At 40.5% G+C, this 268,477-nt stretch overlaps 7 protein-coding genes and 2 long non-coding RNA genes across 19 annotated transcripts; 4 read left to right on the top strand and 5 right to left on the bottom strand.

The window, feature by feature from the left end:
• Positions 1 to 11,832: 11,832 nt before the first annotated feature.
• pcloa (piccolo presynaptic cytomatrix protein a) lies at positions 11,833 to 71,114 on the bottom strand. Its single transcript, XM_038738299.1, is given in 27 exon segments — positions 11,833 to 15,033; positions 15,329 to 15,474; positions 17,175 to 17,309; positions 18,495 to 18,556; positions 18,749 to 18,890; positions 21,367 to 21,642; positions 22,271 to 22,517; positions 22,607 to 22,678; positions 23,151 to 23,244; positions 24,377 to 24,403; positions 25,904 to 26,034; positions 26,286 to 26,336; positions 26,917 to 26,981; positions 26,984 to 27,100; positions 27,608 to 27,672; positions 28,092 to 28,200; positions 30,649 to 30,774; positions 32,372 to 32,447; positions 32,713 to 32,795; positions 33,385 to 33,432; positions 35,281 to 37,351; positions 39,837 to 41,380; positions 41,713 to 45,799; positions 48,765 to 48,962; positions 64,959 to 65,984; positions 67,461 to 68,499; positions 70,660 to 71,114. Coding segments are annotated over 27 exon segments (12,393 nt in total). The 5' UTR covers positions 70,872 to 71,114; the 3' UTR covers positions 11,833 to 14,889.
• Positions 27,032 to 32,335, top strand: LOC119917887. Its single transcript, XR_005447358.1, has 3 exons — positions 27,032 to 27,091; positions 30,679 to 30,800; positions 31,690 to 32,335. It is a non-coding gene; the product is annotated as an uncharacterized LOC119917887 (long non-coding RNA).
• Positions 71,115 to 87,015: 15,901 nt separating the features above from the next.
• sema3aa (sema domain, immunoglobulin domain (Ig), short basic domain, secreted, (semaphorin) 3Aa) lies at positions 87,016 to 119,485 on the bottom strand. The gene is made up of 17 exons (XM_038738291.1): positions 119,380 to 119,485; positions 105,663 to 105,823; positions 104,153 to 104,215; positions 100,765 to 100,884; positions 99,869 to 99,959; positions 99,656 to 99,775; positions 97,519 to 97,661; positions 97,243 to 97,357; positions 97,084 to 97,153; positions 94,634 to 94,778; positions 94,228 to 94,447; positions 93,488 to 93,579; positions 93,330 to 93,371; positions 92,956 to 93,113; positions 91,192 to 91,259; positions 90,939 to 91,087; positions 87,016 to 89,785 (listed from the first exon to the last, which is right to left on the bottom strand). The coding sequence occupies exons 1-17, from the start codon at positions 119,483 to 119,485 to the stop codon at positions 89,060 to 89,062; spliced, it is 2,589 nt and encodes an 862-aa protein (XP_038594219.1). The 3' UTR covers positions 87,016 to 89,059.
• Positions 119,486 to 119,500: 15 nt separating this feature from the next.
• Positions 119,501 to 208,901, bottom strand: tspan11 (tetraspanin 11). Of its 8 annotated transcripts, none has more exons than XR_005447356.1 (10): positions 208,747 to 208,900; positions 208,460 to 208,551; positions 206,065 to 206,172; positions 204,134 to 204,325; positions 200,322 to 200,396; positions 198,659 to 198,763; positions 197,267 to 197,425; positions 196,091 to 196,177; positions 195,011 to 195,142; positions 190,951 to 192,586 (listed from the first exon to the last, which is right to left on the bottom strand). XR_005447356.1 is itself a non-coding variant. In XM_038738294.1 (10 exons), the coding sequence occupies exons 3-9, from the start codon at positions 206,149 to 206,151 to the stop codon at positions 195,065 to 195,067; spliced, it is 783 nt and encodes a 260-aa protein (XP_038594222.1). In that variant the 5' UTR covers positions 206,152 to 206,193; positions 208,460 to 208,551; positions 208,747 to 208,901; the 3' UTR covers positions 190,951 to 192,586; positions 195,019 to 195,064. The 8 variants fall into 8 exon arrangements, 7 of the variants coding, with proteins under 7 accessions (XP_038594225.1, XP_038594226.1, XP_038594222.1 ...); XM_038738294.1 differs by having other exon boundaries at positions 195,019 to 195,142; positions 206,065 to 206,193; positions 208,747 to 208,901; XM_038738292.1 differs by having other exon boundaries at positions 195,019 to 195,142.
• Positions 164,657 to 168,202, top strand: LOC119917885. Its single transcript, XR_005447357.1, has 3 exons — positions 164,657 to 165,029; positions 166,195 to 166,279; positions 167,729 to 168,202. It is a non-coding gene; the product is annotated as an uncharacterized LOC119917885 (long non-coding RNA).
• A 9,686-nt stretch (positions 208,902 to 218,587) lies between the features above and the next one.
• prmt8b (protein arginine methyltransferase 8b) lies at positions 218,588 to 231,569 on the top strand. 2 transcript variants are annotated; one of them, XM_038738517.1, is made up of 10 exons: positions 218,588 to 219,434; positions 220,052 to 220,276; positions 222,670 to 222,825; positions 223,540 to 223,603; positions 224,412 to 224,554; positions 224,882 to 224,969; positions 226,657 to 226,772; positions 228,430 to 228,580; positions 229,763 to 229,884; positions 230,419 to 230,692. In XM_038738517.1, the coding sequence occupies exons 1-10, from the start codon at positions 219,366 to 219,368 to the stop codon at positions 230,464 to 230,466; spliced, it is 1,182 nt and encodes a 393-aa protein (XP_038594445.1). In that variant the 5' UTR covers positions 218,588 to 219,365; the 3' UTR covers positions 230,467 to 230,692. The 2 variants fall into 2 exon arrangements, with proteins under 2 accessions (XP_038594445.1, XP_038594443.1); XM_038738515.1 differs by lacking the exon at positions 230,419 to 230,692 and adding an exon at positions 230,743 to 231,569 and having other exon boundaries at positions 218,590 to 219,434.
• cracr2ab (calcium release activated channel regulator 2Ab) lies at positions 231,380 to 244,986 on the bottom strand. 3 transcript variants are annotated; one of them, XM_038738512.1, is made up of 18 exons: positions 244,866 to 244,986; positions 243,663 to 244,048; positions 242,387 to 242,498; positions 239,019 to 239,208; positions 238,735 to 238,881; positions 237,782 to 237,872; positions 237,383 to 237,478; positions 236,948 to 237,135; positions 236,736 to 236,807; positions 236,488 to 236,536; positions 236,297 to 236,379; positions 235,345 to 236,014; positions 235,033 to 235,168; positions 234,438 to 234,519; positions 233,694 to 233,808; positions 233,116 to 233,217; positions 232,399 to 232,475; positions 231,380 to 232,103 (listed from the first exon to the last, which is right to left on the bottom strand). In XM_038738512.1, the coding sequence occupies exons 2-18, from the start codon at positions 243,813 to 243,815 to the stop codon at positions 232,016 to 232,018; spliced, it is 2,451 nt and encodes an 816-aa protein (XP_038594440.1). In that variant the 5' UTR covers positions 243,816 to 244,048; positions 244,866 to 244,986; the 3' UTR covers positions 231,380 to 232,015. The 3 variants fall into 3 exon arrangements, 2 of the variants coding, with proteins under 2 accessions (XP_038594440.1, XP_038594441.1); XM_038738513.1 differs by having other exon boundaries at positions 235,345 to 235,921; XR_005447381.1 differs by lacking the exons at positions 231,380 to 232,103; positions 232,399 to 232,475; positions 233,116 to 233,217 and having other exon boundaries at positions 233,695 to 233,808; positions 235,037 to 235,168.
• Positions 244,987 to 245,286: 300 nt separating this feature from the next.
• On the bottom strand, positions 245,287 to 248,796 carry ccdc59 (coiled-coil domain containing 59). Its single transcript, XM_038738518.1, has 4 exons — positions 248,622 to 248,796; positions 247,934 to 248,294; positions 245,940 to 246,048; positions 245,287 to 245,791 (listed from the first exon to the last, which is right to left on the bottom strand). The coding sequence occupies exons 1-4, from the start codon at positions 248,767 to 248,769 to the stop codon at positions 245,627 to 245,629; spliced, it is 783 nt and encodes a 260-aa protein (XP_038594446.1). The 5' UTR covers positions 248,770 to 248,796; the 3' UTR covers positions 245,287 to 245,626.
• A 210-nt stretch (positions 248,797 to 249,006) lies between these two features.
• mettl25 (methyltransferase like 25) lies at positions 249,007 to 264,243 on the top strand. The gene is made up of 12 exons (XM_038738514.1): positions 249,007 to 249,354; positions 250,160 to 250,321; positions 250,487 to 250,593; positions 251,574 to 252,158; positions 252,412 to 252,559; positions 257,348 to 257,442; positions 257,647 to 257,676; positions 258,217 to 258,290; positions 259,665 to 259,758; positions 260,202 to 260,276; positions 260,774 to 260,845; positions 263,911 to 264,243. The coding sequence occupies exons 1-12, from the start codon at positions 249,030 to 249,032 to the stop codon at positions 264,010 to 264,012; spliced, it is 1,869 nt and encodes a 622-aa protein (XP_038594442.1). The 5' UTR covers positions 249,007 to 249,029; the 3' UTR covers positions 264,013 to 264,243.
• The last annotated feature ends 4,234 nt before the right edge of the window (positions 264,244 to 268,477 follow it).

Below are 268,477 nucleotides of genomic sequence, written 5' to 3'. Positions count from 1 at the left end.
ACATTTTCTGTTTCTCTATAAACTCTGCAGCCTCTTATTATTTTGTATCATGAAGCACACAAGCCTAACATGAACTCCATTCTCCAAAGAATGAAGGGCTTTGTTCTCCCTCCTCTGCATCCTCCATAACATGGATACACCGCAAACCAGGTGGGATTTGAGTGCAGATAAGGACAACTTTGAAAGCGTTTTCAGGCCCTCAACCTGACTGCTGGCCATGTTAGATTCAGCACAACATCACAAGGGAAACTCACAATTTCCATCTATTAAGGGGTTCTCTGTTTTATTATGTATATCATTATAAGTCTTCATTTAATTTGCAACAGTGCAGAGCATCAGTGCAGAACTGTGATAATGAATTCTACTTGCTCCAAGGGCTCTGGCAAACTTAATATGAAGTGACATTTTCCTTTGCTGGGACAATCAGCAAGGTAAATAAGAGAAGAATATACAACTTTCTAATGAGATTTGCAAATCTGCAAATCCCTTTGTCAGATTCAGAAGTAATCCCTGACTAATTTCTTCAGAGCTCCTCACTTACTATGAAACACCAAAGTTATTATTCAACATAATGTTTGTCTACGGTTTGTGTGTAGCTGTGAATAAGGATGTGTTCACAAGTTCACTGTGTTTCCCATCCAGGGTAACAGCAGACAAACTAGGCTAAGTATTGTTCATCTGCTGTTATATTATAATCACACAAATAGTTTTACTGTGCAAATAGCTGTCCATGTCCCCCCACTCAGGTTTCACTATAACTCTTATAAAAGCTGATCCTCTGGGACCTCTTGCCAGGCAGGGCTCAGAGGTGGGGGAGAGGAGTATATTTACAGAGAAACAGTGAAGAGGCGGGGCAGGTTAGGAGAGAGTGTCTGCCAGACAGAAAGAGAGAAAAAAATGGTAAGTAAATGTATTATATATAGATAAACGGGAATAGATGAACATACTTTGGTGAGGAAGTTACCAGTTAATAAATAACGTGTTTTAAAAATTTATATTCTGAAGAGATTAATCTGGGGGGAAAAGGCAAAAGCCTTTTGTCCATGTTTTGCCATATACAGAAATCCAACACCAATCCCTCATGCTGCTTCTGTTTTTGAATTAGGCAAGCAAATGCAACACTCTCTTAAATAGGATTATATAGGATTTTCACAGGGATTAGTTTGTTTTACAAAAGCTTCTCAAAAGCAGAAAATTCAGTTTGACTAATACATTCCATTCCAATAAATTATCAGATTACTGACACCCAGAGTGGTTTTATGTAATGTTTGCCTTTAAAGCTGCTGTAATCAACATTTTTATGTCTATTTAAATGACTATGAGTAATGTTACTGGGGTCACTAGTGACAAACCCACAGAGATTTATCACCAAACTTTGCATTTCCCCTCAGTTCTACAGTGTCACAAGTCCTTTAGCTCATTGTTCTGGTTTCCTGCAACAATTTACCTCTCACAAGATTTCAGAGCGGGAATTGTCCTTCAGCGAGACTTCTGTTTCTGGTTAAAAACCAGAGGTGTTATCGCGTCTTACTTGTAGGGATCCTTTCCATGATGTTGTCAGACACCTGGCATAACAGCCTGAGCCTGTCGATAGCAAAAATAAGCGCTTTTTGTGGACGTAATTTTGACATCCGCAATTTCCCTGAAGGAGTATGTTGCACCCATAGCAGCCATCTACTGCAGAGATTCCAAAACTCTTTGTACCTACTAGTCATTTCGACACCACAATATGTGAAAATAGGTTTAAAAATTCCGAAATTACCCTTTAAAGGTTTGCAATGTAGGCTTTGATTCTGTTTCTAGGTTTGTTATAATGAACACCAATGACACCTTTGCCAGACACCATATTTAGCAACTCTGAAAAATTAATAACAAAACTAGTTAATGGGTTAAAAACAATGTTGCCTACAATTGGACACACCAAAAAAAAATGTTTTTTGGTGTGCATTTTAAATTCAACTTCTGGTTCTCAGTTACGCGGTTCACTGCTTTTTATTTGAACCTGTTGACCACTAAGGTACAGCTTGCTTCAGGTCATGTTTTCAGAAAAGAGCAACAAGAGGTAAAATCAAGAGTGCAAGTGTGTGCGTAATAGAGAGCGACAGGGGGGTTGATGTAAAGGTTGTGTTTCTGAGTGAATTAGGAATGTGTGTGTGCGGGTGCATGTGTGTTCATCTGTCTGGCAGGCAGCAGGTGTGGCCTCCTTTCACCAGCTCCCGACCCCACCCACCTGTCCAGGGAATTGCCCGGCTGCTGTCGCCTAGCAACCCTTTTGCTGTCTCCACACTGACTCCTCACTGACTCCTCACAACCGAGCCACAAGGCTGTTGTTTTCCTAACCAGTGAGTGCACATGTTACATGTGTGTATTCACAATGGGATTTGCACAGAGAGGGCAAAACAGGATAAATAAATTCTCAGTATAACAAGGAAGAAGAAAGTAAGCTATTTGCTCAGAAAGTTGCTGCAAAAGTAAAGAAGTTGGAATTTTTGATTTTAAACATACTTTATGACTTTTCATTTGCACCACATGGGAAAACCTTTAGTATTGGATGGCCCTTAATAAATTATAAAACCATCGTTTTTATTGTTAACCTCATCCATTAAGCTATTAATAATCAGTCTCAACCAGCTCAACTAAATTCAAATTTTGTAACACAAGAGCACAGATAACAAAGAAGTGCCTAATAATAAGGTTTAATTTTCTAAAAATGTAGCAGCTCATTAAAACACATTTGCGGGGCAAATGCCTTTTCATTTTATTCAAATGACATTTGAAATGCACCCATGGCCATTTTTCACATCAAATTACACTTTCAAGTCAAGTTAAGAAGAAGTCTTTTCTTCTTTTTGGCCAACTCCTACATTTCTGATTATCTTTGGTTTTTATGGTTAGTTATCCAAATGCTGACATCAGTGGAAAAACGCAGGTTGTAAGCATTGGGAGAGCAGCCGCCACATGATATGATACAATATGATCTGCAAGCATCTGTCAAATCTGGCTCCTGTCTGAAAAGTTAAAATGTCACTGTCAGATCTTCTCATATTTTTGAGTATCTTGCAAGACAAACAAATTGATGCATATACCGCTGAGCTTTCACTAAAAATTTAGGAAACTGCATTTATGCGAAAAGCTTGCATTATACTATATTTTGCCTTTTCCTCATCCCCCAGAGGCTGCCAACCACGATTCATTAAATAATTCTTCTGGGCAAGTGCGTTACCATGGCAACGAATTATTTCCAAGTTTAAAGTTTAATCGGCATCTCCCCTGCACAGTGTCTTCTTGGCAAAGACAATGGGACATGTGTTTTGTCTCCACATAAGCTGACACCAATGCATTCTTCATTGTGACATCCAACTGTTATGAGGAAAGGTAGAACATGATGGAAAATGGAAAATCCATACCTTCTTGAGATATTAGATGTGATTTAGGTGGATACAGTGTAGCTTGAGTTTAGTGTATTTTGAGGAAATTGTGTTTAGGTTTATTTTAAAAGGTGTGGTTTAATTTTGAGACATAAGCATATTCATTTTCTTGCCAAGATTTAGATGAGAAGATCAATTTCACTCTCATATTTCTCTGCTAAATATGAGGCTAGGCCTATAGCCAGCAGACAGCTACCTTAGATTAGCATAAAAAATGGCAACAGATATAATTAGTGCACTATAGAGGTGCAATAGGTGGATTTTATTTTTTACATTCAGTCAGAGCCAGACTTGCTCTTCCTTTTTTAATGCTACACTATGTAAACTGACCACTGGTTTTTGTTTGATATTTACGAGACATATGAGAAATACCAAACTGTTCTCTTTAAGTTATGTCGTTATTCATTAACTATTCATATTCGTAGGATGAATACCCTCAGCAGCTGATTAGCTTACAGTGACTAAAGGTATCTAAGACAAGTAACAATAAATTAACAAAATCCACTTACGTGTACCAGCACCTCTTAAGCACACAAATGAACACATTACAGTATATGTTAAATAGTCCCATAAAACCACTGTAAAAATATAACACACTGCTTTTATACAGATTTAGCAGGCTAGCTCTTTCCCCTTGTTTCCAGTCTTTGTGCTAAGCTAACCACCTGCTAGCGGTAGCGTTATATTTACCTACGGACATCAGAGAATTATCTAATTTTATAAGACTGAGTGAAGCTAGTATTTCTACTTCTAGTATTCTTCATGTCTGTGTCTGCAAATTCTTAGTCCCTGTTGGACATCTTTGTCTTTGACTGATCATTATCAGTAATGACACATAAAGCTTTTGTCACCACAAAAAAAGAATCTTGCACCACAGTCTCCTCCTTGCTGAAAGTCGGCATGGTTGTGCCTTGTTGACTCAGTGAAAGAGAAGTGATGCCGAATGTGTGTGATATGATGTCTCACTCGGGACAGGGGCAGCCTCAGTCCCCTCTGTGCACTGACTGATCACATTACTATTAGTGAAAGCTATTCTGTCAGGAGGAGAAGTTATGGCCCGGCAAAGGAGGGCCTCAGGGTGAAACGCGGATCCAGTGACAGGAAGCAGACTTCAGGGGGCATCCAAGGTGATTGGACTTGAAGGGTCTTAGCTGTCCTGTTAAATTTTTTTTACATATAAAATCTTGTTACTTCTTACAAAATTAATTTTTTTTATTTTGTACATATGAGTGTTGTCATGTGATACTTTAATACGAAATGTCATGGTGACAAGTCACATAATATGGCCTATGATTTAGCCACATGTACAGCAGTAAACTGTTACATAGGTAACAGGTGGCTCTGGAAGTTTTATCCTTCTATTTATGTTACCAAATACTTTCTGCCTCAAATATATCTATTCTATATCCAAACTTCATGGTCTACAGAATTATCTACAACTGCCAAGCTGTCACGCTTGCTTAATTCACATTTATGTTCCCAGACTCTGGCTTCATCTACATCAACATTAGTCACTGGTTAGTTACAGCACCTCCCTGTCTGTGCATCATCTGGATATCTGGACTTTCACAGATGTTCTCTTTGTAGGAAGAGAACAAATTCAGCTCAACAGGAAGAGGGCACTGGTCATTAAATCCAAGTCCAGTTGGTTTCAACTGTACTCAGGTCTCTATGTAATTGTATTAGGATGTCAAATTTGAACATGTTGTTCTTCCCACCAGAGAAGATCAGTATCTCATGTAAGACCAGAGTATTTGGGATATTTCTGCCAATTTAACAAGTTACACATTACCAACTGTAAAAGTCTACAGCCAAGCTAGCGGCTATGTAAGGTGCTTTGAGCTAAATGCTAATGTTAGCGTGTTAACATGCTCACAGTCCATCCATCCATCCATCCATCCAACGTCAACCGCTTATCCTGTGCAATCTTAGTTTAGCATGTTAGCATGCTAACATTTGTTAGTTAGCACTAAACTAAGAACAGCTGAGAATGATGGGAATGTCGTTAGTTTTGCAGGTATTTGGTTATAGAGCAAGGTATCAGACAAAGTGAATTTTTTAAATGGGACTTCTATGTCTATACCAAACTTCATAGCAATCCATCCACTAGTTTCACTGAAAACCACAAATGTCAACCTCATGATCGAAAAAGGAGAAAAATCAGGGCTTTACCAAAGTCATTAGGATTCATCGATCACCATGAATATCTACCAAATCTATCATGTACAATCTTTGAGATATTTCATAGGGTAAGTGAAATATTTGACCTGTTGGTGGCTCTAGAATATCTGTACAAAATCTCATGAGAATAGTTGTTGAGATATTTCAGACTGGACCAAAGTGATGGACTGACCGTCAGACAGGCCGACATTGCCATTCTTAGAGCCATGCTATAAACTAAATCTCACTAACCCTAACATTCATTTTCACTGTATCTGTTTGGTCGCATTTATTATTCATTGTAATCCCCCCTGCACCAAGAAACAAAGCCTCAAAGAACAAATATTTCCAAATGACCCCACAATTGAATGTTGCCAGCTCCTTTTTGGAAATGGGTGTGTAAACCCTGTTTGACCTAGTATAAGCTGATGCATTCGTCGACATCACCTGATGTGGCCTTGCCAAATCTCTGTCATTTTCATCAGCTTCACTGCTCAGTGAATCACAGACGCAAGGTGTTTCCAAGCCCCTGTCTGACGCAGGCCACATCTTTGAAGGCAAAAGAGGGGAACAAACACATCTTTAGAAGTCAAAGATCTGAGGAATCCATCATAAAGAGAGAGGGAGAGACCAGGGGGGAGTTATTGAGAAGAGGAATGGAAAGGGTGAATATGAAAGACAACACAGGAAACATAAAATGAGAGGGGGAGACAGAAAGGGTATGATGTAGACAACAGAGCTGAATCTTGCAGGGAGAGCCCAGCATCCTTTGATCAAATTGTGAACGTTTTTAGCAAGGAGCACATGATAAGTCAACAAAACCATTGCCTTCAACACTACATCCTTCTCTTACAAACACTAATGAGAAGAAATGATAGAGTTAGGAATGTAGGTGAAGTAAGTTCGATGATTTATTGCAAAATTTCACATACACTTTGAGAAGATGGATGAAAGCAGTGCAAGATAATAAAAATAATAAGCTTAAAGGAATTATTTGGTACCTCTATAAAATATCTGCCTTGCTTAGCACAGAGGCTGGAAACCATGGCAAATAGCTAACCTGGCTCTGGCTGCGGGTAAGAAAAATCCAGCTAACAGCACCTCTAAATCACAAACAAATTTCTTCTGTTTCCAGTCTTCATGCTAAGCTAAGCTAACTGGCAGCTGGTTGTAGCTTTAAATTTAGCACTCAGATATCAGAGTGGCATCTATCTTTCCATCAGACTCTAAGCAAGAAAGCAAATAAGCAAATTCTCCAAAATGTCGAACTGTTCTGTTTAAGACTTAATATGCAGAATATCTTTAAATTAAGTAAGTAAATAATTAAGTCTCTTCAGCATAATGCAATGCAACTCTGAATACTGGAATACATCCTGATGAGATGACAAACTTTCTGAATATAGCATGTGGCAAGACCTCAGAGCGCTATTCTATATTTAAAATATTTACTCTATTTAAAAGTACAGTTGAGACTCACTGCAGCCTAATAAGCCCTATACAGCTATCACAGCCATGCATGGTATCTGCAACAGGTGTCCATGCAAAGATTATAATTACACCAAATCATCAACCATGATGAAGAGGCCCCAACATTAGTCATCATAGGGTCTCACACAACAGATAAGCATCTGTTGATCACCATAGAAAGCAGGCAAAGCAAATCAACTAAATGAACTGAATTGCAAGACTTCATTCTGAAATGGTGAAAGTGGATCCATGTTCCTCTGAGGCTTTTTAAAGGCACAGATACCCACTGAGGATTTTCACAGCAGTGGTTTGGGCTTGGTTTTGTAGGGTTAAGCAAGCCAACCATTTGATACTTTATGGTATTTTAAAAAACAGACAGTTGGTTTTATAGTGCACCAGTGGTCTAAGTCAAGTATCATATAACTATTACATATTAATGACCTTTGTCACATGTTATCCCCCTTTCAAAATGCTGAAGAAATAATTTGATTTCATCTCTTGTGATGTCATTTTGCTTACAAACCTACGGTTTTCTGTTACTGTATATTTATACAGAAACCTTACTTAAACACTGTTCATACGATTAATGACAGCTTTCTTTTTTGAGTGCAAGTAGGTTCCAGGATGATAACAGATTACTAGTCCTTGGTTGATGAAGTACAGGCTTAATAATGTGCAGTAAAAATCCTTTGGATGGTTGATGAAAAGGTTTTGCTGAGGTGTGAGGCCTGTTTAAATAAATCTCCCCAACTCATTTTTATTTTGTGGCAGATACAGCAGGCAGAAGCAGGTGGTTTGTAGTTGCAGCTGCAGAGTCACCCAGCAGGTGCTGACACACAATACCACAGACTGTCTGTAAACACAAATACACACCACACACACAAACACAAACACGCACACGTTTCTTGCCCTTCTCTCTGTCTCTCAGTCTGTATCTGAAAATAAAAGTGCATCAACAAACATAAATGCATTTAGGCATTCAATGTTTCATGTTCTTGACATGGAGTCAAAGGTCTAAAAGAAATCATCAAAGAAAGAGACCACTGGGTGACTCTTAAAAATGGGTTTCTCACTCCCCCTGCAGGCAGAATAATATACATGTTATTACACAATTCTGGCATTCATATTTCAACCCAAACTTTAAATGCAGATGTGCAGATAATCTGTAAATACAGTAGAAGAATATATAATAGAATATGGATATTGTTTATGAATAGGCCATACATTTCACAAGTGTGAAATGAGCATCTGACCGTTAAATCTGAGCTCACATCAGTAAACAGTTATAAAAAGTAAGCTTTCAAGGACAAAATGTGAAATATTTATATTTAAACTTAGATCAATACAGCATACTAGTATTTTAAACTTGTACAAATGGTGTGGAAAAGTATGACAACAGAGAAGAAGATAAGGAATGAAAGTAGAAATTAATCAAAATAACAAAATTGTGATTGCACTAAGATGTGTAATTATGCAAGATTATCCTGGATCAAAGCTCCATTCAGTTATGCGATGCGTTGCATGAACATGTAAGCAAAATGGGTGATGACAAGACCTGTGATATAGCTCAGAACAATAAACTAATGATCTCAGTGCAGCAGAATGTTTTTCAAGCCTACAGATCATCATCAGGTGAAAATACTATCCAAAGATACTTAATTTAAACACATGACAAACTTAGAAAATAAATAATACATGTCCAGTCTTTAAAGCCATTGGCTGTAACTCAGAGTAACAATTAATTCCTTTTCATTAGCGTCATTTTATTTCATCAAGCATTACATCAGCTGCTTGTGTACCATGGCTACAGGCACATTCTTTATGACTTGACACAATTGTCAACTATGGCTTCATATCTGATAAATCCCTGATCACACTGCAAGCCAACTTGTGTGTTTATATTTCAAAGCTGTCTCTATCCAATGGAAGCTGGTTCTCAAAACAATGTTTGACTTGAGGACAGGACAGTAATCAGCTGCTCATTTCTACAAACGACTTGGCTTCTCTGCGAGCTTGTATTTTCTCAGATTGGTTCTTTTTTAGAGCTAACCTTCCATCACTGCTGAGAAAAATATGAAAAAAACAACTCCATCCAAATGTTTTAACAAAAAGAAAATGACATGTAACACAAATATTTTCAATGATCTTGTCCAATCATCTGTGGCATATTAAAATTGACCAAAGAATTAATGTTGTAAATGTTATTTTATGTTGTGAAATTATCCTTTTTTTCCATTTGCAATCCAGTATCTAGTTCATGAATATGTGTGGGTTGGGTCAAATTGTCAGATAATATCAGATTGTATTTTATATTTAAGTGAATGTTTTTTTTTTGTTTTTTTTTACCATTGTGTGTCCTTCCACTACTGGTCTCTCAAATGACTTTAAGATGTCCTTTGCTGTCCACTCATCCTACACAAATATGCACTGCCATGTTAGGAGTACCAAGGTTAAGGACTAATGACACACAGATTTAAACCACTTTAATGTGACAGATGGAAATAATGTGTTTTACTAGTAAGTCATAGCAAGCATTTGAGTAAGCAGTAGATTAACAATTAATGGGTTCATATTTAGTAATTTTGCCATTCTCATATTTTAATGGTATATCATATGTTATGGTTAAAGTTGTTATTGTTAGTTGCAGCAGGAACAGTAGAGTACTTTTCTTAGTTTTCATGTGCAAAATGTCATTTTAACAACAGCAGCGTAAGTGTGAACAAGAGTGTTGTAGTTACTAGAGGGCTCCAGCAGGGGGAAAGTAAAACTGTTGAGTTATGTTACGGTGCACCTCGCTCCTTCCCTTCAGTCATTACACACATGACCTGAGGAAAGTTTGTGTCTCTGCATCTTCTTTCATTCAACTACTCCCCTTTTCAGGTATGAGTCTTTTATAATAAGTGTTATTGTTTACCAGAGTGTTATGTGAATGTGTACATGTGTCGAGAAGAGTGTTTTTAGTACAGTTAGTCGAACATTGTGAAGTTAGGACGTTAATTACATGATGACGAGTAAGCTAACCAAATTAGCCTTTAGCAATGCTAACCGCGACATCGTGGATGAAAGAGCGGCACTTAGTAGCTATGCAGTGACATTGTACTTGTCATAGCTTTGTTCTGTATACGTTTCTAAAATATACTGAGTATTATTAGTAGTGTAAAGTGTTATGTATGTATGTATGTTATTAGCATAATTGTGTTTTGTATCTGTAGTCAAAAGTGGGAAATGCTTCTTTCGTTCGTGTCTGCAAGTGAACCCTATACGGGCAAATTTGTGTGCCTTGTTTCCTCTTGCACGGTTTAACAGCTGATAAGATTACATGCAGTAAATACCAAACGTACTTAATTTAAAGTTCCTTAAATCGATTTCTTTCCATATTAAAATATTAAATTCAACAGTTCTCTTTATGTGCTCTCTGTCCAACACACACACACACACACACACTGCTGCTGTGGCTCTGTTGCGTGTGCCTGGACAAAATACAGAAGTCAAAGTCATAAGGAGCATGGCCAGTGCTGTCATTGTCAAAATACAGAAAACGTCACTATAAACAGCTGAGTGCAGGGGATGTGTCCACTGTGCTGAAATCAGGCAGCCCTTTTCGGGCTTTTCAGTAGCCTACAATAACCTCATGAATCATGGCAACCACATTCCTCTTCGACAAAGAGGCAAGACATTATGGTGAATAAGAAAGAAAAGTGGCCTAGTCATAAACAACACCATGTCCTGAAAACAGGCCAGCTAAGGTGCACACACAGTTTAATACCCACAAGCACATTGACACAAACAGGTGCTCAGCGGCGACCTGACCCCGAAATGATAACAGCCTTTTAAACAGGGACACGGCAGCCACACCAAATCCACTGACAAAGCACTAGTAAAGTTACTCACCTATTTGAATGGCATATCCCACATATGTGACAGGAATACCAAAGAAAATTAGACTAAATTCATTCTGTTGAATCTATTTTTTTTATATTTCACAGTATACTTTATAGCCTACTGCTTGCTACAGACTTTTGTGGGTAAAACTACCCACAACATGTTGGGATTTTGTGTGGTGCAGCAAACAAACAAACAAACAAACAAAACCAAGAGTGGAAGCCGGGGAGAGAAAAGAAAACTTCTACCAGTGAGATAATCAGTCAGAGCAGGTGAACTGAATCTGAATAATTGACTCGGTTCTTCATGCTCTAGCAAGGTGAGATTACAGAGGGAAGCCTGTCCACAGAATGTGTCAAAAGGGCCACATATCACAGTAGGAAAAGCACAGGTGTAAATATTACAATCAATGATGGCTGAATTTCATTTAGCTTCAGTTTCAGGGTTGTGGTATTTTGCATGCAGGTTCACTTCCCTACTATGACAAGTCAAAATGTCAGCTGCAAATAACTAATGGAAAAACATATGTGGACATAAAGGCCCTGTACACACACCAGGTGCTGATTAGACCTCCTTTAAGTTTAATGGAGACATGCCACAGGAGCGGAGCTGTCAAACACAACACACCCATACATACAGTCTTGAGAAGAGGTGTGTAGGCCCCATAAGGATGTTACCATAGTCTTGTAATTCATTTGACACTGCTCATTAAAAAAGCACATGGCACCATCTTGTGGTTATATTCTCTCGCTTTCCATCATTCATTTCACTTAGTTTGAAAACCAGCTATGAAAAGTAAAGATGACCCCAAATAAACACATATTGTTCAAAATAAAACTGTGTCATGATCAATAATGCAATATCCATTATATATTAAAGGCAATACACAACAACATTTAATTTTTACTGATATTTAATATTTAGACATGGGGCAACAGCCATTTTTACAGCACAGTTTGCATAATTTTTCAATACCTCCTGTATACAATCACAAAACCATGACAGTAGATTATTTTTTCTGTTTACTTACAAGTGAAAAACCAGACAGGTTTTACAAGCATAATCTTTGTACAGTCAGCATACATCATCAATAGTTTTAATAGGTTTTCTTCATAATGTCCACCCTCTGTAACACTTTGTTCTATATCTTTCTCTACATCATTTTTTTTTCTTTAATAATATCTGGACACAAAAATAGTATGAACCACCAACGAAACATGCAACATCCAGTGTGAGCACATTTAAATTCTCCTGCAACGGCTTGAGTTGTTAAGATAGACTTCTGTGTAGTTAGACTCTGGTAAACCTTTAGCGTTTGGTGTAAAGGGTCTGGTGAATCTGGGTCCCTATAGACAGACATAAGGTCGTTTCTCAGTCTATCCACTGTACATTGATCAAGAGAGAAACAACTTCCTTTAAATTCTATGATCACACACCTTTTATTGTCTGCTAAAAGACCTATTGCTCCCCAAACCCCAGTATAAAAATGTATTTACAAGGTTGGAATTAGAGAGATGGCATTTGTGTGTTTGTGTGTTTGTGTTTGTGTGTGTGTGTGTGTGTGTGTACACGTGTGTAATTCCTTGTGTGTTACGAGAGATTTTAAGGTTGATATTTTTAGACAGACAACACTTAAAAGAAGTGATATGCATTACAGCCAACGACATGCATGGACGTGATACAAAGATGCTACACACACAAGCACATGGGTATAAAAATAAGAAAAACAAAAATAAAACGCACTGACCTTAAATCTATTAACATTTCAGGTATAATGTCGACTGATTACAATGTTGTCGTTTTTGGTCATGTCTCATACACATACTGGAAAAGGAAACTACTCAAAGTGGGAGTGCATAAAAAGATGGGAATCATTTAAATAGCAATGTTCTTTTTTCTAATCTTGATTCACAGCCGTGTGAAATTCGGGATCTGTGCATGTTCATTTCCGTATGTGAATGTGTATTCGTGCACAAGGGCAAAAAAACGTTGGTTCTCTGAGTTTCAGGCCCTCTAAACCTTGTAAACAAGCACTGCATTGTGTATAAAAACAAAATTTCTCAACTCTTTTATGTACAACTGATATGTACTGTAAACAAATATAATACAACATATGAAATAGTCTCACAGGCAATAAATAAAGATTCATATAGCAATACAAAATAACACGTTAAATAACAAAAATAAATAAATAAAGGAATAACCATTTCATGAAGGACATGAAAACATGGCAGTGCAAAAGAAAAATCAATACAAATGTTTCCTCTGCCACAAAGTGTCACATTTCTCACACGTCAAGATGCAGTTACCACCTTCATATGGTAGATGTTGCATAGAAATCCCCCAGATATTAAATGTAGTTTCACTGCTAAGTTTGAAAATGCTGAATGCACCAGCTGTCATGCCTCTTGAACCCCATACAAACATACCTTTCTCAAGACATAGATAGCTTTTTTAAAGACACAACATTGACTATTTGACGTGTAAGTAATAATGACAACACAGATATGACAAAAAAGCTGGGACAAAACATTAACATGCTACTGTAATAGCATTGTCGTATCTTAGAACAGTAATAGTGTTTTTTCTTGGATAGTTTCCGGCACATTTGTCTTTTGTTCGCTTCAATATCTCCTGATATTGTTATCACTTTGCTTTACCTCTCTACTTCCTCCCCTTGGAAAAGAAAATCTGCGGCTACCTCATTTTTAGCAGGATAATGACGTAGGTTTTACATTCTAAGCAGAAAAAGTGCAAAATACCACAAAAGCGTGCGCTGACTGCTCCTACGAACAAAAGCAGGATTGATATAAGACTCTTAAAGAAGGATCTCAAAGAAAAAACATGGTAAATGTCTCACATTTTAAGGGGCATCATGGATAAATAAAACCTCTATGTCACAATCATCAAGACTCGATTGTCTGTGATAAAGATATCTATATATCTATCTATATATGTTATAATAATTTCCAGCTATGACACTTCACTATATACAAAGTGAATCTAAGAGGTGATTTTGTTTTGTGCAGAACATGTGGCACTGCATACCAAATAGATCAACTCATGCACACAATATATAGTGTCCATATGATTTTCCAATTATTTAATATTGATCCTTTATCAAACAATAGACATAATATGATAGAACTCAGTTAAGTTTACACTTACGGAGCGAAAAGGTGGGGTCCAAAGTGAACAAGGAGATGGTTTTGTTACTAAATCTAAAATCATGCTTGCTGAGATTTTTCTTTTTCTTTTGAACTGGGATGCTAGGTAGTGTGTTATAAAATATACTATGCTTCCTTCCCATGATAGATTTTTATGTAGTTAAATAATTGAAGAGAAGACAAATGATAAAACTCTAATGTCATAATACAAAAATAAATAAGAGGTCTCCATAGCGGAGTCTTCAATATTTCATTTCCTAAATGCTTTGTAAATCAATAAAACTCTGCGGTCATAATAAAGCAATGAGGAAAATCATCTAAGTGTGTCCATTCCCTGTAGAATTAAAATTTCTCTTCTGAGTGAATGACTGTGTGCAAAGTTGTCGTAAATAATTGTGTGTGTGTGTGTGTGTGTGTGTGTGTGTGTGTGTGTGTGTGTGTGTGTGTGTGTGTGTATGTGTTGTGAAAAGTGTGTAATACCTGGTTGATTCCGCGCTTGACCACAGCCCTGGCAACACTACTGTACTTCATGTAAACTGGTGTGCATTCCCTGTAAACACATAACCACTTCCTCCAAACTTCCCGCATGACAGAAATCATCATCAGAGCTTTGCGTACGAATGAAAGCATCTTCCAAAAACTCTAAATATCCAAGCCCTGCCCCTCCTGTACCCAAACAACCCTTTTCTCCAACCCAGATTGGGATGTTGAAGCTAAGTGTCCTTAGATGCCAGAAACCTCTTCCTGCCATGTTAGGTTTAGTTTTTTTTAGAATGTGACTCGTTCTATGAGTGGATCTGGGCGGTGCTGGCAAGAAGTTTGTGCCAGCTCACCACTCGCTTGCGTAGGTCGACTTTGTCTAGCCAAACGTAGGCCTCGCCAATGAGGGTCTTCTTTACAAACTTGCCACCATTGGACACCAGGAACAGCTGGTGTGAAAAGAACAGAAAGCAGGATGTCATTTGGTCTGTAGTTGTATAGCACTTTATATTCTTTCCAACCATGCCGTTACTCTACATCACACTCATACACCGATGGCAGAGGGTAAGGTGCCTCTGCCATCAGAAACAGAAATGATGAAAAAAGCAAATAACCATATTCAAATAATAAGCATTTCTTTAGCTGTTGGTGTATGGAGGATTACAGCTTGTATATATTCTTAAAGTATTTAGCTATCATCCTGCTGTTTGCATGCATGTTTAGGGACTCTGGGATTAACTTTACCTGTAGAGAGTGTCCGGTGGGGTTCATGCCGAAGCGGAAGGTTTCGTTAAATGATGGCTCGCGGTCATGACGACACACTCTGGTCTTCTTCTTGATGATCCTTTTCTGGGTGGCGATGTTCACCACATAGAGCTTCACATACAGATCTGTGGACGAACGCACACAAAAATGTAAAGCTGATATCATACTGCTATGAATGTGTCATTTCTGGTGTCCTTTCAACTGCTAGTGTCTTGTATAATGTTTCAAATTTTATATAACAGTTTTTGTTTCATGATATATATCCATTTGGTACATTATCTACATATACGGTATATTTAACCTACTGTCTGTGTATTCTTTTGCTATTTGTTATGTTTATAATGTTAAATGACAGTAAAGTAAAACAAAAGAAACCCCAACCAAACAATTTCCATAAATATACAGCAGAATTATGCAAACACACAACCTAAACACAAGCACTTATCTTCTCTCTTAACCCTTATAACATATTTATTATAAAAACAATTATCCATAGAGGGAAATCTAATTTGTAATAGCACCTATAAAGAAAAAAATATATACATATATATATATATTTTCATGTTTAAGATGCTTTTGGTCATTAATATTGGAGATGGGTGGAGTTTCACTGTTTCTGCAGCCAGCCACTAGAGGGCAATAAGAGAGCTGTAGCTCCAAAGACTTTTTGGTGTTTGTTGAGAAAGCCAAGGCCAGTTAACATGTAGAGAACAAACTCTAAAGATACATCCAAACACCCAAACCAGCTTTAGTCACAGATGCACATAGACACCAATAGTAAGTGTTAATGCTACGAGTCACTGCTACACATTCTGTACTTTAGAGCAGCTACATACTGTCAATGGAAATAAACCTTTATGTGCAGGTCCCATCTGGAAGCAAATGCAACTCAAACAAGTGGCAGACTGCGTGGGTATTAGGATGTAAATATTAAAAGAGGGGGGTGGCAATTTGCATTATATTGAGGGAAAAGTCTGATTTTGTACCAGACTGTCTGTTCAGTATTCAAAAAGATGGGTTCACATGTAATCAGTCTAAAAAATGTTGTATATACATACCGCAGTAGACATTGTGACTCAGGGTGCTGCTAGTTTTCTATCCTACAAGAAGTAATGTGACATACAATTTCATCCTGGGTGTTAACCCAAAGTGGCATTCTGGGCATGGGTTGCTATTTCTAACTGTAAAATAGAGATAAATTGTACTAAGCACTACCCTTTTCCACGAATAAAGCTTTGATTTTTGTCACTTATTAATTTATAACTTTATTATACAATAGTATTGATGAAACTGTTTGTATACCGAAAAAAAAATTGACAAGCAAGATGTATTCTAGCCATTAAATGTAACAAATACATATTGTTTTTTACTTTCAAATATCTGGGAGTCTTTACTGTGACATATTCCTATCTTAATGGCGTTTTTAACCACGCAAATGGATATTACTGAATATTTAAAAAATATTCCCAATGCTGCATTCCATGGGAATGTTGGCTGGAAAACACTACCACAACACCTGTGGTTGTGCATCTAAAAAAACTGGCAAGGATACTGTGGTATGTCAGATGCCAATCCTTGTAAACAAGTGTCTGTGTGGGCCTCCAAGCTGTCAAAATGTTAACAAGGACATGTATCACATAATATTGTCTTTGAATGCTGTGAAGAGAATTAAGTGAATGTAAGTGCAAATAATAAACCAGAAGGTTTAAGGATATCATTTTTGAGTCCTACAAGTTGAGACCTTATCAAAGTGACTTATTTGTATGTATGCATGTATGTAAATGGGTGCATGTGTGCTGTCACATGTATAGTTACTTTCCATTACCAGGCAGGTGGTCTGGAGTCTTGAACTTGTAGGTGATGTTGCGACATTGAAGAATTTCGAGGACCAGCTGCTCGCCCTCCGTCTTCATTTCCTTCTTCAGAGCGATCTTTATCTCCCCCATTACCTGGGACTTACCTGGGAATACACACACACACAAATTGAATCAGCCAGGCACTGTGAAATATAGCCCACATATAGGTTTGAGTTTATTTCTCAGCTCCAAATGTTCAATGCCTGTTCTATCAATTTGCTCCCACTGTGTCTCTGTTCTCTCACTCCCTCTTTGAAACATTTGGATTGTTCGCGTGATGAGTAATATCAAACATGGCCTGAAAGCAATCACATTTATTTGTTTAACAAGGACGGGGAGAAGTTATGAAGAGCTCTGCCTGTCCTCTGGTTGCCTTAGTAACTGAATGGATATGACAGTTTTGAAAGCTGGGTCAACAAGTCCCTGGCACACAGTAAGGATAGCCTGTGTGTGTGTGTGTGTGTGTGTGTGTGTGTGTGTGTGTGTGTGTGTGTGTGTGTGTGTGTGTGTGTGTGTGTGCTCGCTCGCTCGCTCGTATTTGTATCTTTGTGAGGATCAATTTCCATTTCAAACCATCGCAGTGAGGACATTTCTGGACTGTGAGGACAGTTTGAGCTGCCCTCACCACTACACAATTCTTTGAAGGTTAAGACTTGGTTTAGGTTAGAATTAGGTTTAGGTTAAGGTTAAGGGTAAGGCATTTAGTTGTAAGAAAAGAGAGACATGTTGACACAAAAAGACAGAAATAACAGAGAGCAGATGATTAAAAAGTTGAAAAAAGCATGTGGATAAGAATAAATGTTAATTCGTGTGTGTATCTATATTCAGTCTCACACATTGTTGTAAGTGTGAAAGCGAAATAACAAACTTCAGGTCTCTGGTGTTTTTACGGTCATCTTTGCACCTGTGCATTTGTCATATCTACTTGACTCAAAACTTCTCAGGCAAGAAGGAGAAATGAGGAAAATCAGCAAGGACAGATTGATGAAAGTGGCGTGAAAGTTAATTAGTTAATAAGTCTACATATAATGTGAATGACGCATAAACTTAAGTATAACATAAACATTTCAATACCTGCAACAGAAACAGAAGAAGATAAATAGGAAAAGAAAAATGTAAAATAAATAGCCACTAAATCAGTAATGTTATTTTACTATATTAAAATCATGATCACTTACTCAGCCCTAAAATGCTAAAGATGTATTAGCGTAAGGTTTTTAAAACTACAAGGCATCAAGACAAACAATTCTGAATATACACACACATAATACATATAGTGTGTGTCTAACCTTCAGTGTCACTGTGTCCCATAGATGATTTCATCCCGTCTGTGCCATTTGGGATCTTTCCACTAAAGAGAAAGGAATCCGGGAAATTACAAAACTACACAGCAGTTTAATATATTCCACTGTATATATTCAGCTTTGACTGGGGGAAGGTGTTTGGGCATAGTGAAAGCAGTAGTTTAGCATCAAATGAACAATTATAACACATTCAAAATGTGAAACAGAGGCGTTTTAAGATACAAAATAAGCTGACTCACAATCGGGGAACCTGGAAGATGGCACTGTCCACCTCGTTTGTCTCTCCGTCTTCATCCAATAGGCTGTAGGCGCTGCCACTCAGGCCGCTGTCCAGTGAGGCTGCTGTGACTGGGGCATCACTGGATCTGTGGCTCGACCGAGCTGTGCAGAAATACGACCACACCCATTACGACAAAGAGACAGGAAGAAAAATTGCACCTCTGCCGAGTCCAAGAATGTAAAAACTAGGGCCAAGAAGCATTAGTTAATATCTGCAGCAACTAAAATCCATCATAATCAACTTAATACTCCAAATTTGTGTCGCAGTCAAAAGGGAAGCTTATTCAAAGCACACAGGACTGTATTGTAATGAACAGCACACAAACACTGAGGACTGGCAAGAAGCATATGAACAAACAGTGTATTTAGAATCTTCCTCTCAAGGACAAGACAGTCAGAACTCACATATAAAGCTTTAACATGAAACAGACAAATAAACCGAGAGAAATATCACATATATATGTTTACGCAAAAGAAGACCAAACAAGAGGCACGTAGACCCTACTGACATTGTTAGTCATCTATATGAACTATTAATAATAATCTATTATCTCAATCTCAGAATTAGTTTAGTTTAAAATTACATGAATCAAATTACATGAATATAGTTTAATATCTGGAGGAATTTAATGGATGTTTATGAGTGTTTTTACAGAAATGTTTTTGAAAACATATTTTAGATGTTTAGACTTACACGAAATACATGTTTAAATGTTTTACACTTCCACATTTTCTTCTCAAACAGCTGATCAGACGTGTGATAAGAGTATGGATGACGTGAGATGCGTGGATGTGGTGTAAAACAGGATCCATGTCGACGCATCTTTCTTTCGGGCCACTCAACGCCTTGTCTGATTACAAAAGCTCACTAATGCCAGTTCAATGAAGCAATGGGGGAGTCATGACACCACAGATGTGGCAGTGGCACAGTGTTGTTAACTCTCAGTGAATCATATGACAGTGTGAGACATTCATTTCCTGGTGTTAGTGAACTGTGTCGGTGGCCGTTAAGAAAGTGTGTCTCGCTGCATGAATCTCTGGTGATGTGGCTGAGTGCAACTTTCTCTCTGTGTTTCTGGCTCTTTTATTAGTAAGACTCCCCTCTCTCTTTCTGCAGGTGTGCGTTAGTAGTATCGCATCCTCTCTTTCTCTCACTCTCTCTTTCTCTCCTTGCTCCGTCTGTGCTTCAGTCACATGACAGAGAGGAGACTCTTGGGCAAACTCTCACCTCCGATGCTCTGCGGCCTCTCTTCTGACACGGCTTTCCTGAGGGTCAGGTGTCTGCCGTCTGCTCTGCTCCCTTTGGCCGACACAACCGATGGCAGGGCAGGCAGCCAATCGGACTGGGCTCTCTGAATGGTGAGCACGCCCACTACGCTGTGTCTCTGGTGCCTCAGTGAGAGGCGGCCTCTTTGGCCTGGATGTGTGTTTTTTTCGCAGGCGCAGGTCAGATGTCAGGAGATCAACGCCAGGAAACAAAAGGTCATAGGGTTCGCAGTTTAAGATGCAAGGAGGGAGGAGCGAGATGGAGATTCAGAGAGTGGTTCATCTTCACCATGGCAACCAGCTTGACTGTCAATCACATGCAGCCACAGTGTGCAGTGCACATTTGCCCCTCCCGCATGTCTCTAAGATGCGGTGTGTGCAGCATCTACTGAGGTGCATTGTGGGTCCGGTAGTTGTTCAAACAAAAAAGGGGGTTAGCGGACTGCATGCACAGCCATCTCAGTGGAGGAGCTTCAGAAAAGCTGGTCGTTGGTTGTTAACAAAAAGTAAATTAAAAAACCAAAAGAGGTTAATGATATTTTAGGGAGGGGAAGGAATTGCAACTTTCTTCTGTTTTACTGCGTGGATCACTAAATCCAAAATGTTTAACCGCTAGCTGAAGAGCAGAAACCTCTCTTGAAAGCATAAACTTTTACCCAGTGCACCATCAACTGAACTTGTAGCAACAAATTTATAATTGGCTGGTCTCGTCATTTGAGAGAGCAGGAGATGTCACTGTGCTCTCATACCAATTGACAGATTTTGCTGATTTGTTTCTTTTAGAATATGTCCTGCAACTCTTCGTTTTCAGATTTTACTTTTTTCCTTACTGTCGTCCTTCTACTCATCCTAAGTAAAGTTAATGTATTTAAATTACTATTCAAAACAGCAAAATCTTACTTACTACATATGTAAAAGTAATTATTTCTATTAAAAAATAAGATTTATAGCATGTCTACTTTTTTAATAGTTATAGGTTTTAAAGTAGTTAGAACTGGCCTTTAACAATCAACCATTATGCCTCTTTGGGTTCATTGAAAAAGGGTCAAACTTAAGAAGGTCGAAGACAGTATGTTACAGTACAGGTGAGATGCTGGCTCTACACACTTGTGAGTACATAAAGAAGAGAAGCGGTGAGAGGTTGACACATTGTGAATACAACAGGGGAGAGGACCGGAGGGTGTAAAGGGTGAGGGAAACCAAGAATAGAAAAGCAAACTAAAGGAACAGAAAAAAAAGAACTCAACAGAAGGTAGAACAGATGAGTGCGAGGAGGCCATGCTGCGTAGGCTTTATTTGCGTCTTGGTTTACTTGGTTGGAGGCGTTGCGGCGGCGGCTGCTGCTGCTGCTGCTGTGACTGTTGTGGGGCATCGCCCGTTGCTATGGCAGCGCCTCTGCCGCTTCCAGTGCCGCTGTCCTGATGGTGTTGCCGTGCAGCACTTTTGCTGGAGCGGGAAGCACCGTGCGAGCGAGAGTGTTGGCTGTGTCCGTGGCTGTGGCTTTGGCTTTGGCTCTGGCCCTCGGACGGGGAAGGCTTCGATGTGCCAGGGCTACTGTGAGATTTCTCGATAGTGGGCACCTGCGTGTCTAAAACAACCAGATTCACCAAATTACCAAAAAAAAACTATTTTTAACTTTAGTGAACTTACAGGCTGCTACCTTTTGTGTTCCACCTGTGGTGGATGAGTAGCTCACTGGTGAGAAACTCCATTTAGCCAGCATGGTGACTGCCTAGTTAAGTCTATGATCTTCAAGCATCCTCATTAAATTTGAATTTCTAAATTAAGGGAGTATTCAAAGCCTTCCACGGCCATGTTGCCCTCTGTGTTAGAAGAAAGGTAGAGGGAAGCTAAGGCTAGGCCTCTGAGTTGGGTGACATCATGGCAACCAAGAAAACAGACCATGAGAAAGCAAAAAGCATGAAGCTTAAGCTATGATTGGTGTGCAAAAATGGGCATAGGAAGGTGCTGGTATAAAGAAAAGACTGCAAAGAGAGAAACAAGTGGACAGTGGTAGACACCGAGATAGTGGGAAGAAACAGACGAGAGAAACAGTTACAGGAAGAGAGCACAAAGTAAGAGGAGTGTGAAGAAGAAAGAAAAACAGAGTACAGAGAAGAGGGAAGCAGAAATAGCAGAAGCAGCAGAGTACTGAAGGTTGTTAGGGGATAGTGTTGATAAAGTCAAGCAGGTGAGGGAATTTCATTGCGTCCTACCCTTGGCCGGATCTGGAAAGATCCCGTGGCTTCGGCTCTTGATGACAGATGATTTTGGGGAATCCTGATTGTCATGTGAGGAGCCAGTGGTTTTAGGGGAGGAGTGCAGTGAGGAGGGTTTAGAGGAACTGTGTCGGCCCTGGCCTGAGTGGGAGCGCCGGTGGTGATCCCCCTCGCTCTGCTCCTTTAAGGGCAACCACCGCGGGACGTTGTCCAGCTGGGCTGTGTTGGACAGGTCTATAAGGACCTGGGAGCAAACACGGCAGTTTAATGGGCATGCGCATTAAAAATGTATTGGTTATCGGTTAATATATGGATACTGTCATAGAGGTTTACCTCTCCTAAGAAATCATTAGAGGAGCACTTGTCGTAGTCCCACACGCTCACCTCCAGGGTCTTCTTCCTCAGCTGATACACACACACACACACACACACACAGTTAAAGAGTTCATGTATCGTGGCTGAGCGCACAATATAATGGCAAAAAAAATAACTCTACGAAAAATACATATTATCTGCTGTTAAAGTGGGAACAGACATTACAACAGAAAAATAGATAATTGAAGTCCACAAATTTGCTTTGATAGATATTCAGATATATCAGGATCTAAAATTATACAATTAAATCCCAGTGGTATATCCATCTGGTCTACTAAAACTAATGGCCACAATGCTAGTCAGAATGCCAGCAGAGAAAAAGCAATGTTTTGTATTGTTTTGGATAATTTTAACATGGAATTTGGCACAGTGTGCGTTCTCTTATTTGTGCCCTACATGCCCAGGGTTTGTGGTGTTCACACGCAGCTTCTGTGCTTGCCTTTAACCACATGAAAAGGTGTGTGACATTGAATGTGCGAGAAATGTGTGTATGACCACATACTTGCTCCAGGAGGATGTTTTTATAGATGACAGTCTGGTTCCACTCCGGGTTGATACTCTTGCCTGCGTGTTTGGACCTCCTCTTGTTTTCAGCACTGGGGGGAACACATCACAACAAGATGCACTCGGTTACACACATACAAAAGCCAGGCAGATTAGTGGACCACTACAATGCAGCCAGCACAATATAGTTGAATAGGGCACAATGTGACAGTAGAAGGGAGAGAATGAATGCGATGCACATTGTTTGGACGGTAACAATGTATGGGCCTACGTGCATGGACGGCAGGGTACGATGTCAGGGTGTGCTGCAAAAAACTCCATTTTGATGTCCATCAAGTCATTTAGTCTCATAAAATGTTGATGGCCTAAAACAAGGGAAAATGTAGGCCAGCTTGGAAAGAGAGGTTGACTAATTTATGATTAAATTTGTTGAAAGAACTTAACAAAAAAAGAAAAAAACTTTTTTTGAAATGTCCTTAAGAAATGAATTTGCATAAGAAACAACAGGATAATCTGATTTTGCTGACTAATTATTTCCCCTGTTGTGAAGAAAAATATACACCACAGTAGACTCACTGAAAAAGAATGAATGACTTGTTAAGATGGATGCTTTTTGCAGTGTGTAGGGTTTGATTTAAGATTGCAGGATATGAGTATCTGTAAGGGTTAGTTTGGTAAAGACAAGGACAATCTACTGTATATTGGAAAATAATGGAATGAATAAGGACTGAAGAGCAAAATAATGGGAGTGTGTATTGAATGTGGCGAGGCATCAAGGGTACAGTAGGATGTCAGGGCACGATGTAGGGCATTACTCAGGGATTTTAATCACAAAACAAGGACAAACTAAACGGGATCAGGTACAGTGTTAGGAACAAAAACAGACCATCTACCAGGAAAACACAACAGTTAGCTGGGAAAACGTTAATTGTCAGTACAGGGGAATATATGTTTATATGTGATATATGGGAAGGTGTTAATAATTAGAGATTGAGTTCCTCTACAATGCAATGCAAAGAGATAAAGCCTCAAGGTGAGTGGAACATCATGTGAATATGGGGACCACGGAAAATGCACAATTTAAGGGAGTTAGTGGAACTGACTTGTATCAATAAGCTTCCGATTAGTTAGAAAACAACCTGGACGTTTAGTTACCTTCACCAAACTGACAACTAAATTTAAACCAAAACAGAACCAAAATACCAAAGTGGGCAATTCACATACCTGGCGTTCTGGACAACCATGACCTGACTGAGGGGGTCCAGCATGCATTAAATATAGAGAACAACATACAGAAACAATAGTCAGAGGGAGGGTGGGGGGGTCAAACAGAGATCTTGTGGACTGTGAGCGTGTATGTGGGAAGGGGAGATCATTGTGTTTAGGTTGACTGTGGAATTTATTTAGTGTGTGTTTGGGAAAGGGGCCAGGGAACTGTGGCGTGCTGCAGCGGTTTAGTGTTTCATGATTAGCGTGTATGTGAGTTGAGAGGGCTTTCAGGCGATGTAACGCATCCTTTGGCAACCATAGAGGAGATCTGCTCATGGGCCCGAGTGAACAGCTGATTGCATTTAAAAAATCTTTGTTACATGAATGAATTTCAAAGATCTTGGCGCTAGGACTGTTTATTTATATACCATACTATTTATACTATTATTTATAACCACCCGGTTCACTGCAGGAGCTCCATGTGGTTGCCAGGAGATCTGTGATGCAACTGAAAAGCCTCTGCATGGATTGCAGTCGGTGCTCTCATAGCTGTGAGGGTGTCACATGTAGCATATACACGAGTATTTGCAAACATGTGCTTAACGGTGCATGTTTCCATAACCACTTTAAGTAGGGCGGCTGCAGGGATTGTGGGTGCTACTCTTCCAGTCCCTTTAGAATAATCCTAACTCTGTCTAAAACCTACAATAGGGGTTTCCATCTGCACATGCTTCAAACTGAAGAGAGTGGCGGCTACAAAGCCCACAGCCATACATCATTGCTTTTATTTGAAACAATCCCAGGAAAAAAACACTCTCTCGAGGGACCTCATACACCAGAGAAGGTGGGAGAGTCAATTACATTACAGAGCAATCACAGTGAGAAGAGAGCCCTGGACTTATGAGGGAGCATGGATCGTATTGCAAGTAAATATAAGAGCTATTGATTTTGACTGCACTCACACCTACAGTAGAACACCCATCAAGAGGGGCAACGTCAACACAAGTACACTAGCAACTGCATATCATTTACATAATGTTTATGTTACTCATGAGCGATAAGCAGCTGATGAAGCGAACAAGTTCATTTCACATAAACCACTCAAACTGCATTATAAAACGTACCATCTGATGGACCTGATGTTCAGTGTATAAGTGCTATGGAACTGATACCAAAGAAAGGTTTTGTGCTGCACACTGAAAGATGTCATGGTAAGCCAAAATCAATTGTAAATCGATTTTAAAATGAATGGAAATTAAGTTTGAGCTTAACAAAGTGGCTGCGTTTATAGCCTGGATGTCAATGGAAATATCTAAGCAGGTAGATCACTCAAATTCCTTTTCTAAAAGCGAATGAAAAAGACAGAAAACTAAATAGAAAAGAAAAGAAAAATAGTCACATCTTACACACCTATCTCCCGAACTCAACAAAATTGCTACAGATACAACATTTTTCTCATCTTTTATCACATATCCTAATATGACCTTGTTCCTGTTCTGAACTACTCAAGGTGTGCTTGCAGTTTCCACACCCTTGACTCACCCTCTCCCAGGTAGAAGATACACTTTAACAAATGGGTCAGAGTAGCCATTGTTATCCCGCTGGACCAGGTTTCTGGCCTGCAGGACGTGAACAATCAAGTTGCCAAGCTGCTTGTCGTAGTGGATTTGAAGCTGCAAATTGAAGCACATGGAATTACAATGGATTCATATGCATTTGGGGAGAAAAACAATGTAAGAAAACTGAAAACTGTGTAATAAATGCATAGTTTTAAGAACATAAAATTGCAAAAATTGCAATTACAGAATGCAAAAAACAAAAAAAACAACCTAAAACTAACTGTGATCACATCCTATAGTAATACATCTAAAAGACCAACATTGAATTTTAAACATTACAGCGCTCATCTTTTTGTTTCACAGACCTGTATCTCTCCAGAGATGGGGTGGGACGGAGTCTTCGTTACCTCTGCAGTCTGTTAAAGATAAAAGCAACATGAGATACTGCTAGCAAAAATCTGTAGGTGGATACTTTGTGTTTGCTGGTGGGGGTTCATCTGGTACAATATGTAGTGTACTGAGCTGTGCTTTATGCAGTGCTTGAGGCTAAACTACAAGTTAAACTCTCAAAATTGATTCACCTCTGCATCTGTTTTAATATTAATTTTAGAAAAACTTCAAGTGGTGAATTCTTAGTTTTTTGTTCCTTTCTGGCATTGTCACAATTATTTGCTAAAATAATAAAAAATTTCAGTTGATAATAAAATAAATCTACCTAATGTGGTAGATTTTAATAGAACTGGTATAAACAAAATAAATTCCAGAGATGTTCAAACTGTGAAAATGGGATACTATACAATGAATAGGTCTCAAGAAATTATTTTTAAGAATGATAATGCTGCTAAAACTATAATGCTAAAACTGCAGATATATGAATAACTAGAAAGTTCAGCAATTCAATGTTATGATCGGACTCTTTCGGATGAACTGTAATTTGTGACAAACACTATCAATTCTTAAAAACAATATGCTAAACCTTTTCTAAGCTGAACTCGCCTTGCTGCTGTGGCGTTTCTTGCTGACAGAGGGTGATCCTGGCTGACCGGGGCTGGAGGTGCTGAGGTGGTGGCGGGCAAGCCGGAGGAAGAGGTGGAGGTGGGAGCCTGCTGCTGGGACACTTTTTGGAGCTCAGCCGCCAGCTGCTTAGGGTCAACACCTGGTGACCTGGGAGGTCTGTCACCTAGAAGGGGCGACACCAGACAACCAAGAGCATCATTATGCAAAGGCACACACATAATCACATGCAAAGACATGAAAACATACAGTACAGAGAAAGTCAAGACTGCTGTTTTTAGCTTTTAATTATAAAGGAAAAGTTTATTAGAAATGTTTTGCTCCTCTTCAGCAATACACAGATTGAACAGTCAAAAGGAAGAGGGCAACAGAAATCAACTTCAAGTTGGAAATCAAGGCTGTATAGTGTGGTAGCTCTTCTGAGAACAATCTAATATTTCCAGTGTAATGCAGACATAAAAAAGAAATAGGCCATGAGTAATGCATGGCCGAACTTGAGACAAGTGAGAACTGTAGATGGCGATTGTAGAAGCGATATGAGAGAAGTGTCTAAAGATTGCAAGAGACATAAGTTCATTTGGAAATACTGAGAAGGTAGGGACGGTGGTGGGGGCAAAGTGAGATTCCATGAATTCCATGTTGCGGGTGGAGTTACAAAATAACTGTAGCTCACCTTTGCTGTGCTCATGGAAATCCAGGTGCTCAGACACTTCAGACTCAGCCAGCATGTTGAGATCACTGAAATACAGGGGAAAAAAATGTGTCATATGATTCTGAAAATTTAAACTCATGTAGAACGGAGGAGAAAGAGAGAATAATAATAATAAATGTAAAACTGAAGAATGGTATACAGTTGATGAAGAAAAAATGAGAGATTAGGTTCTATTCCATTCTAAAGGTTGATGTTTCATAGAATTTAATGAGTGATTTAATGGAAAAATTAAGCTTTTCAAAGTCATGACAATGACTGGAAAATAGACTAGAGCAGGGTTTTAAACAGAAATATAAAAGAGCAGGAAATATAAAACAAGCAATGATTGGATTAGGAAGATGATGGATCAAAGTTAAATTTGAGTGTCATAACAGAAGGATGAGTGTGGCATGCTAAAATTAGAATGCAGGAGAGAAAGATAGAGCATGATAAAGGTTATACTCACAGTCTGACACACACTTCTGCCTCATTACACAACTGTCCGACGAGCCCTTGTACCTCTTCATAGGTCTTCCCCGTCAGAAGAATACCATTCCACTCCAGGACTTGCATTCCTGTAGACAATTACAAATTTGCACAAAGCCACACGCAGGCACACACAACAAAACAATCAAAAACCTGGAAAACTTAAAAGGAAGTCTGTTGTATGTATACAGTGCAAACATTTCACCTGAAACCAATGCCTTGAATTGAGTAGCGCTTTCAAGCCCTACTCAATTCATCAATTCATTCATTCTAAAAATAAATTCATGTTGACCCGAATGAGGGACTGGTTCAGGGTCTAACATGCATCGTTTCATTCAATTCACTCTTTTAATCTTTTGAGAGTAAACAAGCCTTGATTCTTGTACTCAAACGACATGTGCACCAGACTACGAGCCAAAACTAGAAGGATAAATGCTGGTGACAGCCCCAACAGCAGCTGTGTGACAAAGCTGCTCGTGGAGCTCTGAGCCACAGAACTGGGTTAAAATGAACGTGAAAATGGCCTCGTGTTGTTTTAGCTATAAAGCTATAATTTGCAGGACAACAGTTAAAGCATGATGCATTGCATTATGGCCTGGAAAGAATACAAAATGAGATCAGATGCTGTTTTCTCCAATCTAGTCCAGCAATTGCAAATGTTTCAAAAAAAGGAACTGACCATTTATTTATATTTAATGCAGCAGTGAACGCCACACAGCACAGCAAACCCACTGCATCTTCCAAAACACACCCTGCACTCTGGCAGGACTTACACCGTTTGAAACAGCTCATCAGGAGGGTCTTCGGTTTGCGCCGATACTCTCTCGCTGCATGTGTGAGTGACAGAGAAGCTGCTGTTGTTTCACCCTGATATTATTCATCAAAATTGTTCGCACTCTATGGCTCGCATGTGTGTTGCCCTTTGCCACACGTTCAAAGAAGGCATGCATTTGTACACACACTGTTTCTGTCCCTGTGTAACGCTAAGCCTCTACACCTGTTGAATCACACAACATTTCTCCATATTCACACCAGGGAGGGTGAGACGCCATGTTCTCACTGGTAGAACCAAAGTACTTTGCAGCCATTCTGCTCAGTGTTGGTGACAGGGTTATGGGTGTTGGGTGAGCTGTCCTCACACGTATCTTGACGCTAGGACTGCAATATATATATTATATCTGTACATAGAGTAATAATGCAACAGGACTAGTACAGAAAGGGCTGGACCATGATGGCTGAGACAGGGTAAGGTTACAGCAATGGGTAGCAGAGCGGTATAGCAGAAAAGCAGAGCAGAGTTGGTAGGAAGCAGTTGACATAAGCAACAGTATGATTAAAAATAGTACGGTATGTAAAAGTTTTTTCTAATGAAAAAATCAGGTCCATAAAGTGTGAGAAATTATGCAACTTACTGAATCATCTGCCCTTAAACTTTTCCAAGCATTAAAGTCTTGATTAAAGTTAGAAAATGCTACTTAATTTTCAATGAAGGTTCTTTTAAAACATGCATTTATTTTGTTATGAAGTTACATAGGGTATCTAGTAACTCCACTATGTTGTTAAGAAAAACAGTTTTTCAATTCAAGAAAACATCTGTAAGGTACAATAAGCTGCCATTTCCCCACTGTTATTCCCAGTTGTATTTGTTGTACTTGTTTAGCTGGAACCCGTTTGGAAAGAAAGCAAAGAGAGAAAACCACAGAAGAGACACCAATGTAAAAGGATTTTAAAAAAGGAAATGGAAGGAGACAAGACAAACAAGAACAGAAAGTACTTAAAGAATTGCCCACGCTCAAACACACACACACACACCAGGCTCAGACAGATGGATAGCACACTACACAGGTCCAAACTGGGCAGTATTTCTCTCTCCCTATCTCATCGTTCATATATCTCCAGTGTGGCAGCTTCAAAAAGGCTCGGACCACAGTTTCACCAATTGTCCGACACCCTCAATGTGGCTCAACACAGTGATTAAAGGAGACTATGAGCAGACAGATGGACTGGGTGGGTGAGAGGGTTAAGTGTACCCAGACTCCCCCATGTGAAATCAATACCACCTCATGAAATGTGTTCTTGTTAATATACCACACAGCAATTTATCCTGAGTTGGTGTCAGTGAGGGTGTGTAAGGGTGAAATCGCAACTCATATATCTGTGGGTTAGCAAACAATATTTACTTTGTGAATTGGTGAAATAGAAAAACTGCAACCGTTGTTGTTTCAACCTACTGTATATGAAAAAGAAGTAGCGTAACTGCCTGAAAATCTATACTCTATAATTCATCTAATGGTTGTTTTTATTAATATATCCAGTATTACCAAAAACACAACTCCTTCTTTGTAAACTCTTAACTGTTGCTGGCAACCAGATAGACATGAGAGTGGTGTCAATCTTCTTATCTCACTTTAACAAATCCCATTACCCATATAAACTTGTTAATATTGTTTACACCTACAAATTAAGTTAATTGTAATATTTCTGTTTTTCCACAAAGGGAAGTTTAATTTTATGGAAGGGCTTGAAGAAGAGCGTACCTTCAAGAATCTTTCCTGTTTGTTCTGCAGCTCCACCAGGTAGGACTTTGGCAACATAGGCTCCAATGTCTCCATTACAGCCAGGGACCTCTTTCCCTCCAACCACACGTATGCCCAGACCATTTCCTGTTCAGGACCAAAAACAAAGACTGGTGAGTGGCATTATTAATTAGTCTGTGGTCTCAGTGCATTTGATCGACTTTTTAGTAAACACATGCAAACTTACCAACACAGACAAAAAAGTATGGACATAAGCATCCTGCCCTACAAATGCAGTAACTACACAGTGAGTTAAGATACAGAGAGAAGTTACAGACAGGGTCAACTAAAGCATGAGAGATTTCTGAAGTAAAAGCTTGCTGTGGAGATATCTCCCCATCCTTCGCTAAAGGCTTAAAGGCTACAACTACATTTACTTGCTGATTTTTCCCTATCCATAACTGAAACATATCTGCGCAATTGAGTCCATTATCCCTCATAACTAAATGAGGTAGTATCTAAATCCATCATAATGGGAAAAACACTCAGCTAAACTCCTGCTTAAGGTAACTAGCTTAGCAGAGCAGCAGTATTGTCATCTCAGCTTTGACTCTAGTGGAATTTTTATGATTAGGTGTGGTTAAACTACTTAAATCACTTATTAAATGTATTCAATTATATATACATTTATTAATAGTTATTAATATAGTGTAAATATTAATAATAGACAAAAATGTGTTCAAATGGACAAGGAAGGTCAAAGAACACATCTTGTTTATATATTGTTCCCCAGAGGTTTGTCCAAAGGCATTTTTTAGGTATTATTAATGGTTAAATGACTGCTATGTAGGTACTTAGACAGCCTTAACAGAAAAATTAAGGTATTACAACCTTTCTGTTACTATTTGCTGCCCATTTTGAAAACTATTTTTTTTAAATTCATTCAATTCAACATCTTGTGTAGATTCTTCTCTATGCCTTTGTAGAACAGTATAGAAAACAGCATACATGCCAACCTCTCTACTGGCAAATCACATGGATCTATTATCTGTCACTCCACAGGTCACACAGAAAAAGGCCTTCACCTACACAGAACCACAACTTCCCTCTACAGTATGAAAGACTTCAACATGGTTATGGAAGCGAGAACAAAATGACTCAGTTCAGCACAGGTCCTCACAAACAAAATGCTTCCTTTGTGGGCTGTTTGTTAATTGCGCGAGATAATCCTGAGGGTGAGGGATACGCCATTTTGAGCATGGCAATGACTGATGAGCATGGAGAAGAGCCAAATCAAAAGGGAGGCCAGGAAATGAAATGTCTGCCTGTTTTGAGCCTGGAGGAATGGTGTGATGGAACGTAATGGCAGGGGAAGTGACTTGCCAGTTTCTTGAAATCTGGCATGAATAGGAAGTAAATAAAATGCATGAAGCATACTAGTTATGCTCTGTTAACCTAATGAGACGTTATGATCCACATTAATGTGTACATTCTACTGTCTTTATTCTTTTAAAATAATTTGTATCTATTCTTATGATCATTCAAATTTAATTAAAGGAAAACAATGTCTATGCCATAAACAGTGCATATTTGATGCAGACAGTAGGCAACGGGGTCAATCAAATCACATGCATGCATCAAAGTCAATAACACATAAGCTTATAATACATGCCTCTGTGAATGCATATCATTCATACCCTTAGCATGCTGCTGTGTCATTGAATGAAATGTAGTAAACCTTTACCTGAGACGCTGCGGTCTTTGGGATCCCTCTGCAGTTTGACCCTGAGGTGAGGGAAGGGGTAGTACGGGCCTTTTCCCTGTGGCCCATACACAATGGTGAGATGTCATGTGTGGTAAATGGGAAACAGTCAGGTATGGGTTCTTTGCAACATGGATATATATGCTACATTTAAGTGTCTTGCATTAATATGAGCTTACATATAACATATAGAGATCCAGATATTTGAGTGTGGGTGCATGCATTTCATTAGTGCTTGGACTTGGCTTACAGTACATGTGAGAATTGTACGACAGCGTCTGCATCCACAGTATGTGTGTGTAAGTTTTTTTTCCCTGCTTCACCTGTCTCTTCTCTTGTCCATTTTCTGACCGTCCATCTCTAGGTTTGTCAAACCAGTCCGTCTCTTCTCGTCTAAGATGGTAGGCTTCAGGGATAAAAATAAGCACCACTTCAGAATCTGAGAACCTGAACTTTTTTTTCATCCTACTGTATAGAATGGATTTTGTCAGTTCATCTAAAGATGATTACATGAAATTAAGAAAAACTGAGATGAAAATATGAGGAATTGAAGGGTCATTATCATATGAAAAGGGGAAAGAATACCAAGCAACACAACATCCTTTACATGTATTATAAAATAAGCAGGACAGAATGCAGTTTGAGAGTGAATAAACAGTATTAGTACAGTATGTATAGTAGTATAATCTAAACCTAACCTATAGTGCAGTGATTTTATATGAATGTAAATGTTGGGTATGTACATATTTCACATTGTTCTCTAACTCCAGGAAAGTGAATGTTTTTTCTTCTAAAATATACAGTACAGTATGTTTGTCTTGACATTTTTGCAATGTAAAATCATGGAAATTTAAAGTGGCATTTAATTGCCATTTTACCAGTGTCTTAAACCTCCCCAATATTACATCATCATTTTATGGTGAAGTGCATTTGATTTGTGGTGCAGGTTAATATGTTAGCTAATGGATGACTAGAGAACTGAACTAATACTCTACCATTGGTTGCATCGTCTCTGTTCAAAGCCATCAGGGAATCACTTAGGGCTGGAATCAAGGCAAATGGGTTTATATTGCAAAATAATGGGATCCATATGAATTTATTAACAAGTAGTTATGTGGCATTCAAGACAACTCAGAAGTGGGATCTTTAAATGTTTAAACCAGAAAGATAAACAATGGTACCTCTATTAGGATGTGAATTTACTATAACAGTCACATTTAGCATCCCTTTTAATGAAAACACTATCCTCAGTTTGGAAACTGACCAAGTCATTGCTGCTTTATTGGAGTACTCTATAAAAACACATGAATTAGTGTGATAAAATGGTTTTAGTCACGACAGAGTAGGCATCGACAATATATTACTTGAATTGATGATTTCTGGCTTTTAGAAAGCAAAATATATCCAAACATTATAGAAGAGGAGATTGCAGTAAACTTTACTTTAACTTTAGATTTACCCAGATGTTAAGTTCTTGCTTAAATTTATTATCTTTCCTGTTGGAATAGGACACTGCTCAACACATTTTAAATTTCCTCTTGACACCTCTAGCTCAAAATACAGTATGCTTTCAGGAATAAAAAGTATAAAGGGGAAAAAATGTGAACCAAATATTTGCTCAGCAAATGTATTTAAATAATCTGATTATCAGTAGTATTCTTGCATTACTGATTATCAGATAATTTCCTATTTATAATCAAAAATAGAAAAAATAATGGGCCATACTAATAGAGAGTGTTCATTTTGATTAAAGTGAGGCAATAAGAGACCTTGCAATATAAAGAGAGAAATGCAATATAAAGAAACTGTATAGCAAGCTTAATAGCCATAAATGTTGTCCATGCAACATAGAGCCACTGATGTATCACAATACATACAAGCAAGTATTCATGACAAGACATGCAAGTTAAAGTTATATTTATTACACAGAGTTGCAACCAAATATCATGCCTTTCAAAAAATATAATCAAGGTCCCCTACTGTGACAACATTATCCTGCTTTAAACATTTTTTTCTAATGATGTCATATAAATTGGTAATATTTGAAGTTGCCGGTAATTGGTATAATAATTTAACGCACAAATATATTTCTACACTTAAATGATTATAAAATACACCAATATTATCCACTATCTACATTATACATCAACTATTGTAGAATCCAAAATATAATATATACTATACTATATTTATTACCATATACTATTGATTTGATATTAACAGCTTATTAAAATATACTGTCAATGAGGAGAAATTGTAAAAGAACTGGTTCAACTGACCTTCTGTACCAATTATGTAAATGTCGCAAGTGTGGGAGGCACTTTTTCAGTGTATCATTTTTCTGGGGGGAAAAGTTTTCTAAATCTGACCTACATTTTCAGGATAATTCTGGTATTGTGGCTCAAGCCTCGAGTGGAGACAGCTACAAATGACAGTATGCCTTAAATGAAATGGAGACTGAGCAATTGCTTATTGAGGAGGGGAAACGTACAAAAAATATAGCTGTTACAGAAAGTTAGACTGTACAGTGTCATGCAGGAAAATGTTACACAATATTTGGAATGCAGACAGAAATACAGGCATGCATAAAGGTAGCATTCAAGCACACCCTATAAGAAATCTAGCAAAATGTACATGCACACCTGATTTCAACTGATTGACCAAAAGAACTGACACCACAAAACAAAAAGAAGATACACTGACCAAAGTGAAGGTTAAACATGAAAACACGAGAAAAGCTACAGACACATGCAGACTTTCAATAAATACACAACAGCTGAAAAACATACATGATGGTACTAAATGCAAGCAAGATAAACTATAATCAGACACTCTCAAGGAGGAAACATTTTGAAGGAAAATAGTGACATTTTGACATGTCTGATTTTTACCTTCACTATCTGACATGGTGCCCTGAAGGTCATCCAGCAGCACATAACCCCTACCCCTGGTCGGCTCTTCCCTGATATGTTGCTGCTGCTGGGAGTCCTGCAAAGACAGGCAGGAACCAAACTGGTCCCTTGAATCAGCTGAGATGGGTGGCAGAGGTCCAGCTGATGCACGGGCCATGCCCATAGGCTGCCCAACAGGGCTCAATGGACTCTCTTCCTCCGAGTTCTGGGCCACTATGGGTATCCGGCCACGGCCACTTTGCACAATGGGAAGGCTGGTGGGTTTGGTGCGACCAGATGGGGTTTGATAGCTTGGTCCATCTCCAGATGCTTCTCCGTCTCCTTTAAGCCTCAGTGAAGAGCTGGAAGGGTCTCTTTTGATTGACAAGTCCAGACCATAGCAAGATGTGGGCCTGGATGAGGGTCTTGAACGACTACCACTAGGATAGGCAGTGTCCAAACCTAAGCTTTGGCCCAAGTTTAGTGACCCAGCCAAGTTGGCACCCAAGGTGGACCCCAGGTATTTTTGCTGCTCTGCAATATTCTTACGAAGGCCGAAGGTAATCTCATCCTGCGAAAGCCGGCTGGATCTTGGGGATACACTGGTAGACCCAAGATAGCTGGTATAGTCTGTCTCCAAACCTCTGTTATCTGTAATAGAGGAATACTTGGAGGAGATCTTAGGATCTAACAATGGAGCCTTGTGTTTTTGGTACAACATGGATGCTGGGAGTTGTTTAGCTGCCTGCTTCTCCAGAGTAAGACGACTGATGCTGTACTTATCTGTCTTTGGATATTGTCTTTGGGAGTAACTAGAGATGCCAGAGCTTGGGGTATAGTAGTGCTGGGAGAGACCTGTGAGTTGTTCTAAGTTTTCTGTCCCTCCTGTACTTCTCCTAAACTCTTGCTTGAGCTGCTGCTTCAGAAGTTTTAGTTCGTAGGGTTCCTCCATTGTATCCTCTTCATCAGGGGTCTTTCCAAATGTATGGAGTCTAGAGGTGGATCCCAGATAGTCAGTAGAACACAGATCTGCAGCACTCCTGCGCAGAAGCTTCTCTGCCTTAGCCAGCTCCCTCTCAGCCAGACTATAAGATGAAGACAGGCCTGTGGAGCCCTTAGCCAGTTCTGCAGCATCTTCCAGTAACATGTAACTCCGAGGTGTATGGTGATCTACATCTGTGTAATAGGAATCAGAGACAGTTGACATGGGGCTACGTGCTATACTGCCCACGTCCAAGGCTCTGAGGTCAAGGTGGTTGCCATATTTGTCATACTTGACTCCCATGTAAGCTGATGATGTAGGATCAGGTTGGCGGCTAATGATTTCGTATTTAGTTGCATCCAGTTCTGAGAGGAGGGCAGCTTGTCTGGCAGCTTTTTGCTGCAACAGGAGCATCTGGTGATAACTCTGCTGCTGGGCGCTAGTGAGCGAGGGGACAGAGGAGTAGATAGAATGAGATTGGTAAGACTGTGGAGTCTGGTAGAGAGACTGCTGGTATTGGCTTTGAGGGTATTGGTATTGGGAGTATTTTCCATACTCATGCTTGGTTTGAGGCGGGACAAAGTCCTCCAATTCTGACTGGGGAGCTGTCCTGGGACGTTCAAGACCATGACCTTCAATCTCCTCATCTTCACCACTTCCACGGCCACCTCTAGTCTCTCGGATGTTACTAACCTCACTGTCTGACATGTAGTCTCTGTCCTCTGCAACACTCTGTAAGTAGGCCCTTTCCCTCTTCTCTCTCTCCTTCAGTAGCACATCCTTTCTACGATTAATGCCCATCTCCAAGTACCTAAGCTTTGCATCAATCTCTTTCTCCTCCTCATCTAGCTCTGCTTGTCTTTTGCGGAGTTTGGAAGACTCACGCTCCACCATATCTAGCTCACGATCAATGTCTTGTAGGATCTTGGCACGTGCCATATTGGAGTTGCGGCACATTCTTCGGCGGGCAGAACCAGTGCTGTATGCTGTTTGGCCACTGGTTGATGACTCATCCTCTGACGGTGGATTGGGGAGAGTCCTCTTCACCTTCTTTTGAGTGCCTGTTGGGGTGCCACCTGAACCTTTCCCCTGTATGAAAAATAAACAAAAAATTGATTAGGGCTGTAGGAATTCAAACTGTTTTCTTAACCCCCCAAAATGAGTGAGATGGTTTAAAAAATTTCTCTCTCTGAACTGTATTATGCAGATAAAATTTACTTGAGATAATTGCAGAATTTTTCATGATTTCAATTACAATATGCTATTACATTTAAATAGGGGAAAAGGGCATCTCTGTTGCGTTAGTATAAAGTCAGGACTATAAATAAGGGCATGTACATTAGGGAATTTCAGTGTATGATGGGTTGTCTGTGATGATTTTCAGTCATCGAGGTCTTAGTTATCCAAAGAAGGTTAAAATCAAGGGCAACTGGAATTGTTTGAAGATACTAGAAGTCATTTTGTTCCTCAACCAAAGAGACTTCTTCAGTTCTGAAATGACTAGTAGGGAAACTCAGCTATTTAACCTCTGTGGGGTCGTTTGCCAAGATCATCGATACTGCTAGTTCGTTAGTGCTCTTGGCTGTTGTAACGACAGTTGTTATAGTCGTTAGAACCACCTATGATGGATGTAGGTTTGAAAGAGGTGTCCAGAAAGCCATTTACACCCGCTTTGAGAAGCTGTCGCTGACTAGAGGAGGGGGCCTACACTACCACTTATCCCCCACTTACAATGCTGTCCTTTCATCACTTACCAGGAAACTTAACAAGCGTGACCTCTTGGCCTCAGGTGAAGATACCAACAATGGTCGTTCAGACTTGGCCACAGGTGGTTCTAACGACTGTTGTTACAACAGCCAGGAGCACTAACGAACCAGCGGTATCGATGAGCTTGACAAACGACCAACAGAGGTTAAATAGCTGAGTTTCCCTACTAGTCATTTCAGAACTGAAGAAGTCTCTTGGATGAGGGACGAAACGTCTTCTAGTATCTTCAAACGAGTCCAGTTGCCCTTGATTTTAACCTACTTTGGATATGTACGTATGGACGGTTATTGGAAAACACAATTTATTGATCACCTTTTGCGCATCCCAGTAGGGTATGTATTCCTGCTCATAAATGTTACCCACTACTCACTAAATTGTACACTCCTAAGTGTATTTTCAAAAGAAGTAATTTATTCACATTGAGCATCTATGGATATCTGACAGCTCAATATTTTCCTGCAAGCTCAGCTTATTTCCCATCCTTTTATGTATGTATGTATACAATTCTCAAGAGTGGTTTGCCCAGGCAGAAAACTGACTTCCATACTCCATGAGTGCCAGGAGCAACATAGGATGTGTATATGCATAATCTATTCAGTTATTTCTTTTTTTCCCTTTTATGTATGTTTCCCTCTGTATGTCCACAAACCACAATTAAATTACAATTATAAAGTTAGAGTTTTATACATTCCCTGGAATGTTTTCATAACACAATACAGTATGTGTTATGAAAATGGCATAAATGCATGCTGGAGAATTTAAGCTTATATGTATCATACACCTTGATAGCAACATTCAAGTCTGCATTGGGTAACTTTGCTAATGTCTCTATAGTCAGAATGCAGGGTTTGGCACACCCCAGAGGCTAAGGTCACACCACTGTACAGGAAGTATTGTACCTATATGAAGGCTCAGAGAAATACTCTATTACTACACAAAGCAGACCTTCAATCTATTAAATAGTTATTTTTTAGATTCCCCATCAGCATTTGAGCCATCCACCTGTTTAGAGAATTAAGGTGTCGAAATGGAGGGTAGTATTTCCAGTACATAACATACATGTCATCAGTGTTGGGCAAGTTACCCAGAAATTGTAATAAGGCACTAATTACTTATTACTCCTTAAAAAAAGTTATAATTTTACTAAAATAACATAACTAGTTATGTTACTCTTTACGTTACCATATTACTTTCACTACCCTCAAGTAATAATATTACAGTAATGCGTTACTGCCCAACACTGCATGTCATACAACTATGGTGTGCAAGTTTCCCTAATGCAAACATGAAGAGAACATGCAATCTCTTGCTGTTGGAGAGGAATGCTAACCAATGAACCATCATGTTACTTGTGCTACATGAGTATGACCTGACAAAGGATGGTTTTGTTGGTGTTGCAAGACACTTGACTTATAGTTAGTTTTTCAGGCAGCAGTAATTCTTGGGCTGCATTAAATTACAGGAAAATATATACAAACTGAATTTATACAAGGTGTAAGGTGAGTTTAAAGTGGATCACAGTAAATTATATGACAAGCTGAATAAAACTATTGTTAAATATAAAGTTCATTAAATCAAAGCTAAGAAAAACTGGATTGGATCTATTACCATATTTTATCATTGAATGGGCTCAAGTTGGAAATACCCTCCTATCTCCAGAAACATCTAAATTCGTTTAGCACATTAATGACCAAAAGAACAGTTTAAACTCAAATAACATCCTCCTCTTTGCACAGTTAAAATAAACCAACTTTTGTGTATTTGTTCATTCTTATATTTCAATTAAAGTGATACTTATAGTACTCACAGTATAGCTATCACCATACTGGGTACCAGATGTGGCCCTTTCTTCTCCTGTTGGACTCATGGGCTTAGGGTCAGACATGGATCTCTGCATGGCTTTTGGTCCCCTGGGACTTGCTGGAGAGGCTTTCGATGGATCCTCGCTTCCTCTTAGCTTTTGTGGGCTTGTATCACCCAGTGAGTTCTCATAGGACACAAACTCAAGGGATTTGCTAGGAGATACACAGGGGGATATGGGGGAATAGAGCACTTTGGGAGATTTAGGAGGTGCTTGAAGCGTAGAGGAATCAACTTTGAGGTTAGGAGGCTGGCCTATTTCTAAGGGGGTAGGCCGTTTCTTTGGTGATGTCCTTTCAGAGTCAGACAGCTCCATCCTGGTGTCCATTCTAATGTTCCCCTCTGTATCTGTTTGAATAGAAATCTCAGTGTGGGCTTGAAGAGACATTTCTGAATGCCCACCCCTATCACCCCTGGCAGTGCGTGGCCGGCTTTGTCGGTTTCTGGTCTGAGCTTCCCATTCCTCTTGATCCTCATCATCAGTCTGCACACAACTGTCAACACTCTTTTTAGCAGTTTTCTTTTTTCTCCCTGCTGTGTAAGCTTTGCTGACTGCCTCATCCTCTTCATCTGTCTGGCACCCACTATCTGTGATCTTTCGGGCCAGCACTGTGCCATCAGGTCCTAAGACAATTGCCTCCTGCAAACCATGCCCTGGTATGTCCCCACCTGGGTACATCTGACGAAGCTTTTGCTCTTCCAGTTGCAGGCGCAGTTGCTCTTGGAGTCTCTGAATCTGCTCAAGCTGCTGCTGTTGCTGGGCATAGGTTTCTTTCTGCATCATAAGATGAGCCTGTCTTTCTTCTTCTTGTTGGGACAGGATATGCTGCTTCATAGCCTGCAGCTCCTCCAGTTCCTTCTGTACCAGGAGCTGTTCTTGCTCACGGAACCGCTGAATCTCCTGGCGCTCCCACTCTAATTCCTCAGCCAGGCGTTGTTGCTTGAGTTTCTCCATCTCTAGCCTCTCACGCTCTGCCTGATACTGGCCATCCCCAGGAACCATGGGTGAAGACAGAGCCTCAAGAGAAGCAGCTATTGCCTCCAAGGATGCATCAGTGTAGGTGTCAAGGGATAAAGAGGTTGTTGCTGTGGTGACAGCACGGGCAGCAGTAGTATCCCCTCTAGAGATCTCCAGATTGAGTGGGGCATCCCCTTGCTCTTCTATTGCAGTAGTGGAGATGGTGGAAAGGAAACTGTGGGACCGTGTAAGTGGCAAGTTCTGGAGGTTGGACAATGAAGGCATTGTGTCGCTGGTATGCATACCTGACAGGGTGTTGTATGTCGTACTAAAGATGGACCCAGGTTGGGTGGTAATGGCATAAGTAGATGGTATTGGTGCTGCAACAGAGGAATACACCACCCCATTTGATGACCTCAAGACACTGCTTGTACCAAAAAGTGTACCAACAGCACTTGTGACTCTGGCTTGGGAATATGGTGGAATTGTCATTCCTGCGTAAGTCCCTTTCTTGGAGTAGTCAACAGCTTCACCTGTCAAAAGTCAAAAATATTAGTTGAGTCCAAATAATGCAGACTTATTCAATGTTGAAGCAAGCCATGCCTTATCCAAATTATGAAAAATGTGGAAAAGGGGAAAACCCTCAAATGTCGAGATGTGAAATAGCATTTAAAGATGTACAGTAAGAGCATGCATGCACATGCAAAAATATTATGAATGAACAAAAAACAAAGTAATTAATTGTCCATGCAAAACAAAAAGAGAGGGTAAAAACAAATCAAAAAAATGTCACGTTAGCCATGAATGAGTGGAGGCAGTTCAAAGTGACATTTAAGCGACAGGTCTGCAATGTCACTCCACTGACCTGCATCAGAAATCTTCGTAGAGGTAAGATCTACTGCACCCTCAGTGGTGCCACTGAAATTATAGCTGTTCTTACTCTTGTAAAAGAACAGACCAGCTTCTGCTAAGTTAGTGTCTGACATTGATGGTTTAATTCCACCAAACCCTCTCATGCCATAAGGTGATCTGTCATACTGGTAATGGTCATCACGATATCCGAAACGGTCTTCAGGCAGGGGTGTGGTAGGTTGTTGAGTAGTGCAGCTTCTTGCAAATGGGAGATTGTACACTACATCACAGCACACAGCTCTTTTTCCTGCTGTCAGATCCACTGGTTTGCCATCATCATCTGTGATTACAGCTGTGGCCACTTCTGCAGAAGCAGCATCCACTGATACCACAGTGTTGAATGGTTTTGTTGTACTAAGGTCAACAGCTCCTGCCACTGTGGTTGTACCGGTAGTTAATCCATTGGCAACACAACCAATAGAAGTGGGTGCAATAGTGACAGGGGTGGTTTGGAAAGTTACTCCACCTGTGCTTGATCCAAGTGAGAGGTTAATAGGGATCTCTGTACCTACATGAGTGCAGGGCTGAGAATCAATTGGCCGATATATAATTTGAGAAACGGGTTCAAATGCTTTGTTTTTTGTGAGCTGAAGGGGCACTGATGATGCTTGAGAGGTTTCTATGTTTTCACACTGCTGGATTGTGGCAGAACAGGTCACAATGGTGATGCTATCAGTCACTATAGAAACAGTGGATGATTCAGCACTAAGGTTAACCACAGGCGATTGCACTGCACTGTTCTGACGACTGACATCAGTTGCAAAGGACTGACGTCTTGAGTCTGGGCCAGCAGACAGATCCACACCATTCATGTCTGATTCTAGGTCCACCTTCATAGTCCTAAGATCTACCACCTCAGAGGGTTGGAAGCCCTGTCCATTCTGTGCCGGCAGTTGGGTCTTAGGTTTCTCCATCGAGATTGGGACACCATTTGCCCTTGGAGCTGGCACTGGTGGTGGTGCCCTTTCATGAACAACAGAGACCATGGTCCTTTGGACTTCTGTAGTGACCACTTGAGAGATGAGGTTAGGCATAACCACAGGTGGCTGTGCTGACGCAGATATAGCCTCAATTATGTGACAAGAACTAGATACATGTTTTTCTGGGCTACAAATCTCTTGACTTTCAATGGATTCTGTGACACGTGTGTATGCCAGTGGCACCCTGGTTGTTTGAGGAAGGGTTGGTTGTGGATGCTGCTGTGGATGTACTTGAGGTTGAGGCTGTGGTTGGTAATAACATTGGGGCTGAGTTTGGCATGAAGGAGATGCTAAGCCAGGGCTAGAGGGAGCTTGAGTTAAGACACTATCTACTGGAGAGCTGGGCTGCGATGGCAGTGTGATGACCACATATGTGTCACGAAGATTGCTGGCATATCTTGGAGAAGAAGGAGACTTTGGTGAGGGTTGAAACAGCTTGCTCTCAGAAGAAGGGCTCAGATTCAGGGCTATGTCAGTAGGACCAGTGGGAAGTACAGTGGGTCTTGGTGGATGTGGGGCATGGGCGGGCGAAGAAGGCTGTGAGCCAGGCTTTGGTGCAATTGGTGGTTTGACACCATGTCCTGGTCTGTTGCTATCCCCAATCCCAGCAGGAATAGATGGTTTGGGGGGAACAGGAGGGGGAACATGAGGTTTGTACATTGGTGTAACTGCTTGTCTTGTGGATGGTCCTTGGGCTGCAGTCATAGCCACTGTCTCTGGCTTGGTTAGAGTGGCTGAAGCCTGAGGTGGAAGTGGAACTGGAGGTTTCCTGGGAAAAACAGTAGGTTTTGGTGGGGTGGGAGGAGGCAGTGGTGGTGCAACAGGTACTTCTGCTTTTTCCTGAGAATTAGCCCTACGCAGAACGCTTGGCTTGGGGGGGACAGGTGGGGCAGTTGACACTACACTAGGAATACTGGGTGTGTACTGGGGGACCGTGGGCAAGGGTGTAACACTGGCAGTCACATGGGCTGATGTTCTTGGGAGAGCACTAGATAAGTCCACAACATCAGCCTGGGATGCTGTGATTGTAGTGTGAGGTTGCTGATCTGATGTGGATGATGGAGGAGACTCAGAAAACATTGTCACAGGCTCAGTTTCAGTAGCTGTTGTAGTGTCTGATACCACAGTCATCTCCTCTTGCTTTTTAATTACACTCTCGTCATCAGAAGACAACTCTCCTGAAGAGCATTGTGTCACCTTTAAGTCTGGGATGGGGTGGAGTGCCCTTCTAGTTGCAGTGGCTTCCACTTCTGGAGTTGGACTTGTTCCAGGAGTCAGCACTCTTTTCATTAGCTCTTCATAGGCAGTTTCAGCATCTAACAATGGCTTCCCGTCTTTGCCTAACGTTACTGTACTGCTTTTGGGGAAGATATTCTCAGCAGGTTGCAATACAATTTCTGGGGTAGTGCTTTCCTTTGCTGGCTGCATATTTTGATACTCCTGCTCCAGCTGCATAAATTCTTTCCTCTTCTTTATCATATCTTCATAAACTTCATCTGGTGATCTGAGCTTTTTGGGCTGTGCAGGAACACCAATCTTCTGTGGCTCCCCAAGATCAGTTGTTGAATTGTCAATAAGAGATGCATAGGCATAGTCTTCAATGAGCATGCCTCCATAAAGGGACTCTTTTCCCAACTGAATCTCACTTTTATCAACTGTTGGAGACGTAGCCCTCAGCATTATTTCCTCATATGCCTCGTCAGCAGATTTGAGAGTTTTTTTCTGTTGGTTATCAGTATTTTTATCATCTGTTGGGGAGTGAAGAGTTACTGACATAGGCAGTTGATAAGTTTTTTGAACTGCTGCGATCTTTGCGGCATGGATTTCAAACCCTTCAGGGTCTGATTCAATACTGGGGGAGAAATCAGAACAGGATGATCGTCTGATCTCCTCCATTTCAGCCTCTTGCCTCAGTTCCTCGGTTGGTGAGGCATCTTCAATGGGGGACAGATTACTTGGTGGTGTCTTTGGACGCTCTCGCCTTCTCTGGGCTCGAATCTCTTCTTTGTCTTTCTTGGATTTTTTCCCTGAGCCCCTCTGTTTTTCTTGCTCCCTGAGCAGCTCCTCCTCTTCCCGTAATTCTTCTTCCTCAGAAGAATCTTCAATAGTTGGCAGCATTTGACCAGGTTGTCTGTGTTTGGCTTTCCTATGTTGTTTTCCCTCACCAGAACAGACATGACTGGGACTACTGTCACTGTCTTCATCCAGTGATGAGAGGGATGTTGGTGAAGTCCCAGGAGTGAAGCTCGATGCGTGTAAACTAGATGACCCCTCACCTCTAGATCGATCATCTGGAGAGTCTGTAAGGCTTTCCATTTCGGGCTCACCATCATCATTAGGTATACGCACAGGGCTGCTGGTTGTATTCAGCTCCATAGTTCGGAATTTGCGAACTGCAGAACCAGTCTGACACTCCTCTTCTTTTGGTTCTGGTCCGTCCTCTTTGTCTATATCAGGTTTATCCAATGAGCTGCGGAGTTGCTTCTCTTCTTCATCATCTGGACTTATAGCGCTTTTCTTGGTAAGTCGTCTGGCTTTTCCGGATGTACCCCTCTCTACAGCCTCTGTTTTCTTCTCTTCGATTTGTTTCTTCTCATCCTCTCTGATCTTTCGCCGGATTATATTTTCCTCATCAGACGGGGAAGCATCCTCATTCTCACTCATTTCCATGATCTGTTTTCGGATAAATTCCTCATCATCCCCTGACATTGGACTTTCTTTTCCAAAGCTTTCACTGCTATCATCCAGGGAATCTGCTCTGACATCCATGGGTACAAGGAGCTTTTTCTTTGTGGTACCTTTAGTATTCTTCTCACAAAGTTCTCTGTCATCTTCTGAGCTAGGTGAGTCAAGTGAGAGAGGAAGCACCTCTAATTTACGTCTGGTCTTTAGAGTGTCTGTTAGTTTCTCCTCATTCTTTGGTTGCGTGCTTGTCTGGGCCTCAAGAATGGGAAGGAATGTGCTTTCTAATTTTGCTAGGTCTGATGGGCTGGTGGGACTGCCCTCTTTGGCAGCTATTTCGTTCTCTCCAGGCTCTCTCAAGCTCTCTGCTGTTTTCATCTGTTGGATTAAAATAAGACACCATTAAGTTGTTTCCTTGGATACTGCAATGAAAAAAAATATTTATTTACAATTTTTGAGCTTGTTACATGTGCACCATGTATAGGTGCATTTACAGTATTGAGGGATAACAAGTTATATTAGTTATAAAAACTGTGTATTTTTTACAATACATAAAATCAAAAAGTAATCATCATGTGGCAGCAAAACTTAGACAGTTTGGTTTAATCTTCTTAGTTTCTGTGGTGAGAATGTCATTTTGTTTGTATTAAGATTAAGTACTAAGCATTTACAGCAGCATGGTAATTTGAGGTATTTTCAAATGCTGTTTAGATAATCACTTAAGTTGACAGATGGTACAGAATTGCAATTGAAATGACTTGCCAAATCATGTAACCAAAACATTCTACTGTATATTGCAGTGTTTGGATTTTAATTTTCAGTATGGTACAATCTTTAGTCGGACAAATGATGTACAAAGATAATTAATAAATAATAATAAATATAATCTTCTACTACTTATGCTAAATACTATGGTCACCTCAGCGACTGCATCTTCTTTACTGGGCTTTCCAAAAAGCTGATCTTTAGCCTCCGTTTTTTCCTCCACGTTAATATTCTCTATTGGGTCTTTGTCCTGCTCACTAACTACAGAGACTTGGATTTCAGGTTCTGCTACAGGGACTGAAGCTACTGATACAGACACATTTTCAAAAGTTGTCTCTGATACTTCATTCTTCTTTGATGTTGTGCTATTTCCTACATCAGACCGCAGAGTGCCATCTTTGTCACAGACTGTGCATGTCTCTGATTCTGAAATAGGTTCCTCGATGCTGCCAGCAACCTCTTTTTTGTCAAGTTCCTTCCCACTGATTGACACATTGTGCTCTGCAACTTTCTCGAGCTGTTTCTCATCAGTGTCTCTCAGAGCTAACATCTCTCTCTCTATTTCATGTTGATTTTCAGCAGTACTGTTTGTCTTTTGTGAACCAGCTTCTGTCTCATTCTGAATGAGCTTCTCCTCCTCACAGGCTTTATCTCTGACTTGTGTCTCACTAATGACACCTGAGGATAACACTATCTCTACACTTTGCATCGACTCCTTGACATTGACCTTTTCTTGCTCGCTAAAATCGGAAGTTGGGGGAACAGACATAACAACTTCTTTCTCAGATTTATCATCTGCTTTTAGCATTGTATCTATAGGTGTCTGCTTTTCTTCCTTCTTTGCTAAACTCTCTGCTTTGACCATAGGCTTTTCTTTCTCCTCTGACGTCTCTGGCAAAGGTACTGTCTCAACAAGGTTTTCCACAGCAGGTGATGACTCATACTTTGCTGCTCGTTCTATCTCTGTATGTATCTCTTCTTTTGGGATTTCTGGGATTTCTTCAGTGAAAGTAGGAGCTGGCTCTTTTTCTGTTTCTGATGCTTTCTTTTCTACTGCAGGACAACTGTTCTCTGTTTCAGTAGAGAAGGGTGCTGAAGTCGATTCTGCTTTGTTAACCTTCTCCTCAAGAGGTTTGTGGTCAGTTGCGCTCTCAACTGTTTCCTGCTCAGTTGCCTCTTCTTCAAACGCTTTCCCTTCATCAGCTTTTACCCCAAAAACCCTCTCTGCAGCTGCATTCTTCTGAACTTGCTCTTCTTCAAAGTGTTCGCCATAAGATGATTTATTCTCAATTACCGCCTTCTCAATAACTCTTTCTTTTTCAGTGTCCATTATTGTTTTCATCTCAATTGATTCTGTTTCCACATCAGCACTCTCAGGTATTTTCTGATTATCTATTTTCCCTTCAATAATACATTTTTGAAAAATGTTATTCTCAACAGTGTTCTCCTCTTTTGTTTTCTCCAGGGATTTGGTTTCCCCTTCAACTGGAGCAACAGGAAGTGACTTATCTCCAGGGTCAAGTGGAGTAGGCTCGTCTTTTTCTATGGTTTTGTTTTCCACTTTATTAGCTTGACTTTCCTCCTTTGAAACTGCAACAGTCTCATCAGGTTTAGGGACCTCAACATTGTCAGCAGAGACCACGGGAGCAACACTGTCTACAACCTCAACAAGAGGAGGAGCCCTTTCTCTGGTTACTGCCTTCTCTATTATTGGTTCTGGTATTACCTTTATTTCTGCAGTTACTTCACCCTTGACATCACTTTCTACACTGTCAGACTCAAGTTTCATAGTAATGCCTGTTTGCTCCTCATTCAACGCTGCATCTACTGGATCTGATGTAGTTTGACCTGCTGCAGTAGGTTGGGGTTCATCTATCTGGGGTTTCTCATTTGGCTGTTCTGTTATTTTCTCCTCTTTTACATTTGTAGCTGTAGAATCTGGCTTTGGATCAAGCTGAACAGGAAGTTCCTGTGACACTTCATCTGTGATCAAGGCAGGCTCTGGCTCAGCTGAATTTGTTGTCAGTTCTGTAAGCTTTTCTGGAGTAGGCTCCACTTTCTCATTATCTGTAAGGGGAGCTGCAGCCTCACTCTGAGTAATCTTGGGACTTGGCTCTGTTTCTACCTCAGCAGGGACTGCTGTCTTGTCTAAACCTGTATTAGTCAATACGTTTTGCGTCTCACTTTCCACAGGGAGAGAATGGTCCTCTGCTGCTTTCTCAGAGCTACTCTGTTGTTGCTCTACTGCTTGGATTTCACTGGCAGTTGCACTTTGTGATTGTTGATCAGCATCAGATGACTCTGTCTCAGGTTGAGGATGGCCCTCTGCTATTTTCTCAGAGCTGTTCTCAACTGCTGGGATTGCAGGGACACTCTCGGCTACACTCTCTGAAATTGAAGTTTCTTGTTCAGGATTAATTACAGGCTCAGAAACTGGTTCAGCTTCTAGTTGTTGTTTTTGTTCTTTTGACTGTGTTTCCAGAAGGGTGCAATCAGGAGGAGGATCACTAACGGATAGAGGGGTATCATGACAAGGTGAAATGAGTGCACCAGGTGTGGGAATGGTTGCGGGCACTACCTTGGTCTCAGGAAGTGGTGGGGTTGGGTCTGCTGATTGTACTACAGGTTTGCTATCTACAGTAGTAGGAACAGGGGTGGAGAAGGGAGCAGGAGCAGATGGTAGCTTTTTTGGGGAAGCCGTGGCTGGAGGTGGCATGTCTCCCAGCTGGCCTGACATGGCTCTTTGGGTCTGACAGTTGAGGCAAAGCCATTCTTTCTGTAAGACAAAGATAAGAACAAATGGTTAGTTATAAATATGAATTCTAAAAACTCTTTTATGCCATCTTATTTCCACCACTAAATTAGAAAATAATTTACTGGCATAGATCTGCTATGCAGTATCGTGAATTGCAAGAACCGAGGTGGTGTCCACTAACTCTAATCAGTCACCTGTTAATATGAACCTGCTGTTCATATTGTCATATTGTATATACTGTATACCAAATCCACCTACCTCAATTACATAACACCTGCACATAATACTTATTTATTCCAGCATCCTTTACACTATGCTCCATCGCACTGTGTACATGTGCACATATATGCATGTCTGTATATGTGTACCTGTATATAACATCCCCTTCCGATATGTACATAATAATAATAATTTACTCCCGCATCCTTTGCACTCTGCTCAATGCACTATTGTCTCAATAAGTCTATATTGTTTTTGTTTATGATTGTGTATATATATGTGTTCTCTATACTGTAGCATGTGTCTGATTTTATTATTGTATTATTGTATATGTAAGCACATCGTGAGCAATGTACAATTCTGAGTCATATTCTTTGTATGTGTACACATACCTGGCAAATAAAGCTGATTCTGATTACCTGACAAATGACCACAAGTTATCATAATTGGAAATGCATTCTCTTAATGATAACACAGTTATGTGAAACAAAATGTTTTCTATGTAGTTGAAACGTCACTGTGACAAGTGTAACTTCTTCTGTTTCAAGGGAAACTTTTACATTTCTGGAACTTAAGAGATAGGCCCATGTATAATGCATGGTAATGGGACAGGGGTTTACCAAGGCATGTCAGAAAGGATTGGGTGGCCTGTGCAGACATTTCATGAACTGTACTAGACCTAGCAGAGAGAGTGTGTTTGAATGGGTGTTTGAGTTTTTATGATTGTATAACTCGATGTGCATATGTACATGCATGCTTTAAACATGACAATAGTACACCTGTTTTTAACACCCTATAAATTCAATCGCTTACAAACAAGGCTAAAAATAGGTACAAAAACTATCGTGTGAGTCAGTGAACCACAATTGCTTTTCCCAAGATTTTGTGCTCCCTGAACATCTAATTTAGTTCCAATTACACATCTATTCGAACACTGAAGCCCAGCACAGGCCAATTTAAAGAATGTTTTCAGTGCTGTTTATTCTGTAAGTACAATAATTTGACCATAATTTCCTCCTTAAAATCACCTGGGATGTTGTCCCACATCTTGCAGTGGAACAAGAAACAAACACATTGCTGGCACAGCTGTTCTAATCGGTCTTCTCAGGACTGTGCTAAATCTGTCCTGCCATGGCTATTTTATTATTGTTGAATGTTTCCAGGTACTCACTTAAACATAATGGCTCTAGAGGAACATACCTAGTCTGAAGGCCCTGCTGGGAGCTATAATTCAAGAGCTGCAGCTACTATTGGGCTGTAATATGCTTTGCAGTAACTAGAAATAAAAGTGATGATAAACAATGAACATGTTGGGATTTTGAGAGGAAAAAAAGATTATAGCTATGAACAGTGGAAATGCATACACCCGCCTATCCAATGTAGGGACACAACACCAGAACGTGCATTATGGGAACCACACAAACACTCATCCGCCTCAAACACCAATTCCACACATGTGTACTGTGACTCTTAGAAGAGGTAACACTCAGCATGTTTTCCACCATCCTCCACTCTGACGTAAATACCTCATTTCACATTGCGCCAAGTGCTCTAACATTCCTCTGTGACGCTCCTCTTGTGAATGTCTTCGCCTGGCTTAACAGGAGGGTTTATGCTAAATTTGGGCTTCAGAGAAGATCACAGCCCGCATATTAAAACATGCAGCTGACAAGCCACCTCTCTCCAAACACAGTGAGACAAAAAGAAAGAGGGAGATGGACAAAGAAGATAGGGAATGTCACAGCAGCAAAGTCAGGTTAAATAAGGCATGAGCCGCTGTGTTTCACTCGGTCTAAACAGTGTGAACCATACATTTTGGAGAAATGACACACCTGCTTACACATCTCAGTGGCATGTACCCCACCATAAAAAGGCAACAAAAATGTTTTGACAGGGCAAATAATTTATGCTTATATGAAACTGCCACTCACAAAAAATGAAAGAAATAGCATCAAAACAGATGATTTTAATATCTGGAAGGAGAGAAAGAAACAGACACATGGAAGAAGGCCAATGAAAAAAAACAACATACAGAGATGTCAGTGTTCTTTCTATGGCTAAGGTTTGCTGACATTAGTGAGTTACATTCCCAACTCGACAGAAATCCAGTTAATCCTCAGACATGATGACGGACACAGTACAGATGCGAGTGAGTTTGTGTGTGACCAAGAATGCGCTATCAACATGACCCCTCCCATCCATTCCAGCTGGGAGGACTTGAGATAGGAGTTTCTCCAGCTTGACAGCTCCATCAGTTAAACCAGAGAGAGCAGGCACTGAGAGCCGGGGAGATGGCCGCCGATACGAAAAGCTCAAAATACGCACGGTAAGCCCCAGCCACTTCAGTGCCAGTCATCACCGACATTCTCAACATATCACAAACAAGGTCACTTAAAGCTTTTACTGCACCCTCAAAAACACTTGGTGAGTGTGTTTCTTATAGCCACTGTGCAGAAGTAATTTACCCCCTTTAAGTCATTTGGAATAACCTCCCTGTTAAAGTAGACATGTTAATCTAACTCACTACTGTTAAGTGGTCATTCCAATGTATTTCCTACTGACATGTCCTACAGCAATCACACTGAAAGGGCATGAAGTCAAGTCAAGTGTTCTCCTGGTTCATTTAAAGCTACACAAAGCTACTTTGGCAGCTCTGACTACAACACCATAAAACCAATACATTTCAGATGTCTGTACACAGTGAGCCTGTATTTACCCTCCTAGGTAGCACAGATCACTTTATTCCTAAGAATACAGAGGGATGGGAAAAGACAAAAAAACATCATGCATGCCAGTTGGCACAGCATAAAAAAAATTGTAGTACAGCTGAGAATGATGAGGATGTCATTAATGCCTGAAGTACCTCAAAAACCAATGTATTGGACGACCATTGGATGTTTTAACGAAATAAATTTCATGACAATCCATCCAATAAAAATCAATGACAGACTGACATTGCCATCCATAGTGCCACACTACTAGCATGATTAAAATTAATGAACACATTAATTGATACTGACAATAATCATTAGTTACAGCTCTGGGCAGAATATTCTGTATAAGAATTGTGTTCTTTTGTCGTCTCACCAGTACTATCACACCCATCCAAAATGTAATTTATTGTGTAAATCCATAGTATACATAGTATACATTAGCAGGAATGATATAATCTTCTCTTGCAGCCTTGCCTTTTGATTAACACTAACAAAATAGATGCATCTTTATATAACCATCTTTCCTACTGCAAGCCTTCAGATAAATGTCCCTGTGTGTATTTCGGTCTGTCTGCTGTGTTGAGTTCTGCAAACAGCAGCATGGATGATTCATAAAAGCAGGGGAGTCATTCGCTCTCATCACCATCTTACAAGGATCGTTTTCTAGGATCACATGTGCATGGGTACCAAAAAGTTGACACGCTGCAACAACCACAGAGATGAGATTGTGACAGTGTTGATGCCACACATATACTCAGGCGAAAAGCATGAAGTACCTCGGAAGGAAATGACAACTCTCTTCCCACATAACATTTTTCTACCAAATACAAGCTCACACATGAATGAATAAGTACAGATTGGATGTGATTGTTTTCATCTCTCTTTCACCTTCAACTTTCCATCCTCTTCAAACTTCCTCCAAGGACACAGAAAGAAGACAAACTGAAAACCGCAGACGGCAACCAGATATTGAGACAAGATGGGCTGGAGCCGTACCCATGTAGCCGTAACCATACGGTTATTGTTTCCAATTGGGAGTTGGAGTGTTGTGAAGGTCGGTGCAGCTCTTTGATTAAGACATAGGGATCCAAGATGGTTTTACCCATCTAAATTTAGATAAAGCCTGGCACTGAGAGTGGGAGAACAAGATGATCTAGAGGAGGATGGGACAGATGGATAAAGACAGATGAGAGGATGGTGAACGATACAGGTAGAGGAAATGTAAGGACATGAGAGAAAAGAATGGGTGTTAACGTTGTGTACGAGGCAAGAGAAAAACAGGACGATGAGGTGAGAGAGTAGAGAGAATCAAAAGGAAGAAGCAGGGAGAATAAGCAAACAGGCAGAAAAGCAATAGGGGAAAAGGAGCATGATGTGGTGAGGGAAAGGGCAAAGCAGCAGAAGTGAAGAGCTTAATGTTTAGTGGAGGTGACTCAACACCAGCTCCTGCCAACTAGCTTAACATTATCACCCTGTAAATCTGTTAATCAATTGCCAGGAAGTCAGGGAGAGCTGCAGTTCATGATGACTGCCAAGAATGACTTTAAAATGTTACAGTACAGATTGAGAATTTAGTTAACGTCACTTTCGCATACTGTATAGTGGCATTTCATCTTGTCCTGCTTCCACATTATTTTATGTTTGACTAGCTTTTAATGCTCAGTGTTATTTCTCAGTGAGGGTTCCTTTCATCATTCTGTCTGAAGAACGTATACAAATAGTTCAGTATTGTCAGAAATATGTTTATTTTGTGTACTTGCCCGGGGTTTTGTTCATAACTGAAAAGGTGGGGTATGCGATTCTGGAGAAATTTAATACCATGACAAACAGCATGATATAGAGCAAACAAAGACACAGCAAGTAATGTAAGTTAGCTAAGTTGTAGGTTAGAAAACTGCTGCGAAGCTAAGAGGAGTGGACGGTTTCCCAATGCCGCCATAGCAGCTCCAGACAGAGACACTCACAACTCTCCTGCTACTATAGCTAACATCACAACAACAGCATTTCGTCGCAAACTAGAAAGTAAGCTGAATGTCCGTGGGCAAGGATTTTAATACTACGTGATACACAAATCAATGCTGGAATGGCGTGTTGTGTGGCTCGGCCCAAGCAACTTTGTTTGCTTCCCATTTAAAGAGCATGGGCTGTGTACAAACAGCAGATTCTTTTTCAGCGCACACACAGAACAGGCAGCTAGCAGACCGCAAGGAGACAAAAGACACATGAAATGTGTATTGGATTAGAATATCATATCCTACCTTAAAAGTATAAGGCTACAACCATGCTGGTTAGCTTAGCTTAGCAGCAAGACTGAAAACAGGGGGAAACAGCTAGCCTGGCTGTGTCCAAAGGAAATAAAATCTTCCTACTAGCATCTGCTGTCTCTGCTGGTTGCCTGGCAACCTCACGGTAACAAAACTACAGGAAGTCACTGCTCCCAGCCAAGAAATATTCTGGTACATTACAGTCCATAAAACCATAACTTGTTGTTACACTTCGGGTTTTTTTATGTATTAAACACATAATACATAATGTGTTAATTTGTGAATATTAGAGGTGTTAGTAGGCAGATTTTGTTTTAGTGTTGTTATCTCTACAGTCAGGCTAGCTGTTCCGCCCTGTTTCCAGTCTGTGCACTAAGTTAAGCTAACCTAATCTAACTGTCACCTGGCTGTAGCTTCATATTTAAAGGAGAAATACACGAGTGGTTTCAATCTTCTAACTCTCAGCAAGAGTGGTGTTTTCAATCCATATTTCAAGATACTGTATGTGGGTATATCTAGGCAAATAAATACTGTATACTGTTTTAACCAAGATAAAATACAGATCATTTGTCAGCATGCAACTACCACAGCTTGTATGGAGCTTTTAAAGTGCTTCCGTGGCTCTTTGGATATGTTGATCTATTTTGCTCTTTGAGAAAGGAATTTAGCAGAGACAGCATGTTTAATCAATTCCTTATCACATGATATGGATCTCTTGAAAAAAACATAGTGATATAATGTTTGAATCAGTATGTATCAGTAGTGGAAAACTGCTTTAACATGCTCTAATGAGGTGGACATCTTGGCTTGGCAACACCTGAGGTTCAGATGCATCGAAGACCATGTCAAGTCAAGGAAAATACGGTATTATCTTTGTTATTTTAATGATAGGCTGTTGAAAGACTTGTGTCCTTACTGTGGTACTGCTCAAGTCACTCTTTAGTGCTAAAACTAAAGTCTGAAAGTCTCTGCCCTTTTCTCATTGATGAGTGTTGCTGAGTGGCCAATTTAATTATAATGCACTAGACTGCAAGCAGAACATCACAGCATCAGCTCCTTTGCATGCCAAAAAAGATCTTTGTCCTAATAAATGTCCCACTGTTATAGATGTTCCCATCTCAGGTTCACTGTGCTGTATGTACCCTTTTCAAGTGATCCATGCACATGTGTTGATGTAATTCTCGTTTGAATCATGAAACTAAACTTTATGTGAGTGGTGATAGCCTTAAGGTTGGAGAACTGGGCTTTGGACCAGGAGATTGTTGGCTTTAATCCCAAAATAAGCAGCAAAACCAGCGCAGGGATGTTGAATAAATTGAATGCAGCTATCATAAAGCCTCAGAATAGTAACACTTGAGGACTGTGGTTGCACTGGTCAGATCCTAGATGGGAATGTGTGTAACTGAATATGAGTGAAGCAGAGTTGCTACAGGAAATAACAGCAAGCCTGTGGTGGCAAACATTCTCTGGGTAAATGAAGGTTGAATAAAAGTGAATTATTCAATTCTGTATAAAAACAAATAAGATGTTCCTGTTCTGTCTTGACAAGAGAGTCAGGCCATGTCACTCTGTTGCGTATTGATACTCCTCTGTTAGGTGAGTGAAAAAGTGCCTGAAGAGAAAGTGTGTTTTCGTGTGTATTTTTTATACAGTCTATTGTATAAGTTTATGTTTTTAAAGTGGCTCTGACACAAAGGAACAGGTATGAGACAGCAACCTATATGTAGTCCGAGCTCAGGGATTGAGGAGAGAGAAACACTTGTTTCAGGGCATTTTCTGTCTGCATCAGTGTTTGTTTATCTACAGCCCACTCCATAATCTGACTACGTCTGTCAGCTGAAAGAGAAGGAGTTGATTTTCGTCTAAAACAATCAAGTAATTTAAGGTGATTTTCTTTCTTTCTTTTGTCAATGGCTATAAAGTACTTTTGGTTTAAATAAAAATGTTGTCTCAGGCTTCTGGTCCCTCAGTCATGTTGCATATCATATGTCACATGATGGGCACATGATGCTGCATAATAAATGTATGCATATTCAAGATTTTGCCTAATAATGTGCTGTGGGTTTTGGTTAACAAAAACATTTGGGAGCTGTTGTTTAAAGGAGATACTGTATGTTGTTCAGAGGGGAGAGAACACATCTAGAGAAAAGGGGCTGTGTTTCCATTTAATTGTAACTGGCACATAATGCTAATTACTGTGGCTTTGTTTACTATATGAAAATGTAGAATTTGATATATGTTTTGTGCATGACATTTACTCCACACTTATATGGAATATAATCCATAATTTGTGCAAATAGTACATACATGCCATCTACAACCAATGCAGTACACTACAGGCCTATGACCCAAAAAACCTACCATATACAAATTATAATGTATGAGTATAGTAGTTCTTGAATTCATTCTGTGTAAAACATACAAATTTAAAATACTCTTGTCCAAAACCATAATTTTGAATGTCATGATTATATTTGGATGCTATTAAGTAATGTTACATATAATGTATTAAAGTATAATTTTGGAAATTTTTAAACCCTACTTTCACATATTTTGGTGATGAAATGACTAGTAGGTAAAAGAAGTTCTGGAATCCGAGCAGCAGATAACTTCAGCCGGCAGCCGCGAACCAGCTGCAGTGGCTGCAATGTATTCCTTTGGGACAATTGTGTCCATCAAAATGACATCCACAAAAAAGTGCTTCTTTTTGCCACTGACAGGCTCAGACTCTTATACAAGGTGTCGAACAACATCAAGGAAAGGATCGCTCAAGTCTTGTTCAAGGACATTTCGGAAATCTCGTGAGGTGCAAGTTGTGAGAAAGATGATGATGGCTGCAGGCTGAAGCCATCTACTGCACGGATTCCAAAAATCTTTGTACCTACTAGTCATTTCGACACCAAATATGTGAAAATAGGGCCCAAGTTAAAAATACTGAAATTATCCTTTAAATGTTGAGTGCTGAACTGTTCAGTATTTCTACAGAAAATTTGCAGTTTACTTTGAAGTCCACTTTTCTCTGACTGGTGTGAAAGAACAACAACAATAAGCAACTGCATTATTTTATGTTTCTAAACATATAGAAACAATGTGTTATTGTGTTAAGTATAGAGCCCAACTGATTTATTGTTGTGCAGATGTTATCGGCTGATATGAGGTAATTGCAGTTAAATCGGCATCAGCGTTTATAACAGCCAATTTATGATTATTCAAAAAGAAACAGAGAGTCGGATTCTTATGTTATCAGTGTCTGCAACTCGTCTAATAACAACAAAATGCCATTTTGTCGTACTTTTGTTGGACATTCTGTTATGTTATCTTGGTGAGGTGTCATAACAACAAATGTTAGGAATAACCTTTGTTTATGTTATGTGTTTCTGAAAAGAAGGGAAAAAAAGAATATTGCCCGATATATCGGTATATAGGATTTAAAAATTCTCAAATATCGAAATTGGTATCGGTCTTAAAAATCCCATATCGGTTGGATTCTAGTTAAGTAAACCGTTTTTGAAATGACAAGACAACACAGCCTTACACTCTAAGGCCACATATAACCACTGCTATGCTAGGTTCAAGCTCTTCTTATACTCTGATAAAATCTTGTATGATGTTACATTTCTTATTTCATCAGATGTTTCTGCCTGAAAGTAAAATCTGCCTATAGGTGCTGCTAATGTGACTCAAGAGGTGTGAGTCACATGTGCTTTGTGACACCGCCTCCTCTTGACTCCCCTGTTGGACTTTCTGTCATAGTATTTTTCTCTTGTCTCTCCTGTGTTTTGGGTCTGTCCTCCTCCACTGCACATTCACATAGAGATAGAATGTTGTTGTAGATATTTTTCAGCTTGGCGCATGCACACCTTACTATTTAATTGTAAATGAATAGGGCAGAGTCTCACAATCTGTCAATCCAGCAGGTGCCTTCTCACTGCACCCCTTTTACCATTTTGTATATGCTTCAGTAAGGATGAAAGGCCCTACTTTAAACATTGGTTAAAAAAGAAATCTACTTTCCTCTCGGGTTTTTTAATGCACAGAAATGTTTTCTGGAGGTGAAGCCATTTCCTAATCCAGGCTCTGCTGTAGGCCTCACCTACTGAATATCAATTTTTTGGGGAGGAAGTCAGGGTCAGACACTCCATTCACAAAGTCAACTTACTTTTCAAACTCAAATCAGACTCTCCTGTAACTGCAAAGTGTGTGTTCAAGGTGGAGAGAGCAACAACAGTCGTGATGTAAATATAACAGCCTGTGCTAACTAGATGAAGCCGGTGCCAGAATGTGTGTGTATTCAAGTGTCTGTGGGACTTTGCCTGCCTGTCCTTGCCTCTCCGTAACACCAGGGCTCAGTGCTGGCACAAACGATGTCTTGGCCTCCACCCCACTTCTTGGCAGTAAAGGCTCAGTGTCTAAAATGTGGCCCTTCCTAAGCCTGCAAGCACCAGTAAATTAGAAAGGGGATAATTGGAAATCATTCTGGGGGGGGGGGGGGCTGTATAAAAAGGAAAAGAAGACTTTTGCAGTGCCTCAGGACAGGTTTCATCATAGCAATTTCTCAATCAATGATAAACCACTTGCAATAGCTAGGACCTGGTGAAAACAGCAAGCAAGACAGTAAGACAGTGTGTGCAACCACAGGCTAAACATGAAAATAATATGTACAGTATATTCTAATGCCTGAAATACTTTTCCAACAGACGGACCACAACACACACACACACACACACACACACCTTGATTTCTAAAAATACCATCCATTTCAAGCCTTCCAAGGTGGCCGTAGGGGGACTCAGTGGGTTGCCTGGTGTAGCAAAAAGACCCTTTTAAAGAAGAAAATATGAAAGCCGAATCACAAAAGAGACAGACAGAGAGAACTGCCCTGCAGTAGCTTGTTTTCTCCCGCTTTGTGGCTATTTTGTGGCTGTGATTATTTTATTTATATACACTATAGCCTCCTGGGCAAGTGATGGCTGTGAGACAACTGGACTGTAGTCCAGATACAGATTTATCTGAGTTACACACAAACAAGAGTTAGACTACTGTTAACACAAAAAAGAAAAAAAGACAGATACATGTTTCAGCTGGGTAGAATATGAAAAATGTGACAGATAGAGGACAGAGGATAACAAACTACACCAGGCTAAGATTTTGAGTGGGCCTTGACTGTATGTATGTATGACAGTCAGCTGATACCAAAGGCTGTTAGTGTATTTTACATGTACATGTGTGTATGGTATGTATGACCATGGAGCAAGCTTTTATCTGCCAGAGCAGAGTCAGGAGGGTTCAGACTGCGGGTGGGCATTGTTACTCTGTGGACTATCCACAGAATAACAATGAGGGAGGAGGACACAGGAAATACCATGTAGTGAGTGTGCGTTAGCATATCAGACTAAAACAGACATGAAGATGTGCAGGAAATGTGCCTACTAACAAAAACATGCATGCACAAACACACCTAACCTTAACTATAATCATTAAATGCCTAATCCCAACCCTTAAATGCTACATAATTGCAACATTACCCGCAAACAAGTCCCGAAGTAGATGGTTACCTTTGTGGGGGACCCACAATGTAAACACATAAATTAATTTTAGTTCCTATAGTAAGATTAATACAATAACACACACACACACAATAAAAGATAATGGAAGAGTCTGAAATTTGCATAAATACACTTGTTTACTCACAGAGTCAGATGAGAAACCTGATAGCAATTACATTTTTATGCATTCAGATACGTCAAGGACGTGCCTAGCTTAACAAGGGGAAACTGCTAGCCTAGCACCATATCACATTTGAAAAGTAAACATTCAGCGCAAACAAAGCTGCCTTCCTTACATGTTGTGTAAATATGATCAACAACTATGCTCATTTTTCATGTGTTAAAAAATGTAAGAAAACAGTGGGATTTTTTAGCTGCACATTGTAAAAAAACTGTACCGTGAACAAAATTAGGTAACAATAACTTTTCTGGTGACTACATTGCTAGCTAAAGTTCACTGTTTTAATAGTCTGTACAGAAAATGTACGTGTACATAGCGACTACAGAGTCACCATGAGGGTGCCAGACAGGGAGTTACTGCACCCACAAAGAAACAGGCCAGCACATAAACCCTCGTAAAAACTTGAGTTTTACGATCTTACTCTTTTAAAAAAAAGGTACCAATCCTTGTCACAATATTGTCAGATAACAACAATCTGAGCCTGTCAATGGCAAAAACAAGCACTTGCAACTGCAGCTCACTTGCTCAATACTGGAACAATTTCAAAAATGTTTTGTCTCTATTACACACTAAAACGTGGGAAAACGGGGTCCAGGTTGAAAAACACCAAAGTTACCCTTTAAAGAAAATAGCTTTCATTTTGACTGGAGCCTGGTTAACTTTTTGAGGGTAAACAAACCCTTTAGATGAAAGTAATGTCAGACTTCTAATCTGAATGTCGGTTTCACAGCAGTGAGGATGGCCTTTTTCTTAAAATCTTGCTCTATTCCTTTATAGCATTTCACAGAAACATATTAAAGAAGGGGGAGGGCATCTACAGCTTATTTCAGACCAGAAATTAAGGCCTACATGAAGGGCCACTATAACTTTCAATCATGCAAAGCTACCATACAGGAGTCACAGAACTACAAAATAGGGCTGGAAATGAAGTATAATAGGTCTCCTTTAAGATCACCTATTGAAATTTGTTGATAATTTGTTAGTAATTTTTGGGGGCATGCACCTATATTTTTCAAATATTTAAGAGATTCACCTAGCATAAATAATTAAGGACTTTTGATATTAAGTATTTTAGCTGTTAGGATCCTTCCTTATCCACAGCCTTACAGTGTTTAATAAAGGCCAGGGAGACCATTTGATATATTACAGCAAAGCACAATCTTCTGGTGAGTAAAATACCTTGTGAGCTGTTAATGTAGTGGTAAATATAAGGGTAAATAAACTGTACATCTCAAATCACACATCATTCTAAATTATTTATTTGTCAGAGTAAACTGGGCACAGGTGTTTTCAGGCTTAGCGACATCACTGCTTCAGGTTATTAAATTAACCGTAGATTGTTATTTAAGCTTCAAAATGGGACATATTCATCTGTGGCTCTCCATATTCCATAGGGCTCGTTAAAAAATAGTGAGATTTAGTTGGTTTTCCTTTGTGTAGGTGATACAGGATGTAGCTTGCATCCCCTCTTAGCTTGGATTATTTGATTCGTGCTTGTTCGCAAAGTGGTGCCTCTCCCATTTTACGTAAGACTTCTCAGATGAGCACACTCATTACTGATAAGGGCAACATGACATGGAGCCTGAGCTACAGTAACATCGCTGAGCAGCACTAGACACAGACACACATTTATAGACTTTCCCTACATCAAAAGGCAGCAACAGTGAGAGAAGCAAAGGGATAGCACCACTAAAGGAGAGTCTGACACAGAGAGGACACTGTATTTAAAAGGAGGATAAGCACATGCATTAATTGAGTCTCCCCTAGGCCTTATAAAGAAAGGAAGAGATTAAAAGATACAAAGAATAACAACATAAAACATTGGGAAATTATATAGAAATTCAGAGTAAACGTGAAGATGGAAGGTTGTGATGGAAAGAAAAGAGGAAGGAAAAGGAAAACCATGAAGGTGAGTCATTAGACACCTAAGTCTAGGATCAAGCCTCGATTGGAATGACAGGCTACGTGTTGCCCTTTAAATCCTTTTAGGGAACAGAGATTACACCTACACACGCACATGTGCTGACAGTATGCATGCACTCTCAACCTTCAGTATTTCAATGGAAAGACATACAGAACTTCAGATATCCCCACCATGCACACACACATAATATAGTCATGAAAAATCATTCCAACCAAGCAACACATCTACATTATGCAAGCTCACACCAGCCTGCTCAGTCTGCATCATACCCAACTTACTCAACAGTCTTGCAAATAAAACATACTGTTCAGGTCCCCCCCTTAACTGAATTATTAATTGTGTTTAGTAGTAGATGAGTCAAAAAATTATTCATCCTTCTTGTACAAAATGTCAAGCTACATCAGTCTTAAAAACAAAACTGAACTGATAATTCTAGCTTTAAGGCAAGATAGTGTTGAACAGCCTACTCTATATCCAATTAGATCATCGGTGGCTTGGATGCCCATCTCTCCAGCATTATTACATTTTCCCCCATGCTTGGCCTCAATTAAGTGGTTGTGTTGTTCGGCTCATTATCCCAGCAAGCATGTGCAATTAAGAGCTGCATAAAAGGACAAGAATCAGAAAACTGTAGTCTTAAATAGCACTGTTACTACTGTAAACAAATGGCTGGCCATCTTGTTTTACTGTAGCAATGGGGCTACATTCATTAATAATGTCAAACATCCAAATTAAGTAATAAGAAATAAATACTCTCCAATCTGCAGTGTCACACCAGTATAAGAGAACATTTTATATTTTTATATAGAAAGAACATTCAAACTTTTCAACGAGCAGGATACATTTAATTAAGGCATAGTTTTAGCAAATATGCCTTTGTATTTGCTTTCTAATGGAGAGGTAGAGGATAAGATCAGTATCACTCTCATGTCTGTATAGTAGATATGAAGCTTAGCTTAGAACAAAAACTGGAAATGGGGAAAGAGCTAGCCTGGCTCAAATATAGTCTAAAAATAACAAAATCAGCCTCTAAAGCTCACAAAATAACACATTCAATCTCAGTGGTTTAATACATACAAAAACAAAAACAGACAATTTGCTGTTTTTAGTGAGTTTTAGGAGTCCAATCTTCCTAGTCTTTATGCTGGGCTAAGCTAACCAGCTGCTGCTTGTAGCCTTATAATTAACGTACAGACATGAGAGTGGGGTCGATATTCTCTAACTCTCTCCCCCAGAAAAGTGTATTTCGTAAAATGGAAAATTATTCCTCTGAAGGTTTACAGACCGCAGTGTACTGATGTACACAAAGTGTTCATTTTTACATTAGGTTTCACCTTCACAGTAAAGGCCCATTTATACTCCTGCGTAGGGTCTACGTGTGTACCTACGCCGTAGGCTACACACGTAGACATGCATTAATACTTGTGCGTAGGTCTGTCCGTCATTCTGCAATTACACCCCCAAACGCTAGTCGGCAGTAGCGCTACAGCATCCACTCTGTTGACTTTTGCCAGCCGAGCAGGCTAACTTACGGTTTAGCGCTCCGCTAATGTAAATGGGGGTAAAGTGTGCTGCTGGTGTAGCCTTTTCAAATGTTACCGACCGAATGGATCACATTCTGATAGCGAAACGAGTCATTTCGCTCGGTCAAATTGTGACAGTCAAATATATTGATTCACTGTGTTGTTACAGCCGCCTTTTTGGCCGCTAGTAAATGTTACTTTAAAGCGCAGTGTACTTCTGGTCGGCTTGGACCAATCACAGAGCTTACGGTCCGCATCGACTTGACGTGTAGTTACATTTTGAAGGAGGTGCACGTCAGGCGTAGCCTCTACGTATCCCCATCACCTACGCCGTCGATTTGACGCAGAAGTATAAATTGCGCTTAATACTTGAAGTAAATATTTTTTAAAAGTCAACATTCTTTTGCTAACTTTTTCTTTTACAAAATAAAAGTTGATTTCCACTAAGAATTCAGCATTTCCTGTACATATATATTGTGCAGTTCAATTCTAGCTTAATTTCACTCACTGTTACAAGAGGCTCTTCAGAGAGCCAGAAATCCACAGAAGATTACTAAAGACACCAGCTAACAAAGTAGCTAACACGTGAATCCTGGATAGAGCTTCTGGTTGACAAACAAGTGATTATGCCCTGAACTGCCAATGACCAAGTCAAGACGATATGACAGTGTACTGTACAGTAAGTGACCTCTGGCTTTATTTACTTTAACATGCAGGGCTTATACTTTTCAATGAATGTGTAAGGCTCTGTAGATCATGGGTGGCATATAGACAATAACTAGGATACTTCACGTGAAATATTAAGTAGGTGTAGCATATGTGGATACGTTTTGCCTGCATGCTGAGAAACCACTCAACTGAAAGCACTTTTTGGCCTCTATTCCCATAATATACTGATCCTACACCATAGAGTACCATCTGCTCTGTGGAACGGTCTTGTGATGTTGCTTCCATACGAGACAAAACACCACGGTAACACCAGAAAACCAGTCCCCACACCTCGGGAGATAAGCAAGCTAAAAGTGTGGTTTCCACGTCATCATTAGGCAAGCTAAGACACACAAGCATCATACAGATTACACAATGAAAGAACTGTCAATAGGAAGACATTTGTGCATTATGTACATATAGCCAAAAACAAACACACATACTGTACACACACACACAGTATTATACACTATATACAAAGTGTCAATTGTTTTTCAAGTGCTCTTTGATGATGAGACGTCATTTAAACAACCTTGATTATCTTCACATTTCTGGCCGCCCTCTCTACAAAAGAAAGCTTGATAGAAATGACATTTTAAAATGCAGCGTAATGAAACCACATCCATTCATTCAGTGGTCAAGCATGTGCAGATGTCATTACAGTGTCTATTTGGAGGAACCTAATGTACTTAGTACAACTATTAACATGCTATCCTCCTTTCAGAGTACTTTGCTATAGTGGGGGGGAAATGCAGAGCTGAAAACTCTGCCGTTCCTGATGGTATCTTTACAGTGACCTATTTCAATGAAACATCTAGAGGATGTTTGAGTTCTATTTATATACGACAGAATGCATAAATTACCGGAAGGTGCAGTGTGTTGAAAGCACAGGAAGATGTGGGGCTTAAGACAATTGGAGATCTAATAAGGTTTCTTACCTCTCCTAAATGGGGAGTAGGATTAAATCCACACAGATTGCACACTTTCTTCTTGCACTCAGTGCAAAGGCTGTAGTTGGGCGTGTCTGCTGATGCAATGTTCAGCTCCACATTACAGAGAGGGCAGCTTTCCTTGGTTGCTGAGGCTGGGGCAGGTGCAGGTTCGGCTGCTGGTGCCTTCTCTTCCTGCTCCACAGAAATGGTTCTCAGGGGTTTCTTGGACTTAGCAGGTGGGGTGTCAGGAGCTGAGTCAGAATCAGGAGGGGACCCGGGAGGAGAGAAGGGAGAGTCAGGCGGTGAGCCGGGGACAGAATCCAAAGGGGAACCTGGTCCCGAGTCAGCAGGGGAGACTGGCGGCGACATAGGTGGAGAATGAGCCGCCTTCTCGTCCTCTCCAGCGACAATATTGGTGGCTGAACTCAAGAGCGACGATCCAAAGCTGAACATCTGAGAAGCAGCAGCCGGAGGTTTTGTTGATTCTGTCAGCCCTCCAAAACCACCAAAAAACTTCCCAGCCATTGACTCCTCCTGCTTTGGCGCAGCCTGCGCTTGAGGCTTTGACGATTCCATCAAACCGCCCAACCCGCCAAATAGTTTCCCTGTTACGGACTCTGCAGCCGCTGGAGGTTTGGCCGCATCTGTTAAGCCTCCCAGACTGATACCTCCTAACCCCCCAAAGAAGCTGGACTCCTGTTTGGCTTTAGCTGGAGACTGCTGGGGCGTGGACTTCTGCTGAATGGGGCGGCCTGTTTTGGGGTCAATTTTGGGAGATCCTCCCACTGAGGAGCCTGGGGAAATTGGCCCAGGAGAGGTAGGACCTGGGGATTTCTGCCTTGGTGTGGTTGGCGGCGTTAACCCCTGGTCGGTGGTACTCTGCTGCTTTATCAGCAGCTTGCCAGGCTTGCCAGGTCCCTGTCTCTGGGGTGAGGGCGGGGCTGAGCCTTGTTTGGGTTTTGTCATGCCGGGGGGATCCATACCTCCCATCGCTCGCTGCATCTGGCAGTTCAGACACAGCCACTCTTTTCCCTGTGCATGTAACAAAAGATGGATTAGATTTGACTGGAACAAATGTCCACACAGGTATGAGCACAGACATCAATGGCATGTGTAATTACAGTACATACACAGGGAAGCATAACCAATTAAACCACTAAAATAACAATTTTTGTTCAGCGTAAAATAAAGACAAATTCAGAGACGTGTCCATTAATTAGTGCTTCAAATGATGTTAAATCCTGTTTTCCCAAGCTTTAGAAAATTCAAATCTCGTAACAGTTACATAAATACTAAAAGACACTAGATATTTACATCCACACAATACTGAACAATAATGTATATTGAATGTTCTAATCCTAATTAATTAATTAATTCTAATTAAATTAGAATTAAAAAACTGTTTAGACCATCATTAACAGTTGATGATCATACAGTATATCACAACACCTATTCCCAAAAACGCCTGGCTACTCTACCGTGCTCTGTGTTTAGTGTGCAGGAGATCTCCTTGGTCTCCACTGTGTGCAGTGTTTGAAAGGGCCAATATTGACAATTTGATCACTATCTAGAAAAGAACAATGTGTTATTTTTGTGTGTGTGCAATGGTACTTGTTGGATATAATATAAACAGAAATGAGGTAAATTCAACCAACCTGAAATATATACAGTATAGTTTACTTTAAATGCAAACAGTATTAATTTTTTCTGAATTCCGAATGAAAGAAAATCCACTTCTGAACTGATAAATCTGCTAAAGAAATGACCCCAGTTTTGACCGGCAAAGTAATAAATCCAAAAAAGCTCCAGCAGAAGGAACCAGTCATTCTGCTCTACTGTAATCATGGCCCACAAGCATTTACCGTCCATGTGTGACGGAGTGTCCTCACATGGCTGGCACAGTATCTTCCTGTGGCCATGACATTAGTCACCTTGATCAGCATTCCCTGGGTCCATATGGTCTCTCTGTTCCTCAAACCACGTGCCACTTTTATGAGATGCACTCCCTTCGCCAGGCTGAGAGAACAGTAATATGCTGTCGTATCATATTGTTTTATCTATTTGAAAAATGCCAATCATCAATAATTGCCATTGTTTCCAATTCGGTTTGACCATTTATAAGAATTTAATCTCTCAAGTCGAGTTGATTAAACATTTACTTTTTGTAAGAAAAATAAACGTTTAAGTGTAAAAACTAGAGTAAATAAACTTTAGGATTACACTTTGCAGTGTAATGTGGCATGAGCAAATATCTCACACATAGAAAATTGAATAATGTGTGACATTTCCAACCCTCTGCCATCAATAACATGGACTGACTTCTGTATTATTAGATAAATACCAGTATACCCGGCAGCAGACTGCAAAGTTTGTTTGACCGTTGGATATTCATCATTTGGAAAACTGACAGCTACATATACAAAAAGCTTCAATGCAAGTCATTCCAACACCTTACTGAACTTGGAAAATAAAACAAAAAGACAAAAAATAAAGTAATGACGGTCTTACCGCTGAGTCTGGAGGGCTGAACCCACATAGGCTGCACACCTGGTTCTTACACTCAGTGCAGTTATTGTAATTAGGCGGGTCCTTAGACCCAATGTTCAGCTGGGTGGTCTTACACAGTGGACAGAGCCCACCTCCCTGCTGACCAGGAGGCCCTCCGCTCTTAGCTGGCTCTCCAGGGTGAGCCCCAGGGCCTGGTGGGCCTTGCAGTTTGGGTCCAGGCTTTCCAGGTCCTTGTTGAGGGGGTCCACCTTTTTGCTGGGGAGGGCCACCCTGTTTGGCGCCTTGACCTGGTGGTCCTTGACCGGGTTTGGGGGCCTGTTGGCCTGGGGGTCCTTGGCCTGGTGGACCCTGACCTTGCCTGGGGCCCGGCCCAGGGGGTCCTTGGCCAGGAGGACCTTGACCTGATTTGGGTCCTTGGCCTGGTGGACCCTGACCTTGCCTGGGGCCCGGCCCAGGGGGTCCTTGGCCAGGAGGACCTTGACCTGATTTGGGTCCTTGGCCTGGTGGTCCCTGACCTTGCCTGGGTCCCTGCCCAGGAGGTCCTTGCCCTGGATTTGGCCCCTGTCCTGGAGGGCCCTGACCCTGTTTCTGAGGTCCTCCCTGTTGTGGTCCCTTTGGACCTGGCCCTTGCTGAGGTCCCTTGCCTGGTGGCTTTCCTCCCTGCTTAGACTCAGGTGTTGCAGATGCATCTCCCTCCTCCTCATCCCCAAACAGTCCAAACTTGGGGATGTTGACAGAATCGCCCATAGAGGATATAGAGGAGGAGACAGAGGAGGTCATAGATGACATGGCATTGAGCGGGTTGGCCCCGCTGAGGAAGCTGGAGCCAAACATGCCGGATGACTTGGTCTCAGGGTCTTTTGGCTCCTGCCGGAATCTCGATTCAAAAAGGCTGAGGGATGAGGGGCTGCGGCCCGGGGTGGGCCTGCCGGAGGGACCCTGGTTGAAGGCGTCTACAGTGCGGCTCTTACTGAGACCTGTAGGGCCCCTGGAGGCCCCTACCTGCTGGGGACGCTGCTGTGCATCAGATTCTGACGGTCTGGAAAAGAGAAAAAGAAAACAGATTATTTTAATTTGCACTGCTGTTATTGTTATTGTTCATTTGTGTTTATTTTGGCAATGTGAGAAAGACGGTCACACCAACTCTATCTGACCCAGTGACAAAATAATAAAAAAAACCCTAACCATTGACGAGAGTTTAACACCAGATAGTTCTGAAATATACTTATATATAGCTCTCTCTGCTGAATTAAATTAAACGCAAACACTTCTGCTGTCTGGAGTAATACTGACATTCGATTGATATTAACAAGTGTCTGTCCATCATGACTATGAGATAACCAATCAACAAAACTGTCTCTCTTTCCAAAAGACTATAAACATTCTGAGTAAATACGATTGTGGATGTGATTTGGACAATTACCATCCAGTTTTTTTGTCTGTCCACTATGTTATATGTAGTCTTTTCAATCCATTTGCCATTCTTCCACCTCAAACAATATTGTTTAGGATATGTGCTAACGCTACTGTAGCTTCTTTGTGCTAATAATAAAAGTTAAGACTACAGTGCTCTCTTTGCTCTTTGTGTGACAGAGCTCAGGCCCTTTCAACACATCAGTGAATACAAGCCAGTGGCCCTGGGGTAAAGCTGAGAGGAAAGTGAATACCGCTGAATGACATAGAGTGTAGATCATTGAGATAGCGAGGAAAATGCTCGACTCCATCGTGGAAAGCTGAGACATCTTTGTTGGCTCTGGCTAAGAGGCAACATACACAGCCTACACACACTGCTAGGCACAAGCATGAAAGTCAAACGTTAGATCCTTAGAGAAATGCATCAGTGAACTAATGGGCAGATTGGATGATGTTTTGTTATTGTACGATGATAAGTGTATGCAACGTGTATAGGTTTCTCAGGCTGCTGTTTGAATGTCCCAGCTGCTTCTGCCATTATGTCTGAGATTACATTACCAGGCAATAAAGTTTAATGCTGTAATGAATACAGCATTTCATTATTTCTTTACAATGAGCACTGAGTAACAAGAGAGTACAGAGCCCAGCAAACATTAAATGTAGAGGTGTTGCAATTGTTCAATCCACTGCAGCGCGTGGCTTAGCACCACGGACAGCAGCGGTGTATTTCAGCACCATGGACAACAACCAGACTCATTCCAAGACTGAGCCTCAACAGCAGAAGATGAGATCCGACTTTTAAATGAAGAAAAATCAGAAAGCAGCAGGAGGGAAGTCTGTGAGGGAAGACATTAATGCTGCTGTTCTATTTATAGTCATATTAATATTGATGCACCCCCCTCTTCCCTCCCATATCTAGCTCAGCTATAAATGAATATGTTCCCCCAATTGGAGCGAGTAGCAGGACCACACAATGCCATTTGATCAAATATCGAGGAATCTTCCAGGATGATATAAGCAGAATTTAAAATCGGAAGCATTATGGAACTGGTCGCATAATGTTTTCATTGTCAGCTTTCTACCTCCCCCTCCACAACACATCACATTCCTCACCCAACCGATTAAAATCCAATTAAACGAAATTCAGAGGTGGACAGTGTAACTGGCCACATTAGAGAGCGGATACTGTAACGAAGGTGTTTAGCTGGGTGTTAAGGCGTCGTTCAGACGAATAAAAAAAACACTGGGCACGACAGATTTTCTTACCCAGCAGGCATTTCGAAAATTTCGCACAAATACAGGGGGTGTGTCTCTTTACGCACTGAGCTCACACAGCGAGACAAAACGCGGACGCTGAGCCAAACAATTGACCAATTCAGACTCATTTCAGACATCAAATCTCAGGAAATTACCGTAGTAATTAGAACGATGCTGGTGCATCAGTGTCAAAAAACAGCTATACACAACGCTGAAAGAGGCAGCTTACAGCTGAAAGCCAATATAAGTGCTGTATTATAGGCGTGAAAGACTATATTTTCCTGTCATGCAGATGATCAGATGTTAATGATAATCAATTACAGTGAGCTGTAAGAATGTACTCGGTTTTTTGGTGGGAAGGATTAAAATTGGGCGTGAACGGGCTCTCTGCCTCCTTATAGCATGTTATACGCTTTCCAAATGATGCTTCACACAATCACTCGTTCCTCTCCCACGTATCATTGTCTGGCTGGTGTAGGTATTTTAAGTGCCTTAACAACAACAAAAAAATGCAAGTAAAGAGCCCTGCCTTCGTGCAGCTGCTGCGCCTCCGGGCTGCCTGCCTTGCGCCCTTGACATCGCCGCGGCGAGCTGCCTTCTCTCCTCCTCGCTAAGTTCATTCAGGTTGACCGGAGTCCCCTCGGGGACCCGGACAAAGCCGCCCTTCCCGTCAGGTGCCAGCCCCTCTGGAAGCCCAGACGGAGGCCCTTCGCCTCCTTCCAGGCTCGCTTCGTTCCCCATGATCGACCCCTCCCGTCCCCTTTATTCGGATCAATGCGCGATCCGAGCACTCTCCGCGTTTCTATGTCCAAAGTGCGCAGCGAAGACGGTGCTCCTCGGTGTCTCGAAGCATCTCAGATGGTGTATTTTCAGTGGTTACTTTCCTTCTCTGTGCTGTCTTTCCATTTCCCTCGTTTCTCCTTGTTTTTCTGTGTCGCGCATCTCTGCAGCTGTAGGCTACACCACAGTTACCACAGTTTTCCGTGAGGGGGGTCTCTGTTTTACTATTGCTCACAATCACAGAAGGTGGTTTCCGGTAGATTTTACAAAATAAAACCCCAATTAACTGGCATTAGTGTATTCAGTTTTGTGCAATTAAAAAAACATACCGTAACTACATAATGCACTGTAAAGCCTGTAATTATGAATAACATCGTAATGCTGGCATAGCCTACAAATAGGCCTAAGCTATATCTCACAAAGAATATGCCATGTAGGTTGTGTACAAAATGAGTGGAAAGAGTGGTTAGGCTTCACTTAAAAAACCTGGACGCGATATTTTGATTCATTTTAACCTCCCGTGTAACGTTTGAAGGCTTTTATATTGAAACCAAACTCGTATTACTTCCGCTGTCCTTTATGTAACACTGGTACCTTGACGCAGATTCTCCAACACCCTCCCCGCTCTCCTGCTCACCGCGCATGTTCCGCCGCTGACAGGTGATCAGAAGACATCAGTGAGGAGGAAAATATGTTTTTAAAGGGGACTCACTCAACTAAATGTCTCTTTGAAATGTGGTTTGAGTTTTTAAGAGTCGAAGCTGAGCGAAATAGAGAGGACAGGTGGAGTCAATGATGCTTTTTTCCCCTTTGCTCTAGTCTTTTGAATTCAGTTCCTTTATCGTGGTTCTGGTTTAAAAAAAGAAAGATCTAAGGGATGGAGTTGTAAATGTTGTTTGTGGGTCAAGTATCTGGGGTTCCAGGAGAAAGCTTGTGGAAGTTCATATATAGCCTAGTGTATGAACACACACCCCACCTCTCAACAAGCAAAGCATCTCAGATATCCCAGGATTATAAAATTCCTTGTATTCCATGTATAATAAGTAACTCTAGGTGCATCTTTATCCACCCAGGACCAGCCATTCAGTTCACAGAGCAACAAAAAACATTGGTGCGGTGTGATTCCAGAATGAAATTTAAATTTAGCTACCATAAAATACTCCAAAACACAGATAAGACATCTGCAAAGGTTTGACTCAGAACATGAATAAAATTCTTTGTTTTTGTTTTCCAGTTGTCAGTTGTAGCATGTCTCATTATATGTCTAAACCTCTTTATATTCTCAGATATGTTAATGTGCAAGTAAAGGCTGGCAGCAGACATGTGGGAATATCAGGTTAACTGTAGCCAGATCCATCACAATGAATTCTTTATCTTCTTTCACCTTGTGATGAATTGGCTGCTGGTGTTATCACAGGGAACACTGCATGTGATGAAATGAGTGTAATATAAAAGCTCAATAATGAAAAGACAATGCAGAGGCTGCAGTATGTTGCATCTTTAAGCCATAACAACATCACACGCACTAATATAAAAACCTGAAAACAAAACAATACAGTAAAATTGTATTACATCAGCCCACATGCTAAAAAACCTACAGTATATTCAGCAGCACTGTACTGAGAATACGCACAGCCAGTCGCCAGATCCAGCGAGTAGGATATTAAAATACGTCGCCTTGGCTGTATGTCAAGCAGATGTGTTGCAATATGACAGCGAGTGCTCATTTGCTGGGTTGTCTGTGGAGCTCTGGGGCAGATGTGTTCTCTATGCACCCAGCTCAGAGCTCTCAGTACCTGGGCAAGGCTGGAGAGGAGGACTGGGTGACTAGATTTTGTTTCAAGGGAAACACAGCTAATGACCAATATGTTTAAATCCTTTTCAATTTCTTTCTACATGGAAAAGCCTCTAAATAAAAGCATTGAGGACCATGTGACACTACAGGTCATAATTATACTGAATTATAGATGTGATGACAGCTCCTGCACGTGGGATGTTGCTGCTGTGTGTTGTGAGTCTCACCGTTTGATTTTAAGGTAAAAAATCTTATTAACAAAAATAGCAGCATATAAATCAATAGGGGAACGCACAACAAGTAGAATCTTGTGGGCTTTGTAAAGTAAATAATTCTACATTTTCGTAAATGCACTTATTTGATTTCTTGCAGAGAGTGATGATTTCTTGCAAATGAGTAGATTGTCTGCATGGTAAATATGAGGCTACAACCAGGAAATGGTTACCTTAGCTTAGCATACAGACTGGAAGCAGGGAGAAACAGCTAGCCAGGCTCTGTCCAACAGCAACTAAATCTAGCACTTCTAAAGCTCACTAATTAACACATTATTTGTTTATTCCACACAAAAACCAAAGTGTAAAAATGGGTTATTTTTTCTGGACAACCAAACGGGAGTTCCGGGAAGTCGCTCCACCAAAAATAGCCTGGCACATAAACCCTCAAAAAGACACACACTGTGGCTTACAAAATGAAACGTGTGAATTTGTGAGCTTTAGTGGAGCGTATAGGCAGATTTAACAGTAAAACGCCATGTTGTGTTTTTTTTATGTGGGTTTATGTGCAGGAAGTTACTGCACCTGACCAAACCTTTGGGCAGAGCCAGGCTAGCTGTTTCATCCTGCTTCCAGTCTTTATGCTAAGCTAAGCTAGTCATCTCCTGGCTCTAGCTTCATATTTAGCTTACAGACATCTCATCTAACTCTCAGCAAGAACAAAAAATAAGCGTTTTTCCTTTAATACAGTAGAGGGAGGGAATGGTCATATGTGAATGTACTGTTGACATTGGTTGCGGCCACAGGGTTTCCATTTATGGTTTGCTTATTTCCCAGCCAACAGTCATTCTTCCTCATTTCTTCTTTCTTTATCTGCACATTTAGAATGTATGTAGAATATTTTCTTCATTCGTTTCTCATCTCCTTGGCTTTCTATTTTAGATATCTATCTTATTTTTTAATAATCATTTCCCTCTTTCCTTTCAGTCTCTGTCCCTCCCTCCCTCCTCCTCCTCCTCCTCCTCCTCCTCCTCTGTGTGTATATGTAGGAAGAGGTGAGTTTTGGTGTCTGTCTTCGGTGATAAACGATGTTAGTGTAGCAATTGCTCTGCTCCTCCTTTTCTTCCCACTGATCGCTGAAGCATGGCCTGATTGTCTCTACGCTGTGAGGCGGAAGCAGCCCTTACATGCATGCTCTCTCTCTCTCTCTCTCTCTCTCTTCTCTCTCTCTCTCTCTTTCTCTCTCTCTCTCTTTCTCTCTCTCTCTCTCTCAGTGTATTTCACCCACACACATTCACATAAACACACTGACTGAAGCAGCCAGTCATGCAGAGCAAACGCATTCACCCAGACAGACGGACAGACAGACAGTCAAACACACACAGGTGTAAACACACAACATCAAACACAGGCCTGGGGACAAACACTCTCTGAGGCTTGTGGAAACCCAGCAATTTATACAGACACACACACACCTGCATACAGTCTACACAGAGTAGACTCACAAGTTTGATGCTATCCAGGGCCTTTTAGCACATTTCTGTTATAGAGTAAAATAAATATTGAGTCTTTATCTGTTGCATTTTCTCCAGTAGCTGAAAAAGTAGGCTACTCAGCTCCTGGATAAGGATGCATTCAAAATACTATTTAATTAAATGCACTGAAGTATTATCAGAGAAATGTACTTAAATGATCAAAAATGATTATATATGAAATTAGATTGTAACCACTGCATCAGTGTACAAGTGTCATTTAATTGTTGTAGTAGATAGACGCCGAGCTAGTTTTGTTATATAATCCAGTGGTTCGAACCTTGGCATTGGACCCCTTCCCTACCCAGAGACTGGCACCCTTCCATAGGTTCACAAGATATCGTAAGCATTCACAAACAAATGTCAAGATACCTAACTCATAACAAACAATGCACAAATAAATGTAGAGTGATTTGTATCTGTAAATCAGGGTTCATATCTGTGCCTGTAATTTACAACTCATATGTTGCATTTTTTTATGGAAAAATACAGAACTAAGAATGCTTTCAAAAATACATGTTAATAGATTATACTTATCGATTAACAAAATAATATGTGAGTGGACAAAAGAAAAATCTAAATCAAATCAATATTTGGTGTCACCGTCTTTTGTCTTCACAACAGCATCTGTCCTTCTTGGTACACTTGCACAAAGTCAGGGATTTTGTAGGCATATCGTCAGGTATATGATTATTGACAATTATACCAAACAGGTACTAATGATCACTAATTTATTATGTAGGCTGAAACACAATCATTAACTGAAACATAAACAGCTGTGTAGGAGGAATACAACTGGGTAAGGAAAAGCCAAAGTCAACTAACAAGGTGAGACTGCTGAAGATAGTTACTGCATCAGCAAGGTCTCCCCCAGGCAGACATTTCAAGACAGACAGGGGTTTCTAGATGTGCTGTCCAAGCTCTTTTGAAGATGCACAAAGACACGGGCTGGTACACCCATCTACTGTCCAGAGAAGTCTGGTCAGAGGTGGCCTTCATGAAAGACTTGCAACCAAATTGCTAACCCTCTATCTGACATGGAAACAAGGCCACACGTCTCAACTATGCACAGGAACATAGGAACTGGGGTGCAGAAAAATGGCAGCAGGTGCTCTGGACTAATGAAAGATTTGGCAGCAGCAGGAGACAGTTTGTTTGCCAAAGGGCTGGAGAGCGATACGTGAATGAGTGTTTGCAGGCAACAGTGAAGCAAGTTTGGGGTTGCATTTCTGAAAATGAAGTTGGGGACTTTTCAATGCTGAGAAGTACAGGCAGGTACTTATTCATTACTATCAGGGAGGCATCTGATTGGCCCCGTCTCTATCTGTGCCATTTATTATCGAATACTTATGACACTGTTGTATTTAATTAAAAAAAGGTTGGGAACCACTGGTTTAATCTTTGAATGAATTCTATTTTTTTTTTTTAGCTTATTGTGTTCTTTATTATCATGTAAAAGCATAATGTAATATGTCACTTTACAATATTTCCCCCTGAAATGTACTGCAGTAGTGTAAAGTATTGTAAAATGTTAATATTCAAGTAAAGTACAAGTATCTCAAAACTGTACTTAGGTACATTAGTACTGAATTTATATTTTGACCAACTCCTCCCATTTGACTTTGACAGTTTGTGTATTTGTGCTGTGTAGCTTGCCAATGTAACTTGAGTCTGGTAACCAGATAACACACACTGCACTGTGTTCATTAAATTTGAATACTCAGTTGGGGTATGAGGCAAAGAGACTGACAAAAGGCATTTTCTTTGGCTGCAGAGATCGGTGGCAGTTTAACTACAACAATTAGATTTAAAGTACGAACGATATCTCAATAACACAACAAATCTACACAATAAGAGAAGTCACCACAAGATCCACTATACACCGATGATACTTTTGAGACATACATACATGTACCACAATTGTGATAAGGTTGACTTCTTCTCTGCCTCTTCTTTCCAGAAACAAGTGGTTACAGCTCCAAAAAACAAGCAAGAGTTACATACCTTCACTTCAGCGTATTAATATGCACAAGTGTGTGTCTGGTGATATCCTTGAAGACGATGTGAGGTAGCTCCTGGGCGACTGCGTAGTTGCAAGTGATGTTTAATTTCTGGTATATTAGGACTGAGCCTTTCTCATCCCTATTAGTGACCTGGCACGTGCCTAATTCCGCCCTCAACGCAAATTTCTTCTGACCAGCGAGACACTGGGGACTAAAAATACCACAGAGACTCCCTTCCTTTGCTTACTCAATCTTACTATGTGGCATCTACATGCATGCGCGCAGGCACACGGGTAGGCGTGCTTGGGTGCACCTGCTGCCAACACACACACACACACACACACACACACACACACACACACACACACACACACACACACACATACACACACACACACACAAGCACTGACACAAACAAAGACACACTTACACACAGACATAAGAGGCCGGTCTAATCCTCTTTTCTTCTGAGAGATAGGCCAATCACAGTCTGCTCTGCGCTGTAAGCTGTTTTCTTTTACACAGTGCATGAAGTCCTGCTGTAACTCTCTACTATATTTGAGGGGCAAGTTAACTCGCCCACAATCAACAAAACAAACAAGCAGTAAAAGGTTCCCAAATCAATTATTCATCTTTTGCCAAACTACATTTAACCCTCAGAATACTTTCCCTCACAACAGCCACACCACCAAAGCTGCATTGAGAAGCCATAACACCACCATCTGTTGAACGCAGTAAACACAAACAGAGAAAGCGGGACTATAAAAATGCAACATTACAGAAAACATATATGATTTAGCTGCAGTATTTGAGAAATAGGCCGTGTTTCTTTCTCACAGCGTGCAGAGGCAGTTTACTTCCAGCTTCTCTGTGAATAATGTTCCTCGCTCCCTGAAGACACACAAAGGCGCCGGATTCTGAGACTCAACACAATGTTGCTGTTATACAAGCCCCTTTGTTTCACACAAATACACAGCAGCACGAACACAAAGGCACAAGCATGCAGCATCAAGAAGAAGTATATGTGCACTGAACTGACAAAAAGCTAGAATTAATGTCTGTCTCTGAGATTTTATGACATGAAGTGCGTAACATGTCACCAACAAGCGCTGAAAGCTAAATCACACATTACCTGCTTCAGTTGTCTGGAGGCTTAACAGTGCTTCTGTTCCATGTCACCTCTGCATCTCCTTGTCATGACTGAAGTGAATTTAAATGAGTTATTGAGGGATCATAAAGTTCACCTCCAATTAAAGTCCTGAGATTTTATCTTTCAAAGGTTAGGATTACAATTTTTGGACACGGAAACAGATGGGAAATCAGAGTCGATTTTTTTCAAGGAGGTTGTTTTGTTCCTTCGGTGAAGGGCGTGGGGAGGAGACTTTGACTGGTTACAAGACAGTTAGCAGGATTTACTGGTCACTCTGTAGAAGCCAATCTCCAAAGCCACTAATCCAGTGGCTGATCGATGTAAGCAGCAGTGAAAGGTGCAGGGGTAACAGTGAGGTAACAAGGCAGAACTATTGGGAACAAAGACATATATCAATTGTAATTATATATCTTAAGTATCCACAGTGACATCCCTTATTTAAGCTCCACTTTGTGCTCAGCCCTCTTTCTCACTTCCTAGAGATTACTCAGACAGTGTGACATGTCTCTGATGTCTTTTCCTTTGGAAATTTGAATTCCTATGAGAATACCAGTCATTTTCTTTGTCTTTTCAATGCTAATTAGCAAGGTTTTCTACAGTGTATTCCACACAAGCTGCTGCCAGAAGTGAAAACACAGCACTGGAGGATTTTTCTAGAGAAAGACCTACCTAAGACTGGAGGTAAAAAAACATCAGAAAGCCTTTGTGAATGTACAAAGTATACAATATTTGTGGATTATTACCTTAAAAAGGAATTGATCGGCAACTTGGGAAATAGGGTTATTGAGGAAAGTCTGGGGTGTCCAAAGCTAACTAGAAAACACCTACCAGAACCCCTAAAGCTCACTATTTAACATGTTAAATCTCATATATTTAAATTATACAAAAACCTAAAATGTATAAAAATAACACATGAAACTATTATGCTGCATTGTTACATGGGGAAAAAAGAAAGTGAAAAGGTAACAGGAAAAGTAAACAGTAACTACAAAGCTCACAGAGATGCAATTAAAAATGCTGAGCGGCAGGAGTTGAACTTGATTTTAGCTGCATGGCAAATTAATTATGTGTTTGTAAAGATTTTGAATAATTATAATAAGTGTTAAGTTAGCTTACATTGTGTTGTTATTAGCCAATTAACTAGCTGTTTCCCCTGTCTCTAGTCTTTATGCTAAGCGAACCATCTCCTGACTCTGCCAAATTTAGTGCAGACACACGAGCAGTATTGATCTTTTCACTAGCAAGGACCACACAATCAACAGGTACGATGAATGATTTATTGATGATCGAAACAGAAGATGTACAAGGCTTGCAGTTGCTGAATAGACATTCGAAGCGTTGTGGGGAAGCTACAATAGGGAAATCCGCCGTAGCACCCAGGCACGACGGATAACCCCATGGAGAGGAAGAAGGAGATCGGGAGGCAGGACAGAGAAAGGGGTGGTGGGGAGAATGCAAGAGTGAAGAAGAGGAGTTGTGACGTGTGGGTATTTAAGGAAATGCTGGCGATGACTTGGTTGATGTATGGTCTCGCTCCTGAAACTCTGCTAATTAACTCCACCTTATCTAACTTATTATCTAGCGTATTACCATAAATTTTAAATAGAAATATTCTCCTATCATTATTTAATCAAGCAATATAGTTCTTAAACAGTAACTATAACAATGCTGTTGGTCAGCAAAATATAATGGCTAGTGGTGATGTATAATTGCTATATTAAAGTGGTCATATTATGCTCATTTTCAGGTTCATATTTTTATTTAGGGGTTGTACCAGAAAAGATTTAGATGGTTTCATTTTCCAAAAACACCATATATTTGTCATACTGAATATTGCTACAGCACCTCTTTTCTCAATGTGTGTTGAATGCCCGTTATAGCCAAGGAGTGAAGCATCTCACATCTGTTTGATCTTTGTTTAGAGTTGCACATGGCAGTAGTCGGTAAGCACTACTAGCCAATCAGAAGCAGAGTAAGGCGCGTCCTGACAAGCAAGGTAGTGTGATTCAAAACAAAGCTGCTGTAGCAGGTAACCATGGCTTCGGTTCAGCTGTACATGTTAGAGCCCAAGTCTGATCCCGAAACACAGGCAGAACAACGAGAACCAGCTTTGCAACCTAGACTGGAGCATGACCTTTCAGAGCGGTGAGTTATTAATTTGTAACAACACATCACAATAACAACTTTGTCCATTGACTGCCTAGAGGGCATTTAATGTGTTTTAACTTTCATATTTAGGTGTGCTACACAAGCCGCTATGTGAGCATTATGACGCGTGTTACACAGTTATGCAGATAGGTTACGGAGAAAGGCTGGACTGCATTCGAGCTGTTTTCAGGCAGCTCAGAGCAGTGTTTTCTATGAGAGATGGTAAATCCCTTTGGGGTGGACTTTGGTCTTTTTCACTATATTACATGCACAAAAAGATACATAACAAAATAAAGGAAAGGGAAAAAGCCAAATGGCATAATATGACCTCTTTAATATCTAAACTGACTCTATATTTTGGCATCGAGAAGGTATAGCTCACATCCTTATTTGTATAAAAAAATCTTCAAAAGCATGGCTCAGCAGTATGTGGTCTCCTCCTCCCCACATCTCCCACTCTTGCTCCACATTCCACTTTCATTTTTCTTAGTGAATTGACAGCAGCTGACATCTTAACTAATGCTGCTCCGGGATCTAATGGGCTGATTCATCAGTAGCGGAAGAGAACTGGAAGTCGACCTTCAGGGAAAAAAAGAGCTCATTTTAGAGAGAAAAGGTTGAGAGATAATGTCAATGTAATGTGGGTTTGAATGCCAATCAAGCCATTCATGCCCCTGCAAGTTCATGAATCATTTACAACACACACCTGTTGTCAAGGTAGTGCGTCAGAGCCCGTGACGTCATCACTTTGCAATGAGGGGTCAGTCCCTTGAGTTTAGCGAGTCTAAACACAGATGAGTCACACAGAAGGCAAATTCATCAACATCACATTATGAAGCTAACAAGGGGATTATATAAAATACTCCAAAGCCAACTGTCTCTGTAGGCCATAGCGAACTCTTCCAAATACTGCCTCAGCTTGAATAAAATTTTCTTTCTTGGCATTTTACTAAGGTGATCTTTGGACAGGAAAGCGCTGGATTATTTACCAAGTCCTTAAACGTAACTCAGCAGCCCGGTGCAAATCAGTATTCTCTCCTAAATTGCTCTGTAATCACTGTACATGGCTGCAGTTATTGCCTTCTACATATCTCTCATCTCATCCTACACTGCAGTCCGAACACTCTAAAGAAAGGTCAGCTCTAGCTCTGACCAGATGTGTAACTCATATCACTCAAATCACTAAACTCACAGACTTATTGGCCAGATAATGGTAACAACAATATATACTAATAATATACATGTACAGTTACAACCGCTGACTTACTTTTGCCAGTTTTGGCTGTTTTCTGTGTGTGAAAAGATCGTCCCGGCCACCATCTTGGCACTGTGCAATTCCCGAGCTATTAGGTTTCTTTTCTCTCGTTAAAATGAAGGAGAGAAGAAGTGTTGCTTTGGAACAGACGGTCTTTATCATTGTCTACTGGCCAACTCATAGGAGCTACACAGACATCCATTAGATCAAACGATTCATCTGCTAAATACAAGAGAAAGAGCCAATTTCTGTTCTCAAGTTGCGGGCTTGTAAAGCATGGGAGTGCTTTTGGTCATAGGAATGTTGATCAATATTCACTGTTTTTATCAATATTTCAATGTTTTGAATGTTATTTGGAACATGGTTGTATGGACAGAAATAGTGTTTTGCAGAAAACCATCAATAAAAGTGAACATATAAACAGTAAATATGGCCAAAACATGTCCATACGCCTGGTATATTTTTGAAAGATTGTGTAATAACTATTATTATTACTGTATATTAGTTTCTTATCATACAATTTACAGTTACAGTTGTATTCCAGGTGTATTAGAAGATATTCAGTTGCATTATAATCTACAGGATGATGGTTTTGATGTGATATAGATTTTATGCTAGGCCAAAAACATGTTAATATATATTTTGAAGACTTGTACTTTTCTAGACAATTTTGACCAGTCCAGTGTATCAGTGTGAAGAAGAAGAAGAAGAAGAAGAAGAAAGCTGCACCTGGAGAACATTTGGGGGGAGGGAGGGGGGAGGGTCCTGATGGAAAATGTCATCTATCATCAAGGAGAGCTGCTCTGTATCAGATCCCTCCTCAGTTGCCATGGTTTCTATGGCAGCTGCCACTCACCTGCAGGATTCCTAATTATAGGATCTCTTGAAGATTAGTGCAATGCATGTTATCGGTCCTCGCACAACACTGTACACCTACAAAGCTTGAATGTACTGTATATATGTGAACATCATACATGACACTGCTTTTTACAGCAGAGCTTTACTCAGAAGGTGAGGAGAGATGGTGAGTGATGAGACACAGAGAGCAGAATACATAATTTAGGCAGCTCTTCATACAGACTGAAGGAAAATGAGTACAAATGAGTATATGCTGTATATTTAATATACTGTAATGGTAGGCGGGAGGGCAGTGAATTTCAGCAGCCTGCTGTCCTGCTGTTGACCTAAATCTCCTCTCTCCTTGCCCACAGACTTGATTTCCCACAATCCCTTGGGCTAGCTCCTGGGCAAAACAGAATGAGTCAGAGCTTCTGAAAAGAGAGTCTACTTTTAAGAGGAGCTCTGGATATGCATATACATATTGCACACATTTACAAATACACACACACACACACACACACACACACACACACATATACACATATACATACACAATTTAGAAAAAAGGTAGTGGAATGATCAGGGTGTTACAATACAAAATCAACCAGAAGTTAGACGATGCCTGGTTTTGAGTAACACATTTGACAAAATTCAGAACTCAAGCCTGTGAGAACCCTGCCATTAGTCGAATTAAAATGTGAACCAGCACCTCCATGACTTGTCAGTGGAGATTTCCTTTTAATTTTCTGTTGTCATTTTGCTTTTGTCAACCATGCAAATTAAAACTAGATTTTGGAAACTCAGTTAAAAAATTTTTCTGTATCTTTTCACATCTTTGGTGCTGTAACTTTCCTCCTCTTCCCTTGGTCAACAGTACTGTAGTGCATACTGTAGTAAATTGGGCATTTGTTTTTTTGGAGTATTTGGAGCACTGTTTAGGGGAAGAAAATCAAGACTTTATTTCCACTATATCTGAATATTGAGTAAAGATATCATTCAAGAAAAAAGTACACTATAAAAATATTAAGAGATTCACGTAAAGTCCTAATATTACACCAAAAAAGCTATCATATAATTGTGGGTTCCACCTTTCTTCACTTTCTTCTAATATTATTTCGACTTTATTCTCAAAATCTCAAATTTATTTCCACCCTTAAGAATGCCTCGAATACTGTCATGCCTTTTACATTGGGAAGGAAAGTGTAACTACAACATAAATAAATACATTTTATTTGAAATGAATTCGACAATCCATTTATTGCTGTTTGCTGTTTTTGACGTGCTTTTAGCATGCTGAATGTACGTGTATCCTGTAGCAGCTATTGCAGGGAGTTGACTGTTGTTGTAGAGATGAGTCTGCTATAAAAAAACTAAATGTTGTACCAAATGTAGCTCTGAGGAGCAGATATGAGAGGGTACATGAAGAGGAAAGCACTTGAGACGGTGAAGAAGCTACCCCCTGAAGCAAGGGACACGCTAATAAAACCCTCCAACATAATGGTCAAGAAAACTCCTTAATACAGCTGAAAAGTGTGTTTTTAAGACTCCGACAGACACACACAGACACACAATGATGGTCACCATGGTAACAGGACCAGCGAATTCATAACACGTGTGTGACACTTGAAGGCAGTGAACATGATTGCAGCACTCCAATCACTTCAGTTCAGTCCTACACACACACACACACACACACACACACACACACACACACACACACACGAGTAAGGGTGATTGAGTCTGACTGTGAAAGGAAGGCATTACTGTAAATATATACTATAGTATCTCACTTAGTATACTCACTTAGACCTCACCACAAACCTTGGATGGACTTTGACAAGCGAGCTGCAAGAACTACACGACAGTGACCTCTGGTGGTTTTTAATGACAAACATATTCTCGGTGGGCCACGTTCCCTTTTACTGAATTTTTAGGCCTTTTTTCATGAAAGACATTTCGATATGACACTAGAAAAAGTTAATAACGTTGAATTTCATTAAGCTGATTAAGTTTCAGGGTGCTGGTATTGTGCATGCTGGCTCATTATCAGAGCTTACTGTGACACTTGAATACAACAGAGCCATCCTTACTGTTATTAGTAACACCTGTGCTTTTCCTGCTTGGACACCTCAAAATGGCTGCTGTGAAAAGTAAATTGTAACAGCTGCTGAGAGAGCCAAGCATACTTTAAACAAATCTCACTTACCTCTAGTGGCATCTAGCCGTGCAGATAGTGTTGTTTCATATTCTTGATAAATCCAAGAGCTCAAGGTGATAAATTGTCACGGCATCTAATTTAATTTAAAGAAATAGTGCCTATAGAAATTGCTGATAGCATGTTCTGTGGATTATCCAGGGTAACCAGGATAGTGTTTATACTGCTAATAAAATTTTTGCCATGTTCCATGTCCACTAGCAATTCAATGAAATAACTCAACATCTACTTGATGGATTTGCACAAAATGTTTTACAGACATTCATGGTTCCCAGAGGATAATTCCAATGTCAGCGATCACCCAAGCCTTTATGACAACCTGGTTGATATTTGTAGCTTTTAGTGAAATGACTCCACAAATATTGGATGGCTGAATCCCAATCTCCACACTCATGGACTCAAACTTTGAGGCGTGTTCTCTCGCAAACTTTTTGAGTGCTTTTTGTACACCTATAAGTCTGCATCTCTGCAGACTTTGCCAGAGGGAATTACCCACAGTTCATAGCGTTGTGATGTTAAACACAGGGTTTGGCTGCCAGGGGAACAAACATGGAAGGAGCAACTACAATAAAAAAAAAGAAGTTTACATGAAAGTGTTTGTATAAAAGGTGACATCAACCCTCACTAGTCTGTGAGGGTTCAGTGCTTAAGTTTTAGGGTGAAGATTGGGATTGGGCCAATGCATTGTTGTGAAATGTGTTACACATATATACAGTGAGGAAAATAAGTATTTGAACACCCTGCTATTTTGCAAGTTCTCCCACTTAGAATCATGGAGGGGTCTGAAATTGTCATCGTAGGTGCATGTCCACTGTGAGAGACATAATCTAAAAAAAAAATAAATCCAGAAATCACAATGTATGATTTTTTAACTATTTATTTGTATGATACAGCTGCAAATAAGTATTTGAACACCTGAGAAAATCAATGTTAATATTTGGTACAGTAGCCTTTGTTTGCAATTACAGAGGTCAAACGTTTCCTGTAGTTTTTCACCAGGTTTGCACACACTGCAGGAGGGATTTTGGCCCACTCCTCCACACAGATCTTCTCTAGATCAGTCAGGTTTCTGGGCTGTCGCTGAGAAACACGGAGTTTGAGCTCCCTCCAAAGATTCTCTATTGGGTTTAGGTCTGGAGAGTGGCTAGGCCACGCCAGAACCTTGATATGCTTCTTACAGAGCCACTCCTTGGTTATCCTGGCTGTGTGCTTCGGGTCATTGTCATGTTGGAAGACCCAGCCTCGACCCATCTTCAATGCTCTAACTGAGGGAAGGAGGTTGTTCCCCAAAATCTCGCAATACATGGCCCCGGTCATCCTCTCCTTAATACAGTGCAGTCGCCCTGTCCCATGTGCAGAAAAACACCCCCAAAGCATGATGCTACCACCCCATGCTTCACAGTAGGGATGGTGTTCTTGGGATGGTACTCATGATTCTTCTTCCTCCAAACACGGTTAGTGGAATTATGACCAAAAAGTTCTATTTTGGTCTCATCTGACCACATGACTTTCTCCCATGACTCCTCTGGATCATCCAAATGGTCATTGGCAAACTGAAGACGGGCCTTGACATGTGCTGGTTTAAGCAGGGGAACCTTCCGTGCCATGCATGATTTCAAACCATGACGTCTTAGTGTATTACCAACAGTAACCTTGGAAACGGTGGTCCCAGCTCTTTTCATCTTGCATGGAGCCCCAGTCCGAGGGAGATTGACAGTCATGTTTAGCTTCTTCCATTTTCTAATGATTGCTCCAACAGTGGACCTTTTTTCACCAAGCTGCTTGGCAATTTCCCCGTAGCCCTTTCCAGCCTTGTGGAGGTGTACAATTTTATCTCTAGTGTCTTTGGACAGCTCTTTGGTCTTGGCCATGTTAGTAGTTGGATTCTTACTGATTGTATGGGGTGGACAGGTGTCTTTATGCAGCTAACGACCTCAAACAGGTGCATCTAATTTAGGATAATAAATGGAGTGCAGGTGGACATTTTGAAGGCAGACTAACAGGTCTTTGAGAGTCAGAATTCTAGCTGATAGACAGGTGTTCAAATACTTATTTGCAGCTGTATCATACAAAGAAATAGTTAAAAAATCATACATTGTGATTTCTGGATTTTTTTTTTTTAGATTATGTCTCTCACAGTGGACATGCACCTATGATGACAATTTCAGACCCCTCCATGATTTCTAAGTGGGAGAACTTGCAAAATAGCAGGGTGTTCAAATATTTTATTTTCCTCACTGTATATGTCCCCTTCAGGATTTATTGTAATAACTGTGGTGAACCCTCAACTGTTTCTCTGGTGTCATTATCCTGGTGTTATTATTGTCCACTACTATTGTTTATGACCAAATACAGTGCCAGTAAAACCAAGCTGTACTTATAAAAAACACGTGTTTTGGTGCTACTTAGCAAATGTTGAAAAGGTAAACATACCATCAGCACTTGTCAAGGTGAGCATGTTAGCATGCTGATGTTAGCATTTAGCTCAAAGTCCAGCCTCACAGAGCAACTAGCATGGATTTATTTAGCATTTGCATATGTTTTTCCATAGATCCATAAATACATTTGTTACAGAAAGTGTTTTTTTCTTGCAGGCCCTTGTCAGCAAACATAACTATTTTAAAAGCGAAAGCCCTTGCCCCCCCCCCCCCCCCCCCCAACCTCCAGCAAAAGTGGAAATCATTTTTAATCAATCAATAACAACACCACGGGCAATTGAAATAAAACAAAAGGTTCAGGTTAGCAAAATAGCCTTGCTTCCATAAGAGATCTTTTTTTGTTTATACCACCACATGAATCACAACTGAAGGTCTGCTCAACATCCTTGCAGTGGCACTATGCTCCCCCAGGTATGGGCCTGCCTCCCATTTTGAAATCCACTGCCTTAGATGAAATAAAATGGGGCTGAGGACACCGTGTGCAGAAGGTTTTTGACTGAAATGAGAACAAGGGTACTTTTTTTTTTGTAACGGAGATGTTTATTTAGACAACTGAATGCATGCCAGAAAGAACTGTGTTACAGCAGCGGTAACTTTCAGCTCTCTCACTTTTCTAACTGAGGGAGAGACCCCAAATCAGGGACACACAAAACTTTGGAGTTTTGGTAGAGAACACTATCTGCTCTAATTTATTGCATCGACACATTACTCTTGTCATGTATTAAGGGGGACAGGGGAGACAGGAGGCACGACTGTTGAAGATTAAGGAGCTTGGATCTTTCCACAGCTTTGGCCAGAGTATCATGAGTTGTTAATATCACTGTTGTCACACCTTGCTTTAAGGGAACTTTACCTCTCACACAAAACACGTAAAGAGACAATAAAAAAGATGCACTAACTGTAGGTAGCATTCACATGCAGTATAACGTGTCTTCTCCTTCAGACTAGATTTAACATTTTTCTCCACTATTTCTTACAGAGATTCACAGCTAATGTTTTTCAGTTTGGGGAATTATCTTACACATAATGGCTACTGGATGAATGAAGACATGTTGGATGGATGTAGGAGAAAGGAAATCATAGTGAAATTATTTGTTATGAAAGTCAAGAGAGACAAAAAATTGTGCTTATCGTTAGTGGGATTTAGTTAATGACACAAACCCCTGTATTCGTGCTCCTAAACTGAAGTCATTTTCAACCCTTTTATCCCCAAAAAGGGATTCATTGACACAAATTCAGCCAGTTGGTCCAACAAAGTTTTCTTAGTTGCTGTTGCCATTGCTTCTCCAATATACTGATGAGCCAAAAATACCATATCAAAAATAAATGCAACCCTTTCACAAAAAAATGAGCAATAAATAATAATCACGTGGTGTTCTTGTACTGTATATGTACTGTATATACACAGAGAGTTAAGTTTGTTGTATATATGTACACAAGACTGGGTTTTTAGCATAGCCTACGACTGGAATTCGTGCCCAGATTCTATAAATCCCAGTAAAAGCAACAACATAATAACTTACACAAAATCCTCAAGAGCAGAAGGGATAATGCACAATGAGACTACTATGTTGCTTGTCATTTTTGCCCCCCAAAATAGAAGCACTGGTCTGGAAAGGAAAGGAAATATAAACGAAAACTTTAACTTTTTTTCTTTTAGGTAGGGTGTAAAAAAAGCCTCTAGAATTCCATAAAATAACTAGCTTATTAAAACATTGATTGACAACAACATGCACAATGCTTTTCCCAGCCTCAGGTGGAGAAGGTCACGATGAAGCACTTTCTCTGCAGAGCGGCATGACTTTGCAGTTTTTGCATGTAATGATGCTTCTATTTGTTTTTAAACAACATGAGGGCCACTGGTGCGAGCTGTGCACACCTCGATGTGAATTTCAACCCTTCCCTTTCCCCCCTTTTAAGGGTGCTGTTGTCCGTCTTGACTTGAAGACAAGGTTCTTTTCTCCTCAGACAGTTCTTCAAAATAAGAGTTTTTAATTCCTTTCCATGTACACTATCTTGCAGTTCACATGCTCAGGTCAAAGAGGGCAGCAATCTGCAGTGAATGCATAATTTCTGCTTCCATAAATGTCTGTGTATCTATTAATGTCCCCACAACTGTCCTCTCAGCATATTAAGTCCATCTGCAACAAACACCTCGCAAGACATTTTTGTCCCACTCTTATTTTAGTAACTTATGTACAGGAGGTTGAAGTGTCCGCCAGGCAGTATTCCCAGGCAACCAGCCATATTCTCGCACATTTACAGTATGCAATCCAGTTTTTCAGTCCTCTGTTCATCTTTGTCCTCTTCACAGGTGTATTTGTCTTTGAATGAGAGCTTTATTGTTGTTACACGAGTGCAGTTCATGTGTGACTACCTATAAGTGTGTGTTGTGTGTTAATGGGCATTTGTTCTGCTGTTCTCATGGCGAGGTCACTGAATCATACATTGGATACACAATCTATAGAATGTGCTTGTGTGTATATGTGTGGATGCATGGGTTTGTGCTTGTGTGTGTAGATCTGGTTGCATGTGTGCATCTCTGTGCTTTTTTTTCTCCCTCAAACGCTACGTGGGGGTCTTTGAAGCTCATGGGTCCTCCTGTTGCGTCCCTTCTTGTTTTCTTGCATCCGTCTCCACTTGGCCGCGTGCTGGCTGCCCGCACGAGACCCCGTCACCGCTTGAGAAGCGGCCACGCTGCCCTGGCCCTTTTGGCCGTTTTGCAGATTCTGGTTGTTCTTAGGTGCCTGGCTACTCAACATACCCAGATTTGGTTGACCTTTCTGAGTATTCTGGCTCCGTGCTGGCCCTTCCACTGTTGGAGCTCCTGCCTGGAGCCATGGCCTGCTCTGTGGTGGACTGGCTTGCTCCTTCTGGGTGTGGGGAGCTTTGGGCCGTAATGCGGTGTTAGTACTGCCGGTGCTGTCAGGTTTACCCTGACTGTTGTCATTGGGCGTCTTCACCCTCTTCTGTTTGCGCTCTTTCTTCCAAACTCGATCGCAAAACTCCTCCACGCTGTTGAGGTCTGGGTGGTCCAGGAGAGACAGGAAATCTCGATACCACAGCCTGTGCTTGGGAGAGTGGCCCACCCCGCCTCCTGCACCAGAAAGAGCAGGTAGGATGTCACCCAGTCTCTGTGTGGGGATGACCTGGAGGTTGAGACGCAGTAGGGGCTGGATAAACCCGTGTTCGACAGCCTGGCAGTGGTAGACCCCTGTGTCAGACTGGGTCAGACTGCGTATGAGCAAACCCTGGTCTGTGCGGACCACCCTGTCATCTAGCTTGATCTGAAAAAAGACACAGAGAGAAAGACAAAGAGCAAGAAATTAGAAAAAGGTTAGTAGATAAACACACTGTGTTCCTGGAATAAAGTTTTAATATCTGTCAAATTCTACAATTTATAGCTTAACAAACATCCCCCAGACATGTTTTAGGATGTAAAAATATGTGTTTCCACAAAATATTATTTTACATTTATTTAAAATGTATTTCAGAAGTTTGAATACTGAACACAAGATGCCTCCTAAAAGTTAATTCTTGGTGTATGTGGACTGGAAGTTTAAGTTTCTACATCACATCTTGGACCACAATCAAACTACATGTGATGTCACAAAATAATGCTTCAGATGTAAGATGAGCTCCAAGAAACTTTCCCCCCTTTGGTGGATGAATGTGAAAACAGCCCTCGAGTGTCAAACTCACAAACACAATCATTCTTCACAGTGAACAATAAGCGAAGAGGGGGACATAAAAGTTTCCATGTCCATGTTCCCAGTCCTTAAATCTGGAGGGATGGTGTTTTTATTTATGCATAGGTTCAATACAAGCTAAGGCCATGATCCTATAGAGAACAGCATTGTGGGCGAAAAATACATCCACATAACTGATCTGAAAGGGACTGTCATGTTGAAGCAGTGAGGGTGTCAACGAAGATATGAAAAAATTATACGATAAGCTATTCATAAAAGATTAAATGATTGCAGCTGTGATAGCTTTCAAGTAAAATGATATATAAACTAAATAGTATTATAACCTGCTGTGCACTGGTTTGTGTTTGATAAGCCTTAAAACTCATGGATCTCAAAACTGGACTTCCTGGATTATATTTTCTCCATCTCATCAGTACCTAAAACTACATGCCCTGAACGTCCGACTAGACAAATACAAGCCAAAAAAGAAAGTCAGGCAAAACTAAGTGGTAACATCATACGGTCAAAAGACAATCTAAACATCCACACCCCGGGGTTACCACCCTTTCTAAGTCACTGAGTTTAAAGGTCATTACATGATAACACTGAGAAGGAAAGGCGTTTTGTTTGCAGTAATTTAATTAGCATAAATAGTCCAAATTGGGGTGTAAGAGTTTTACAACCACGCAGCTGCATCTTACAAAATTTCTATTGAATGCTTTGAAGAGGCAAATCAGAGAAACATACACACCTCGTGCTTGAGATCGTCGTTGGGCTTCTGTAGCTGCCAGTAAATGAGCGCTCTCTGAGACTTGGGGCTGCACTCCAGGAACATGCTGCTGTTCTCCACGCCATACACACTCCTGTCCTCCACACTGCCTCCTGCGCCGTCCGTGTCTTCTGCTCAGACCAAAACACACACACACACAGATATGGGAATGAGGAGTGAGTGTCAAAAAGGGGAGAGTGTAAGTGTATGTATGCGTGTGTGGTCATTGGGATACCATGATGCTGAAGATCTGAGCACTGGGAGAGAGGGTCTCCGTTTCTGATGTCCTGTCTTCTGGTCCGCCTGGGAAAGAAACCACAATGACAGTTAATGGCAGTAGTGAAACCACACTTTGATGAACTGACAATTAAAACACATCATGCTCTGTTCTCTGTACAGTTTAATTTCAACCACTAGGGGGCAATGTTACACAATGCTTTTCCACATTCAGCTTTACTTACATCTGGCTAGAGAGTGGGTATTTATTCAACCTTCACTCCACTGTTAAATCACATGAATGAAAAAAAAAACTAAATCCTGGTAAAATGGAAGAAACATAAACCTGCCGAGCAATGAAACAACATGCTTCATTGACTTCTGATGAGCCGTTATTATGAAACACATACAGTATTGTCTAGCCCCTGAAATGCCTTCAAAAAAAGTCCACTATGTCATTCAGCTTTTCTTTTTTACTGCAATGGCGAGGTGTTTTCATACCAGAGCCTGGCTTCACTGACTGACTAACTGTGAATGTGTCTCCCCTGTTCCTAGTTGTCATGGTCATGTTTAAAATCTCTGATGGGCGCTGTAAAAATCAAAGCGGGGAGGGAAGGTGGGGTAAGCCAAAGGGGAGGCGTGGGTTGGAAAGGAGAAAATAAAGTAGTTAGAGGAAAAAAATAGAGGTTAAAAAAAAAGAAACACATGGAGCGAAATGGTCAGTATGTGTGTGAATTCTGTACGCAAAATATGGCCACTAACATCCCTCCTGCATTACACATTTGGACGCCTGTCTTTCTGTCTCTTTCTCACACATGTCCCTCCTCCTGTAGGTTTCCTGGGCTGACATTCCTGTCTTTTTTGGCTGTCTGAGCACGTGCGGGCCCGGGAGTCTGGTTCTCATTCTGAGAGGGAAAATATTTGCAGTGAAGAGGGCTGAGAGGAGCCGGTCCTGGCTTTAACTACGGGGTGTGCCACCCCCTCTGTAACGCTGCCAGGCTGGAGAATACCCACTGCCCTACTTCTGCTGGTGTGAGAAGTTGTAGATGAATGAGATGCAGGGGTGTAATGGTATGTGTGTGTCTGTGTGTGTGTGTGAGGGCTGCAGTGGTCAGGCTAATCCCACTGGATGCAGAAGAGGGTAATTTGAGGGTGTGTATGTTCATACCTCCTGGCAGCAGGGTGAAGCGGTCAGACAGCCCCTGTTGGCTATAATTTAGTGTGTCTGTGCGCTTGTGTAGATGTATATTCATGTGCGTCTCTTTATGTCTGTGTGTGTGTGTGTGCATTTTGGCAGTAGGGTGAAGGGATCACAACTCAGAACAATTGTTACTGGCAAAAGTTATAACCCAGGTTGCTGGATTGTATCTTTTGGAATGCATACTTAGAGTGTGTGTGTGTGTGTGTGTGTGTGTGTGTGTGTGTGTGTGTATGTATGTATCTAATGACTGTATTTTGCGGTTGTGTAATATTCTGACTCCAGATTACTTCCATGTTTAGATGTTTTGGCATGTACATTTTTTTGGATTCACAGCACTTGCTAATAGGCCAGTGGAGGTCTGAAGTTAGTGAAACAAGACTGTATATTCAGAAGCCCTTAAGCAAAGCACTCAAAGCCCATTGCTACAGCAGACTGCAGGTGTACTGATAACTCCCAGGTGTGACTGCGTGTGACGACATTTAAACAAAGGCAGGATGTTGCTGAAAAGAAGCATGCAGGCTCAGCAAACCCTCTGGGGATAAATAAAGGTCAAAGATTTGTTTGGGGTGTGCATGCTCCTACCTCTTGGCGGTAGGAAAATATCTCGAGCACTCGGTGCCGTCCCAGGCGCAGTAAGGGTCTCTGGCCAGGCAGCACTCAGCGCAAGCTTTCCCATACACCTCACAGCGATGTAAAGACATCTGCGATACGCCCAGCGCTGAGCCAAGGTACAGCTGTTGCTGTGGAAGCAAAAGAAAAGAGCGAGGACATAAAAGATTAATATTCCTGTGTGGCTCAGTTGGAAAAGGTGCTTGTGGGTTTGGTTCTCAGTAGGAACATTAGATGTCAGTGTTCACTTAAAGACCCAGAAGTTAAAATTGTTTTTGTTTCACTTGAGCTTGTAGCCCTGTCAACATCTTTTGGATGAATTATTACGTGTGAGAACAAGTCTTTACCTGCTTGGTGGACAGCTCCATAGCAGTAATGGGAGTAGGCTCCTGCAAAAAAGAAATACAGTACAGATGCTTTACTACCATATCTGTGGACATCCTGTGCTTTTTTATACTCATCGGCTTCACAAATTGTTGTTAATGCTAAATTTTCAATGTCATACCCTAAAAACAGTCATCTCTTCCAGCACCACCTCTTCCAGGTCATGCCAGCTCTCTCTGGGGATCGTCACCACCTTCAGCACTGTGCCCATGTCTGAAAGAATATAGACATCCGGATACAGTAAATGTGCATACAAGTCTGTTTTGATCATGTATGATTTATTTGGTATATGGTTTATTCCTCATGCAATCACTTTTTAAAGTCCTAACCCTGTGTTTCACAGATTTTTCTCTTAATGTTACTGCTTGAGCTTTTCAGTATATAGATGTATAAGATATTTTACAAAATAGTGCAATACTTTTTAAAATATTATTTTCAGGTTTTAGTTAAGAGAAAATTGGAATCTATCAGTTTATTTTGAGTAATAAAAAAAACGGTGAAATTTTGATTTTTAAAAGATTGGAAATACTAAAATCTATTTCTTTCAGAATAATAATAATAAGGTTGAAGTTGGATTCTGGTGGAGTATCAGAGCTCATTTTCTCCCCTTTTTAGATCTTTCTGACCTGCAGCAAAAGGACCTTGCTTATTGTGCAGCAGGGACCTTTGAGTGCATAAGGACATACAGCCCTGGTTAAAATGTTTTTAGGGAAAATAGGTATTAATCAACCTTAATTGCCATGTAACTGTGACTGAGTTCAACGATTTGTCAAAAAAAAGTATGTCCAAAAAGAAAAGGTAAAATACTATCTCAGTGGATCAGCCTCTTCCAGACCACAAAGTAAATGTAAAGTTGTGTACCTGTTCCAATGAACATGACATCATACTGTCCATCCTCTGCCTCCACTCTGTCTACCACAAGCTGGGAGAACTGGTAGTCTACGTCTGTCCGCACCATGATGGGACGCCCCCCTATCGGGTGCACTGGGTTGTACATGGCTGGGTGACCCCTGGCAAATGTGATGACATCGTCAGGCAGGTCCTTTGTAGAGTCGAATCCTCCAAATGTCTTACTGGGGCACTGAGAATCAGACCAAAATGACAGGCAAGTAATTTCATTATTATTGATTAATTTTTCTCTATTAATAGAAAACACAAGTTCAATTATGAGAAGCAGTGTTATGTGTTTCCTGTGTGCCAATTTGACTTTACAGTATTGCTTGCAAATCCATTGCATTTGTGGATAACTGCTTATGTGAAGACTCACAGTGCCAGGGCGGGGATAGGGCACTCTCCCTTGGAAAGGCACCCACTGGTAGTTGGGTCCATCTCTGTGGGCATAGGGACCCAGGAAAACCCTCCTGATGTCTGCCATGTTGTACATACACACCGCTGAGCCTTTAAAGATGTTACTGTGGAGAAAGACAGAGAGAAATGTAGAAGGGGTGAGAGACAAAAAGACAAATAGAGTGAAGAGAGGGAGGGAGGGAGAGGGCGGTGAAATAAAGATTACAGAGACAAACAAAAGGGATTCATAAATGATCGGCCACAAGACAGGGATTAGGAGCTTGTGAAATACCGAAGAAAGACAACAAAATGACCCTTCATCGCACAAAGACGGAGGGAAGCAAGGTTGTCATTACCTAAGTATAGGAATGACAGATTGGACCTTCACTCTGATTGCTTCCAGCCTCTTGAGAACAGACAGGAATTTGGGCACACCACCAACAAAACAGGAGACCTGGTTCAGAACATATTTGAAATCCCCTTCAATATTTTGTGAGTGCTTGCTCGAGCCAGATGGGTGGACTTTGCTTTCACAAGCGAGACGATGTCCAAAGCAGGCAAGGTCAATCAATCATGCAAAAAAAAAAAGTAAGGAGGGAATGATGTGGATTTTATTTCAATTCATGCTCTGTCCCAGGTCATCCAGAAGACAGCAATTTGAACAGTGACTCATTAAAGTGGAGAATTTGGGAGTATCACAGGAATATTCCATGATTCTAAAAGAGTTCTTAAAATATTCATGTGGAGAATATGACAAAGTTGGCTGTTTAAATCTCTGAGCACCATGAAGTAGATTAGCTTCTGACCACATACAAGGGGGATCTGTTTCACATTTTTTTAGACTTGTATTATTTGCTTGTGAGTTAGATGTTCAAAAAATCTTCTCGAGTTCATTCATCAGCTTTTTGTCACGTTTTACAGATGGCAGATTTGGATTGCATGCATCCGCAGGAACCAGATGCTTCAATAAGATTGGGGGTCGTCCTTTGTCTCGCTGACTGCTATGGGAAGTTGTATCAGACTAATTAGGGATGTGGCTGGCGTACATACAGCCGACAGCACTCACTAAAGCATAGAAGATGAATGGATTAGGATTTGAAAATGCTAATTAAAGAGAAATTCAATTAACTCCAGGGGCAAAAAAAAAGACACTCCAGTATCTATGTTTAAGAAGAAGGGCGAACATGTGTTTGTGCAGATACACAGAGTTTGAGGGAGAGGCACACAAATTCAGACAACCCCACAAAAATGCACTTACGCACAAACAGGAGCACAATCAAACACTGATCTGTCAGTGGCGGCTTCTTTGTGCCTCATTAAGCAGTGATATTAAAAGCCGGTCCCTCTGAATCCCTGCTCTATTCATCTAAGAAAACCGGCCACTTAGAAAACCAATTAAACCACTCTAATTCCTCAATGCCCAGTAACTGAATTTTAAAGCGTGCATGTGTATGTGTGTGAGTGCCAGCACACATGTGGGTACGTAGGTGTACAACCACCACCGCGCACCGCAACCTCTTGCTTTGAATACATTCCAGAAAGCTGAGAAAAGCCATACAGGCCAAGTGATACAAGGCGACTGTTAGCATGCGACGCCATTCTATTCAGCCTGTCTTATCATTAGTTTTGATTGATGGTGAAGTGTTTGTCCTCTTTTCAAAGCGAGTAGGAGACACTACTGGACACAAAATACCCCTGCCTCCTTCCAAAATGCAAATTCATCATCATCATGATGAGTGCCACCATCTGTGCCATTTCAACTCAACTTATCTGCTTTGCCCCATGCCTTCACCTCTCCACATGCGTCAATACAGCCACACCCGGCCTCTGAATCACCCATTCAAGGCCGGGGCGGCGGCTGGGGGAGAGACGTGCGTTCCTGCTGAGTGAATATCGTTTTTCTCTAGCTCCCTCCTGCTCCATAATCTGATTTCTCTACAAGCCTCTGCCAAGGTTTCAATGAAAAGGGGGACAGGTAGCAGGGGGGAACGGGGGAATCGGCTAAAAGCAATCTACAATCTGAGACTAGAGGAGGGGAACCATACGAGGGGAAAGCAACCATAAGACACCTGTAAGTGGATTATGGGACGGGAGGCGCTGTCTGGGAATTTGACGGGGGCACGCTTAGTTGCCCGATCCTGCCGTGTACTTTAAAAAGGTTAGGAAATTACAGATAAAGGGATGGAATGGAATGATGGAAAGGAAGAATTCTTGAAAGGAAATATGAAGCGTGTGTGTTTTTCAAACAAAAGGAGAATAACTTGTGCAGGACGGTTGCCCGTTGAATATATATCAGCTCCTTCTGATCTCTTAGCAACAACTCAACAAAACAAATATGATACTACCAGCGTCTGTCAAGCTATTTGAGAATTTGAGACTTTGCACGCACATTTTGGAGGCCATTGTGAAAAGATCTGGACGGGTCTCTACCTGGACGTGGTGAATACAGCGTAGATAACTGGATTCTTTGGGTCCTTGGAGCTCATGAGAAACACATCCTCTGGAAATACAAAGCAAGAATGGGTGAAGGTGACCTTTTCAGCGGGCTGCAAGGCTTTCTTCATATAGAAATAAAGAATACACACTCACGTAGCTCATCAAAGTGTGTATCAATGCCGTTCACCCCGGGCACTGAACACATTAGCCGGGCCTTGAGGAAAGTGGTCCACTTGTTCACCAGACTCCTGTGACCTCCCATGTCGTTCTGTATTACCATCACACATAAAAAAAACCAAACATTTCTGCAATCACTGACATAAACATGTCGTCATTTCTGTAAGACCATGCAGATCTGTAAGAAAAGGTGTGTCCACTGCTTCGGAGTAAACTAGCATACGGGTTTTGTTTGTGTGTGTGTGTTGTTACCTTACACAGTTGTCCTATCCTGGCGATGGTAGCCTTGCCAGTGTGCTCTCCGTCCATGGCGTTCTCTTTGAAAAACAGGAAGATCTTGTCGTCTTCAGGGTTGTCACTTTCTGGGATCAAGCTTACACCGATAAACCGGGGGTCTAGAGGAAAAAAAAGAAAGTGAATAAAGCAGAGAAACAACACTGAATGCATTTAAATATGCACACATTTGTGCATACACGCTTGAATCACACAAATGTCATTTTTACGATTCAACCTCTGCCCCAATGACAATCATTTCACCCCTATTTTACACCTCTGAAACCAATCCCCCATGATTTTCTCCAGTCACGGCTCAGTAATAACAGCCATTCACTTTACACCCTGGTGTTACAGTATCTGACTTTACCCCAAGTGAGCGCTCCGAGTCCAAATCCCACATAACCCCCATCTCCAGACCACATCCTCACAAACACACATGGCTCTGATTGTCCTGGGTAACACTTGAATAAATTTATCTCGACTTTAAGCGCGAGAGGAAATCAAAGCTATACAGGGGAGAGCCGTGGCCTTTGGGCTGGGATATCTCTTGACTTGAAGGGGGCAGAGGGACTCAGGAAATGTGGCTGCAGTCGTTGAGGCGTCGTCACGCGTAAAACGAGCCTGTGTCTAAAAGCTCGAGGGTTAGCTGGAGAGAAACAAGCAGTGCCATGTTACGCCTCCGTGGCCGTTCAGGATATAGAGTAGCTGTGAAAAAGACGAGTGTGGCCAAAGTGGGAAGCAGATTTATAAGCGCTGTGTGGGTGCGAGACCTCTGGTATGAATCATGTGTACCCCACACACGCTTCTTACCTCTATTGTGAACATGTGCCATTAAATCTACAAGTCCATAAATCTAATGTCGCATGCACTCGCATACAAAAACAGGCTTCTGCTGGTGTCGCCAACCACTGAGGTCATACAATTCATTACATTTAATTCTCAACAAAAGTCTACTTTATTCAGTAGAGGCCTAATCCAACCTCAATGTGGAGTGAGAGGGCATTAAAGGGTGAAGAGATGTGTAAATAAATTGCATGAATCAAGACCAGCAGAGCCAAAGTTGCCATTTAACCCTAAATCCCTTTCAGAATCAATTGCTATTAAGGATTCTTTCCCAAGTTTCTCTCATTTTACATTTGAGTGCCATGTAACCTTGTTGATAAGCGCTCAATAGAATATCCCCATTCCAGTAATCCACGCAATTACAATCCCCCCTTTGTGGAGAAGGAGTTAGATTATGCTGGGCCGAATAGATACAATCCCTCCGGCGTATTATTTTGAAACAAGGTGAAAGATCGATGGGGATTAATGCGGTAACAAAGACTTCTCCCTTAAATAGCTCTTTATTAATATGTCACAGTAATCAGCACTGCAGTGAAGAGTGTTTGTGATTTTTGATGGTGCTGGGGGGAGGGGGGGATGGGAGGAATTTGACTGAGAGGAATTTGACTCCACTACAGGAAAACAGCTGAGAGCGGATTAGTTCTGTGGGAAAGAAGGAAAAAGGGGATGGCACAGCTTGAGGGAAAGGTTCAAACTGACCTTTTGTGGCTCCCTAAGTCCTCCACGGTGCCGAAAGATAGCCAGACAGACTGAACAGTCAATAACCTCTCACTGCCGTGCTAATCTTACTTGCACAGGCAAATCCAGTGACTCTGTGAATGGGCTCTGATATCTGATGTCTTCACATGAATGGAAATGATTGGAGACTTGCGAGAGAATTTAATGCTTCGAAGTCCATTGTAAGACTAAAAGGTAATCTTTCTTCTAACTGACTGAATAGTTGATGTTTACGAAGGCCACAAGTGTCCACTTTTGCTTTAATAGTAAAGTTTGTTGGAGTTTGTGAAGTTATGAAAACGTATGTTTTCTTTACAGTCTGAACACTAGCAGCTTCCACTGTAAGCTTGTAGATGCAAATGGCCTCATAATATAGTACGATATTAAATTACACTTCTAGTTCTCTGGGGGAACACAAATAACTACTTTATTCATGAATAAAAAGAAGATTGTACAAAATGGAAAATGCAGTCCTTCGGGAGTAAAATTCAGTTTTTATCATCCTGTAATACTTTCTTCTCATACTCCCCCCCCCCCCCTTTTTTGTTTTTACCATTCAGCCATCTTGAATCATGCTGCTCTGTTCTGATTGGATGATGGTCTCCCAGGGTACGGAAAATAGCGAAGTCCCTTCCCATGAAATCAGCAGATGTGCCGGAGTACAGCTCTCCATCTGCCAGTGAGAAAAGTATAGTTAGGAACAAATGAGCAGTTCTGAAGTGAATGTGCACTTCTTGGAACTAATCAAGGCAGAGATCAAACTGACCGATCAGAAGTGAGGCTGAGAGCATTTTGGGGTCGTAGGGGCTTTTCCCGCGGCCGTTCTCGAAATGTGAGGCCAGACGAAAGATGTTCTCCTGTGGTGTAAAGGGTCAGAGTTCAAGATGAGGCCTGTGAAAGCCACATTAAGCCTGGCTAAATGTACATTTATAGCCTGTGTTTCAAATTACACCAAATTCTCATTATAGCATACTGCTATACTGCTGACCCTCAGATTATTTGAATATGTTGAAAGAAACATACTCAGTTTCTTTAAATCAATTACTGACAACACTACTTTAAACTCAAGTGAACACATGCAGGGTCTGCTATACTCAAAGCCTGCATGGTGCAAACAGTCATTCCCCTCCCCATTGTCAGACTGCAGAGCCCATGCTGGTACATTGATTAACCTGTAGACCTTTATCAAGATGACTGATTAAACTTTTATGTAGGGGAGAGGGCGTTTAATTTCCGACGACTGAAGTCGAACCATGTAGTGACCACTTTTCTTCCACTTCTCTACACTAAAGAAAACATTGATGAGAAGATAATCAATGAAGGAAATGATTACTGCTGTGCTGGGCAGAATAAGAAACACCAAGGGGCCTTGACCAAGCGTCCATATATGAAGAGCTGGGAGAGAAAGTGTGTGTGTGTGTGTATGCGTGTGAGAGCATATACTCTGTGCTCTCAGTGCAGTTGCTGTGCTCAAATTCTTTTAAGGGCGAAACAGTATAAGACTTTCTCTCTCATTAGTTTACTTTTGCGCTGGTGTCACATTTCACAACTCATTAACAAATGCTCAACTGCGATCTAAATTACCTTTCAAATATATACATATATAACTGATTAAGCATGTAGAAAAACCCTGACAACATTTGCTGAATCAACATTAATCACCTCTGCCTTCTTGCCCATTTCCAGAAAGGCACAGATGGGGTGGAAGGCTCCTGTGCCACAGATGTACAAGTGGGTCTGGTTGTAGGGTTGGAGGACCCGGATGAAGTTATTACACTCTTTCTGGAAAAGGAATGAGACAAAGAACATCAAAATCATAACTAATTGTATAGAGTGAGACATCCAGCTAGCAAAGACATTTAAATACATTCTGTGTATATCATTCTCTGTTTATGTAGTAATCCTACCATCATAGTATATTATATAGCGTTGTAAAGCATGTGAAACATTTGGGGATATTTATAAAAAAGATTGCATATGTTAGCATTAATCTCCTTTTCCCTCCCCCATATCATAAAGTTTGAATTAAGTTGTATCCTTTATGAAAATAATGGTGACCCTTCTAATAGAGAAAAGCCCTGACGTGATTCAATTGAAAATAGAGACTAATACAAAGCAGATAATAAAGGAAAAGGGAAATAGAGATAAGCGCTGCTGGAATTCCCTTTAAAGTAGGGACTTTCCATTTGGTTTGGAAAAGATTTAATGTATGAAACATGGTCTCCTTCAAGGAAACCTGTAAGCTAAATCAGGAATATCTACCTCAGATCTTTAATCCATATGTTTGAATTTACTGAGAGTATTTTGGTTGGCTCTTCCAGCACATGTTGATAGTCCCACTGGTGTGAGACTGTTTATTAGAGTGCTAATCAACAGGATTGGTTAATGTAGGAGGGTTATTAGCAGCCTTGAGGAGTTGATTTGGGCACATGTGTTTAAGAAATTAGACTGTGGTTTGCCTTATTATTAATACATGCTGAATATCCACCTAGCAAATAAGTACACATATACTTGGGGATTTGGAAAAGCAGCATACACATCACATCACATTACATGTGGACAACCAAATTATCCTTCTTTCTTTCTCCCTTGAACACATGTATCTCTTCAGGCTACTAAATCTCACTGACATTTCAGTTTGATGACTTGATGAAGCCCCTCATATGGGACATAAAATGATACAAGGCTTCACTGAGATCAGGTTTGACTGGAGGGATGACATTTTCCAGTGCAACACTAAATTAACTCTGGGATCACACACTGCAAACCTTTTCCCAAAAACCTGAATTCCTTGCTATTATTTGAAAAGACAGATATACATGTTTAAGATCTGACATCCTTAGTAATTTGCTTAAAGGAATAGCTTGACATTTTAAAAATATGCTTAGTCACTTTCTTTCTGATGCCAATATGAAAATATTTGTGTAAGTTCAATATAAAGCTGGAGCTAGCAGACCATTGACACACCTTAGCATAAAGAATGAAAATTTCTTGGCCGGGCTATGCTAACCGGCTGCTAACTCCAGCTTCAAATTGAACGTACAGACATGGGAGTGGTATCGATATTTTCGTCTAACTGGCAAGAAAGCAAATAATCATATTTCTCTAAATGTCCAGAGAAGAACTTCTTCAATATGGAATCTGACTCTATCTTTAGGTTAAAATCTTGACTTACTTTTGTTGTAATCCACATCATGTTATACTATAGCGTGCTAGTAGTTTCTAACTGATTCAAGCACTCAACACATTTCAACTGTTTCAAATGTTATCATTAACCCACTATCGCAACTGCATTCGCACATTTCAGCCATGCTTCCAGTTCACAGAGGAAACTAAACTTGCACGATGTCTTGTGGCTGACCTCAACCCTACACATCTCTGTATCTATGTGACCGCGTACCTTAATGACTTTACCCTCTGTGTTTCCTACTGTCGAACAGCGGGAGCACATGTCCCTCAAATCATTCTCACGCCCTTATTATGTGTATTTCACCAACTCCTATAATCCCCCCCCCCTTAGTGTCAGCTCTGTTTAGGATTTTACATGGCTGTCTTCAAGTTAGACTCATTAGCCATGTGGTAGGTAGGTTGTACCTAAACACTGACAGACCTTAGTTATACAAGTCACTCAAACGCGGCTCTGTCTTGCCCCTCAGGTGAAAAATAGCTTCCCTGATCGCAAACCATATCATTATGTGGAAACCACAACACCCACAGAGGATAAATGAGTCATTATGGGATGAAAATTAATGACTCTCTTTGGACTGGGTATTGATGATGACTTTCCATGGGAGAAATGGGTGGACACGTTTGTATGTGATTTGTATATATTTGGACGAGACGAGTGAATTTTGAGATTATGCTGAGGTCTCTAATTGAATATGGAAAATGCATTGGAAATGTAGGATAACTGTGGACAATTATTTTTACTTATATCTGTAATGGCTGGAACTAATCGGTGACGTCATGCAGTTCTGGAAATTGTGAATCCACACTCCAGTATCTGAACCCTTTGTTCACTGAATCAAATGCAACAACCTGGGCAATGTTACACACTTATTCTGCCAAAGAGAATGATACAGCCATCAGGCATTTTGGAGGGGGGCAGCTGTTACATTTGTTCGGCGGTTGTAAATTGTGGTTTGGAGAAATGCATTCACTTTGGGAGCTCCAAATGCTTTAGTAATGTCCTAATCAAGGCCCCTCCATGCTGCACTCCATTTCTGCTCTCGCCGCCTCATTTTCAAAGGTAAACATTTTCACAGCACGCAAATACCTCATCATTGTGTTGTGTGTGATTTTGTGCTGGCAGAACACATTCTCTTTCCACTGTGTGACGGAGTGAAGGTGTAGTGTTGCCTGTGTCGCTGCAACTTTGTGTTTGCACGAGAAGCCCAGAAAGGCTGGCGTTGAGGTAGACCCCAGTAAAACCTCTGTGATTTAAAGGACAACGTAATTCTGGATAATCCTAAAACCCTGCAGCCGCCGCACTCCAGACTCATTCAGCCGTGAAATTGAGATCAGATACAACACAGAGAGGGCCTCTCCAAACAGCACAACACAAAGATAACACACACTTCCACCGTTGTGCTCACAAACAAAGCTGGTGGCATGTAGTATGTGTTCAGCAAACCTGTGCAGAATAGCACATGTGAGCCAATACACTGAGACAGATAACGACAAGTCAAACAATACGCTCCCACATAAGTATGCACAAATGCGCACACTCTGAGGCACATTCATAAACATCCTCCCAACAGCAGCAAATAACCTCTGAGGTAATGCGTCATTGTCCTCGTGACCCTATGTACACTTGTCTGTCACTGAACATCTGTGTACAGTGTGTTTAGTTGTGGGTGTCAGTGTACAGTGCGCACAGATGTAGATGTAACTAGTACTCGATCCAGGCAATGACCAAAAACTAGCATCCCAGAGAAATATGTAGCATTACATGGAACTATACAGGACAACCATATAATTTGTATAACAATAGAAGCAAACATTGTAGGGAAGTTCACAAACGATGATGCCATCATGACTGTAGACTTACCCCAAAGTCTTTCCCTGCCCACTTGCATTCATCCCTTTTAGAGGGGGTAGCAGGCCACGCAATCTGTGCAAAAGAGAGGAGGACAAAGTCATACCATGCTCGAGGTGGACATCAGAGATTTACATGTTGTTTCATGTAACAGGAAAGGCAGTGATTCAGTGCAGTGAATCAGAGGAAATCAAGATTTGTGTAATTCCTGGAGAATGACTTTGAATTTGTCATGTTTTATATTTATATATATATATAATTCCTAGTTTACTAACTTCCTTATTTCCCTCTGGCCATATCATCAATTTTAGGTGTACATATGATAAATAAGAGGTGGCATTTTAAACAGTATTATGACAGACTGCATAAAAGTAGAGAAGAACAGGGTTTAGGTGAAAGGTAAATGAAAATGAGGAGAAACAAGCACAGTTAAAAATGTACTCTTTATATGAAATTGAAGATTCAGTATCTAGGAATACATAGGAATATTGAACTCTATGTTGCACCTACTGTGTCAATGTATATATTTTATATAGTCCAACTATGGGTTCTGGTTCGAATTATGGTATTTAAAAAGTTTAACTCCTTTCTGCAGTTCAAATCCCGAGCATATGGTTATGCTTTTCACTTCAAGTATGAGAAGAGTAAGTAGGCTTTTGCTTACTTTGTTTTGGAAGAGATATGATTCATTGTGAAAAAATTCTTTGGCTTTGTACTGTCTTTAAGGCAAATCCATCTGTGGCCCCTGGTGTCACATGAATTTCAAACACATATTCTGTGTACAAGTGTGCATGTGTGAGCTGTAATGAGTAAGGGAACGATTATACACTCAAACACTGGGTGCGACTTTGCTCACTTTGCTGGGGACCACACAGATGTGGATGGACAGAGGAAATGTATGCACACGCGTGTACATGTATTATTATGTCCATACAATACACACACATTCCTCATTCTATTTCTAGACTTTATCTTCTCTCTAGATCAGCTGAGTTTTCCTCTCTTGGGAATCTACGTTGCACATTTGAGAGTAATTACATTAGATTCGCTTAATCACTGCTTTTTGGCCTTTATCTCATAATGATGCAAAGATCAGAACAAAAGAGTGAAAAAGTGCGGGGGGGGGATACACATCCGAGCCAAGGGCAAAAATAATTCGTAGACACGCTCTCTCTCTCTCTGCATTGACTTTGTATTTTTCAGCACTTTCATTTCCCTGCTCAGCTCTCTGTAGCCTGCAGGCAAATCTCTGTCAGTCTTGTGAGTCTATGACAGCAGCCTGAATCAGATAAAAAGTCTGTTAACCTAGTCCAGGTGAAGTAATGGAATTATGGACAGCCCTGTCTGGTGCAAGACAGACAGTGGGAGGGATGAAGGGAGGGGAGAAAGAGATGGACTGTAATGGACCCCAGAGGGAGTAGCAGGGAGTAAAGAGCTCAAATAACACCTTGCAACCTGGACCAAAAGACCATAACTGCAACGCTCACACAGGCTATAACGTGAATATATATGTGAATTTTACCTGCTTGTTGTCTCTGTTGATGTTGACGAGGTCAAATGAGAAGATGTGGTCCTCTGCTCCGACCAGCAGTCTCCCTCGTTCCTCATCCAGAAGGAAAGTGTCGTAGCTCGAGCTATTGGCCAGGCCGTTGAAGGTGATGAGGTTACTGGACTCTAACATCTCTGCAAGAGAAGGAGAAGAAAGAGACGGTGTTGATCATGTATGGGAGTGGCTGACAAATGGCACATGACAACAGCTTTAAATGTATTAAATGTAATGTATTAAAAAATTATCCATTTTGGACAATGTAAGTCAAGATCAAGATCAAGATGCCCTACTTTTTCATGTTTCCTTAATTGCTTTTCCACACACACATTTGCACACACTTACATACAGACACACTTCAGTCAGGTATAGCGTGAGACATTTAAAGTGAACACAGCATGTCCCAATCAGGGACACAGTTCAGACTGTTCAGCCGTGTGATTGGTTGAATAATTCATATGGAGTCAGGGCCAGGGGAGACACTGTGTGTAAGTAAGTACGTGTGGGTGTCTGTGGCATGTAGCTGTAAATGAGTTATTATGTAAATCAGCATTGAAGAGTGTGTGACTGCACATGGATTTCTGCACAGTATTGCATTAAGGTGAACAAAGTCCTTAAGTATATACTAACTAATATGCAGCCAAGCTCAACGAAAACCAGCACAAGACTTTGGGTATGGGCAGAAATCTAGCCAGACCTCTGACAGACAGTTAATGTTTAACCAACAAAGATGAGTTTCATTAACTCTGACATCAGCTGTCACAATAATAGTATTATATTAACAAAGAACCACACTCTCAGATCAAGTTAACCCCCTGATTGAATTTTGTGTGAGTGAACCTCATATGCCAACAGTTAATTTATATTGGTTACAGTGTAACCACCAGTAAAGCTTCAATGATCATGGGAATCTATTAAAAGATCCAGAATATACTATATTAGATTATTTGATTAGTTGATAAAAAGAAAATTAATGGGCAATCATTTCCATGATTGATTATTGCTTTAGTCAGTTAAGTAAAACATTCTCTAGTTCCTGCTTTTAAAATCTGAGGACTTGCTGTGTTTGTTGGTTTTATATCATTGTAAATTTAATATATTTATTTAACATAACAATATTTATATTCGGCTACCTTGGGGCCTGGGAAATTGTAAAAGGCCCGTTTCACTATTTTCCAATATTTTGTAGATTAAGCAAATAATCAAGACACTGAAAAAAATAAGCCATAGATTAAACAATAATCAAAATGATCGTTAGTTGCAGCCCTAATTAAAACAGTATTAAAATAACCACCATTAATACTACTGTATATAAAGACACTTTTAGTTACTTTTCTTTCTCCTCTCATCATCTTGTTACTACATATTTCTATCATGATGAGCCTAAGCTGGCCAAATTCCTATAAAAATATTTATCAATTCAGGTTTCTCTAAAATACAGTGATAATAAATGGTAACATTTAGTTTACAATTAAATGAACAGAAGTTGAATTAACCCCTTAACCATCTGCCTCTGTTGAGCACATAACATGTGCTCTCTATATATGTACCACAGGTACATTCTTATACATCAGATCACACTACATCATCCATCATCATCAGTGTCACCATATAGCATGGAAACACGCTGACACACAATATAGAAACCAGCACACATATGCATGTGCACACAAACATACATATACTGTATATGTATATATATACACACACACACACACACACACACACACACACGCACACAGTCCGGTGGATTGCGATCTCTCTGCTCTCCCCACAAAGCTCTGATTGACGGGCTGCTATAGGAGCCATCTGCGCCCACTCACAGTGTGTAAGATCTTGGACATCTGTGTCTACATAAAAGAGGGGATTAATGGAAGGGGAGAGGGAGGAAGTGGTGTGTCAGCCACGTCTATGTATCGAGTACCAGTGGGGTGGATGAGGACTGTGAGAGGGAGCGGTCGTCACCTAATAAAGACGATTGCAGCTCATCTGCGTCAGTCGGATTTCGGTTTGAGGCTAAGTTTGGGGCTAAGGAAATGGAGTGGGTGGGTGTGGGCATGAATGGAGGTCTGTGGATGTGTGTTTGTGTGAGAATTTGTAGTGTGCCACAGATGGGTTGAGCGTATGTGTGTGGGTTTCAGTGTGTGTGTAGATAACTTTTGACATTCACATTTATACACACTCATAAGTCTTCTAGCATGCTACAGCACTCTGCAATTATGATGACAAGAAATTAAATATTGGAAGTTAAGAAGTGTCATCAGAGCCATTTCATTATCATGTGGGAGCCAATCAGATAGCCCCTTGTTCTCAGTTTACCAATCAGACATGACATTGCACAGTCAGGAAATGAGTTAGAGGAGGGAAGTTAGTAAATGCGATTTCCAGTCAACAGAAAGCCGAAGGAGGTCCTCTTACGTTTCAACTATGAAGAAACGGAAAAAAAATGGACGTGGTAGAAAGCCAAGGAAGGCAAAAAATGGGAATGAAATAAAAAGGGAAGAAAAGAATGGCAGATATTGGGACACAAGGACAAACAGTCAACAGCAAATGAACAAATCAAACAACAACATCTTCTGTCTTTTTGATGTTTGTACTTAGGAGAAATTTTTCTCAACTCCTCTTTATTAACCTCTATCATCTACAAGTGAGAACCTGGAGCTGAACACCCAAGAGCCGGTAATGTGGACCAAAATGGCAGTCTCTGAAAGTTCGTCACGAAAGGTTTCCCCCAGATGGACCAGAGAAGAAAAACATGTGCGCATACTTCAACACGTGGCGAACCTCTGACAAAGACATGGTGGCCTGTGCACACAAATACACACAGACAGGCTTTATCTGAGCTGGGATTTACTGTGGTTTGGCGAACCAACCTAAACACTGACACGCTCGTTTGGAAATGAGAGCATGGGCAGATACAGCACAGCTCATACAAAATATAGTAGCCAAGCAAAAGACAAGCGCACTCAGGTAACATATACACAGAATAACACACACAGAGGCAAAGCAAGTTCAACATGAATTCACTGCGCTCTGCTTTTAACATGCAAACAAGTACACACCCTTAAACTGACAAGCATATTATATTCATATTGACCTAAATGTTTACAACGCATCAATTCTCCCTGAGCGCGCGCACACACACACACACACACACACACACACACACACACTTCTTCCCAGACTAAGTTGTAATCCAATCAGTATTTCTGCTTATGCAGCATGAACTAGTGGAACAGTGAGCGCACTCAGCAACTTCCACCTCTAACACACTCCCTGGCCCCGGACACCCCAACACACACACAGCCTGGATGCACACATAGACACATTAAAACACACCTCCTCTCATGTATGTGTGCATCCACATGCCACGCTCCCCCTCACCACACACAGTCTGCTTACACTAGCCATTGGATACACACACATATATACACAAGGCTACACACACTCACACAGTCTCCCCACTTCCATCCCACTTTCTCTCGTTACATACATCCTCTGTCTGCTCTTTTTCAATCACACATTCTGTCTTTTACACATTACACATCCAGGCGCAGTGCTCTATGCAAACAGCCACAGACATACATGCAAACACATGAATGCACACACAGAGATGCAAATATGTGGACAACCATGTGTGCATCTTAAGATATATATATGTGTATATATGTTTAGTGTTAACTAGTGATGGACCGATTAATTGTACAGATATTGAGATAATCGCCATTGGCTGATGCTTGCGCTCAGGGGGCCGATAAACAAAAACTGTCTGCAGACACATCTCCCGGCAGGCTCGTCAGTGTGGCTGCTGTAGAATGATGTTAATGCTCCCCCATGTGAGCTTTGGAAAAGTGGTGAAAAAGTTAGTTTCAAGCCCTGGCCTACATTTCCTCAGTTTCTAAATGTTAACACAATTCTCCCATCACAAATTACAGCAAAAGTAATCTAACACCATTACTTGCTAGTGTTAAATAGACATTATGTTATAATGTATAGAATAATGCAGTTGAATGACATCCCTTCTGACAGGCTGAACCCTGCTCTCCCAGTCCCAATCTACAGCATAAACCCATGTATTTTTCTATTTTATTAATTAACAATTCCATCTAAAACAACATGTTAGTAGCTAAGATAACCATGTATTTTAGACTTTTTACTGTGCATCGAATAATGTAATTCTATATGATTGTTATGCATTATATCGACTGCCCTTCTCTCAAAATATCAGCTGTTTTATATTATATATATATATATATATATTTATTTATTTTAACTACACTGTGGTTATATTACTTCATTATCATATTCACTCCATGCCCAAACACACACACACACACACACACACACACACACACACACACACAGACTGTATATTCAAGGACACCCCTTGAAACAGAAAAACATAAGCAATTCATTCAAATAAATTATCATTTGTCTCTCTGCCATACACCATTATGGAAAATAACCTGGCTTTTGTCTCAAAAAGCCCTGGGGAAAGAAAAGAGCTACATTCAAAATTCAAGTGCAATTGTCTGTGGAGTACTCTTCACTCCCCCATTCTGCAAACATGCAGGCATTTTTAGACGCCTACTACATGCCACGCAATTGCGGAATAATGAAACCACATGAAAGAAAGGCGACAGGGCATTAAATTATGTTTATCTGAATGTGTGTACGCACCGCTGTGTGAGTGTGTGTTTGAGTGACATGAAACATAAAAACCTGACAGAGGAAAACACTTGACTGAGATTCAACAGATGGGTAATATTTCATTAAACTAATGCAACACTTTTCAAGTGCTTTCCTTGTTCATATATACAGTGAAGGCTCAACGAGAAGAGAGGGGGTTTTCAATATATAAAAAAAGTGCTAAAATGACACATTTTACTTGTTAATTTCCTGTTGTTGACACAGCTTTCTTTTTCCTCTGCTGCTGGCAGGAGGTATGTGACTTAGACTCAATAGGTGTGTTTCTGTGTTTCGTCAAAGTGTGTAAGTCTGTGTCTGTGGATTACTGAAGAGTTACTCGATTGACAGGCAAGGGGGGAAAAAAAGACAGTCTGAAAAGAAAACGGCAACTCAAAAGGAACTGGCACAGAGAATTACACATGTTTATCTTTTAAATACAAGGCTAGCTTCAGAAAACCAAAGACACGCAGTACTGTAATATCTCCAGTGGTTTGGTTTGGCATGTCATTCTCTCCGTCTTTCCTATCCCTGCCTCCGAATGCTTTCTTTTTTTCTCTCTGTGTGTGGTGCGGTGTACGTTTTGCTGCTCTCCTGATGGCCTCCGCCACAAAACACAGGTGTCAGACAAAAAAAGATGAGACAGCCGCCCCGTGGAAATTTGCTGAGCGCTTTGCTTAACAAAGTGTTCAAATATTATCCTAAGCTCAAGGATATCCACACATGCCTCAAAAGTTCACCTCCCCGCTCTTTCTCGCTCCCTCCCTTTCTCTCTCTTTCTAAGCACAGTAGCAGGTGTGGGTTGGTTTCCATGGTGACTGTCTGTATAACACAACCTGGGCCGTTGGATTCCTCATTCAGGTGCAGATGAGTGACAGCTCTGACAGGAAATGTGCTACCTTACACACAGTGCGGGGAACTTTACGATTAAGAGCTCCCATGTGTTATTTGATGGAAAAGATCAGAGAATGTGTGCATAAGCAAAGTGCGTGTGTGTGATTGATTAGTCATTACAATCACACTAAATATGTGATGTTGAAGGCACAGTGATATTACTTTGTTTTCTTTGATTCCAGTTCTGAAAAACACTGTTTCAGTTGGAATAGAAATTAATTTTTCTACCAAAGTGACTCATAGCCCTAATTCACAGTCAAGAACTGCATCTTATGGGGCATTTTAATACCATATTCTGTCCCATGAATATGAATATGTTCAACCATAGGATATGTATCAGAGGGACTAACAAGGAAAACCTGACCACATTCCAAACCACACAGAATCTATATGAGTAGTCTAAGTATGTGCTGAATTTCAGCATGCAGCACCATTCATCTCTCTCAACCCAAAAGCTGGACTTCCTCTTTACCGCACGACATTCCCGTTCTCCCGAGAGAGAGAGAGAGAGAGAGAAAGACAGAGAGCGAGGAGGGATAATAAACAAGAGCACAGTATACTAGAAGGGTTGATATAATAGACAAAAGCAGAAAATCAACATATTGGAAGAGACAAAAAAACAAAAAACAAATCAAGGATAATGACAGCAAACTAAGAAACATGAGCGCAGCAGAAAGGAAATGCAAACATGTAGCAAAAGCGGTTGAATATGGAACCATTTCATTAGTGTCCGTCTCCTCCTGTCATTGGACGGCTGGACCACAGAGAGTGTTTTTTCCACCAGCGCTGCGACCACAGACGGCTAGAGGCCTGGCCATGCCTACCGCAGAAAGCCCACTCACACACCACTAAATGCTCACGGTATAACCAGGCTGCTCAGCCTCTCTGGTTCTTATTACTTTCAAGGAAAACACACAGACATGGACACGCTTGCAAAACATTTGCTTTTGTATGCAAATACAGTCACAGACACAAAGTTGTTTGAATATGTACAAACAGGCAAAATGTGGCATGTGTATCCACACACACACACACACACACACACACACACACACACACACAGATCACTCCTTTGCAAAGCTGTGTAGAGAGAGGGAGACAGTGCTATCACGAGGCATTTTGATGGATGGACTTTGAGAGGAACCAGGCTGTGGTTAGCGTGGTCATGTCTGGAGCCACTGCCTGTTAGTGCAGCCTGTCAGCTATACCGTGTAGCTGAATGTCAGCTCTGCCATTTTATTAGAAATTAATGAGGCAAGGCTACAGATCATGAAATGTGTCCCAGGCAAGCGGTGACAGCAAACACGCTGATGCGACGGAGACACTCCAACACAAATCCACAGTCACAGATGCACATTTCAGCTCTGCGCACCATTATTTAAGGGTATCGCGTAACAAAATGCGGTTTCATTTTATAAATGAAAACTGTGTCTGCATTTCATGAAATGCATTTGCACTGGAAAATGCTAATCAACAAAATCCAAAGCACTTAAATTATATAATGTCAAGATTTATGTTTGCCAATTTTCCAGTGTGGCAATGTAAAGTACGACATTTGAGCAAAAGTGTTTCGATACCTTCCTCAATATATTTGATGGTGCTTCTGTTATTATGACAGCAAGAGAGAAATAACAAGTCTAAGTGAAGGAAAGAAAAAAAATGACTCCACAGCAAATTTAGTCTTAAATTACAGAGATTTTAAAGGACTGGTATTTCAAGTTGACCTTCAATTTTGACATTAAAAACCATTAGAGTGGTAGCAGTCTCTATAATTACTATAAATCACTGCACATCCTTACAAACATCAATCCTGTGCTATAAAATCGCCTTTCTGTATGTATTTAACATTTATGTTGGTCTGCCACTCCCCTTTCTTTGTCTGTGTGTGCGTCTGTTGTCTGTTAGTCCTTCAGCCTCAGCCTGTCTGTCTGCAGAGATGTCCCCCTCATTTGTAACTCGACTCTGTTCAGATTGAACGGTGCACCCTTTCTCCATCTGACTGACGAGACTTAGCAGGTGGCGGAGGACCCATTCATACCCGCGGTTCAGCAATCTGCACCGCGCTGTAACCCAAACCTACATCCCAAACACAGATGCAAAGGCGCAGGATATTTCTCCCGTGTGCATGTCCGTACAGTGCTTATGTACACACAGACAAAAATGTACACTGAACATACGCAATTGCTGTGTGTGCACACACATTAATCTTGAGCAAACACCCCACTGTGCTGACACTACCTCCTATTGTGGCCTATGAGCACACATCCAGTTTGTTTTTGATAATCCTTTAGCTTTAAATACAATTTTCCAAGCAAATATTTAAAATTTATGATCAGTGGGGAAATACCTGGTATTCCAAAGCACACACCGACTTGGAAAGCAAACTACAGACACATGCAATTGAAAGGCTGTAAAACTCACAAATTATACCCGCCTATTTTGCCACATGAGCTAATGACAACATAAAAACATCTAAATCATTACTTGTGCATTCTTGTATTAGCTTAAATTACATGCAATAAAATAAGTTAGACACAGTATGAAATAATCTATGATAATGAACAAAATTGCCTTCTCCCTGTTAGCATGCTGCGAAGAAGTGACAGATTTTTCTCTGACTTGATGAATGGCTTTTTGTTTAGCAAGTGCGTTTGAGTCATTGCACAATTATCTCTGGAGCAATTGAGTGTCAGCATAAATACGCACTCGCACAAACTTCATTATACTATCTTTCACCTATTGGACTTGGGATGACGGGAGCTTACCAAACACTGCGGACAGGTATGTGAGTCAGTGTAAGGAAATGTAGTATATTCGGATGTAACATAGATTGAAAAGAAAACCAATGCAAAACATTGGCTTATACTATTGGAATGTATGGCTGTGTGTGGGAGAAAAGATGAGGGCTGTTTCAAGTGTGTGTGTGTGTCCAAACAGAGTTGAAAAGAAGGATACCCAAAAGATATGTATCAACTGAGCTGCAATCAAAGAGACCAGTAAAAAAAAAATTACACATACACACAGCCTACATGAAGATTGAAGATTGTACTTAGGGTCTGCGGTGTTGTGGTTCCTTGAGATGCGACTCAGCCGCAGGAGAGGGAGGAGGGGGTAGGAAGAAAAGAACCATGAGAAAGAGAGAGACAGAGAGATGGAGGCAGACATCTCCAAAGTTGGCGCGTTGGGAGAACACCTTATAATTATCTACATCCGCTCTGTCAGCCCCAGCCCGCAGAATAAACGGATACAACAGAGAGCGAGAGAGAGAGAGAGAGAGAGAGACTCATTCACATATAAAAGAATGAATAGGATACACTGATAAACCAACACACATGCAAACACCCACAAATATACAAACAGTACATATTTTTATAGGCAGGCACAAACACACATGGACACACTCACACAGACGGGCCTTATTATGGGGCTGAGTCCAGACTGCTATGAGTGCGGTTCCACACCAAGTGTCTATTTTGAAGGCTTGTGAGCCAATTCCAGATTCCCTGTCTCTTTCTCAGTCTCGCTCTGTCTCTCCTCCACCCATCCAGCCAACGTAGGGAACGACTGCGATGGCATTAAGAGGTCATACAGTAGCCTCCATAATTACCCATGCCGAGGGTAATTATCAGGTTGTTTAACGAGACCTTTTAAGTTTTAAAGTTCTGCCCGCTGGCTCCTTTAGGGATCACAATGGGGTCAAGTTTGCAGTTTCATTGATCTCCCCCCGCCCCCACACTGCATTTAGAGTCACTGTGTGCTGTATGTGCATCGATTGACCTTTAGGGGTCATTGTTCCTCCTGATGGCTACTTAAAATATGGATTATGTTCAGGAATGTGATTGTGTGCAGATATGCATTGATCCATGGGTGTGGATCATTGCTTTTATTCTTGCAATTCACAGGGTTGCTGTATTGCAGGACTGCAGCAGCAGCGTCGAATAGATACCGAAGCACTATGATCTAAGATGATGATTTTAATATGTTCACAGTTTGCTAGGCAATTTTAAGTAATGATGACTCACTTTTAGGATACCAGGTTGCCATTTATTTCCTTTAAATATTACAGCACAACATTGATGTCTATCAGTTGTTCGAACAAGTCAGCCTTTGAGGAAATTATATAAATACGTGTGAATCTTTACTAAGTAAGATTATTTGAACTTGGACTTGAATTTCACCTTATGCCTTCTTCTCCTCGTGTTACTAGTCAAGGCGAGGAAAGTAAGAGCTCTTCTAGTCTCAAGGAGAAGAGAAAAAATCATTAACTCTTGTGATCATTGTTCTGTCCCCATGAAGCCGGAGTCGTTCAGCTGAATGTCTAACTGACCCCACAGGGAAATCATTTACTCTGCACTTGCTGCGCCAGCCGTCCCATGAGGGGTCATTTTATCTACCTGCCTCCATTTTCAGACGTTCCACCTCTCAAACTGCTCACTCTGCAGTCGTTCACCTGTCCTTTCCAGGCACTCACTTTTTTTTCTCTGGGTATCAGTCCCCAGAGGTGTGTCATCAGCACTCATTTGAGAATGATTTCATGGGACTCTGCTCACACGCTCTGTGTTTATTTGACTGCCCCCAAATCACAGGCCCTCCTTGTTCTTGTGCCTGTCCTACTCCTGAGCCTCAGTTTCTCTTTCCCTCTCTGCTCTTGTGATCGTCCCACTCAAGGGCCCCTCTTTTGCTCAGCGCTTGTTTGACTGTCCCTCTCAGGAGGATTCCTCCTTGTCGTTTATTTGACTTAATTACTATGCCGGCTTTGTGGATGCAGAGGGGATGAGTGACACTTCACTTAACAACCAGCCTCCTTTCCTTCTACGTCATCTACTGAACGTCTGCCAGCTTTTCCTTCATTAAAAGCAAATCTCCTCCCCTCCACAGTTGCCCACAGAGTGGGTGTTAACTGAGAATTGTCCCCTGACAGGCATCAACAGAGCCATCAAACACCTGTGGGCCTAAGACACAAGTGCAGACTCTAGCGAGCAGTGACACACAAAGACAGTCATGATACACTCTGATGTCTGTACATCACATGTTCACTCACACAATGGAACACACACACACACACACACACACAACAGTGGAAGCCAACAGCAGTTTGCAATCACACATAATTATAGAAACAGAGATTCAACAGCACAATAAAAGATGCCGATTTGTGAGCTCATGCATACGTGCACACGCGCAAAACCAGGTGTCTAATTATATGAGTGCACGCCAGACCTGACACATTCTTGCCTCGCTAAAACACACGCAAGCTCGCACACACCGAGACAACCACTTACAGTCTAAGGGGAGGAAATCACAAGAGAGGGTGTTGAGTCCTCACACCAAGACGTGGCAAGAACATTCACACACACACACACACACACATACACACACATAAACAACAAGGCTTTGATGTACTTTTAGCAAAAATAACCGTACATCCACAAAAGTACATCTATCGTGACAGGCTACTCTCTCTCCCAGCAGACTTGCTCTCTTGGTTTGACGACGTACATCCATCACTCATTCAATACAGACTTTGATGCTTGATGACAAATCTCTTGTCTAGTATTGTTGTCAGCACCATGTTCACTTGTCAGACTGAACAGTGAAGAGGATCACAAAAGGGGGCAGGAGGGAACTATATTCACATTCTTTAAACAGATGGCTGCGTAAAGAAGGGATGACATTTACCCATCATGCCTAGAGGCTTGGCTTCGTGTGAACTGACATGATGGAGGCCAGGGGATATATGACTTGTAGCAGGTATGTTCAACTATGAGTCTCTCCAGGTTTGTTTTGTTCTCATGGTAAATGCATGTCATCACCAAAGTGTTAAACCCCATCCACACAGGCAGTCTTTCTCTGAAATGTTCAGGAACATTTTCTGCACATTGTCCGATGGGAATGGGAACAGGGATCGAAAATCTGTGCCTCCAACGTCCCACCTCAAGACCTAGTAACATTTCAGGGGAAATGCCTTTATGGCTGTGTTGTGAAGGAAAGTAGAAACTTTCCAGGGACAGGACATAAAGGGTTACGTGCGACGACGCTTCCACGTAGAGCGAGCCAACCTATCCCGAGACTTTGCTGATGACGTATTTGAATCTGTAACTTGTTTACAAATGTTTTCCTGGTGAATGTTTTCGTGGGTGATTTGAAAAACAAGCACTACTAGTTAATTTGTTTGCAACGCAGCTACGTTTTTCAAGAATTTCGAGAAACTGGACAGATCCAGAAATTAACACAGCTCCTCCCTGCTATGTTTCTGAAAATAATGAGACGTCTTCCAGTTCCATCGTGCCGTGTACATGTAAATCCGGCCTTCCCCCATCTTCTTCTTCTGTTGTATTTCATGGCAGTTGGCATTTGTAAGTGTTGCATTACCGCCATCTGCTGGATCGTCCCTTGCCCAATCTATCCCAGCATTGCCACGACATGTGTGAAAAGGTGAAAGACTGAAATGTTCCTGAATGAAGCGAGATGTGTGAATAGCGAAGATCACTCGTGGTGCCTGAAAGGTTATTCCAGTAACTGGGAACTATGTGCAAAAAAAAGGCATACACAGTGATATGCCAGCTACACCAAACCACAGTGCCACCGGGACACAATGAAAAATCTTATTAAATGTTAAAATACAAAAGTCACATACATTTTTATTTTAAATTTAGAACATAGACAATCACCATAAACACTTGGAAGTTGAAAGGGTGATCAAGGAAAATATACTATACCAAAATTACAACTTGCACTCCATCTAAAGAATAAAGCATGTGATATAGCAGGCCTCTAAACATAAGTTACACCAAACGTCTGGATAAAGATAGAAAATGAATTAGAGTGACACACATCACATTTACCCCTTTCAAGACAGATATTTGGTTTTCCCTCAACATAGATTGATATTATCTGAGGAACCATGGCTTTGGGTGACAGTCAAACACACACGGGGACTATCAACCACACACACTCGTGTTTTCAGCTGCATAACGACGGCAAATCAGCAAGTTCATAAATTTTCAGAGGGCATGTTTTATGAGAGAAACGGGACTAAAATACAGAATCGAGAGACCACATTCCCAGCCATATACTTTCGGTCATGTTTCAGGACAAAGACCCACAACAGCTTCCCTCACTGACATTAAAAAGCAAAAAAAAAAATAAAATTCCCAAAATATGTCAAAAATGTTGCCAGTTATTTCTAGCTGAGATGAAAAGTCTGCTATTACAAAGAGCCTGATTTAGTGTAGGGTGTGAGAGAGGAGAGAGACAGAGAGAGAGAGCAAGGGAGAGAGAGAGGGAGGGAGGAGAGGAAGAACCGGCGCTCCGCAGTCTCCCCTCAAAATAACACAGAAGGAGAGAGAATAACATGTTTGCTGTATACGTCAAAAACTTACACGTGCACGATATAAAAAGACACGAAACTCCCTCTCATTCTCTACCAATACATTCTACTGCAAAGAGATTATTTAATGCATGCACATTAAACTGGCATATAGTTTTCCATTTGAACAAAACTCTACAACTGTTCCATTAAGGATACAGTAATGAAAAACCTGCATGGCCCCTTAAAGAAAGGCTCCGTGTCATGGGCGAAAAAGAGTTTTTGGGACAGAAGCCACTGAAACAGAGGCTCTACAGCCTGTTCAGAGCACTTAACAGGGCTGTACAGTACTAGCAGAAGGGGACAGCACAAGGGGAAAATTGGTACAGGGGCCAATATATACATTTAACTCCAGGCAAGAGCCTGTCCTCAGCATATGGAACCAATCTGACCATTTGTAAGAAGACTAGTGAATTCTGAGAGACAGGCAGAGCGAGTGAGAAAGAAGGAGTGAGTTAATAGCAGAGAGGAATAAAGAAGGTTAAGCAGAGAGTTAGATGCAGTGTACTGACCAAAAAGGAAGAAAGAGTGAATAGAGAGACACAGAGGCAGAAATAGATTCACAGAAACAGCAGAGGAAAAAGGGATGCTCAACATGAGAAAGAATGGATTAAAAGAAAAGCATGAAAGACCACCCACGGCCGAGAAAAAATGGACAAGACAAGCTAGTCTACGTGAAAAGCACTAGCAACTGCAGCGGTCCCATATATCCTGGAGTCAGGCAAGAAAGGAAAATGGGCTTACCCTTGTATGACAGTTTTAGCCTGGGTACGTTGTGCTTGGGCTCAACACCTTTTCCTGGCTGCACCGCCCCGCACAGCAGCACTACAATCCCAAACAGGTAATCCATGGTGCTGGAGTGCTGCTGGCTGGCCTCCAGACCAGGGGGCACTCACACCCCAACCAGTGCCCAAGAGATGAGTGTCTCCCACTGGGGTACGCCAAGCCCTGGAGAGTCTCTCCACGCAAGCCCTGAAAGTGGAGGTTCCAGGGAGAGGAGGGGAGGGAAAAAATCCTGGTTGTGCTCCCCAGCTCAGAGTGCAGACAGTTGGGGGACTTCTGTACTGTGAAGTGGGTGGAGGGGTACCGCTCACATGGCTCCCCGTGTGGAGGTCCAGGCTTTATAGTCCCTTGGCTTCTCCATTCTCCCCCAGGTAAAGGCTCAGCAAGGCTTCAGCTTGGCGTGAATGAGATGAAAGGAAGAGCCTGTATAAAAGGTAAATCAGATCACTTATCCACAACAGTGAGGCTATCCTTTTATAGAGAATAGTTTATCTCTTTCTGTCTTTTGGCTTCTTCTCTTTGAGCAGACACTCACAGCAACATTCTAATCCTTGTGTGCAGCTCCACCAGACTGCGAGAGAGAGAGAGAGAGAGAAAGAGAAAGAGAGAGAGCTACACCATCCACAGGAAGAGAGGGGAGGGGAGGGAGAGCAGCTGAGAGAGCGAGAGAAGGGGAGTGCTGTGAAAGAGAGAGAGAGGGGCGGGATGACTTTAGAGCAACGATGAAACCAGTATAGTGGATTGCCAGGTTTTTATAGTTTTGTCTCTTCTGCGCTTTTGGTAGTCATTAATTCATCATTTCCTTTATTCTAATATCTCTTGCTCAAACGAGGCGTTCACTGGGTTTGAAGCCCCTGTCATTTGATTTGCAGGTCACCTGAGTGTCCTGAAACAGAAGTCAGACAAAAGACTGATCCACTGAACTGATAGCTCTCACTTGACATAACTGTTTTTAATTGATTTAACTAATTTAAATTCACAGAGATCTGTAAGGATCTTTTGTCTGACTCCTGCCTTCAGTCGTGTGCTTTGAGTCAGCACCTGTAAAACATGTTTTTTCATCTTGTTAATAATAGTAATAATAATCTTTATTTGTAGAGCACTTTTCAAAAACAAGTTACAAAGTGCTTTAACAAGTGTAAAGACAATAATACCCAAGAGACAATAAATTTTGTATTTTGCTGTGCACCTTAGCGTTAATGATTAGCTCCATTATTTTAGAGAACCAAGATTAGTCAAATGTGCCCCCGTATTTTGCTGTGCATCTTAGCGTGATCTGATGTACACTGATTCCATGTCTCTAAAGTTACAGCAGCCATTTTTTTTATATAACTGAATTGAAAAATATCTCACCACAAGGTCCCTTTCGTAGCTGTTAGGGAGCTTCCGACCATAACACACAGGCTCAGTAGTTTCCCCAGTTGTCACAGAACTGTAGATATTAAACTTTTGTTTAAATTTTATATTTTTTGAGCGCTTTAAGGATTTCTGTTCCATGTTGGCAGATTTTTTTGTTTGGTGGATTGAAAAAAAAACAGTTCTAGAACAGACGCTTTGTTGTGGGAAAAAGCCGTTAGAGGCTGATATATGTAAGGGCAGGACATTGTCTCTTCAGGATTTTGACGAGGGGAATTTATATGTTACAGCTTTTTCATCATCTGCCAGCTGTGTCAGCACGGGGTCATGATGTGTGACTACTTGCTCGACAAAATTTCAGGAAATATACAGAATATATAGTGTTTTCACAAATCAGACTTGCATCACTACAAACGAGCAAGGCCAATGATAGATAATCCACATAATATCTTTTAGTTTTAAATGCATTAAGGGACCTTTTCTGGACTTTGGATCTTTGGGTTAAAACATGGATTGAAGTGGGTTTGGGAGTAAGAATCAGACTGGATGACATGGATGAAGAAAAACAAGGTCACGGTCGTGGAAAAGTTGAGAGAAATGAATCAGGACCAGGCAAGACGGAACGACAGTGTCTAACAGCCATATCATGTACGTTCCAAGCCCCACCTTCAATAAAGTAGATTGTAAAGAAGATTACTTACAGAGGTCTATAGCTTGTTAAAATAATGTCCCTATTAATTTTCCACAATTGTTTTCTTTCGAGTTCAGACATATTATTCAGAGAATCATGAGGAATATTGTACATAAATTACAAGTCACAATTTTCCCACAGAGTAGAGCTTTTAGATGTGTGACTTATCCAGATGAAACATGCCGGTTAAGGGAAAACATGCTGGTAGTTAACCTGTATAGTCTGATGCGGATCCTGTATCTGTTTAAGCCATTCACATCAGCAAGGCATGTCAACAACACCGCCCCCCTACTTTCAACCCCCGCTGGACCCTGCAGGTGTTTGTGTGTGTGTGTTTGTGTGAGTGTGTGTGTGTGTGAGAGAGTGGGAACCTCCTGCTTCCTCTCAGAGGGTGACATGGCAGTGGTAAGGTGATAAAAGCTTTGATAAACAGGCATGCTGATGTGTCAACTCACACACCTCAAGACACTTGAAGAAAACAACCTGAGAATTGGGCCGGAATAGTGAGCGGGATGAGTCTGTGCTTATGATATAAGGTTACCGTACCCCTGTTATTCCCTTAGCAAAAGTTATCTTGAAGAGAAAATTAAAGTAAACTCTAAAATAATTATCGAAACTGTCCATTATAAATTTCCATCACAGTTTCTAGACAGATTTCCCTGTTTCAACTTTGACCTGCTATACTTACCGTAGCTGTGGAAACCCAGTATTCCTGTGTAATGCTGGATTAGACTGACATTTTAGGTGAATATTCTTTTGTTTATGTCCAAATAAAGTGATTTAGATAAACGGTTGTTTAGCCAAGTTGACTTGTTTACAACCTGTTTGATCTGCTCATGTTTCTTGCCTCATCTGACTTTTTAGACGTCACCATGTTCCCAGATCCCAGCAATTACTGCAATTAAAGACTTAGTGAGTACAATGTTGTCATAACCAATTGAAACTATGCACACATTTCCAATTAAACTGTTAAGCCTCTATGATGGTGAAAGGATTGAGTACAGTATACTTGCTGTGTGTACAGATTTAGCATCCTAATTGCTAAATCATTGTCAGAATTACAATGGACAACAAAGTGATCAAAGTATATGCAGCAGAACCAGATTTTCCTTCCATGCTTTCTTCTTCCATGTCAAAATCTAGCACTTACATTACCCACAGTGCAACTCAACCACAGCCTCAAGCTACAGAGGTAAGCTTACTTCTTTCTTACTCCCCACCCCAAGATAATTTTCATTTTCCTACTCATAGGACCCATCCACACTACTCCGTTTTAGTTTACAAACGGAGAATTAAAATGAATATGATCTCCTTCCACATCAGCGTTTTAGCTGCGTTTTGGAGTTGATCTCTGTCTACATTAAAACGATATGAAGCAGATGGGACTGTTACTGAATGTAACATGGCAGTGTGGCGGCACAGACTGGGAGTGGTTGCAAAGTAAACGGCGACATGTACATTACAAGTGTAGGCAGATAAGTGTTATTTGCACCGTACGTAATATTTTAATAAAGATACAATGTCAAAAACCCGGTCAGTAGCATCGTGTTTCTGCTTTGCAGGACCCAATCAGAGAGCCGAGCGCGAGCGGCTGCTTCATCGTTTCTTACAAAAGGCTTTGTATAACCTTTTTCATATATGCAGTAGTGCTCCCCAAGACCTGTAAACAGACTGATGTGTGAAATCGGCTGAGTTACCCTTTCCGATTATAAGAATTTTAAAGCAAATGCACCTTTTTACTACTTCCGTCTGTTTAAATTGTTCTGAATGAATCCTGATATGTGCCTGCTTGCATTCACTTCCACAACCAGGGCGTCCACGTCCTTGTATCTCATCACCCCTTTAGTCTAAACAGCCTTTTTAGCTGTTTACCCAAAACAAAAAGATGTGTTGACAGACAAATGAAAGTGTCCTCTTCTCACACTCAGCCTCTCTTCTCCATCGACCTCTGCCTCTCCCCTCTGCCCTAATCAGCCACCTTCCTCCCATTTACCTGCATTAGCCAAACTAATGGTAGACTGGCTACCTGCATCGATCTTCACCGGTGGAGTGAGATGTGCTGGAACATGCCTTTATGTGTTGCCCTTTAGGGAGTGCAGCAACAGTCCGACCTATCTTAGCCGATCTATTTGAGACCCCCCCCCCCGCACATCACGGCAGCCGGAGCGGTCCTGAGTAATGACGACTTAATAAATGGTGACACGCCGTTGGCGGTGGAATGAGATGCCCATTGACAAGGAGCTTCCAGAGGCTTTCAGCGCCTGCTGGTAAAAATAGAAGAGGACATGAGACACCCTGCTTATGAGGACACAGCGGATAGCGGATAGGCGTCAAACAGGTCTGTGTGTGTGTGTGGCGAGTGTCAAGGTGCTGTTACTGATATGATGGTGTATCTTCATCCGGTAGTATGCGAAGCCCTGTTAATGTTCAGTGTGTGTGTGTGTGTGTGTTAGAAAAAATGATTACGTTAACATGACCCCAGATGTCTGTTTTACAGAGAACATCGGAAATGTCCCACCCTGAACTTCGCACACACTGCCCTTTGGCCTTTCTCCTTCTTCAGCATGCACCTACAAACCGCACAGCTCATAACCTAACTGACCCAACGTCCCTGAGGCCATTGCCACTGTTACAACAAAATAACTGCTGTTCCAATAAATGACATACAAAGTTCAAGGTACAAAAAGCCATCACTTCCTTTATGCCACAGGAGTTCCTTTTCCTATTCATCTCCTGTTCCCAAACACAACTGCCTACTCCATGTTACGGGAGGTCACACAGCAACCCCTTACTCAGCAGATGATTTCCAGGAAACATGGATGACGAAAAAGTGGGAGATAGACAGGAAAGATGGGTGGAGGGACAGAGGAAGAACAGTAGCAAGTAGTGGGTGTTATGACAGAGCTGCATTTCCATTTTTGTGGCAGTGAACTGCTAACCAAGGCCCTAAAGCTGCTTATCTGACAGGCTAAGGCAAAGCGAGTGGAGTGGGTTATTGTTTGGACAGGTTTGCACATGCGGGGGTGTTTCCACAATCATATGACACCATAAAAGATGCAGTAACAGTTGACAAGTGAGGAAAGTGAAACTGTAAAACGTCCACACATGGGTGAGTTATAGAGATGTTTATTGTGAAAGGGAAGATACGAGGAGGTACGTAAGTTATGGAGCAATTCTGGACTTTTTCATCACACACACTGGGCGGAAGATCACCTAACACATCATCAGTTGGGCAACTGCTATGTCACAATCAAACATTTACCTGAATGTATGGGCAAACGAAAGGAACCCCAAAAAAATAAAACATATCTGTGTAGGCAATCATTATTGTAACTCTGTAAACCTGTCTGTCTCTGTGAAAGCTATATAATGAGCTATATATCAAAGTATATGAAGCCTGAAAGTGTCAACTCAGGGTATCTAATATTTCCAAAATCCAGACAAAGAGATCATTTTAACAGAAAAGACACCTGGGGTGTGATAGAAAGAAGGTCTGGCAGTTACACCATTGTAGACACATACTTTGACCTCCATCACAATCACAAAAAATATAAAATCTTTCCCCTATTCATCAACGGTCCAGTCAAGTGCTGACACCTGTTTCTGCTCTTGCGTGCTCTTTTGCCCTACTCCTACTCTTCAAACAAAGGTGGAGGTCGCGCTAAAAGTCCATTCTAGAGCTCATTAACAATGCTTCCTCTGCAGCAGAAGACCCTCCAAACTCCGGCGGAGGGAAATGGGCGGTTTCCCTCCATTTCATCGCTTCTCAAAAGGTCAGAGGTCAGCCTCCACGTTTACAATGGGGTCACGCAACCCCATCGTGTGCATGACGGAGCTTGGGTAATCTCTTTTAGCAGGGCCGTCCACCTACACATACATACACGCAGTTCCATGATGCATATACATCCAGTTTCCACATCCACTCAGGACAAGTACGGGAATGAGAATGTAAATAAACAAAAGTGGAACCACATTGCACCATGGGAGAGAAAACACTACCGCACTATAACATCTGTTGCAATGAGGGAGGGATGAAGGGAAGTTGTTGGGTGTATTTATTCATTGCTGATACATTCCCATCCATCTTCTGGTGACGGAAGTCTCCTGTGGAGCTCTGCCTCACACAGATGTGTCCTCTTTGCTCATAAGATTATGGTGGTAACAAGGCAGATCAGGAATCGTTTACAGGAAGAGAGGAAATTTGACTGAAATGTAACACTGATTCATAGAATCTGATCATTTCCTGTCGGCTTGCTGCTGACGCTTGCATGAGGGAGGAGGACGGGGGAGTTGTTTTGTCTGACATCAGCTGGCATGCACTTGTTGAGCAACATAACCATATCCAGAACAGAGGTGTAATTTCTTCTTCTGAAGAACATTATAATGATCTACACTACATGTAAACCAACTGGCTTTTTAAATCAGAGCAGCTAAACAACAAGTACAATGTTCCAAATGAATGACTGAGCGACTTCCAACTCAGAGATGAAAGACTTCTAACTCGTTTGAGTCAAAAGGAAGCTCATCAGGAGGCACCACTGATGCGGAAAGGACCAATAGAAATCTTGAAGTGAGGGGGGCGTGGACTAATCCAAGACCTGAAGGATTCCTTGTATGTATATGTTAATGCAATAACACACCGTTTGTGAATGGAGGTTTGTTGGGGGAGGACTTAAGTCCAGGGTTGGGCTGAGACAACAGTGGAGAAGCTCATTATTCCCTCTATATGGCCAAAACAGGAAGCTTATAGGCCTTGGAGAAATCTGCTTTCCCTCACCCCTGACTCCCATCTACAACACCAGTCATAGTGAATAAGGCCTCTGAGAAATCTTTCAAAGAGCATTAGCTTGTCTGCTCGGTTGTCGAAATTAAAGTGCAACCTAACTGAGCAGCAAGCATTTGTTAAGGTTAGGGGAATAATGATGACTAAAAGCATTATGCTGGGACCTTGTTTAACCTTTAACTTTGTCTGAATATTTTCTTCGCCCACGCTGAAATAGCAACAAAAGTATTTTTTCTTTCTCTGATTTCAGTCTGATGGCAATTCATCATCATAAAATCCTGCATAAAATTCTCGTCTCTGGTACCAACTAACAATTATAGTCAATATAGATTAATCTGTTGACTATTTTCTGTATTATTCGATTAATCATTTGGTCGATGAAATGTCAGATGATAGTAAAATATTGTCATCACAGTTTCCCAAAGCCCAAGCTGACATATTCAAATGCTTCTTTTGTCCAACCCACAATATAAAAACTCAAAGACCTTCAGTTTAATTATCTGTATTAGAATTAGAATCAGCTTCATTGCCAAGTAAGTTTACACATACAAGGAATTTGCTTTGGTGACTTGGTGCGTAACAGTAAACATATAAATATAAAAATATTATATTGACAGGGTATAAAAATTATTTTTCAAAGAGAATACTAATAAAGAATATGTGCAAGACAGTAAGCAATAAAATAGGTTACAAAACCCAGCAAATATTTTGCATTTACATTTCAGAAGCTGGAACCACTGATTATTTGCATGTTTGCTTAAAAGATTAATAACAATAAATCAATTATCAGTTTATGTACACATATTTTCCACTCTATTCCATTGTGAAGACCTTCCTGTTTTCTTTAAACAAATATGGGTGGGTGGGGGGGGTTACTTTTTTGCCTTTATTGGATAGAGTATAGCAAAATGTTGGGAGAGAAAAAAAAAAGGGGAGGGGTGGGGGGGTATGCAGCAAAGGAACCTGGCTAGACTTAAACTGGGGATGTTACAATTGTATGGTCGTCCTAAACCTCTAGACCACAAACACAACCCCTAAAGAGCATTTTCAAAAAAGATTTTCAACTTTATCTGCAATGTGTCGGCCAAGCAAAATATTAATGGCCATGATTACCACTCACCACAAAGAGTTCCACAGGAAAGTTTGACGTCAATGTTTGTTAATTCAGCTTTGATGATTTGTTTTAGTCCTGCACAAGCACTCAGCTCATCAACTGATTGGGATTTCAAGCTGTATAACTAAAATGGAAAAAACGCATCTGAACTCCCACCAGCCTTTGTAAGCATACAGTTTGCAGTAACAAAATACCAAGACAGAACCCCCTAACGCACATCCCGAGTTTGGAATGCTGTTGCCTCACCATCATGTTTCATGCATATCAAGTTAGGTACCAACATCTATACCAACTAACACCGTCTGCAACCATAAACAGATAGTATGTCCATGTCTGTGTCACATGATCCAAGAATCCAACTACGACAAAATACAGTTAAGAATAAGACTTCATACATTTCTCCTGTCAGAGAGAATTTCTCTCAGTATTTCTCTGTCTGCGTCTGCATGGCTGACAGGGCAGGAACAGTGACACAGCACTCCATCCCGCTCTTCTATTAAATATTTACACGCTCGTGAAACATATAAAACTAACCGCCGGCGCTCGCATTACGGCTCAGCAGAGGAGTCGGATTTAATATGGCTCACATTCGCTTCCAAGAATATGTGTGTTAAATAAGGAGAGGTGGAGAGACAGACAGACAGAGAGACAAGTGGGTGCAACTGCATTCATACTGCTGAGCAAGTGTTCAATCATAATTTTTTTTTTGGGGGGGGGGGGGGTTCATTTTTTGAGTCAAACCGAAGCCTGAAATCCCATATGAGGAAACTGTACTTACTCTGTAAAACATCTCAACCCATTTTATTAAATACAAATGTGACTGGTTTAATAGATTGTGTGCAGAAAAGTTAGCCGAGGGATTCTGGCTGCCCCAGTGTTTCTGCTACCATTGTGAGAGCTTTTTAAATGTTTAAACAGAATCATAATTCAAAATGCAATGCCTATGCCTACTAAGTGAATTAACCACAATACCTACATTTTTCTTAAATAATCAAATTACTTCTCAGTGTTGAGCTGCATGACAAATGACTATTTCATTTCAGGCAATTATATTACAGTTACAAAGTCTCATTAAGTTAAGTTTGTCATATTAAGTATCACCCTTTAAGATGTATGGAGTATGAATTATGCAAAAACATGACACCACATCCTCAAAATTATCATTAGCTGCTTGCCCTCACATATAGCGCATAGATAAGTAAGACCAGAGATACTTTAGCCCTTTTCTCAACGTGGAAGTTTTTCCATTCTTATTGAATTTCTACATTATTAAATTTCATTTTTATCTGTGATCATTCACAGGGAAAGAGAGGAGAGGAAGCGAAGTTGTCCTCTTTTTTTACTGTAGGAGAAGAAGCACTTGCCAATTTGGGGGGGTATAAAAAGTTAAAAAGTGATGAGAAACGTACGATAAATTATGAAATTATGATTGAGAACAATACGTTTTGAGAAGCGAGCCCATCATTGATTACTACCATATGATTCAACTAAAAGTAAAATGACGCATTTTAGCTAAGTTGGCGAATGTCTCCTTTTAATATAGTAGATGTGTTGTGGCATGTGGGTGACTCAGTGCCACATATTTCTCCACAGTGATTTACCCCAGCTGTGTGAACAGGCTAACGCTTTGACGCAGAGGGAAAACATTTCTGTGTTTTATCAGAAGATGAAAACTCATCGCAGATACGCAGCGGTCTTGCCCAACTGACACCAAACTTCATCACCTCTCATTACCTAATCTTGTTTTTCTTCCAGATAAAAGACCTTAACCTGAAAAAGAGTTATGGCTCCCATTTCTAACAACATAATTACCTTCTTTTATTTATTGTCCCAGCCCTCTCCCAAAGTCATTAGCACAATATTATCAGTTCAAATGTATCAGAGCTCATAACCCAACCTTGGGCAGCTTCAGGCAACCTTTGTGCCCTAGTCTGTCTGGGAAAGTGGTTAATGTCTGTCGCCTTTAACTTTTTATGAGACCCCTTGTCATGTAACCCTGAGAACAAAACTGTCATGTACTCTCTATTCATTACTCTATGCAGACAGTCCTTGTATTCTGCTAGCTTTACAGCATTCATATAGGGCCCTGTGTGAATACAAACCATCTGTGCAAACACAGACTTCTGACGGGCCAGTATGGTGAGCGATGAGTCCCACCTGTACAAAAGCACAATAGCTCTGGAAAAGTCTGAAGTGGTTATGTATGATCTTATAGAAGTCACACAAGCTCATGCACACCTGGGAGAGGTCGTTCCTGATAAAAGTAATGACTGAAATGATTCCCTCCAATTCGACAAGGGATAATTGAAGGACATCCTGCCATGTTAATGAATGATATATCCTGACATCTCTTCTCTCTCTAGTGCAATCATCCACTCAGAAATTGATGCTTCACATTTGCTGTCCCTTAGACACCTTGTAAATCAAGTATAATTGACAGACAGAAGTGATGAAATGCAAAGTGGTGCAACTAAATGACTCCATCAAAGCAGCTCCATTAAAACCTCCTAGGTGACCAATTATCTTTCACACTTGCTTGGCAAATAACACAGGCAGGCAGATACTAACAGCAAACTTTTGCCTATACACTACAGACAATTTAGATTTTTGACATAAGTGCTGTTTGGAAAGAAGAGAAAAGAATTAAATGTGAATGTTTGCTATCTAGCCAATATTTCTCACTATCCCTCTCTAACCATCCCTTTGAAATGTCTGTATACATTCATCTCCTTCATTTAAGCAGTCTAAATTGACGTCTAGTAACACCAGAAACTCCACAGAGAAATTCATCTGTGCACCAAATAGCTTGGTGTCACAGGGCTAGTTCACAAATTAATGGAGCTGGCAAGCTAATTGCTAGCACATTAGAAAGCTGGTGATATGCTAGTGCTAGTCTGTCATATAGCTTTTCAACATTTCTATTTTCTCTTTACTGGGATGTTTACTCCCTCCTCGCATGTTGTTCTCAGGACTGTGCATCATTGTATTAGATTATTGAAGTGGTTGAAGTTCTTCAAGCTAAGGACCATCCTAAGTGTCAGTTAGCAAGCTTGCTAGCTGTCAATTACCGAGCTTGTTAGCTAACCACTAATAGGACAATATGTTCATTTAGTTCATTCAACTTTATTAACTGCCTGATAACTGGGTGCAAACCATTTCTCTTTTGTGGAGTTAAATGATGAAGCAAATGGTGAAACACAGCTAATAAGCTACAATGCTTCCTTTGCTTTATACTCACCAGCTCTCCGTTCCCTTAAATGTCAGCCCTATCAAGACGGCTAGCTTTTGGTCAATGGTGCAAATTTGCGGGTCAAGGATCACATATAATCAAGCAAAACTGTAACTTTTTTTTACTTTACCCCACTAGTAAATCAGCTGATCTTGGTGGTCCCATTGGAATGACTTGATTTTACCGCAGAATGTTGCTCTTAAAATGCTGGTGTGATCAGGCCTTAAAACTGTACACTGAAGTGTACTTGTGCACTAAGTACAAGTAGTTAATTTCCTCCTAACCAATCCCATTGAGAATTCTCTTAAAACGATTTTCCAGCATCTGTCAGAATCTATCTTTTCCCAAGGGGAAACGGTCAGACTTACAATTACTCATCTCATCATCATCCACACACTTCAATCTTCTAAGATGTAAAGAAATACCTTCCTTCAACTGCTTTCCCTGACAGCCTGCAGACCCAGAGTCTCTCTGTTCCGCTGCTCAACTTGGACTATTAAACCCACTGGACAGATGGATTCAAAGCACTGTCCACAGGGTGATTAGGTTTCATTATGGCAAATGAAACACCCATTACTCTTTACTGTCTTATAATAAATGTCTTTAAAGAATGTCTCCATGAATTAGAAAATAAGACTGTCCAGAGATGAGGAGGAATGACCATGATGCTGACTTTTGAAGACTCTTCTTTTGACCACAGAAAACAAGAGAGACATAGAGGATGAGAGAAAACGGAGGAAGAGAATATAAATGGCAGCAGTTTGTGTCTGTACTGCCTTGTTAAAATAAATAAGTCAGTGTGTCATTTGTATGCTCTGTTCGGCCAGCACAAAGCAGTCCATCTGGGGCCTGAGAGAAAATATCTAGAGCTGAAGAATTCAACAGTGTTGCATCTGGCAATTTAGGAGAGAAGATAAAAAGACAATCAATTTACAGGACAAATATCGAGCTGTGGTGTGTTCCACTACTCAGTGTCACAAATGGGGAGTTTCTTTTCCCTGTTAAAATGCTGACAAGGCAGCACCAACTGATACCCATCTAACGGAGTAATCCTGATTTGCGCCATGTCCAAAACACAACACACAGCGCACATAGCAACACAGGGCAGTCTGTTTGGACAGTTCCCCGGAAATGCTGTTATCAGTGCAAGTCCAGAAATGAATGCAGGGAGGGTGGACAGTGGGTGGACGGTGGAGGGTTTGTGGGGGTGGGGACTTGTTGGAAAAACCATTTGGATGGTGGCCCCCAGCTGAGGCTGTCTGGCAAAGGATCAGTCTCATTCCTCTTCAGTCTGAGGCTTCTTTTCTCTGACCCGTCAGTCCTGACGTCTCAGAGAACTGACGCAACAAATGCAGCTATAAAAACAGCCTCTGGTCCTGCTGGTGAGAACTGGCAACTCGCAACAAGCATTCTCAAACACACAGACAATCACATCATGCAATGACATACACTGTATTCTGGCCATCTTACATTTCAAAAGGGAGAGCCAAGAAGATACTGTACTGTATATTAGTGTGTGTGTGTGTGTGTGTGTGTGGTGGGGTGTTGGTTGATGATAAAAAGGGAAGATTAAGATACCTATGTATAAAGTGTCTCAAACAGCTGTATTGCATGTTCTGGCATTGAATGACGTCTTTGAACTAAAGCCTTTGTGATGACTGTAAAAGAATAGCATAAAAAAACACATCAGTCACCTGAGAAGTGAATGGTGCATAATGGTGCACTGTTCAAATTAGCACAGCTTTTTCTTCAGCCACACCGAACTTTTAAAAAAATGCTCTGAAGCCTGAGGTCTACTCAGAGCTTAATTTTAATCCTCATCTCAGTGATAAAACTGCCAACTTTTTTTTATTCGTGTCTGATTCCAAATGAAGCAACAGACAAAAAAGAGAACTTCTTTGTGAATATGTATAACAGCAGTTGCTGATTGCACCAATAGCATCACAGGTTTCAGGGCTGGTTGTACAGTGGTTCACCAGTCACCTCAGGCATGGAAGTCAACACATCCTGTTTTTCCGTTGCCAGCGATGTTGGACAATAGCGGCACATCTCGTCCCTGTGTTTTTCTTCAGGGTGGATTCTTGTTGGATGATAGATGAAGCAGTGTCCTCCTGTTTCCCTCTGATGTTTGGGCTATGGATTATCCCTCGGCTCAGTGTGGTTGTTTTTGGTGGATTCTGCTCTAATCTTGCGGGCTTCTGTCACACACTGCGATGAAAGACAGCCTGTTGGTATTGGCTTGGGGCTGAGGCTGACTCACAGGCACAGGTGCACCATGACAGAGGAGAGGTCACACCACTAGCTGAGCCTTACAGTGCATTTGCATCTTCAATAATATTCATCAGAAAAGCAAACGATACAAAATAATATGGTGTTCATCCAAGGCACATTTGCAAAAAAATGAAACTAATTAGCTGACTAATAGGGGTTTCTACTTATGACACCTCATTCAACTTCAAGCTGTAAATACATAGTGGTATGAACGCGTAAAACCTGACTGCAGTTACAAACCTGGAAATTTACAGAATTTAGCTTTTTTCCCTTCCCTAATCCTTTAAAAAGGGTGAACGCAGTAAGGGGAAGACAAACCACTCACTGCGTTCTTTGTTATAGGAATTTGCAAACCTGACAAGTTTAGCCTCCTCAGCTAAGCTATTTGTGACAAAGATGTCTTCATTTTCCATATGCGGGATTACCTTAAAACAACAGCTGTCAGGGGAAAAATGTAGGCAAAACCTACATTACAAAACAAGACGTGTCCTTTGAAAAAATGCCTACCTTCTGAATCATCTATAATTATCTACAACAACACTGTAAAATCATATGCTGTATACACTCTACAGCAAGAACAGGTGGGTTTGAGTGCTTTTGAGATTAAGCATCATTTACTCTTTTCTTACATTCAGTCATGCATTAATGACAATCATTTTATACATAATGTAACATACATTCAGTTCTGGCCTACATGCTTGTGCAAGTCTATCTTAAAACCAAAAAGTTTGTAACTTCGCAATCATTTCATTTACTTTGGTTTTCAGATAATATTTTTGCGATAGCAAGATTTTGTTTGGGTGTGCTAATTGTGAATTGTTTTCTTGTCAGTATAGATTAATTTTGTTTAAATGGTGGAGATTGGCAGGTGGTTAATTATATAAATAATCTAGTTGTACTGGGTGAGACAAATCCCACTGGACTAGGTGGTTTTCACAACATGCTGCTACACAGTGGGAAGCCTCTAATCCTGTATGCCAACTCCTATATTTTATGCTTGGCCAGGGATCAACATGTTTTGATTACAGCCATTGAACATTACCCTTTACAGCATACATTAATTCATGTCAGGGCAGGGGAGTCTTCAACTTTGGCATTCTACCTACTGGGCTGTGATGTGTAAACAGTGGCTCTGATGGTGGTTGGTGGTCTACAGTTTTCAGTGGTTTACTAGGGATTCACTCCTCTTGGGAGCAGTCCTGAAGAGGAGAGGATTACCTCAGTCCTCACTGCCTGCTTCTCCCCTTCCAACTCGACACTTCAGATTCAAACAAAAGCTCAGGGACTGTGGGCCTCAGGCCCCTGGCGGGCTGGTAATCCCATTCCAGCTGGACAACAATCCGTCTGGCCGGTGGCCCCTGCGGAGCTGTAAGCCCCAAGTAAGAGGCTTGGAGGAGAAGTCAGACAGCTCATCAAGGATGAGGACTTAATTAGCCTTGCAAAGTCAACCTGGCTAATTGAAAAGATTCGACCTGCCACAGGGGCAGAAGAGTGGAAGAGAGCATTTTTTTATGTTTTTTCTGCATTGTTCAAGGTGTTCTGTTGCCAGGCAAAGGAAAATGCCAGGGATGAGGTACCCTTGCTGCTTCAGAGTTGGCAACATGAAAAAGGGCCTGCTTGTAAGGTTAATTGGGCTGGACACAGTGCCAAGACAAAGTATGGGGGAACATGTCTTGAAGTGTTTTGCTGGATCTGAGCTTAATCTTTCATGACAGGCTTTATCGGCGAGGTCAGGAGTGTAGTTCTGGGAGTGATTCTACATGCTGGGTTTATTGGACGCCTCAAGTTTAACAAAACACAAAAGACTGGGTGTGCGTGTCAGTTTGTGACTTTATACACATTTGTGACTTTATACACATGTGTCCATGTGTATGTGCATGTATATGTGTTTTTCAGTGCCTGTATGTGTGTGCCAATAAAGTGTGCTTTAGGTGAGACGAATCACTCGGGTAAGTTTGTGTACCCAGGTTGAGCTGATGTCAAAACTCAGTCAGCACTCTAATGGGCAGACAAAGCACACACACCTTGCCGAAATAAAACAGAAACTCTCTTGAACTCCCCTTTCTCCCCACTCTCCATCAGCAGTCTGTTTAAGCATGCCATCGTCGCTCCAGCATAATGTGCTTAGAAATGTTGCACTCCCTTAACCTCTGCAACTCTGTAATGCATTTTGCTACACAACCCCCATCTCTCTTATCCATGTGTTTGAATACGCCACTTCTACCCAAACACACCGTGTTTAAAGAATGCCACAGTCTAACTCTGAAGCTCAATCGCTATAACATCTTTGAGAGCACAGGCTCCCTCTTTCGTTGTGTAATTTGTTTGACAATGCTAGCCTCTCGGACGCCACTTACAACTAATGTGTACACATTCACAGAATCTCACACACACACACACACACACACACACACACTGTTGTTTTCCTTTGAGCATACAACTGATTAAGCTGAATGTAAAGAAAATAACTCTAATTCATGGCAAGGCAGCAGCCAGCAATTGCAATCTTGGGTTTAACTAAACATTATGATAATATGTACTGTAAATACTCAAACTCTTGAAAATAAATTGAAAATAAATAATTAACATTTAAAGGCAATTCTACCATGTCAAGTTAAGGCTGATGAGGCTGATGATCATAGTGAATATTTCACCACTTTTTTATGTACAAACATTCATGGTTCCCAACAAATTTATATTACTAACTTTGGTGATTCCTTGACTTTTCCTTCCCTTTTTCCATTGGGGAAAACAGTACCTGATACTTTTTTGTTATCACCTATACCAAAAAGGTGGCGTGAAAACACTGCAGACTACTGATCGGTCAGAGACAAATCAAATCCGTGTCTGAAAAATACTAGCTAGCCGGTGTGCAGCTAGTCCTGTGATGTGTTTCAAGCTGACCTGCTGCTGCTAATGTTAGCTGAGTTTAGGTGTTCAGTTTGTTTTTAGTTCAAGATTTCTTCGGTGTTGACCATTCAGGAGGTTTCTACCAGGAGCCGAAATACCACCGCGGTCGACTCCTCTCCATAACAAACAGACCTGGTCATTAAAACATTCAAAATACTGAATAAAGCAGTTTCATCGGAAAAAAATTAGTGTCTCTTCAATGGACACAGGCCGTTAGCAAGCTGGCCTCTTGACAGGGTTAGTGTTGTTGGCTGGAAATGTTTTAATGTCAGTCGGCGCGTATGTAAAACAGGTAGAATGCATTCATTTTTATTTATTAATAGGGCCGTGCGATACTGCTGCATCTTCATGTTTGTGTTTCTTTTTTGTTCCTTTCTCTATGCTGGAGTTTTTATGGCTATTATAACTTTATGGCTTTATCTAGTTTGTCTGTCTGTTCGTTATACTAACACAAAATTACACGGCAGTTACTATGTCATTATGACGACTAGCATCACTGAGAAGGTGCTATCTGCAATGGAAAACAGAGGACAGAGCACCAAAGTGAGTCAAGCAGAGGCGAGTTGAGCTGGTACCATCCAGTGGAAAAGGGACTATAGTCTTGACATGCAAATTTCATTATAAGAAATTATTTTAATTTCACAATCTTTAGTTATGATTGGTTGGATTTCAGCTTGTGAGTGTTTGGTAATGTATGTTAATTTTAACATTATAATTTTGATATTTCAGAAATGGTATTGTATAATGCAAACCATTACATGATACAATACCATTGCATCAAATTAGTAAATCACCTGTCAACGTTCGGTAGTTTGGATCTTTCAGCATTTTTCAGCTTTGTCACATCAAAATGTATCTTTTGGTTAATCCCCCTGTGTCTCAGTCTGTCTGTCTCTTCTAAAATCCTCACTTTGATTCACATCTTCCTTTCTTCCAGCCTCCTGCTGCCTCAAAGTAAACTCAGCGCTGACCCTAAGCAGCAGAACCCGATCACCCACAGCTATGATGCTAATGGTCTTCATGGGTTGACGATACTGTGCACAATGTGGTCATAAGGGATTAGCATAGCTCTCTGCACATGGACCCATCACTCATGGATGAGGACAGCTGAGAGTGAACGCAGATTCAACTGAAAGTAATTTAACAACTTTAGAGCTGCTTTGAATTCTTATTCTCTTTCCCTACTTGTCTCTTTCTTCTTTTAAGTTATCTCCATAATGTATGCCAAGAATTAGACCATATCCCATTCGCATGTGCAAATAATCTCTTGGCACACAGTTTGTTATCATCACAGTAATCTCTTGTCTGTTTAATATCAAATGCAATGCTTCTGGATTCAGCTGAAATAACACCGCTGGTGTTTCAAGCAATTAACCTTTTCCACTGTGCAAATGGCTTGGGGGGGAGAAAGAGGAACTCAAGTGGGAATGAATGTCTGCCTGTACGCTTCGTCCACTCTGGGAGAATACATGGCACGTTTCAGGGAGGCCCCAGCTAAATCGGCGTGTGTGTGTGTGTGTGCGCGCGCAAGTGTGTGTTGAAGGGTGGGAGACAAATGCAAAAGAAATCAGTGCAGTGTCCAAAGCACCGTTTGGAGTTAATATAATGGGGGAAGGGCAGTGATGTGTGGAAGCTGATTGTAGTGGGGGAGTAAGGGAGGTAAGACATTAATAAAAACTAAGTCAGTCAGGCTTGACATAAACACCCCTTTGTTCTTTGATGTGATGGCAGCAGCCCCACAGTCAGCAATGTGATACATCATGCAAAGCTCCCCCTGCACCCAATTGCTTCATGAGGACCACATATACTCATGTTCTCTCTGGCTCCATCTGCCACTCTCTCTCACACACACTTACATACACACACGTTGAAGCTTAATATCCCTTCTACCTCCATCCCCTACCTAGGAGCCTAGTATCCAGGGCTTGATAATAGAGCGCTGTGTCTGATTTGTGTCTGCAGGAAGTAGCCATGGAATTAGCTTCCTATGCATCAAGGGCTATAGTATAAAGCCGCACCTCAATCACCAAGAGAATAAGGCCTATTGTTACAAGCCAGAGCTTTTACGAAAGTAAGCTATCCTACTTAGAAAAAAAATGAGAAGATGATAAGACTTGATATCCTGAATAGTACGACTGTCGCCTGGAGTTAGAGCTTTACAAAATTCCAGGTCAAGCTCTCTGTTTCATTGAGATCTTGGTAGAATGTCTTGAGTGTGTGATTATATATTAACCCCCAAGTGCAGGAGAAGCTCTGCCCTTCAGTTCAGATATTTAAAGGAGAGTATGTTTCCAATTGTTTTTAGTTGGGGTTATCCTGCTTTTGTCTTCTTGGAAGTTGGACTGAGGCACCGAAACTTGGCAAGAGCAAACTACTGTTATTCTCTTTTTAAATGACATAATGACATGTTGCATTGAAACAGTGGCATTGAATGACCCCGAGCACTACAGGTAAAAAGGGGTCACAGTTTTCTTTTTGCTTGAAAGGTCTTTAATGGCCAGAGGTCAGCAGAGTCATGTTTGTCCTGCCTGGAGTGAATAACAATGAAGGAGGGTGGCGATGGACAGAGGCAGGCAGGTAGACAGATAATTAGATGGATGAGTAGACATAGAGCTGAATCTTATCAGCAAGGAACAACAGGGAAGCAGACAATACTGGATCACCATGTCCTAGTCTCTTTGTTGGACCCACAGGGACGCATGCTCATTAAAGCTTTTGTCCTACATTCACAGTGTGACAAAACAGTACACTAAATCTGATGCTAGTCAGATTAAACAGATGTTTTAATGTGTGCAAAATATGTTTTGGATTGTTTTCAATGTGTCTCATTGGAATCTTGGCATTTGTCAAAAACTGCTTGAGTTACAGAGATGTCTTCACGAGCATGACTAAAGGAATGTGGTTGTTTAACTTTAACTCAAAAACTAAACTTGAGTTTTCTGCAATTGAATTAGTGGAATTTTTCTTTGCTCCTTTAGGGCCATCAGAACGGGCTCTGATTCTAGGAGAACATGATAATTTAGTGCAGAGAGGATGATTTTTTGGTAAGATGAAATTCACTGACACGGACGGGCCATCATTTATTTAATTTAAAGGAAGAGGATGAATGAACCACGAGGGTGATTCAGGTCATCAGAGCAGAAGCTATTCTTGTCTCTTGAAATTTTGGTATCCAAAAAACTGCAGAAGAACAGCACAAGTAGGCGGACATTCAGCTGGAAACAGTTGTCTTATGAGAGTTAATGTGCAAATTTCCTGCCTTATTCAGATGGATTTAATGGTTTACAGATTTTGAGTGGTGACGGGATTTAACATTTAAAATCAGTCATGCAACATGCAATCATTGACAAAAAATGCTATTTTATACTGTTTTGACAGAAATATAGCTATGTATATAGAGGCTTCACCCAAGCAGCGTTGTTTGTCGTTTGTCTGTCAGCAGTTTTAGTAATTTATGTCTTTGCCTCAATTAGGTCATACATAATTGGTGTTTGTCATAAGATGTTTTTCAACCATTTGTTTAACATAGAAAAAGCTGAAGAGCAAAATCTATGATGAGAATTAAGGCCCAGAGTTTCCTTGGACCCTAACGGAGAAAAAAAAATCTCAAATAAATGTTTACTTAATTACCAGAGAAAGAACAATAATTCCATCAATGGTGAATGGCTTTAGTGGGGTTGACGAGATCTGTTGTAGTGACAGGACTGTGCACCAGGATCAATCGGGGGGCTTTCACTGACACTGAGTGGCACCCGAGACAGGTCGATCCCGAACCAGGACTGACACTGACACAGTTCCCTCCCAACATGAGTCCTGTGTCTACCCAAGTCCATCAACACTGTCATCAATAGCCAAAGCCGGGGGCAAAATGTGTGCGAATTGATTGTGGACAGCACATGCAGAGTATTACTTGTAGAGGCACTGGACCTCATCCAAAAACCCACATCCATCACTATGTTGCTTCTGTTATCAATTCTTCATTATGGTTAAATTAAAGCTCAGCAGATTTCCACTGAAAACATTTCGCCTCATTAGTTATGTGGTTCTTCTGTGATTTTAGTGAAAACATACATTTGAGTGCATACATACTTTTGTCTCACATAAAAGTAGAAATTGATTGAAAGAACAGTAGAAGTGTTTCTTGCACTGTGAGTAAAGCAAATACAGCTTCTGAATGGCTCTGATCACACTTGGGGCGCTAATTTCCTTCTTGTTTACAGAGCAAGCCTGTCTCCTACAAACTACTACTAATTTGCAAACACAAATATGTCTTGATAGAAATCTAATGCCGGCCGGATGAAGCTGTTCTCAACATTGTCAAGGACTTCTGCTAAGAACATGGCAAAATGTTGAAACGGAACGTATCTGCAAAATGTTTACTGAAAACTTGCTCTTGCAATATAGTATCCACTACTACTGACAACTAAGGCATAATAAAGCATTTTATTGATATATATAAAGCACTTTGTTAAGTTTAGGGAAAGATGACGGTCTTAGTTAAAATTTGAAAAAGTCAACAGCAGCAAACGGGATGTGTTTAAACCAAAACTACAATCTAACCATCACCAAAGTGTTTCTGTTGCCTAAACCTAACAAGACGCGTCCTTCACTTTGTACGCCTACCATTCACCCCGTCCACCTCCTCATGACTTCCGTGCACAGGACAAGAAAAAAACACTACTGAAAACATAATCCAACATGATCCAGTTATGTCTTTTTAGCATTATGTTTTTCCGGCAAAACATAAGCGGCAAAACAAATTAGTAGTATTTAAGCGTAATTTCTAGGAAAAGGAAAACCGATGCCATTTGCCTGCTCAGATCCAATGGGGTGCTGTGTCCTGGTAGAATCACTGTAGCACTCTCAGAGATCATATATTTTGAAATAGCTGTGCCGCAGTGTAGGAATTACTCTTCGCCTTGGTTAAAAGGCAGCATTTATGACTCACATAAAATCCCTATTTTATGCTTGTTCAGTTGTCTAAGATGAAAAACAGAACAGTATGTGAATGAGAGCAAATAAAAAGTTAGTTTAAAACTATTGAAACACAATTTGAGTGATGATGGACACGTTTTCCAAATTTCCGTCTGTTTAACTTTGCTCAGTCTATCATCATTGCAATCTATTTGTGCTCGTCAATTCAGCATGGTTTAATGTCTCGCACTATTTCTACTTCACATACTGTAGTGTGACAATCAGTGCAGAGTTTACCTTCTCTCTCTCTCTCTCTCTCTCTCTGTTTCTCTCAGCAGCAGCCACCACCACCTCTCCCTCCTCCCAGGGAAGTCACTCCAACAGACAGGACCAATTTTCTGCTAATTGGGCCTCAGGAAATTACTCCTCGTTTTAATTTACTGTTGGACAGCCATGAAGACACGTGATACACCGCTGCTTTTCTCTCTCCCACACTCCTTTATCTTCCCCAGAGCGGGTGCAGGTGTGAGGATGAGAGAGGTACACTTTCTCCCTCTCCGTATTTGAAAAATGAAATAGTATGCAAAGGTGGAACGTGGAGCCAAGTTGAAGGGTTAACTCACCGTGGCAACAAGATGAATTAAATATGACACGGTCCACGATTGTAGGTCAGATACCCACACAGCGGGGACGCGACTCAAAGGTGTTTAAAGTTTCCACTGACAAAAGTGAGTTTCAAGAGAAAAACAGTTAGTGTGATCTATGGAAGAGGAGGATCAGGTCCAGTCCAGTCCGACAATTTTCACAAACACAGACTGTCACAATATTATCCAAACCACCAGAGTATATTGTGCATACTATCCAAACAGGAACTGTACTCATTGGAAAGGATATTAACCTTTGCTATCAGGCGATGACAGGTCGGACTGTGAGATCACCAGGATCAAATGACGATATCTGGCAGAGCTGGGTCTAGAGGATTGTCCCGATAAGATTAATTGCCATATAGTAACAAAACTAACATAATAACCGTAACATTAGCAACAAAGATTACTCTGTTAGCAATTACTGAACTTATATCAGAGGAAATCTATACCATACTGAAGATTTTTCAGACCTCAATAGTGATGGACGGGTGCGACAGGTGGTCCCTCCTCCGTGGCCATTACAGGACTGGAGAACTACATTGAAAAGTGCCCAGACTATATAGTGTGGATGCATTTTCCAATCCACAAACCTATACCGAACACTTTGAACAACAACAAACAATTTTACCAATAAATGCAACTTGAATGAATGTCAGTATATATTTCCAACTTCAAGTTCATAAACAACCTTTGCTTTTAGAAAATGTCCTGTGTTATGAAAGTGTTTTAGTGTTTGCATGGACTGACGTGTGGATTGGGTTCCATTTCTGTTTGGAGTTGTGAAACTCTTTCCACAAATACACGCTGCGTTTAAGCGCTGGTGGGAAACTCACTCACACTTTCAGAGCATTTATGTGGAATCTGAAAGTAGGAAGTGTGTTTTTACAAAACATACAATAGCTCATCACCTTTTGATCAGAAAGCATGGCTTTCATTTTGGCAAATGGCAAATTTAATGACTGCTGTCAAATTGGTTGATATTTATACCACCACAAATTGCTTACAAATCATCACAACACATTTGTAAATCTTGTTTTAATTGGTGGATCATAACACATGCATTTGTTACCAATATTAAGATAGGATAAGACAGACTTTATTGTATTCAGAAATTCTCTAGAAAACTAAAATGTATTTGTCAGTGTTGAATTGTATATATCTTAAAGAATTGTAGTGAGCATAGTTAGGTATATTTTCTGCATTCTCGGTCGCAACAAAAGACATGTTTCATAAGCTAAACATTTGACTATTTTCTTTTACCAAATACTGACAGGAGGCCTGCAAGTGCTCATGAATCAGAAAACAATCCAAGCTATCTGCAGAAGACAAAGAGAAATGCCTTAACTTTATACACTGCTTAAATGAGAATTCCCCTCTGGTCTTGTTTTTCCCCTCTCTTATTTAGCTTCTCTGACAGCATCTATCATTTTAACCTATTGTTTTTGTGTGTTTTGCCAGCATAAGCAAAGTTAACGTTGGTTTGAAAATTGTGAGGCTTACCACTTTACTAACAATCTATAAACTATGAGATAAATGCAACTTTAGATGGATTTTACTGGTTCAATTTAAATCATATTGAAATACAGTTACTACAATGTCTAAAAATCTCTCTGAAATCTATTTTGGTATGGCTACATGCCATAGGACTGATAGCCATGCAATTACATTTATTGTTGTTATGTTTACTTGACAATTTTGGCATTGACAAAAGAAGCTCATATAGTGTGTGGTAGAAAGTGTTTAGGAAACATTGTGCTCAGAGCAGAAACACTCAAATGAGGAGAGACAAACCCTGATGTGTATGCAGCGGCGTGTCAACACACATTTATGAGGCTTTGCGACACTCACACACACTCCCCGCACACATTTTGCAGAATGACTGGATCCAACCTTGCTTGACATTCACACCAACACATCCACGGCCCCTGAGGGCCTGCTCTGACCCTTTCACAGGGTTCATCTGCATCAACCAATCAATACGCATGCATGTTTTAGCGTAGAATCCCTTCATCCCTACCAATCAATACTGACATGTTGCCTAACGTCCATCGGGCGGCCTGACATGTTTTTGAGCCAAGCAACCACCATCCATCAGTGCTGCACTTTTATAAACCTAACGACCTAATTTGAATCAATATGTCATGTTTTCAAACATTCTCCATAGTCGATATTCAAAGCTGCACTCCAACACCAGCAGTGACCTCCGTACAAGGACCTCAAAAACAATCTTAACAAAGACCCACCTCTATAGGAAGAGGGCCTTTCTGGTATCGACGTACTATGCAGTAGGCCACTGTAAACAAGCAGGAAATTAACTTTAGCATGACTTGTAACAGTGTTCATTGATCATGTATTTGCAGGGAGCTAACCCCTGATAAATCTGCAGTATTCGGTAAGCTATTTTGTTCTCTCATTCCCATAAAAAATGGGTGTCAGAGTAACCTGTGTGACCAGGTGTATGTGTTCATGTGTGTGTAAAGGACATAAAAAGGGAGGAGAGGAGAAGGGGAAAAGGAAGAGAAATTACCTCTCTGTAACACACACCTTTAAACACACACACACACACACACAAAAATACCTCTTTCTCTCTAGCTCTCTCAAAAGCACTCATACACACATACACGTACACACTGAGCTCATTACATCCACCCTGCTGCCTGATGGCTGGTTGACAACTTAGCACCTTCAACTTACTTTCACACTTTCCAAACTTCCTAACAGCTCGGCCTCTGTGCCCAGTGGAGCTCATTCACTTGAATCCTCAGCGGGCGGAGGGGAAACAAATAACCCTGCAAAACCTGTCTTCCCCAAATCCCTCAATATCTTATCAGCTTGAACTCCAGCCTTTCCACTCGCACTTTAAGTGTTCACATACTTGCCAAATAGTTCTGTTCGAAAACACTCCTCAGTAAAAGTGAGAAACTTCTCCCCCCAAAGCAAACAGGGGTTCTGTTGTGACTAAAATCTTCATCCATCATGCAGATAGGTATGTGTCCCTCCAGGGGACTCTAGCACTCTCTGGCTGTTGTAATAAAATGAACCCATCAGTCAGGATGGAGCAGACCTATTACTGTCTGTGTGGCCTCCTAATGCTTTACACACTCTGTAAACCTCCTGCTGCTCTCACTCACTGTGGAATAATACCACTGCTTAAAGCATGGACTTAAACAGTGGGAGGCAAACCCCTGGGTTAAAGAGCAATGGTAAAATATTTGGTTTACAAACGATAATGGTCAATGACGACAAATTTAATATAGCACTTAACAATAAACATTATCAAGAAAAGAGTTCTCAGTATAACATTTCATTATTTCATTATATAGTCATTAAAGCTGAGGTAGGCTACATTGGCGAAAATAGCAAGAGAAAGCTAGATTTTGAAAGTATCCAATCTGCCCTGTGACAGCCAAGAGATACCAGATCATTTTCAATTTTATGTGAGAGAAATGCTTCTGAAATAAATTGCCTACACCAGCTTTAACAACGTAATAATATTGAATTACATGAAGAGGCTTTTAGGCTTTTGGATTTTTAAATCTGTTATAGTTTTTAGTTATGTCAGTGAGATTAACTGGAAGGACAATGGCCAGACAGATTGTGCAACCAAAGGAAAATAAAATAATATACTGCACTGCAGCCACCACAGAAAGACGTGCTGCAGCTATGACACAAGGACATTGTATCAAGGACAACTGGGGCTTTTTTCTTTCTCCCACAAAAATACACCACTACCACCACCAAAGCTGTGGTCTCAGCACACCATGAACTGTTAGAAGTTACAGTACAGTGAGAGACATAGTTCAAATCAGCCCCGGGTTTCTGCTCTACAGAGATGCATTAATCTTTCAAGTATTTCGCAAGTAAGCCAAAGGTCAAGTCTTAGAAAATAACTAATTATTTGAATGACACAGTTAAAAGCCAAAAAGCCACATGCATCAGGACAGGATGGAGTAAATCATAGCTTGCACTTTCACACACTGCATCTGAACGTGGCTTTTGAAGGCTTTGTGAGTTTAACAGTGTGGCAGGTCATCTGCACTGCATTCAAACACCCTTGGGGCAAAGGACAGAGACAGCACTCATTCAAAGACCTCCAATAGGTACAGCTATATATTCCACTTGGGTGGCGAGTAGTGAAGATACAGTGGGAGATCGGTGGGAAGGAATGTTTTGGATTTATGCATGTCAGGTATCACCTGTCAAAAAAGTGGGGAAGATATACAGGCAGAGATATATAATGAAGAGGCCAGGCCTTGTAAATGAGGTGTCCATGGTTGTGGCTCTTTTTTCCACTTCATCACACCTGTTTTCTCTCTTACTCTTTTCTGTCTAGGTTTGCTTGGGTCTTTAGAGATATTTCTATGAACCCTAGGACTCTGAGTTCACTGGCAGACTTTCTTGTAATATTGTTTGTCCCAAACTCTGTCAGTTATTACACAATATCACATATTAGGTAGTTTCTTTTAACTTAATATTGTAATTGTACTACTTCTAGTCCTGTCTACTTTGTGCACATATTTCATGTATTTATGTAAAAGGTTGTACAATCATAGCTTAGCAATCGTAATCAAGCTTTGGATTTCTCCACATGCTGTGTGGTGTGCATGGAGCTGTAGTTAGAGTGATACTTTGTATATAAAGAGTTTGGAGGGTAATTTCTTTTTTTGCCTTTCTAAAACCAAAACTACAAGAGCAAAAGAGTAAAGAATGAATTAATCAGTGTGTTATCTGATCTAACATAAGCTGTATAGCATGTCTGGCTAACTACCTTACTACCTACATAACACTAACGTAGTCTCACTTTCTAGGCGAAGGAGCATTTCATTATCCATGTGCAGTTATGTTAAAAACATCCAATTTGTGGACTTACTGTCAGCATTATTACCAACTGCCACCGTTATTGTAAATGGCATATGTGCCATGCAACAGTAATTCAGGGCTCCAGACAATAAATTGCTCCAGGTTTAATCCAGGGTTTCGCTGAATTATTCAATATTTATTTTGTTATCGGGCAATAGGGTTCCATTTTATTATTAGGGTTTAATTTTTTTAAACTGTTGACTCCAAGTCCATTAAAGGAAGAGGAGAGGCTGTGGTGGTGAGCCACTATCCCCTTTGTCCACAGGGCCTCTCTAGTCCGTGCAGGAAATGTGCTGCAATTCCGAAGTCTAGCCAGAAGCAGCTATTTCGGTTCATCTTTTGAAGCACTGCCTCTTTCCCCTTGCATCATCAACTCTTGTCCTCACTTGAGACCTTTGGTGGAGCAGAGCAGCAGGGTTCAAAAAGACGCAACAGCTCCATCTTGCTACCCATCACCTGTCATTATGTGACCTAGGTAATGCACTTAAGGCAGCTTGTGGAGCCTTGAGGGTATTTCCTCTGTTTTAAGTATCCACAATCAAAACTCCTTAAACTATCACTGGGTCCCCCTGAGGCTGGGTGCACCAGGAACCTTTGACCTATAAGGTCAGGTGACTAATTAACCAACACCTCTGCAGAGCTATGGAATGCTCTGTGCCGAGGGCGAGAAAAACAAAAGTGGGATCTGTCAATTCCCTTCACTGGGACTATAAACACGCGCAGGAAGATACTTGGAAACAGCTGATTATTATTTGTGCACGGTCACTCCTCATGTGTGTACAAGACAGTAGTGGCACCAAGTGTCAAGTGGAAAATGATAGACAAGAAAGAAGAGGTTTGGGAAGGAGAGCTAGTTGCGGTTATGTTGACAGGAAATTTGGTACAAACATCTCCAGCAGAAATATATCTTCCTGTCTGCCTGCCTGCCTGCATATGATGTCATTTGCTAATTTTAATCTTATTTTACTGAAAAGCCATTTGTTCCCAAAGAGTCTGTATAAAGAGGTACAGTATAATTCAATGTGTTTAGATGAAGGGTATGAGCTGGGTTGTAATGACTTATAATGGTCTGTGTCCCACAGCAGTTTATTGGCTTTTCAAGGGCATAATGATAGTCAATGGCCATGCATTACATTTCAGACCATGGCCCCCATTAGGTCCAATAGAATCTTTCATCTTCTACATTCCTGCTTGTGGCCAATAGAGGATCTTATGTCATTGTCAAAACGGTGTCCCCACGGTGCAGGAATCAACTCCAGGCCACCTTGACACAGAATTCGACATGACTGATGGTAATTGCCTTTTGTGAAATGCCACAGCCACTGAAGACTCTTTATTTTCCCACCTGCCTTTCAGAAAGAGCAACTAAAATACTTCACCTGATCTATATGAGGAAATGGTAGGCATCATATGAGACACATGCCACATTCAGCTCAATGTACTAAATTATGCTGATGACATGTTGCGATTCATTGGCCTATTTGGACGTGGTGGCTGTGGTCAAGCAGTGCCAGATTTAGAAGGGATAAAAAGACTATTGTGTGTACGAGGATGAACGAGTAAAATATATAAGGAAAGGCATTTGAAACTGAAACCAGATGTGTTCGTGAGTGCGTTTTTTTGTATGAGTGCGTGTGTGTCTGTGTGCAAATGCAGTGCTTGTTTCAAGACTGCCGGCTATGCTATTTCTTGGCCAGTGATTTTTTTTTAAGAGATTGTGGTTTTTGAAGATGTATGTTTAGTGCAATTAAAAGGAAAGAATAAAACGAGTAACACGGTAGGGTAAGAAACTTGTAAGAAACTGCTTGAGGTTTTGATGTGATTTGGGAACAGGGAAAGGGACGGGCATAATAGGAACAGAATGTATCCAAAAATGCTCTCTTGACTCACCAAAACAAATTGCACTGGAGGAAGAGAATATTTCAAAACCTGACATGCCGGATTCACATCACTGCAACAAAGGATGGGCACAAAATCTCCCCCAGGGATGACCTGCACGTCTTACATAAATGACTGTCCCAAAAAAGAAAACTCTCCCACAGCAGCTAAACAATGTCCACGCTGTTCAGAACTATTCACTCTGTCAGTATAACAACCAAACTCAGCAACAGGAAATCATTTCTGTTTGGGGAAGTAATGAAAAAAAAGTGCTCTGGCATTGTTCTGGACATTTTAAGCCAAGAGACTCATTCCACCACGGCTCCACAAATGTCCCCTTTCCTTGCACCTTGAATATTTCCAGCTTTTCCAAATAAAATAGTTCCAGGTGCACCAATGAAAAGGACGGGCCCGATTTCCTAAAAGTGGGGCCAAGAGCTGTTAAATGGAGAGGCGTGAATTCAGCCAGGCTTTGTAATAACTTGAAGTACTGGCCAGTGGCCCCTGTGAAAGTCAAGTGCCCTCTCTCACAATACGAGTGGTGTTATACTGACAGGTGTCCACTAACCATTATAACACATGGCAGATTAATTCAGTCTCGTAACACATGACAGAAATAAGGATACACAGCCCGGGAAAGTTCTGAGATACAAACAGATTTTTAAAAACTACGGTAATCCTGTATGATATGATGATAGGAATGATAATAATAAAGGAGACAAATTAAAATTACACAAGAGAAAAAAAAACAACTGTACACCCGGTGAGTTTGTAGTTTGTAGTTCAATTTTGCAAAGAACAGTGAAAAACAATATCCAGATGTTCTTTACCAAAGCAGAGATAAAATATTTTGCAAAATGGGCAGTGTTGTGGTTGAACATAAAGGAAATCGTCTCATACGCGGAAAATGACAGAAACACATGGAGGATGTCAAATGAGACAAATCACTGTGATACAGGCTGTTGCATCCCGGTCAACTGCAAGCGCTGAAAGATTCAAAGTAAGCTGGTATAAATATGTATGGTTAGAGGTAACGTTAATGAGATTTATCACAGCGTGACAGGTGTTGCCTAATGTCTTGTTTGTATGACACTGAACTATTTGTGTGTGTGATTTAAAAACATATTTCAACAAGAATAAAAAAGTGGTGTTTACACAAGTGTCAGTTATTATTATTTTAAAGTTTTAAAAAATTTATCAGTTTTCACTGATTACGACAATTTCATCGTAAAAAAAACGTGCTCGACAACATTGCACCTTAAATCGCAATTTTTTAGAAAAGCTGTAGCAAAATCAGACATTTTAGGCTGCAATAATCACAAAAAAGGCCAGAGAAATCCTGTAGGGACTGAATAATAACTGCATTACTGGGATAGAAATAAAAAATTTTAAATTAAATTTCTGATTCTGATACCATAAACTATTTTCATTATTTTAATCATTACATTCAAAAGAGGCATTATATTTAGTGGTGACTGCTATTTAGGTGTCTAATGGTAAAAAGTCTAAATTGACAGCTCTCAGTCTGATTTGGATTGTGAGCTGAAGTTGTGAACTCTGAAAGTCCAAAGATCCCAAATAAGGTGATAAAAATATGAATGTGAGGTACTTAAACTGTAACTTGGGGATTCTGACAATGGTGGTGTACTATCTGCTAGAGTGCTATCTACAGTAGCTAAAGGAAGCTAACACAAAATTGTTTACTGACCGACTCATCTATTGCTATTTTTTCAATCCTCACAAATCTTACATAGTCCCATTTTTGATATAAGAAAGCATTTTAGTAACTGTCTACTGTAGTTAGCTGCAGTATGGTTTTGGAGTGTCATGTCAGCTATAAAGCAGTAGCTGTGTGAGAGACTACAGAGAAGTCAGTGGGGGAGCAGGACAGGACTCATTACAAACTAACAGATCTCAACAACTTTCAACAGGTCCTCCTTCTATGTTGGGTTTCTTTCTGAAGCACTAACAGACTCAAGGTCTAAAGGTTCATCGGTGCTAGTAAGCTGAAACCTGAGCAGAGGAAAAAGGGCACCTCTACGTATGGAAAGGTTTAGGTGAGTAGTAAACTCCCTCTTACGGACCTGATGAGAAACACCTGGGTGTCTGAGCAACAACATAAGCCAGACGAATCAAAGCCAGAATAGGTGATTGAGAGCGAGGCGGCACAAATCAAGACCTCTGATCACACAGTCCAGAACTCCAAAAACGTACACGAATGGCTGAGTGGCTGGCGCTGGAATGAAACCTGACGCACGGCATCAGAGACAACACAAACAAAATATGAATACCAGGAATCTGAACACATTAATCAAATACTTAGAAGTAAACATTTAATAAACAACTTAAAGTCTGCATAAATAACCAAGATCCAAAGTCTAATCCACAAAGAAGTTCACATAAACAAACTCATCTGTACGCAACACACTCGGAGGCATTAAATGAGGCTTGAGCACGGACAAAATCAAGCGACTTTGAAAATAAATCTACAAACTGCTTACATCCTTTAATCTATGTGTGGAATCACAGTCGCAGCCCAATTGGCTGTGTCTTGAATGTGCTATAAATGATTTCAGTCAAGCACTGGGTTCTTTCTTGCTATAGCAGTGCAATATTTGATAGAAGTCATTAGAGGGACGCCTGCTGAAAAAAAAAATGAGAGCAGAGGAAATGCAAAAGGGCTGGAACTTGTCTAATCCTCGGGCAGTACTGCCAAACACTTTCCCCTCCATATGAAAAGAAGGGTGCTGGGTAAAACCAACATTTGCAATTTTAGCTAACTGTCCTAAAAGAGGCAAGCTTTTTTGGATAGCGAAACCAGATTTTAAATTTTTTTTTATCTTATTGCTGTCTTCATGAAACCCAATTACAAGAGTGACCATTCCAATTGAAAATAATTATATTCCAGATAATCGCAGGGGTTTGATATTTCAATTTCCGCTTTGTGGGCAAGACGGGTTGGCAAAAAGCACATGAACGGAAATGAAACACAAATGTCTCTCACCCTGTGGTCCGAGGTTTGTGATGTGTTTAAGGAGGTATAATACGAAATGTGCCCTTCAGTGCCCACTGGTAATATGTGTTCTTGCATGCCTACTGTGTGTAAGTCAGAGTAATGCGGAGAGGACAGATGTCAACGTTTTTGCTTATGCTTTGTTTTAAAGTATGGCTTCTCCCAACTGTACTCTATGTTTATACACTCATGTGTCTGTCTGCCGTTTCTGTGCATGCGTTTCGGCGTCAGTATTAATCGGTCTGTCAGATGAGTTGCTGCTGAGAGCAGTTGTCACAGCCCGATGTCCACTCTGGCAGCATTCACTTTCCACTTTCAGTCCCTGGAGAGAGTTTGACCTGAGTGGAGTTACCACAATGTGCTTTCACACTGCCCAGTCGGTCATCTAACCCTGCATGCACACACACTCACAGGCAGCCAATGCAACTCAGCTGACAAGCTTTGAGAGTCTTACTGAAACCTCTACTCATACCTTATTTATTATTCAGTATTATATTGTTCTAATCAGTCATACACTGAACATAGGTAGTGTCATTTAAATGACAGGAGCAGATAGATCTTTTGCATAGGACGTAAAAGGGCATTGGATTTCTGCCATATCCCTGGTTTTAGCTGAATTTTCTTTTTCCCTGAAGGAGAACAAAACTTAAAAGTATCCCGTTAAGTTAAAATTATTTATTGACACAGCAACCAGTCCCTAATTTCACAGCTCGGGCAAAAAAACAATCTAGATACCAACAAAATTTAATCTATTCATTGATTCAGTGCTTTTTGCAAGCAGATTCTTGCAAACAGCACTGTTTGTAAAAGGATTACAAACAGTATAAAATCAAAAATCTGAAGTGTCAAGTGTGAGCAAAATGTCATTCAGGTTCAAATTAAAGTCATATACTTGGTATGACTACAGGTTATCTCACTTGAAACTTTTTTTCTCATAAATTCCAATCTGCAGAAAATGTCAAAACAACAATGGCTCTTCCTGCACAGGGTCAGGCAAATGTATAAATCTCCTTGCGCATGCAAATTTTTAAGGTCACGTACTCATGCACACACAGAATCTCTGCAGTGTACGCTCGGCTTATGAGAAACTCCCACTGCGCTCACAGATGAGGCTGAGTATACAAAGGAGCCAGAGGACAGAGACCTCAACAGAGATTTAACAGGAAAACAGCATGCCAGTACGTTGGCCAGCCAGTCAAGATCTCAAAAAGAAAACAGTCCTGTATTATTCCAACCAGAGGAGCCCGTATTGGCCATTTTGCCTGTTCTGCAGCGAGACCTGTTTAGCCTTTGACTGATTTTACCGTAACTACTACTGTCTGTGGTCTACAATAACCACACTGCTCCTGCTTTCATTGGAAGTGAATGAAAGTAGTGACCTCACTGCATTTGACTAGACCACCCTTAATGAAAGCTCCCAGTGAAAATCAAAGTGTCGGAGTTTGAGGCCTTATGTGATACAAATCTCCTTGTCAGGCGTCTATGTTGAGGTTTCCCATATTCAAGCACTGTTTTAGTGTCGAGGCAGGGAGCCACAGCTGAAGAACATCCATGTGCTGATGTTTATAAGTGATCCTGGAAATCCAGCAGAGTTCTGTCCCTACTTTTAACAACTCTCTGCAGAATGCTCCACACACGCAAACACATACACATTCAAAGCACCAGAAAAACATACGCAAGCAGCATGCAAACCAACACACATATATACCCCACACGCACACATGCTTAAAAGGACAGAAATGACGATATTGCACAACTGTCCAAGTGACCTCAACCTGCAAACACCTCAGTGTTTTTCTCCTTTACCACCAGTTCCACAAACACAACACATTCATTTTTGAAAAAATAATTATTTTCCTGCTGTGGCTATTTTTCCTCTCAAATAAAACTGCACTGAAATCTAAATGGAATTCATCCATCTCTGTCACATGGGCTTCTATTAATAAATACAGTCAGGCTATGGTCTGACTGGAGAGCATGTGCGCTTGCATGTGCATGATGGAGATTAACTGTGGGTGAAAATGTAATGCTTGTAGTACTGCATGTAATGCTTGTAAGCTTTGTTGTGTTCGAGGAGAGAGCTAGCTGCCCAGAGGACAACTAGAAGGCACCCAGTTCCAAATGACTCTCTCGGTGTGCATTGGTGCTGGCTCAGCAGGCTTTGAGTCCGCCTCATTCGGCTCCCTGATTGCATTGGCCTTCTGTCCACCTAGCCATTGATTCCCATGCCCTAAGCCAAGCACTTTTCTGTCTGCCTTGCTCTCCTCTCAATACCTACAACCAAAGCTGCCTCAATACTGGTATTACCACTGTGTTACCTGTATTAGTGAAGAGGTCAGTGGGTTTGAGAGGGGACGGTTCATGTGTAGCGGAAGATGCATGGAGCCCGGCTTAGGGAACCTGACATTATGACTTATGCCCTGCTGCACTGGTAAAACAGAGAGCGGCTCGAACAATCCCATAGGTCAGAAGGTGCTGTTTCATCATTCTGCTGAAGACGTCTATCACTTTGATTTAAGTTTAAGTATTGGTATCTGAAGTCCTGTGAGGAAACACTTTGCTAAAGGTTACAGGGGATAGAGCTAAAGAACATAAAGGCTCTATTCATCCATCCAAAACATCCCATCTAGGATGAAATCTTAGTTGCTGAAATATCGATGTCACCCAAAAAAAACTCCTCAAAACCTTCAGCTGCACCTGTCCCTCTCGCACTGGATCAAAATCACACAAAGTGAACATGCTTTGATTTCAGATTTCCAGGCAGGCGAAAACACAGAGACCACATTGTACTTGTGATAGCTCTTTATCTTATGAGCATGTCTGATAATAATCTGTCCAATTGTACAATGAAGACATTTCAAGACTCTAGTGTGTGTCTATGACAGGGTGAGATTTAATCCAGCTTGTCCACCGAAGTTTCAGTACGAGCAACCCTGCATATGCACTGTCCCGTCATTCATGCTCAGCTACGAGGGAGGTTTCATAGTGGACGGAAACGTGAAATCGGACACAGAGGTGGGAACATTTGCAGACACAAAATATTCTCAAAAAACACAAAGGAATGCAAGTCAAGCCTTTGAAGATTAGAAACTGAAGCAGGCAGTCTGATAACATTCTCTGACAGGAGAGTTTTACAAGGACGGGCTTAAATTCCTTGTGTACTTTTTTCTTTCAGACGAGCACACTGCATTCACCTGTGTGATTTGATGGGAGAGCACTTGTTGGGCACTGACTATGGAAGCAAAGAAAGGATGTAATGATTTGAATGTTACTGAAAAATTATAGCAGTGAAATAAAACAGGTTTGAATCCCCTTTTTTGTAAATTAGTTTTTTCACAAATTCAGATTTCAAGTGTGCAGGCTTTCCAGTCAATGATCACGTGACAGACAGAACTGATTCCATTCCAGCTGGATTGCTCATCCTTGGTAGCTCGGATGATGAAGTTGAATTTAGGAGTCTTGAATCTTAGCAATACAATTTGAGCAACCTGACCTTACTTAAACATGTATATATATTATAATTTGGCAAAGTGTGCCACATAGTGTTTTGTATATTGGACAAAAAATTGCAGCACTTAAGACTTAAAAGAATTAAAACCATGTAAATTCCAAAAAATGGTTTTCAAAGTAAAATATTTCAATGCTATAAATTCAGTGGTATTTAAATTTCAACATTAAGTTTGCACTAGCAATTAAAGTTCACAATTAGGTATTCAGTTGCTTAAAAAATTCTAATCCTCGCTGCATTTATTTGCTTCCATATTATCCTGTCAAACTATAAACCATGAGAAAAAGGGACAGAGAGTATGGAATACAAAGAGAAAAAGACAGAGTGAGGAAAGTACAAAGTGCAGACAGACTGACCTAAAGAATTCCTCTTAATGAATTCACTCTTACATGCGGCCAGGCGCTTTAATGAAAATCAATAGTGTAATTTTCTACTTAGATAAGCCAATCCTTTGAAACTGATTCCCTCATTTCCTCCCGGTGCATCTTCGATTATTCAATCAAGGAGCTGACCCCAACAGAACCTTGGTACGGAGATTATAGTTTTAAAGTCAGTAAACTCCAGCCCTCGGGTCAATCTTCCACAAAGTTCACGGTGATTTCACCAGCCCACTTCAAGCGCTCAAATTCAGTAGCAGTTTGCTGTACAATCCCTTTCACTAAGACATGCCTCTTATTTACGACTTAATCAATGTAGACCCTCAGACCTGGAAGCCAATCGATATGATTACAGGGGCTGTTAAAAATCTGTAAAGACTTGCCAGGTCCCAATTCAATTCTGCTGAGAGGGCAGCTTCAGAAGGTTGTCAGTCATCAAGGTCTCACTCACGTGACGTCCAGGGATTTTGTAGAAGGCTAATCAGGGGGAACTTGTCATCTTTGTGCAAGTTAAACCACAATCCCACAATTTGTATTATTGAGTTCCTATCAAGCCGAGCCTGACTCTCACTCTCAGCGTACTTTTCCCTGAGACATTTAAAGACCTTTAGCACGCTGGACCTACAGAGCACCTTCTTATTTTCACATTGTTAAACTGTTTGGAGTTGGGTGGGCCCAGTTCTTTTGGTCAGATTTCATTGTGCCACACTGTTGAGTTGGCATTTCAACACATTGTTTTCTGCCAGGAAAGTGCTAATGCTAGCTGTAAATGTAAGGTACTGCAAACCATTATAAATGTGTCTAGACACATAAACTGTGCTGTTAAGGGAGAAACAGATACGCTGTGGAAATAGTCAGAGTAAATTTAAACTTTGAATGAAATGTCATACAAAGCAACATTTCTTTTCATTTCAAGTAAAATATAATGTAACAATTGTCCAGTTAAAAACAGATTTAAGGATAGTGAAGAAAGACAATTACAAGACCCAATAATATGATATTTCTGAAGTCAACCCTGATCTGTTTTTCACAATCTGTACCTGTCGAACTCTATAAATCAACTTTTATCATGTGCTGGAACTTCATAAATCTCAATATGTACATGAAAGAGGGGCCTCTCCTGATGCTATGCCAAATGCGATTCAGAATCTCATGAAAAGGAATCAGCATCCAGATGCAGTAAGCATGGGTCTCTGTTTTGGATTTAATCTGTGGTCCGATCTGGGACTGAGGTAAGCGTGAGCTGATCGCTACCAACAGCTGGTATGTGCTCATTTCCATTGTCTGGATCATCTGTCTCTTTTGGAAGAGGCAAAAAAAAATGGGGCTTATGAGGGGACATGTAAAGTTTCTCAGTGGGAGAAGATGACAGAAGTAGGTAAAACGTGAGAAGGAAAGTAAGAAGGAGATAGAGAGAGAGAGGACAAGTGAGAGTGCGAGACAAAAAGAGATACAGACAGAAAGAGAGGCCGAGCCTCATGGTACCTGATCAAACAACTTGACAGTGTGTCAACACACATCTGGAGCAGATATACTGCCTCCTTCCCATTATGAAACTAACTTCTCTCCTCCTCCACATTCCCCTTGATGCACAGTGATCCTATTAAAATAATAAAACACATTTGATATCAGTGCAGTCATACTTCATTACAGTAAATACTGATTAACAAGAAGAATGACCAAGAAGACAGAAATAAAGCTAAACTATGTTAATTACATGAGAGTTTAACTTCTCAAAAGACTCCTTTTAGTCTGAGAGTTCTTGGCACAGATTCCACTCTTTCCCATGCTCTTGTTTGTTCTTGGCAGCCTCCTCTTGTTTTTATGAACTGGTCCTTTAATCCTATCCAACCACAATTGATGCAAACAACACGGGGCATTGGAGTATACACCAGGCAATTGCACAAACACAAACATGTCCTAACATTTATAGCAATGATTGAAGTCATAGCCTGAAACCTTGGAGAGTCGGAATGAGCCCATTTCCCAAGGGCAGGCGGAGTGCATTTGCGCGGGGGTTGAACAGTGACCATGTGTGATTCAAGGCATGTCCCAGGCATTATTCTTGGCGTGTGGACACATTGCATCTGATATTACTTACATACTGTAATAATAAACTGCTAGCTTCTCTTCAGAAAAGATGGATAGAGTGTTCTGGAGGGCACAGCCCTTCCTGAAATTACATACCAGATGCTGAGGGCATCTCTCCTGCCTGATATGTACAGAAATGAAAACCAACAGTAATGAATGTACTGTGTGGCCACGTATGCCTTCAGCAGCCTCCTCACTCCTCCAGATACAATGCTTCAAAATGGTCTCAAATGAAGACAAGGATTGACATGGACTGAATACAATTTGTTTGTGACATATGAAAGAGGGGGAAAAATGTAATGAATCGAAAGAGTCATTAAAGAGAATAACAACTCATACTGTGGATGAGTAAATAGTGTTTGTATATTTAGTTGCGCGCGCACATGCACAAAACAGAAACAGATATAATTACTGTATCGCACAGGCACATTCACATATATACAAACACACACAAACAAACCGTCCTGAAAGCCGCTGTGACATAACCATGTGTGCGATCATTAAGTGACTGTGGCAGGTTGTTTTTGCCCAGGCTGCCCTCTCTGCATCTGTTCCCCATAGCGCCTCATTAGAGGAATTCCTCTGGGAGCTGATGGGCAGGTCAGGAAGAGGGTCCCAGACCTCCGCTCTGTGAATCTGACAGAGATGATAACGTTGAGGTCTGGACAGGACAGGGAAGAAGGAAGTGGGTGGGTGCTGGGAGGGGGTTCTGATCCCAGACCCCTGACCTCTGTGTCCATGAACTGATGAGAAGGTGAGGCTGAGAAGGTGCGTGGATAAGGCATCCCAGCATGCAACCTCAGCTCCTGGTGGCTAAAGCCTATTGTAGTGTGAGCAACAGTATGTGCTAACTGAAATATTAAAGGATCAATTCACCCAAATAGCAAGATAATTCTTTTTAATTATCTTTATTAAATAGTAAGAATAATAATTTACTTTACTTTCACTTACTTTAAAAAAAAACATTTCCAATCTGTATAGCTTTGTGGTATTTTCGTATATTATCTATTATGACGTTTGCACCAACTGTAAATTGACTGTGAGATGGCCTGCACATCTGTATGTGACTTTGCTCGTGACAGTGTAAAAAGATCCTTGGCTATACTGTGCGATCTCTAGTTTTTCCTGATTACCTATCATAATAAGATACTTTAAGATAAGATATCCTTGTTATTCTGGAGAATCCCCAGACCAGACTGTCAACATTCTACACTGGAAAAAGGCCATTGTATTTGGGTTGTGGCAAAAATCTGAGACCTCAAAATCTCGGCAGATAAAACAAAAACTTTTTGGGTCATTTTGGTGAACTCAATGACTATATCGCCTCTATCATCTCTCATTCTTACTCCACTTCCGCACTCTCTGCTCCCCTATTTCCCTTTCCCTCTCCGTTTATTTCACCAAATCTTTCCTGTCGGATACTTTTCTCTCACTGACTCATTCTCCATCACCAGCTCACGATTCCTTGATAGCGTTCATGTAATCAGTTTGAGTCACAGATAAATATCAGTAAACAATGAGTGACGTCTCCCAGCTGGTTTTGATTTTTCTGCTGTCTTAGCAGGTCAGTCAGCGTCTTACACCGGATCACAAAACGAGAATATGATACCTCGCAAATCCCAGTAGACCGCTGGGGTTTGACCACTGGTGTCTCTGAATTAAACACTTGTATGAGTGCACACCTATGTACACAAAGACACACACACGCATTCACATTCACGGTCAACACATAAGTGAAACTAATGCTATGCATATGTCTTAGTATACACACACAACTAAAGAGCCACAAGAACAATCACAATTCAACAGCATTTTTTAAAGACAGCATCTGTGAATACACACATATCATATTCTTTGCTTGCTCAGTACTCAGTGTTATAGGACTTGACAGGTATCAGCATGTAAGCCCTAGTCTTTTCCATATTAGAGGGATTTTCACCTAAAGTCAATACCTCTATTTGAAGTTTTGAAGTCAATGGGAGTTACATTCTTTGGCTCTCCGGTCCAAGGGTGAGAGGAAGTTCAGAGCCCATCAATGCAAATGAACAGCTTTCACAAGCAATTTCACTCAGTCTGTGAGTGTGTGCCAACTGAGTAGCCACAGTCTTCTGTGAGACTTGGAGTCAAAGTAACTTGGCACCAATTTGGGAGCTCAAAATAAACAGTTAATGAGATAATTCCAAATAAATCTGACTGAGAATCAATCATGCCTAGTGTAAGAACATGTTGTACAGGGCTAGAAAAGAAACAGATGGGAAGTAAAGGACTGGAGCTACACCTGGACACACCGTAATCTGAGCAAAAACTATAATGAGATTATCAGTTTGATCCTTTAATATGTGATAACCTTTACTAAAGCTTTTAGTACAATTGCCTACTGAGTAAAATTTCAATGTCATACATGTTTTGGTTTACCCTAATTTATGCCCCTTTTCCAGTGAAATATATGACATTACAAATAAACTAATAATACATTTGCCTAATTTTAGAATAATGTGTTACATAAATGAGTTCAGCGAATAATATTTTTGTTACTGCCACAAACTCATGTAAAATATAAAATTTAATAAGGAACTGTATACTGGGCTACAAGTTACCACTAACTTCATAGTAAATAGTATAGAGTGTTTCAGATTTTTAAAGGTGAACACATTCCCATTTTGAGCCCACTTCTCTTCCAACTATTGATAAAATGTGAAGTTAACAGCCTAATAGGTCATGGTTGGCCTTACATTGCAGAGGAGCGCCATGCCTTCACTGAGGTTCATACACTGCTTTTAGTGTTGCCATAGTCCTGCATAAAGAACTAGTCAAACATACATACAATTGGTGCCATATTTTGCTTGTCATGTGCATGGCCTATTTCCCCATTACGTCACTCACAAAGAGTGTAGTTAACTATTGGCAGGTACTCCAAAATCTGGTTGGATTTAATGAAATGTGACTGCCCATTTTAAACAGGCCTCATATGTTAAACTGCGCTCCCTCCTAACCCCACAAGGCTATGAATATCCATATAAATATGTCACATTTGTCTAAATCCACAGATTTGACAGCCCACAGTACAAGCAATCGTTTAAGGCTGACAGACACCATGGTCCACTGAAAAAAAACATAAATAAAGAAAATAAAATAGCAGCTCCATTTTACAATTTCATCTTCCTTCCATTTTGGCTATACTGAAATCTCCATGCTTCCCGCAGGCTGATGAATTTCCGTAGGGTTTTTCAGCATCAGCTTAAAAGGGGAATTGCATCCAGATGTGGCCTGAGCTAGGCTGCACGGTCAGTCAGGGCTGGAGACACAGAATAGGTGAATGGGAGAAAGGGGACAAGGAGGAACCACGTGGTTTTTGGCACACTCCAACATTCACTGAATAAACATGACCCCGTTTTGACCCTTACTAGCCAGCGCTGCCCTCAGGGGGCTCCTGCAGGTCCATTAAACCTGTTCAGATACCTCAGGGCCAACCTGCCCTGTTCCAAACTCAATCAGTGTCCCACAGGAGATCTGTTATATTGCTGTGTGGCTACAACACAGCCACTACACCACAACAAGGGCCTCTACAGCTACAGAGTGAACCCATATACCTCCACAAAAGACTAAAGAAAAATAATTCAAGCACAAAATTGAACTTTGATTGTTTTCTTCCTAACAATATCCAGCACACACACAATGGAGGAGTGGAGTCAGTCCCAGAGGATAACATGCATAGCTTTCTAAAAGGTTATTTTTCATCAATGTATTGTAGAGCCATGGCTAAAATCAGCCTCTCCTTCTCGGTAATGGATTCCTGTGGCTGCACTTGGCCATCATGCTCAAGTTGGCGGGTTGCATCATGAAAACACTGGGAGGAATCAAACTTGTGTGTTGAGCTGACGTCCCCTCATTCCCTCATGTGTAAAACAAAACAGATACATGGCATTGATGCAGAGCAGCCCTATCGCAAATTAGCCAATAAGTGCATTCTCTAATACCACCCATGGTCGTTACACATGTTTTCTGGTTTTTTTGATGACTAATGGCACATTTTTCAGTCCTACCTCATCCGTCACCCCTGAATCACCCCTTCTGCAGGAGGGTGGTCAAACAAGGATGCACCGATTTTGTTTTCAAGCTAAGAACAAACAGAAAAAGCTTTCACTATCTTGGGCAGTTAAAACAAGGTGCATTTTGCCCCAGGACACAAGGAGTAAAACTTAAAAATAAATCTGACTGAAAGACAGAGCAGGGAAATTAATTAGCACAATTAAAAACATCGTCTCAGTGTTGCTTTCACGCCATTATGTGACAGTATATAGTACTGTCACCTCAGCAGCTCTTCCTCACATTTTAAGTCCGTAACCTACTTTTTGTTTCACAGCTAGCGGTGACTCTGCAGGCATTATCAGCTCCTTTTAACACCAACACTCGCAGCACTGGAATCAGCACTGCAGGCACTTATTTTCACATGCTGAAGTGTAATTACTGAACGCTTGCAACTCATTGGCGTTCTCCTGGTGCCATAGTGACTGTAATTATCTATTCATGCATCGCATTCCTAGGAAAAGTGTATCGATTCCAGCTGTGATGGGGGGGCTCGCCATTGCTCAGAGGGATGAAGAACCAGCAGAAGAAGATAAAGTGTTTTTTTATATTTGGTTAACAGAATCATCACTAACCATTAAACTCATAAAAGAGATTTTTTAATTGCATTTGGGAGAGGTTTCGAATCTATTTTATATTTGTGATCATTTTTGAGTGAGATACAAAACAAGCCTTACTCACAAATAGAGATGAATTTAATGCTTTTGTGTCTATATTTGTTACTTTATTTACTTTTAGAAGTTTTCAAAAGGCCAAAGCAGGTCAGAGAAGAAAAAGAAGTCAAACAAAATGTGTTTTTAAATTCTGTTTTCTCTAAACATGTTTTAAACATTCTTAATAATATGCGATCTCGTGTATTTTATTGAAAGGTGGAGTTTGACTTACTGTTGTAATAGCAAAATCGTATTGTTTTAGATTGTTTTTTCGGGAATTGTTGTGCCTTTATTAGACAGTTACAGCTGCGGAGAGGGAAAGGCAGGAGAGAGAGGGGTTGGAATTGAACCCAGGCTGCAGTAAGGACTTAGCCTTACTGGTACATGCTCTACCAGGTGAGCTGTAAGGGCGCGGCACAAAATCCATTTGTATATGTAATGAATAATTGCACACACATTGATTTTAAATTATTTATTAAAATAACTGACTATACATTATACATTCTTGGGTTACTGTTTGAAACTTTGCAGATGGTAATATAGAGGAAGCAGAAAGGGACTGGCTTGGGGAGAGGACAAAGGCTTGTGTAATTCTATTCATTGCACTGTATTAATGGATCATTTATAGAAATCTGTATGTATGTAAATTTCTATAATCTGCATTCTGTTTGTCTTTTGGTGTGGTTTAATGTAAATGTTTATTACATTCTATGGTCTTGGTCCCACCTAAGTGACATCTTCCAAAATCAGCAGGAAAACTCTAAAAATGCAGCAAGTTTCTGCAGCTTTGTTTTTGTTAGGATTTCTAGGTAATAATGGATGTCGGAATATAAGCTCTGTTCATATTTGCCAGTTTAAATATAGCAACATCCTGAACATGTTAAAGATCACCTTTTTATGTAGCATAAATTAATCACCTTGTCAAAATATTTGTGCTTGGAATTACATTAAACACAACCTGGCAGGAGGAAACCATTTAAAGGTTTGGCTAAGTGATGTTGTTGTATGGAAGAAAGTGTTTTTCCCATGGCTCATCACTGACTGTGATTGGTTAATCACACGAGGGGCATGAAATCAACCATTGGACATATCTGCTTCCACATACCAGATTTCACCAAGCGGGTAAGCCATTCCACTATAATTTGGATGCTTGTCAAGGCTTAAAATTGAAAACCCCAAGAATTCAGAGTGCTTACCCTAGACTCTTGACTAATCAGACTGGAAACTTGGAGTACAATGACTGGTTTTCTCACAGGTTCTAGAGCAGCAATGAACCCCCCAAAGTGAGTTTTATTCGTTCACAAGCAGCCCTTTGCTGCAAAAATCAAGGCATCTGCCAAGAAGTATTCCAGTCGCTGGCTTTCTGATTTTTCCTACCCCACTTTCTGAGCTGAAAATGAAGCCTTTTTGCTCATTGTGGATGTGTTGCAAGTTTATACCGACCATTATGTGACAGCTTAACTATGTAGAGAGAGTTATAAAAAAGAAATGGCTGGCTTTTCAAGAGCAGCTCTACCCCACAAATTCAAATATCCACAAAAATGTTATGAGGATATTGGGTAAGCGGATATCACAATAGCCTAGAAATATCTGTCAGACTATAAATAAGAGCATGTTATCATCTCTACCATTGCATCTAACCGATACGCTTCTGAAGGCAAACAATTGTACATTGTAATCAGACCTGCCGGAACTTAAAGACTCATTTTATTGTTTTGTTTTATGTATTTTAGGGGATAAATGTTTACTTAAGCCAGAAAAAAAAAGAACCATCAGGCTGACAGATTATTTGTGAAAACAAACACTCTTCAAATTATTATCTAATAAACATTCATCATATCCACAAAAATGCTGGAACCAAACAGACAGCAAAAAGTGTAAATAAATAGTGGTTAAACTTTTAATTATTAGACGTTACTGAAATCAGCATCAACTAAATATACATTAATTGTAGATCAAACAAAGCTTGAGTACATGTTAACCAAGTATAACATAAGCTAGGCCTACTATATATTAAACTTCTGCTTCAAAATTAGATCCAATCCTTTTTCACATCTTAAATTATATTCTAATCTACATAAATAAGTAGAATTTATTTCTACTGAGATATCATTACATTTTGGTATTGGTATTCTTATGGAGGAAAAGTTCTACATTTTTCTTGACATCTACCCAGGTGAAAAAGAAGTGCTCTTAAAGGCACTGAAAATATACTTGAAATTCACATAGTATGCTTATAGTACATTCGTACTTCTAAAAACAACAAGATATATTCTCCTGAGCTTTAACATATTTCTCAAAAGTATACTTTGAATAAATTGGTAATAATATATATATATATATATATATACTTAAACTTAATAAATATGCTTAAATAAAAGTATATTTTTTACAAAATTTTAGTGTATTTATTAAAAATATATTTATTTAACTCTTAGTAAATACTATTTAGGTGTACTTTGTGGAAGTACATTGTTAAACAATTACACTTTTAGTGGGTTAAAAATATATTTATGCCAAACATGCTTCATTGTGTGCTACTGCAAAATATTGTAATTATTTATGTAATTGCCACATGTTTCAGACTGATTTCCAGAAGTATGATTTTATTTAACATTAAAATATACTTTTCAAAAGCATATTATTTCTTTTTTTTTTCATTTCTTTCTTTTAATTTTTTTTAATCAGGTAAATATGTAGTTGAGATCAGAGACCTCTTTCATAAGGGTAACCTGGCCTAGAAGGAAGCAGCACATGTTGTTAACTTAACAAACAACCACATATAGAAATAAGCATAATTTAAATCATAATGCAGTTATACTTGTTTCTGTTTGTAAACAGTAAACACACGTGTACACAGGGGCGAAGTGCGCCCCCGCCCAGCACACTAGCGCAGTGGATTCAATTTCACCAATCAGAATCAAGGTTTTCACATCGACGACCCAATCACAAAGCGTTAAAGTCCGCTTCACGAAAGTTAACGTGTGAACTGTCGTTGAGAGGGAAGCTATTTCTGGCAAGAAATCATTTTGTTTCTCAGGTTTCCTTTGTTTTACTTTACCGACTCAGACGTGGAAGGTGGACACCACAAACATAATAAGAAAAGAACACAGAATATCCGGTCAGCTCCCTGCAGAAGTTAAATGTGAAAAGAGCTAAAGAGGCGTGACTGGCAAGTACAAGCAGGAGAGGACAGACGCAGATACTGCCGGCAAAAATCGTTTTTCAGGGTAAGTTTATTATTGTTAGCAAGACAACACAATTGTGTCAGTTAACTAAAGTTGAGCTCACTCTGGGTTTGGAAATATTTTACTTGGTGGATAGCTCTGGTGTGCATTAGCTAATGCTAGCACGTGGATTAATATATTTGTTAGCTAACGTTAGTTAGCATTTTAATAGCTTCATAATCGAGACAGCAACTTTCGTCTGCCTTAAACAGTGTTGGGAGTAACGTGTTACAAAAGAAACGCAATTAACGTTACAGTAATGTGTTGACTTTTGCTGTATGGCAGTTTTTAATGTTAGTAAAATTTCGGGAACAATCAACAATCTCAGTAACTTGTTGCTGGAATTTTATGCATGAGATTTCAAAAAGGCAGGCCTGTGCATGTGTGTGTATGAGCCCTCAATTCTGCTTTTGCACTGTTCAAATGACCGGTGAGGTCTTTATCAGAGTAACGTTAATAAATGCAACTAATGTGTTGCTGTCTGTGTGCTAAAGAATAGGTTCACATTTTCATAGTCTACCTTAATACTCACATGCCCATGTTTACAGGAAGTCACTGTAATCATCATTCCTGCCCATGTAGTCTGTAAAGACATCACCACAGTTGTCATTTTTGTATAAATTCATTCTAAAGTTTAGCTGAAGCTACTATGAATCATCAGCTAAGCATCTGTGTTAGACTATTCAAAAGTGGATATCTTCTACACTGTTTTTTTGAGATTTCACTTCACTGCAACCATGGAGGGGTAATCATTACAGTGACCAATAAAGTAAAGTGTACACGGGTATGTGAGAATTGTTTTAAGACGCGCTTGAAATAATATTTTTGTGTACTGCAATGCCTGACCACACAGTATAATAGCTTGTGATGTAATGTAAAATACTTCTCAACTTTATGTACATTGTACGGTCATAGATCCTGTATTAAACTTTTAAAAGTTGTACCTACCCTTTGCCAACTTTAACCAACTTAATGCTAAACCAGCTGGAATTTCCTGCCTTAGCTCAAATAAAAAAAATTAAATAAAGAATAATAATAAAGATTTGCTATAAGAATAGAATGACAGTGTTTATAATGAAATGCAAATGAATAAATAAATTAGGTGGAAGTACTGGCCTAACTGAATATTTATTATATCTCATTTGCAACTGCACTTCTTTTCTTTTAGAGCTTCCTGGGATCGTTGCCTCACTCAGAGGCCACGAAAATCTCAAAGGACCAGCTGGACCCTCACAAGCTCAATGTGCTCATAGGTATGTCTGGCTCCTGCGCACGATCACTGTTCTTGCTCTCAATACGTGTCAACAGGGTCAGACTAAATAAACAAATATTCTTGTGGAAAAATAATTTAATTTAAAATATTGTTATACATTAAGTAATTGGCTACTTTTGTACTTCACAAATTGACAGCTGTGTTAATGTGAAATGACATGCAGACAGAATAGTTGTTAAGCAAGTCTGTATGTTTGTTATTTGTTGTACCTGTTTAATAACATTTTATCATATACAGCTACTTGGCTGAATGCACAGTAGTGTTTATGTAATGTTTTTGATTATGTTGTAATGGAAGAACTGTGCATTTACTGGGACAGGTCCCTTGTGGAAAACCATTTCACCTCAGTGTTTCCCACACATAGGCTTTACTTGGGCGGGCCACCCAGGTAGATTAACAGCCGCCCGAGCAAATTTGGCGACCTATTTTAATTGCAGTGCTGAACAGCGCATATTCATTCACGCACTCGGTCGCTCCCTCTCTCTCTCCTGCATGCACACAACCCGTCTGTGAATTGAATGGTTGGTATCATGAACACCACTGAACACTTTAAAAAAGTTATTAGCGAGCATGTAAGGAGCCTAGCCAATAAGGATAGCTATGTTAACTTTAGAATGGGCCTACAGCTGTCGAAGATAGCACGCTATTCATAACTGGTAGTCAGTAGGTGCGTTCGAGATGACTACGGCTGACTTTCGCCGATTTGCTAGGCTAGTCTAATTTGAGATGCAGACGACTGTGTGGGCGGGGTATAAAAACAGCGCCGTCAAACTCGGCGCCTGCCACCGCCTTGCTCCCGCGAGGTAATGTTATGTCATAGTGATGTGACATCATGGTGATGTTTTGCAGCGCCGGGTGTTGTGATGAATTCTGCCTGCCTGCCGAGAATTAGATGCACCTCGCATGTGGTAACGCCCTTTTATGCTGAGAAAAGAGGTGGACGCATATCTCGGCAGGTAAATTAGCCTGCATCATCTGTTCTGCCAAATTATGCATCCACCTGTATAGGACCTTTTTAGAGACTTTGCTGTGCTCATTGATCAATTGCGGTTATCACCACATATTTATTGCTCAATCTCAAGTAATGCTGCTTCTACTAACTGTAAATAATAATAAACTGCTAATAAAATATCAACAGCTCTAAACTACTCTAAATGTTCATGAAATATTTCGAATCATTTACCCCACAAAGAAAATTATAGCGTTTAAAAGCAGTATTTGGAAGTGCATGCAATTCTCGGCAGGCAAGCAAAATTCTGCGGGAAACACTGCACCTGAACCTAAAAAGTTAGCATCAGAACAGTTAGACATGACGTCATATTATGTTTCAGCAACTTTAAACAAAATAAAAAATCTGACAATGGTTATTAATTAATTGGAGGTAATATTGCTTTGATATAGACAAAATATTTCCTTTTCCCTTCCACAGATGCTGTGTGATAAAGCAGTTTCCAAATCCCATAGTGTCTGCAGTCACAGAAAATGCAACGAGTCCTACTCAAAGATACCGACCTTCCACTCCAAGGATAAGGATTGTGACATTTTTCAGTTTCAGTTTGGTTCCACCATTTGTACTGTAAGCTTGTGATGGAGTACCTTCACTACAGTTGAGTAAGCGCTTGGACTGCCACACCAACGAGCCTAGTTCTTTGGCCTTGCTGTCAAAGTTGCATGTTTGGTACCCTGTAGAACTGTGTTTGAATCTGGGTAGGGTGACTGCTCTCGCCTTTGGCCACATATGGTGTCAGAAGTGGGATGGCTTCACGTGAGGTCATCTGAGCCGTGCCCAGAGTCCGAACCGTATAAGAGACCCCCATGGGTAACATTAATGATGGGATGTGTATAGTGTACTTTTCAGTAATACTGATCATATGTCATCATTTTAATGATTTTATTTTTATTTGAAGGTATTTTGGTCAAGATGTGATACATGCTGCTGTACCTTTTAATGTACAGGAATTTATTTTTGTAATGTACACAAAATTAAAGTTTTTTGGTTGTCTATATGTATGTGGTTTTTATTATTATGCTAAAGGGGCATTTTGCAAGATATTTTCAATGCATTAATAATGAATTATTCTCATACTGAATGGTTTCATAAAGCAGCTTCCCAAGATCTTAATAATGGCTCTTGGAGTATACTAGTAATAAATTACTAATGTGCTGAAATGTTATTAAAATTTGTTCAGGGAACACATTTAAAATATATTTAAACTGTTCTTCAAGTATACCCACAAAAGGGTATTTAAAGTTAAATTTAAAAAAGTATATTTAAATTACAGTAAAGGTACTTAAAATAGGTCCATTTTAACACAACTAAGTATATTAAAATATATTGCAATTATCTTAAAGTTGACTTTAAGTATTTCCAAAATAACACACATTTAATATACACTTAGTATAGTACAATTAAAATATGATAAGTGCATCCAAAAAAAGTGCTACTTTAGTATATTTCTTTTTCACTTGGGTAAGAATTCATGTGAATGAGCATTCTTGCGAAACTGAAAAGAGAGGTCCAGTGGGCCACAGGACACTGCACATTCTTTCCAATGACAAAAAATGGAAATAATAAAGATATGCCACTATCCACTTTTGGAGGAGATGAGAGTAATCCTATTTACACAGGATCGGTGCATTGTCATATAGTTACTGGTTATTGAAGACTACTTGGTTGGATTGTTGACATTTCTAGTTCAAGCTGAGTGCAGTACTGCCCTGCACAGTTTAAATTCTGGGTTGGAGTTGATAAGGTGCCCTTTAAAGAGTCCACATGTGTTTCTAAAAGGGTGAGTAGTCCACAGACAAAACCCAGCATCAAAGATTACACCTGAAATAATAAACAGGATCTGCTCAAGTGATTGATGCATGAACTCAGGCCGAGTTCTCAGTTGATTCCTGCTTCTCTGTTTCTGCTATTTGAGCAGGAGATTTTCATGGCATCCAGCTGCACTGAGCCTGCTCGACATGCTGTGTCTTTTCATAAAGCACAAAGCATGAAAATAAGCACAGAGTACATTTTAAAATGTGTCTTCATCTTCGTGGAGGTTGAAACACGAAGCCCATTATTGAGCTCCGCTAACTAACACTGATCCCTTGCCCCGTCAGCCAAAACCACTAATTGGGCTACCACAGACACTCTTGCCAGCTTCCCCAAAACTAGCGACAAGCTGAACCCCTGAGAGTAATTCTGCTAAACAAGGACAACAGCCAACAATGTGTAGTTGCTGTCAGAGGTCATTGAAATTATCTCTCTACAAATTACTTTGTGGGCTCATGGTAATGTGAGGCCGATTGCAGAGGGGGTGGGAGCAGCAAAATTCAAGTCTCACGGATAATGTGGAGTTGGTTCGAGCCCAGGAAAGCATCACTGGAGTTCAGATGATCTCTCTGCGATCCTAACCGCTGACATAGAGGAAAGACGCATCACTGCAAAACACCGGATACACAGCCACAGCTCCCATATCAGATTCCTTACATAGTTTGTGTTATTGAAACATGGCCAGATGGAAACGATACAGCTGGTCCTTTGTCATGTTGTGATTTAGGATGGATTTACACAGAATTTTTGATTTATTTTCAGGCTGTGAACATGCAGCCAGCAGTGACATTAACATTTAATAGTCCTCCTACTGACAGTATTTTGTCCTTGCTGGTTAATCAAACTGACACAGTAAAAACTTTCTAAATCCAATGCCTTAGGCCTAACAAGTATTAATATAGAAATCTACACTATGTGACGTGCTCACTGACATGTCAGCACCTGTGTCATCAGCAAGTCAGCAGGTGTTTCCTCCCGTCTGTTCCCCACAAAACAAGACCAGCACTATTCTCCCACCAAAGACACTGACCTACAGTGAAAGTTCAACCATCCTCCGCCATTAAGGCAGTTAAGGTCATACAAGTAGGGCACAAGTGGCAAAGTAATCACTATAAAGTAAGAACGGAAGGTGGGGGGGGGGGGGCAAGAAGAGCTGGTTTCTCCTCAGACAAACAGGGTCATTAGCACTTTCACAGGGAGTCCCACCAAGGGGTCGCGACTTTGGGAGTTTGATCTCAGTGAGAGTGTCTGAAGCCATGAAATGTGGGGGCAAACCCAAACCATGGGGAAGGGCACAAATGGTAGAGCGATCACAGGGCTGCAAGCGGAGCTCCACTTTAAAAGGGGTCAGATGGCTTTTTCATCTTGGCTAAAGGCGCTCAGCAAAAGTGACGTGATGCACAAAGGACAGGCACTGTGTTGATTGACACACACTGGAGGACTGGGGGTTAATACTGTTCTGCATACGTCCATACAGCCTAAACAAAAGGACAACAAAGCAGAAATAACAAGGGAAAGCAGTGCAGCCGGACAGGTTTCAGAGTTCTCCCCGAGACAGGAGGATGAGAAATTGGAGACTTTAAGTGATGGATGCTAAACTGTCAGTTCTAATAGGCAGCAAAGGCGGTAGCACTGTACTGCTACTTCAGGAGTGCAGGAGAGAACAGTCCAATGATCAACACAAGGGAGCCAATTAAAAACCAGACTTTGGCAGCCAACTGCATTACACCGGCCCTCATGTGACGCTGGAAACACATCAGAATCCGTAGAGAGGGCTTTTTATTTTACTTTTATTTTCTGCAAAAACCTACCCAGCATTTTCACTCTTCACACTACAGGCTATTATTGATCTGTGGTCTCCTGTTAAATCACTGAGCCTCCACTTTAATTATTTCTAACTGACTGGGCTGCAGGAGAGTCTGGTTTCACCCCTTGTTATGGTGAAAAAGGGATGAGTGCTGACATCATTCCCTCCTCTGATAAGACGGAGAGCCAAATGACAAGGTCACCGAGGTGGAGGAGGTGAGGCTGCACTCTATTCTAAAGATAACATGTTTCAGGGAAGGTTTCTTTATACTGTTGCCTGAAGAGATCAAACACAGGGTCTGTTTTTTTCCACTCAACGATTGAATTTGTCTCAGTTCTCTGAGTTAGGTTGTTTTTCCTCTCACTAATTGGAGAGAAGACTCACAGGCGGATGCAGGAGATAGCTGGAACTGAGGAAGGTCACTGATATATGAAGTTCCTCTTCTTCTTTCAAATGCTTTGAAATTGTTTCAGAAGCGGTGTGTTTTGTTTAAAAATAAATCCTATGAGATAGTAAGGTGTTATTGAACTGGGATAAATCTGCCAGGTGACCATTCGTAAGTAGCAAACGTGTTGGCAAAAGGGATGTGTTCTAAATCCAGTCGAGTTATTTCTGTATGGGAACTTCGACACTGAAAGAGTAAATGCTAGAAGTAACTAATTATATGTTGAGCAATCAATTCTCAGTCAATCACAGCAAAGTAACAGCAAACAAATGGCTACAGAGCAAAGGGAGTTAAAACAGAATAAAAGAAATACAATTCAAATAATTCCTGCACCTTCATTAATTTATGAAAGGGTGCCACACATGGAAAACACATGACAGATAATCCAAAACACATGGATGGGACCCCACAAGAAAGTGCTTGTTGAACCCAGACAAAAATGTTGTCTACAAAGCTCCTGTATCCTCAGCCCGAAATAGACCTGAATAAACCTGAACACTGTGTGAACAAAATCTAAAAGTGACTCCGAGTGTACCAGGGCCAAATTTTAATGTCTCTGCATCCTAGAAACATTAGCAGACTTGGTGACAGAGATAGTGAGTGCAGAGTGTCAAAGATGTTTGAGTGGGCCCATCCGACCCTGCATCGTAACCGCCAGGCAGGGTGAGGCCGTCTGGAAATAGCGCCTCCCAACAAGCCTTTGGTGTCTCCTCCTTTTACACTCATATGACCGACGGTTCCACCTGACTGACATTCACAGAGTGTTAATACACACTCAGTGAAAACAAATAAAAGCTGAGTGAGCTGTTGAGCAGATCATGGGCTTAGGGTCTTGTGGTTTTTACCGTAAGGTGCCACAGTCAGTCATACTTGTCTTCTAGCATAGGTGATTCCCTGCGTTTCGGCAGACAGGGAAAGCAGTCGGTTAATCTATCATCATCCATACCCCATGGACCCCCGCCATGCTGTAATATCTGTCGAGCATCATGTCTCCCAAAAAAGGGGGTCACTGCTACAAAACCCAGTGATATGGGAGAAAAGGGTCAATGTTCAAAAGGTCAAAAGGCCGCTGTCAATCGACACATCTGTCAGGAAATATTTTCTTTCTTTACATCTTCATCTGGTATTTGGAGTTACAGGGGTCTCTGGTACAGTGGAAATACAAACAGCTCACATGCAGCTCCTTGGACTCCGAACAAAGATTTAACCGGTTGCAACATCATCAAAGAGGCTCTCAATCACCAGTCATACAGATCAAAAATTTGGAGAGGTTGATGTTTAGTAAACACGCATGCAAATATGTCCAGCAGACCCTTTTAATTGCTGACCACACTGGACTGAAATGTTGGCCGAGTCTGAAATGAATTCCAACCAACTAAATCCTACATTCCAGCTAAATCGAAAACAGTTTTGCAGCCTTCTGGTTGGTGGTGCTGTGGTCAAAATTTTAGGACACGGTTTGAATCATGTGTAATAAGTCTGGTTAGAATTTTACAATTACGGTCTGTAGGTGGCGGGAAACATCCCAATGCGCAATATTTTTGGATTGGTCTGAGACAGTTTGCAGACAGAGTCATTTTTCCAGTTGGGGGAATGTCAGGCTGCCTGGGTGAATTCCTTTCCCCTAGCTTGGGGGACGACCCTTGCCCTCTGCCCCACAAATCTTCAGGTCCGTCACTCTTGGGAGCCCCAAAATGGCCATCCGTGGGCGTCATGGCCCGTTGGAAAAGACAAAAGGGGGGCCCTCGTTTTCTCAGTCGCACTCTTGTGTGATTATTTAAACAGTAACCTGTTGCACCACCAATGGGACACCTGTTAGTCATGCCCCTTGCTGTTTGTATTTGAAACAGGCCACCACAAAGAATTACGGAGTTAATACATTTCAGATTTCACAAGGGCCAAATAACACCTTAATTTCTTGAAAAACATGTATTCGTCACGTATTTTTCCAAAACCAACTCACTTTCTGCAGCAAGGCAATTATAAATGTTAACAGTCTAAGCTGCCAACATCTATTTGCTTTCTTCCCCTTGTTACCTTTTGATATGTCTAATGTCTCCATCAAATACATGGAAGTAGGGTTGCATTTAATGATTATTTTCATTATCAATTTATCTGTCAGTTCTATTCCCGATTAATTGCTTTGCTGCCAGTGAAAGAGGGAAACCCATGGTGACATCTTCTTGATTTGATGAACCAATTTACTAACATATTTATTTTACAATATAAAACAGAGAAACGAAACAAAGGCCCGCTTTTGAGAAGCTAAAACCAACCTCTCAGTTATTAAAAATTGTTTTGAGTGTTTTGTTTTTCAATTTTCAATCTATCCATTAAGCGCTATATGGAAGTGATCCGAGACAAAGCAGTGCACCATCTCAGCTGTTCTCCCTTATTTTACTGATGGTGCACAGTCATGAGGGGACTTAATAAATCATGCGAGAAACAATAAAAAATATCAACAAATACCAACAGAAAACAACCCGGGAGGAATGCATCTGACCGTGGTGCACTTCAGCTCAGAAATGAATTCTGCTTTGTTTTGTTATGTGTTGCCTCCACTCACTATTGCAGACACGTTCATTTATCAACCCCAGATTTTTTGCTTTTTGCCCGTACCTCTCACTCTCAATTTAACTCCTGCGATCCCGCTGACGCCCACTCATTCTATCACTGTGTCTCCTCCCTCTCTGTCCCTCACATGCTGCTGCAGTCAAGAGGATGAAATCACTCATCAGTGAGTGGAGCCTCCACTGTCACTGGCATCACACAGCTCCAGAGAAGGCCGTAATTAAACTCAAGCTCTGGTAATTACCCTACAGTGGCCCTAATTACCCCATTCTCAGGATGATTACAACCTACAGGGGGAGGGGACAAACTACAAAAAGCCCTCCCTGTCTGGTTGAAGGGGGGCAGGAATGATGGCAGCGGGGAAATTGTGGGGCTTTAATCCAGTATGATGTGCACAGGAAAAGAAGCTGTGTCCCCTGTCCCCTTGAGAACAGGTAGTGTTAAAATAAGCCACAGAGTAAGTAAAAAGAGGAGCGGGATGCAGCTTCAGAATAAAGGCTTTGTGCCTTCAACACAAAGATTATAACAGCAACAAGAGCAACAACAAGATCGAAAGATGTTCACACCGATGTACCTTACACCTTGAAACTTTGCCAAAAGGTTACAGTCTATCGCGTCCATCATGCAGTGTTCAGGAGTGTATCTTACACAGATCAGCGCATCTCCTCTCTGTCTCAGCATTTTTAGTACGAGTGGCTATGCTGCTCTAAGCATATCGCTCTCTTCCCTCTCTCCTTCACCCCCCCTGAGGACGGGATGACTGGGGGAGGGACCGATGCTCCGCTCCAACAGACACTGGTATGTCGATTCAGCACCTGGCCGCAGGGACACGGTAAAAGGGAAAGAATAAAGTGACATCTCGGCTAACAGAAGAATTTGTGGCATCCTTTGTGAAGGGGAGTCATTTCATCACTTACAGGGACCCTTGGGACCACCACAGACTGGCCCCCGTCCTTTGGTGGTACAATGCAGTAAGGTGAGCCATGGTGGGATACGTGCTACGCCACAGAGACAAATGAATCCAAATCTCTAGGTTATTAAGAATGAATCTGCCATTTATGATGTTTTTTGGATGCTTTTTCCTGTTTTACCATATGAAAAAACTGACAATACAGACAAATATACAGTATGCTTGCCTACTAATCTTGACCACCAATTCCCATCGACAATCAGATATTCAGATATTTGCCATATGAGCTGTTCAAGGTACCCTGTGGAGTGTTTGACCAGTATCAGCATGGACCAGGGTTTGTACTGTCAGACAAAGCTTGGGAAAATGCATCCCCCCACCTTCCCCTAATTTAATTGCTTAGTTTCGCTTAAATCCTGGATGCCTATGGGATCATGATTATGTTATATGATCCCATAGACACTCAACAATTGAGCCATGATAGCCGTTGCCATAACTTCAGACTACACCAAACACAAACAAAATGGTCTGTCCTAAGGCATGTTTTATTTCCTTACTTTGGGAAGGCGGAGAAAACTGTAAAAATCCCCCAAACAACTGTGTCTCTGAACTATCTTTAATCAGCCTAAATGCATGTGATTTAACAAATCACATACATTTAGGCTATTCTATGTGAGTTCCTTTTGATAACTAATGTAATAACTAATGTAATATTTTTCACTTCAATTGAGTCCCCTGAAATTGCTTGGAGCCCCACTAGGGAGGTCCACCTCCCACTCTGAAAACCTCTGGCATGGAGAAAGGATTCATGAGTGGGTCCTTTTTTTGTTTGTATCACATTGGCACATTCCTGTTAATGCTTTTGCATCAATTCCACTAATCTACAGGTGGCAGTAACGTGCCAAGAAACGTAACAATGTGCCAACAAATGCAGGGAAGAAGGAGACTACAAGCTAGTAAAAAAAAAAAATGCAGGTTTCAAACCTTTAAGAAAAAGCAGTTTCACAAATGCTTTAAAAGGGTGGAAATGCATTCAATGTGTTTGTTTGACCTCAAGGATACACGATGGGTTTTGGCAAGTAACACTCAATGTAAACACTGAATGTCAACAGAAACTATTTGTTTAAAAGAAAACTCAACAGGGAACCTTTAAGTAACTGTTAATGCAAACACTTCCTGTGATTGAAAAGCTTTCACAGGCAAACCACTGTAAGGCTTTTATTGTGAAGCAGCAATACCCGAAGAAAGAAAGACAGAGAAGGAGAATGACAGGCAAGAAAGGTTAGGTATTTAACATATTGTACTATTTACGTTATGTGCAAAAACTGTATGTGGCCATATCACAGGCTCTGACAAGAGTTGCTCACGAAATAGCAAATACACACTCAACACTCTGAACATGTCTTAACAATTACAACTGTTGTAAACAATATACACTAGTGTGCTGAACTCCTGCCTTATAATAAAACACTCATATCTAATACTAATATCACAAACTGCTGTCAACTTCAGTCCAGCGAAGAGTTTCATTTTGACCAGACCAATGTTAAAAATTGCAGAGGAAACACCAAACCGGATGCAAGAACACGTCCAACACCTTGTAGCCATTTCTAGCCTTAATGGGGATTTGTTTTGTCAAAGCGACAGAACGACATCATTAGCATGCATTTGGAATTATTTATAAGTATGCTGGAGGATCAGACTGGGACATCTGCTATGTGTTGAGTGAGTGAGGAGGGCCATTTGAGTGAGCGTGCTGAGGACCCTGATTGATGTCGCACACAGTGGAAAGTCCCGGCGGCCCCATTAGCAGCTACAGCCTGCATCACTGTCACACCCATCATCCATGACGGAGGACTGCTCTGATACCGCAGCTATCAGTAACTTGCCCCGTCTATGAAACGACACACAGGGACAAATGAATCGAATGCAGCACTTCCCAAATGAACACTGGCTGAAACCAGAGACATGCTGTGCTTTAATGCGGCCCCCAGCTCTTGTGAAATTGCTCCCATTTCCAGCGGCGCGCATTTGGCATTCATCAAAATCGATATCACCTTTCATTCTCATTGCTGCCTCTGTGGCTGGTTCTCAGTCATAACAATTCACTTGGGATTAATAAAAGAGGGATACTGTCGGATTACTTGAAAATATTTACATGACAACACAGTATGATATTATGTACGTGCTGCAGGCTCAGTGCTTTGTTTTGCTAGAATAGTCCAGATGCAAGATTTCATTACTTCCTTTTTCTCTTGGGTGAGTAATGATATTGGCCTTATTCACAGGTGCAACACGGATAAGATATGAATCACCACACAAGTGGTGCTTCAAAGGTCATTCTAACGTATGTGTCTGCTGCACAAGAGTACACTGCCCTAACTAGGAAAAAAGTTCTACAGATATAAGATATGTCAGTGTTGAACATTCCCAATCGGCAATTCCCGTAGCCTGTGGCATCTCTGAATTACCCACAAAGCCCTAAAGGACCATGCCATATGTCATACTACTACTCTTAAACTCAAATCAAATGTCTCTGGCTGTTTTAACATCTCTGTTTTTTACTACACAAGACAACACAGTAGAACAAAGGGCTTATTGTACTCAAGTAGTACGTCTCTTGCCCCCCAAACAATTAGCTTCATACATGACAACAACACTGATGTGATTGTAGAAAAATTATTTATCCTTTCAATCCAATTACCCTGATCCCTCCAGCCCTGCAAGGCTTCCAACTCACAACAGAGCTGTTTGTGGAAAGCTGAGTGGGGATTTAAGTTGACATAAATGTGATGAATATGTAACTCAACCAAGACAAACAAGCATGGATATTTAGAATTCCACAATAATTGAATTAAGACATAACAAGATGTATCTTGTGTTCTGGCAAGTTCCCTTACAGAAGCTCTAGTTATTGAGTATCAGCAGACCGGGCTACGTAACTGTGAGTGCATGTTGTGCAAACGCTTGTGTTTTGTCATGTACCTATAACTCATTGTACAAAGCCTTTTGTGTTGCGAATGTATATCCATACGTTCCTGATCTGTGTGGGGTTGGCTGTTTGTGACGTTACACAAATGTACGTGTGTATGTGACTGCGCATGCATGCATGTGTACATCAGAAGCTCACTATGTGAAACTTCATGAAATCTCTGGGAAAATTAAATCAGTGGGACTTACTTCAGACAACTTCAAAGAAAAAGAAGGAATGTTTATTATAGAGGGCCTGATGATAATCTGAACTCCGCAGGACTTCACTGGGGAATCACAAAAGGCCACTGAAGTCATGTCATTCATGCTCCTTGCATGTTTTGGATGGAATTGCATGTCCTGTCTCATGCTTGCTCTGGTTTGCCAGCACTCCTTTAAATGTAAAAAAAGGCTTTCTTATAAAACGAGACTATTGGTATATACATAAACTGGTTAATGCTTTCTGCATACCGTATATTTTAAAATGAACAGACAACGGGAATGTGTCCTAGTTTTTGTGCAGCAAAAATGAATGTACTGTACATTTTTATAAGAAGCAATGCTCCGGCAAACACAGCTGTGCAGGTTCATCACTACTTGCAGAAGACCCATCCTAAGTTCAGCCAAAGGCTGCACACTAAAAATACTAATTCCATTGTGAAGAACATGGCAACTTAAAGCCCACCTTCAACACTATTGCAAATCCACTCCATGCTTCTGACAGTCTCTCTCTCTCTCTCAGCCTCTGGCGGACAACAACGAGAAGGCAGCAACAGCAGTGTACAGCGGTGTTAGTAATGAGAATAGATAGCAGCCTGGCTACACCGTCTGAGCCCCATTGATCACATGAGGAGTGATGGAGCCCGGCACAGCGAGAGAGCTGTGTGCATGTTCTAATTCCTCTCAGATCCATTCTAATTTAGCTCCATATTGATAACTTCTCCCCTGGAACCCTTTGTGGCAATATGTTGTGCATGTTAGAGTGCAGAACAGAGTAAACACCCGTTTACAGCCACTGAGCAGTATTCATCATTCTGTGGACGGCAGATATAATTGGAGACATTTATGGATGCGTTTGTGTGTGTGTGTGTTTGTGTATGTCCAAGTGCAGTGATCACTTCTAACTGAAGGCTATGTCGATACATGTATTAATGGTCACTGTGGGCAAATAGCTGAGAGATGAATTATTTGATGAAGTTACTTTAACACTCGGCTGGCTCGGCATTTGTCGCCATCAATCAGCATTGATCACCAGCGTGTCACTGAATGTAGCTGAGGTGGCAAATGCATTGGATGGCTCGCTGTCGTCGTGACTTCATCTTGGGTGAGGACTTCATTTTACGCATAGATGTGGCCTCTTTCTCCGCCCTGCATACACACTTGAGTCCTCATTCTGTCTCTCAGCAGGTTTCTTTCTGAAGTGGCGGCAAAGGGTCACATTTGATCCAACGCCTTTACCCTGTACTATTTCCCCCTTCTGCTATCCTTTACTGCAGTCCATGCCTCATAAATGTCATCCCAGTCTGTCTAAGCATTAATCTCTGTGAGGCCGGGGCCCTGTGACTCTCCAAAACAAACCAGTCTTGTTGAACTGCTCCCCTGCTGAACAGTAGAAGCTTGGCAGAGCTAGAGGAAACAGAGAAGTATGGATTGGGAGGGAGGAAGGAGGGGTGTCTCTGTCCATTTTATTTTATTTTTTATGGATGCAGGGGAGTGCAGCAGCAGCAGCAACAGTGGGGTCTCCAGTGGGAAAAATATCAGCAGCATTATGGAGTGGGGTTGAGCCTGCCATCACTATCAATGAGAGGAAGAGGCCTGTCAGAGCACACAAAGGGGAAAGAAGACAATCCAAGACAAAGAATAACGGGAGGGATGGAGGGATGGAGGGATAGAGCGAGGGAAACAACACGCAAGGAACCAAGAGAAGGACAAAGAGAGGGATTTAAAAGCTTCCCAATTAGAAATAGATGTGCGCAGGAAAGAGCTAAAGAGAGCACTGATGAGAGACTTAGATAAACCAAGACAAAACATACTGGCAAATTGAAAGAGATAGAGAGTAGATAGCGAGCCAGAGAGAGGAAGACAAAGAGTGAAAGACAATGAAGAAGCAGGAGTGAGCAAAAAAAAGGCACAGGCCAGAGAGAAATTAATTAATGACTTTAGAGAATGAGGCAAAGAGAGGAACAATAGGGAAGAAATAGACAATAGGAGACCAAATTAGATGAAAGGGAGAAAAACGTCCTGTCACAATGGCACTTCAGAGCCCGCATGTGGCACCACTTGATAAGACGCGTCTTTGCCACCTCCATGCTGGCACCCAAGTCCCCCCCCCCCTTCTTTTTTCTTCCCCAACCATCTGTGCCACACAAACACACCAAGCTGTCCGTCAGCGGCTCTAGCTCACAACAACGACCAGTTTTGTGACATCAGCCCGGAGTCCGGCTTGCCACGATAACGAGGGGCCACCGGGATCTGTGACATCAACAGCCCACAAGCGAAAGGTGCCAAACAGTTAGCTCCCACAGAGGAGGATTTGAGTCATGTGAGCCGGGACTCCAACCACAGCAGCCTAATGGTTATTCTGGACGCAGGGCAGGGCAGGACGGGGAGAGAGAGAGAGAGAGAGAGAGAGAGAGAGAGAGAGAGAGAGAGAGAGAGATGACTGGGACTTGGAGAAGCTTCACGACTCTCAAGTTCCGCTCTCCTCCCTCTTTCCTCTCCCTCCATCTTTCCATCTAAAACGGATTCGAACAGCTGTGGGCATTTGAGTTCGGCTTACACACACACACACACACACACACACACACCACCCAGCAGGGTAGCACCCGCTGGCCAGGGATGACTGACATCTGACAAAGAGGAGATAGGCGTTGAACACAGTGTGGCAAACTTCGACACAAGGATGAATGACAAGTAGAAATCCGCTCCCCAAGAATAGAACCGTGTCCCCAATTGATGCCTCGAAGGAAATGTGTGAAATTATGGTAACAGGGTTTTGTTACAGTTATTCAGTTCAATAATGTCATCTAGGGCTGCAGCATATGATACTTTTTTTTTTCTTTACAAATTGATTTGTCAGGGATTTTTTTTGATAAATGAATTATTCACTTAGTCTATAAAATGGAAAAATTACTTTTTCCCCCCCAAGTAGCTTTTTTGTCCAACTAATAGTTACAAACAAATTGCAAATTTAAGAATGTGAAATCAGCAAATATTTAGCTTTAATTAAATTAGTCATTATTTTAACACTCACATAATCGGTTTAATCATGTCCAAATGAATTATTATACTTAGATATATTATTTATCATTTATTCTAAAGTGTGCCTTATCCATTTTAATAAATCACTGATTTTAAGTATTTTATTGTGAAGAAAAGTCTTGCAATAAACACTTAAGGGACAACCAGAAATACAGAAGTTACCATCCAAAGTGTTATTCTCTCTTCCTCTTTCCCACCCCAAGTTACAGCAGCTATAGGTTATAGAAGGCAAGACTTAATATTTCTACTCAATCAATCCTTTGCTGTATAAGCATTCATCTTGTAAGAGCATTGCCATATGTGAGAGTGTGTGCGTGTGAATGAAAAATGGATGGCAACAAATCAATTATCCAAAGTTAAGACCAAAAGGGGTGAAAAGTAATGGAAAAAGATGAAATATCTACATATCCTCAATTGGTCAGAGTAAAAAAAAAGGCTGCACCGTGTCTTTATCTCACACACCTATTACATGACCTATCACAATCTCAATATCCGGTGAAGTTCCTGCTCTGCCTGGTAGTATATAGGATATAGGCTATAACAGTTCTTCCACAGCCCGGGCAGGTATCCAAACAGCCTCCGCAGGCTTTTGATGAAGTGTCCTGTCATGATGTCAGCCTCCATTGGTCTCCAGTTCACCTGGGACCTCCCTCACTTTTAACAACTCTTGGCTGAGAGCAAAGTATGAAAAAAGGAAGATATAACTGGCCTCCTCATCCAAAGCCTTTGCCTCTGCTTCTCACTACATCCTTTCCTAACCTTGCGCTCATAGACAAATAATAACAATAAAAACTCTGGAAGATATGGACTAATCCTTATCTCACATCCCTCTTCTTTTCTTACTTCATCTCCTCCTCCTCTCCTCCTCCTCCTGCTTGCTGGCTGTCAGCAGGTTAAAAAATGGCTCGGCACTAGCGAGGGAGAAACAATTACTCATGGCGCAGGCTGTATAGACATTAGAAGCTCTGTACTCCTCTGCGATCTCAGGGCCATGTGTTTCTAATTAAACGGTGCACTGGAGGAATTATCAAAGCTTAGGATTGCATAATGAGCACTGGCAGAAATCTGCAGCAGGCTGTGACACTCTTTGTCTCAAGAGGCACACAGTGGTTATAATGAATTAAAATGGAAGCGTGTCAATACGTGGCTGGGAGAAGCAATCGTTTAAGGCTGTGAGAGGATCCCCAGGTTAGACGTGTTTGTAACATGATTACTCCCTTCATCATCAGTTTGTAATATTGCTAAAATCTGAACTCAGCAGTCAAATAGCTAGATTATGGGAGTCATTCAAGGGAGCTTTTGCTAGGCTGTTTCTATCCATAAAGACGATTCTGCCTTCAGATCTCATTTCTTTGCGTGATGATCACTAACACCTACCCTGTTTTTCTCCCTCGTCAGTGTTCTTCTATCATCACACAGCACCAGTTGGCCAGAGACGGACACGGTTGGTTTAGCTCGCCAAATGGAGGCATGTTTGTCCTTACGCAGGGAGACGCTTCTGTAATAGACGTCGGGTCAGCTTTTCTGAAACATCACACATGAGTCTGCACACGCATGTGAACACCACACAAAGCACATACACACACACACAAACACACTTAAATGCTGGTCTCCATGGTGATTGTTTTGGTGCCTATGTGAACTTGCCCCCTGCATCTGTTTCTGTTTGTTCCTTGTGTAAAAAAAAAAGACACCAAACACAATTACTTATTCATAACCACATGAGTATTTTCATTTTCTACAAAGCATTCTCCAAGCACCATAAATGAGCACAATAAATATCAAACAAACACAGGGAGCAAACACCCCCTCCTCTCTTTTGAGGCACACAATGTTTTGTTAAAGCCTGTTCTTGTTTTATTGAGGATTGCTGAGGACACGATTCACATGCTCGCCATTGATGCACACCATCAGCACAGCCATCAGCACACAGTCCAAGTTGAAGGTTTACACTTCTCACAAGGAGGGAGGCCTGTCTGCTCAGCGCCCAAATGGCAATTTAAAGCACCGAGTCCATCTGGTGGATAAAAGGAGAATCACATGTAGGTTACATTATCTTCAGTGTCATTGTCCTTCAAGCTAATCCAGTTATTTTAATGTCAATGCCGACCCCAGCCAGCAATTGCAGTGTGTGTACTACTGAAGCAAATTGGATTCTCATGCGAAAACCCATGTAAATAGATAAGCCTGGAGGCACACACAAAAACGTACACAACCCACTATGAAAAGCAAGGAAGACGCCAGGAGTAATGTGAGGCATGTGTGTCAGAGGCAGTCTCCTAACTTATGTGGAGCATGGATCCTATTCTGGCAGAATGTGGCTATGAGTTTGAGTGTCTGTGTGATGGTTTAGAGTCATCCAGAGTTTCCTTTGCGCGCGCGCACACACACACACACACACACACACACACACACACACACACACACACACACACACACACACCCTCTCTCGCGGTCACAGTATTGGTGAAACTTTCCTTGCCACACATAAGAAACAGCTTACCAATGTCTGCTGAACTGTCTGAACACCAAACCACACTCAGAGTTCAGACTGTCACCAATAAATGTTTGGACTGTGTAGCTCAAAACTCAAATCACCTGAAAGGGAAAACCAAAACGGAGAGCTTACTTTCAAAGGTCGGTGCTTTGTCCATTTTTTACGGGTCAGCTACGTTAAGGTGTAAAAGCTCAGACTATATTTTTATTTTTCACACAAAAACTACAGTGAAAGACTGAAAACTACACACAAACTTCAAACTACACAATTTGTGTTGACCTACAGTACAGCAGAGACTGGGGAGTAACAATAATACATTTCTGGGAGCTTTTTATTTATTTTATTTGCTGTTTTATTTGCCTGATTAAAGTTTAAATCAGGACATTCGCTATGTAAAGTGAAGGTAGTGAAGGCCTTTTTCTCTGCCTCTATTCTCTATTTTGTTTTCATTTGATACATTGTGTTAATCCTATGTACATTTTAACTATCAAAAAGTGGCTAAAGCGTGGGAATTTTATACTTTCAATTGAATTTTTTTTTTTAAATGAACACACCAGTTTGTGGGCAATTTATGAAGAAAGAATCACCAGTCTTTATTTAATCCCACACCAAAACCACTTGCAGACAAATAATGTTGTTTTAGGATCACTAGTAGAGTGTTGGCAGTGCAGATTTCACTCACATTTGCAAGATTTAATAGTGCATGTAATGTAAGGTAAGCCTACCTCTTTCTGGCCAAACTGCCAGGTGGGTGAGCTCAAAGCTCATGACTGCTCTACAGTAGTGTATCAGGGGTATAAAGTACTGAGTTTCTTCATACAGGGCAGGTTTTTCCGATGAGCCCTACTTTAAATGAAAAAAACTGCTGCTGTCTTTGTATATAAATTACAAAAGATTGTAATCATTTTATTTGCAGATTTGTTTCACGTATGGGATGCAGCAGCCACAAGGGCCGTCAACTACAACATTCAAAATCATGTTCGCTGTATAAATCCTGATTTATTGAGACACGTTTCATCCTGGCCAGTGTTGAAAAGAATATCCAGATGTAAAGTCTGTAAAGCTCCCACAGCTGCACACCTTAAAGCCCAACATGCACCTTTCTGTACACAGAGAACAAAATTAAGGTTGATGCTTCGTGAACATCACACGCCCATGAAATACCATGCAGTGTTTATGTTTTCAATCCTGCATAACAGCTTCAGAAATGTCAAAATTATGTTCATATCAAGGCTGAGATAAAGGAAAATACCTCAAGTGCACTGCTGCCGTGAAACTGTCAATTAGAATATAAGTTTTTTTAAACAAATAATTTCTCGGTGAGCCGCGGCATGAGGGATCCATATGCTTGGTTTACATTCTTTTGACTGTATCAGAGGTATTTTAAGCTAAGGACAACAGGATAATTTGCAGTAATAATTGATATGAGCGATGACAGATGCTGGAGAAATAGTTGGAAGGGATGTTATAACACATTGCTGTAATGCACATCTGCTTTAGGGTTGATAATAGGCAAAGATTTTATGTTTAAATTTGAAACCAACTGACATGATGTCCTGGCTTAGACAGAATACATGCTAGCTCTTGTTAGCCAGCGGTCCCACATACTTTATATTACCCGCAAAAATTTTGTAACCATACATGTGGCAAAAGAGATTCAGATAATTTTAAAAGGCAATTACTATAAGATTGTGATGATGTGAGAACAGACCTGTGTCAGTAAAAAAATGTTACAGTGCTGTTTACTATACAACGAAATTGATCAACTTAGCAGAAATCTGTGGAAAACCGTTTTACGAGCTGCCTACAGTTATGCAAAAATGGCATCGCAGTATGACGGCTGTGCTCATTTAGTTTATTAAATTTTGTACAAACATCTTTCTCCTCCCTTTCAACCAATTTGCCATCTGTCTTCATTGCCTCCAACTTAACTCTCAAGGACATGCACTGCAATGGCACAGCGCCTCATGTGTAAGTGTTTACTTCCTAAAGTGCACTTGGGAGCCTGTTTACTGATTACAAACTCTCCCTCTCTCCTTCTGCCTCCGAGCTCACGCCACTCTCACGACCAAGTCAAGGTCGCTCCCATGCTCTCCTCCGTGCCATCAATCTCAGAGGGAGAAGCAAAACTTCCTCTCACGCTATTCTGTTCCTGTGCCCCCACCACCACTCCCTATTTTGTGCGTATGATAAATACCCTTTCCCCTCCAAATATAATATCCGCTTCTTCCTCTTCCATACATCTTGGGAAGATAAACAAACACAGGTTGACAGACTAATCTGTTTTATACAAAAAGTCTTATCCGTTCCAGCTCACAGCTCTGTTTAAACCAATGCCGCTGCTCTTCATTTCTTAAAAAATGTTTTAAATTGACCGGAAAGGTACATGATATTGATATCATGTGGAAGCCTCACAAGCAAGTGACATACATAATCCTAAAAACTGCACACCCCATGTACATGCATTCATACAAACAAACCAAAAACGTGTCTTTATTATAAAATTATAGGCTGTTGCAGTGTATTCTGTCTAGTTGCAGCTTTTCCCTTTTTAAGATGCATTCTTATACACAAAACCCTACAAAGCTGAGTGTTTAGCAGTTCTGCATGCATGCTAACCACCTGACAGAATAATCCATAGGTTGTAGAGACAGACTACAGCCAGCTTGTAAAAGTTTACTGACTCCCACCATTGCTTTGAACAGAAACACTACTCAGCCCATATAAATTACAGTGTAACGACACCATCAGTGAATGCCAAAGGAGCCATGTTAAAAGCCCAGCGCTCCTGACATACTTGAAGCGTGAAACTCCATAGCCCTGTTGGCCCGCTTCACCACATATAAGCAACACCACATCCATCACTTTGAAACGCATGCTTTTGACCCAGCAGACACTCCTCTCACGCTGCGAAACAAGCACAACGGTAATGTAAGCAAATCTGATCACATACCACAAATCACAATCTATCCAGTACAAAGAATGGGTGTTACACAAACATGTTGATACACAAGCCTCGATCATGTAAGCATGCTGATTGAACTGTCAGTATTTATCACAGCGGTTGATGCTGGTCAAGTACACAATAGAAGTTCAGTGACTTTATGATTTTTCACAGGAAGTCTCAGTCAGAGGGCATGGATACTCAGTCTCATGTTTCTATATCTATACAAATTCCTGCTTTATCACTGGTTCCCCAGGTACCGCTATGGTACCTGCGCAATACATCACAATGTGGCTGTGTAACCTTGCGGCCACCCCGCCATCTGTTATGTATCAATCAACACCCACATCAACGTGACACTCATCATCATTATCAGACAGCTTTTGAAATGCTGTCTTGAAACACTTTCTGAAGTTTGTTTCCATCTAAACGCATTCTCCCATGGACAAAGATCCTTCCACACATGCTGTGAAACACACACATACATACCTCAGAAACCACATCAATTTCTCAACTGTGGGGGAACAGCGTGGGGTACGCACTCACAGCCCTCATTTCACATCACTAGGTGACCTGTTACAGTTGTGTTTAAATACTGCAACATCATGTCTGGGATACAGTCTTATGAAATTACCACGTTCATTAGCATGTTTAGTAAGTACAGCTGGGTCTAATGTCATTAAATATGCAGATATTGGATAAATAAAAATGTTGATAGCAAGCCAACAGACTGAAATTGCCATCCTTAGATCCATGCAGCAAAACTCACAAAAAAAAAACAAACAAGCAAAAAAAACAGTAGTTAGTTATTTCAGAATGACCCGTAAAACCTAAAGCTGCCAAAAAGTTAGGTTTATGCTAGGCACCATCTTTGTCACTTATTTGGGCTACAAACCCCAGCCCCCAAGGTGAATTAAGCAATCAGCATTCATCATAATTTAGTGACTTTACTTTCATGAACAATCCAAATCTTTTCAACAGCTCCTTGGTATGAATAAAGGGGAACCAAGTTTTACTTTGTGAAAGTTTTTTATTTTTTTTATTGTTGTCAATTTGTGCCTAAATTTCACGTCCTGACCTAAAACCACTTCCCATTAAGTGAACAGTGTACCAGTAACATTACCACTCCAGTCACAAACTGTTACTCACAGCGTGTTAGCTTGACCACTCGATTAATATCTCGGCATAGCTGGTGTCGCATCAGCTGGGTGGAGTTTAAATGTTTTCTGATGTTGAGTGTTGCACAAATGAATCAGCCCCTAAAAAAAGAAAGGAACGCTGCTATAAGATCTGGCTCCTTGCAAAGAGCTTTAATTCGCCATCATTGGTTCCTAAACTTTACGCCCCCCCCCCCCCCCCTTTCAGAAGCTGAAAAAAGTTTAGCCCATCAAAGGTAGATTAAATCTTTATATATATGAGCAAATCAAACAAACAAAAGATTTAGATTAGCAAAAGTAGCCTTGCTCATATTTGTCACCACATGAATTGTATTCATGCTACCTTCTCACCCAACCTGCAGTAGCTCTACACCCACCCAAGGGGGCCAGCGCCCCAGCTTGAGAACCACCAACTTAATGTAATGGCATAGCAGATCTGTCCTTCAAGGCAAACGCAGCTCAAAACACAGTCTGCTTCAAGACAGGGGTTCCATTTTTGGCTTGTGACCCCTTAAAATGGAGCTTTGTCTACTTGCGATACTTGCGTTACTACTGACACTACCTTGTTGTGTAATAGAAGTTTGACTTTGTATTCCCAGAAGTAAAAGGCTTTCCTATTGATTTAGTGCAATATGAGTGCTTTGAAGGACCTTTAGATTAGCACTATATTAATCCCAAAGGGACACTGCACTGTCACAGGAGCCAAACAATGCATGATAATCACAAAATACCATGAATAACGTAAGGATAAGAAATAAGCAATAAAATACGTAATAAATGATACATGGCTAGAAGAAGCGTCCATGTAAATGCTAAATAAAAGCATTTTTTAACCAAGTTATTAGGTTTCGATTTATGCTGGAGTGCTGGCCTTAAGGCTCCTAAGCCTTGACGTCCAGTGCTATAGTTATCTACACACGCTACCTCTTTCCCCATGCCTTTGATCGCTGTAGAAATCTGTCAAACACATTTAAGGCCAGAGCTAATGTGTTGCATGCCAAACGCAATCTTGTTGAGAGGTGAGTCAGAGTATGAACGTAAATTTAAGATTTAGGAACCAGATCTAATAAATAACTGGTTCTGCTCTGGACCAAAGTTTCTGGTAAATACACCTGCAGTTTGTGTACAATTAATTTAGACTCTTCAGATCTTGGTCGATTGTAATGTTGCTTTGAAATCCATTTCCAGGATCGCTTTAACAGCTGACAAGCGCTGTCATATAACCTAATCTAAACCGCTTTTGCAGTGTCTGTAATTGTGATGGACATAAACGTCATATTCATTCTCCCCAATATTTTGTCTGTATGTTCAGAAGGCTTCAGGCAAGTCTAGTCAGCTACAATGGCCAGACAATGACCCAATCCTCAGACAGTGATGTACTTCAATTTTGGGACAAAACACTTACTGTCTTCCAGACATGAAGACAGATCTTTTACCCAGACTTGTGCACCTTCAGGCTTGTTATATTCAGCACAAAATGCGTCACAGTGGTCCTTTCCCACACATCTATTATGCTAAAGTCACCGCACTATTCGATCACCACAACTGAGGCCTTTAGTATATCTGCACATATTAAACACAGGTGCACTTACTAAGACAAAAGCTTCTGTTACACCAGAATACATTTTTCTTCATCAAACGCCTTACAGTCTCAGAAAACCCATAACTCAAGTGTGCGATAGCACGCTGACATGCAAGGGAACATACAGAACTAAACAGAATCACATGTATTCATTTAGTATTTAGAGATGGCATCAGAACATTTTGTTTGCACCCTTTCCTGGAATGCTTTCCATAATAAATCTGCATATATCCATCCGTTTTATACTTCATCTCTGCACATGCAAACACACGCTCATGGTCGATAGATAAACGACTTTGCAACATGTGTTCTTAGGTAACTTCTTGAGCTGTCTCACTGAAATATTGCCCCTACAGCTACAATGTGATGAAGATGGAGGGTGTAAGTAGTGTGTGTACTTGTGACGCAAAGAGGCCTCGACACAGGGTATTGGTGAATCTCCAGCTTCTTCTTATTCTCCCTTACGGGTCTCTTTTGGTAATTGGGTGTAAACCACATGCTAATGTATGCAATCTCTGAGTTGTGTGTGTGTGTGTGTCTATCTTGTCAGAATCATTGTGTCCTTTTTCTGCATCATAGTCTGCATGACATCTGCAGGAAATGAGAGCCATCCCCCTATAGCTGATGAAGACAAAAGGGACTGACAGACTCCATAGACTCGCTGTAGCCGAAATGTTGGAGAACATCCAAACTCTTTAAACGTTATGCCCATTTTCCTAAGTGGGTGACAATGATAGATCACTCTGAACCAACAGTGTCTCTTAAGTAATCTGGAGCTGTGGGAAAACAGAGAAGGAAAACGTGCATCAAAGACAAACAGCTAGGTCATTTGGAAACAATATAGCACAAACAAGAATGCACAAACTATCTATGTGCATGGCCGAGTGTTTGGTATATGGAGACTTTGCCTCAACAAATCTCCAAATCCACACAAAACTGCACTAGCGCTGCATCATGAGGAAATGTGGTTTGTACTGAGAACCCGACAAGATTTTCCAATGCAGAATTGTGGGAGACCGCACAAGTGTTTTGTTTTTTAACAATGTTTTCCGTTACTGAAGCCCACACACTCCATGCTAATGTGCCCAGTCTCAACCTAAGATCTCACTCCAGCTTACATTACCTTTCCACAATTTGACACGGCTTATCATGTGTACACTACACAGAGTAAATACAAAGGGGCTGATTTAAAAAATATAGTTTTGTTCTCACAGGCATCTCTGTGAGGCCCAGGTGTCAAAATTGAATCTTTATAAACATGACATCACGAGATAATCATGTTAAGAGTATCCTCTGCTAGCAGGAAATGCCACTTGCAGCATCAGGTGAGACCAAACTGGCCCTGTTGGGTCAGTTTCAGCAAAACAGGATTACTTGACATTATGGATTACAGGCCTGCACCACTGCAAATAGAAAACCTTTGTCATCCTCTAGTAGTTTACTGCTCAAGCTGACATAGCTCACAAATATATGGGTATGTGAAGAAATGGCATATGCTGTACAAATTGTAAAGCACTCTGGGACAAACTTGTGTTTCTGGGTAGATATTTAAACTGACTTATCCTGACATAATGCCCCTGTGATCATAATCTCGTCAACTAGATCACTACCAAATGACAAACACGGCATCATAGCTGCCTGTCTAAAACAACTCTTAAATATTTGTCTTTCAATTACACAATGCAATATAATGCGACAATATTTATTTGAGTTTCATATCAATCTTTTCAATAGCACAATTAGTAGTTGGAGCACATGGTTATGTTTTTTCATCATCCTATCAACAACAATATATACACAGACATTAGCACCCTTCTTTTGTAAGTCAAATCAGGGGGAAATTATTTTTAAAAATTCTATGAGGTCCCCTTACAGAGTAGTCTTCGCAAAGGTGTTAGTTGTAAAGGATTTAAATGAACAGAAAAATTAAATAGATATTTCACTTTTTCATCTTTGAAACAGAAACAGCTGTTTCCAGACAGTACATATTTATTACTTACTTACTTATGATCCACAAGAGTAAAGCCAAGACTTACCACCTCTACAGAATAGTGGCAACAAGGCCACTCATTGTTAATTATGTAATAGCTATGGAGGAAGGCAAGGGATAAATTAAGCAGTAAAGAAAAACCAAAAGCTTTCTATAGTAGAAGTCAGCTTCTTCACTGTAGAGAATAAATCCTCAGTGTGTCTTGGAAGGTATGAAAATAAAGTCTAAAATTCAGAGAAGGCAATGTGTGTTAATGTTACAATCTAGCGTCTGACATGTATATATATATCTTTAGTGTTACATATTAAGATAAATACTTCATACTGATGTATTGTGAAATTCTGAATTTCATACTATGGTATCAGAACACAAGTGCAGCATACAGTTATAACATCACACACATGATATATGGGCAGTGCCAACCACTAGATGGAGCTATACATTCAGGGATCTGGCAACCTTTTGAGAAAATGACTTTCATTTAGTTAATAGACTGTCTGGGAAGACCTTATTGTTTGTAGCCATACACTTGATTGTTACCATTGGTGTTCAGTTCATTTAAATAACTATGCTACAGTTCACCATTCAGTGCTCAGGAATATAGACATCAGTAAAAATGTAAAGAGTTGTAAACTTGAGTTAATTTGCTGCCATTTAAAACAGCGCAGTCAGCTCCCTTTACAAGATTTCAGCCACAGAATTAATACGTAATTATTTAACAGCAGGATTGTGAAAAAGATACATTGTGTTCACAAAGATATTACCATAAATTACCTTTCTTCATCAAGTGACACCAGCGTACACTTTGCCCTTTTACACTGTGCCCTTACTCAAGTACTAGAATGGCCCAAAAAACACACTACTATAAATTTCTGCACAGTGAGAACATCAGATCATCAGTAGTTGAACAGAGTAGAATGCATTATGGGAATGTATGTCCCTTTCTTTCGTCCTGCTCAAACTAAAGCATGCATCCAAGCCAAGGCAATGACGCAAACAGACATGTTGTTCCAGTAGGCTTGGATCAGTCAGGTATCACAAATATATGAATGTACATAAAGTACATTGTAACATACAGTACACTACAATACTGTACAAGAGGTTGGTCAATGGCACAATTTGTTTCTGACTGTGATGGACCTGGAATGGGTCTGTGCATTTGGATTATATCACCAGGTCAGGGTTCAAGATTCAGAGGTTGAAGTTAAGGTGTCAGCAGGTCATTATTCCGTCTGCCTGTTGAAGGTGGTGTGTCAGGGGGGCCTGGTGTACTTAGTAAGGGTCCATCTTGATCCTTTTGTACAAGCAGCTGGTGAACACCATCCCACAGATCTGAAAACAGGATGCGTTAGGTCAAAAAGCGCTGCTCAGTCACCATAGAAGATTGCAGGAAGCTTGAAATCTATTGACTATGGGGTAAAGAGGGGTTAAAGGTGATGGGGTTAGAGACCGCTGCAAAGTATGTAGCTGGTTACTACGGGGATGTCAGGAGTCAAGCAGCCATTTTTGCAGCAACATGTGTCCACACAAGCTTGCACAAGCAAATACAAAATGAAGCGATGGGGGTGTGGTCAAAAAGAAGACTTAAGCAGAAATATTCATCTCAGGAGTCCATCTTCTTCACAGCAAAAGGCTCCAAAAACTAAACTTAACTGAAGACTGACTAAAGATCTTTCCAAGCAATATAAAGTAAGGTTGTAATGGCTAAAAAAAGAATGTATCCAATAACTTGTTCAATTACATTTTTGCATTCTGCATTGGAAAGCAGGGCTGTCACTTCAGCCTTAATGCTAATAATGACCACAGAAGCTCTTTTCTGACAATCATGTTGAATGTTGCAATTTTCATAAATACAAACTATATTTGCTGACATCAGTTAATAACATCATCCTTTTCAAAAAAAAGTTAGACCTGCAAGTTGCAATGTTGCTGACAAACATGGTTTATCCCAGAAAAGGCTTAATAGCTGGACTTAGGGCTGCGAGATATGGCCAAAAATGTTATCATGATAAAAAAAAAATGTCATCCCGTTCAAAACTGATAATTATTACGATAAATGTCAAATCAGTATTTCTTTCAAGTTTAATGGCTGACTTTTTCTCCTGAGTGAAAATTGAAGAAACCAGATGTTAATTAAACAGTTAAGTGATTGTGGTTAAACTTTTCTTTATGGTCAGAACGTGACAAACAGTGGATCACTTCACAAATCTGACGTAGAACACTCAAAACTATAATGATAAAATCTTTTTTCAAAAAATATGATTAGTAAATCTTTTTACAGTCCATTTTCTTCAACAAAATAAATATCTTTTAGAAGATTAAGCGCTAATTTGTTTGCGATTCAAATAAATTAAAGCAAACATTTATTGACGATATATTGAACATCAACTATATTGTTAGAGGAAAATTATACTGTGATAATTATCATTATTGTTTTATTGCCAATTCTGCAAAATAAACACAGTTGTTTCAAATTCATCTGGAGGTTTCTACATTTATAAAGACACATGATGCCCCAGGGCGCATGCAGAACCTTAAAAAATCCATGAGACATGATTTACAGAAATACACTATACTGTCTATATTACTATAGAAAAAGGTCCAGATATAAAGTTAAGTGCAGCAGGAACAGATATTGATTTAAGCCACTGGGCCTGCCAGGTTTGACGGATAAACAGGCATGTGCCCAGATTCAGTCATAGAGTACCTAAAAGCCCTCTGAGAAAGCCTTATTGAGCGAGTCAGCATTGTGTATTGAATTATCACAATCTCTCTTTAGGCAGGTTTCTGATTTTTATTTCCTTCTCCACCACTGCTACATTTTGGCTCAGAGAACCATGACGAGAGGAAAAGGGAGAAAAAACTGCTCATCTGCTTTTCTACCTTCTTGAAGCCTAATTTCAGAAGACTGATTGGGTAGTGGGAAAAAAAAACAATGTATTTTCAATTGGATGGCAGATGTCTTAAAATTGTAAATGTGGGCACCCCAAACAGAAATCCAGTGAATCACTATTCTTTGAATCACTTCACTATATTATGCAAGTAACTATAGCAACAACATTAATGCTTTTCCCGAATAATAATGTATTAGGAGATGTCAGAATAAATACATTTTAAAAAAAAGAAAAAAAGTGTATCTTCTGCCAATTTCAGTAATAAAAAAAAACAAAAAAAAACTATCAACGATGGTAACTCCTGCTACCAACGTTCCTGAATATCACAGAAAAATAGCATTAGCTATAAAGTGCATACCAAATCTTAGTATTATATTTTACTACAAAAATATAGTGAAGCCTAATGTTACAGTTTGAATTTAAAATAAAGGAATAATATTAATAATTAAAATAAACTGCCATTGTGGATATAAAATAAAACCCTGCTATACTGTATTCACTTTCAAGTCAGCACAGGTACTTTATAGACTGAGTCACTACTGTACAAAAGATACAAAACATGTCTCTTGTATACAACATCATAGTGCAGAAGCAGCATTAATCAAGCCATTCAAAGGATGTGTTTGACCTTTATCACATCTTCAGCAGCCATAACAGCCCATTAGCACAACATGCAGAGCGACAATCTGCAATATACTGCCAAAGCCAGGCAGCTGCATGCTTCACACTCAGCAAATAAAATCAAGTAAGATTATAAATGTCTCCATTTAGCATACACGGAGCCCAAAGATTTCACATTTAACACAGAGCGGACAGACACACAAGCACAAACATGCAGTAAGATATCCAATTTCCACAATACCCTCCAACCTCAAATCTCCAGTTGATTAAACCACAAAGACGCTGTTGAACTAAATCACAATGCACCGAAGTCGTCTTCCTCTTCTTTATAGAGCAGATAGATAAAGCAGGCTGTCAAGACTGCACCGGCCAGCTACAGTGACACCACACACACGCACATAAAGACATACAGTACAATTCACCATAGACAGGTTAGTGTCTAGTCTGAATTAACACAGCAAATCTACATTTCATTCAGTCTGACGGTGACAAGAGACAGGAAAGTACACCGACATTAAGACAAACCAGAACAACTGACAAAGAAAAGAAATACAAGGCTAATGTAAAAATGAAGGCAAACATGTGCTTGGATTGAAAAGTGTTAAATTACAAACTAAGCAGGCTGACCTAGCACTTTGGATTGTACATTAGTGGATAATAATCAGCACCTGATCTGCTCTATATGTTTAGCATAACACTTTCAGATTACTTTGAGATGGAAAAAACATGTCAACTGCTTTGATTATTACAATATAGAACGTCTGGTCTTCTGTCAGCAGGTTGTCTGGCTTTATTCTCAGATGCCATGTGCCTAATGAAAAATGTTGCCTGAACAGTATGTCAAATGGTGGGCATTAAAGGACTTATCAAGTTTACAAAAATTACTGGGAAGAATCAATGCAGGTTTGTTTGGTCTCAAGTTCTCTTAAGTTGATTTACAAAGGGATAGTGAAGAGCTGTAAGAGTACTGTCAGCCCTGCACTGAATTGTAAGTCTGTGAGTCCATCTCAGACTGAGAGAAATCAAATAACAGGGAGGAACAACAAAACAGATAATGACTGAGACGGTGAGATGAAATGAAGTGTCCATTTAGAGGTTGTTGACCTGCGATGGTACATTTTCAATAACGGAAAGATAAAACTCATCTGTCTGGGTTCGGTACAATTTGATTCAACAAAATGCTTTCTTTCACATAAATGTAAAAGCAGCAGCTCTAGTTTTGATAAAATAATATCTGGACTTATATAAAGTACAGTTTACTCAAGATGAAGTATTCTGCTTCTTCAACAACTATCTGGAGCACACATCATATTTCACTAACCTGCAGACAAGCCACTCCTATTCCCACAGCACCAATGACCAACAGGTGGTCAGCCAGAAACTGCTCCAGCTTGGTGATGCAACCACCCTGCAGAGTCAAAAGCCTGAAAGTTAAAAGTCATGTAATAAACAATATATAGGACAGGGCAATAAAACAACAATGATAATTATTGCTATATAGTTTTACTCAGTAACAATACAACAAATATTCAAAGTTTTTAATTTATTAATTTCAACCACGAACAAATTAGTACCTAATGTTTCTATTAAGATATTTATTTTTTATTGATAAGATAAAAGATATTTATCCACTGTTTGGCAAGTGTCATATTCTCACCATGAAGATTAGTTTAAAACCACAATTAACCATCTGGTTTCTTCAACAAGCAAAAATCAGCCTTTAAACTTGAAAGAAATAATGATTTGACATTTGTTTTGATAATTATCAATATCAAATGATATAAAATTTGTTATTGTGATGTAATTTTTGGCTATATTGCCCAGCCCTAACAATACATGTCATTGTACAGATAGCCACAGGCGCGCACTTTCCATGGCTAATTATCCAACTGCAAAAAGAAAAACATCCTGCCAGGAATATGTGGGTTTATTAAAGTTGGTATAGTCCAGCTTTGCCTGAAGTCCATTTTCAGCCCACTTTTACCTATTTTCCCAGTGGACATGTTTTTGTTTTATTCTGAAGGTATTACGTTCACTGCTGTTTGCGGAGGTCAGGTGCGCAAAAAAAATATTTCAATCTCAAAATTTAAAATCGAATGTGTACCCAATGATCGAATATTTGAATACTCGGGTACAGCCCTAGAAAGTATATCTTCACGTTTATGCCTTTGCACATGATGCAGGCAGTGTACCATGAGCGCAGAGAAGGGAACTAAAGGGTTTGACAGAAAAAGGTGGAAAAGCTTCACCTAAGCAGCACAGATAAGCATTCAAAAGCTCATCTTTTATTCATTTCTAGAAAGCTCATTTTATCAGAGAAAACTTTGAAAGTACTGTGTTTTCTATGTTTCTGTCACTATTTTAGTTCAACAAGGGAAATATCAGGACATGGGAACATCCCAAAAGTACTCATGATATTGTCTAATGTCGGCAAGCAATGTTCAGTGAACATTGTCATTTAGCATTTCTATTTCCTAGCGGCGTGTAGTGCACTGACCTCCACCTTGTAGATGTTGGAGGGGTGGTCTCTCTTGCCACAATAAAGGGTAACTGTCTTACAGCAGCTGTCGGGCACCAGCCTGCCTTCTGCCACCTTTGATGAAATGTATGCACTCACCATCCAATCATGGGAGTTGTTGCTGCCACAGCACTTGAACTGGAGAGGCAGAAAGAGGAAAGCAAAGGTTTGTTTCATGAGGTCACACGCTGTTAGAAAAGCACAAATCCCTCTTCTTTTCATAATAGCTAAGCTACTGCAACGTTTAACTCAGATTCATGTATTTGGCTCAAACAACTTCCTCAAATCAGTATTCTGTAAACTTTGACATTCTTGTAACTGAAGGGAGTGGCGTTCCTTCATCTCTGAGATAATTAATTTAGCTTTTTTGGAACAATGTGTTCAGCAAACCATAATGGATAACACAGAGGTATGACCAAATTCTTCAACTGAATTTCAGCATAATTTAAAGCTACTTCACATATGGTAGCTGCAGACTAAGTCATGGAATACGTCTTTATAACAAAGTGTGACTATACTTGACCATGATTACTGAAGGAAGGTGTAGCACAGAGGTCAGCAAATAAGTGTGGAATCGGGCCAAATATTTTTCAAGCCACTATATGGCGGGCCAGAACAAAGTCTAATTATTTCAAATCCTCGTATACTCATGTTTAGCTCACTAGGTACTGTGTGGGACTCCTGTTAGGAAGATTGGAAGATCAATTCCAATTAACTGCGTATATTTTTTCTCCCCTTATTACTTGATTATAAAGACACTTTTGCACACGCTCACAATAAGGCACTGCTACAGTGTGTGTGCGCCCGGCATTTGATCCGCAGGAAATTCAGGGTGCGAACTATGGAGTAGGCAGGGGGACCTTAGCTCCCCCTTATAAGACATCAGCTCCCCTAAAAGCATGATTTGTGATATTTTGGGTCTCTTAAATATTGACAGCATGCTTTATTGACAATAATCTTATCATGGATCAAGCGGAGCGTCAGACTTCATCCCGCCAGAGGAAACAATCACTGACCGACCGCAGCAGTCCAGTCGCTCTGCGATCTCCTGTCCCTGTTCCGCCCACTCCCTCTCCGGTGCCGACAGGCTGTGAACGGTCCGCAATCGTTGGCTGGATGAATATTACGCATTTTTATTTTGCAGCCACAATCACTTAAGAGGAAGTGATTGTGTGAGTAACTGTATCCGTCATGACCGATATCTATTTCAGCACCAGCCACTATCAATTTTTTTATTTTTTATTTTTCTGCTATCAAAGCAATCTGGCCGCAGGCCAGATATTATTGCTGGCAGGCCGGTTCTGGCCCACTGGTGTAGCATATAATCTTACATAAACCAAACACAGAGGTTTTTGTAAATGTAGTCCATACATCCTGTTGTAGTCTGTCCACAGCTAATGTGATGGCCTCCTTCCCTGGTTGAGCGTAGTTGTCTGTCATAGTCTGGTTGAGATGTTGCTTCAGCTCCTCACTCAGCTGGAAATAAGGAACACAGAAAGAGACAGCAGACACACACAGTGAAAAACAGTGTGCGTGTGACAAAGTAGGTGGGGTATTTATGGAAAATTTATTTTGTACCCACAAGCTGATTCATTTATTACACATGGAAGGACTACAAAGGTGAGAGTGTTGAAGTGATAAGCTTGACAAAAATGAAAGAGTGGGAGGATTAGGGCAAGACAGACCGGTGGAAACTCCCACGCATCTGTGAGTGATGTGATTGAAAAGACAGATGAACAACACACTGCAAAAAATAGACTTGAAATACAGCCTTTTATGTGTGCATTTGCAAGCACGTTCACACACACACACACACACACACACACACACGAGAGACAAGGAGGAAGAGAGAGAGCCCTTATCTTTAAAGTGATTCTATCCTGTGCTGAACCCTTTTCCGTTATAATAAATCTCAGAGCTTGGCCGCAGCCAGCGTGGTGCTCTTTGCAGTCCTAGTTGACTGACAGGCAGATTTTTGTGAGATAGCAAGATCATGAGAACTGTGTGTTCGATAAACTCCAGACACCGAACATAACACTAAGTTTGCCTACGGGAGAACCACCCATCACTCTTGGCTAAATTCAAGACTGGTGTCTTTTCCACTGTCTGTTGTACGGAGAGTGACCGTATGTGTGTGTGCGTGACACACTCTCTCTCCTTATGTGTCTATGTGCATCATCACTGCAATAACAATATTATAATAAATCAATATTGTACAGTGATATTTGATATTATTCTTAGCAGCAGTAGCACATGTTGTTGCTTAAAAATAAAATATATTGTATTCAAAGGTGTTTTTTACCCAGACATTTAAAAAACAGACCACATTTTAGAGCTGTAATCACAATACCGTGATACAGTGATATTTTTGTTTAAGATTATCATACTGTGAAAATCTCATACTGGCCCATGCCTAAAGCACAATGTGAAATCGTAGCTATCCATCAGCAGCAGCCTCAGTGTGCATTAGGAAAAGCCATCAAAATCAACATGAGTCAGAAATGCTTGAGCCTTAAGATGGCACAAAAGCAGAGCGAGCATCTAGTGGAGACTATACAAAGAAACAAACTGTCAACGGGGATTTTTCATAAATAAATAAGCATCTCTGATACATTCAAGGATAATTGGGTGAGGCAGGGTTGCCTCCAAATTATTTCCCTAGTTTCTGCTATCTTGACAATTAAGTATGTTTAAAAGTGTCTTCACTGGAGAGCTATAACTTGCCATTTTGCAGAAAGTGCTGTTTTAACGCACACTTAGATCAATGTAAATTAAATCGTTCTCTCAGAAAAACACCCTCACTGTCTTCATCCTATATTCTATCCTCTACATAAAACATGACAATATTTTACACAAGACACATCACAGTAGATTGGTCTGATCTTGGTCATCTGGCCTGAAACAGTAAGGTTTTTTACTCCTCCGCAAAACCGAATAACCGTGAAATGTGAGTGAGCAAAAAAAGCATTCAAGCGACCCCTGGGACGTACAGTTAAATGCAGTGATAATCCTTCACTTAGTTATTTACACTTACCCTCTGGTAATAGACATAAGCCAGCACTCCAGCCACCAGTTCAATCAAGAAGATCACCAGCAGGCAGAAGAAATACTGTGGATGATAAAGACAGCAAGCCAGTTAGAGTAGTATGCTGAGGTAACTCATTTGAGAAAATTGCTCACACTGGTGGCGGCTCAATAAAAACTTCGATCAACTGCCATTGTGCTGCATCTGTCACTTCTAACAGATGGCACTGACGCACAATAGAAGACAACTGCAAAACAATCTGACAGGCTGCAGAATCAGATTTCTCTCGAGCATCTTTTAAAGAGCTCTACATACTGCTGGAAACCAGCTCCATTATGGATCAAAATTAACTTAATTATAACAACATTCATGTATTCGTCAGGAAAACCAGTAATATAATGAATCAGACATCAGAATAGTCTAACTGAAAATCAATATCTCAGCAGCTAAAACTGAAAAGAAAGAAAACACTGATTGCTCTAATTCTAAGCATCAACATTAATGATAAGCACTATACGTACTGAAATGTAGTTATGTAAACTGTGCAGCAAACAGACCCACCGCCCACACATTCAGAGCGCTCAGACAGAGAGTTGCAGATTGAGCAAGATCAAAACTCCAGCTTTCTCCAGCTAAAAGAAACACAAGCCCTTTTGACTGGTCATGAAATGGTTCATATACCACACACAAACATGGGCCATGCCACGTGATGCAGACACACACACACACACACACACACACACAAAACTAATTAGGCCCACCTGTCAAAAAGTGGGACACAACAGTTCAGACAACCAATGCTGCGTGACACAGGGAACAAAGTGAAGGCAAACTACTGGTAAAAAAACAGTCAGTGATCTCAGTGAATTAATATTTGACAAACGTTCTCTTCTATTTTACAGTTATCACAGTAATTAAGTCATGCAGAAACACAGCCTGCTCTCTATCGCTTCGTCAGAAGATTTCAAAAGAATTGGTTTCTGTTGGCCTGCTGCGCACTCAGAATGCTACCTTCACCACTTCTTTACACACATACACACACACACGCTGAACTAATCTATAAATATCACATACATTTGATATTCAACTAAAATGCACCACAGACTAAATCCTCTACATATCTACCTCTTCACTCCTGCAAGCCTGTTTTTCTTTTCTATTGCTCCATCTATCAACCGTAGATAGATAGACCTATAAATAGTCCTGCGGCAGTGAATGTTCACCTCCCGCCTCCTTCTCTCCCACCGGGCCCTGTCTCTGTAAAATAATGAGGACTGTAAGGGTCCTGTCGAGGCCATTTGTCAGCATCCAGTGATGGAGTTCAGACCAGGAAGAGGATGGATGAGTTCCATGTTACGTTGTTGCGTAGCTGTTATGCAGTTCTGCAGAGAAAGCAAACCTTTGCTTATGTGGGTGAGCATCTAGTTTCTCTGAGCGGACATAAAATCTAGGACCACTAACAAGTAGCCTGGACCATCAGCATTGTTGCCCTCGTGATCACTGAAGTTGCACTTTTGAGAGAACATGGCTGCAGCATTTTCAACATTTGCTATTTAACATAACCTTTCTATATCGAGTGTTTGAAAAATGTTTCCCTCCAATGTGATGAAGTCCAAGTGTGCCTTGAATTAAGCTTTTATGAGCGGTCCGACTCTGAAGACCCCTTCAGTCCATGAGTGGTAGTTTGTTTTACAGTATCTTAGCCATTTTGTATCCAGTGCATTCACACTGCAAAAGTGACAACATTCTGTAGACTACAAGCTTTCCCGAAGCATAACAAATCTGCTTGATTTCTGAATGATAAGGTAGTACGTTAATTTCTTATATACTAAATAAAGGAAAATTTTACTACAAACAACTGTACATAGTGCGCTATACAGCATTAGTAAGCAGTATGGAATTGAGACAGAGAAAATGAATGGAATTTTTTTAATTTTGCCAACTGCAAAAGCAATATGGCAATGAAACTAAAGCTGAGCACACACTGAATGGATTTAGCCTGATTTTAACCCCAAATTGGTCACCTGCAACTCATTTTAGAGTTGGACAAAATTTTTATCAGATCCCTTCACTACACCTGATCAATCACCGATCTAGATCTCGTAAGATCGGATTCCGGCATGCCAGAAATTCTGGTAAACTCTAATCTGCACTGTCAATGGACAAAATAGATAAATCGCACCATGTCTGCCCAGCTTAACAGATGATGAAATTGTTTGTTTCACCAGTAGAGGTAAATGTGATAACGCACATCTTCTGTGATATGATATTCAGTCGTCAGTAGGCTTGGGCGGTATTTAATTTTTCATATCTTCCTGACATTTCACCAGGGTATATACACAGTATATTAAGGTATTTGTGTAAAAAAGCAGGGGGTGGGGGAGTGACACACATGCTAACTGTCTGGATAGAAACAGTAGTGAGAGCTGAAGGGCTTATACACGCTGTACAGTGCCAGAAACAGAGATGAATATAATACATAGAAATATGGGAAATCAGGAGAATTGTAAAACCGGGAGAGGGCAATGAAAAACAGGAGTCTTCCGTCTTGCTGGGTACAGATAGGGAATAAGCGCCTTCTTCCATAGATTCGTCCGTGTTAGCTGGTGCACCTTTATCATCTGGACTAACCACAGAAGCAGGGGCTTTTTTCTTGTTTACTAGTCCTGTAACGTTACCCTACCACCACTCACAATCGCTGGCGATTCGCTCCTTTTTGTGTACGTAGTGAGTGTGTGGCTGAGAACAGGGCTGTCGCAATAACCGCAAAATTGAAATACCTAGTGGTCAAGCCTACCGCGGAGGATGGCAAGCGCCGTAACAACCACAATGTTCATACTTTACACTTCAAATTAATACATTAGTGCTTAAAAAGTTCCACAAACAAGCTCTGTAACGGTTCAAGGACAGATTGCCATGGGCTGTACGTAACCCATCTTCAAACTTTGAAGCTGTAAGTGTTGCCGTGTCTTGTGTTGTTTAACTGTTCATTTTAAAGGTTAGCTAATTTGAAGCTCACAATCTAACGAGGGTAGTGTGTTGTAAGCCTGCCCTTTGTTTTTCATGTTGCTTTCTGTGGAAATTTAGTTATAACGTTACTACAGCGCAGTGGTTAGTTGTGGACAGCCATTCTGCTCTACACAGGCGCGCGCATAAGTTTAGCAGTAAAGGTGCAGAGTAGGTTACAGTTCGTCAGCGAATAAAGGCTGCAGCTGAAGCTCCCGTGTGTGAAGTGAAGAGGAGCTGTTGCATTGTAGATGATGTCAGGCAGTTTCATGTAGTTTCACCCGCCACAATACATTAGCTCAATACAGCATCTTTGTATCAGAAAGAGAAGCAACTGTATTTTTGACGGTATTGAAAATCATACCAAGGGTATTTCTAAATATCCTGCTATACTGTAATACCGCGATACCACCCAAACCTACTCCACAGCATAGATTGCTCTTGACCAGCGGACATTTAAGTTGGTTTAGTTTCACTCGCATACAATGAATAGCCTCCCAGTAAAACTGCAGTCCTGCTGGCAACTTTTCATTTACAGCACAGCTACTTACTCAAGGGTATTTTAGTGGTTTTCGGTCCGGAGAAAAGCACCATTCTTTGTATTTGTAATGACCGCACTGAAATTGTTACCTGTAAAAGCAAATATGTGTTCAAACAATATTTTTGTAAAAGCATCCAATAATTCGAAGATTTTAAATAAGCACTCCAGCAAATCTGTTAAAATTCACATTGCTTCATCACATACATAAACTCTACCGTCTACCACACACCTTTATATGAAAACACAAAGGCAGGAACCCCCTCCCCCGTCTCACCATGGATAGACAGCTTCTCTGCTCCCGGATGACAGCACAACAGCCCAAGAAGCCCGTAACCACCACCAGGCTGCCGGCCAGGATGAGGATATATGCTGATACAGCAAAAGTGCTGGAGGCCAGCAGGCTCAAGTAGTCACTCTTCTCCACCAGTGTCCAGACTCCTACACCCAAAACAGCTGCTCCACCCACCTGGATGAGAGAGGGAGAGGGAGAAAAGAGGTGGTGGTGTAAAAAGATATTAGAGTATAAAAGTAAAGAAAGAGATACGATAAAACTGATAAGGGTGCAGCAAAAGGTTCCAGAGAAGAAAAACAGATAAAAAGGCATAATAAAAGCACGGTATGAGTCAAAAATGGAGAAAGAGGAGATCCGGATGACTTGAACAGAGAAATTAAATACTGTGGAAACATAGAGTGTGTCATATCAATTCAATCTTAAACAAAGACAAATAAAAAAAAAACACAAACTATAGCACTTTAGAGAGCACGAAGTGAGAAATAGGAAGCGAGTTCAATGCTGTTAGAGGATTTAAAAAAAAAAAAAAAAAAGGTACACCAGTCAGAGGGAAAGGAACATAAAATAGGGTAAGGAAAAAAAGAGAGGAAATAGAAAGAATAACGAAAGAAAGAAGTGGCAAAGGCATAAAGAGCTATAGGAGGAGCAGGACTTCAGAGGTCAAGTCATGGTATAATGAGCACTTCCTCACAAACAATCCTGGATAACAGACCAAGGGGCGGTGCCCAGATCTGTTCCTCTCATCAGTTTCAGGCGCACGGATAGGAAATGCCACAGAGAGTCTCTCACCTTCATCCTCCCATTCCATTTCCGTCAAAAGCAAGATCCACAAACTCACAACAACGCATGCCCAGTCAAGTAGGCACTACTTGAATACATGCAGGGCCCAGAGGGAGGTGGCCCTTGCCAAACTAGAGCACATTTAGGAACAAGTAAGATAACCTAAGGTCCGTTGAATTATAATAAATTCACATGTCTTTAAAAGGTAAGTAAACTGACATGGCTTGGGTTAGGTTTGGGGTTCAATAACAGTTTATCAAATCCCAATCCTGTATCTAAACCACTTATTGAATACAAATCCTCTGAAACTCCTTACAGAATATATTTAGAGGGGATGCATTATACCAATATGCTGCATCCATATCAAAGTAGATACACTTGATATTTAGCAAGACGATGACTAGCTAAGTTTTGTATTTTACTCTTGCTCAGGCTATGAAAAGCCAGCCATGTCCTGACAAATTATGTACTGGCCCCATGACTGATGCATGTTCTAATGGTGCAGTGGTGGACAAAAATAGAGAAGACTAACAAAGTGACAATGTGTTGCCTCAAAAGATGAGTTTTAAAGGTGGTGACAGGGTTACATTAACCCAAGCCTGAAGATAGAGCCTGATCCCTTTTTCTCTCTTTAACCTCTCCCACACACAGATCCGTCTCTGTCTCTCTGTCTACAGACAATATTCTCTTTGCATCAGATTTTGAAAATGTTCCAAAGTAACCCCAGACACTGTTCCCCATCATACACTGACAAGCCCTAAATAATCTATGACTCACTTTGGGCCGAGTCCATAGCTCAGCCATTTCAGAATCAGAACCCTCATTGATCCTCTTCCTGTTTCTACATGGCTCCGTCCTTTTAATGTCTCTCTGCCTGCAGTTTTAAAGGAACGTTGAAGCAGTTTTACTGTGTCTTATAGCACAATACAATGATTTCCCATTCATTAGCTCTAATTACTCTGTATTTAAAAACATGACTTATTGATATCTACAGTCATTGTGAGAACTGTCGATATGACTGCAATGCACAGGCTTCCCATTTGGAGCTTAATGCTGTTTCAGCACCACGTTCCGAGGACATGCAAGGAAAAGAAGGATTAAAAAGTGTAACCATTGTTAAGGGTCTCACTTACCCAGAAGAGAAAGTTGAAAACAAAGAGCAGGTACTTGAGACACACCGTCAGCCAGTCCTCCTGGGCATCTTTATAAACCGCCGACATCTTCCTTCCTCCAGTTCAACTCTGAAAGTGCAGATTGTTTTCCTTCAATGCAAGGAAATATAAAATTTGACAACAAAAATGTAATTACTCCATGCTTTCACACTAACAAAACTTTAACTGTCTTGATACTGCTCAGAAAAGATTTGTAGAAAAATACTGTCTCAGATGTGAGGGTTTGATGATACTTCTGACTGATGAACGATGAGCCTCACAGTTTACCGACTGACCACAATTTCCCCCTTCAAACCAAAATGTCAAGACACTAGCAAGACAAAACAATACACAAAAAAACAAATAAACGTGACAAATTAACCGTGAATCCCAAACAAATTAATAAACTGGCTGGTTACAAAATAGTCTAAAAATGTAAACAACACTGTCAAAAATTAAATTGCAAGTGTATATTGCTCATATGACCCCAAATGTAAATTCAGAATATAACTTAAGTACTTTCCTTCCGATAATACTCAAGTTGTGCTTCTGCAACCCAAATGCCATTGTCTTTATCTGACGGAAAGGAAAATGAAACATAATAAAAGGATAAAACAGCTAACACACAAACACCGACACTGGCTGACACTCATTGTCAGTATTTTTTTATGCTCTGCATAAAAATGTGTTTCACAGCAAGTGAGAGTAATCAAGAGTGATTCTGTTTGCCAAAGGGATACAGCTGCCTTTCAAATGACGCATCTAAAGCAACATCTCCGCAGTAATGTCAGGTAAACTTTCAGCATTTACAGTTTGCATGCTTTGTCGAAGTCATATATGCTACAAAATAAAAGTTACTCAGGCGTAGTTCTCACATTGGTACTCCTCCTAATTGCACACAACTCCCAGCTGATCACACAGTAGCATCAAGCAACAATCTGAAGGGGCCTCTGAGTATGACTGAAAACATTTCAATCATACTTACAAGCTAAACAAGCTCACATTTACACTCCAACTTCTACCACTATTTTCTCATTGAAACCCCTTGTGCTATACTTTTCTGTTTTATAAAGGTCTCCATCGGGGTACATTTGACTAGTTGCTAAGTGATGCAGTTTCCAAGTTCACACCATCACCTCCTTGTTCAATCCACATCTTTAAATTATTCATAGCACTGAATAGACCATAAACCTGAATCATTAATTGAGCACACAGTTTCTGTTCTGTAAATAAAAGGGCTATGGTGCGGGAAGCACTTAGACCCATAACATTGATCTACATAGTATCCTTCAGTGGAAAGACCTTAGTGAAGGTTTTGTGTTTGTTGACCAGGGAGTCATACACCAGTATGTCTAATAAGCGTTTGATTCTTTATGATACTTAAACAGGCCTAAACTTCAGAATAGTACATAAACAACCTACTTGTCTTGTTTAAAGGGTGGTTCATTTGGTTTTATTTGTCCAGGTTTTGAGATACTGATCTGCCTTCATACAGGTACACGACGGAAGTGAAAGGAGTTCCTTCAGGGTGTTCACAGCATTAAGATGTAATATTTTTTTACGTAAAGTTTCTGCCATTGCTCTGGATAATCCAGAGCCCAGTGTGAACCGTTTTCACATGGATGATTTCTTCAGGAAAAAGTAGGTCTAGTCACAATTATACTGTGCTTCTCAGTAAGTTCTGTGGTTTATTTAGAGAATTGGGGCACTGTTTCTGGAAAGACACTTTTTTTTCCAATGCTGTGAGCACCCCAAGAGAAATAATTGCCTCTTCACTCCTATTGCAATGGAGTGAAAGCAGAAACATCAAAGATGGACATCTCCAGACTTTTGGTACGAAAAAAACCCCTAAGCAATCTCCATGGCTAAATTGAGGTAAGTGAGAGGAAATGTTTGACTTGTAATTTGGGTGAACCTGCTCTCTAAACTTTTTATAAATTACTCCATACTTCTAGGATCACAAACCATGCAGATTAACAGCCAAATTGCTAGCATCTTGACTGCAGTGGACTAAAAACAAAAAAAAATGCATTAGAAAAATATTTCATTGACTTCACACCAATATAGCCTTCAAGGTGACTAGGCTTGGTTACAGTGTAGTTCCCGCCCTTTCCTCACCTGATTAAGTCACCTGTGACCCCACTTTGCGCGAAACAAAGGTCACCACAAAGGCTAAACGTTTTATCTCTCTGTTAGGAAGCAAACAGTTTAACTTATACTGGCAGAGAAATGGCATGCTATTTTACAATTTGCTGTTTAATTATCTAGGCTAGTCAGGCACCCATTGTCAATGTGGTTAGTGATTTCACCAACAGCACTTAAACTAGAAAATGATGCGTTGAATGGCATCGTCAGTTAACAAGTTAGTTAACGTTACCTCGATACGTAAATGGTTTCTTCTTCCAGGGATGATATGCCCTGCCACGGAGAGTCCGGACTTTGACCACTGCAGGTGTCCTTACAAGCAGCCTATAAATAAAGTGAACATAGGTCCATTACGATTGAAGACTTATTTTCCTTTTTCAGGATGAGGGTGTAGGCTGGAGCATCCGGGGGGGGGGCATCCCTCCACCTACGTCGTTGAAGCGCAGGAGAAAGTTTAACCGATTTATCATGCCGTTATATCGGCAAACGTCTACATCTCATAGCCGAGAAAATACTTACCTACACAACGCTTAGTGAGGATTAAATATGCTCGTTTTGTTGCTAGTCCAGTCAAATCAGAGTGCACGACACTGCAGCAGTGAGCGTTTCGTCCGGTCAAGCTTGTTGCTTTCAGGCTGTCCGACAGCGGATGCTACCTTTGTGTGCAGCTCGTTCTTTCAAAGTTCATAAGCATTATAGGACTTTCTCAACTTAAAACGTCTCTGCTTTTACACGCTCCGTTTTCTCAGAAATAATAGCCTAACAGAGAGGAACAAAGTCACTAAGATCAAGCAACATTTTTGTGCTTCAGATGTGACACTGGTAATATTTTTCTTTAAATGTATTAGTCAAGGACCATGTACACATAATACACTGCCTGCTTTCTATCTGCAGTTCCATACGCAGGTAGACACAAATACTACAAAATACAATGAATAAAGTGTATCTACTGTAATCTACTGTAATTTGAAATACAAATTGAAATTACAGTAGGTTAACTACAATATTCAAAGAGTTCCAGTTTATGCATACACCCCAAACCATGTGAAATATAAACACTTGTCCCACACATGCACAATAACATCATGTAAATAGACACAGAGCAAAACATTGAGGTATATTTTGTAGATATCTAAAAATATGAATGCAGATACTTTAAGTGTCAAATTAATGTCGAAAGGACTGTTTTTTTAACTAATGGGCCACTTTATTAAATACTGTAGGTAAGTTCATCAGGCTATGTAAAAGGCTAAAAACACAACACAATACTTTTTTTATGATTATGTCTATATTTCTGACTGTCCTTGAAGGCAGCTCAGTGTGAACTTGTGGAAAGGGTAACAATATGGAGTGACAGAGAAGGAAGTGGAGCTGCTACTCTTATCCACAGGACAGGCTGAATACCACCCTGCCATTAACAGCCTTGGTTACAATGTAAGCACATAACCCCTGAAGAATTTCACAATGACTTGTACATGAATAAACAAAGATAAAGAGAGGGGGGAAGCAAAGACTACAGTGAACAAACGTAGCCTCAAACTTAGTGTGTAGGCTTTTTGTGCAAGGCCAGTTTGTACATAAATGAATGTCTATGATTAAAAAAGAAGCCCTTGCTGTTGGCTTGGATACATCTCATGAATTCCAGTCAAGTTAGTACGGCTAACAATTAAATTTCAAATTGGTTTTCATTATGTAAAGAAGACTACGGAATGACTGAACAGGGTGCCTCTGTGACCCCAAAGGGAGAGATGGTAATTTGGTATTTCAAGCCGTAAGCAGATCAACATTGATTTGATTGTCTAGACTTGTTTACTTTTTTTATTCAGGAGTCATTTAATCACCAAGGAAATGTAACTATAGACAAAACCCACTTAAATTTATATGAGAAAAATATTTATGAAAGAAAAAGAAAGGCAATGAGAAATAAGGACACCAAACTAAATAGTAACTCATGAATGTATTTCTTGTGGTACCTGCGTATAACAATTTTCATTAGATAAAAGCAAATAATATCTTCTGAATAAAGTAACTGAAAGACTTGGTCGCTGTCACGTTGTCTCACAACTCTGTCTGACCAATGCGCTGTGATTTTTTTTATGCAATCATGATTCTTCATCCCAGCAAGACTTCCTCTCTGACCAAAACAGACCCTTCACTACGCATTCGCCTGCTTTTCCACCTCAGTAATTCAATAAGCTTGCAAGCTATTAGGAGTATATGATGGCTGCAGGGGGAGGAACTCTCCAGTGGTCACCTGGACTGGCGACAATCAGTCTACCAAAACAACATTATTTAGCAGAGGATGTCATCAGTCGGGTCAAGTTTTCCACAGGAAACATCATCCAACCAAAATCTGAAAAGCTACAGGATATCATCGTTTTCTGGGTAGGAATTTGGAGCGTCTGTTTTCCATTTCCTTATATTTGCACAGGTGACACATGGTGGTGCAAACAGAAATGTGGCTTCCCCCGAAAGCCAGCTCCTTTTGGCCTCTGCGTCCAGACCTCATTCTGCTGTAGTTAGTTTATCGCCTCTCACGCTTTGTAGCCTGCTAAACGCTCTAACACCTTCTCCCACAGGGGGGTAGGAGCAGGGCATGACTGAGCAGGCATGTCAAATACAAACTGGTTAAGGGAAAAGCAAACATGGTGTGCATTGGTGTGTGCATGTGTGACTGTATGAATAACAAAGAGGTGTGTGTGTGTGCGTGTGTGTGTGTGTGTGTGTGTGTGTGTGTGCGTGTGTGTGTGTGTGTGTGTGTGTGTGTGTGTGTGTGTGTGTGTGTGTGTGTGTGTGTGTGTGTGTGTGTGTGTGTATAAAATAGAGAAAGATCAGAAAGACTTTCAGATTTGCACACTTGCTACTGCAGTGTTATGCATCCATTCATTTAAATTTCACATTATATTTGCCAAGTTTTAACATCTGCCTTGCTTGGATGTGTGCCTGTCTCATTAAGTAAACAGCTGGGTGTCTGTCCCAAAGTGAAACTGTGCACAGAGAGGATGAAAATTGGTTAGAATGCATAAATAATGGATTAATAGAAAAAAAATTATGAAAAATTATCTTGCTTTATTTTATTGAAACTAAATTACACAGAGAATTTATATTGGTTTGAAGCATTTCATATGTTTTATTTGCATAGTTAAATCAGTAGTTTTGTATAGTTTCGTGTAGACCAAAGGCAAAGATTGAGATACTCAGCCCCAGCTTGTCATGCCTGACCTCTTGTGGTCAGATCCACCTGGAAGCCACACGACAGACTGGCCTCCTCAAAGAGAGCCCGATAGTTTATGAATTATGAGATGAAAAAGGTAGTGACAGCACAATTCAGGTAGATAATGTAGAATCTTTAAAAGAGATAACAGACTACAATTATGTTATCAATAAATGATACTCTTGTCTGCTGAATTAGGAAAAGCTGGGTTGAACTGATAATAATCTTAGAGGAGAACTTCTTGGACATGAACCAATAGCACGTTTTACAATTGAAGCACGAAATTGCCACTGTGAAAGCAGGTCGTCTGACCTCAAAGCACAACCCAACATTCAAAGAGCTAGAGGAACACTAGCAGTGAGGATTTCTGGGGAGAGTAAATTAAAGAGACAATGTCATCAGATGGGCAGAGAACTGAGGAAACTGAGATGGATTCTCAAGTTTTAAAGTGAGGAACTGAAAAGCAGACAGTTTCACAGAATGTCCATTAAAAAATATAATCAGTCCTAGAGTCTGATAATGGAAAAGGGAGAGTGGAACAGGTGTGTACTTGACACCAGCTGTGGTCGCAACATCTCATTCTTGATGTTTAGTCATGGTAGCAGCATGTCGGTCTGTTTATAAGTTGGTCTCCTAGTTGGTGAACGCACCACTTTGGTCCAGACAAAAAATATCTCAATAACTATGGATTGCCATGTCATTTTGCACATTTTCCTAAGAGAACGAATCCTACTGACTTAGTGATGTTCTAATTTTTCCTCTAGTGCCACCAATGAGGTTCACAATTGTGGTTTTGAATGAACAATCTCCACAACAGTTGAATTGCCTCAGGTGTAGTTTATGTTTAGTGCAAATTAGCAAATGTTTGCATGCTAACACGCCAAACTAAGATGATGTACAAGACAAACATTAGCTATACCTGCAAAACATCAACAACGGCTTTGTCATTGTGAACATGTTAGCATGTTTGCAGTCTAGCACCACTGTGCCAATTAGCCTCACAGAGCTGCTTGCATATCTCGTGCAGTGACATAAAATGAAATAGTTCCCAGTGGATACATTACATCTTTGCAGTTGCACAGTCAAATAGCCTATTTATATACTATACTATACTATATACTATTTTTGTAGTATATTTACACATTAGCTGTAAGATAACATAACATTTGGGGGTGATATTTGGCAACGATAAAACTGGTGAGTGTATCTTTAACTTTATGAAAACCATTGCTTGTTAATGGAGTCCAGAGTTATTTTTACCAGAAGTGTAGCCTATAATTACAGAGCAGGGGAGGAGCCCTATAACCACCGTGACCATGCTAGCAGAGACACAAAACTCAATGAGGAAACGTACAAGATTTCAGACGCGTGGTGTAGCATGTTTCAATCTTCAAGTGCAGCTTCTTTAAAACTTGCTACTTTACAGGTAAGACAGATTCTGTCTGAATTCAAATGTCTGGACTGTCGGACTTTGAGAGCGCATTCCTGGTAAGTTTGTCGTCCAAACCCACAATTCATCCAGTCCACAATGCTTCAAGCTGACTTTCTGCAGACCAGAGAGTCTGCTTGAGGTGCAGCCATAGGGTGCAGCCCCACCCCAGACTTAACTGATTTAATTACCCACAATCACAATTAATGGAAGAAGTAAGATACAATGATTCTTTACTTAAGTAAGACTACTAGTACCACACTTATTACATACACACAAATATTACAAGTAAAAGTCCTGCATTCAAAATCTTACTAAAGTAAATGTAATCAGAAAATTTTACTTAAAGTATCAAAAGTTAAAAGTAGGCTACTTAATATGCAGAAAGAAATGGTCCCTGTCTGTTTTATTAAATATGAGGTTTTTGGATTTACAGTATTTCTGCATTATGCATGTGTATGCTACGTTTTACTGCTGTAGTTGTTTATGGTATTGCTGCGTTGTTTTTTTTTCACTACTTTGTTGGGTAGTTAATCTACAGCAAATGTTGCTGTCCTGTGAGAACCACGTAGGCTACATCTAAAAGATAGAAAGGAAAGAAAAGGAAAAACAGCCCTTTTTCAGATTGCTGCCATGCATTTTACAGAAAATTGAAGGGTTTTGTATCAATAAAAGAAGAAGAATTTAGAATCACCAAAGTTGGAGATACATGGTTTTCACTAGACAGAAGGGGCATGATGAGATGTACTGAAGTAGAAGAATAAAGTTGCATAAAATGAAACGAACTTTGAATTTGTACTTAAGTACAGTAGGCCTACTTGAGTTAATGTACTTAGTTGCATTGAGCTGCTGTACGCTATTTTAATGAGCAAGCTCTTGTAAAATAGCTTTTTAATCTCAATCAGACTTTTCCTAGTTAAATAAATGTTATAAAAAAGGCACGCAAGACAGTTCACTTAATTTATACGCTGTTTGTCTTTGTTAATGGGAGGCGGCTTTCATCGTTCACTTGAAAGAGACGGCTCATAGAGTCACTGTTGTCCATCAGTGTCTATTCAAGGTATATGATAAACAAATGGTTAACAGATCTGGTTCTCTATTACTAGTGCTGCCTCCCTAACCCAATATGGCTATTATTAGTGGCTTTGCTGTTTTTTGTTAACATATGAGAGGGCGTAGCTATATCTGGTTGTAAAAGGTGCCAAACTCTGTCAACGAGATGTGCATGTAGGCTAATTGAGGAAGACGCTGTCCTTATACTAACAGTTTCATAGGCTACAGTGTGCATTTGCAACAGTAAAGATTCTGTCACAGATTCATTATATCTGGGTAGGTGAATTTATTTTGAAGACTTTTCTTCTGTGGACAGTATATGTGTTTAGCAATTAGGGTAATTGGGTGGTATACTCAGTCAGGATGGCAGCCAAAAAAACAAAGGTCAGAAGTCTACTTCCCGGTGAGGCCCTGCAGACCACTTTTATGTTCCCTCCAATGACAAAATCAAACCTATGCCCTTGCCCTTTGAAAATTGATACAGATTGATGCTTTTGCAATTCTGAGACTTGCCATACAAACATCCGTTTGCTGCTTTCCTGAGCAGATCACTGGGACACATTTAGATCAGAAGTCAGGATTACCCACTCGGAACTATCGACATGCAATTGATTGCAGCATCAGTCTGCAAGTCCAGAGGGTGGACATTTGGATTCAGCCAGTGTAGTTCATTTATTCCCTTTCCTTTATTTGATTCTTGTGGCATATATGATAAAATAAAGCAACATATTATTCAGCCCATGCAGTTAAATTGTATGTGTTTTGTATTTTAACTTATTCATTCTTGTCCAGATATGGCAACTGCCAGCAGTCTGCTGTCAGAGGAGAAGTTCCTGTGTTCTGTCTGTCTTGGACGTGTTCGATGAGCCAGTCTCAACACCATGTGGACATCAGAGAGTTACTGGTCTCAAGAGCCACACATTATTAGACCCTGTGAAGAATCTTGATGATAGGATATGCGAGACGCACAACAAGAAAACAGAACTATACTGCAGGACTGACCGCACCTGTATTTGTGTCTTGTGTATAAAAAACATCACAAAAGCCAAAATTTTGTCCCACTTGACGAAGTATATGATAGTGACAGTGATAGCAAAAAGAAGATGGCAAATATCCAAAAGATGATACAATCGCGCTATGAGAAGGCTGAATGTTTTATCAAAGAACTGAAGATGGAAGTCGCCGAGCTTAAAAGCAGAAGCAGCCAGTTGGAGCACCTGTCAAAGTCTGAGGATCACCATCACTTTCTCCAGAGCTTTCCAACCTTGTGGTCTCCTTTAAACAAGGACTGGGCCAACACTGGCGTCCGCAGTGATCTGACTTTTGAGGCCGTGTGAGGTGCTGTGACTCGGCTGAAACAGAGAGTTGATGAAATAACCAAAAGCTTCCTGAGATCAAAATGAAAAGAATGAGAGAACATGCGGTGGACTTGACTCTTGACCCTGACACCACATGTTGCACACTTGTCATAAGCCAGGATGGAAAACAAGTGACAAATGTAGGCGCAGCAAAGAACCTTCCCTACAATCCAAATAGGTTTGAACTGTGTCTAGAGGTTTTGACAAAGGAATATACAGAGAATATTTACTATGAGGTGCAAGTGAAAGGGAAGACCGACTGGGTTGTTGGGGTGGTCAGAGAGTCTGCTGACAGAAAGACAGACATGGCTCTGTCGGTAGAAAATGGCTACTGGACCACTGGGCTTACTCAGGGTAAATATAGTGCCAATACAGAGCCAAGTGTTGAAATCACACTGAAAGAAAAGCTTAAGAAGGTGGATGATGTGAATTCTAAATCACATATGTACTCCTTCTCTGGCTACCTTTTTACAGAAAAAACTTTACCCATACTTCTGCCTTCAAGGCAACATGAATGGAACAACCTTTGCCCCTCCTCATCATAACCCCTGTAACACGTTGAGTTTGTTCCAGTGGTCCTCCTTTAAAGACCACAGAAGAATTGATTGGTCTCTTTCATCCACTTAACAAATCTATCAATATAGGAACAGCTACTTCCAAATGTCATATTGGTAATCAAACTGGCTTCTTTAATATTTAAAATGTTTTCTAAATTTTTGGATACATAAAAGAAGAATGACACGTGCTTTACTGATATGTGTAGATGTAAACTGATGACACTAAAGTTGCACAGTAATATTATCAGATGGATGAGGTAATCATTGTCATTTATCACAATGTTATGTTAATGTAAGATATTCTGTTGCTCTGTCATGCATATCTTGAATGTTGAAATATAGAGAAAAGTCATTCCTGCAAAATCACATTAGACTTGTTTTGCTTTTTGAATAAAGACATCCTGTATAAACAGCCACTACCCTGACTGTGATTTGTCAGAAGGAGAATTACAGAAAGGTGCACCACTGGGAGGGAAAGACCAGTGCGTATACTTTCTTCACTTTGCTGGTTTCTTTTAATTCACAGTGACTTGAAATGAAGCATTTGTACATTTAATAAATGGGCATGAATAAACTAAATACTTGGACTGATTTTCTAGTGCCATTCCTACCTAGAAGCCCCGTCACAATATTAAACTCGTAGCTATAAAGCACTCAAACAACTCTCTAGTGTGCAATGTGGGCAGAACTCACAGGAATGTAACATTGTACAGGGTAATGGCCTCCTAGTGACCCATCTCTGTGTCATTTTGAAATTTTTCACAAGACTTTAGGCATTTACAAGCCTTGTTTGAGCCAATAGTGTCTATGCACATTTCCCTACTAAGGGGATCACAGGACAAGAGCAGCCATGACCACCACTAGAAGTTGAGGGGTTTCAATTAGTGACATTTAGGTAACCTAAACTACATCTAACTACTAAGACGCCACTAGAAGTCAGTTTCAGTGAGCTCTTGCTCTTTGCAGTTTTTTATTAATTTAGGTGTATAATGAAACTGGTCTTTGACATGTTACCTACTTTGTGAGGCTTGTAAGTCAATCAATAGCGGTCTGCCCACTGCTTTTACTCCTGCCTATGTGATCCTGCCCCCACACTGATTTGTGTGTATGTGAAAGATAGAGTGGATGCACACATGATTCTCGAGTGTGATGCGTGGGCCGATGTTCTTAAGCACCGCTGATGGAGCTCATCCATAACTGTGACTAAAACCTGGTGTTTCATTGTATTTGGATTTCATTAATGGGACACAAGCCCATTTCTCTTTAGTGAGAAATATCTTGTGATATTTTTTTAAGTAGGTTACTACTGAATCCTTATAAAATGAGTATAAAACGAGTGAGCAAGTAACTAATGAAAAAGGTACACTACTCATTAAAAGTCTGGAAATCCTGAAGAAGGAGATATAGTATATTGAAATATATTCCAGAAGGAAGGCGGTATGCAGTGTGCATATAAATGTATCATATTGTGTGGATGTAAAATCGCATTATGTTCCTTTTACACTATCAGTGTAAGGGGTGGAAATTCCAACAAAAATCCTTCGTGTCTTAAGTTTAAGTCTTTTTTATTTTAGTGATATCTCTCACTACCAGACCGATGAGGCGGCATTCAGCAATCATGACACTTTCTACGGATTCAAAATGCAAACATGCTGTATTTTGAACCACAATCAGTGATGACACAGTAGGTGTTTTGCCTTTAGCAGCCAGTGAGAAGCACCTGCTGTGACTTCACTGATTGGGATGTAGAAAGAGGGCAACACACTTAACTTTTCATAGAGTCGAGTGTTAAAAAACTCCCCAATAACAATTATAATATTGCTATAAACCACATATTTGAATTTCCCTCTTATTAGTATCCAGTCACACCTGAGCTAAACCTCTAGGGGTGTCATGATTAAGTTATATTTTCTTTAAGGTTAAGTTCAGAGGTGAAACAAATAAGTAGCAACAACACACTATAGCAGTGTAGTACTTGAGTTATAGTACTTTGAGTTACTTTTCACTACAAAGTAGCCTACACTAGTGTCGATCTGTTTTTGCTAAGCAACATGCTCTGATTATTTTTATACCTGTTAAACAGAAAAACATGCAATTTATTTTCCTGTTCATAAGAATGGATGACAGTGCTAATTTACCCTTTAATGTGTCTATATCTTCACTGTATGTAGGTCTGTGGTAGTAAGGTATAGGCCTATAATAATAACTTATTATGTGGTAGTGTTGTTCTTTTGTCATTTTTAATTGTAGGCTACTGGGGATAGCATCTTTTCAAGAAAAGTAATGTAGCCTATGCCACACATAGCTGACTATGAAAGACAAACTTATTAAACTCCCTTCAAGTAACAATGTAGCTATGACATGAATAAAAAAATGCATCTTAGACTCTCATTGGTTAATTTTATAACACGGGTCCTCGATTCTGATTGGATGAGTTGAATTCTAAGCCACTAAAGAGCATCTGTATAACTTAAAACCTCACACCTATGTGCCTGTATTTAATTGAAATATTAATAGCCTATATCACCGGAAATGGTCAGCAATAGGCTATTTTAACATGTGAATGCCAAATCACTTTCTTTAGCTGTAGTTCAAAAGAACTATATTATCAGATGAACAAAATTGACATATCGTAGTCTGTTATTTTCCCCCCAACGCATAAAACACCTATATTATATAAGCAAGCAGGTGAGACGCTCATTGGTTGCCTGAGGGCTGCTTCTGTCGGAGTTCTGGTGTGAGGAGTCAGCTGTCTTTGGGAAGCAGAGATTTAGTCCCTTTTTGTGACTGTTATTACAGTAGTTTTGCCACGATCCATTTCATGTCATCTGAAGAGGCTCACGTGGAACGGCGGCGCACGCTCACAGTTTCAACCCCCTTTCAACTTTCTCTCCGGGAAAACCCGTCGGGACATACGCAAAGGACTTTCCACAGCGCACGCGAAGACGTAGATTGCTGGGACATGTCAAGTGTCTCCAAGTGAAGTAGAAGCGTTTTCTGGTGTGGAGTTTCTGCCAGTAGCGCGCAGCTGGGTGCCTTTTTTTTCGGTCCTGGGTGACACTTTATATTTTCTTGGATACGATCTTTCGCAGACATTTAAAATGAGTGAGCAGGTAGGGCTTCAAAGGCTTGCGCGAGGACACCTAAACGGGGCGCACGGGTGCTGATGGACACGGTGACTCCTGCTGTAATCAAACCTGCAACCTTTTAGTCAGCAGCACAGTCTCTCCAGCAAATAGACGACTCTGCCATCCTGAGTCATCCCACTAAAACAACCTGTATCACATTTACAGTATGGATTACTGTACATGTCACCTCGCGCACATCCATTTAACAACTTTTATCGGGGAGTGGATTTAATTTGGTCGAAACTGTGACATCTGCACATTTCTTATTATGACTTTCATCTTGACGTGTGCTCCAGCCACACATTCGGTTGCTTAGTGTTCTTTTTGACAGGTTTCTGTTAATAATTTAGATCCTCCGTACACTTCTAAGAGTTGTAGCCTAAAATCTCGCCGGCTCTCATGGGACTGAGGCATTCGTCGCGTTGTTTGCTGCTACGGCGGAAGATGGCGGAGGCGGACAGCTCCGAGGTAGGGACCTTGTGGTGTCCTGTACCCGGTAACAGCGGGACCGGGACACTCTCAGTCTGGTTATTTTTGTATGCTTATAACACATTTGAATTCAATAGTATGTGTACATCTTTGTTTTTCTTATTATCATCGCAACCGCATTTATAATCAGCGTTGCACTCTGATGGCGAGCGAGCAAAGGAAAAGTGAAATCCTGCAATTGTTATAGGTGACCAAAGTAGAGCGCCGTAATTGCAATAATAGTGATAATGCATGTGGAAGATTTGCAGTTAGATTAAATGATCAAATTGGGAATGCATGGACGTATTGGACGTGGTTATGTCCGCTGTCCTTGGTGCTGAAACGGAACCTGCACCTTTTGCCGGCTCTTCACCCAGTCTCCTGGCTGTGTAATGGCAAAGCCCTAAAATTTTTGTGAATGTTTGACTACTTGTTATATGAATCCCTCTTGGCTTTCAGTTCTGTGAATCTGCTTTTATCAACCACATATTAACCAATAGGCAGGTCCACTCTGTAATCTTCCAGTAGCCTACCCTTGCTTTCCCCTCATTCTTGTCTGTAATTTATAAATCCTGATACGAACACTCCCCCTATCCTTTCTTATTTCTCATTAACAGCGACAGCAGCCTGTCACATCCCCCCTCTCTCAATCTGCCCAGCCCTCCCCACTGCCTAAACCAGTGCCTACTACCCACCATGTGCCCTGCATCCCCCATACGCCTCATGTAGCGGCCCTGGCCACCTGTCCTGGTCGAGGCAAGATTGCCAAATTCCTCAGCCCGGAGGAGATGACATCACGGGACTACTACTTCGACTCTTACGCCCACTTTGGCATCCATGAGGTAGGTTTGGTATGGCCAGGGTAAACGAATGACACCAGATGCTTCCTATTCTGTCAAACCTGATGCTCCTTAACTTGCCAGGGGGGTTTTTCTGGCTTTCAGTCAGCAGGATTTGTCAAAAAACTGTGGCTGACTTAACACTTAACAGATGACATGGACAGAGGCTTTGATTTGGAAGATATGAAAGATTTGGATCGCTACCTTTTGGTAGCGATCCAAATCTTTTTTTCTGGCATAGATGATGTTTTCTCCATAGCTAAGAACCTATTGCAAATCCTCAGTTCATGGATCTGAAAATAAATTGTAAATTAACAGTGTAAAAGCCAAGTTTAAACCCAAACACAGCAAAACAAGGATCCAGGCAGAGTTTTAACAAAGTATGAAACCAAACACAATTAAAACGCGATGACATCTCCCAGAAGCCTAAAGTTTAAAGCTGCAAATAGCACCTCTTAAAAAAACACTTTTTTTAAATATCAAAATGTAACCTAATTTCCCCCCCAAAATAAAATCTTCTCCGAACATGTCCCTCAGAGGCATCTGTTGGCCTACAAACAACAAAATGTTACATTTTAAGAACAATATCTTGCAGGGAAATCGAAAGTTGCTGAATTATCTGCATTGTCTGATTGTCTCCTAGCTGACTAAAGAAAAAGCTTTTACGTTACCAACCAGCACTAAAGACACCAGATGCACAGTAATAGTCCCTGTACAGTGCTCCATAAATGAAAATCTGTGTTTGTCTTTGTCATGAACAGTAAATTGCTAAATGAAACTGTAGAGCTATACCCTAGCCAATGACCTTGATCTGTGGAGGAGTGGTGGTGGAAAGGTTTGGGGACATATAGACCTTTTTAAACAGTGTCCAAATTTAGCATGTGGGTCAGGTTTTTGTCTACTTGCAGACAAAGAGAGTGTCCTGATTATAGGAGTGCAAAGCAAGGAAATGGAAAGTGGGATGTGTGAATGGGTTCAGCGAGATGGATATCAGGCCCCCAAAGGCTTTGTGTTGTACTCCTATCTATTTCAAGAAGCTCTGCCAATGTCGGAGAGGCTTTTGGCCTAAATAGTGCCTTATCTACCTCATTATACACTAAACACAATATGTATTCACAGGCTGAGGAGGACATGCAACTGCCTGCTTTTAGCATAAAGTATACACGTTTGTATGTTCATTAGTCAAGTCAAGTCAAGTTTTATTTGAAGTGCAAAATCACCAAAAGACATAGTCCCAATACACTTTACAAAATGCATGGAAATTAAATAAAATTAACCATAAAATACAGAATGCATGTAATAAAACACATAATAAAATACAATCAGAATAAAATCAACTAAATAAAATAATAAAATGATAACATTTTATAATAATTTAAAGTTTGCTCAACCCTGTCCTAACTAAAAGCTTTATTAAACAGAAAAGTCTAAAGTCTTGCCTTAAGGGTGGTGATGTTATCCGATTCCCGCACCCAAATTGGAACCTGGCTCCATGGTAGTGCCGCTTGATAACTAAATGCTCTTTGTCCCACTCTAACCTTAGTTACATTAGCCCTGCATTTTGAGAGCGCAGTGCTCTACTGGGGCAGTAAGGTATCAGGAGTTCTTTGAGGTACAATGGTGCCTGGCCATTTAAGGCTTTGAGGGAAGTAGAACAATTTTAAAATCTATTCTGTATTTCACAGGGAGCCAGTGAAGGGAGGCTAGAACTGGAGAAATATGCTCTCTAATCTTGACTTTAGACAGAACATGCGCTGCTGCATTCTGGATCAGCTGGAGTGGCTTTAGAGGCTTAATTTTGCTGCCCGCTAGTAAGGAATTACAATAGTCAATCCTGGAAGTAATGAAAGCATGGACCAGTTTTTCTGCAGCATTTTGAGACATTATGTTCCTGATTTTAGCAATGTTACATAAATGAAAGTAGGCAGTTTTTGAAATTTGCGTAACATGCAGATTGAAGGACATTTCCTGATCGAAAATAACTCCCAGGTTCCTCACGGTGGTACTGGGGGCCAGGGCGATGCCATCCATAGTAGCAATGTCGTTGGACAACATATCTCGAAGTTGTTTGGGCCCAAGTAAAATAACTTCAGTTTTGTCTGAGTTAAGCATGAGGAAATTAAAGGTCATCCAGGGTTTGACATCTTGGATGCACACTTGAAGTTTGGCTAACTGATTTGAATCAGCCGGCCCTAGATATAGCTATAGAGTATCATCAGCATAGCAATGAAATGTAACATTTTGTGTGTTATGTATTCCTTTGAGCATTTTTAGGAATCCACTATTCGTCAGGTAGTCTATACTGGTTCTGTATAGAAACTATAATGGCTTCATGTTAGTCAAGACTGCAAAAATCATTATGTATTGCAGCTATGAACTCTCTCTAATTTAAACAGGAGATGCTGAAGGACGAGGTGCGGACGCTGACCTACCGGAACGCCATGTACCACAACAAGCATGTGTTCAAAGATAAAATCGTCCTGGATGTTGGTAGCGGCACAGGGATCCTCTCTATGTTTGCCGCCAATGCCGGCGCCAAGCACGTGTATGGGGTGAGACAGATAGAAACACCCTTTGACCACGAACAAATACTCCCCATTTTTCATTATGATCATCTAACAGCCTCTGCTTCTGTTTACGTCTTTATGAGAGAGACAAGCCGCACACATTTTCGGTGTCCAAATTAATGTCTATCTGGCTCCGCCGTCACATATCTCTCATCACTGGCCTTTCCTTTTCCATAACAAACGCATACATGCCCTGCCTTTTTAAAATTCCTCTTAAGGGCCAGTTTCTTGTGTCCAGAAATTGTTAATCCCTCTCAAACACACAGAGGCAACAAGAGACATCTGGCTCCTCTAAGAGCAGGGCTGTAAGTCACATTAGACATTATGATTCATATAGCCTACTATATTACACTTATGGATGGGAGAGCAAAATGATGTATTGGTTTTCATGCTGCACAGGCCCTGAGATGAGCGACAGGGACAATACTGTTTAGATGGATTAGAAGGATGAGATTAAATTTGTCCTTCCGTTATTACCACTAAGGTTAACCTGCTGTTTATGTGGAGGGAAAATGGTAGCTAACACCATTGCTGGTCCTTCAACTAAGGAATATAAAATGTGTTTATTAAATATTAAAATACTGAAAAGTGCCTGTTCTGAAAAGCTAAACCTATAAACAATGTAGATATTGCAACAAACATTCAACACTTTCTTGTCGAGAAGACACCAGATCTGCTGTTTTGTCTTTGTGCTTACAGATTGAATGTTCAAGTATATCTGAATATTCAGAGAAGATCATCAAGTCAAATCACCTACACAATGGTAAGTTGAGGTGGTTTTCTATTAATTCTGTAAATCCTATACTTACATTCAGCTGTCTCAACGCAGAACATTGCGATGACATTTGACTTAGAAGTAGCGTGAAAACTCTGCATATTTCCATCATTACCGTCACACCCGACAATATTAGTCACAGTTCTGATGGTTAACTGGCAGCTCACCTCTGATGCCAAATAACCTCCTGTCATCAATCAGAATCAGTGGTGCTGTAAAATGCCACTCTGAATTCACAGATGAAGGACTGGCAACAGATGTTGGGTTTCATAAACTGCACATTTGATATTAGGCAGTTTTTTTGTTTCATCCTTTATATTAACTGCAACTGCAATGCAGCACAATACTTGTTATTAATTATGAATAAACAAGTACAAAATGCAGCAATATTACCTGTAATTGAATTGTTTACAAAGAAAGCATGCATGCTATATGCATTTGTTTTTTTCCACAGAGTGGTTAAAAGTGACTGTGCTGAATGTACAAACACCCGTGCAGAGACAATGTGTTTATTTTAATAAGGTGTTTCTCAGTTTAGTAAAAAATAATAATTCTACAGTATATACACGCTTTTTTTTCCACACATAACTAAGGAAAAGAATGGGTCTAAGTTGACCTAAAAGGGACTTCAGGTAGAAGCAATTAGATAACATAACCGTGATGCAATGAGCAGTAATTAAGCTGTACTAACTTCACAGTCATCTGAGAATATAATCATTGTCCGATTTGCATTAATGTGATGAAGATGCCATGAAGTAATTTGTTGCTTGCTGTTTTGTGGCTCTACACACCGCAGTCATTACCATCTTCAAGGGCAAAGTGGAGGAGGTGGAGCTGCCTGTGGAGAAGGTGGACATTATCATCTCAGAGTGGATGGGCTATTGCCTGTTCTACGAGTCCATGCTCAACACCGTCATCTTTGCCAGGGACAAGTGGCTGGTATGCTGCTGGAGGCTTGGGGAGGGCTGGGCTTAATGTGTGTGTGTGTGTGTGTAGCTGGCTGGACAAATAAGGATTTTACACATAAACACACCAGACAGTGACAGAGTAGAGGATTTACTGTACGCTTTTGTGCTTGTATCTGCTGCACAGCTGCTGACATATATGAATGATCTGGTTTCTAACCTCAGTAGCTGCAAACATGCTTTAAACTCTGCGCATGTGATCTTATATTACATGCCAGGTGTGTGAACAATAAAGCTGATGGATGGCCTTTGCGCGCATGTGTGTGTGTGTGATGATTCCTGAAGCTTCTCTTGTCTTCAGAAACCTGGAGGTCTGATGTTCCCTGACAGAGCAGCTCTCTATGTGGTAGCCATTGAAGACAGACAGTACAAGGACTTCAAGATTCATTGTGAGTAACTATGTATATGTTTTTGCTAACCCATTGCTTTCTTCTGTTGCCCTCTCAGCTGTGTAGTGCAAAATTACTGACCAATGTGCCAATGAAGTAAAATCAAACTCAAATTAGATATGAAATAGTCCACTTTGGGACACAAACCTTTGTCTGTCTACTGTTTGGTGCAGGACAGGTAGCATTAGAGCTTTTAGCTGAGAAAAGCTGCCTGTCTCTAATGAGAGCAGGGAGACGAATTTAAGACAGAGAAGTTGAGGGGCCGTAAAACCGAAACAATGAGCTGAAAGACGCTAATATGCTCCATAGAGCTGAGGGGAACTGTAAAGTTGGATCAGTTCATAATTATGAGTGACCCATTTTAAATTACAATCCTTTGTTAATATAAAATATTAATTAGAGCAGCTTTAAGGCTTTACTGGCCAGCAATAAGCCACTAAGAAGGACAACATGTAGGTTGCCAGGTTGTGAAAAATCAGTTTGGCTGAAGTTTTATACTGTGAGAAATGAGTAAGTCATTAATAAAAGGTCAGGGGTTGTCACATTTTACTAAGCCATCAGGTCTGCAGTTATTAATGATAGTAAATTAATAATAAAGAGTATCTCCACAATAATCCTTCAGGTTAGGTGTTGATAACCAAATGGATTTCAGTCAGCAGCCCTTTTGTAGAAGTGGTTGAAATGTAAATGTAAATGTAAAAGTAAGCTAGCTAAAAAGACAAAGCAAGTTATGCTAGCCAAAAGTGTTTTTCACAACCTGACAACCAAAATTATATATACTAACAGCATGTTACTGATATATAAACTAATAAAAAGTATTTATTAACCATTAATAAAGCCATTAGTTCCAACATAGAAACCCTAATTAGAAAGTAGTACCAAAAGTATTTAAACCAGTGAGGTGCCTTTATCCTTCAGTACATTTTCTGCTCTATTTGGGTTCAAATAGCTATAACAGCAGGAGTGCTGAGCTTAACATTGTGATCCAGATCAGGGCACTAATATTAAAGGTGCCATTCACACAGAATCTGGGTTAATGACTACTACTGAGTTTTCTTTATACTGCACAGGGGGCCTTCTCTGTTCTATTACATCTAGACGTGCACATAAAAGTACATACTTTCACATAAATTCCCAAAAGATTTAAGTGTACCCAAACCCTTGTGCGCTTATTTTTAGTTTCCCTCTGCGTCGGTGGCACATTCCACCTTCTCATCGTTCAGACTTAGTGTTTGGCCCCCTGACAAAGCAAGGTGGAGTGGAGGGACAGAGGGAATGGGGGAGGGAAAGCCTGCTTGGTATGTTTTCAGCCCAAATTATAATAAAAAAGCCTGCCAGACATGGTGGAGGAGGCGGAGGAGGCCGGTGTCTATTTTCAGGAGGGCTTGTCTTTCTCCACATATAGGAGCTGGATAGACAGAAAGACAGCATGAGCGCGGGACTGTTTTTCCTGGCAGGGTTAAGCGCTTTGTTTTATTTTCTCTGCTACCTTTTTGTGTGTGTGTGTGTGTGTGTGTGTGTGTGTGTGTGTGTGTGTGTGTGTGTGTGTGTGCTGACAGCTTGGCAGAGAACAGAGCTTCACAAGTGTATGAAACTTCAGAAAGTAAAAATCCAGAAAGTACATACTGTGTGCATTTGTATTCACATGGGTGTTGTACTTTAGATATTTATGTCTGTGTATGCACAGGGTGGGAGAATGTGTATGGGTTCGACATGAGCTGCATTCGCAATGTGGCCATCAAAGAGCCTCTGGTGGATGTGGTAGATCCCAAGCAGGTGGTGACGAACGCCTGCCTCCTAAAGGTCAGTCTGTGTCCTGATGTACAAATACATGCATGATGTAGGAGTGCGAACGTACCTCAAGAATTTGCCTTTCATACTATATTGTATTATCCCATGTGTATATGTCAAGCAATGTTTTCGATCTTTTGTGTTCTGCTACCAACTGCGTGAATTCCTAAATAAAAAGTCAGCTATCAATTCCAGAGTCTCTCAACAGACCCCATCTGCTGAAACTATTTTTTAGTACATTATAGAGGGTTTCTCGAGAGCTGTAATAGTCTGCGGCTCTGTTGTCATGCTTGAAGATACAACAGTGGCTTGTCTTTCATCTCACAAATGAACAGAGGAAAAGAGCATTCAGGGAGGTGATAGCCCCCCCCCCCCTCTACCTTTCTTTTCATTTCTTTCCTCTTTAACAGTCTCTTCTCTCTGCTTCCTTTCATGTTTTTTTTTTCAATTTTGAGTCTCCCAAACCTTCATTCTTTCTTCTTCTTCTTTTGTCTAATATAATTTTGTAGTAAAATTTCCCAGTCTTTCCTTCTCATTCACTCACTTCTTCTTACCCTTCTGTCACATTCTCTGATTTAAACAATGTCAGGCCTCACCAGTTTGAGCGAACAGGGAGGTCTCACTCTTTCTCTCCCTCTGTGCGATGGTGAAATGTCACACAAGAGCAGGCACTGAGTCACCAGTGGGAATGAAACGGGCCCCCTATCAATCGGAAAAGCACCAATCCTCCTTTGTGTTCAGAAAGGTGATGTATGTGTTCATTTGGAGGGTGGTTATTAGTTAGCGACATGCTGGCCTGGAAATGAATTCTCAGTGTCTGTATCTCTTTCACATCTACATATTCAGGCCTTGTTCACCCCTTCCCCCTGCTGCCAGCCACGTCTCCCCGTCTTAATTCAAACTGCCACTCATTCCTCACACTCTAAAATTACAAAGTTGCTCCCGGGGTTTTTTTTCTCTCCTCCTACAATTTGCTGTATATGATGCTGGCCTTGGTATCATTGGAAAGGACAGAGGTGTTAAATCACAATCTGTCATGCTGACACCACATGGCCCGGACGATCGGAAGCCCAATAGGCTATGCAATATGAACAGGTTGCAGTTTAAAATCCCTCCCCCCCGTCCTCTTATATACATGATCATCTGCATGCAAAGCAGAGGCACACCTGCTCCGCCCCTACTTTGGACCTGCAGTGATGCCTGCCAGGTAACAAAATGTGATACTTAAATTTGTGGCCATATTCATAGGGCAGTGCTTGAAATAGACACAAGCAAACACACAGACGCTGTGTTCACATGTACATGCACTCATGCACACACACAGCCTCCCATCCTTGTAGACTTGAGGGAGGACACCCACACAGCATGTGTACTGTGAGCAGGCTTTGTTTGCCAGTCGTGATTCAACCTGTGGGCTTTCACACACATACACACACACGTACACAATAAGCATAGTGAATAATCAAGAAGGGTTTGACATATACTTGTACCGCATGTGTGTGAGGGATGGCAAGCGGGGGTGACAACTTGTGCGTGTATGTGCTTGTACGTAGTGGTGTGCTGTTGTACTGTGGCATGACATTTCATGAACCGGAAAAGCCCAGAGATGTCATGAAAGCAGTCTTTACAAAAAAAGCTAAATATGTTATCTTTTGCCTTTCCCCCCCAGGAAGTGGACATCTACACTGTGAAGCCAGAGGACCTGTCTTTCACCTCGGCCTTCTGTCTGCAGATCCAGCGCAACGATTATGTCCACGCCCTGGTCACCTATTTCAACATTGAGTTCACCAAGTGTCACAAAAAGACTGGCTTCTCCACTGGTTAGTAATTTCTTACTTTTTTACAGTGCCAACCTAAGATTGTCTGTTCACCCATCTGTCTCTGAGAGTTCTGCCTCCAACCGGGGAATCTGAACATTGTGATGTCGTACACATTTATGGGGATTTGTCCATTCATTTGTCCAAAATGCATAAAATGTTGCCAGAACCTTCTGGTTGAGCCAAGAATAAATCAATCAATGTGAACCAATTCCTCCAACCAACTGGTCTATGGAGCCTTAAGAGATGGAGATAAAATTTTATCTAAATATAAAAAAAATAAATATTATTATTTAGGTATCAGAAGAAGTTAACTGGCAAATTTACTCTTGAATTTGATAATATTTTTATGACAATAACGAAAAAAAAGAACTACAACATCTATTGTATATCACAAACATTATAAAATATGGACAGTCATTATGCAGCTCTGCATACTTTGAGCATCCGTGAATGGTAATGGGTAAATGGACATGGGTGAATGAAATTTAAAGGAGAGTGATGAGTGCCTGATCCTATCCCACAAGGGTTCCAAATTTCATTTGAAATCCTTTGAGCAGAAGCGTTTTTGGTTTTTTTTTAGCAGTAAATCAATGTCCATTAAAAGGAAGCTACTACATTCAGCATTTTAGCTCTTGGCTACACTCTGCTGGTGTGACATGAGCCAACCTGGAATCAGCGGAATCACCAAGCATTTCTGGTAACGTGGCGTTGAGGACTCCTATTATAGAGAGAGGATCTGAGCTGTTATGTAAGCTTATTTTAATGCATTCATGCATCCAGTGCTTACATAATGTTGTGTAGAGGAGGTTCTATGTTTGGCTGAGTCTGTCGGGCCTGAGGCTGAGCATCACTGAAGGAGTTCTCTCTTCTCAGCCTCTTTATTTCTCCCAATGGGTGAGTTTCAGCCTCTTTGCTATTAAATTTCTCCCATGTTAACATCCCCAAGGGAGCTGAGTACCCACTGGAACCAGTACATTTGGAAATTTTATAATTTCTCACGCTCCCCTTCTCTTTCCTGCTTCTTTTTTTCCTCATTCCCTCTCCTTTCTTCATTACCCCTTACCTCTTTACACCGTATCTTCTTTCTACTCTGTATCATGTTCTTTTTCATTCCTTTTCCTGTTTCCCTCTTGCTCATGTACATATATTACCCCCCTCCACTTCTCCTTTCCTCTACCTCAGCTCCAGATGCTGCCAGCACACACTGGAAACAGACAGTGTTTTACTTAGAGGACTACTTAACTGTCAAGAAGGGAGAGGAGATCTTTGGCAGTATTGCTGTCAGGCCCAATGAAAAGAATGTGGTAAGACTCATAAGAAACATGCACAAAATTTGTGTGATTTAGATGAGGAGAGTCATACCCCTCTCATTTCTGTCCATTAAATATAAGGCTACAGCCAGCAGCTGGTTAGCTTAGCTTAGCACAAAGACTGGAAACTTGGGGAAACAGCAAGCAAGGTCCCATATAAGGTAGACAATAAGAATTTGCTGTTTTATTGTGGGGTTATGTGGTAGACTTTTTCTAGACTGGGACCATTTGCCAGGCAACAGTAAATATTCTAAAAACTTTGGCTAAGGTTAACTAACTTGCAGCGGTAGCTTCATATATAGCTACGGACAAGAGCGTGGTATCAATCTTCTACTTATTTCCCTAAATGTTGCACTATTCATTTAGGTAAAAGTACCTAAGCATTAGTACAGTAGAACATGTATTTAAATGCAGAGCATGTACTAAATGTACTTAGTTGAATTTCACCACTGCATCTAAATAGCTTTAAAGCAGTTTTTGTTTTGTGTGAAGCTTTTATTTGGCTAGTGGATATTTCTGTCATTAAAGCTAGGTCAGGTAACATCGGAGAACTGGCAAGAGACAGCTAGATTTTGAAACTATCCTCCCTTCAGGCCTCCCTCCAAAGCCACTCCTCAAAAACACATTTTCATGCGCAGTGAATGCACGTAGGTAAGCAGGCAGGTAGGACGCTCATTTCCGTCAGAATTAAATGATTGGCTGATACTTGATACTGGAGTTTTCTGTCAGAGCGATTTATTAATTGCTGTGAGGATGTAAAGAGAATTTCAACAAATATAACAAAAAAATGCTTCTAAAAACAAATTGCCTACCCCAGCTTTAATTTTTTGGTTATCATTTTATCTTTTCTAGCGTGACCTGGAGTTCACCCTAGAGCTAGACTTTAAGGGACAACTGTGTGAGGCCGCCATTTCCCACGACTACAAAATGCGTTAGGAACAACAAAAAACAACCAACTACCCTCAGCCCTTCGGGACCCAATTGGAGAGGAGGGAGTGGGCACAGCCTCTCCAACAAGCATTCCAGTGGCCAGCGAGGGCGACCAGACCAGACGCATCAGATTGGATGCCATCATGCCAGCACCTAAGTGATGTCATCAGAATAGGAAAGTATCTATCAGCAATAGTGCCATCACCTGTACCAACTTGATCGACTCGGGCACATCGTTGAATGTAACATCCTAAACGAACTTGATTTTTTCTTTTCTCTCACTTGTTTCTGGAAATGTTACATTTTTGAGTCTAAAATGAAAAGCATTTGTGAGTCTTAATATTGTAAGTGCAGCTAACTGAAAAGCATTGATCTGTGTGATGTTAAGAGGGTTACAGCACAGTCATTATCTGTTTTTCCTTTAGTCATTTATTAAGATATATAATGCACTGTATAATTGTGTAGAAGGTACAGTAATCAATTGTGATTTATTTTATTATTTATTATTTGCATGTGAACTGTTTTTGCTTCATTGGTTTTAGAAAGATGTAAAATGTAATTTGTTTATTTCTTTAATAGAGACAATTCTGAGCAACTGTACTTTGGTGCCAGAGTAGAACAGAACAAAGCCTCAGAACAGCAACAAACACAGATGCAATATGTCATGTATCACTTTGTCTTGGAGATCAGACAAACAAAAAGAATGGAAAAAGATGAACACGATGATGAATAAAATATCAAAGAATCAAGTCTGATTTTTCTAACATGATTTTCATTTAAAACAGACAAACCAGACAAAAAACAGAGAAATTAACTTGTAAGCCAGTCATGAAAAAGCTTCAGTATATAGCCCCGATCCTCGTATATATATATATATATTTTAAAGTAATTATAGTACAGAATATGTTTCTATTTTAACACACAGTACTACTCCGATTTGGCAACATTGTTTACAGGAAATGCTGCAGCACCTTATTTCGTTCACTTAAGACGAGCTCTTCCCCCGAGCCTCATCATTTAAGCTTGACAGTAGTTTTCACATTCACACAGGGTAACACACCTGTTCATGTAGCACATTTCAGGGCCAAAATGAAGACACACTTTCATTCAGTGATAAGGTCCGAGAATGATTTCATTGCAATGTCTTAAAACAAGTCCAATGTCCAGAAATAAGTCAGTAAATAAAGTATACACTTCACTTGCAGCAGGCTTTCTTCTTTACGGGCTGAGCACTGAGGATGACTGTTGTGTCTCTCACCCTGTCCTCCTGCTCCATTAACACTCTGAGTCAAGATAGAGAAAGAACATTGCATGACCAAACTCCTGACAAAAGGTAGTAAGTGCAAAAGAGGTCATCTACTCCTTTATTTCATCATGCATCTGATGACTGGTGTGCAGTGTGTCTGTATGTTTTGTTCCTTGACAGCTGTATATCATTATATCATAGTCGCTGTATTATTAATGTATATTGTCTGCTCTGTAGCAGAAGGGAGTTACAAAAGTCAATTTCACTATATAACTTGTTATATTGTGACAAATAAATGCACCTACCTACTTACCATTATGTCAGACACTTACCTGGCCAAGTGTGTCAGAGACTCTGTCACATTCTTGCCAGTGTAGGCACTGACCTCAAAGAACATCACCTTGTTCTCCTACACAGGATATGCACAGAAAGTCAAAACATGAAACTAATTCAAGACACACTGGTGGTCATGATCAGAACTTTCAGTATTAAAACGGAGTATTAAGGGATATCTACAATCAACAACATGAGTACCATAAAATTTCAATTAATAGCCCAGGATGTTATTTGCTTAAACCACTGAACTCATCCTGCCTATATTTCTGGCATCTATACGGAACATGCCTTTAATTCCTTTACCGTACCAGTAAATCTGAATGAATAATAGTTTGGTGCTCATTGTTTCCGTAAGATGAACTAAACAATTGTGCAGAATCAAACCAATATAACGATATGTAGTATGTCCATATTGACAAATATTGTTTCAACATTTATATTTGTATGCACGATCTAAGCAGCTTCGAACTAGCTCAAGCAAGAGGTTTTATACATCCAAAGAAATTCTATGAAAAAACAGTCCAGGCGTCTAATTGAGACCTGCTTTTATTTGTCAAAACATGCCACACCAAGCCAGTAAAAGGGACTGGCGTCTAACTGGGACCAGGCTTTTTATTGAAGTTTTACGGTAGTTTCAGTGAACTTGCAGTCTACTAGAATCAACATGGAACTGCCTCATTGCACTCTTGCACATACAATTGAATTTAACTCACATAAGCCAGTCTCTCAGCTTCCTTGAATGACACCACCCTGTCGCCATCCATGTCCATTTTGTTGCCCAAAAGGAGGACAGGGATCCCTTCTCCTGCTGCATCCTGAAGAAGAGTAGCCCTATGATTTAATGAAGCCATTTTCACAGGAGACATTGCACAGCAGGAAAACTGCAGGCATAAATCCCAAAATCAATGATGGCTCACTGTCACAGCTTACTGGGACACTTGAATAGGACACAGCCGTTGTTAATGTCATTAGTGAAATCTATGCCTTTCCTACTATCACAAGTTAAAATGTCTGCTGTGAACTGTACTTCCATCAGGTCGGTGGATTTGTGAGAGACCGACCAAATTTGAAGCAGTAGAGGTAGCCTGACCTTTTTTCTGTAGTATGGGTAATGCTCTTAAAAATGTTCCACTACTACAAGGAATAATACAAAAAACTCCTTTAACATTATGGGAAGACTACAAATGATATAAACCTTATATAAACCGGTCAGTGTTTGCTAAATAAACCACGATAATCTCCTGACTCCACACATGACGAAAACAAGATCTCCTTAGGTCAAAGGTCAGACCTGGACATTGATGAGCCAGGGTCGCACAGCCTTGAAGCTCTCCTCCACCGTGACGTCGTACATCACCACCACACCGTCTGCCTTGCGAAAGAACTGCTTGGTTATGCTGCGGTACCTGTGTCAATGACAGAGTCTGACTGTCACCACATTGACCTACTGCACATAACTACCAGTATTATATATTTGAAGGGCACCTAAATGCTACTGTAATACTGTGTAGAAAATATATTTTAACTGACATGTAACAAAAGTGACTTTCTTCAGTCAATCCATTGAAATAAATCAAATCATACTTGAAAAAATATAATAATTATACATTATTATGTGTTGCTTTGTAGTGTTCATTCACTTGAAGTAGTATTGTTTATTAGTTTACTTATTTTACAATAAGTATGCTAAATTACTACAAGAGGACCAGTACCCCGAGTACAGTGAATCACATTTTTAATATATTTTTCAAGCACTCAAATTTTTCACCAAAAATAATGATATAAATGATGTAAATTTTTACCTTGAATTACAGAAATACTTTGAGGTACTGCCATAATACTGCAAAACTTTTTTGCGTTATATTATTTACACTCGTGTATGTAGCATTGGTATACAATAATTAATAAGAATTTCAATATTACATCCGTTGATTATGTGTTGATTTTTTACTTTATTTTCTCATATATTTATTCGTTTAGTTAAAATCTCCTACATCTTCACTTGTCTAAATCTAAAAATGAAATAGAAATTCACCTCTCTTGACCTGCTGTGTCCCAAAGCTGCATGGCTACCTGCATATTGTCCAGGGTTAGTGTCTTCACACTGTAGTCAATACCTAATCAAGACACAACAAAGATTACCTTAATATAAACAGAATATATTAATCATTTCTTAATTTTGTTTGTTTAAATTCATTGGTGGAAAGATAAAATATGTGGGTGCATTTCTAATTATTTAATTTAAATTTGATTATATTCATTCTGACGGAGCAACAGAGACAAAAATGGCCACTAGGGGGTCTCACGAGGTGTGATACTGACGCTGCCTCCTTTCAGAGAAGAAAGGGGGGGACAAAGTGGAGACAACACAGCTCGATTGAGGTTTGGGAAAGATGAAAGCAAGGAGAAAAATTCATCACAAGTGACATAATCTGCAGTACAATGCGTGCCAGGGCTCTTAGACAGGCAGTGTGACTTCACAAGCCCTTTCATGTGATGCTAAGTCGCCCTGTGATCTTATGTGTTAGCATCCGCACAAACAATCACACACACATGTTCCATTCCAATTAGTTGAAAACAGACACTTTTGTACATACGATACAATATTATTACAGTGTTTCTCTTCTCACCCACAGTAGCAGTTGTGGAAGGGTGGAAACGGCCCTCACAGAAGGAGCGTAGCAGGGATGTCTTGCCTACACTCGAGTTGCCAACTAGGACCACTTTAAACAGACGGTCTGGTACAAACAGGGCTCCTTCTTTTGCCTTGTGAAGAAGATTAAACAGGCAAAGGCAGAGAGATGTAGACAGAAAAATAAATTCGTATTAACCTGGTTAATGTTTTATGGTTCATTACCTCTGCGGTAACTTCTCCGCAGGTTAGAACATATATTTTTGTTCAAGATCAAAACATATTTGAAGCTCCAAGGCTGTGGACGTACTTGCTGGGCCTCCTTCCCGACAGGCTGTCCTCTTGGAGACGCGGGCGTCTTTTTGGCGCGGCTAAAGCGGGATTTCCTCACCGGAGGAGCAGGGTGACTAGAGTGTGGGACGGCAGAGAGGCCCGCTGCCGCGACAACGCCCGTTTCAATTTCACTCTGAGCTTCCTCTTCCTCCTCATCGCCCGCCTCGTCTTCCTCCTCACTGAGCTGGTGCAGTAAAGGTTGAGGCCCTCCCTGGAGCAGGTGGGGCAGGTGGTCCTCCTCGATGGAGATGACTCGACGGAGGGGCCACCCGTCCAGAGGGCTGTCCAGGACCTCCTCTTCTACCCCTCTCTTCTTCTCAACCTCCACTTTCTTTGCTCTTTCTCTGTCTTTACCCGTCACCCTCTTAGCGGCGGCCATCTTGCCGGGTGATTTTTTGACCTTTGCCTTCACATCAATTGCTTTGGGCGCAGCGGGGTTGGCATAACCGTTGGCTAAGCCGGAGTTTTTCTTTGCTGCAGGGTGTTGTTGACATGCAGGGGCGCTAACGGTGGTGGTGGAAGAGGAGGGCGTGGTGGTGGTGGTATCATCCTCACTACAGGAGGAGGAAGCAACAAACACGATTTGAAGGTGCTCTATGGGCAAGGCCTCCAGAGACTGGTAGGACCCGTCCACCAACAGTGGGGCTCTTTAAAAAACAAAGGAGAAACAGAGGATATACTGTATGAATTCACTTGACTGACATGAAAATGTGGAGGCCAAAGCACTCAAATGTTTCTGATTTTATCATCTAAACAAAAAGTCAGTTTAGTTGATTGTTGTAAGTGTATAGAATCAGATATCCTCTGTTTTTCCTCCTTTATTACAAGATTTTCACAACACACTGAGGCAGGAATTCTTCTTTGTCACACAGGAAACAGTCTGACAGATGATTTGTGTTAAAGAACATTGGAAAAGACAAATGAATAACCTTTTTGGCGGCTGGCCAGCGTCATCAAATATGTTGGCGAGGCCGGCTCTCTGCTTCTGCTTCTTTCTGAGTGAGGATCGGGGCTTATTTAAACAAAGGGGATGTATGTTTGTGTTACAGAGGTATTTTATCAATCAGGTAATGCCACAATAAATGCTGCTGTAATGGAGTTAGGTCAAATGGATACTCACTACGCCGCAGCATATGTCTCGCTCATCTTTTAAATGTTTGTTCATCTCTCTGGGAAGATTGAAAAGAGGAATGAATGAGAGAGACGGAATCTGCTGTGGGACAGAATGCAGTGAAAAGCATAAAAAGCATCTGGAGCATTGCAAATCCTTTAACTTAATTTGTGAGGTTTGCCAATTAGGACTGAACCAAAAGAAAAGATTAAAACTACCCAGGTTTGACATATGCTCATGGGATGTCCTAATTATACCTGAGGAGGTCAAGCTGCTTCATGAGACTCTGCTTCTCTCTCTGCAGTCCCTCAGTTACTCTGTACATTTCCCTGAAACAGGACAGAATGACAAACTCTCAGCACTTAAAGTACAAGTGAGTGCGTGTGTGTTTGTAGTCTTTGTAGGTTGATTTTCGGGTTAAAGCTTAAGGTTATGTAATGGTTATGCATCGCTTGGTGTGTATACCCACATCTCTTTCTCCTGCTGCAGCCGGGCAGCCTGCTCCTGCAGCATGGCCAGCTGTTCCTGGGCCAGGGCCAGCTCCTGGCTGGTGCTCTCCAGGACCTGGGACAGCTCGTTGTTGGTCATCTTTAGCTTGACGTTCTCCACATGGCTCTCCTGCTTCTCACTGCTCAGCTCACTGCACTGGAGCTCTAACTGGAGTGGGGAGGGGGACGGACATGTGCGCAGGAATGAAATGCACTAATGCGGGGTAAGTGTGCTTAAAGTGTATCTACAGTGAAAACGGGACTGTGGTCGCTGCTTAAACCGCTCCCTGCAAGGATTAAAACTTCTGCCCACCACGGCCAACCACATTCTGAATTTTGAATTATCCATCTTGTGTTAATTTGCCGTGTGTTTTGCCACATCATTGTCATGACACGTGTTGCACGTGTGCGCTTACCCTTTTCTGCTTCTGGAAAAGATGTTCCAGCTCTTTCTCCTTCGACAACAGTTGGTACTCCAGGTCCTGGCTGCGTAACTGCAGACGTCCAGAGTCCTGCATGGCCAGAAGACTAAAAGGTTAAAAGGTCAAATGGTTCAGGAGTAGGCACATGATTAAGGTTATTAAATGTTTTAAATATTTATATAAAATGTAAAGATAATCTGATTTGAGGAATAATTTGCATCTGATATGGTTTTTCCACAAAAAAGTTTAATCTACTCCTTCTTCCTCCTTGAAAAATCCATATGAATATGCAAATGTTCAACAGGAAATTGTTTCTCAGACTGACAGCTGTTATTTTGCGGCTAAAAGAGGTGTTGCTTTGGTCCATTTTTGCTTGTGTTTGAGTTCTTGTACCTTTAGCAGCAGCCGGTCTTTCTCGTTTTTTATTTGCGCCTCCATCTCTTCATATAAATAACGGATCTCATTGTCATGTGTTGCAGCCTTTCTGCAAAGAGCGACAGCACTAGGTTTTAGAGACTAAGGTTAGATTAAGGCTAACAGTGAAGTTGATGAAACGCTGTATGACATAATATTATATCTAGGAACAGAACAGCATTGTTGTCTAGGTTGAGCTTAAGGTTGTATTATTCCCCCCCTATCTGTAATTACATGTCAACTCATACACATACGTGCACACACAACACACACACAGCAACAGAGCTTCATTTTCAAAAGAATACTGAGTGGTATTTACATTCCCTCTGACAATTGTTAAGACCCAAACAGCCAATTAGTAAAGTCTAAAGGAATAACAAGCTGTTGCACAGTACCATTCAGTGCCATGGAAAAACTACCATACGCATGTTTTACAAACAGCCCAAATCACACATTCTGTGTACAGAGACACCTGCAATTTGACATGATCTTCAAAGATTTTGCTTTGCATTTTATGGGAGTCGATCTATCAAATATATTATCCAAGACATATTATACTTCTTACTGCTTTTCATGTCCCCATCAGGCATAGTATTAATGGATTTTCACACTAGCAGAATGTGGTCAGACAGACTTCAGAGTGTGCCTCCAGATTAGTGATCATTTGACACGGATAAAGGTGTTGTTCTATAGAGAATTACAGGTAAATCCATACAAACACTCTCAGGCTGTGGGCCCAGCATGGGGCAGTAATATAAACACACACAAACAAACCCACCTTAAGGTGGCCAATTAGAGAGAACATCATTTGCTTTATGCTGTACATAAAGCACTGTACTTAAATGCTTTAAAGGGTAGCTTCACTGATAGGCTGAGATTGTTATCACAGTCTTCTTTTCAGCCATGAGTACATGTGTGTCCTGTCATACAACCTCTGGAGAGCACTCTCCATCTCCTTCTTCTCCTGGTGGGCCTCTTTAATCTGGTGGGTGACCCTTGCCAGGAACTCCTCAAAATTGGACAGGAGGTGAGGCTCATCTCGCCTGAGCTGGGCCCAAAGACTGCGCACCTCGCCTGGACTGGAGGGTGGGAGGAGGAGAAGACACAAAGAGTGAGATTAGTCGAATTACACCACTCGTGTCAAGTGTGGATTATGGTGTGCAAAGCACACAACAGATTAAATACACACATAAAGGTTTGCAGTAATTACACTCACTCCTCAAACACATTACTGGCCCCGAGACTTTCAAGTAGCATAGAGAAGTGCCTCTCCTCCTCGTCTTCAACTCCTGACAGCTTGGCTTCCCATTGGCTCTGATAAAGGGCTTCCTTGGCCCTAAAGACAGGGCTAGGGGCCTGATTTTGGTCATCAGTCACAGAGATCCTCCGGCCATGCAGGAACTGACCTGAGATAAACCCACGCGGGGTGGCAGCATATTTAAATCAACACCTCAGCAGCATCTGGACATTAGCTTTAGCTTGACGATAAATTTCGTAATTTTTGTACAGAGGCACTTGTACTTGTAAGGGAAGCTTCCAGCTAAAGTAGGACAGGGAGGTACACTCTAAACATAAAAATTTAAAGGTCCAGTGTGTAATATTTATGAGGCTCTATTGACATAAATGCAATATAATATCCATAACTATGTTTTCAGTGGTGTACAAAGACCTTACATAATGAACCGTTATGTTTTTATTACCTTAGAATGAGACAGTTATATCTACATAACCGCGGGCACCATAGACATATATAGAGGTAGACACCCTATTGGCCACTGGGCGCAAGAAATGCGGCCGCCATCTTGAACCGGTCGTACTCCCAGTTGCGCAGCTGAAGAAAGCAAGATGCCAGAATGCTGTGCAGCATATTCATCCTCAAATCGACCATCGCAAACAGGGCTCGGGGGATTACTTTTCACAAGTAAGATTTAACATTACCGTACTATTGGTTGTATTTTGTGAATAGAATATTACCAGAGAGTTGAGAAGGAGCAAGGATCTTTGATATTACTGTACTGAAATCGTAGCCAGCTAGCTAGGCTATGTTTAGTGCACCGGCCGGTGTTCACCCGGCTATGAACTGAGACTTGATAAATCATATTACATATTTGTATATTAAAGGTTGCTTTGTTCTTATTTTCTCTGTTCTGTAAAGTGCCTTTACTGGAACGGAGGATATTTTTCTGCTTTGGGAACACATTGAAGAGATCTGACTTGTTGGTTGTGTCTGTGTTTCTCAGGATAAGGCTGCACCACATTGCCAGACTCACCTCTCTTGAACTGCAGAATGGGAGCACGAGAATGAAGCTCTGCAAAACAGTCCTCTTTCAGGGGTTTTAGCTCATGCAAAGCTTTCGTGTGTGTGTGTTGGGCTGCTAAATGTCAAGGGCTGGGAGGAGATGGATGCAGAAGAACGTGTTAGTGCTGTGTGTGTGTGTGTATGTGTGTGAGTGAGAGACAGAGAGGGACAAATATAAAAAGCTTCAAGTAGACTCTAATATAATTTAATCATACATTGTATTGGTTCAAATTATTAAAATATCTGAATTTACTCTCACTATCTGTTTCTGCTTCTCTATCATATTTATAGTGTGTGATTCGCAAAATACCTATCATAGCCTACGTCACATATCATAGGGTGACCAGACGTCCTCTGCTTCAGGGACAGTCCCCGTTTTTGGCTGCCTGTCCCTGGCTAAATACAGAACAAAACTCTGAATAGAAGTAATAGTATTAATTTAAAATAGAATAAAATTGATAGTCAAACTGGAAATGTCCCCGTTTTTTCCCCGTTTTCGGGGATTATGTTCCCAGTTTTGATCTCGGACGTCTGGTCACTTTACATCATATATCATAATATTCTATTACTGTTGAGCCCACTATGAATATTAAAATACGCCGAACCATTTATCCTGTGTCATAGCTACATGTATGACCTTTGCAGCATGAAAATCAGTTCAGTATTAAGTGAGGTATGATTAATTAAATGCGCTGACAGCTCATTGCACCTGCCCAACAGATTACACTGAGTGGAGTGGGGGACCAGTTCAAGATGGCGGCCTCACGGCTTGTCCGCGCCAGTAGGCAGAAGTGGTTGATAGGGCGTCTATCTCTTATATGTCTATGGCGGGCACCCCCTCCTATGGAGGTCCCTGTATTTTGTCATCATGTTTCTACCGTAGCCGTCAACGAACAAACAGCGCTACAGAGTGCATTTCGTCATCACGGCGTTCTTCTTCTGCTTGTGTAATTTGTGGATTTTCCCAGATGGAGGGCTATAACCTTAATGTGGGACAGAAGTTTTCAAAGCGGTGCTGAAGTTGTCTGTTTTCTGCTGGACAGGTAATTAACTTTGTTTGTCAGACTTTAGCGATGCAAATGAAAACTGTTGTTTGATAGCTTTAGCTAGAAGATGACCATAATCACAGAGAGCTGATTAGTAAATTTTACTTTACCTTTTTTGGCAATAAAACCATAACTTAGCTTAGAGCATCAGCCAACTAAATAAACCTTTACTGCCCTGGTAGAAAAACATTTATTGTTAGTTTGATTTATTCTCCAGCGCTGTGCTTTGGCTTGTGATGTTATGTTAGTTGGATTAATTTCATGTAGTTACTCTCTCTCTCTCTCTCCAGCGCTCTGTTTTTGGCTTTGTATGTTATGTTTGTGAGAATTAGCTGAATGCTAATTGGCAATAAAACGGCAGCTTCAAGCATTGAGGCTCAGATCAACCAGCTAAACTTTTACTGCGCTGGTAGAAAAAATATGTAGTTGGATTGTAATTTCATGTAGTTCTTCTCCAGCGCTCTGTTGTGGCTTTGTTACCTGGACAGAAATGCGCTGTTACCTTCCTGAGACAAACAGCTGATGAATATTAATTGTAATGAAACAGTAACAGCAGGGAAGCTCAGATCAGCAGCTAAACTTTACATTTTACTGTCCTGGTGGAAAACATGTATTTCTTTTTACTGCTAATGGTGATATGACAAGACCGTGTCCCTATCAAGTGACCAATAATAAATACTTTCCGAATTTGCAATGCGCAACCCTCACCACTAGATGTCACTAGAACTTACACACTGAACCTTTAAATAACACAAGCTACACAATCTGCTGTAACTTAAACCAGAACCTTGAGAAATACATGCTAATATTTTTGAAGTGGTAAATTTGGGAAGAGAAAATTAACACATTCTACTACATGCAAATGAAATGTCAATTCATAAGTAATTAAGCACACCTTTACGTGATTCAATACACTTTTGTTTGGTCTGGTATGACCAATAGCTTTTGGTGGCTAATGTTAGCTAACTTTAGCCACCAGTTGTGTTGTGTAACTAACATAACTGATTTAGTTACGAAATTTTCACTTGCAGCCAAAGTGGCATCTCTTTAGCTAAAACTACATGGCCTTGAATCATTTATAGGCTTCAAACACACAACAACTTACATTACACAAAACATTACTTGATGCCAGCACTGACTGCCAATTGCTCCGGTTTGATTGACAGAATGCTGTTTAAAGTAAAAATCCAGTTAGCTGCATGAACCAGGCTAAAGCCCTCTGACAAAAGAAAAACCTACTGAATCCAGAGGAGAATGCCTCCAGTGTGAGGTAGCCAGTGCGATCTGTATCCAGAGAGTCAAACACATCCTCCAGCTCCTCCGCAGTCAGAGGGAGCTCTCTGTGGAGCCTCTGCCAGGAAAACATAAACATACAGGACATTTAAATGCTGTTGTACTGAGCTTAGCTCAACAGGAACTATCGGCACTACCAAACATTACACATAGCTGACAGTGGACACAATTTAAAGTAACTTTTATGATAGTATAAGTAGGTATAAGTAAGTATCTAAATCAATAAATACAGAAAAATGTATGATGACTCAAGCATGCAAAGCACAGAATCAACACGGTCACAAAGTGGCTGTTTTATGTGTCACTGTACAGAGATTTTCTTGGAAACCCTCAACAAAAACAACATCAACAAAATGTAAAATGCTCACAAGGGCCCTGTCCTACTTAACTAACAACCCAGCTTGGACATTGTTAGATGGTTGAAGAGGCTTGTGTGTATTATTCCTGCCTGTGTTCTACATTTCAGCCAGTGAAAGTGTGTGTGTATGAGCTACTCATAAACATTTCCATCAATGGTGCTACTCTGCCACTTCACCAACTGTCCCGGGTGCGCCAAGTGGGTGAAGTGCTTCTTTAACAATGCTGATATAACATGGAAAAAAAAAACTTTATCTCGGAATGGAAGCAAAAATGGCAAGCGTGTCACTAAGTGTTTCCTGCTCGCCATTCACTGTAATTACGGCGCCACAGGATGCTAAATTATGCCACAGGTAAAAGCAATCCTCTCCACCTATTGTTCTTCTTAATGGAGGCTAAATGCATTCGCAGAGCACCTATGCATTTTAAAAGAGAGAATGTGTGACATTAAAGAATGTGAGTGGCCAGGAAAAACAAACCTCTCCAAAACATGTAGAGTTGTAACAATTAGTGGATTAATTTATTAATTAATTGACTAATTAATTCATTTAAATAATTAAGTAAATATGTTTTTCTTTTTGTGGTCTTATAAACATAGTTAATTGAATATATTTGGGTTAAAAGCTGTTTGGACAATAAAAGCATATTCAAGACATGACTTTGACCTCTTAAGATCTTGTTATTTTTTAAAAAAATTTTACACAAAACTTTTCACTGATCAAAATATTCAGCAGAAAATAATCCTTAATTGCGGCTCTAAAACCATGCCATAAATATCTCTCATGAAAAACTGGACAGTTTAAATCTCCAATATTATTATATGACTCCAAGCTAATGTAACAACACAGACAGGCTTCTTTCTGACCCTCATATCGGTGCGGGTGATGAAGCCTTTGCCCTCCACATCGCAGGTCCGGAAAAACTCCTTGGTCTTGTCCAGCAGGGCGATTCGTCCCCAATCTGAGCCCCTCCTCCCTGGCCTCAGTCCAAAGCCATTCACCCTGCCCTCCTCCTCCATACCTGGGACTCTTTTTTAAGGACACTTGAGCAGCACGGTGTGTAAGTATCATGTATTTCACTGTCAGTCCGGAGTGGAATCAGACATCAAGCCTCCTCACTGGCCCTGCATGTGGTGCTCTGGGGCTCTTACAGTCGCCATGGCGACAGAGAAAGGAAGTGACATCAAATGATGAGATCGCTGATAACTTTGTGGCTTAGGCTATACATACACTCAAAATGGCCTGCAGGCTCCTGTGAGACAAAGAAATAATACAAATACAGTACTTCTTAGTAACGCACTGGGAAAGGGGACATTTCTGAGGAAAACTAGTGGGAACATGTTGCACTACAACAGAACATAATTGCAACAGTACCCCACTTGTTAAACCTATACAGTACTTCCCTTTTCTAATAAGCCAGGAACAAGCAACTCACAAAAGGTATGTAAACACAGTGTAAAGGATTATCTTAATACCCCGCCATACAGAACACATGACAGCATAATGCCCACAAAAGCCGTTACCAAGAGGCACACTCTCAGCTGAACTCAGTACTGTAATGTAGCCCCCCCTCTGTGCTTTCACAACCATTTAACAAGGTTTTAAAGTACTTTGTTTGTACTGTCCAGGGCTGGGGTCCAGTTGGAGATTCTATATAATTTCAGTGTTTCTTCTCATGATCGAAAAGTTTGTTTTATTTGTTAGTAAGACATTGAGTTTTGGCTTTGCAGCAAATAAATCTGTTTAAAAACTGAAAATTTGACATTAAATACATTACACTGTACTTAATATCCTTTATGACGCAAATACATTCTCTTAATCCACAGTCCTCAATCACGTTACCCTCTGCAGTATAACATTGCTGTCAAAAACGGCTATACTCTTCTAAATATTAAGTTTAAAGGATAAGAAAAGCTTAGGGCCTTTCTTTAAAACAAATACAAAACTTGTGGCAAATTCCTTCTGCTCCCAAACTTAGATCCTGCTTTAACCAGATACACATCTTAAACATCCTCTGCAAATACAAATCACTTCTTCAAACAAACCAGAAACAGGAGGAAAGGTCTTACCTTTTACAAATGAAATGCACAAGCAACTGAAGCCCCTTTTCCGCTCTCAGTATCAACAGAGCAGTGAGCGCACTCAGTGTTTAGGGTAGTCTTAACTCACAGATGAAACGTTAGAGAAGTCATTCTGCAACCATGTGATGTCATGAGGAAGTTGCCGGGGGCTTTTGCAGCCTGCTTCCACGTGCTGCTCCCACACTGACAGAGAGGTGAACTCTCTTTTATGCGGGCTACACGTATGCAACATGTTTACATTGCCTGTAACTATGACACCAGCAGCCGCAGGACTACTACCATCTTGTGTTATTGACAGGAGAACATTACAGATTTTGGAGTCAAATTTAAGGGTTAATAAAAGCAAAACTAAATGACTGAATATTGAATGATTTTGCGTCATGGCAAGTAGCTTTCAAGCAGATACAACTTTGAATTTGTTGGCTATAAGAACCTCTAACATTTATTGAATTAAAAAAAATGTCTAACATGAGCATGTTTTTCCATCTCTTCAAATCTTACAACGCCCTCTTGTGGTCTGAGGTTAAAGTGGGCCACAGCATTATGTTATCAGGGACAAAATACTGAAAACACACACACACACACACACACACACACACACACACACACACACACACACACACACACACACACACACACACACACACACACACACACACACACACGTCGTTATAGCTTTAAGTCCATAGTCAAATACAGGCAAGGTCCATTTTCCTATTAATTCTCCACCATCAGTTCTGACTTGGGAGTCATTTTGTAGGTCCTTGGATCTTTTGAAGCAAATACTCCATTTGGAGGTTCAGATTGGGCTGCCCTTTCTTGGTTTTTTTGCTCAGCATCTGAAACGTCTCCATCTTTTTCTCTTTGTACTTCTGAATGGCTGCTTCTCTCTGCTGCTTGTTCTTCAGGTACTCCTGGGATTAAACAAAAAGTACATGCAAAAACAACAAACACAAGAAAACCCGTCAGCAGCAGAAAGCGATTTCATTTGCAGTCACAAAACAACTAAAGCTTTGACCTTTTTTATGGCTAATCGTTAACAATAAAACAGAAACACTTCACCTCTTTCTTCTTTTTCCGTTGTTCTCTGACTGTCTCAAATTCCTCTTTTGTCTTCTGGTAAGACGTCTTCTTCTGCATTTTCTTCCTCATACGGTTGCTCATCGGAAGACTGCAAGAGAATATTATGAAGGCATTATTACTCTGTTTCCCAATCTGCTTGAAAACTGACAGTTGAAGAATAAAAGAAATAATAAAACTACACTCCAATTTAGGCATTATCCATGTTTCCACTTCAACTTACAGACTTTCGCCCGTAGATCGCAAACATTCACAGTTCTCTTATGAGACCTTAAAAACTCATTGGTGGATAGTATAAAAAATCCCTCATCGTTAATTTAAAAAAGCTGGTTTCTGAAAGAGTTTGCATTTTCGTGTTTCAAGGTTTTAATCTAAAAACCACTGACATCTAACATATCAAAATGATAAATATGAATGAATCAGAATGGCCACAGAATGTTGCAATAGCCACTAGTACTCCACTTATTTAGCCTTGCACTGATGTAACATTCATCATTCTTCTTCTTCTACCTTGTCAAGAGCAGGCACCTAATTTTCAAAACCAATGCTGCAGAAAAAAATCAATTCATTGCATACAATTAGTCCAAAACGCTGCGGCTCAACTTCTAACTTGCTGGGAAAAAAATGTGACCACATCACCCCAGTTTTAGCATCCTTTCACAGGCTGCCTGTTTCTTTTAGGATTGATTTAAAAATGCTTTAAATTACTTTTAAAGGCCAGACATGGGCCAGCACCTTCATATAGCGCTGAGCTTTAATCCCCCTATTAGCCAAGACGCAGACTGAGATCCACTGGTAGGTCGTTGCTAATTATTCCATTGGCCAGGCTAAAAACCTAAAGGAGACACGGCATTGGTTGTCTGTGGCCCTGTACCCCGGAACAGTCTACTACTGCCTCGCAGTTCCTGCTTTTATCTCACTTCAATCAAAATCAATGTGTGTTGCGTAATTTATTTCTCCATTATTTGTAAAGCAAGGCAAGGCAAGATTATTTATCTAGCACATTTCAACAACAAGGTAATTCAAAGTGCTTTACATACAACATAAAAGCAACAGGGAAATATTTTAAAAAAGTTTTAAAAGTTAAATAGAAAATAAAAACAATGAATCAGAATGTACATTGACAGGTTTATATTGACTGTATTATATTACAGGAGTGTTTCCCTTTAAATTTTAATTTCTGAAAACTCAAACCTGTACAAGCACAGAAAGTCTATTGAAAAAAGTTCAAACCAGGTTGAAAGTTCAAACCTCTTCTCCCATGTGCAATACTTATTCCCCAAAATGCTTTAATTTACGGTACTGGGCACTTCATTACTTATATCATAGTTTCAGGTATTAGCCAAGACGCAGACTGAGATCCACTGGTAGGTCGTTGCTAATTATTCCATTGGCCAGGCTAAAAACCTAAAGGAGACACGGCATTGGTTGTCTGTGGCCCTGTACCCCGGAACAGTCTACTACTGCCTCGCAGTTCCTGCTTTTATCTCACTTCAATCAAAATCAATGTGTGTTGCGTAATTTATTTCTCCATTATTTGTAAAGCAAGGCAAGGCAAGATTATTTATCTAGCACATTTCAACAACAAGGTAATTCAAAGTGCTTTACATACAACATAAAAGCAACAGGGAAATATTTTAAAAAAGTTTTAAAAGTTAAATAGAAAATAAAAACAATGAATCAGAATGTACATTGACAGGTTTATATTGACTGTATTATATTACAGGAGTGTTTCCCTTTAAATTTTAATTTCTGAAAACTCAAACCTGTACAAGCACAGAAAGTCTATTGAAAAAAGTTCAAACCAGGTTGAAAGTTCAAACCTCTTCTCCCATGTGCAATACTTATTCCCCAAAATGCTTTAATTTACGGTACTGGGCACTTCATTACTTATATCATAGTTTCAGGTAGTAATTTATCTTCAATCACTCAGATCACTTACATGTGAGAATTATGTTTTAGAGCAGTTTTCTTACCTTTCTTTCTCTGAGGCTGCAGTTGGTTCAGGGTTCCCAGTGACAGAATCTGTCAACTCAGATCCACCAGTAACTTCTGCACCTGGATCAGCAGCATCACTCTGGCATGCAGCGCCATCATTTACACCCGTCTCTTCTCCCTTCTCCTGCCCTTTCATCCTCACCTTACTCCTGTTCATTCTATTGGTCCAGGCCTCGTTCTTCAGCTTCTCTGCCTCGGCCAGGTACAGATGCCTGAGGTGTTCTGGGTACTCGTCCTTGTAAAGCGGTTTGGACTCAGGGGTTTTTTTCCTCTCCTTCCGCAGCAGCTTGTTGTACTCATGTTTGACTTTTTGCTTCCTCTTTAAAGCAAACCCCTGGCCTTAAGACAAAAAGACAAAGGCATGCCATGCAATATTAAGTCGAGAGTACAAGCCGAATTTTTTGGAAGACCAAGATATTTTGAAAAAATGGATAATAAAGATTTTAGCTAGAATCAAAGTGTGTCACGTAGAAATACAAGTCTAAATTGAGAGATTTCTTAGTTGAGTTCGGCATCACGTTTATTTACAGGATGTGTTGATAGGCTGAGCTGTGCCCCATTATTGTCTGTCTTTGTGAATTAACCAAGCCCCATCTAACGTTAACGTTTACTACAGTTAATGCTTCTCATTACTTTAACAGAGTAAGTTAGCGGTTATAAACTTACCTTCCTTCACACTGCCTTCGAATACTTTGTGCTCGGGGACCCATTTCCTCTTCTTCTTGACCCCCTGTGCGTTATTGTTGGACTTCTTCCAGTTGCCATCTTTTGCTGTAAAATTCTTATTCTTCATTTTTACAGCTGTCGGTGCCATTTCAGCTTAAGCTTATCTGGAAAAGCGAAATGTTTACACTCATGCGGGACTCAGGCTGCATGCCATTTCCTTACAGACGCGGGACGATGACGTGTACAAGACAGACATGAAAAGGCGATAACGCAGCATCCAATCTCGATTATTTATTTCTAAGTCGGTTCATTTAATCCGCATTTAGAATATTTTGTATACCCAGAAGCAAGCGCCTTGTATGTAAGCTAACAGATATTTTATTTTATTTTAAAAAAAATCTGCATTTAATGTCAAATCATCGAACAGTATTTTCGACTGCTAATGTCTGGGCGTGCATCAGCAGTGGACGACTTCTTACGTGCTTCGCTCAGGTCCTCTTAAGGGAGCTTTTTAAAATGATACCCTCCTCATACAGCCTCACAGAAATTCAACGACGGATGGATGAAGTCAAGCGGTTTCTGAATATAACTCTGAGCATCGCCAATGCTCACACGGTGGAGTTTTACACTCACGACGTGTGGAACCGTTTCATGGCGGTGCCACCTCAGGAGGTCCTGTCAACAGTGAGCACATGCAGTGACCAGCAGAGGGAGCCCGAACACAACGCAAAAGGTAAATACCATACATTTGCTCTTGGGGAATGATTACTCGCGGTTGCCTTAAAATATGAAAGTTTGTAGAAGGACATTGTGGGTGTAACTTTCTAATTAGGCATACTGTATAAAAGTTGTACAAGATGTAACCAACAGCTTTAGAAATGGATTAACACATTATTCACAAATTCTTTGTACATGAATTAGATGCCATTATGTAGAACAGTTTTTGGGTTGCTAGATTGTGAAGAAAACCCATAACTATGTGGAAGGTATGACGAACTACCTTCTAAAAAGGGCTGCAGGGAATCTGGATCAAAATCCATTTATTACTAAGGACTTATTAATGAATTTCTACCAAATGGAAAGTATAAACACACACACATACTGGCAACCCTGTCTTTTAAACTTTTTATCTGCCAATTTTTGGAGATAGATTACTTTATATCTTGAGAACTTCAAGCAAAAAGGTTTCATGATGACGATGGAAAGTAGTTTAAATGAAAACTGTTCACATTGAGTGCTGTGACATACCAGTCTTTCTGTAAAATTTCTAAATGTAATTTTCCAAGGCCACTTCCCTCCTTTGTACTCGTACTAGTATAAGCGAGACAACATGTTAAGGTTTTTCTTAATCATTTGGGTGAACTTACCCTTTAAGTGATTTAATTCCTAGCACTAAAATCTATAAAATAAATGTGTGTTAAGTTTTACTAAATAAGACAAAAAGACAAAAACTCAATAGCTACAGTATGTACATGAAAAGCTTTGCACAATTTTGTGCAACCTTACCTTTATTTCTGTCTGTCTGTCTCCCTAAACAGAGCAAGCCGGGACCACCTTCGGGTTTTGCAATGATACAAACCGGCTGGTTGATACCCGTGAACTGTTGCAGGCGGCCAAGGCCCACTCTCTTCCTGGCCTTGGAGTCTGTATGAGCAGGGATGAGCTACTGCAGGCCCTCAGAGAGAAGAGGGAAGAGAATGGTAGGGAAGAATGGACAGTCGGAACACATTGTTTCATGCTGAGAGTGAGAAACCAGTCAAGGATTGTCCGTGAATGTCCAGCTCAAATCATGACCATAACTCAGGTGCTGTTATGGAATTTGATGAATATGAAAATTACATGTTTTTTTTGTTCTGTCTACCCAGGTGCTGAGCTGGAGCCAGATGAGTTCATGAACTCTAAGAAATCTCATGAGGTCCAGTCCATGTCTGAGGTGGTGGCCTGTCTGGCTCAGCGCTGTGGAGTCAAACAGGTGGAGTAGCAATTTTAAAGTTGCAATGAATACCTTAAAGGCTCTTTTAGGGAGATACTTAAAGGGCAAGTTTGGTGTTTTGCCATCTGGATTTTCCCATGTTTTTCTGTATAATTATTTTTTTTTGAGTAATTGGGACAAATTTTTTTTTAAATTGATCCAATACTGGGTGAGCACGCTGCAGTCGGCAGCATCTAGACAGAGCTGCACTCTCTCGCTAACTAAAGTGCTTGTTTTGCCACTGTTTTGTCAAACACCCTAAGTGTTTGTGACAACAATATGGAAAAGATCCCTACAGCAAAATACATTTTTTGTTTGGATTTTTAAAAAAAATCTTTTTTGTTTAACCAATAACAGTCAATATATTGCTCTTGTCAAAGCCATCAGACTCCCTTGAGACAAAAAACCTAATTGATCGCATTTTTGTGTACTCGTGCAAGTTTGTTTTTTTTAACCCTTTAAAACACCAAAGTCACACAACAACACACACAAAATAACCGACCAAGGCAAGTAACTCCCGTGTTCTGCGAGGTAAAATTACAGTTTTTGTCAAGGCATTCTGGTGGCTTTGACAAGAGTGATATAAGGACTGTTTCTAGTTAAACAAAATGGATCTTATTTTTAAAAAAAGGTCTGTCTGTGTAGGGTTCCTTTCTACAGTGTTGTCAGACACTTGTAATAACAATCTGAGCCTGTAAGTGGCAAACACTAGCACTTAAGTGGACTTACTTTGATGGGGCGCAGTTGCCCGCAATACAGTGCAGCACTGTCTCGCTGCTGCTGACTACAGCGTGCTCACTCAATATTGGATCAATTTAAAAAAAAAAACAGTAATTAGTCACATAGACACTAAAACATTGGAAAATAAGGTCCAGGTCGAACAATTTCAAACCTTGCCTTTAATAAAACTGTGAACAGGTTTATCTTAGTAACCTGATTTTGGATTTGATTTTTCCTTCCATCTTTTCTCTTCCACCCAGGTAATAGATATAGGCTCGGGAAAAGGCTACCTGAGCTCCTTCCTGTCCCTGCAGTATGGCCTCCGGGTCTACGGCATCGACTCCTCCACCACCAACACCCACGGAGCCCAGGAGAGGAACAGGAAGCTGAAGAAGTTCTCCAGGGCATACCAGAAACACAGCAAGGCAATGAAGGCACAGAGCGAGGCCACTCACTCACCTCAGGAGGAGTTAGCAGAAATAAAGCCCCTAATGAATGGAGGCGATGATGTTTTATATGTCGATGGGGAAAGTGTTATGTCACAGGAGGAGGAGAAGGTGTTCATCGGCTTGTTAGAGGTCAAACCTGCAATGGAGAGGCATCAAGAGCCAAACCCAGAAACAGAGGAGCTCTTCCTCGGTGCCCTATCGGTAGACGTGATACAGACTACATCCCCCCGAGTTCCCCCCAGCCAACTGAGTGCTGAGGAGAGGGAGAGGAGGAAGAGGGAGAACCTGGAGAGGAAAGCTCAGAACAGAAGCGATGGCGCCAGCACCGTGTTTTCACCCCTCACGTCTTATGTTACTGCAGAAACGGAGCTCCGAGAGCTGATCAACGAGCTGGAGGTGAGGAAACCCAAAGTAAATGTTGGAAATAGATTTGGTGGTGCAGATAGGACGCCAGTACAGTTTAGTAGCAAAAGCACGATTCCCACAGCAGCTCCTAAAATTACAAGTCTGTGACAGCAGCTGGAGTTTGCATTACTGGAGCAAGTGTGGGATGTTATTGCGTGCCAAATCTGCAGCGCGTCACCATCGATAAATTCTACCATCGATCTCCACCCCACCCCTCCTCTGCTTCTGTTCTCTCGAATTCCAGGACGCGGTCATGGTCGGCCTTCACACGTGTGGCGACTTGGCTCCCAGCACCCTGAGGATGTTTGTGGCTAAACCGGAGCTGGCCGCAGTCTGCAGCGTGGGCTGCTGCTATCACCTGCTGTCTGAGGAGTTTGACCCTGCTGGACAGGGTAACCACACTGGGTTTTTTTTTTTTATGAGAACATATGGTTTCTGCTGTACACAGATTTCACGGTCTTACTCTCCGTTTCTGCCTCCCTCCTTCTTTTTCACTCACACACACATCCCATAATCCTACCTCAGACACCTGCGGCGGTCACTTAATCACTCTGATCCAATCTGAAATGAAATATCTTCCCACATAAAGCCACATAAACACTTAGAAACTCATATTTTATAGTAAACAAGTCAAATGTTCCGCTGAGAGTCTGGAGACTCAGCCAAGTTACCCTTCTGGAGATTGAGTTGAGCTCGGAAAGCCGCTGTTTGAGCCATTAAGAGTGGATTTATGGATTTAGGATGGCTGTTTAAGGTGGCTAAAGATGAATTCTTTTGGCCTTTTAATCTAGCAGGGAATCAATTGGATGTGATTGATTGTGCAACTAGTGTGTATTATTTAATCTTGGTTTAGTAGGACTGTTATTTAGTTAGCCTGGACCACACTGAGGAGATTGTATGTCTTCTGCAACCGCCTCAACCGGGAGGTTAATTCAGGTGCCAAAATGTGGGATCATCAACTGATATCATCCTCGTTTCGTGCTCCTTTGCTGCTCAGTTTATGAGGTATGAAATTGTCTACTTGTCTCCTCATGCTGTGACTGTAGCCCCTGCGTATCTACAAGAAAAGAGCCGATACAGTATCGCTTCATGTCTTGTTAACAGCGCGACATTCGACCCTCATGTCATTGGGACCCCGTCGTGGCTTCAGCCAAGATCGCAAAATGATATCACAACAGCTGATTGGAAACACTCCTCTCCAGGCTTGTTCCTCGAACCCTAGCTTGATCTTTTAGAGAAGCGAACAAAAGGCATTCACACACACATACGCATGCACACACTTTCTCCTCCCTATTGGCCTTATAGTTCAGTCTGGGACGCAGGCCAGCTCCTGTGGTGGCCTACCTCACACTAAAACATTAGCTAAAGAGCTGAAAAGCTTCATTAAAGAAAGCAGTTACACATTTATGCAACCCGCTCATTTAGGAATAAACAATTCCTTAAATGCATCTTCAATGTCTAGTAGCTTATGTGGAATCAGGAGTCCAATCTCACGCTGTATACCCACAACAACCCACTCTTAAGATGAGTACATTCAGGCGTCTGGGGTCTGGAGCCAGTGTGTCTCATCACAAAATATTTGCAAGTGTACGGTCGCACACAAGGGCACCAGAAATATTTGTCTTTCTGGATTGCTGTGCATGTACGTGGCCACTTCAGATGAGAACTTTTTGGCCAACACTGGGCCAGCTACTATAAACAGATCTGTGTACGTACTGTAATCTACCCGTCAGAGAGGAGGAAAGGCTTGTCCACTTCACTTGCCTCTGTCAAGCTATGCGCCGGGCAGAAGGGAAGCTAACCTGGTAGCCTGCGCGTTTGCGTGTCCACAGCAGTTTCCGAGAGCCCCAGCCGACCACAGCTGCACATGTTATTATTGCTTCCTTTGGACTGTATCCCTCTGGATTCGCTGGGCCTTGGCCTCAGTCACTGACCCTTTTAGAAATGACATGAAAAGGGATAGCAGGCTGTCAAGTACTCACAGTCAGTACCCTCCCACTGGGAATCTGTGTGTGTGTGTGTGTGTGTGTGTGTGCGCGTGTGTGCGCGCAGAACTGCTATGGTTAGAAATGTGTGGTGCTTTTTGCTTCTCTCACAATAGGTCAACAATTCTCACTTTTTAAGGCAAAATCAAGTTAGATTAGAAGATTGATGTCACTCCTGTGTATGTATTGTAAAAATGAAGCTATAACCCAGGGTTAGCTTAGCTTAGCACAAAGAATGGAAATGGGGTGAAACAGCTGGCTCTGTCTGAAGGTTAAACAACAATTTCAACCAGCACGCCTAAAGATCACTGATGAACAGTGTTGGAAAGGTTACTTTCTAAATGTAATGGGTTACCAAATACAAGTTACCCTATTTAAAATGTAATTGTAGTGTAACTATTTTAATTACTTTGTCAAAGTAATGTAACTTATTACATTACTTTTCAATGACCTTTCTAAATTTCTAATGAATGTTTTCAGCTGTTATCCATTTTCAAAAGACAGCTTAAGAAGGAATTTAACGGTGGCGCTGCATCAGAACAGTATCCAACTTCACTAAACAAATGTGGCTATGTGGAAATGGCTAAGGAAGACATTGTGCACATAAAAAAAGAAAAGCAGAAAAAACAATATTCTTCATAACATATGCCTAGCTTTTTACAGAAAATATTCAGATGTCACCCCCTATGTGATCATGAAATTTTTCATAAGTGACTGTAAAAACATTTTTTTCCCCAGTAACTGTGACGGATTACGGTTTTTTATATTTATTTTGTAGCTAAATTACATGTAACTAGTTACTCCCCAACACTAACACTGTACGTTATATCTTGTATGTTTAAACTGAACAAAAATAAAAGTGAGTATTATTGCTAAGCCAGCAAGGAAGTCACTGCACCTGGGCAATGAATAGTCTGGCACATGTGTGTGTGTGTGTGTGTATATATATATAGATATATAGATATATATATCTATATATCTATATATATATATATATAGATATATAGATATATATAGATATATATCTATATATATAGATATATAGATATATACAGTGGGGGAAATAAGTATTTGACCCCTTGCTGATTTTGCAGGTTTGCCCACTTACAAAGAATGCAACGATCTATAATTTTAATCATATGTACATTCTAACAGTGAAAGACAGAATCACAAAGAAAATTCCAGAAAATCACATCATATGAATTTATTAAAATTGATAACCATCTGATGAGGAAAAACAAGTATTTGACCCCCTGGACAAACAGCATGTTAATATTTTGTAGAAAAGCCATTATTGGCCAGCACAGATGTCAAACGGTTTTTATAGTTGGTGACAAGGTTTGTGCACATTTCGGCAGGGATGTTGGCCCACTCCTCCCTGCAGACAGCCTCCAAATCATTCAGGTTCCGAGGTTGTCGCCTGGCAACTCGAATTTTAAGCTCCCTCCAAAGATTTTCAATTGGATTCAGGTCTGGAGACTGGCTAGGCCACTCCAGAACCTTGATGTGCTTCTTCTTCAACCACTCTTTTGTTGCTTTGGCGGTGTGCTTAGGGTCGTTGTCGTGCTGAAACACCCATCCTCGACCCATCTTCAGCTCTCTCACTGAGGGAAGGAGATGTTGGTCCAGAATTCCACGATACATGGCCCCGTCCATCCTCCCCTCAATACGATGGAGTTGTCCCGTCCCCTTGGCTGAAAAGCACCCCCAAAGCATGATGTTGCCACCACCACGCTTGACAGTGGGGATGGTGTTCTTTGGGTTGTACTCGGTGTTCTTTGCCCTCCAAACACGACGAGTTGAGTTGAGGCCAAAAAGTTCTATTTTGGTCTCATCTGACCACATCACCTTCTTCCAGGCCTCTTCTGAGTCGTCCAGGTGGTGAATGGCGAACTTCATGCGGGCCTTTACATGTTTCTTCTTGAGCAGGGGGACCTTGCGTGCGCTGCAGGATTTCAATCCATGACGGCGTAGTGTGTTACCAACCGTTTCTTTTGTAACTGTGGTCCCAGCTGCCTTCAGTTGATTCATCAGTTCCCCCCTTGTGGTTTTGGGATGATTCCTCACCGTTCGCATGATCAGGGACACCCCACAAGGCGAGATCTTGTGTGGAGGCCCAGACCGAGGGAGGTTGGCGGTGGTGTGGTGCTTCTTCCATTTCCTGATAACTGCACCGACAGTTGATCTTTTCTCTCCAAGTTGCTTTCCGATTCTCTTGTAGCCCATCCCAGCCTTGTGCAGATCAACAATCTTGTCCCTGATGTCCGTAGAAAGCTCTTTGGTCTTGCCCATGGTGGTGATGTTGGATGCTGGTTGTTTGGGTGTTGACAGGTGTCTTTTATACAGGTAACGAGGTGAGGCAGGTGTATTTGATGTAGATAATTGGTTGGGATTGGGGCTGTGTCTTAAAGAAAGACTAACTGGCTTGTAGGAGCCAGAATACTTGCTGTTTGGTAGGGGGTCATATACTTGTTTTTCCTCATCAGATGGTTATCAATTTTTATAAATTCATATGATGTGATTTTCTGGAATTTTCTTTGGGATTCTGTCTTTCACTGTTAGAATGTACATATGATTAAAATTGTAGATTGTTGCATTCTTTGTAAGTGGGCAAACCTGCAAAATCAGCAAGGGGTCAAATACTTATTTCCCCCACTGTAGATAGATATATATATATAGATATATATATATATATCTATAGATATATATCTATATATATATATATATATATATATATAGATATATATAGATAGATATATAGATTAGATATAGATAGATAAGTCAAATTAATTTTTTTTTAAAATGTAAATGATCTATTGAATGATCACTTAGAAAACCACAAATTCACATTTACTCACTTCAATTTATTGAATGGATTAAACAAACAAGATATACTGTGTATTTTTTGCTGTTTCTCCCTTCTCCCTAAGCCCATGGTTCTCAAACATTTTTTCTGTCATGCCTTCCTTAAGAAGCAAAAAAAGTTCAAGTCCCTTGTCTCCAGAAAGTGGATTTCATTTTTATTAATCATTAACAACATGAACGATAGAAAAAACAAAAGATTCAGATTAGCAAAATAGCCTTACTAGCATCAGATACCTTTTTTTGTTTATGTCACCACATGAATCACATTCATGCAACTTTCAAAGCCCCCAGTCAGTGTTACCCCTATGATCTCTATGTGTTCCTTGACAGGGTGTTTGGACGGTATGTGTGGTTTCCCTCTGAGTCAGTACCTCCGCGACCGGTCCTGGTTCTGTGGCAGAAACGCCAGGATGTCTGCTTGTTTGGTGAGTTTGGACAACACCTGGAAAAAATGTGCACAGCAGCCTCCTTTCCTACGTGAATATCTTTTAGATCCTCAGACTGTAATAGGTATTGCAAAAGCATATATAATGAGTGGCAGTTAACCGTTTATAAGGAGGCCATGTGGAGTGTTTTGTCCAAGAAATACTTTGTCTTAACCCTTTACCGTTTGTCAAAAAAAAAAACAGGCTCTTGAGAGAGTTTCGCTCGGCCAAGGGGTAAGTAATCCACGCGTACTAATTGTAATCAATATCATCGTCACACAAGAATGAGAGTTAAATGCCTTTCACTAAACTCATTACGTCACATCAATCAAAACAAAAATATATCAAATGATTATCAAACCAGAAATATGTGTGTACACAATCACTGAAGTCTGTATTATCTTCAGCGTAGATCTCCTACACGCATTCAAACAATCAGCTAACAATTCTATTGTTTTAAGTCTGTGATTGACTACAGTGTATTTATTTGAAATGTAGAGCCCGCGGCTTTCTGCCAAAGTTGATACACGATACCGCCAGCCATTAATATGGAATGTTTATAAATATTAATGCAATCAGGATAAGATTGATTACTCGTTGGAACTGGGGCTGGCCTGATTGCTTGCGAGTCTTGCATCAGGCTTTGAAAGTGTCAGAAATATTCATCATCTTTTCGCACACAGGCTGGACGAATCAGAAGGGAATAACAAACTTTTTAACGTGAAAAATATAGTAAACTGCATTATGTTGAATGAAGTTTGACGGTTTCTGCAGATTCAGATGGAGTCTCTGTTTTACCGGGCAGTTCTTCACGTTATTCTGAGGGATCACTACAGCTCCTTTAAAAGGTAACACACGGCAGTTTACATCTGGCATTACTTTAATTAGAGAAATTACAGCAAGTGTCTAGCACCTTAAATATTTTCTCGACTTTTTTTTTCTATCATAGTGTATTATTTCACAGCTTCCACACATGTGCTGTACAAGGATTAAAACTCGCTCACTGCAATTTCTTTTCTCTGAACCAGAAAATGTTTTTGTTTCAGGTTTATTTAGGTTATGAATGAACCAAGAAAGGATTAGTGGATCCACAGAAGATTTTGGAACAACTTTTGATAATCACTTGATTAAGTCATTCTAAGCAAAAATGACAAACTATTTGTAGAGTTCCAGGTTGTCAAATGTGTTTAGGTGATTCCAATGTATTTTGTAGAAATCATCTTGGGCTCTCAAATATCCTGGTGCATTTTTCATTTTTATAAAATGCAAAAAGGACAGGAGCTGTTATATGCAATTCAGTGGAAGATGTATTATTCTAAACATGTGCACAAATACACGCACTTAATTACATACAGGACACAGTAAAACATGGAGTGGCAGCTACTCTGGATTGCAACATGTTTCAGGTTTGGCGCTTCCTTGAGGCCTGTGTTTGTGCACAGATTTCGGATGTTACATTTTCTCACTTTTCTGCGTTCAGCATCTCCGCTTCTTTTTTTTCCCCCGCCGTTTCCCGCTGTTTTTCACGGATTGTTAATCATTTGTAGAGCAAACAACACACTAAAATAAACAACACATTCTAAGATAATGAGAAAAATTAATTAGTTGCACCCTTAACAGTTTTTCATTCATAGAAATGAACTTTTTCTGCTCATAGAGGTCTGTGAAGATCATGCAGAGTAGAAAGCAGTTTGGCCTTGCTTCAGTTTGTTATGCTTTGCTCTCCAAACATGAGTAACTGCTGGCTCTTAAGAGTCAAAACCTGCTGGTTTACACCCATAAAATCTTAAGTTGTTGTTATTTTGCATTCCTAATGAATGAGCTTTGGCGGATGATGGTCGTTGCTCTCCTCTACCTAAACAAACTAAATTCTTGATGTAAATACTGCAGATTTCAGTGAGCCCTTATGAAATGTGCTCAAAGCTTCCTGAAAGACACTGAGCATTGCCTGGTCCCCACTGCTCTGTGACCTTCAGTTTAATGGCTAACATAAGGTCAGGATCGAATATCCATTACTTTTCTCTAAGCAGCACCTATTCATCACTATTTAGTCCTTTTTAGAAGCGTTTAACAGTCTGGTTCTGGTTGCTAAGGTGTGATTAAATGCAGAACAGGAGACACAACATGAGACTAATTAAAGAGTGAATGTTGTTTATTTCATCGGGCAGAAATGAGATGTTCAGGGACTGAGAAAATTATGTGTGTGTCTTTTTGCTTCGCAGTGAAAAGCGAGTTGGGAATGTCTATTCCAAGGCCAAATCGTTTGTGGACTACGTTCGTCGAGCTCTACGCCGACTGGAACTGGATGAATCACAGGTCGGGACCAGAATATTATTACAGTCATCTTACAACATCTTCCACAAGCAAACTGGAAAGTTCACTGACAAAACACAGCACTGTAGGAGAAATACCTGTGATTTTTAGCACGATTAGAGGGAAAATGTTTCCTCGTTGGTGTTTATTAGAAAATATTCCAACTCACGTCAGGTTAGTAAACTACACAGATGCTTAAGATACTTGCTGTCTTGGTTTAGGATGTTGCCAGGCCCCAGGATGTTGAGGAGTTTGTCATCTGGTTGCCCTGCGTATCCATGGGAATACGGATGACGTGTTTCTGTCTGTGTTATGTCCTTCACAACTTCAAAAGACTTTCTTTCGACATCCTCCTTCAATCTCTCACTTTTAGTCCCCCTGAATTCACATTCAAAGCCGCCATATTCTGACTCAAGTGCATGACACCGTACTCTTTTTCTCCTCAGCTTTTGGACAGTGACATCCAGGGTTACCACGACACATACAGGCCGCGAATGGACGAGATGCATGCCTTCAATATGGTGAGTCCTCACACCCACTTGCCTGTACGCCATCCTTGTGTTAAATTGTTATCCTACACTTTACAGCCACAACATCCTGTTCAAACTCTACTTTGTGTAAAACAATTTTGTTCATGTAAAATGAGATGTATAATGCCAATAAATTGCGGACCATTAAGTGAGATCATTGCAGTCTGTGGGGACGTAAAACAGGAATCATTGTACAGAATGGGAAGAAAACCAGGCCACTAATTGTGGTGTCAACCAACATACCAATTTCCTTTCATGACATAAAGCAGTAAAATGGTTTTTGGGGATTGCCCACAAGCTACTGGGAAGACACTAGTCATGGTGGGTTTTAGTATGTTGTTTTGGGAGTAGCCTAAAAGAGACAACTTACAAGAAAAGTGCCATTTTGTATCAGATAGATGGAGAGGTCCCTGTTGAAAACACTGATACGAAATGAACACATATATTTAAAGGAATATCTTTCCTCTCATGTCATCATCTTTGGGTAGTTGAAGGTGGCGCTGGCCCCATGCATCGAAGGTCTGATTCTCCTCGATCGCCTCTGCTACCTGAAAGAACAGGTAAAATCATTTCGGTCACATCAATCATCAATTTGTTGCATGTGTGGATCTGCTCCCATGAACATATCTGCTTAGGTATAACACAGACTTGTCAGTGAGCTCATGGACCCCCTTTGGCAGAACCTAGAATACTCTTAAAAAGTCAGATAAAGAAGTCGTCATACTGAATAGACGTATAGAAAGAGACTGGAGAAGGGAACTTGCTGGGAGGCAGAAAGTGGTGTAGCAGCAAAGGTGTATGTAGAAATAAAGAACACAGACTAAATCTGTTTATATGGAACGCCTAGTTCTTAGGCTATGATTGTATATATTAGAAAGCGTTTGAAACATTTGACTTTTTCCACAGTTCCTGTGTGTGTGTGTGTGTGTGTGTGTGTGTGTGTGTGTGTGTGTGTGTGTGTGAGTGTGCGCTGGACAGAAACTGGAAGCTGGTCATTTTGAAAAAGCAAGACAACAATATTTTTATAAACCAAGAAAAAAGCCTACAAGGGAAAAAATATAAAAAAAACATACTAAACTGACTTGGTAGGTTAAACTTGCCTTTAAGTTGCCTTATCGTGATGTCTTCAAATATATCTATCCCAGGAGCCCAAGAAAAGATTCACATTTTAGAAGTTGAAGCCAATACCATAACCCATTTCTATAATTCCTAAAAAATTACGAATAGTTAATGACTTGAATTAAATTAAAGTTGTATTTGGTTTATTTTCTGTAATTTAGTAATTTAAATAAGTTTGTGGAAATAAATCAAATGTTTTCTAACAAAACTCTCAAAACACTTTGAAAACAAATTGAAATTTAACAAACTAGAAAATAAAAATCATGCAAACTGTACTAACATTAAAACAGCGCAGTCATAACTTGAACATTAAAACATTAGTCATGTAACACATAGGGCTCACTTATTCTCCTTTTTCAGCTGGACTCATCTTTGTAATTTGCTTGTACAGCTTGTTGATTGAGATGTGAAATGTACTTCCCAGATGATGAAAGCGTAGAAATCTCAGCTGAAATCTGGAAACCTTTTTTTGATTCAGACCACTGACAATAATATAAGCGCTGGCTAAATTAAGTCCACTTGGAATTGAATGTCTTGTGCTTCTGCAGCCAAACACAACATGCTGATCTTTGGTTGGAGTCATTGTGATGAGATATGTACGAGCCGAAAGCTTTGAAGTTGTGGTTACATGTGTGGCTGTGTGTCAGATGGACTTCCTTAATAGGCTCGTGTAATCAAACTATATAACGTCAAGAGCGCTGGTCCGCTTCGAGAGATATCCCTCGAGGAGTAGCAGAGGAGGAAAAAGAGGAAGTGATGGATGCATGTGAATGTGATCCATATGATGATAAGTTTGCTGAAGCATGTTCAGACTTAAAGAAGAATATACACACAGAGATTAGGTTGTTTAAGTTTTGAACAGGAGCTGTGATTATCATTCAAAAACATACTTTAGATTTCCATGTTTCCAATAGTCAAATTATGATCTACGTGTATACAATGTATACATTTTCTGATTGACCTTTGCTGACAGGTCAAGGGACCAAAATGTGTATGATGAAACATGATTTGGTGATCGAGATTCAATATCAACAGCTCTTGGGAAAAACTGTTTGCTGGACTGCAAGAAATTTTGGAGACATTCATGGTTACCAGACACACCCTAATAATACCCGCTAATCAGAAATAATTAAATTACATAAGTAATAGATAAATTGGTAGCAATAGTTAGCTAAAAGTATTGGTAAATAGTTGAGATAGTTAGCTAAAAGTGTTGGATAAATGGTTGAGATAGTTAGCTAAAAGTGTTGGATAAATAGTTGCAATAGTTAGCTAAAAGTGTTGGATAAATAGTTGCGATAGTTAGCTAAAAGTGTTGGATAAATAGTTGCGATAGTTAGCTAAAAGTGTTGGATAAATAGTTGCGATAGTTAGCTAAAAGTGTTGGATAAAGAATTGAGATAGTTAGCTAAAAGTGTTGGATAAAGAATTGAGATAGTTAGCTAAAAGTGTTGGATAAAGAATTGAGATAGTTAGCTAAAAGTGTTGGATAAAGAATTATGTTGGATAAAGAATTGAGATAGTTAGCTAAAAGTGTTGGATAAAGAATTGAGATAGTTAGCTAAAAGTATTTGATAAATGGTAGAAATAGTTAGCTAAAAGTATTGGATAATTAATTGAGATAGTTAGCTAAAAGTTTGGGGTAAATAATTGAGATAGTTAGCTAAACGTATTGGATAAATAGTTGTAGTTAAATAAAAATTTGTGAACATTGTAAACAAACCTGCTGGACATCAGCATGTTGGCACCATCATTGTGTTAGAATGCTAACATTGGATTAATCCCACATTTACGTAATATCGTTCAGACAATATTTATGAGAAAACGAATTGGAAAAAATGCTCACAACAGCCTTTGACTTGTAATTCTGAGCCAGAGATATAATTTTTGACAGTGACAATATCTCCAACCTACTAAAAAAAATAGACAAGTGTCAACAAACTGGTGCTAATATGGTTGCAAAGCCTCCATTGCTGGCAGCTAGATCTAAATGAAAATATCAATTTAGATATCAGATCAATATTAACACCATCTGTTTGTATCTGATTTGACTTGTTAGGGAACTCCTCCAAATACGCAACACAGCAAAAGTAGCTCATAGGGTATAATTTAAATTGTGTGACTAGAAGGCTGACATGCAATAATGAACCCTCCCAAGTCAGAAAAACAGGTTTTCCCGATCTTTCCATTCTGACAATGTTGTATGAATGCAGAAAAAGTACGGTCTGATAAAGTGTGGCTGAAAATGACCTACAGTATATCGTAACAGTAAGCCATCAAGAAAGACATACTTTTTTTACTCCACTTGACACAATATTTGTACAGATGTTTCTTCTCTGGAGATTCAATAGAGAAAGCTTTAATAGTGAGAACATCGTACAGCAGAGGATTCCAGGGGTCACAAACTGGGAGCAGAATCAAGATTTTTATGTCCATGTATATTTTTTTTTTTATTCAGTTTGATTGTGTCTTATTGTTTTTGGGTGTTTGTCTTTGTATCCTCCAGGTGGATTTATCATTCTCTGCACTGGTGCAACTCTTTGATCCCCTACTGTCACCAAGATGTTACGCTGTTGTTGGCCTGAAGAGTTACAAAGTCAGAATTTAATGCTGATGAACTTATACATATGCGCATGATGATAATACGCAGGTCATAATTATACATGATCATATCAGCAATCTTCAGAAGTGATTGTATTATGTATGTATTCTCTCCTGATTGTTTTAATTATATGTATGATTTAATCAAAATTTTATAAGTTATTTATGCTGTCTCTGGATTACTTTCAGTACCATCTTCTTTTGTTTTATATGCTTAATAAATTTTTTAATTTTTGTAGCGTTTAGTCCTTGACCTTGTTTGCCTTGTGAAAACACATGCTCAAAACACCTGGAAAAACTGTCAGGCCTGTTTTGATTGAATTGTATCCGTCTCAGCCTTTTGTCTTTATGTTTGGTGACTCTTAAGAAAACACTTGCTTTTAAGGACCGTTCAGGGATCCAGGGGCATTGTGGGATTTACGGAGGCTTGGATCCCCTCTGTTGACAACTCTGGAAACCCCATTCCTAGGTGGAGGTAGGGGAAAAGACAGAAAGGGCAAGAGGCACCCTTGACCCCGTTTTAACCTTTACTTCTGTTTTGCTCTGTCTTGGTCATTTAATAAATCACGCTCTCCTTACATGTTTGATAACAAATGTTATAGCCTTGAGAACACATGAATTATGGTAGTGGGATTTACACTAAACCAGACAAAAGGTAAGGTGGGAAATGGAACATTTAAGGGACCAAAACATCAAATAAATTTATAGTGGGACTGTATTCACTTCATTTACAAATTAAAATATACTATTAGAAATCCTACAGTAATTAACATTTTCTTATAATGAACTCTCTTACTTTGACATAGAGATATAGTCCACCTCTGTGTTTGACATTTTGAGAGATTTTCACTCGGTTACTCTTCTGTAGAGAAGATGGTCAGCTATTCCCAACCAGGGGGTACTTCTGCAGTTGCCAGGGTAATGTAGAAAGATCAACTAATTTGAAAAAACAGAAATTGTGATTTCATCCATCCGTCCATCGTCAACCGCTTATCCTGCTCACAGGGTCGCCGGGGCCGGAGCCAATCCCAGCTGATATCGGGCAAAAGTCGGGGGACACCCTGGACAGGTTGCCAAAGAAATTGTGATTTGATTAAGTAAATATTAGGCTACCACACATTGAGATCACTATAACACTTGAATGCCACCTGTAAAAATACATGAAATGTTTTAGTGAGTAGAGAAGTTGTAACAGTTAACTAGAAGTACACAAATGGATAAATACTTAAAGCTAAAGTAAAAAAGACATTGATGAAAGTAATGAATAAATGGTTGAAATAGCTAAAAGTAATGGATAAATATTTAAAATATTTAGCTAGAAGGAACCCAATGGATAAACTGTTGGAATAGTTAGCTAAAAGCAATGGAAACGTGGTTAGTTAGCTGTTTTTTGGGTCCTGTACTTCTAATCTGTGCTAATTAGCAAATGTAAAAATGCAAACACGCTAAACTGCAATGATTAAATAAAATTGTTAGGTTGAATTAATAGGTGTATGGTTGAAAAAGTTAGCTTTAAGTAATTGATAAATGGTCAAAATGTTCAGCATCTGTCACTACTAGGTAGCCTACTGTAGCAGAATACAAACTTGACCAAACCAACCAAAATACTGACAGTTCAATTGAATATGAATAATTTATTGTAACACTATCTACCTTTATATAGTTTAAATAAACATCCAGTTTAAAGTCAATTAAAAAAACGAGGGTTATTGAGTTCATCTGGCTGTATGGCTGACAAAAATGTTTTGGAACCACTAGCTTAGGTTATCTCTTTCATAATGAAAACTAATTATGTCAAATAGTGACTTGTGTCTTACACTACCCACCACTGAGTCAGTAATGGTCATGGCAGCTCTGCATGTGACAGTGTTTATTAAAGCTGTATAGAACATCCATTTTACACAATCATGGAAAATATCTTGAACAAAATTAGCCTGAATCAAAGGCAATTTGAAACACTTTTCCACTGTGCGAAGCTCTTCCTTCTATCACATCTTCCATAGCTTCAATTATTTGTCACTGTAGTTTCAGCAGCCTGCACATCTGTAGGCCATCCATATGTCTGTCAACATCACAGTGGTCAAACCGTGTCCCATAACCTTATTTTTGTCTTGGCAAAGACAGATGGTGAGGCTTTCTGCTGCGTCTGGACCGTGTTTGGATGCAGCTCCGTGTTTCGCACTGACAGCTTACTCTAGTGGCCAAACCGGACTGACACGAATGCAAGCAATTCAAGATGTGAAAGAGGCTCGTTTTGAGATATAAATGTTACCGGGTTTTGTTGTGGCCGAGTGAGTCACGTCCCGTAGAACTGTCCTGTGCTTGATGCTTGCACGCATGTTTGCACACATGTATATCTATATAACACACCATGGAACAGTCTCTTTCATGTGCCCACATTGACAGCAAGACACACAAACAGCCACAAAAAAAGGGAAATATTACAGGATGTGATGAAGGCTGAAAGACAGAAATAGTCTGCACAGGGGAATAATCTGAGGCAGTACCACCTCAGATGACTTCTTATTGCAAGGTAGGAATGAGAGGAAGTGGTGGGGAAGTGAGGGGAGCGCGTCAAACACTTCGGCCCTCACTGTTTCTCACGCTGGATATGAATCAAGTTCCTGCTACCCGCCTCCTTCATTTGAAAAATCATCTCAGGGTTCCTCCAACTTCATAAACAGGACGGGGCCAACATTTGGCCAACAGTTTTGTAGACTGCATTCAATAATGTCTGTATAATCCGTTCTCAGCTGGTGAATGTTTTGGACTTTTCTTGTGAATGGGGAAACTGACTTTATTAATGAACCCTGGAGTATGAAAGGGTACAATTTGGAAGGGAAGTAGCAGCCTTTATCAAGCATCAACACAACTTGGAAAAGAGGGAAAGTAGTGAGAGAAAGATATGGGCCAGCTGAAGTGGTCACTTTAAATGTCAGAAAGCATGGCGATGGTGAATAAGCCATTTAAAGGTCTGTTACCGTGTCTCATGCACACACACTACTAAACCACTTTTACTTCTGCATCCACTCTCATACACACAATCCTAATTTTTTTTCCATCTCAGCATAATCATCATGTTGTCCAGTTTTAACTGTCCCAAGCACAAACTGGGATTTTATTATTTATTTTTTGTCCTGGGCGCACAGCCATCAGAGACAAGGGTGCCAGGAAGTGGCCCTGGCTGCCATCATCATGCCCCTCCAGTGACAAACAGACTACATTTCTCTGCCAGATGACCTGCTTGTGAGAAAGAGGGGGATTTGGCTGGACGTTGAGCTGGGCACACACTGCTTGTTCTAGATTAAAATCACTGTTATCACCTCATGTCACTGCAGATTTATCCTCTAAAGAGCCACATGGACAAAAATGCATTTCACATCTGTCAAGAGATTTATCTGTGGATGTGCAAACAGGCACGTCAAGCCGTGCAAATGTTTGACTCGGCGTGTCAAACAATGTCACCCTCAAGAAACATTTGATGGAGAACGGACAACTGCTGTTTTCAATGTAAAACACAGTCAACACATACTTCCAGTAACAATACTTGCCCTGTGATTCATATTTTCCATTAATCTTGCCCATTGTTTGGCCGTGTTATCCAGATTAATATCAAATTAGATCAATCTAAAACATCTGCCAAGTCATACAAAACAGAGAAAACTAGAAACTGGTATGTGTGGTTTGCAGAAAGTCTATTTCTAAAGCTTCAACCTCTAATGCCGTCGTTCTCAAAGTGGGGTGGGGGGCACTTGATGTGGTGACATAAACAAACAAAAAGGCTCTGATGCTAGCAAGGCTATTTTGCTAAACTCAGATCATTTCAGTCACCTGTGTTGTTAATGATTGACATGATGAACTTCTTTTAGCTTCTGAAGGGGGGCGTGAGAGAACCACTACTCTAATGTCATTGCAAAACAAATGTAATGCTTTATTTCTCCCTGTTTAAATATAATATACACGATTACAAGTGCTTTGTTTGTATATTACTTAAATACATATACAGTATATAGGCTATCCATCACAAGCGTCTGCTTGGATTATTATGATATGGTGTTTTATTTGATCTGTTTTTGATTTATTTAATTTTGACAATCTGTGTTTTTTTTCTATTCTGAAACAATACTATCCAGAATCCTTCTAACCACTATTCAAGCCATCTTACAGCACGTCATTAGTGTGGTTTAACAGTAACTGTAATAATAAACAGTCATTATAACTGATCCATCTTAATTTAGCACCAAACCCAAACAATCATCAAGCCCCCCCCTTTTTTACCCAAACAGTTATATTTCTGATCTCCTGAGCAGAAGAGGAGGTGACACCCTTGCGGATGTTCCACAAACCAGGGTGGATTTGATTTGGTCTGTGATCTCTCCTGATTTTAGGTTGCTGGGCTTCAATGTTGATATTAATACCACGAGTATGCTATTCCTGTGAGGGCAGGGCCCGGGCACGGTGCCTCCAGCTGT

The sequence above is a fragment of the Micropterus salmoides genome, unplaced genomic scaffold, assembly GCF_014851395.1.
Source record: "Micropterus salmoides isolate LMB-PRFRI ecotype aquatic unplaced genomic scaffold, ASM1485139v1 Ms_hic_scaffold_23, whole genome shotgun sequence".
NCBI lineage: Eukaryota > Metazoa > Chordata > Actinopteri > Centrarchiformes > Centrarchidae > Micropterus > Micropterus salmoides.
Note: the sequence above shows the minus strand (reverse complement) of the source record. Positions and strands in the feature narration are given on the sequence as shown.

Bases quoted from the DNA above. Each gene is read 5' to 3' on its own strand.
- sema3aa (XM_038738291.1), bottom strand. From the start codon at position 119,485: ATGGATTACCTGTTTGGGATTGTAGTGCTGCTGTGCGGGGCGGTGCAG. The intron at 93,372-93,487 runs GTATGACATTGA...TCTTTTTTGCAG, and splicing joins AAGAGATGACTGTTTTTAGG to GAGCCTACTCCCATTACTGC. The intron at 89,786-90,938 runs GTGTGTATGTTT...GTCTTTTTTCAG, and splicing joins ACGACGATCTCAAGCACGAG to ATCAAGCTAGATGACAGGGT.
- tspan11 (XM_038738294.1), bottom strand. From the start codon at position 206,151: ATGTCGGCGGTTTATAAAGATGCCCAGGAGGACTGGCTGACGGTGTGT. The intron at 204,326-206,064 runs GTAAGTGAGACC...TCTCTCATCCAG, and splicing joins TTTTCAACTTTCTCTTCTGG to GTGGGTGGAGCAGCTGTTTT. The intron at 197,426-198,658 runs GTATGGACTACA...CTGCCTCTCCAG, and splicing joins TGGACAGACTACAACAGGAT to TTCAAGTGCTGTGGCAGCAA.
- prmt8b (XM_038738515.1), top strand. From the start codon at position 219,366: ATGGGACTGAGGCATTCGTCGCGTTGTTTGCTGCTACGGCGGAAGATG. The intron at 222,826-223,539 runs GTGAGACAGATA...TTGTGCTTACAG, and splicing joins GCGCCAAGCACGTGTATGGG to ATTGAATGTTCAAGTATATC. The intron at 229,885-230,742 runs GTAAGACTCATA...TATCTTTTCTAG, and splicing joins GGCCCAATGAAAAGAATGTG to CGTGACCTGGAGTTCACCCT.
- cracr2ab (XM_038738512.1), bottom strand. From the start codon at position 243,815: ATGGAGGAGGAGGGCAGGGTGAATGGCTTTGGACTGAGGCCAGGGAGG. The intron at 239,209-242,386 runs GTAGGTTTTTCT...GGTTTATCTCAG, and splicing joins GGCATTCTCCTCTGGATTCA to GTCAGTTCCTGCATGGCCGG. The intron at 232,476-233,115 runs GTGAGTTAAATT...TATCCTGTGTAG, and splicing joins AAGCTGAGAGACTGGCTTAT to GAGAACAAGGTGATGTTCTT.
- ccdc59 (XM_038738518.1), bottom strand. From the start codon at position 248,769: ATGGCACCGACAGCTGTAAAAATGAAGAATAAGAATTTTACAGCAAAA. The intron at 248,295-248,621 runs GTAAGTTTATAA...TTTTGTCTTAAG, and splicing joins CGAAGGCAGTGTGAAGGAAG to GCCAGGGGTTTGCTTTAAAG. The intron at 246,049-247,933 runs GTAAGAAAACTG...ATTCTCTTGCAG, and splicing joins GCAGCCTCAGAGAAAGAAAG to TCTTCCGATGAGCAACCGTA.
- mettl25 (XM_038738514.1), top strand. From the start codon at position 249,030: ATGTCAAATCATCGAACAGTATTTTCGACTGCTAATGTCTGGGCGTGC. The intron at 257,443-257,646 runs GTGAGTTTGGAC...AAAAAAAAACAG, and splicing joins CCAGGATGTCTGCTTGTTTG to GCTCTTGAGAGAGTTTCGCT. The intron at 258,291-259,664 runs GTAACACACGGC...TTTGCTTCGCAG, and splicing joins CACTACAGCTCCTTTAAAAG to TGAAAAGCGAGTTGGGAATG.